The 219,476-nt window shown below is 45.0% G+C and overlaps 11 protein-coding genes, 1 non-coding gene and 2 pseudogenes across 38 annotated transcripts; 4 read left to right on the top strand and 10 right to left on the bottom strand.

Annotated features, from left to right (window-relative positions):
• Window positions 1-3,953: 3,953 nt before the first annotated feature.
• Window positions 3,954-17,819, bottom strand: CCDC71 (coiled-coil domain containing 71). Of its 2 annotated transcripts, XM_053219401.1 has the most exons (4): window positions 17,800-17,819; window positions 17,222-17,300; window positions 15,488-15,658; window positions 3,954-11,614 (listed from the first exon to the last, which is right to left on the bottom strand). In XM_053219401.1, the coding sequence occupies exons 3-4, from the start codon at window positions 15,538-15,540 to the stop codon at window positions 10,141-10,143; spliced, it is 1,527 nt and encodes a 508-aa protein (XP_053075376.1). In that variant the 5' UTR covers window positions 15,541-15,658; window positions 17,222-17,300; window positions 17,800-17,819; the 3' UTR covers window positions 3,954-10,140. The 2 variants fall into 2 exon arrangements, with proteins under 2 accessions (XP_053075376.1, XP_026894496.2); XM_027038695.2 differs by lacking the exons at window positions 15,488-15,658; window positions 17,222-17,300; window positions 17,800-17,819 and adding an exon at window positions 14,204-15,251 and having other exon boundaries at window positions 3,957-11,614.
• Window positions 17,737-22,886, top strand: KLHDC8B (kelch domain containing 8B). Of its 3 annotated transcripts, none has more exons than XM_015077120.3 (6): window positions 17,757-18,152; window positions 19,112-19,620; window positions 20,694-20,858; window positions 21,212-21,436; window positions 21,535-21,636; window positions 22,028-22,886. In XM_015077120.3, the coding sequence occupies exons 2-6, from the start codon at window positions 19,245-19,247 to the stop codon at window positions 22,222-22,224; spliced, it is 1,065 nt and encodes a 354-aa protein (XP_014932606.2). In that variant the 5' UTR covers window positions 17,757-18,152; window positions 19,112-19,244; the 3' UTR covers window positions 22,225-22,886. The 3 variants fall into 3 exon arrangements, with proteins under 3 accessions (XP_053075383.1, XP_014932606.2, XP_053075382.1); XM_053219407.1 differs by lacking the exon at window positions 17,757-18,152 and adding an exon at window positions 18,189-18,622; XM_053219408.1 differs by lacking the exon at window positions 20,694-20,858 and having other exon boundaries at window positions 17,737-18,152.
• A 711-nt stretch (window positions 22,887-23,597) lies between these two features.
• On the bottom strand, window positions 23,598-38,149 carry CA2H3orf84 (chromosome A2 C3orf84 homolog). Of its 11 annotated transcripts, none has more exons than XM_027038702.2 (6): window positions 37,706-38,149; window positions 34,660-34,695; window positions 31,269-31,382; window positions 30,338-30,369; window positions 24,380-24,436; window positions 23,598-24,010 (listed from the first exon to the last, which is right to left on the bottom strand). In XM_027038702.2, the coding sequence occupies exons 3-6, from the start codon at window positions 31,273-31,275 to the stop codon at window positions 23,600-23,602; spliced, it is 507 nt and encodes a 168-aa protein (XP_026894503.1). In that variant the 5' UTR covers window positions 31,276-31,382; window positions 34,660-34,695; window positions 37,706-38,149; the 3' UTR covers window positions 23,598-23,599. The 11 variants fall into 11 exon arrangements, with proteins under 11 accessions (XP_026894503.1, XP_026894504.1, XP_053075387.1 ...); XM_027038703.2 differs by having other exon boundaries at window positions 23,598-24,007; window positions 37,706-38,115; XM_053219412.1 differs by lacking the exons at window positions 34,660-34,695; window positions 37,706-38,149 and adding an exon at window positions 33,366-33,383.
• LOC113593554 (60S ribosomal protein L34-like) lies at window positions 28,298-30,328 on the bottom strand (annotated as a pseudogene).
• Window positions 38,071-84,388, top strand: IHO1 (interactor of HORMAD1 1). Of its 3 annotated transcripts, none has more exons than XR_008297151.1 (10): window positions 38,071-38,123; window positions 41,673-41,743; window positions 44,497-44,567; window positions 48,371-48,545; window positions 50,349-50,512; window positions 63,189-63,237; window positions 63,427-63,514; window positions 70,443-70,546; window positions 71,010-77,763; window positions 78,239-84,388. XR_008297151.1 is itself a non-coding variant. In XM_027038707.2 (9 exons), exons 3-9 carry the CDS (start codon window positions 44,512-44,514, stop codon window positions 72,147-72,149), a joined length of 1,776 nt encoding a protein of 591 aa, XP_026894508.1. In that variant the 5' UTR covers window positions 38,071-38,123; window positions 41,673-41,743; window positions 44,497-44,511; the 3' UTR covers window positions 72,150-84,388. The 3 variants fall into 3 exon arrangements, 1 of the variants encoding a protein (XP_026894508.1); XR_008297152.1 differs by lacking the exon at window positions 38,071-38,123 and adding an exon at window positions 39,610-39,876; XM_027038707.2 differs by having other exon boundaries at window positions 71,010-84,388.
• On the bottom strand, window positions 53,009-53,112 carry LOC113593611 (U6 spliceosomal RNA). The gene has a single exon (XR_003413891.1). It is a non-coding gene; the product is annotated as a U6 spliceosomal RNA (small nuclear RNA).
• CA2H3orf62 (chromosome A2 C3orf62 homolog) lies at window positions 77,956-83,823 on the bottom strand. Of its 2 annotated transcripts, none has more exons than XM_015077119.3 (3): window positions 82,682-83,823; window positions 81,674-81,765; window positions 77,956-80,536 (listed from the first exon to the last, which is right to left on the bottom strand). In XM_015077119.3, exons 1-3 carry the CDS (start codon window positions 83,407-83,409, stop codon window positions 80,271-80,273), a joined length of 1,086 nt encoding a protein of 361 aa, XP_014932605.3. In that variant the 5' UTR covers window positions 83,410-83,823; the 3' UTR covers window positions 77,956-80,270. The 2 variants fall into 2 exon arrangements, with proteins under 2 accessions (XP_014932605.3, XP_053075381.1); XM_053219406.1 differs by having other exon boundaries at window positions 77,956-78,357.
• USP4 (ubiquitin specific peptidase 4) lies at window positions 84,136-132,812 on the bottom strand. Of its 5 annotated transcripts, none has more exons than XM_027038709.2 (22): window positions 132,574-132,808; window positions 129,423-129,550; window positions 123,756-123,886; window positions 122,485-122,611; window positions 121,729-121,874; window positions 121,532-121,593; window positions 111,654-111,794; window positions 110,702-110,819; window positions 106,727-106,900; window positions 103,237-103,395; window positions 102,143-102,367; window positions 101,326-101,409; window positions 100,322-100,416; window positions 97,862-98,053; window positions 96,843-96,931; window positions 91,757-91,984; window positions 90,193-90,263; window positions 89,812-89,930; window positions 89,260-89,409; window positions 88,121-88,224; window positions 85,092-85,180; window positions 84,136-84,730 (listed from the first exon to the last, which is right to left on the bottom strand). In XM_027038709.2, the coding sequence occupies exons 1-22, from the start codon at window positions 132,672-132,674 to the stop codon at window positions 84,569-84,571; spliced, it is 2,895 nt and encodes a 964-aa protein (XP_026894510.1). In that variant the 5' UTR covers window positions 132,675-132,808; the 3' UTR covers window positions 84,136-84,568. The 5 variants fall into 5 exon arrangements, 4 of the variants coding, with proteins under 4 accessions (XP_026894510.1, XP_026894511.1, XP_053075373.1 ...); XR_008297149.1 differs by lacking the exon at window positions 84,136-84,730 and adding an exon at window positions 87,360-87,543 and having other exon boundaries at window positions 85,092-87,247; window positions 132,574-132,810; XM_027038710.2 differs by lacking the exon at window positions 111,654-111,794 and having other exon boundaries at window positions 132,574-132,809.
• A 7,992-nt stretch (window positions 132,813-140,804) lies between these two features.
• On the bottom strand, window positions 140,805-141,936 carry GPX1 (glutathione peroxidase 1). The gene is made up of 2 exons (XM_015077118.3): window positions 141,599-141,936; window positions 140,805-141,362 (listed from the first exon to the last, which is right to left on the bottom strand). Exons 1-2 carry the CDS (start codon window positions 141,857-141,859, stop codon window positions 141,003-141,005), a joined length of 621 nt encoding a protein of 206 aa, XP_014932604.1. The 5' UTR covers window positions 141,860-141,936; the 3' UTR covers window positions 140,805-141,002.
• Window positions 141,937-142,917: 981 nt separating this feature from the next.
• Window positions 142,918-205,156, bottom strand: RHOA (ras homolog family member A). Of its 3 annotated transcripts, none has more exons than XM_027038714.2 (6): window positions 204,965-205,145; window positions 200,130-200,207; window positions 154,219-154,375; window positions 150,787-150,907; window positions 145,119-145,249; window positions 142,918-144,183 (listed from the first exon to the last, which is right to left on the bottom strand). In XM_027038714.2, the coding sequence occupies exons 3-6, from the start codon at window positions 154,372-154,374 to the stop codon at window positions 144,010-144,012; spliced, it is 582 nt and encodes a 193-aa protein (XP_026894515.1). In that variant the 5' UTR covers window position 154,375; window positions 200,130-200,207; window positions 204,965-205,145; the 3' UTR covers window positions 142,918-144,009. The 3 variants fall into 3 exon arrangements, with proteins under 3 accessions (XP_026894515.1, XP_053075353.1, XP_026894516.1); XM_053219378.1 differs by having other exon boundaries at window positions 154,219-154,400; window positions 204,965-205,137; XM_027038715.2 differs by lacking the exon at window positions 200,130-200,207 and having other exon boundaries at window positions 204,965-205,156.
• Window positions 175,184-176,816, top strand: LOC106979238 (eukaryotic peptide chain release factor subunit 1-like; annotated as a pseudogene).
• Window positions 205,157-205,299: 143 nt separating the features above from the next.
• TCTA (T cell leukemia translocation altered) lies at window positions 205,300-208,681 on the top strand. 3 transcript variants are annotated; one of them, XR_008297148.1, is made up of 4 exons: window positions 205,300-205,792; window positions 206,069-206,171; window positions 207,309-207,954; window positions 208,109-208,681. XR_008297148.1 is itself a non-coding variant. In XM_053219379.1 (3 exons), exons 1-3 carry the CDS (start codon window positions 205,570-205,572, stop codon window positions 207,349-207,351), a joined length of 369 nt encoding a protein of 122 aa, XP_053075354.1. In that variant the 5' UTR covers window positions 205,300-205,569; the 3' UTR covers window positions 207,352-208,681. The 3 variants fall into 3 exon arrangements, 2 of the variants coding, with proteins under 2 accessions (XP_053075354.1, XP_053075355.1); XM_053219379.1 differs by having other exon boundaries at window positions 207,309-208,681; XM_053219380.1 differs by having other exon boundaries at window positions 205,324-205,792; window positions 206,117-206,171; window positions 207,309-208,681.
• Window positions 208,682-209,524: 843 nt separating this feature from the next.
• On the bottom strand, window positions 209,525-214,290 carry AMT (aminomethyltransferase). Its single transcript, XM_027038719.2, has 9 exons — window positions 213,800-214,290; window positions 213,531-213,698; window positions 212,919-212,999; window positions 211,914-212,045; window positions 211,437-211,515; window positions 210,986-211,131; window positions 210,721-210,901; window positions 210,258-210,413; window positions 209,525-210,159 (listed from the first exon to the last, which is right to left on the bottom strand). Exons 1-9 carry the CDS (start codon window positions 213,887-213,889, stop codon window positions 209,981-209,983), a joined length of 1,212 nt encoding a protein of 403 aa, XP_026894520.1. The 5' UTR covers window positions 213,890-214,290; the 3' UTR covers window positions 209,525-209,980.
• A 433-nt stretch (window positions 214,291-214,723) lies between these two features.
• On the bottom strand, window positions 214,724-218,776 carry NICN1 (nicolin 1, tubulin polyglutamylase complex subunit). Of its 3 annotated transcripts, none has more exons than XM_053219377.1 (6): window positions 218,547-218,776; window positions 217,191-217,361; window positions 216,822-216,935; window positions 216,300-216,371; window positions 215,855-215,959; window positions 214,724-215,781 (listed from the first exon to the last, which is right to left on the bottom strand). In XM_053219377.1, the coding sequence occupies exons 1-6, from the start codon at window positions 218,676-218,678 to the stop codon at window positions 215,740-215,742; spliced, it is 636 nt and encodes a 211-aa protein (XP_053075352.1). In that variant the 5' UTR covers window positions 218,679-218,776; the 3' UTR covers window positions 214,724-215,739. The 3 variants fall into 3 exon arrangements, with proteins under 3 accessions (XP_053075352.1, XP_014932551.1, XP_026894521.1); XM_015077065.3 differs by having other exon boundaries at window positions 217,191-217,367; window positions 218,547-218,774; XM_027038720.2 differs by lacking the exon at window positions 215,855-215,959 and having other exon boundaries at window positions 217,191-217,367.
• Window positions 218,777-219,476: the final 700 nt, after the last annotated feature.

The raw sequence follows: 219,476 nt of genomic DNA, 5'->3' as shown, positions 1-219,476 counted from the left end.
AGCTGGGATCATTCAGGAGTCTGTCTTACTAGCTCCATACACCACAGTCAGCAGGTGGCACATGCGTTTGCCCATAGCCACATGTGTTCAAGCAGCTTTGCTGCACTCTGTTCCAGGGCCCCAAGGATGACACCTGCTTGCTCAGTATCTGCTCATTCTGCACCAGGTGGTGCTCCAACCTTGAGGATCAGGTCATCTGAACCAGGTTCTGACCTTTGGCCCTAATCTCTGACCCTGGTCCTCAATTCTGTCATGACCTTAACTCTGACCCCAGCCCTAAGTGAGCTCTAACCCTAATCAACATTTGAGCCCTGTTGTGAACTTTGACCCTAGCCCTGATCCCTACAAGAATCTGGACCTGACCTGGACCCAGCCCTGACCCTCCTACACCATCCCTGTTCTGACTCTGACCTGTCCATCTGACCCTGATCCCACTCCATACCCCACCCCACCATGGACCAGCCATGCACCTTTTAGCCAACTCTAGCTGTTAGGCACCCACTTCAGCAGCTCTTGGGCTCAGCTTGTGCCTGCTGTCCCCACTCTCCTGCATCTTGCCCTATGGCCACCAGGCTATGTGTGCCCTTCTGCAACTCTACCACGCCTAACTGGGCCATCTGCAACTCCTAGAGCAGGACTTGAACCGAAAACCCACCCCACCTAGATCCTACTATTTCAGACAGATTGCTGCCCAAGGTTCCCGGGGGTGGAAGGGGGCTGAGACTCTGCCTCAGCCCAGTATAGCCCAGTCCCAGACTAAATCCCACCTCTGACACCTCAATGCCCAGTGTACCCATATCACCTTGCCCAGGCCCCCAGCCATGCCCATGGCATGTACTGCTTGCTCTTCTGCCCTCTCAGCCTGCTGCTGACAAGGCCAAGTAGGTCTTGAAAGCCACAGCTGCACTGGACAGAGGCCCCAGGACTGGGGTCACATCCACTGCCACTGCCAGTATCATCCAGGCCAGGTGCCCTGCCACCTGGGGCAAAGGTCAAAGATCACAGGGAGGTCACAGCAGGGTAGCAACTAAGTAGGGTGCTCACATGGTCTGTGTATTTAGTAATGTCAGGGTATCATAGTGGTTCAAGCATCTCAGGGGGAGAATGGAGAAAACAGCAGCCACTGAACAAGAGGTGTGAAGGAGCTGGGGGTAATGAGGCCTCCAGGCCTCGGAGTGTCTGTTTTGCTGACTGCAGTCCTTGTTCTGCAGCCCTTGTATGACTTCCCACCTCAGCCAGCTGAACATCCAGTGCTTGGTCCTGGGCCCTAGCTGTCCCCCACCCCAACCCCTGAAGGGGACAGATGATCAGTTGGACATCCCTGTCCTCCCCATCCTCTGACCTCTGCCTCCAGTCTCCTGGCCCTTCACCAGGTCTGCTGTGCCTGATGGAGGACACCTTCAGCTCTGGGCAGTTCCTGGCCTATGGTGTCTGGTGCAGGGAGGGCACTCTGACTCAGCAAGAGGGCAATGCTCACTGTCCCACCTTAGGGGAGGGGCACTGCCAGCCCATGCCATGCACCAGCTGCACACTCACAGCATCTGCACCTTTATATGTAGGAACTGGAGTAGGAATCTTGGATATGAACTCGATTCCTGACCCAACAAACCCTGACTCTAACCTCTCACTGACCCTGCCTCTGACATGACTACATGTGCTGGGGGCTAATAAGAGCGAAGTATTAAATTTTCAGGAATTTTGTGAATTAGCTGATAAGTGGTAGGTAGACTAAAATCAGCCATGGTGGCTTTGCTCACACCATGCAAATTGATAAACACTACAAATCAGTTCCCTCTGACCTCCAACCAGCTGTTAAACATTTAGGAGCATACTAGTGCTCCCATCTGACCCCTGGTTAGCCCTTATGAATATTTCTCATTCTGGAAGGAGTATCACAACAGTGTTCTAGATGCCCACCTGCCCCTCCCCTCAGCTGTGAACAGACACACAACAAGCAGACATGTACCCAAGAGGAAACACCGGAGGATCTGCACAGTTGCTTGTAGAGGGGCTATGGTGGCCACACCCCAGGACCCCCTTACACGATGTCTCCCAGGCCTGGATTCCTGTGGAGCTTGCTGTGGCCTGAATTTGCTGCAGCTCGTAGGGGTGAGTCAGATGTGGAATGTATCTCCTGCACCCCTGTGACTCCCGCTTGGCTCCCATGCATGGCCCCAATGGCTCTGTACTAGTTGGTTAATGCTGCCCTAGGATTGTGGCAGCTATATCAAGGCTATTGGAAAAGTTATGGGAAGCAACCAGAGCCCACTGGGTAGTGGCAGGGTCCCAGGGCAAGAGGCAACACCACAGGGTATCAGGAACATAGGCCAGTCCAGGTCCCCAACCCCTGCATTCCTGTAAACAAGCTAGATGATCCAGTGAGAATTGTATGTCTCAGATATCCCCTATTGCCCTACACCCAGGTTTTGGCTAGAAGAAAGTCCTCGCCTTGGCGAAACCCCCTATAGTGATCCATCTCTCCACCCACCACTTCAACTTTGACTAGGAGTCTCAGAAGCTATGGACACAACATCTAGATCCTGTCAACCAGCTTCATCAGTTTCAGCTCCCACATAGTTGCTCCTGTCCCTGGCTGGCCCATCCCCCACAGCAGCTGCTCTGTCCACCACCAGTCTCTTGGGCCTGTCCTAGGATGCTGTCTCATTCTCCAAATGTGGTCACAACCTGGGCTCCAAGCAGGGCCTCTTGGGAAAGCAGGCAGCTGAGGAGGCTTGGGCCTCAGCATCTGCAGGGGATGGCAGGGATGGATAGAGGGGTGGCTCAGGACTCCACTAGTTGAGGCAGGGTCAATTAGCCTTCTGGGTTTCCCCAGGTACATAAGCAAAAGCACCTGGCCCCTTCCTTCTGCCCCAGCCTAGCCCCTACCCTCACCTGCTGCCCATTCACCTGCTCATTAGGCCTCATCTTGGGCTCCTGTTGCCCTCTTGGGCCAGGCAAGCCCTTGACACAGTTTAGCTCCCAGGAGAATTCTTCCAGACGTTCACACTGCCTCGTAACTCATGGCTCTCTTTCTGCCACAACCTGTCCTGTGGCCCACCGTGTCTGAGCCAAAGCAGTCACTTTCTTCCTGCAGGAAGATGTACTCTCCTTTATGACTCCTCACTCAGGAAAACCCACCTGACTCCCAGACCCAGGACGCAAGACAGGCCAACCTGAGACCCCCTGAATCCCCAACCCTGAGAAGCTAGCTGGAGACCTCCCCCTTACTGACCCAAGACCCCTGGCCTGAATCCAGCTATCCACTCTGTTAGTTGCTCCAGAGTCCCCACAATGGGTGAAGAAGATTCCAGGAGAGTCTGTGCCTGGTGGAGTACCGCCTCCAGGGCCTGTAGGTGTCCACCCTAGCCCTGGGCACCCCAGCCAGGCATCCCCTTGTGTAGGGGGGCCACCTCTTGGGCCACAGTTTCTAGCTGCAGCTGGAGCAGAGCTAGACGTTGGTCCCAGGAGGTGAAACAGGTAGGGCCTGGATACAAGACACAAACTCAGGCCCAGACCACCCCAAGACCTGGACCCCCAGGACTTAGGTTCCCATTAACCGAAGATCCCAGGGATCCCATCCCTACTAAGGCTCTAGTGTCCTATGACCCCAACCTATTTCTCAGACTCCTCACCTGGGGCAATTGGCTACTGTAATAGGTTTGCCATCAGGATGGTGGGCACACGGAGGGTCATGCTGTCTACAAAGTTGGGGCCAGAGCCAACTAGGAGAGGCCCCCAAGACTGTACAGTGGGGAGGAGCAGGCTAGGGGGCTCTCTGGGGACAAGTTGAGTGTCAGTGTCCTCTAACATTCTGGCTCTCTCCTCTCCCACACTGCCCTGAAAATATGGGCTCTAAGACACCAAACCTCTGACCATGCTGATGCTCCCACCTAGACTTCCTCACCTTCCTAACCCAGCCCAGCCTCTTGTTCAAACCAGTCGTCTCCACACACTCCCTCCCTCCCCTGAAAACCAAGTCTAAGCTTTGGTTTTCTCTTGCCCCTGCTCCTCCTGGACACTCATCGGCAACAGGGGGTCAGCTGGCTGGAAGCCCTGGCCAAGTTCAGCTTCAGCAGTGGTTTGGTCAAGGGCAACACAGAAGTGCCCAGATGGGAATTCATGGCAGCCATGGAGGTGGGGGTGGCACAGGCAGAGGCCCTCCCCAGCAGAACACCTGAACTAATGTGGGGGCAGGGAAGGAGAGTCAACTCCTGATTCTTATCACTTGATCCCAACTCCCAGGCCCTACCTTGTACCCATTGCTGTAGGCATAGTCACAAGGCCCGTAGCCCAAAGAGTCACCGCTCAGACTCCAGAACTCGGACTGTAAGAGAGAGCAAGTAGGTGGAGAAAGGACAGGAAGATCTGGGGCCTAGGAGGTCATATGCTGGGACTGCCTGTTGCAAGAGGAAGGGGAGTGAGCACAGGGCTTCAATGCTCCTCTGGCTGTAGCTGAGAGGGGGTGAGGAGACCTCAGTATACTCCTGCACAGCTTCATAAGAGGTAAGATGAGGATACTGCAGAGGCTAAAGTAAAAGTTAAAGGATTTATGTTCAAGGAAAGGCAAGAAGTGGATGGAATTCTTTCTTGGACTGAGTCTTCCTCCAAATATGTTTGTTGCGAAACATCTTTAAACCCAGTGCACAATATGTTGTAACTTGCTTCATTGCTTTTCCTTTTATGTTCCCAAAGCTCCCACCTGAGGGCATATGCTGGTTCAGCTAGCTGAGGTGGTGTTGACCTTGGTAACCAGATCAAGGAGTAGAACCAACCCATGTGCAAGGCTCAGTCTAGAGTCACACTGATTATACAGCCTTATACTTGTCAGCTGCTAGAAGCCTAGTGCCCAAAATCACGGTCAAATCAGAAGGTGGGGCAAGGCTTACCAGATAAAGTCTGCAGTCCCATCCAGAGACAAAGCGTTTGTAGTGACAGGCACTGCTGGAGGTATCACAGGCATGAGTGCCAGGGACCTTGCCTCAGGGGTAGTGTCTACGGGCTAGGGCACAGGGCTCGAAGGGTGCTATTGGGATTCCTGCAGGGATAGGTGCATGCATGTGTCATTAGAGCAGTGATTGGGGGCAGAGCAAGGACATGAGGGTTGGGTCTACTCTCAGGATAACTCACACTGACAACCTTCTGCCTGAGTGGGGCTTAAGCCACAGTGACCAGGCCGGCAGAAGTCACAGCACTGGCCCGACATGAACTCTGCAGTGACACTGCCCAGAGAGGAGGCTGTGGGTCTTTCTGTGCGGGCATCACACAACCCCCCTTCCAAAGTAGCCATAGAGTCACAGTCACAGGCTGAATCATGGGTCAGAAGTGAGGACAGAGTTAGGTCAGAGGTCACCATGGAGCTGAAGGATCAGGGTCAGAGGTGGGATTGGGGATTGGAAGGCTCACGTTTGCAAGAGTGAAGAGAATGGGGTTCCTCCTGGGGATCTCAGTGGAAGGGCTGGCAGAGTTCACAGTGGCACCCAGCTGTGTTGTGCTGACATGTATCACACACGCCTCCAGTCACATTGCCAGATGCCAGATACAGGGCTATGTCAAAATGACAACTGTGGGCATGCCCATTACACTTGCATTCTGGGGCAGAACAAGGAAGATGGATATGGAGCGGGCTGACTTAGGCAATTATGGTCAGGCACAGAGGACACGGCACGTATCCTGCCAGGTGTGGGGGTGCCCAGGCTCTGCTGCATGCCATAGGTGGTAATAGCATAGGTCCTACCAATGCTCACAGTGGGTACCAACTGTGTGGCGATGGCAGATGCAAAGGCCACGCACCTGGCAGGGAGGAGAGCAAGATGAGTCTGCCCCAGTCCCCCAGCTTGCCCACCCCCAGCAGCCACAGGATGCCTCTTTCATGGCGCTCACCATGCCTTTCATGTTGGCTGGGGCCTTAGCTGTGGGCCTGCACTCAGAGGCATGGCCATGGCATAGGCAGCTGCCTCTGGCCACAAGCTCCTAAAGGACATAGTAGTAGAAGGGGTGTCTCTTTAGGCTCCTCCAGCAGCCTATCACCCAGCGTGTGCAATTTGGAGTTCACATGGAGATTTGTCACATGAAAGAGTTCTGGAGACACAGACTGGGGACCTCAGGTGCACTGATCATCATCCCTCTATGGCTGGGATGGAATAGGGGTAGGGTTTCTTCTCTCTCTGCATCATTGCAGCCACCTCCTCCAGCATTCATGCTGTGGGACTCCCCCATACCTGCTCCTCTAGGCATACCATCTTAGGATGACCACAGTCTAATGGTGATAATTCTACCTCTGCACTGCTCCAACCATGACATCACTCCTGAGGTGAGACCTGCACAATCCCACCTCTTCCTGGATACCCCATCCTGGCATTACTAGTTGAAAACTGCTTCCCCATTGCAGTAAACCATCCCATTCCCCAGTCTATCATCAAAACTAGAAATCAGTTTACCATCCAGCCAAACCATATATGGTATTAGTTTGCTTATTTATCAAGTTTTTCTCATTTTCATGTCAGATCCAAGACACTTTATCTGCTCCCCACTGAACACTGCTCAGAAGACAGATGTCTGGCACACAGTGGAGCTCAATGGGCACTTGTTCCATGTACACATGGGACAGATGGGTCCATGGCTCCTTTCTGCTCCACAGCTTAAGTCAGTTACTGAACCAAGCTTCCTCTTATACCTCCCTTTGCTGAGTGTCTCTCTCCTGATCAGAAGAGCAAGCAAGACCTGCTTGGGAACCTAGCATGGGGGCTCAGGGCAAGTAGTTGGTAATAACCAGTCAAGGTGGGTGGAGAGTAGAGAAAAAGCCAGGTTGGGGTATGTCATGCTTTAGTACTCACCTGGCCTGACTCTGGGTTGCCCTGCTGGGTTATGGTTATGTGTCTTGTCTTTCAAGACTTGTTTTACAAGAAAGAGGTCACAACCCAGAGATGCCCTGGTGCCACCTAGAGGCAGCTGCAGAGACGCCAGACACCAAGTAAGGCCAGGGTGATGAATCAGGATGAGGACTCATCAGGGTGATGAGTCAGGGGGACCAGGATAGGGGCTGTGATGGAGGCTCATAAAAGGGACAGTTATAAGGTATAGAGACAGGTGCAGAAATGGGGTACATTGTTGATAGCTGGCATAGAAAGTAGTGATGGGAACCACAAAGGGGTCCCACAAAGAATCTGTGATGGGGCAGAGATACAAACTGCCAGTCCCTATACACTGGGCATAGGTATGGGGAACAATGATGGGACAGGAAAGGGGGGCCATATTAGGTCCATAATAGAGGACCATGATGGGATAGAGCCAGAGAATAATGCTGGGGGAGGGAGCTGGCTTGCCTCCTACCATACCTCACTGGTGTACACACCCAAGCAGGACCTCACCTCCCTGCATTATCTGGCTGTCCTGACATGCAAGGAACACAGGATTGGCTGTGGAGAGGATTACCCTGAATCCTGGGATTGTTTGGGTTCTCCATTAAAATGGCTGGGTCCAGAACTTTGAAAATAACCTGGAAGAAGCAAACCTGTGCCTCTGGCTTCACCCCAGGGCCCAACCTCCCTTCCTCTAGGTTGACCTTGCCCTCAGCAGAAGGCTCAATGTTGGAGTAATGCTGGTCACAAACCAGCCCTGTTTCTGTGGCTAGGGGTGGGAGGGATCCCAGGAAAGAGGCCTGAGCAGCTGTAGGCAAAGTATCAGCATACATGCCGAGTGGCCATGGTCCACTGAATGCTCCAGAAGCAGAGTTGCCAGGCAGAATGTCTGAGGACAAGAGGGGGTCCTTGGGTCACCAGAGGGAAGCATCACTGGTGGCTGTGAGGTCAGGAGGCACAGAGCAAGCCTTTAGGCTGGGGCATGATGAACGTCATGATGAGGTGGGTAATGTAGAAGGCACTCTCTAGGTCCAGCTGGATGGTGACGTTCTCAACACCTGTAACCACAAGGGCCAATCAGAGTGACTGAGCCCTGACCCTAGACCTGCACACATGGGCACACGGGTACCATCACCTCTCTCTGCTGGCCATCAGGTCTTGTTTCTTCCACGACCACTCAAATCACATTCTCAGTGTCATGGCCTCCCTGATCCCAAATGTCACAAAAGAAGGAATTCTCAGATTTCTGCAAGAGGTACGTGGTTGGCCCCCAAGCCCCAAATTTCACAGCACAGGCCTCCCCCTCCCAGCAATGATCTGAACCCCCACAAAGCCAAACCTGCCCAGGAAAACCCAGAGATACCATCTCCAGAGCCCTCATCCTCCTCCCCACCTGGAGGTGACTGACAATGCAGTAGGGCTCAGAGACCATAGGAGGACAAAGTTCTGGCCATGGCCAACAATCAAATTGCCAGTAGGTGGGTAGCAGCTGCCACTTGAGCATTCAGGTAGGGGAAGTGTGTCTGACACCTCCTCAATTGTTCTGGAAGCCTGGACTGGGAAGGACAGCATCTGAACAGAGATCCTAAGGGTTCCCCCACCTCATTCTGCCCCAAAAGAGGCCTGGAGATTTTTTCTCCTGCTCTGGATGGCTCTCAGCGAAAGCCAACCTCTCACCCGCTGGTGGCAGAAGCAGAACTGAAAGGAGCTGCAGACTGGAGAGGAGGCCTAGCCAGGCTGGGGGTCCTGGGCCATGGGAGCTGAAATCAGACCTGAGAGGATGAACAGCAGGCTGCCCTTGAGGAGCTGGGTGTGGCCCCATACTCACATGGTAGATAAAAGCAGGATTGCCAGAGACAAGGAGCATGCAGGGCTGTGAAGCCATGGTGAGGCTGGGAGCAAAGGGGGTCCCCAGAGCCTGGGAGCCAATGGAGGTCACACCCTATTAATTGCAGCCACCAGATGCAGAATAAAGGTGGGGAGGGTGTACCAAGAAGCAAACAGAACTTCTCTACAGGTCTGCCATCCAATATGGCTGGCACTAGTGGGGCCAGGATTCAGACTAACCCATAGAGACAGAAAAGATCCAATTCTCATTCAAATGAGGCTCCCACCTCTATCCCTGAAAGGCTGTAGGTCTCTAGGAGCCTCTGGGGAATGTGTCCCTGTCCCTGCCAGCCCCAGGCACTGCCTTTGGGCTGGGCAATCAGGAAAGGAGTGGCAAATGGGCAGAGACCTAGTTTTGCTTGGGGCCCAGCCCCCTCTCCAAAGCATGAAGAGCGGAAATGTCTGAAATACACAGGCCCCTGTTGGGAGGCATAAGGCTGGACCTGGAAACAGAGTGCTTGGGACCCAGGCAGAAAGCACTGCTGATGGGGTGAAGCAGTGTGGAAACTCTCCTGGTTCAGTTAAAAGAGTACCCAACTCATCCAAGGTGAAAATTCTGCAGTCAGTGGACAGACTCTGTGGCTCTATGACCCAGAGCCCTGGCCTCTGACTCAACTCCCAACCCCTTGCTATCAACTGGGGAAGATGAGGCTGGAACAAGGAGAGGCAGAAATACTATAGCTAATTTAGGCCTGGCCCTGCCCCAGACAAGCTCAGGCAAAGCCCCAAAGTTTCAGCCAGAGCAGGGTAGGAGACAATGGCCCCTGGGGAGTAGTACCACAAAACCCCCTTTCCCTGGCCTAAAAACCTGCTGGCTGCAAAGTTCCCCACAGAGCCACCTACTGTCCTCCTGCAGGGGGCCTACCTGGTCAGTGCAGACCTAAGGGAGGCATAGAGTGGCTCTGCCCCTGCCCTTAGGGGCAGCTTCTCACACATCTACAAAGGCCAGCACCTCTAGAGAAGCCTGGGAGCTACTCTTTTCACTCACATCCAGGACTTGTCCGGGGCTACCAGGACCCACTTTGGCAGCCCTGTTCCTGGGGCCACTCCTCCTATATGCTCAAGCTGGCCTACCAGCAGCTATAAACACAAAAAAGACCATGAAGGGTGGGCAGGGAGACTGGAAGGTGGAAAGGTATAAAACGTGATAGATGGAACAGTGGAGGTACAACTTGAAGAGTAACAAATCACAGTGCATCGCGCCATGAGAACACCCCTCCCACCCGCCCATACCACCCCATATCCTCCAGTCTCTGAAAGGAGAATGGTGGCTCTCAGGGCCCTGGAGAGGCACCCGGAGTCCTTGGGGTTGTAGAATCCATGGGCATTGCACACTGTGCCACTGGTCACACAGACAACTGGGCTCAGTTTCCCCAAACATTGCTACATGAAGGAATCAGAGTGCTGAGTATGGCAGCAATGGCTGGAGCTGTATTACAGGGGACAGGTTCACACGGAGGATCCGCTGAGCCCGCTGCCGAACCTCATCGTCTGAGGACCGCCTGTCCACCTTGATGGCCCGGAATTTCAGCAGCTTTGCTGTTCCAGGCCCTAGCCATGCCTTAGGGGATCGGGACCCAAGTCGTGTTCTTTTCCGGGGAGGAAGATCCTTTGCCTCCTCAGCCCTTTTCCTCTTCTGCCCCACAGTCTCAGGGTGGCTTTTCTGGCCCCTTCTTGCAGTCCTGGTCTGAACAGACCCTTTTGGCCTGCCTCTGCTCCTGGACTGGGTCTGAGTTACCTTGGCCTTAGATCCCACTGCCTTGGCCTTAGCCCGCACCGCCTTGGCCTTGGCCCGCATAGCCTTGGCTTTGGCCTTGATTCGTGCTGCTTTGGCCTTGGCCCTGATCCGTGCTGCCTTGGCCTTGGCCCTCATCTGTGCTGCCTTGGCTTTTGCCCGGGCCTTGGCAGCTCTGGCCTGTGTTCGAGCCACCTTGGCCTGGGCAGCTTTGGCCAGTGTTCGAGCTGCCTTGGCCTGGGATGTTCTGGTACCCAGGGCAGAGCCACTTTTCATTTGTAGGCCACTGAGGGACCCAGTAGCTTTGCAGGTCTTTTTCCGGGGCATAGTGCCTTGTTGGGGTCTGGCCCTGGGGCCTCTATGAGTCAGACATTTGGGGCCCTTGCTTGTGCCTTTTTTGGGAGCTTTGGGCCGAGAGTTCCCTGGTCTCTTCCCTGGACCTTTGCGCAGCTTCAGGGGAGAGTCTGCAAGTGAGAGCTGCAGTGACTGTGCCTTGTGCTTGGCACCCAAGCAGGGCATGGGAGTCTTTAGTGGAACCAGGGCCTCAAGGACAACAGAGAGCCGCATGGCAGGGTAGACACCTGGATAGAGGTGGGCAGGGAAGCCCACTGCTGCACCCCGGGCACGGCTGGCACTTGACTGCTTCAGGGAGCTCAGCAGCAGGTTGGTGGTAGCGTGCTTGGCAAGGGCTGGTGTGGATGCTTTGGCCAGCCTTCCAGATAGTGGCATAGGGAGCAGCGTGGCCCGGCCTGCAGGCAGTCGCATGGCAGTTCGGGGAGCACTGGCTGGAGGTGATGTGGCAGCTGGGGTGGGGGCACGAGCTTGCAGCTTCGTCTGGCTTGGGGGGTTAGCTGTGCATGAACTATAGCCATAGACATCACCGCTGCGCAGGATGGTAGGTTGGAAGCCATCATCCCGCAGGCCCTGCAGGAAGGCTACAAGCTGGGCCTCTGTGGCACTGAGATCCTGACTCATGGGGTTAAAGACAAGCAGCGCCTCCTCCAGGGCCTTCTTCCCTGCCGTGGAGATCCGCGACCAGGAGTGCACAGCTTTCTCCTCCACATGCTGCACCACCACGCTCATGGCATTAGGCACTGCAGATCTGCCTGGGTATCCGCAAATCAGCGCTTGGCACCTCCAAGACAAGAAGAAAAGAATCAGTAAGAATGGCACTGAAGGGCGTTTGGGATGGTACAGCATGTTACTCTTGATTTCGGGGTTGTGAGTTCGAGCCCCATGTTGAGTGTAGAGATTACTTAAAGAAGATATATCATTAGGGGCACCTGGGTGGCTCAGTCAGTTAAGTGGCCGACTTCGACTCAGGTCATGATCTCGCGGTCCGTGAGTTCGAGCCCCGCATCGGGATCTGTGCTGACTGCTCAGAGCCTGGAGCCTGTTTCAGATTCTGTGTCTCCCTCTCTCTCTGACCCTCCCCCATTCGTGCTCTGTCTCTCTCTGTCTCAAAAGTAAATAAACGTTAACAAAAAAAATTAAAAAAAAAGAAAATATATCATTTAATTAATTAAAAAAAAAAGATTGGGGCACCTGTGGCTCAGTAAGTTGAGCATCTGACTTTGGCTCAAGTCATGATCTCATGGTTCATGAGTTTAAGCCCTACATTGGGCTATTGTCAGCGTAGAGTCAGCTTCAATCTTCTGTCTTCCTCTCTCTGCCCCTCCCCCACTGGTTTCCTCTCTTAAAATAATTAACTAAACTTAAAAAAAAAAAGAGCACTGGGATAAGGGACAAGGCATGTAGATAATAAGTCCACCAGGGCCTGTGCTCTCCTTAATAACAACTATGGATACACAGGGCTCTTGCCATAGTGAGCCACTGCTTGGGGCAAAGCCCTGGTTTCCTGACTTACTATAGTGGCAGGGTGAGGATCAGGGTGGCAGGAGGGACCCACATGGGTCAAAGGCAGTTTTGAGATAAATGTCCAGAAGCTCATCAGAGCCATCTAACATGCTATTGGGTCCCTAGGAAGATTTGGGCTTGGTTGGCCCATTTTAACTCAATTCTCTATTTTCTGAGGCCAGAAACCTGGTATTAGACTCAACCCTGGGAATAGAGGTGAATGTCCGTCTTCAAGGAGTCCTGTACAGAAAGCAAGACAGAGACCATGAAAGTTCTTGGGAGTGCACACTGACACCCAGCTCAGCCTTCCAGTGGGTCAGGGAAGGATTCCTAGGAGAGGCAACACCTAGGTGGGACATGAGTGATGAATAGGAAGGACCAGATGGAAATGGAGCAAAAAGGGGAACAACCAATACAATGTCTTAGAAATGAGAAACAGTAAGGCACATTTAATGTGTGTGACTGGAGTCTGTGGTCAGGGCTGGGTGGTCTAGCTGTGAAACCAGCTGAGAGCAGGGCAACATGAGCCTTTAAGTCTAGTCAAAGAGCCCAGACCTACACTCAATGTCAATGCCCACCTCTGTTCCTCCAGCTGCTGTTATCCAGGTGCTCAGGGGTGAACCTCCCTGTCCACCAGAAGTTCTGCTTTTGGAGTCCCCAGACAGGCTCAGAAGCCTGACTCCCAGGACTCAAATCATGGAGACTAACCTCAAAGCAAGAGTCAGACTCTCCTTCAACAGAAACTAAAAAGATAAGTAGCAGATACTCATGACACATGTCTGGGCAACCAGGCTGCCTGTGGGTCAAGCAGCCAGACCAAGAGCTCAAGGTCTGACAGCCAAAGGCTCCAACAGGATGGCTAATAAGGTGGACACTAGAAATCTGAGCTGTCCTAACTAGGGTCTGGAGGGCTGCAGACCTCAGTACAGCCCAGATGGAGCTGTCTGGGCACACTCAAGTTGTCCCAGGCTTCTCTGAAGAAGCCACAGGCCATCAGTCATGACTAATGTCTAATGCCTAACCTGGTACTGAGGGCTCCCAGAGGGAGCCTGATCCCAGCTGTACCACAGCATTAAAAGATCAGCTGGGATCAGGCAAGTCCCTGGGGCCAGGAGGCGCGTCTGTGCAGCTTCTTCCCACCGCCCTAATGGAGCAGAGGAAGTTTTCAGAATCCCCTGGAGGAAGTGCCCTGGGGCTCTTTGTTTGGAAACATTCTTGGATCCTCAGGTGTCTCTGGCACTTCCTCTCTCCAGAGGCCATTCTCCAAACACAATCCTTGCACATGACTTTACTTCTTTTATTTTTTTCTTTCCAGGGGATGTAGTTTTCAGGGCTGTGAACTGTAGAATAGGGAGGAGCCTGTTTCCCCGCAGGCACAGATATTAGGGGTGAACCGAGGGCTCTTCCGCCCAGGTCGGTCTAGACTCTTGGGAGGGGTCTTCTGGGTTTTCCAAGAGGCTCCGGAAACAGAGGCTGCAGTCTGGTCCCCGACTTCCCTTCACATGTGCCCCCGGGGCCGACAGGGAAGTTGATGAAAGATGGGAGACAGGAGAGGCCTCATCCAAAGGGGACCAGGTTGGGGGCAGATCAGGGCCACTGGCCTGGGAGTCCGCGTCCCTGGGGCCTGAGCCGCGGGTAGGAGCGGGGATCTTGAAGGCAGCGAAACGCGCGGGGCGGGCGGGGCGAGCCCGACCCGGTCGCGCAGCCCCAGGGTGGGGTCGCTGAGCAGGGGGTGGGGGTGGGGGAGGATCTTGGCCGGGCTAGTGGAGGGCGCGGGTCCCGAAAAGGCCGACCGCCCGGCCCATCCGCCCTGTCGCCTCGCGGACGGCCCCTCCGCGGCGCGGCTAGGCCCATGGCCCCAACCTACCGGCGCCGCCGCGGGGACCCAGGACGCGCCTCTGCGCCGCCTCCGCTGCTCCAACATGGCCGCCCGCTGCGCACCGGAAGCGCGCCGCGCTTCCGCTTCCGGGACCTGGCACGCCCTAGTGACCCTTGACCCCCCGAGACCCCGTTTCCCCCAAAGTCTGGGAACGGGGTAGGTGGGTACCTAGGAAGGCTTCCTGGAGGAGGTGGCTGCGGGGACCGCTCTAAATCCATCCAGTCCTGTGCAGGAGTCTGAGGAGCAGAGGTGCTCTCAGAGGCTGTGGACAAGGCCTGCCTCAGTCCCAAGCTCCTGACTTGAGGGAAAGAGGAATGTCCCCTGCCTCGCTGGGAGTGTTGCAGGGGTATCTCCTCTGAGGGCAGTAGCCCTGCCTCTCTTCCTGACAATGAGGCCCATGTGAAAGGATGGTGCTGGCGTGCACACAGCCCAAAATTGGGCATGTACAATCTGAGAGTCCTAGCATACCAATGTGGGCCTGAGGGTACTTGCCTAAGAGCATGTACATGGGTGTGGTGGGAGAACCCTTGCCCAACCCCAGCCCTGTCAATGGCAGGAAGTCCTGCCTCCCAGAATTCCTGTCCTTTGCCTAGGAGACTGGGACCTCAGTCTCTCTACCTGTACTGCTGGGGCCAGCAGAGGCATGGTGGTTACAGGGCCCATTGCCCAAGCAGCACCAGATGAGAGGACACAGGTCAAAATTAACTCTAGCAGTCTAAGAGGTCAGTCTCTGACCAAAGGCCTATCTTAGTCAGGGGTCCCCCAAGTCCAGGATGGGAGCCAGCATGGAAACTCTGGTTTCATGGATGAGATAGTGGGGACATTCGTACTTCAGTTAGAGCCTGAGCTATGAGGCAGAAATACTGCCACAACTCTTGGACCCTGACATGTACAATGGTGCCAAATTTAGTAGCTGAGGGTAGGTGGAAGCCTGTGGGCAGTCACAAGATGCTTCATTTAGGGACTGGTTAATAGCTTTTCTCCCTCCTCATATGACCCCAGGATCCTTAGGCATAGAAGGGTCTAGGCACCCCTAAAGGGAAACACTCACCCCCGCCCTCCCTAGGCCTCAGCTGGCACCTCTGAGCTTCCTAAGGCCTCAGCACTCATGGTAAGGCCCTCAGTGCCTTCAAGCATAGCAAAAGTGTGCAACAGTAAATGCAAACTCCTGCTCTTTTGGGGTCAGTGCTTCTAACTCTTCATTCTGTTAGAAAGAGGAGAATGGTGGGGTCCCAAGGGCCAGGATCTCCTAGTACAATCAGGAAGTCCCACATTGGTATGCCCAGTCTCCAACTGTGGGTGAGTTCTGTCTCTGCCCCATCCATGGTTGAGAATTAGCTGCTACTCTCAGGACCAATCCAGCCTCATCTTGTACCCCAGTTGTCTTCCACAGCTTCTCCAAAGTCAGCAGTGTTGGCCCCCTGTATGTAGGTGGTTCCAGGACTGTGTAAAAAAAAAAACAAGTCCCATGAAGAGGTAGAGCTCAGCCATCAGGGATGGCATGGACTTAGGCATGTCCTGGAAGGGGGAATCCCTCTCTGGTGATGTCCATCCCAGAGTTCAGTGAAAAATGGAGGACTTAGCAGGGTAGATCCATCCCCAGGCTGTATCCCTTGCAGACATTAGAACTGGAGGGATAGTAGGGGTTAGGGGTCAGGGTTATGGGTACCTAGCACTCTGAGGGGAAGCTGACCCTTCTGCCTCTTGGTGCTCAGTATGTTCCAGATGGAACTCTGGGAGCATTCATCAGAGAAAAGTGTGACCTGACCTGGAATTTGGTGGATGCTGACCCTGTAGGCATAACTGGGATCAGACAGGATGAGGTTGGCAGAGACCACAAGGTTGTCCCAGGATACAGCTCTTGCTCTCCATTTGGCATCTTTTACAGCCCTGAGTGATGGGACCTAGACCCATTTCCACCTGATCAGAGATCTGGTGGATATCTAGTTGTGGGTGAGGCCGGTGGGCCTGGGAGGGATCACTCAAGGAGGGAGTCAGTGTGACAAAGAGAAAAGCCAGGACTGGATCTTCAGGAGCCACTTCCAAGGGAGAAGAGGAACCAGAGCCTGTAAAAGACTCTGAGAAGCAGCACAAGCAGGAGCAGAGGTGCCAAGGTCACAAGGAATGAAACTCTGAAGATGTCAGCAAGATTTCAGTTGAGATGAAGACCATAGGGACCTGTAGTTTTAGCTATATGGTGTTCCATCGAGACTTTGACAAGAGCAATTTGGGGGGAGCAGTGGACATGAAGTAGCAGGTAGCAGGTGATTGGAGGGGAGGAAGGGGAGGCTGGAGGGACTTGGGGGTACTGGGATGTGTCTTAAAGTAGGAGGCTTTTAAGCGCTTAATTGCTGGAATGGAGAGGGGAAAGGGCCTGGAAAGGGAATAGTGGGAAATGTGAGGGTTCTGCAGAGCAGTGTGAACACCCCGTGGAGGAAGGTACAAGTGCGCTAAGTGAAGAGCAAGTGAAAGGCAGAGTGAAGTGAGAGGATGGAAGCCACCTAGTCAGGTTCTGAAACCTGCCTTGATACCACCATTTCCATGTAGTCCTTCCAACTCCAACTGCCAGCCTGTGAAAGGAGCTGGACTCTCTCTCTAGTCATGGAGAAGGCTCTGCCCACACTCAGGGCAGGCTTCAGAAGTCTGGCAAACCAAGGACTCAGTGCCTCCCCCCCCCCCCCCAGCAGCTCTCAACCCGTGACTGATGGAGATTTGAGAATGAATTCCTCAAGCAACCTTTGCTCTGGGAGAGAACCCAGCAAGATTTGGTCCCAGTTGCCAACAGTGGTAACTTGCTTGATGACACACCCTTTATTGGCTGCTTTCTCTTTTTGCCACTCCTCTGCTGGTGCTTCTTGGCCTCATCTCCCACATTAACTATATATACTGCTATCTTTACCTCCAGATGTGCTTCTGGGGAAAGTGAGACACACACTGTCCATGAAAGAGGGACAAGATAGTAGCAAGCACAGAAACCCACAGGATTTCTTCTGGGTGACCACCAACCTGCACGAATGGGCTCCCAGCTCACAGACTTAGCCAATACTCTGCATGCTCAGAAGATAGGCTGGGCCAGGGTCTGGGTCTGAAATAAATAGGCCTCTGTCATACCAACTTGCTATGAACAGTCACAAAATGTCTTGGGCCCCAGAGTAGCCCAGGCCTCAGGCCCTAGAGAGAGACCTGCCTGGCCTCTGATTCTTAAAGTTCATCCCTTACTCAGAGCTACCCTCCCCACAAGAACTTTCCCCACCCAGGCCTGTGGAAGGGCCTGTCAAGCACTGAGGCCGGCACTGTGTGCTCCTCCATCCCCTGCTAGCCTCACTGTCCACCATAGGACCTATTCAGCGCCCTGCTGTGTGCCTGGGGAAGTGCGACCCAGCCACCGACCCCACCAAAGGCCCAGGCCACGCCCCAAACGTCCTCCAGGGGGCGCCGCCGCGAAGCCGGTCTTTGGGCTCTTTGAGCTTAGTGCCGGTGGGCGGGCGCCGGTCCCCCAAGCCTGCTGGTTCTGCTAGCCCGCCCTCCGCCCCTTCCCCCGCGGGTGTTCCCCAGGCTGGGTCCCACTCAGAACGATTCCCCACCACACACGTGTTGTGCTGCTCACTGCTGCTTCATTTCTCCTCCCGCCCGAGGTCGGACGCTAAATCCTGGACAGGCCCAGCGTCCACATGTCCATTTGTCTGTTTACCGGTTTGCGTGTGACTGTGGGTCGACGCGCCCTGCTCTGGCCACGGCAGGTGCAGGGTTAAGGCGGGGGGAGATTTTCCCCAGTCGGGAGGGGGGACGAGGGGCGGACCCGGTCCAGCCCCGCCCCGCGCCGAGCCGAGCCGGAGCCCCGCCGGAGCCCCGCGGAGGCTGGCCTCAGCCCCAGCCAGAGCCGGCACGGAGCCGGAACGGCGGACCCCGCGTCCCGGCGGCGCCGGAGCCCCGGCCGGTGAGTCCCGCAGGAGCCGCGCTCAGGGGAAGTTTGGGGCGCTGGGCGCAGAGCCCCAAGCGCGCTCGCCTGGACCCGCCCCCCGCCTCCCGCGAGCTGGAAGTTTGGGGCCAGGAGGCCATCACGCCAAGGGTCCCAGGAGCGTGCCCCCCACGGGAAAGGAAAGGCTGAGGAACTTGGGGATCTGCTGTGGAAGTCCAGCTGCTCATTCCTACTGGAAACGCCCTGGACTATGGGAGTCTAGAGTCCTATGATCATGGGATCCCCAAATCAACCCTCCTCCCCTACTTCTGGACACCAAGGAGACTGGTCTCTGGGAACCTGGCACGAACAACCCCCTGATAGTAGACCTGAAGGGGGAATGTGGGGCCCTGGCGTCCATCTCCTCCTCTCCTAGTCCCAAACGCCCTGATCTTGGCCTTTTGCTGGTGGGAATGGATGATCTCTATGGAATGGCCCCCAAAAGGGTTGTAAGTATACCCTGGAGTCTGATCCCTGGCAGCATGTGGGAGACCCACTGGAAGCCAATAAGGGGAGGGTACAGTAGGACTCCATTCATGCAAAGCACCAGAATGAGGATTGTTGAAAGGAAGGGAAGGGGGCCAGGGTGGAGTGTCTTATCCTAGTCAACTTACCTACCACCTAGACCTAGATTACTTACCTACCACCTAGACCTAGATTTGGCTGGGGTGGAGGTGTTAGGTGAAGGCAGGGGGTGGGAGGAGAATCCTTCATGCCCCATAGGAAGAGGGGAATTTGCCTGAGTACCTGGTAATCTGCCTTCTTTCCCACCCCAGAGGCACCTCAGCAGTGGTGTGCTAGCCAACAGGGGTATGTCCTCCCCCATGCCTTCCCACCAGTGATTCTGAGCCAGTCCTGCCCTTACCTACAGACTGCTCAACTGTACCCCGAGGGACTGGTCAATGGCCCTGACCCTTTGTTTTCCCTCTCTCCTCCAGGTGAAGGCAAGGTCCCTGGATTGGTCAGACACTCCCTGTAGTCCTGATAGAGTCAAGATGAGGCCGCATCATGCCCCTCAGTGAGGCCTACAGCCTGAGCAGATAGTATGGCCTACCACTGGAGGTGAACACCATGGCTACAGGAGGTGGCCGGGCCTTTGCTTGGCAGGTGTTCCCACCCATGCCCACCTGCCGGGTGTATGGCACAGTGGCATACCAGGATGGGCACCTGCTAGTGTTGGGGGGCTGTGGCCGGGCTGGACTGCCCCTGGACACTGCTGAGACACTGGACATGGCCTCACATACATGGCTCACACTGGCACCCCTGCCCACTGCCCGGGCTGGTGCGGCTGCTGTGGTGCTGGGCAAGCAGGTGCTAGTGGTGGGCGGTGTGGATGAGGGCCAGAGCCCTGTAGCTGCTGTGGAGGCCTTCCTGGCTGATGAGGGCCGCTGGGAGCGTCGGGCCACCCTCCCTCAGGCAGCCATGGGGGTTGCAACTGTGGAGAGAGGTGAGTGGCCTTAAGGAGGTCCCTGAGGTGCTCCAACACCCTCCATCATTTCCTTGGTCCCTTACTCTTAGAGATTGGAAAAAAGATGTAAATTTTGTCTGAGTACCCTGGACATAGATTTGATTCTTGTAAAGACCCTCTCCTACCCAGCTCTGAGCTGAGCTAACAGCAGCCTTAACTGCCTTTTCCAGCTGTGAAGTGGGAGAACGAGCCCAGGCTGGCCCTCAGAATGATGGGAGGCACCAACCACCTCCCTGACCATTCCTCCTCTCTAAGACACAAGGAGGAGTAGTTCAATGACTCTCAGGGTTATAAATAGTCTGGGGGAGGGGGATGGGAACAGGGCCTTGGCTCAGAGCCCAGTAAGTGCTTAGATTCCCCCCACCTTCCTCCCATATACACACTTACCAGGGAGCCTGAGATGGGAAGGCCAAGCTAGCCTGGGGATGGTTGCCATGGAAGCCCTCAGCTGACTGACCCGGTTCCCCAAGGCCCCCCAGACATGCTCCCAGCTGACCCTGAGGGTGTAACAGGGCAAGAACCTACTCTAAAAGGGCAGGATATAGAGGTGCTGGCAGGGCTCTTTGGCAGAAGGCTTGCAGCCAGCACCTCCATCCTACAAGCCTAAGCTCCTCTCCCAGCCCCCAGCTGATCTCCAGAGTTCCCTCCCCAGTCTGAGCTCTATGCGGAGCAGATCCCCATATGCCCCTCCCCGACTTAAATCATCCTCCACCTTCCTTCCCCTAGGGAAGTCCCCACCTTGTGGCCTCCAGGTCTGACCACCGGTCCTGCTTAGATGCCAGATTTGGTTGCCATAGCATCTCCAGGGAGACAGAGATGGATTATAATTAGATCATCTGCCTCCTGCTCTTCACTTGGAGGGGCGCTGGCCAGAGCAGGAATCCTAGCTCTCCCAGCCCCCACTCTGGGAAGTAAGGAGGGTTTCCTCTGCTTGGGAGACGTACTACACAGAAGTGGGTCCCCACCCACCCCCAGACCTGACCAGTGCAGCTGTCAGGGTAGAGTGCCCTGGCCAGGCTGAGGTGCACTCTGAATCGCTCTTTTCTATGCAGATGGTATGGTGTATGCTCTGGGGGGAATGGGTCCTGACACGGCCCCCCAGGCCCAAGTTCGGGTGTATGAGCCCAGGCGGGACTGCTGGCTTTCACTACCCTCCATGCCCACACCCTGCTACGGGGCTTCCACCTTCCTGCACGGGAACAAGATCTATGTCCTGGGTAAGGGCCTGGGGGTGGGGGCGGGGGAAGGATGTGGGAAAGGGGCTCGAAGTGCAGAAGCACCTATCTTCATAGGTTGGCTGGGATCAGGCTTAGTCTGGGATGGCAGAACAAGAGAAGTTTTGGGTGAACCAGGCTTGCTTGGAGGCTCTGACCTCTGGTGGCCCTACTAAGGCTGGAAAACCAAACCCCAATGCCTGAGGATCTTCAGGGTGGGTGATTCATGCTCTGTTGTGCACACAGCTGGGTATGGGTAGCTAAGGTGGGCAGCAGTAAAAGCTTAGCAACCTGGTGAAGGAGGAGCCTGCCAGGCCTCCTAGGCTCCTTCCAAGGTGCTCCAATTCCATTGGCAGGGGGCCGCCAGGGAAAGCTCCCAGTGACTGCTTTTGAGGCTTTTGATCTGGAGGCCTGTACCTGGACCCGGCACCCAAGCCTGCCCAGCCGCCGAGCCTTTGCCGGCTGTGCCATGGCAGAAGGCAACGTCTTTAGCCTGGGTGGCCTGCAGCAGCCTGGGCCCCACAATTTCTACTCCCGCCCACATTTTGTCAACACTGTGGAGATGTTCGACCTGGAACATGGTGAGCAGTGGCTGGCCTGGGCTGGCCTCCCACTTTCCGTGGGATGGAGGGGCACAGTGTGTGTTGGGGGACTTGATCTGACCTCCCCTTTTCTGCAGGGTCCTGGACCAAGCTGCCCCGCAGCCTGCGCATGAGGGATAAGAGGGCCGACTTTGTGGTTGGCTCCCTTGGGGGCCACATCATGGCCATTGGGGGCCTTGGTGAGTATCTGTGGGGCTAGGGATAGGAGGCGAGTCCAAGACAGGCGGGAGTAACCCCAAGCATGAGCACTCCCTCCTGCCCTTCTCCAGGTACTCCAGGGATCAGGGCTTTGTGAGCTTCTCTTTCCCAATCTGTGAGGCAGGCAGGGTGTGGTCTGCACGGCCTAACTCTTGGGGTGTCCCTCAGCACCTGACTGCGGGCTTTGTACCAGCAGAGGTTTAGGAGACAGAAACAGGTCAAGTGACCACTGAATGAATGGACAAATAGAAATACGAAGAAATGAACGAATGATGAATGGGAGTGATGAGTAGCAAGGCCCTAGTAACCCAAGCAAAAGAGCTGGAGTCCTTGCAGTCTGTGCCATTTACAACTTCTGTCTCTTTCCTGCAGGAAACCAGCCGTGCCCTCTGGGCTCCGTGGAGGGCTTCAGCCTTGCACGGCGGCGCTGGGAGGCCCTGCCTGCCATGCCCACAGCCCGCTGCTCCTGTTCTAGTCTGCAGGCTGGGCCCCGGCTGTTTGTCATTGGGGGTGTGGCCCAGGGTCCTAGCCAAGCTGTGGAGGCACTGTGTCTGCGTGATGGGGTCTGAATGCCTGATGGGACAGGTCCACTGGAGCAGCACAGTGCCAGAGACAAATGTCTGTGGCTCCTTTTGCTGCTGAAGAAGCTCACTGTGGCTCTGTGGGATGAGGGAGGCACAGGGGCAGGCAGTTGAGACGAATGTCTCAAAGGGTGGGGGGGGCTTTGTCTTTAGTGCAGGACATATATGCTTATACCCACTTTTATCCCCATTCATTCATGGACCACGCCTAGCTCCACACTTGCTCTGGAACTACTGGGCCCTCTGTCTAACTGGGAAGTGGGAGGCTGGGAGAGCTGGCCTCATGTCCCACAGGATTAGTGCCTACCTAGAGTTGACCAGTCTCACCCCAATGGCTGTTCCTGAAAAATCCTAGCTGCCAGCCTGCCTTGAAGGCCTCTGTGGCCCCAGGAGGGTTCAGAGAGGGCAGGGGACACAGAGGGGATGGAGGAGTGGATACAGGAACCTTTAGAGGACCGGAAGAATATAGGCTTTGGGCCCTTTACACTGTTGACTGTGTGATCTTGAGCAAGTCATTTCACCTCTCTGTGCCTCAGCATCCTCATCCGTAAATGGGGATCTCTGAAACCTTCCTGCCCTACCTACCTCACAGGGCTGTTGTGAGGACCCAGGAAGTTCAGACATGAAAGTAAAAGTGCTGCTAAAATCTGGTGTGTCCCTGGTGTGGACTCCTGTGTTGCCCCTGCAACCTTTGGCCTTCCTTCAGGAGTCTCAACTCTCCCAGGGATAAGGGTTCAGAGTAGCCTTTTGAATCTGGCCTCTGATGTCTTAGCCCCACCTAAGCCTCAGCTTCTCTTTTGGTGACATAGGATGACTGCTGTCTACCCCACCCCCACCCCCCGCAACTGTCCTGGTGTTAGAGGATACTCACACGATAGTCAAAGAAAAGCTCAGAAAACTACAACAAAGCACCTCAGGGTCAGGATGACCTCAAGGTCCATGTCACCCAGCAGCTCCTCGTCTGCTCACCTCCATAGGGAGGGGTAGCCCAGCATAGGCTGTGGCCAGGGCAGTCTCCCCCTGTCCCAGCTTAGGCATAACTATGTGGCCACACACCAGACCCCTAGAGACATAATAGCCTCCTGGAGAAATCAAAGCTGCCATCCTTTGCCTCCTCCTCCAGTCTTTGCTAGATACAAGTAGGGGTTACTGACTCTGCTTTCCCTGCAGCCACACTGAGTGCAAGGTACTCCCAGAACTGACTTGCTTTGGCCATGGTACTTCCTATAGACTTTACCCCTTCTCACTTAGTGGCAGGGTTCCCAGGGCACATCCTCCCCTGCCCAGCACACAGGCGCTATGGACCTTACTGCTCTCCAGCTTCTAAGACCCCTTGGGCTGTAAGCACAGATAGGCCTCTGTGTTAGCCATCCTTGTTTAATGCTCTGGACCAGTTTAGACACTCAGAGACCCCAGCATGAAGGTAATGCTGCAGCAGCTTGGGTCTTGGGATCCCTGGGAGGTCAGGCAGTGTGTTGGTGACTGGCCCCACATTGTTGCTGCCACAATGGCCACCCTGGGATGGTTGGCAGAAGTTCTGCTGATAGGTGGTGCTGGTACGGGGAGGCTGGATCTGCACAAAGTGGACAAGGCGCTGGGGGAGGTCACTGAGTCCAGGGCCTGACCGGAAATTGGCCTGGTAGGAGGATTCAAGGGGCCGCTGCTGGCTCAACTCCAGCTCACAGGGTGCCCAGCGCAGGAAGGTGTGCCGCTGCCACAGGTGCTCCAGGTCTTTTCGCCTTCCGATTCCCTGCAGCAGGCAGTAGGGGCCCTCCTCAACGGTATGGGCCGTTGGCCCACAGTCCTGGCACCACACACCTCCCTCCTTAGGTCCTCCTCAACCCAAGCCTGCTTGGTGATGCCTGGTTCCCCTGGCCCATACCCCAGCCTCTTTGGCCTGCTCCCCAGCCATGCCTTCCACTCCAGGGTGAAGCCTCTAGAAAGTCAGTGGGCCCCAGAATACTTGCACATTGTCAGGCAAGCCAGTGGCTGAAACCAAACCTCTGTTTGGGGAATGGGCTATTTTCCAGACAAGAGAGATTATCAGGAGCCCTCCCTCCCCACAGTGTCTTATCCCCTCCACCCTACCTCAACTTCAACCTAGGCTGAGGGTCTGCCCACTCTCCTTCCTTTCTTCACTCACTTTGTCGAAAGAAGTACGGTTGTCATGCTTGGAGAAGAAGTGTTGCTGTGCTGGCTCCTTTAAAGACAGTGAGAAAGAAGGTGAATGGGGGGAAATGATGCTTAACCTGCCCTTAAGATGTTATCTCAGGACCCATAATGGAGGGAAGCTGCCAGGAGCTACTACCCCTAAACTGCTAAACTTGCCAAAATCCTGAAAGGGCAGTTACAAATTAAAGCACCGCCTTACTCCTAGGACATCTCATGCTGGCATTTGCCTCCAAAGCAAAAGTCTCTAGGGCTGCTGATTGAGGATGGGGCTGAGGCATCTTCTAAGACATACTGCCAGCAGGAGGGCAGTGGTTCAAGGTTCGTGTCAGACCCTTTATCTCTAGATTGCCCAGGACCAGGACCAGAGGCTTCCTTTCTGTCCACATTTAATCCCTCATCAGCAACCCAAACTCTTGGCCCTAAGTAAGTACCACCTGAAAACTATCAATTCTCTCTCTAGCTTGAGCTCTCTCCTGAATTCTAGACTCAATAGCCAACAGCCTATTTCATAGCCCCTTGTAAATGTCTTCCAGGTATCTCCAAACACATGACTGAGCTCTGGATCATTCCCCAACCCCACCCCCCCACCACTCAGAGCCTCCCCCAGCTCAGGTCATGGCAGCTAGGTCCTACCAAACACCTTGAAGTCCCCTTGATTCTTTTCTTTCATACCCTACATCCAGTGTGTCAAGAAATCCTGTTGATCATTCCTTCAATATGAACCTAGGATTGGACCATTCCTCAGCAAGTTCACTGCTTTCTCTCATTCAAGGGCCACCTCCTTCTCTTGCTTGAATTATTGAAAGAGCTTCCTACCTGGTGTCCCTGCTTCCAAGCTTTTCCCTCCAGTCTGTTGTCCTCTTAATAGGCAGAATAATTCTTATGATACATAGATCAGATCACCTTCCTTGTTTGCTGAAAACCCATGACAGTTCCTCATGTTTGTAAAAGCCAAAGCCTTCACAGTGGTCCATGAGACCCACACTATATTGATCCCTCCATTACCTGCAACTCGCACTGGCATCTTTACTGCTCCTCAAACACACCAGCTATTCCCACCTTGGGCCTTTGCACCACCTGTGCTTTCTGTCTGGGACTCTTCCTGCAACTGGCCATAGGACTCCCTCTCACTTCCTTCTTGGGAGGGCTTCTTCAAGCACTACACCAGCAGTGCCATCATGCCAACTCTGCATTTTTCACTTTCTGGAATACTATGTGACTACATAGTATGATGTTGCTTACCAGCTAATACTCCTGACTAGAACATAAGCTCATTGTGGGCAAAGGTTATTGTCTGTTTTGCTCACATCTGTAACTCCAAAACTGAGCATAGTGCCTGGCACTGGGCTCAATATGTGTTTGCTGTTTAAATCATGAACAGGGACAGAGGTCCCTGGGGCATTTGCTTTGGCCCAACTGGGAGCCAGAGAACCATGCCCTATCCCCAGGCAGAGAAAGACCACCTCCCAACCCCCCAGACCTCAATAGAAATCTCTCCCAAGACCATCAACCTTGCCTTTGTGCCTGGTCTCTGCCCCCAGAGTCCCCAGTTCTAGTCAGTCATTCAGCTTCTCCTGCTGTAGACTTGAATGAAGTGTCTGATCTGATGAGTTCAGGCTTTCCTGGGTTGGGGTATGAGCAGTGGCTGACAGCAGGTTCCTAGAGTAAAGGCTGGGGCTAGATCCATCCCAGATCCCTGAACCAGATTCTTCAGGGTGGAGCCTGTGGTGTGTGTCTTTAAAAAGCTCCCCTACAGGAGATCCTGCCTTAGACACCTGGTGCCGGTTTTCCAGGTAGATTGAAAACTCCATGAAGGTGGGAAGCCAGCCAGCCTTACCTTCCATTCCTCATAAAGCAAGCTGACACGACAGAGATTAAAAACCCAGGACCCTTTTAGAAAAAAAAATAGGAAAAAATCTTCAGAATCTAGAACTAGGGAAAGAGTTCTTAGACTTGACACCAAAAGCAAGAGCAATAAAAGAAAAAATTGACAAACTGGACCTCATCAAAAATTTTTTTCAAGTTTTTCTCTGTGAAAGTTTATGTAAAGAGGATGAAAAGACAAGCTACAGACTGGGAGAAAATATTTGCAAACCAAATATCCAATAAAGGAATAATATCTAGAATATATAGAGAATTCTCACAATTCAACAGTAAAATAACAATCCAATTATGGGAATGCAAGCTGGTGCAGCCACTCCGGCAAACAGTATGAAGGTTCCTCAAAAAACTAAAAATAGAACTACCCTACAACCACTACTAGGTATTTACCCACAGGATACAGGTGTGCTGTTTTGAAGGGACACATGCATCCCCATGTTTATAGCAGCACTATCAACAATAGCCAAAGTATGCAAAGAGCCCAAATGTCCATCGATGGATGAATGGATAAAGAAGATGTGGTATATATATACAATGGAGTATTACTCGGCAATCAAGAAGAATGAAATCTTGCCATTTGCAACAACGTGGATGGAACTGGAGGGTATTATGCTAAGTGAAATTAGTCAGAGAAAGACAAAAATCATATGACTTCATTCATATGAGGATGTTAAGAGACAAAACAGATGAACATAAGGGAAGGGAAGGGAAACAAAAATAATATAAAAACAGGGAGGGGGACAAAACAGAAGAGACTCATAAATATGGAGAACAGAGGGTTACTGGAGGGGTTGTGGAAGGGGGATGGGCTAAATGGGTAAGGGGCACTAAGGAATCTACTCCTGAAATCATTGTTGCACTATATGCTAACTAATTGGGATGTAAATTTAAAAAAATAAAAAGTAAAATTAAAAAAAAATCCAATTAGAAAATGGGCAAACAACATGAAGACATTTCACCAAAGAGGATATACAGATGGCAAATAACACAGGAAAAGATGTTCACCATCATTAAACGTTAGGGAAATGCAAATTAAAATCACAATGAGATATCATGACATATTAATCAGAATGACTAAAATAAAACATAGAGACAACACCGAATATTGGGGAGAATGCAGAGAAACTAGATCATTAATACATTGCTGGTGGGGATGTAAAGTGGTACAGTCATTCACTCTAGGAAACAGTTCAGCAGTTTCTTTTAAAAACTAAACATACAACTACCATGTGACCCAGCAATTGCATTCCTGGACATTTATTCTAAAGAAATGAAAATTTATGTTCCCCCCAAAACCTGTACACAAATGTTCATAGCAGCTTTTTTTTATAAGAGTCAAAAACTAGAATCAGCCCAGATATCCTCTAATAGGTGAATCGTTACACAAAGTGGCATATACGTACCATAGAATACTACTCAGTAGTGAAGAGGAATGAACCATGAACAACTTAGATGAATCTCTAGGAAATTATGCTGAGAAAGAAAAACCAATGTCCAAAGGTTTCATGCTGTATCATTTTATTTATATAATCTTTTTTAAGGTTTATTTATTTTGAGAGAGACAGAGATAGCGTGAGTGGGGGAGGGGCAGAGAGACAGGGAGAGAGAATCCGTGGAGCCCGATGCAGGGGCTCAAATTCACGAAACTATAAGATCATGACCTGAGCTGAAACCAAGAGTTGGACACTTGACCGACTGAGCCACTCAGGTGCCCCTATATAACATTTTGAAGTGACAAAATTTTAGGGAGAAGAGAGTGGTGGTTGCCAGCCATAAGAGACAGAAGAAGGGTGGAGGAGCAGAAGGCTGGTGGGTGTGGTCACAAAAGGCCAGAACCAGGGATACTTGTGAGGTTGGCCAGTATCTTAACTGTGGTGGTGGATACACAAACCTACATTGGTGATAAAATTTTATAGATCTTAATATACACACAGAAATGAGAATAAGTAAAACTGGAAATTTGAGATAGGTGGATTGCATTAATGAAAATGTCCTGGTTGTGATATTATAATATAGTTTTGCAAAATGTTATCATTGGGGGAAACTGGGAAAAATGTAGAAAGGATTTCTATTATTTCTCATAACAGCTTATGAATTTATAATTGTTTCAATAAAAATTTCAATAAAAAAACCCTGGGAATCTGCAGCAAGTTCCAATTGATCCCCAAATTTCTTTTGCATCTCTATCCTCAGCTGAAGAATTGTACACAGCCCTGGAATGTGGATGCCTCTGTTGTTGGAGGCAGCCCTGACTATGAAAACTCACTATATATATATTTTTGTCTTTTGATTTTTAAAAAAATTACTCAAAAAAGTTTCATTAAAAAAATTAGCTTTCTGACTGCGTTTGTGCCTTCAACACTTTAACAGCGTTTTTCTGCTCCTCAATAAGGAAAGCACACTTGATCTGGTCATGGACACACTTAGCATATGTGAAGTACCACCCCGCTGACATGGTTTTTCTGTTTTAGACAACCTCATAAAAACTTTAGGTCTCACAGCACAAACTTCTTGAAGTCAGCCTGCTCATGTGCCACACGCAGATTTGGGGGCTTTTCCAATCTTGTTGGTATAAAAGTACACAACTCTATTACCATGGATTCAGGACAGCTTAGTTTTGTTAGAGACTGTATTGTAGGATGGCCTATGATGTTATGCCAAACTTTGGATCATTCTGAATGCCTCTAGACACCATCCCCAGAAAAGCAAAACTCACTATTCTTACAGTGGCAGGATAATCTAGTGACTCCCACTGACTTAAGTTTTGTTCTCACAGTAGTGAGAGCCTGGTGAGAAGTGTGGTCATTTCCTTCCACCCAGGCAGTTCTGAGTATTCCTGTACCTGGAGAGAATTTCACCTGCTTCTTTGCTTCTAAACCATCTAATGCTCCTTTTCCATTGAGGTAGTAAAGCCTATAGTCTCTGAGCAGGTGCAGCTTGGGCTGGGGTTCCAGCTGAAGAGGCCTTGGAGGAGAAGTAGATTTCTTGGGAGGGGGCAATATTTGTGTATGGGAAGGCTAAGGGACCCTGTGGAGGCTGGGCATTTTGCAGTCAGTAGAGTGCTGAGTGAGGAGCCCCTGTAACAGACTGAGGCATGGCAGGGGTTGCACCGCCAATGAAAGACCTACTCCAAATCATGGGTCCCTGGGACTCTTGTCTGATCTTAAGAACAAACAGAACCAGGATTACATGTCCCAGGAGTTAGGTAGGTGAAAGCTACCAATAAATTAATCTCATCTAGAAGATAAAAAGAAGAAAAGAGAAATTTCTTGCATCTAAATGACATGAACAAAATTTCTACCTGCTCCAAACTAAAGAAAAGTGGTGTCACATCTTAGAAAGGGTTTCAACAATAGCTGTAATCAGCTGGCTGAAATCTGGTATCTCTCAACTAATAGGAAAATAAAATGTGCACCTTCCCCAAGCAGTCCCACTAATTAGAAGAGCTTTAGACCTAGAAAGAGCCACTATACTTGGCATTTATACAATCTGAGTCCAAGATACATAGATCATGCTGTTTGGAGCCAGTGGTAATGCTAGTAAATGCTTTGTGTAGCAAGTCTTCAATTAAAATATGCCCCAAAACATGTTCCCTACTTCTTTCCTGGGGACCAGATTGAGAGGATGTTCCAGTTTTTAGGATTACAACTGCCACTGGGCTACTACAAAAACCTAGCCAGAAGTCCCCGGTTTGCCTCTATCCCTGCACTACCCCGGTCCCATTACTCTCAAGGGGAGGTGGACCCAGATGAGCGGTCTGGAGTTGCATTTGGGCCTGGCTCACTCAGTAGGCATTGCCAGCCAGTGCTTCCAACTGAAAATCCTAAGGAGATTCAGCCTCCATAGCATGGCAGCCTCCAGGACCCTGTTCTTGGCCTGGGAAAGCAAGTGCTGGAGAATTCAGATGGCAGATCAAGTAGGATCTGTCTAGAAGCTGGGAAGCAAGAAGCTGTAGTGGGCAGAGCATGTTCCAGACACTCCTCCAGGTCCCTTTCCAAGGTCTTCCCACTGCTGTTGCCCACAGGGATGATCTGAGTGCATTCCTCACCAGGCTGCCTTCCCTCTGGCCACTGGAAAGCCCTGGGAGGAGATAGAGAGAAGAAAGGAGGAGGTGTTTCTTCTCTTAACTCCCTCCCAGGCTAGCCCTTGCCTGTCTGTGTCTCTCCACCCAAGATCATGACTCCTCTCAGTGTGGTTCTCTCCACACCACCCTCTCTTTCTCGGTTCTAGGAGCCATACCTTCCCCTTGTCCCTTTGGGTCCAAAGGTACTGACCACCTGGTTGTTACCAACTTGTGATACCACCTTTACCTGAGGCTCTTACATCTATTCCTTTGCATGTACACTCTGCTGAGTTCTCCTGTATTGAGTGAGCTTTTTGCTGTTGGGACCCCCAACTGATGCTCAGTGCCCTCTCCTTGTCTCCAGGCCTAGAAGCAGTGGAGGGTCTGGGCCCTGCATCTCTCTCCTGTTCTCTGGAAGCCTTTTCCAGCCACCTCTGCCATCACTCCTTTCTGGTCTTCGTTGGCTACACGTCACTTTATATGCTGCTTCCCTCACCAGAGAAGGCCTCCTGGGGCCCCCAGACTATAAGGCTGACTGTGTGTTTGACCATGGGCTTTTATGACATCAAAGAATCTAGGCTTGAGAGCAGTTGTTGGCAAAACTCAAGGCTTACATTATGGATTCTGGAAGCTCTCTTTCCATGGCCACTTACCCAACCTGGGCCCTGACTCTCCCTACATCTAGAAAGAACATTGAGCAAGACTATCTAGCCTGGTACTAGCTCTTCTCCACCCTGTCTGTAAGGGGAAGACCTGCCACTTCAGGGAAGAGGAGCCAGGCCTCATGCATTTCCTGGGGATAGGCTGGCATAAGATGTCAGTCCAGCTGTGGTAGGTCTAGGGATGATGCTCTTGGGGTCTGAGACGAGTAGAAACTGGCCCAGCCACCCCAGCTTCCCCCAGGGCTACCTTGTACCTGACATCGCCGCAGGAACACTGCTGGAGGCTGGGGCTTGGCTGCAAGACGGTATTCTTGAGCACTTTCACTCTTGAATTGGCCTCTGTAGTGCCCATAAAAGCCAGTGTTGTGCTATAACAAGGCAAGTATGAGGGTGAATCCTTCACAAACCCTTACCCTGAGTCTCAGACCTCAGGGTCTCCCGGCTAGAAGCCTCTCTTGGGAGCTACTGACAGAATAAAAAGAATCTGAGAACAAGAGACACCCATCTGCCATCCATCATTAGAACAGTTGGCTTTAGCTGTGCTGGCTCACCTGGGAGGGCTATGTGTGGGCAGGGAAAGGCTACCTTTTTTTTTTTTTTTCTTTCCCTTCTTTCCTTTCTTCCATCTTTCTTCACTATCTTTCCCTTGAGGCCCTAATATAAGCTGGGGAGACAGCAGTGAAAGGACTGAAAGATCCTGGCCCTTGTGAATCTTCCTTCTAGTGGAGGAGTCAGACACAGCAAATAGGGTCGGGGAAGAAATAACCTGATGACTAGGATCAATAGTGATAGAGAACAGGGATAGCCCCTCATGACATTGAGGGTGGGACCTGAACGTGAGAAGGAGTCAGTTGTATGAAGAACAGCAGAAGAATATTCTATGGGATGGGAACTGAAAGAGTAAAAGGACTGGAGGTCAGAAAAAGAGAGATATGTTAGAATAAACAAGAGGCTTTATGACTAAAGGATTGTGAGCAAACAAGTGAGGTAAGGTCAAGGAAACACCGGTTTAAGAATATGCATTCTCGGGCCACCTGCATTTTTTGGGTTGCCTGGGTGGCTCAGTCGGTTAGGCATTTGACTTCAGCCCAGGTCGTGATCTTGTGGCTCATGGGTTCAAGTCCCTCATTGAGTTCTGTGCTGACAGCTCAGAGCCCGGGGCCTCCTTTGGATTCTATGTTTCCTTCTCTCTCTGTCCCTCCCCCATGCATGCTCTTTCTCAAAAATAAAACATTACAAATTTTTTTTTTAATAAAAGAAAAAAGAATATGGATTCTCTTCTAAGAACAAAGGGAGACTTTTCATCAGGGGAGGGGCTCAAACAGGTTCTGAGCTGAGGTGATTCAAAGCACTGAGCAAAGTTTTGAGAACAGGCCACTGTCCAGTGATACGATCTTTCTCTGGGGATTGAATGGATCCATCTTGGGCATCCATTGACAAAGTCATGAACACCTGTTTGCCACATACCCTGATGTTCTGGGACAAGAAGGGCACCCTCTGAAACTGGGACACCTAAGCAAGGGATAAACTTTTCAAAATAAGTACTTCACTAACAGTGATACCTTCTGGAGAGAATTTCAGAGACAGGGACTGGCAAAAGACAGAAATGAACATTTATCAGGGATCTAAGAAGGAGCCATACTGTGTTGATGTCATTAGGTAGACACCCTATGGACAATAAGCATGTCTAGCCAGGGAACTCCTAGAGCCCAACTCTTTGTCCTGAGAGCTCCCTGGAGAGGATTGGTGTGGTTGGTCCTCCATGATCATAGCCCTGAGCAGAAAGAAGCTCTCCCAAGTTTGTCCTCTGGCCATTACTGTGGGTTCTTATACATGACTAAGAGGCCCTTTATCTTTTCATCCCACTGAGGGCTCAGGTTGCCCAACTTGTCTGTCCATCTTTCTACTGTCTGTTGGACGCTGCTTGCTCAATATTCAGTTTAATTCAATAGTATTTACTGGGCCTTTACTGCATTCCAGGCATGGGATATACACATGGAAGAAAACAGTCTTTGCCTGCAAGATGTTCCCAGTATAGAGAACAGTCAAATTTCAGAAGTGTGGGAGGACCAAGCAAAGGACTGGGAATAAATGGGGTGGCTATTAGACTAGGAGGTTCAGCTGATTAGCATCAGACCAGGACACATGGAAAAGGACATGGCATTGTAAAGACTAGGTAGGCTACAGGGGTGATCTCAGAATGGCAGAGGGGGAGTGGGAAGTTCAAGGTCCTTCACGAGCCTGTGTGCTCAATGAAACCTGTCTTGCTAAATTTATTCTCATGATTCATTCAAATTTAAGGTACTACCCTAGAGCCAAGGGCCAGGATTAATTGTAAAATGCACTCTTACCCAGGATCCTACTAAAGCACTTTGCATCTTTCCAGGAAGGAAGCAGAAAAGGCAAACTTTCCTCTTGTCTTTTTGAGGCTATGCCCAAGGAAAGAGAATCTCAGAGGTCAACCTCTTGTTGCTTAGTGACAAAGAGAGGTTGTGACTGCACAATGCTGCTGGTTGTTGAGGCAGTATCCAGTCTGCTACCCCTTTGTGCTTCCTGCTTGGTTTTACTTCTTTACTTCTTTATGAGAGAAATGTGCCCCTCATCATTAACATTCTGGGAGAGTCCTTACATATAGAAACATAGTCCACAGTGGAGTGTGATGAATACAGTCAATGAAATATCAAAGAACATTTTAGAGGTGAATCTTGCATTTTAGAATTGTGCAACCATACTGCCAGGGACATAAATTTAGAAAGCATTCCGTGGACTCAGAAGAAATGTTAAAAGGGTTTATGGCTCTTAGGATAAAAGTGCTGCTTCAGAATAAGGCTCTGTAAACTTTTCTCTCAGGAGTCTATGATGCCTGAGAACACTGGGGCAGGTGACTGTTACCAGGGCCCCAGTGAAGAAAGAGAGCATAATAGAGCAGCAAAAAAAGGAGCATGAAAATATTTGACATTGTGGTTCCATTCCAAGCTACTCTTCGGCGGATTATTGTCTCTTTCTCATTTGTAACACAGGGACATGAAGAGTTCAGCCCTTTCACTAACCAAAAGAAGAGGCAATCAGCCTCTAAAAATGTACCAATAAAAAGCAGGGGTGCCTGGGTGGCTCAGTCGGTTAAGTGTCTGACTCTTGCTTTCAGCTCAGGTCATGATCTTAAGGGTCAGGATCTCATAGTCAAGATCGAGCCCCATGTTGGGATCCATGCTAAGTGTGAAGCCTGCTTGGGATTTTCTCTCTCTCTCTCCACCCCTTCCCTGCTCGTGTGTGCTCTCTTTCTCTCAATAAACAAACTTTTTTCTTTAAATTTTTTTAATGTTTATTTATATTTAAAGGAAAGAGAGACAGAGCATGAGCAGGGAGGGACAGAGAGAGAGGGAGACAAAGAATCTGAAGCAGGCTCCAGGCTCCAAGCTGTCAGCACAGAGCCCAATGAAGGGCTCAAACTCATGAACCGTGAGATCATGACCTGAGCCAAAGTCAGATGCTCAATCGACTGAGCCACCCAGGCACCCCAAATAAACATTAAAAAAAAAAGAGTTTAGCAGGAGGAAACATTTAGACCCAGCTAGTGTCACTGGTGTAAGCCGTACTAGCCAGAAAGCCCACCCTACTATAGTTACCCTTAAGATCCCTTCTCACATGTATTCACAGGTACAGAAATGTTCATTGCAGCATCTGCATAGGGAAAGAAAAAAACTGTAAGCAGTCTGAATGTTTTACCAACAGGGCAATAAGAAAGATACTTGAATCCACAAAGATATGTCTTAAAAACGGTGAGTCAAAAAGTCAAATTGTAGAAATATGCACAAATTATACCATTTATAAAATGATTCAATCATGTAAAACAATGTTATGTATTGTTTATGGATACAAACATATGAACTAAAAGTATAAAACATGCATAGAAATGATAAGCATCAAATTCAGGATAGAGGATAGATGAGATCATGGCTTGAGCTGAAGTCAGACACTTAACTGACTGAGCCACCCAGGTGCCCCTAATATATGTACACATATATATATATATATATATATATATATATATATATATATATATTTTAATTTTTAATGTTTTTATTTACTTTTGGGAGAGAGACAGAGCAGCATGAGCAGGGCAGGGGCAGCGAGAGGGAGACACAGAATCTGAAGCAGACTCCAGACTGCAAGCTGTCAGCACAGAGCCCGACGCGGGACTTGAACTCAAGAACCATGAGATCATGACCTGAGCCGAAGTCAGACGCTTAACCGATTGAGCCACCTGGGCGCTCCTATATGTATATTTTAAATAGACTTTTAGAGCAATTTTAGGTTCACAGCAAAATTGAGTGGAAGAGATTTCTCATATACCTCCTGCCCCACACATGCATAACCTTTCCTATTATCAATATCTCCCACCAGAATAGCACGCTTGTAATTGCTGAACTTAAATAGACATGTCATTATTCCCCAAAGTCCATAGTTCACTCTTGGAGTTGTATATTCTATGGGTTTGGACAAATGTATACTGCAATTACACGAATGCAATTACACGTATGCACCATTGTAATATCATACAGAATAGTTTCACTGTCCTAAAAACTCTCTGTGCTCCACCTCCCAACCCCCTAACCCATGGTAACCACTGATCCTTTTACTGTCTCCATAATTTTGCCCTTTCCACAATGTCAAATGGTTGGAATCTTTTTGATATATATTCACTTAGGAAGATATATTTAAGTTTCCTCTATGTCTTTGCCTAGCATGATAGCTCATTTCTTTTTAGTGCTTAATAATATCCCATTGTCTGAATGTACCACAGTTTATTTATTCATTCACTTACTGAAAATGATATCTTGCTTGCTTGTTTTGCAATTATGTAATAAAGCTGCTATAAATATCCACGTGCAGGTTTTTGTGTGGACATAAGTTTTCAAGTCCTTTGGGTAAATACCAAAGAGCATGATTTGCTAGATCATATAACAAGACTATGTTTAGTTTTGTAAGAAACTGACAATCTTCCAAGGTGGTTGTACTATTTAGCATTTCCATTAGTGGTGAGAGTTCCTGTTGCTCCATATTCTCACCTGCATTTTGTGTTTGTTCTGGATTTTGGCCATTCTAACAGGTGTGTAGTACTAGCTCATTTTTTTTAAGTTTATTTATTTTCAGAGAGAGAACACGAGCAGGGGAAGGGCAGTGAGAAAGAGAGAATCCCACGCAGGCTCCACAATGCCAGCATGAAGCCTGATGTGGGGCTAAAACTCATGAATCATAAGATTATGGCCTGAGCCGAAATCAAGAGTTGGGAAATCAAGAGTCTAGTCACTTAACTGACTGAGCCAACCAGGCGCCCCTCATTATTGTTTTAATGTGCACTTTCCTAGTGATATATAATATTGAGCATCTTTTCATATGCTTATTTGCCATCTATATATCTTTTTTTTTTTGGTGCATTATGTTAGATTTTTAGCCCATTTTAAAATCGGGTTGTATTCTTATTGTTGGGTTTTAAGGATTCTTTATATATTTTGGATAACAGTCCTTTATCAGATGCCTTGAATCCACACACTTAGTTATAATCAGGTTTTCGCCCCTACTACAATGATTAAAACTGCTTCTGTCAAGGTCACCCATAATTAATTCTTACTTTTCATTTTCCTTGACCCATCAGCAGCATCTGACATTGATGAAGTAGGCAGTTAGTTAGACGTGAGCTTGAGGCAAGGACTGTGATAAATAGGTGACATATTAGAAGCCTGAGGGTACAAAGTCTAACTTTGTGGCTTTTAAAATCTTAGTCTTATGGCTTCTAAAACCCAGGGGCTGACAGACCAAGAGCCATAGGTGCAGAATGTGCACTCTCACTTCAACCTCTGCCCCAAAGTGACTCCCTAGGTTCATTATAATATATTTACATTGTGGGTTTCACACCCCCAACCCCATGGGCAAGATGGCCAAGACAATTCCAGCAAGAACCTTGTAGGGCCAAAAATTCCCCCTCCCAACCAGTAGGAGTCCTCCCTTCTCAGTCAGAGTTGGCCCTAGCTATGACCCATAAACTATGCAAACATAAAAAGAAAAGACACCCATCTTAAAGACAGTTGCCATCTCTGGGCCTGCCCACTTTCCCATCTTAATAAACCTAATAAACTGCTTTGTGCTTGCTACCTTCCTCTGGCTGTCTTTATTCCAGTGGGGATCCTCATGTAAATCTTTCCTGGGGAATCCAAGAACCAGCCTTCCAATCAAACCTCCATTCTCCCACCTAACAAAATAGCTGGTCTCCTCCTCCTCTTTGAAGGATGGTCCAGGAGGCTTCCACAGCACCTCACTCTCCTGGTGTCCCTCCCCTGTCCCTGACCACACCTACTTTGGGTCCTTTACTGCTTTTTCCTTATCTAGGCCTCTAAAGTGTGTGTCCTGGGGCTCAATCAACACAATGTTTTCCATCCATGCAACTTTATTGGTGAACTCTCTATTTCACGACTTTAAAGGCCATCTATAACCATTAGAGGCAGAGTTACATAGACCCCCTCCGCCCAACACCCTTTGCCCCTGTCCACTCTGCCCTCAGGCTGCCCCAGTCAGTACCTAGCAGGCAAGGTACCTTGGACTATTTCTTGCCTTTCTTTCCCCAACGGGCCAGGCCCCCAGTTCTGTGTTCCCTTTTGACCACAGCTCCTCTCTTCCCAGCGGCTCCCCTTACCCAGCTCTTGTTAGGACCACTTGGGCCCTAGCCATGTCCTAGCCGCTGGGCACACAGTCCTCTCCGCATGCAGCAGGGTGTGTATCAGGTAACTCCTGAGCAGTCTGCCTTGCTGAGGGGATGCTGGGTGGGGTGTGGGTGGCAGCTGGGTGTGAATGTGGAGACACGCAGGTACCTCTTGAGAGGTACACGTGGGACAGGTAAGGCATGCAGCAGTACTCGCCCCGAGGTAGACCGCCTGGCCTGGCCTGGCCAATGAAAGTGCTGGTAAAACCGGCACGCCCGTTAAAACCTTTAACGCAATGCGGCAGAGGGGGCGGGCCCAGAAGGCAGGACTTAATCCTCATTGGTCAGATAGGGCCTTGGGGGCGGGACCACGCATGCTCAGGCAACTTCAGTGGGACTAAGTAGCCTTGAGGTAAGATCAGAGACGCCCCAGGTGGGGCGCTAGCTGTCCCTCAGAGGTGGAGGCGGGAGGGGTTTGGCCAGGAAGGGCAGGGAGGGGGAGGGGGGTGAAGGTGGAGAGGTCGGGAAGCCATACAGGGGCCTTGAGTACAGGTTCGAGATTTCTAGCGACGTCGAGGAGTTTCTCGGGACGCCGGGTTGTCCAACTTGATCCTTGTCCTGGAATTCCTAGCCATTCATTCTTTTTCTGTGACGGAAGACCTCTCTGGCTCTTCAAGGAGACTTTCTGTGCTCATTTTTGGAGTTGTTTTCGTTAGATTCCCGGGTGTCCACAGCCTCTCATCCCGAGTCTGGGATTAGGAGACGCAAGAAAGAGAATCGGCCCAGAAAGCGTGAACAGGAACCCGGGAAACTGGGATTTGCCTTGTAATTATGCAGTATCCCTTGGAGGCCTCTGGAAAGGACATCTGAATGATTTAGTCTGGGAGCCCAGAGCGTGTCTCCTAATTGAAAAGAGACTGAAGATGAGAGTGAACGGTCGTATGAGGTTTAGGAGGGCCTGGTCGAGGCCCAAGGGGCACAAAGTCTGAGAGAGAGAACTGTTTTTTTCAGTGACCGAGTGGAGGAGCCAGAAGAGCATGTGGAGGACCTCACACTGTGGCCTCAGGAGTCTCAGTGTTGAAGATGGGGGTCAGATGGTGGCGGTGGTGTACTTCCCCTTAGGGCATTCTCTTCAGCACACGTTTCTCCCTTGCCTAACTCCTTGCCAGCGCCCTTCCTAGGGAGACAGTTGTATACCTTGCGTGCACTTAAACGTTTCCTCTGCTTTTATGCTTCTTCTAATAGGATTGGGAGATGAGAGGGAGAGAGAACCCTGCCCTTGGAAGTTTGTAATGTGTGCATTTCAGTTTTCATTTACCTAGTGTCCCACCTAAGAATGACTACTACTTCATTACTAGTGTGCTAGCATCTACAAGGATAGGTATAGGCAGATGGGATTTCTGCCCTCTGGGAATTTAAAGCCTATAATAGGTAGCATGGTGACAGGTAAATGCATAGAGAACAGATAAACCTGAGGCTGAGCACATCAAGCCCCATGTGGTCCTTAGACATAGGCAAGGGTGCAACCATGGGATTTTCTCAACATGTAAGAAATCTCTTAGGAGTAAGTTTGGTCTGGAACCAGGAGCATAGTTATTCTAAACCCCAAGCCACATACTGCATAAATTATTCTCCTTTCTCAACATAAACAGAAATGGAAGATGATAAAGGATGTACATCTAGATGTAGTAATAATGGTCTTGTAGTGATGTATGTAAAATTGTCTAGATGCTAAATCAAGACTCTAGAAGGAAGAATTTCTGAAGTGTTGATGGAAGAAAAAAGCTCAGACTATCAAAGAAATAAGTAAACATGAGTCAGGAATCCTAGACTTACTTCAATTCTTCCTCTTTTTTTAAATATGTCATAAGTCTATGCAGATCTAGGGATTTGAAATGTAATAATTAAAACCAAATCATATGTATTTTTAAATTTGTGGATACTTGGAAAGTTTTGCTCTATTGTCCTAATTTAGTTCTCATTTAAAAAAAAAAACAACAACTGATTTAACAGTAAGTATTTTCTGGGCACCTATTATGTGCCAGGCACAATTTCTAGAGTCTGAGGATATAGCAGTGAACCGAACACAAAACTTCCTATCCTCAAAGAGCTTAACATTACATTCTTGTAGGCTTGGATGTGCATGCTGAGACAGACAAAACAAGGTAAAATTTAAAAATATATAGTGTATTAGAATAATGGTATGCTTTGGAGAAAAAGCAGAGAAGAAACATTGATTATTGAGGTGCTACAGTTTTGAATAATTTGAGAGAACCCCTGGAGGTGGTGGATGTGGTTTGGCCTATTATGCTGATAATCTGAAGGAAGAGTGATCCAAGTGGAGAAAACAGTATGGGAAAGGGGCCTGAAGCTGGTTGTGGTTCTGGTTGTGGTGCTGGTTCCCAGCAAGGGAAAGCAGCAGTGAGAAGCCCCATAAGAAGTGTGGAATGGAGTGTAGATGGGAAAAAAGCAGGGCTAAGGGGAGATTGCAGACACCAGAGATAATCATGGGAATTCTGGCTTGTATTGGAGTAGGGTAGGAGGAGGGATAACATGATCTGACTTAAGGTTAGAGGAACTCTGAATCTAAAGTTGTCAGATTTAGCAAATAAAAATACAGGACACCAAGTTAAATTTGAATTTCAGGTAAACAATCTTTTTTTTAGTACAAGTGTGTCCTGGGCAATATTTGGGAAGTTCAAATTTGAGCATCCTATATTTTATCTGGTAAACCTATAGAAGAAGGAACTTAAAGTGGACAGATTCTGAATATGTTTGAAGGAATCATAGTATTTGCTGACAGACTGGATGTGAGAAGAGAGTCAAAGAGGACTCTTAGATTTTGGCTTGAGCAACTAGAAAGATGGAGTTGCTGTTAACTGGAATAGGACGAGTGTAGGTGGAGAATGTTTTGGGGAAAAAAATGACAATCTTAGTTTTGGACATGTTGGTTTGTGGTGCATATTAGTCACCCAAGTAGAGATGTCAGGCCAGCACTTGAATATAGGAGTCTGAAGTTCAGGAGAGGGGTCTGGGCTGGAGGTAACAATGTTGGGTGTTGTCAGCTAATACAGGCATTTACCAATTCATATATCAATTTTTTGTGTGGAAAATTTCAAACATGTCAAGTAGAAATCATTGGATGAATGAATGCCAATGTACCCATCACCTAGCTTCAACAATTATCAACCCAGGGGTAGTCTGTACCCCTTTCCAGGTCCCCTAATCCATCTCTATTATTTTAAAGCAAAACAAAAGTTTTGGAGACTATTTTATTAATTTAAAATTTATGTATGTATAAAAGATAAGGACTCTGTTTTTATCATAACCACAATATCATTACCACACTTAAAGTAACAATTTATTGATATCATTAAGTACCTAGTCAATGTTTAAATTTTCTTAATTGCTTTCTTATAATTCAGTATCCAAACACATTGTATTTGGTTGGTGTGGCTCATAAATCTCTTCTAATTTATAGTCTCCCACATCTCTTTTTTTTCTTGCCTCTTATGCTTTAAAAGAATATGATCATTTAAACTGTAGAATTAACCCCTCTGGATTTTGCTGATTCCATTCCACTGGTTCTATTTAACCACTGTATTTTCTGTATACTGGTCCTTACATCTAGAAGGTTAATTAGATTAGGGATCAATATTTTTGGCAAGTATACTTACTTCTTTGGTAATGCTTGGCACCTCCTGTTGAACCTCATCAAGAGGCTCATACTAGGGCTGGTTTCTGTCTTTGTGAATAAAAGATCAACTGAAGGATTTAGGTGTTTTCAGCCTGATCTATTCATTATAAAGTTTCCTATTACCTTTCACCTCATGGTTTAAACAGCCATTTATGATCATTGTTTTCATTATTCATAATGAAACATTCATAATGTTTTCATTATTTTCATTGCACCTCCAAAATGGTAATAATCTAATTGTACCATTCATTCTGTGTTTATTAGCTGAAATACTTCTATAAAGAACATTCTCACATCTATATGTTGGTTACTTTGAAGTGCATCTTCCTAGAAAGGTAAGAGAAACGATTCTTTTGTCTACCCTACCAGCTTTCAAAATAAGGTGGTTGCATATCTTCCAAAGTGACTGATGAAGGTTTTAAAAACTATAAATTTAACAGAGGAAGCCCTTTAAGCTAGCTCTCCAGTAATCTTTGGCCCTGGTAGTCTTTGATAGCTTCCTTGTTCTCTGGGACTAGATATCTCAGACTCAAGTTGTACATTTTCTGCCCCAGAACTGGTTCCTTTTAGTGGTGAATGGCATTTCAAGACCAAAAGCTGGGTGCTAAGATTGTACATCAAGAATTACTAATAATTTTCTATTTATTTCAGACCTAGGATTATAGGGTTTTTGCTTAACCTTATTTTGTATTTCTATCTCTTTTCTCATACACTGAAAATTTTTATTCCCAATGACTACATTAATATATTATTGATTTGCTGTATTCTGATAGATGCTACATGTATATATGTATGTATATTACATGTATGTCTATATATATGTATATTATACATATATATGTATATATATATGTATATATATATATATATTTTACTAACTATGATTACTGAAAACAAATACACAGATTCCTTTACTGTTCATTTTGTCTTTAGGCTACACTTCACTAGAGATGTGGTATCAAATTATCATATTTAGAGGCACAGGAAATAGACCCTTCTTGTGGGGCTCAATAACCAACTTGTATGTTCCATTTTGCTCCTTTGTAGGAATTTCTTGGTTTTCCCCATTTTTTATTTAATTTTGTTTTGTAACTATGTGATTATATGTACTTATTCTAAAGTTGAAACTGTAAAAACTGCTACAGTTGGAGAAGTCTAGTTTTCATTTCTAGCCTCTCCACCCTATCTCTGCCCTCCAAGATAAACGTTTTTGTTGGTTTTCAGTTTATCTATTTTTCTTATCTCTCTCTTCCTCCTTGCTTTTCTTCTTTCCTTACTTAAAAAAAATAAGCACATTGCTATGTGTGTATATTTATTTATATTCATGTTCCCTTGACATTTTTGGATGAAATATTGCATACCACATACACTATTCTTCACCTTACCTTTTTTTTTTTCTTTGTGCTTAGCAATATTCTGGGAGGTCACTCCCAGAGTATATTGAAGTATATCTTATATACACAAGAATATTTATTACTTTTAACAGTTCCATAAAACTCCATTGTATGAATATACCATAGTTTGTTCAACTATTCACCAACTGATGGGTATTGAGTTGTTTATGGTCTTGCTATTACAAATGGTATTGTATTGAAGAGACATGTGTATATATAATTTTCTATTTCTGTCAAAGTATTATTGGCATAGATCCCAATCCTTAGAAGTAGGATTGCTGGATTAAACAGTAAATACATTTTTAAATGTTCTAGATAGTGCCAAATTCTCCTCCACAGAGGCCTTCCCAGCAGAAGTGCTTGAAAGTGCCTCATTCCTTCCAGCCTCAGTAACAGAGTACATTATTATACTTGCATTTTACCACCTTTATACAAAAGAAAACAGTCTCTATGATTAACAAATTTTTTAATGTTTATCTATTTTTGAGAGAGAGAGAGTGTGTGCAAGCGCGCAGGGGAGGAGCAGAGAAAGAGGGAGACACAGAATCTGAAGCAGGCTCTAGGCTCTGAGTTGTCAGCACAGAGCCTGACGTAGGGCTTGAACCCACAGACTGTGAGATCATGACCTGAGCTGAAGTTGCATCAGCTTTCCCTCTGGTTCTTTTATGATTTCATTTTTATATTATCTCTGATCCATTTGGATATTTTGTAGTGTATGGTGAAAGGACTAGATCCAATCTTAATCTTTTTTCATGTAGTTATTCAGTTATCCCCACTCTACTTTTTTTTTTAGGTTTCTTTATTTTGAGAGAGAGAAAAAAAGGCAGGGAGAGGGGGAGAGAGAATCCCAAGCAGGTTACTTGCTGTCAGTGCAGAGCCTGATGCAGGGCTGAATCCCACAAACTGAGATCATGACCTGAGCTGAAATCAGGAGTTGGATGCTTAATGAACTGAGCCACCCAGGTGCCCCTAAAGAATTTTTTTTTAATGTTTTAACGTTTATTCATTAAAAAAAATTTTTTTTAATGTTTATTTTTGATTGAGAGAGATAGTGCACAAGCAGGGAAGGGGCAGAGAGAGAAGGAGACACAGAATCTGAAGCAGGCTCCAGGCTCTGAGCTGTCAGCACAGAGCCTGACGTGGGGCTTGAACCCACAGACTGTGAGATCATGACCTGAGCTGAAGTTGGATGCTTAACCAGTTGAGCCACTGAGGCACCCCATAAAGTTTATTCATTTTTGATAGAGACAGAGTGTGAGCGGGGGAGGGGCAGAGAGAGACAGGGAGAGACAGATCTGAAGCAGGCTCCAGACTCTGAGCTGTCAGCACAAAGCCTGACTCGGGGCCCGATACCATGAACCATGAGATCATGACTTGATCTGAAGTCAGATGCTTAATCGACTGAGCCACCCAGGCACCCCCTAAAGATTTTATTTTTAAGTAATCTCTACACTCAGTGTGGGGGGTCAAACTCACAATCCTGAGATCAAGAGTCACACATTCCACTGACTGACCCAGCCAGGTGCCCCCAAAATACCTGTTTCTGACACATAGGTAATGGGAATTTTCACCAATTGAATGGGAATATAGTTGCTGAAATGTCTTCATCCATATATAACAGTCACCAGTAAAGTCATCTTTGGGGGGAAAGTTATACTTAACCTTTTAAATTAATATTCCTCTCTTTTCAATAGGGCTAGCCATAAGAAATGAATTCTAACGTCTGGAATATCAAAGAGATGCTCAGTATTCCCTCAGGTTCTGGGTAAGTTATATACTCTGATACTTAATGAAGGTCTTATAGTTGTATTGATTTCATTGAAAAAGGCTACCTTTCCTATTAGTTTATTAGTAATAGGGTGACTTCATACAGCTTTTTTCCCTTCTTTTCCCTTCACTGCTACACTCTCCCATATTTGCCTTTTTCCTTTTGCCTATTTTCTTTTCTTTTCTTTTTTTTAAAGTAGGCTTCACACCCATCATGGAGCCCAGTGCAGGGCTTGAACTCACAACCCGGAGATCAAGACCTGAGCTGAGATCCAGAGTCGGATGCTTAACCGACTGAGCCACCTAGGCGCCCCTCCGCCTATGTTCTGATGATAAAAGCAATGTCAATTTAGCTATTTGTGTTAATTGAGCAGTGGCTCTGTGTCCAGAACTAGGCCTCTGGAGTATGAGGCCTGTGAGAATTAGAAATGGCCTAACAATCTAGAAACTGACCTCAGTTGGAGTGATTTCTATTGAAACAGCAAGGATCAAATCAAGACAATGTTTAGATACGTATTCATTTGTGTGGTACCATTTGTAGGTACTGTGGAGTTAAGAGCTACTCCAGCTGTTGACAAGGCTCACTGAAATACTGCCCCTTCTACTACTCCACTGAGGTACTTATATTGGTGTCCATCAGCCATGCAGTGGACTTGCCATTGCTAACTTGGTGGATGTGCCCCAGAATTAGTATATATTTAAGGGATTTTTAATTGCTTTTGGTATGGTTTTATTATTAGTTTCTTTTCTTTCTAATACCTTCCTGAAGACAGTTATTAATTCAGCAAAAACCTAGAGCATTGTGCTTTTTATTTCTCAAAAAGAAAAAAAATGCTTTCAGTTGATACAGAGAAAATCTTTGTTAAATTCCAGATCCTGGCTTTAAGATGTAAATCCTACGTGGTTTCTGGAAGCTCACAGTTTTTTTTTTTTTTATCCAGCACAGCTAATTATTTTCTTTAACCTAAGAGGGGAGTCATAGAGAGCTATTTAAGCTATTTTGAGCAACGATTATGCAACCCATATTATAATATATGTGTGCAGCCCATTACCTTAGCTAATCTTAGAAAATGGTTCTATGAGTGAAAATAATTGCTCTTTCCTGTGCTGAATTATTAGAGTTTCTTTTTGTCTTGCATTAGTATATGTTGGCTTGGATTATGTACTTATATGCTATGTAATTACTTTAATTTAGCTTTATTAAAAGGAATGATTTGTGTTTGTGCATTTTAATAAAAAGCATGTTTTTTTAGGTTACACAACAGCATTAAGTAACCCAAGTTGTTATTGAGATGTTTCTTTTTTTTTAATGTTTATTTATTTACTTTGACAAGGAGAGAGAGCTCATGCAAATGTGCACAAGCAGGGTAGGGACAGAGAGAGAGAGAGGGAGAGAGAGAATCCCAAGCAGGCTCTGGGCTGCCAGCACAGAACCGGACTTGGGGCATGATTCTACAAACTGTGGGATTATGATCTGAGCCAAGATCATGAGTTGGCCGTTCAATTGACTGAGCCACCCAGGTACCCCCATATGTGAGGTTTAAATGTATATATCTATGGGAAGTAAGTTGGAAGTCCACAGCTGGAAGTACTTAGAGCAAGCAAGAATAAGACACTAAAGGTGTGAAAGGGAATACCACCTTGTTTCAAAAACAATTAAAAAAAAATTTTTTTTCAACGTTTTTTATTTATTTTTGGGACAGAGAGAGACAGAGCATGAACGGGGGAGGGGTAGAGAGAGAGGGAGACACAGAATCAGAAACAGGCTCCAGGCTCCGAGCCATCAGTCCAGAGCCTGACGCGGGGCTCGAACTCACGGACCGCGAGATCGTGACCTGGCTGAAGTCGGATGCTTAACCGACTGCGCCACCCAGGCGCCCCTCAAAAACAATTTTTAATGGATCCTCCTGTGCACAAATCTGAGTTGATCATATTCTTCAGTCTGGATGAGGCCTATTAGTCTGATGGACTGCCATAACAAAGTACCCTAAACTGGATGGTTTCAACAATAGAAATTTATTTCCTCAGTTCTGGAGATTGGAAGTCCTAGAACCGTATGCCAGGCAGATAATTTCTTATGAGGGCTCCCTTCCTGGTTTCCAGACAACTGTCTTCTCTCTGTGTCCTTACATGAAGGAGAAAGAGAGAGGTGTCTGAGTGGCTCAGTTAGTCAAGCATTCAACTCTTGGTTTCAGCTCAGGTCATGATCTCACAGTTTGTGGGTTCCACTCTGCATTGGGCTCTGCACTGTCAGTGGGATTGGGATTCTCTCTGCTCTTCCCCTGCTCTCTCTCTTTCTTTCTCTCAAAGAATAAATATATAAACTTAAAAAAAAAAAAAGGGGGTGCCTGGGTGGCTCAGTCAGTTAAGCGTCCAACTTCAGCTCAGGTCATGATTTCACACTCTGTGAGTTCGAGCCCCACGTTGGGCTCTGTGCTGACAGCTCAGAGCCTGGAGCCTGCTTCAGATTCTGTGTCTCCCCCTCTCTCTGCCTCTCCCCTGCTCATGCTCTCTCTCTGTCTCAAAAATAAATAAAAACATAAAATTAAAAAAAAAAAAGAGGGGTGCCTGGGTGGCTCAGTCAGTTAAGCATCCAACTTTGGCTCAGGTGATGATCTCACGGTTCATGGGTTCGAGTCCCACGTCAGGCTCTGCTGGCAGCTTGAAACCTGGAGCCTTCTTCATATTCTGTGTCTCCCCTAGCTTCCCCTTCCCTGCTTGTGCTCTGTCTCTGTCTCTCAAAAATAAATGAACATTAAAAGAAAAATTTTTTTTTAAAAGAGAGGGCAAACTCTGGCATCTCTTATTGTAAGGACCTTAATCTCATCATGAAGGCCTGCCCTTATGACCATGTCTAACCCTAATTACCGCCCAAAGACCCCATTTCCAAATACTATCACCTTAGGAATTAGAACTTCAACATAGTAATTTGGACACAAATATTCAGTCCATAACTAAGTTGTCCTGTGTTTTTTCTGTTATGATTCCCACTCTCCCTCTAATTCTGGTCCCTTCCTTCCCTGTAGGCATACTCTAAGAGAGTTAATGAGAGTTCTGTACACTTCTATACACTTAGTTACATACTTGTTTGGTGTGCTATGATGTATATTTAAAAGGTTATATAAATGATACGTGAGTTCATTCAATTTTTACTCTCTGTGCTCAAAATTACATTTTTGAGACTTATCCATGTGGCTATATGTAAATCTAGCTTATTACTTCAGACTAATGCATCAGTTACTTTATTCCCTTAGTGATTAACAAATTCAACTTTATTTAAAGTTTAATTATTTATTTATTTTGGGAGAGAGAGAGAGAATATCCCAAGCAGGCTGACACTATCAGCACGGAGCCCAACATGGGGCTTGAACTCACAAACTGTGAGATCATAACCCAAGCTGAAATCAAGCATCCAATACTTAACCGACTGAGTCACCCAGGCGCCCCAATAGATTCTACTTTTTGAAAGATAATGTTCTTTTAATCCCTAAAGATTTCAGGAACTTTGATCTCCAAAATGGTGTCATAGCCCACAGTGCTCTTGTACCACAAGTAATAGTGTCAGTCCTTAATGTTTGAATTTCTATCGGATTGTTCTTAAGTTTCTATAATCAAAATGTCTGACATTCAGAATTTCTTTGTGTTTCTTTGTGGGTAGTACTGGCAGTGTGCAGGGGATTAGATCAGAACAAACTAGTACTCTGCCCAGGATATTCTGAAATGAATAGTTGTGAATTATGATTTCATTTGTTCAGGATGTTTGTCTACTTGCTATACTTTTCTTTTCTTGCTTAATTTCAGGACCACTAATTCCTCTAGCTGGAATAATAATCAGACTGATCACTCCAGTCTCAGTGATTCCCAGTTCCTCTTTGGATCACAGTTCTGTCCAGAAAGTTCAGAGACGCTGTCAGCACCCTTGGACTCTGGTGTCTACTTGAGACACCCAAAACAGTCACAACAGAATTCTCTGGACGTGAGTCTCATTTCCACAGTTGCTCTGCATGCATTTCATAGTCATTATGGAGATAAGCTATAAAGACTTATTCTGTTGGATTGTTTTTTAGATTTATACATCTCTAAGGATTACTCTCCTAAATGGATTTGTGCTTGTTTGGTGATTCAGTACTCCGGTAGTCTTGGGATCAGATTTGGTAGTCTGAAATGGAAAAAAATATTAATTTGCAGTTTCTTCTATTACTAAGCAATATAGAATATTGCCAGTACCTTGATCCTCTTAGAGGGAGCCAAATATTGCATGATATTTAAAAAAAAAATTTTTTTTTAATGCTTATTTATTTTTTGAGAGAGAGACACACACACAGACAGGGGTGGGTGGGGTAGGGACTGAAAGAGACAGAGACACACAATCTGAAGCAAGCTGCAGGCTCTGAGCTGTCAGCACGGAGCCCGATGTGGGCCTCAAATTCACAAACTATGAGATCTTGACCTGAGCCGAAGTCAGATGCTTAACCAACTAAGCCACCCAGGTGCCCCTGCATGACATTTTCTAAGACATGCTATTGTTTGTGAAAATTTCATAAGAAAGAAGAGCTTTAGAAAAATAGGAATAAAGTAACATAAATTTTATTTTATATGGACGTTTTTTCCTAAGAAACTTTAGATGCTTTGTGGATTTTAGTCTACTATGCTACATTATTTCCTTGAAGAAGGACATGAGGATTCTGAGGACTTGGTTAGTGAATATGGGCCAGAATCAAGAATAGAGTCTCGTGAGTCCTCGATTTTCTGAGCCCAGCCTGTCTTCTTTAGTGGGTCAGAAATATTTTTACATATTTATTTATTTTGGTTTAAAACTAGATTTAACTTTATATACAGACTTAACCTGCATCAAACAGAGACTCCATGGATAAGATTAAGTCAGTGCTTTAAGATAGTAGAGTATGCTCTCAGATAAGTATTTCGATACAAAAATTGGTACCCAGTGATATGAAGGAGTATATGTACTCCCTGAATGTTTCAGAGTAAGTGTTGCCTCAAATGCAGGAAATGGCTCACCATATGCCAGCATGCCTACTGTCCAGTCCATGTGAAATTTATTATGTTTAGTTCAACAGTAATTGAGTTTAACCTATTAATGTGAAAACTTTAACATATCTCAGAGACATCATAAATAATTCAGTTATTGCCTTCAAATTTGTGCAACTGATTTTTTTTAAGTTATTCAAAGTTCATTTTGTGTGAGAGAGAGAGAGAGAAAGAGAGAGCAAGCAGAAGACGGGCAGAGAAAGGGGGGGAGGGAGAGAGAGAATCCCAAGCAGGCTCCACACTATCAGCACAGAGCCTGATGTGGGGCTCAGACTCACAAACCGTGAGATCATCACCTGAGCCGAAATCAAGAGCTGGATGCTTAACCGACTGAGCCACCCAGGCACCCCTGTGCAACTGATTTTAAGCCATCTTAGCTGATATTTTATTTTTATTTTTTTTTTTTAAAGTAGGCTCCACACCTGACATTGGGCTTGAATTCATGACCCCGAGAGTAAGAGTCACATGCTCTACTGACCGAGCCAGTCAGGCACTCCAATTAGCTGATATTTTAAATATCTCTGTGCTGGTAAGGCATGAACCTTATTAATAAAAAGAGTTTCTTTAATATGATTTTCTGATGAATATGGAATAAAAAGGAAATACTACATGCCATGTTGTTTTTTAATGTTATTGTTTACACTTAAATATGACTATATTATGTAGAAAATAGTGAATGCTATAAATATTTGCATGTATGAAATGCTATGATTTTTTTTTCATTTAACAGAGTGAACCAAGTATTTTCACAAAATACCAGACAAAACCCCAGCTATTTGGGGGAAATACAAATGATAGAGGCTTATTTCCTCTTCCTTTGTCAGTTGGAAAATCAAAGGGCCTCTTGGAACAATTTGAGGAGAAAAAGAAAAGGGCAAAAGACAAATGTGACAGGTATGCAAACCTTTCAAGTGGATGTGACAGCTCATCTTTTCTGAAGGAAACAGAAAATGGAATATTAATAGTCAAGTAATTCTATTTTAGCATATTAGCACTCTTGCCTTTATAGCTCAGCTAATAATTACTCTTTATTTGCTTAGTTGTCAATGTGACTTATGGCAGATTTGAATATGGCTGCCACAGTTCTGGCCCCCCTGAAAAGGACTTCTTAGAGAAATACAATATTCAAGTAATGATGTTTATTCTGCCTAAAATTCTGCCCTTTTATCTTTTCAGATCATCACAGTTGGGAAATCAGATAAAAGTTGTTTTATGGTTGGGCACCTGGGTGGTGTAGTCAGTTAAGCATCTGACTCTTGATTTTAGCTCAGACCATGATCTCACTGTTGGTGAGTTTGAGTCCTGCATCAGGCTCTGTGGCTGATGGCATGGAGCCTGCTTGGGATTCTGTCTTTCCTTCTCTCTGCCCCTCCTCTGCTTGTTCTCTCTCTCTCTCTCTCTCTCTCAAAATAAATAAATAAACAAAAAAAAATGTATTAAGGGGTGCCTGGGTGGCTCAGTCAGTTCAGCATCCAACTTCTGCTCACATCATGATCTTGTGGTTTGTGACTTCAAGCCCCATGTCAGGTTCTGCTGACAGCTCAGAGCCTACTTCAGATTCTGTGTCTCCCTCTCTCTCTGCCCCTACCCTCACTTGCAGTCTGTCTCACTCACTCTCAAAAATAAATAAACATTAAAAAATATATTTTTTTTAAAAAGTTGTTTTTGGGGGCGCCTGGGTGGCTCAATCGGTTAAGCGTCCGACTTCAGCTCAGGTCATGATCTCACGGTCTGTGGGTTCGAGCCCCACGTCGGGCTCTGTGCTGACAGCTCAGAGCCTGGAGCTTGCTTCGGATTCTGTGTCTCCCTCTCTCTCTGACCCTCCCCTGTTCATGCTCTCTCTCTCTCTCTGTCTCAAAAATAAATAAATGTTAAAAAAAAACATTTAAAAAGTTGTTTTTGGCACAAAAACAGACACTCAGATCAATGGAACAGAATAGAAAACCCAGAAATGGACCCACAAACATATGGCTAACTAATCTTTGACAAAGAGGAAAGAATATCCAATGGAATAAAAACAGTCTCTTCAGCAACTGGTGCTGGGAAAACTGGACAGTGACATGCAGAAAAATGAACCTGGACCACTTTCTTAACCATACATAAAAATAAACTGAAAATGGATGAAAGACCTAAATGTAAGACAGGAAGCCATCAAAATCCTTGAGGAGAAAACAGGCAAAATCTCTTTGACGTTGGCCGCAGCAACTTCTTACTTAACACTTCTCCGGAAGCAAGGGAAACAAAAGCACAAATGAACTACTGGGACCTCATCAAAATAAAAAGCTTCTGCACAGCAAAGGAAACAATCAGCAAAACTAAAAGGCAACCTACAGAATGGAAGAAGATATTTACAAATGATGTATCAGAAAGGGTTAATATCCAAAATCTATAAAGAACTTCTCAAATTCAACACCCAAAAAACAAATAATCCAGTGAAGAAATGGGCAAAAGACATGAATAGACACTTCTCCAAAGAAGACATCCAGATGGCCAACTGACACATGAAAAAATGTTCCACATCATTCATCATCAGGGAAATACAAATCAAAACCACAATGAGATACCACCTCACACCTGTCAGAATGGCTAACATTAACAACTCAGGCAACAACAGATGTTGGCAAGGATGCGGAGAAAGAGAATCTCTTTTGCACTGCTGGTGGGAATGCAAACCGGTGCAGCTACTCTGGAAAACAGTATGGAGGTTCCTCAAAAAATTAAAACTAGAACTACTCTACGACCCAGCAATTGCACTACTAGGTATTTATCCAAGGGATACAGGTATGCTGTTTCGAAGGGACACATGCACCCCAATGTTTATAGCAGCACTATCGACAATAGCCAAAATATGGAAAGAGCCCAAATATCCATCGATGGATGAATGGATAAAGAAGATGTACACACACACACACACACACACACACACACACACACACAAAATAGGGTATTACTTGGCAATCAAAAAGAATGAAATCTTGCCATTTACAACTATGTGGATGGAACTGGAGGGTATTATGCTAAGTGAAATTAGTCAGAGAAAGATAAATATATGACTTCACTCATATGAGGACTTTAAGATACAAAACAGATGAACATAAGGGAAGGGAAACAAAAATAATATAAAAACAGGGAGGGGGACAAAGCATAAGAGACTCTTGAATATGGAGAACAAACAGAGGGTTACTGGAGGGGTTGTGGGAGAGGGGATGGGCTAAATGGGTAAGGGCCATTAAGGAATCTACTCCTGAAATCGTTGTTGCACTATATGCTAACTAGCTAACTTGGGTATAAATTTAAAAAATAAATTAAATTAAAAAAAAAGTTGTTTCAGGGTCAAGAATGTAGCACATGAATTTTTTTCTCCTTTTTCTTTCTTTCTTTTTTTTTTTTTTTAATATGGAATGCTTCACGAATTTGCCTGTCCTCCTTGTTCAGGGACCATGCTAATCTCTGTATCATTTCAATTTTAGTATATGTACTGCTGAAGTGAGCACAGCCCATGAATTCTTTAAAAAGCTGTTGCAGGCTATTCAGGCTGATTTTCTCACTTTGAAATGTTGGTATTTTTTATTTTTATTATTTTTTTTTTAATTTTTTTTTTAACGTTTATTTATTTTTGAGGCAGAGAGAGACAGAGCATGAACAGGGGAGGGCAGAGAGAGAGGGAGACACAGAATCGGAAACAGGCTCCAGGCTCTGAGCTGTCAGCACAAAGCCTGATGCGGGGCTCAAACTCACGGACCGTGAGATCATGACCTGAGCCAAAGTCAGATGCTTAACCGATCAAGCCACCCAGGCACTCTGAAATGTTGGTATTTTTTAAAAGATTTTATTTTTAAGTAATCTCTATACCCAACATGGGGCTGTAACCCACAACCCTGAGATTGAGTCACATGCTCCACCAACTGAGCCAGCCAGGTGCCACAACATGTTGGTATTTTTTAAGATAGACCCTAAATTTTACATATAGTCTTAACTTAAGTTTTTTTTTTTTTAATGTTTATTTATTTTTGAGAGAGAGACAGAGAGACAGGGCAGGAGCAGGGGAGGGGAAGAAAGAGAGGGAGACACAGAATCTGAAGCAGGCTGCAGGCTCTGAGCTGTCAGTGCAGAGTCCCATGCAGAGCTCAAACCCACAAACTGTGAGATGACCTGAGCTGAAGTCAGATGCTTAACCGACTGAGCTACTCAGGCACCCCTTATTTGTTAGTTTTATATTTACTCATTTACCTTAGCAAATACATGAGATAAATTAGGGCTGCTATATTAATTTGTAAATAAATAAGTTGAAGTCACTGAGGATATTAACTTGTTCATTTTTGGGTACTAAGTTATCAGGGCAACATCTTTACATATCATGAAATCCTAACTTTCAAGCACAGATATACTTTATTATTTCTGTGACAGTGAAGATGTATCACTTAGTGTCACCACTAGTATTTTTATGTTGAAAGAGCCAGAATTTCTTTAAAAGTTCTTTTGTTTTTAATTTTTTAAACTTTTTTTTTTTGAGAGATAACATGAGTGGGGGAGGGGCAGAGAGAGGGAGACAGAATCTGAAGCAGACTCTAGGCTCTGAGCTGTCAGCACAGAGCCCAGTGCAGGGCTCAAACCCATGAACCCTGAGATCATGACCTAAGCCAAAGTCAGATGCTTAACAGATCAAGCCACCCAGGAGCCCCTCTTAAAGAATTCTTAGACTAAGTATCCTTTCTCTTGAATACCTATCTTCCTTTAGTGAGAAAAGCAAAATGCTCTATTTGGAGTGTTTGATTCTATTGGTAAATAAACATTTTCCAGACATTGAGAGACTTCTTTCCCCTAGGAATTCAGGCTCTAGGGCCCTACCAGTTTCTCAGAGGACCCTTTTGGCTATGGTAGGGTACTGCAGATGAGAAGCTATACTCACTTTCTTCTTCAAATAGATCAGTGTTAATTTTTTTCCCTCTGGGCATGGGATTATATCTTATTTGATTAAGATTTCTGCAGCAGGGGCAGGCTGGCCAACTCATTTGGTAGAGCATGTGACCCTTCATCCTGGGGTTGTGAGTTTGAGCCCCATGTTGGGCCCAGAGATTTTTTTTTTTATTTATTACTTTTTTAAATGTTTGTTTATTTTTGGAAAGAGAGACAAACAGACAGCATCCAAGCTGGGGAGGGGCAGAGAGAGAGGGAGACACAGAATCTGAAGCAGGCTCCAGGCGCTGAGCTGTCAGCACAGAGACTGACATGGGGCTCAAACCCATGAACCGTGAGATCATGACCTGAGCTGAAGTCAGACACGTAACCAACTGAGACACCCAGGTTCCCCAACAGAGATTACTTAAAAAAAAAAAGATTTCTGCAGCTAAAAAAGGTTTTTTGAAATGTGAAGTTTATTTAGATATTTTCTTCCTTCCTTGCTCACTCTCCCTATATCATTTCCTTTTTTTTTTTGTAGTGAAATGAGTTTCTGTTAACAATTATTTACAAGATAGCAAAAATATATATAACATTTATACAGAGAGAACAAATTATGAGGACTCTGAAGAATCTCCATGAAAAAAATCAAGCTTAAGATATTGACTATTATGTAGGCAACAAAAATCATAATTTTAATAAATTCTGGCAAAAATAAGACCCAAGATTCTAGATTTTAGATTTTTTTTGTCAATAAGTGCTTGTCAGAAATGTGGTAAGAATGGGGTACCTGGCTGACTTAGTCAGTAGAACATGCAACTCTTGATGTCAAGGTCATGAGTTCAAACCCTATGTTGGGTGTGGAGCCTACTTAAAAAAAATGTGGTGAAAAGGATTGAGAAATTTTTAAATGAGAGAAAGAAAGCATACCGCTGTAAATATGGAAACAGGAAAGTGATAAGACACGGTGCAGGATTCAAACATAAGAGATGCTACAAACTTATATGACATGGATTTACATATTGTGTTTTGAAAATACATATTTTCCCAAACTTATAGAAAGGGCTTATGGAGGGTAAGAAATCTCAAAAGAAGCATAAGCTTTCAGATTGCGTTTGTTACGACTCTTTTGGTGACAAATAAAAACTCACCTCAAACTAGCTTTGACAAAACAGAGGATATATTAACTCTTTTAACCAATCTGGGAAGGACAGGAAATGAAATCAAATCAGAATCTCTTTTCTGTGCTTCTCTGTCCATCTATTCTTTGTTCTTTCCTGTTAAAGACCAGCTTCCTACCAACACAAAGAATGGGATTCTTTTTCCATTGTTTGAATTTGAAAAATCCTAGTGGAGGCTTCTGGTAGGCTTGCTTAGGTCATAGGGGTGAAAGGAGGGAGGTGTGACTGGAAATCCTCACCAGAACCACTTTTTGGATGCATAAAGAATCAGTTCCCCATTAAAGGAGGACTCTGGGTACACCAGTGGATGGCCATTACCCGGATTATTGTTTTTTGCCTGTAATATTTGAGAAAACAGATTAGTCTCATAACTAATGAATCACCTAAGAATGACAAATAGATTATAAAAATAACCATGTTCTTTCAATAATTGTTGATTACCATAGTGAGATTCTTTCATTCATTCATTAAATAAACACTGTGCTGGGCCCAGTACTACAAAGTTGTCTTTGAAGTTGTTAGTCTGGTTAGGAAAACAGGCATTTGTTGGATAAATTATACAATTAGACCAGAGTTATTGTTTGTAAGCAATAGAAATAAGTTCATTTCAATGGAAAAGGAATTTTTTAAGAGAATATTTGAATATTTGAATAAGAGAATATTGAATGTGGTTCTGGGTATGACAAAGTAAGCATACTCCATCCCATCTCTCCCACTGAATGCACCTAAAAGCCCTAAATACAGTTCATGTGGCGTTTGAGGACTATGAAAAGTAAATGGTAGCAGGTAGATTGGGGAAGGAAACCTGAATTCAAAGTATGAAAGTTCTGGCTTTGAGTTTCCTGGGGTTTTGTTTGTTTGTTTTTTAAATGTTTATTTATTTTACTTTGAGAGAATATGTGTATGTGAGCAGGGGAGGGGCAGAGAGAGAAAGGGAGAGAAAGAATCCCAAGTAGGCTTCACACTGTCAGTGTGGAGCCTGATGCGACGCTTGATCCCATGAACCACGAGACCATGATCTGAGCAGAAATCAAGAGTCGGACACTCAACTGACTGAGCCACCCAAGCGCCTCTGTTTGTTTGTTGTTGTTGTTGTTGTTGTTTTAATTTTTTAACATTTATTTGAGAGGCAGAGAGAGAGAGAGAGAGAGAGAGAGAGTGAGCGAGCAGGAGTGGGGGAAGGGCAGAGAGAAAGGGAGACACAGAATCCGAAGCAGGCTCCAGGCTCTGAGCTGTCAGCACAGAACCTTGAATTCACAAACCGTGAGATCATGACCTGAGCCGAAGTCAGGTGCTCAACCCACTGAGCCACCCAGATGCCCCTCTGTTTGTTTGTTTTTAAGCAAAATTTAAAATGCTTGCTCTGCAACAATCACTGTTAAGAGAATGAAAAGATGAACTGCTGTGCCAGTACAGATTCTGCTGCCCACTCCTGTCCAGTGTAGTAGCCAATGTCATCCTGTACACTTTTACCATTACTCTGGAGCTCTATCTTCCTTCTACTGGAGCCACAGCCACTAGAGAGAGAACTCACGGTCTTTTTCTCCTGACTCCTGGTCTGCAAGTTATATGTGAGAAAAGAACCTAGGCTAAGAAAGCAAGTCCCTGGCACTTCAACCTCTAGAGGAAAAAAGAGGCTCTTCTCCCCAGGATCCCTAACCTGAGGAACTACTTAAACAGAAAATAGAGTCAGATACAAACCAGCCTAAAATGAAGACTCTGGACTTCCTACTCTAAATACAAAGTTGTAAATGGTGTAGTAGAGCCTGCATCCAAATGCTTTGAAGGCATGAGGATTGGCTCCCACCTCTGACTGGGAGAGTCAGGAAAGACTCTATCCAAAGGAGCACATCTAAGCTGAGTGGGAATTTTGGGCAGAGATCTTGCCATCTGTCAGATTCTCAATCGTGCCTTTTGAATCAGCTTACTCTGTGAACCACCATTAACAACGTTTTATATAACTCTGCTCTATTTTTATGTATTTAAAAAAATAAAAAATGGTATCATTTCCTATGGACTGTTTTTCAATCTGCTTTTTAAATTCAGTAATCTTTAATGATTATGTTTCTGTTTCATCTACAAAATCATTTCTAATGATTTCACTGTATTCTATAATATAGACCTTTCAAAGGTTATGTTTTAAATATTTAATACAGCATGAGAGAGTGCCAAGAATACATGATGGGGAAATATTAATCTTTTCAACAAATGGTGTTGGAAAAACTGGATCCATATGCAAAAAAATGAAAAAGGACTTTTATCCTATACCATGCATAAAAATCAACTCAAAATGGATTAAAGACTTAAACATAAGACTTGAGGCTGTAGAAATCCTAGAAGAAAAACATAGGTAAAAAGCTTCTTGACATTAGCTTTCTGAATGATTTGTTGAATATGATACCAGAAGCACAATCATCAAAACCCAAAATAGACAAGTGGGATTACATCAAACTAAAACATTTCTATGCAGCAAAGGAAATAATCAGCAAAATGAAAAGGCAGCCTATGGAATGGTAGAAAATATTTGTAAACCATATATCTGATAAACTGTTAATAAATATATAAGGAACTCCTACAGTTCAATAGTGTAAAAACAAATAGCCCAGTTAAAAGATGGCCAAAGGAACTGAATATACACATATGTAAAGAAGACATACAATGGCCAACAGGTGTATGAAAAGGTGCTCAACATCACTAGTCACCAGGGAATTGCAAATCAAAACCACAATGAAATATCATCTTACATCAATCAGGATGACTATTATAAAATATTTGTTTGTTTGTTTGTTTATAAGTGTTGGCAAGGATGTGGAGAAAAGGGAATCCTTATATATTGATGGTGGGAATGTAAATTGGTGCAACCCCATTTCTAAGTATATGTCCAAAGGAATTATATCAGTATCTCAAAGAGATATCTGCACTGCCATATTCATTTCAGCATTATTTACAATATGCAAGAGATGGGAGTAACCTAAATGTCAATCAGTGAATGAACAGATAAAGAAAAAGTGGTATATACATATAATGGAATAGTCTTCAGCCTTAAAAAAGAAAGAAGTTCTGTCACTTGTGACAATATGGATGAACCTGAAGGATGTTATGTTAAATAAGTCAGACACAGAAGGACAAATACAGTTGACCTTTGGACAACACAGGTGTGAACTGTGCAGATCTGCTTATATGCAAATTTTTATATTACAGTATTGTAAATATTTTTTCTTATGGTTTTCTTAACATTTTCTTTTCTTTAGCTTACTTTATTGTAAGAATATAGTATTATTCAGTCAGTATGGCTCAGTCAGTTGAGTGTCTGACTTTGCTCAGGTCATAATCTCTCAGTTCATGAGTTTGAGTCCCCCATGCAGTTTATGGGTTTGAGTCCCCATCGGGCTCACTGCTGTCACTGCAGAGCCCAGTTTGGATCCTCTGTCCCCCTCTGTCTCTGCCCCTCCCCCTTCAAGGTCTTTCTCTCAAAAATAATAAACATTTAAAAAATACAGCTTGAACACTCACCATTCAGAACAAATGCTGACTGTAAGCAATTGATACAGCTATGTCTTCATGCGAGGTTGCTGTCAGCTCTGCATGTACTATAATTTACTTAAATACATTGTTATTGAACATCTCAATAAGCATATTTGATTCAATAAGCTTCGATCATTTTTTTAAATAAAGATCATTCAATCTGAATGGATTTTGAAACTGCATTAAAAACATTAGCTAGGTAAGCTCCTTGAAGGTAGGGAGTTGAGTTTCACTCCACATCACTAAAACTTATAACCAAAGACCTGTCATAAAAGAGGGCTCAATAAATAGTTGTTGAATAAATGAGTGGATTTTCAAAGCAAAATAATTCAACATAGGGCAGTAAAGAACTTCCTTCCATTCTTAAAAATAGGTTGTGTGTGTGTGTGTGTGTGTGTGTGTGCGTGCGCGTGCGTGTGTGTGTGTGCGTGTGCGTGTGCGTTTTAGCTCAGATGAACAGAATTTCCTAATTGACTTTTTCTAGAGAAAAGATTAGGTCACAGTTGACTTCCATGAACTTATACATAATATTGGGGCAGATGGGAAATCTCTATTTTTGAGCATTCTTTTTTATTTTATTTTGGTAAAGAATAATAATTGCTTCCAAATGAACAGTAGCTTTTAATGAAAGTTTCAATTATCAAGAACTCAATGTTTTTACTCTCTTTACTAAGCATCTTTTAAGGACTTTGGATAAATCAGAACTTGACATTTCAATTCAGACAAGGTGTAATCAAGGATTAAAAAACAGTTAAGGTAATGGGAGCTGTCAGATATATATAAAACATTTCAATATAAAATTATATACAAACAGTATTTAATTTGTATAATATAGTTTCATGTTGGGAACATTGGTTTCCAATTGTACTAATAAGGAGTGAGGTCGTTACATATTATATTTAATAGAGGCTTTTATGGGCAGCATTTTGGTAGCATTATTAGACTTTAGACATCTTTAAAATTTTATGTATTTTTTCAATCAAGTTATTACATGTACATAGTTTTTTAAAAATATAATTAGGATTATAATGAAAAACACCAGGCCTATCTTTATCCATTTCTTTTTTTTTTTTTAAGTTTATTTATTTGTTTTGAGAGAGAGAGAATGAGCAGGGAGCAGGGAAGAGGTAGAGAGAAAGGGAGAGAGAAAATCCCAATCAGGCTCCCCACTGAGAGTGCAGAGCCCAACATGGAGCTCAAACCCACGAACTTATGAGATCATGACCTGAGCCCAAATCAAGAGTCAGATGTGAGCCACCCAGGCACCCCTCTTTCTCCACTTCTAATTCCCTTTTCCTTTTTGCAACCAAATTGCAACCTTTTTAGCTATGACAGTACTTAACCTCCATATATCTTATGGCATATGTTAGATAACTTATATTATCATTTATTGATTTTTCAGCTTCAGAGAATGACTCGCTACCCTGGAATAAAAAGTTGCTTCTCTGCCTCCTCCATCGTAAACTTCTCCTCTTCCATCATCCCGATATAGTTGTATGGACATTTTCAGTTAAATTACTTTTCTTTTTTAAAAAAATTTTGTTAATGTTTATTTATTTTTGAGACAGAGAGACAGAGTGTGAGCAGGGGAGGGGCAGAGAAAGAGGGAGACACAGAATCAGAAACAGGCTCTAGGCTGTCAGCACAGAGCCCGACGCGGGGCTCGAACTCACAGACCGTGAGATCATGACCTGAGCTGAAGTTAGACACTTAACCAACTGAGCCACCCGGGTGCCCCTCAGTTAAATCACTTCTCAATCTTTAAATCCTTATCTGGATAGCCTAGAAAAATTATATATATTATGATTATATTTTCCTAATGTTAAAAATTGTCTTGTTTTCTTTTTTGCTGAGTTTTCTATGTAGGAATCTGTCTTTCCCCAAATTCTACACAGAACTTTTAGTTAAAAAGCTCCTTGTTTGGGGTGCCTGGGTGGCTCAGTTGGTTAAGTGTCCAACTTTGGCTCAGGTCATGATCTCATGGTCCGTGAGTTCAAGCCCCACGTCGAGCTGTGTGGAGCCTGCTTCAGATTCTGTGTCTCCTCTTTCTCTGCCCTTTCCCACTCATGCTCTGTCTCTGTCTCTCTCTCTCAAAAATAAATAAACATTAAAAATTTTTTTAATAAAAAATAAAATTAAATTTAAAAAGCTCTTTGTTTTATATTCAAACACATCAGAAATTCTTTCAGTGTCATTTTCTTCTCAGAGTCATTCTTCCTAATTCTTATCTGAACTTGCTCTGCAGTGCAGCTGTCATTCTGAATCTTCCCTTCACCATTGTCCTAGGCATTCCTACCTCTTCTCTCCAATGTTGGATTCTCTGCTACTTGGATCCTTTTCTTTCTTAGTTTACTCCTTGGATTTGGTGGAGCATATATTCCAGAAACTTCCTGACAACAGATGCATGGCACCTAAGTAATTTTTTGAGACCTTGCATATCTGAAATTCTTTACTTTCCCCTCACACTTGATTGCAAATTAGAATTCTAGATTGGTTCATTATTTTTCTTCAAAATTTCTAAAGCATTGCTCCTATTGCCATATCACTTTATATGTTGCTTTTAAGAGATTTGATGCAGGGGGTGAGGGGGCCTGGGTGACTCAGTTGATTAAGTGTCCAACTCTTGATTTCTGCTCAGGTCATGATCCTAGCATTGTGGGAAGGAGCCCTGTGTCGGACTTTGTGCTGGGCATGGAGCCTGCTTAGGATTCTCTCTCACTCTGTCTCTGCCCCTCTCCCCTGCTTTCATGCTCTCTCTCTCAAAAAAAAAAAAAAAAAAAGTAAATAAAATAAAATGAAAATTTTAGAGAACAATTAGACTGACTTTAAAAGGAAAATGTTAGGGGCACCTGGCTGACTCAGTAGGTTGAGTATCCAAAAGACTTGGTACGAATAGTAGTTCTATTTGGATTTAAAAATTGATGTTTGCGTTTATATTGTGTAGATTAGAGAAACAAAATCTGTAAAATTTTTCATGATAATCCATGTATGAATCTTTTCAAAAGTGGGATATTCATTTGAGGAATAATTTTAATAGTTTCTTTTTCATTAGAAATTACTATTGCTCCCAGAATTGTCTCTACCCATTCTTACAGTCAAAATAATAGTCTTTAGACTAAGATATATCCAGGAATTTTGTACTACCAGAAAGAAATCACTATCTTCTGAAGCCATTGTTGCTATAAAAATAAAAGCTGGCCTGTTTTACTGTAGTAATTACTTGAGTTGCTAAAAATAAAAATTAGCAAAAAAAATTTTTTTTTAAGTTTTATGTATTTTGAGGGAGACAGAGACAGTGTGAGTAGGGGAGGGGTAGAGCACAGAACCCAATGTGGGTCTTGAATCTACAAAACTGAGATCATGACCTGAGCTAAAAACCAAGAGTTGGATGCTTAACCTACTGAGCCACCCAGGTGCCCCTAATATTTAACCTGTTTAAAGATACATATAGAGTAAATTTTATTTTCTTCTTCTTCTTTTTTTGGTATCTGGCAGATTTAAATGTTCATTTATTTATTGAGAGAGAGAGAGAGAGAGAGAGAGAGAGAATGAGGGGGGAGGGGCAGAGAGAGAGGGAGAGAGAATCCCAAGTAGGCTCCATGATCAGCTCGGAGCCTGGCACCGGGCTTGACGTGGGACTTGATGTGGGACTCGATGTGGGACTCAGTCTCACAACTGAGAGATCATGACCTGATCCCATATCAGGATTCAGATGCTTAACCAACTGAGCAACCCAGGTGCCCCTAGAGTAGATTTTAAAAAGAAAAAAGTGGTTTGCTTTGGCAATGGTCATGAAAAGTCTATGTTCTAATTTTTTTATAGCTGGACACTAAGGTTTTTCAGGGTTGAGTCTCCCAGCTCTAACTAAACACTGTTTTACAGCCTGCCATGTTCATGGAATTGATTCTGGTACATTTTCAGTATTTCACAAAGATTCATTTTCTTTTTTTTTTTGCTCATTCTAGTGAGACTCTATACAACTTCATTTCCCATATTAGAGAAAGCATTCACAAGGTAAGTATAGCTACATGTCAAGAAATTAGAACATTTTACGTTTTAAGAAGTTTAATAATTACATTGCATTGACCTTAATTCAAATAGAATAGCAAGATTTTAACTCTTTTTTTATCATTAAATGACAATACTCCAAGTTAGTAAAATAAGGCAACAGTCTGAATTTTTTCTTAATTTCGGGTTTCTTAGTTGCAGGCATCTGTGGAAAAGTCTGAGGAACATCTCAGTTCAAGAAGTCAATCTATTTTAGATTGTTTGGAGACTGTGGCCAAGACATGTGAGTATCTCGTGTTTGAGGTTATCAGCAGAGGGCACTAGTGAGCAGAGAACTGAACTTTCTGACCCTAGCCATGTTTCTGCCAGTGGTGAGGTTTCACAGTATTTCAGATGAGAGGATGGGTACATAAGGTTAGTCTTGAAGAGATGTGGAGCACGCTGAACTGGATAGTAGGAACCCCTATGTATGGGGATGTTCCTGGTCCTTAGATGCCCTCTGTGAACCACTAATCCTCCACCCAGTAACCCCACTGCCTCTGGGTAGGCTAGCTCTGCCAGATTTCTCATCTCACTGCCTGAAGTGAATCAGCAGCATCCCTGAGTCCCAAATGAATTGCTGGTTATGCTGTCTGTAAAGACATTGTTCCCTTAGGACTTAGAAATAAAGACTCTGCTCACTTTGGAGTTAGAAATACTCCAGTCACCGCCTCTTCTTCTTTCTGTCTTGGTTTCAGTGAGAGCTATTCCGTAGTGAATCACAGCATCTTTCTCCATTTCAGTTATAGTTAGTGGTTTGTAAAGTCCCATGCTCTGCCAAGTAGTGATTTATGTTTAGATAAAACCATGGTCCTGGCTCTTACTAAACAGAAGAGAGCCATAACACAGCTCTCCTTAGGTGGACACCTCTGTAGAACCAACAGCTTCTCAGTTAAATGGCAAGATGATGACTGCATCTGCACTTGTTTGCATTTCTCTGTGTGTTTATTTTTTATTTTAAACAAATTGAAGTCAACTTATTTAAATGCTTTGGGATGGATTGCTCATGATTTACAAAAATTAATGCCTTTGTGTGGCTTAGAAATTAATCTCCATCTGTCTGTAAAAAAAGCACTGTACTGTCTGCTGGCTTCCAACCTGGGTATCCCCCACACAGGGCAACTGTGCATCTGTTTGGAAATCAGTTCTGGAAGCCTGGGACTATTATCCTCACAAGAAGTAACAAGACAAAGAGCAGAAGCAAATCAGGAATGCTTCCTTTGTGTAACATGATAGAATAACTCATTTGGAAGTGTCCAAGGAGAGTACTCTTCTCGCTTTCTACATTTAAAACTAGGTGAAATGCAAAAGGAGGGTTTTGCAGCAAAAATGTGACATTCTTAGTCCAGTACGGGAAATGGAAGTGCTTAAGTCCCAATACAAGGTCAAGGCAGAGTGAGGACTAGAACTGGGTTTGGCTTATAGTAGGCATAGGGGTCCCAATCCTTCACCCCTGATGGTTCCTTTTTAGAGGGTAAGATTTAGGAGAAGGAGCCACATTGATAGGGAAAACAGTAACAGACAGTATAGCATCATATTAATTAGAAAGCCAGATCATTCTTGAAAATGAGCACAAGTAGTCTGTCCAGAGTCATTCCCTTTCTTGGTAGGTAGTGATGAGGATCAAGAAGTTAGTCATTGAAAGAGGAACCAGACAAATCCTCTATCATCATCTGGTCTGCCCCAGTCCAGCTGACCTGAAGCCCTGAATTTGCCAGTCAATACATTCTGCAGCCCTCAGTATGCACTGACTGTGGCTTGTAAGGGAAAGGGAAAGAGAAAAGATGTTGTGTGAAAGTACTCTCTTGTGCTATAATGTAATTGGCGCCTTCACAGAATGAGGTCATGAAATCTTTCCCTAGTCACAGTCTGCCTGTTCAACCAGAAGGATCACTCAAAGGCATCTAATCTAACTCCTCTTGTTCTTTAGCTGAGGACCAAGAACCAGAGTAATAGAATGAATTGCCAAGGCCATTCACATCCTACTTTAGTTTAGGTTTAGTTAGCCTTAGTAGAGAGCGGTACAATCTAATAGGTATCGGTTCTATTGAAAAATACGATCATTAGGAAAATAAAAATGAGGGGCTGTACTGAAAATCAGAAAATGTCTCTTTTGGAAAATAGATAACTCTACATAAAAATAAATTCCATATGAATCAATATATTAAGTGTAATTATTAAGTCATAAAAAGAGCTATAAGAGGAGCTCCTGGGTGGCTCAGTTGGTTGAGTGTCCAACTCTTGTTTTCGGCTCAGGTCATGATCCCAGGGTTGTGGGATAGACACCTGTGTCGGCCTCTGTGCTGAGCATGGAGTCTGCTTATGGTTCTCTCTCCCTCTGCCCTTCTCTCCACCTCAAGCACATGCACGCTCTCTCTCTCTCAAATTAAAAAAAAAAAAACAACTATAAGAAAGCATGGGCAACATTTTTATAATTTTGGAGTGCAGCAGTGTCTTCTTAAGCAAAGCACATATAATCATTAAGAAGAATGAGGTCTATCTTTGTGAACTATGTTGAAATGGAAATATCTATTCATTGTTAAATAATAACAGTAAGGTACTGCTCGTGTGTACATAGTTTACTCCAGGACACATCATGTGGAGGAGTGTGACCAGTCAGTGAAAATTGGGAAGGGTATCCCCCCCCCAAAATGAGAGACTGAGGAATCTCTTCTTATAGATGGAGGCTCCCAGACTTTCATCAGGCTTTCACTGGCACAGCAGGGAAAGCAAAACTATGGAGTGTGTAAAAGGAAAACTACTGGCCATCAGTGCAAAAGCATCAGAATCTCATCTGATGTCAGTAGAGCCCTTGTCAGAACACTAAAATAGAAATGAATAAAAAAGTCATTTTCTAAGAAAACAGTTATTGTCCAGAATATGGAACTGGATTTTAAATGGCATTGTTATAAAAAAGCTAAAAATATCTGATGTTTACAGCCAAAGCAGAAATGAAATGAGTCCCCTTCTAAAGAACCACTCATACACACACATATACACACACGAACACAATCTGTAATCTATATATGGATATACACATGTATCAATGTATCCATGCAAAATCCCAGAAAGTGCTCATAATGTTAAAATCTAGGAAGTGGAACCGAGGTCTGCATGGAAGAGAATGGGTCATTTTTCATTGTATGCCTTTTTATACTGTTACAGGTTTGAGGGGTTTTTTTTAATGTTTATTTTTGGAGAGAGAGAGAGAGTATGAGCAAGGGAGGGGCAGAGAGAGAGAGGGGGACAGAGGATCCAAAACGGGCTCTTTGATGATAGTGGAGAGCCTGATGCGGGTTCGAACTCAGGAACCATGAGATCGTGACCTAAGTTGAAGTTGGATGCTTAACCAACTGAGCCACTCAGGGGCCACTAAGTTATTTTCCTAAACAATTTTTTTTAATGTTTATTTTGAGAGGGAGTGTGTGTGTGAGCAAGTGGGGGGGGGGCAGAGAGAGAGGGAGAGAGAGAATTCCAAGCAGGCTCCATGCTGTCAGCAGGGAGCCCAACGTGGAACTTGATCCCACAAACTATGAGATCATGACCTAAGCCAAAATTGAGAGTCAGGTGCTTTAAAAATAAATAAATAGTCAAGTGCCACCCAGGTGCCCCTTAAATAAACTTTAAAAAAAAAAGCAATTTTTTAAAAAAGTTTATTTATTTTGAGAGAGCGAGGAAGCAGGGGAGGAACAAAGAGAGAGGGAGAGAGAAAATCCAAGTAGGCTCCACACTGTCCACACAGAACCCGATGCAAGGCTCAAATTCACAAACCCTGAGATCATGACCTGAGCTGAAATCAAGAATTGGATGTTTAACTGACTGAGCAACCCAGGCGCCCCAAATTAACTTTGTAAAAGAAAAAATATATATAGAGAGAGACTTTGGAAGTAATGAGCTCAGTACAAAAAATCCTGTGAAAGAGAGGATCCCAAACATAGGTTTCTTAGAGGACAAGGAAAGAACGGGACCACAGATAGATGCTTTATGAGTACTGAATCTGGAATTGAACACTTTGCTTGCCTTCCTCATTCTCTGCTTTTGTGGTTGGTGATGTTTACTGTTGCTAGGAAACATTGCTATTTAGGAATTTATCTAGGATAGGATAATTACATTTGCTTCCTACTACAAATATCTGCAAGGATGTCTGAAAGAATATTTGACTGATTGAGTTTAGGAACAGGAATCCAGTACTTGAAACATAAGTAAACAGCCTTTTTCTAATTGGTTGACATAGGGAATTTAACTCTGTATTGAGAAATAGTAGAACATTTGCTTTCTAAAAATTTCTTACTTTTTTTCTTGTGGTAAAATACACATAAAATTTACCATTTCTTACTGTTACTTTGCAAGACTACACTGGCTTGTCTATTTCTGTCATAACAGGCTCTTTCTTGCCTCAGAACTTTGCACTTGCTGTTTTCTCTGTCTGAACAACCTTCCCCTAATCTTTGCAGGACTAGCTCCATTTAATCCTTCTGGTTTCACCTTAAATATCTCCATCTCTGATGATCTTATCTGAAGTAGATGCCCCCCCTCTTATTTTTATTATAATCCCTATCATAGCATTTATTACAGTTTTTCACTTATTTATGTTCATGTTTATTTGTTTATTGTCATTTTCTCCTTTTCAAAATTGCAGAATTCATGTATGGAGTAGATAGTTTTGTTCAAGACTGTTTCCATGTTCCTAGCACAGTATCTGATTATAAGTTTCAGATAAAACTGTAAATCTCCAATCAATGTGTTCAAACACATCAGGAATTGTTTCATTTTCTCATTAGAGACATCCTGGCTGGAGCTCAGTCTTCCAGCTCTAGACTGGGCAGATTACTCCTGAGGTCCCAGTCTTAGAACTTCTCTTCACCATCATTTTGAGGATCAAATTATTTTTTCATCCCCAGTCTTGGATCCCTTTGTTTCCTGGACTTTGGCTTACACTTGTATTTGGTGATACACATCTTCTAGTAGCTTTCTGAGAAAGTATATGGGAGATAACTTTTTTTATACATTGCATGTTTGAAAATCTCTTCTATCTCCACATGGGTCTAGAATCCTAAGTGAGAAATTCTTTGCCGTTAAAATTTCTAAGGCATGGCTCCATTGTCTTCTAGTTTTAGTTTTGTTATTGAGATGTTTGATGCTATTCTTCTTCTTGATTCTTTATGTTATCTGGGTACCCCCCCCCCACACTATCCTTTAATGGACATTTCTTGAGCCTCATGTTTTCCCTTGATATGCTTTTTAAAAATTTTTTAAAAATGTTTATTTTTGAGAGAGAGAGAAAGTGAACACATGCCTGGGTAGCTCAGTTGGTTAAGTGTCCAACTTTGGCTCAAGTTATGATCTCATGGTTTGTGGGTTTGAGCCCTGCATCAGGCTCTCTGCTGTCAGTGCAGAGCCCACTTTGGATCCTCTCTCTCTGTCTCTGCCCTTCCCCTGCTCATGCGTGCTCTCTCTCTCTCTCAAAAATAAATACGCATTTTTAAAAAATCTGAAATGTAAGACTCCTTTTAAGAAGGTAATTATGTTTTATTTTAAAGAGAAACTCTTAAGTAAATCACTTAAACTTTATGAGATACCATGTGGTAAATTCCTGCCTTTGGCTGATAAGAGAAGACAAAAGACAGAATAATTAAAACATGGGGAACTAACAAAGCACCTATCAGAGTGAGGGAAGTTTTCAAGTAAGATCTAATTTGACTTTATTATCCTGTCTTTTCAAGCACCAGATGTTACTTTGGTTTTCCTTACATTTATTGTGAAGAGTTAAGTACTCTCTTGTTACCGAATTGTTTTTCACCCATCTAAAATAAAACATTTTGTAAAGAATCTTGAAACACTCTTGGGGCGCCTGGGTGGCTCAGTCGGTTGAGCGTCCACCTTCGGCTCAGGTCATGATCTCACACTCTGTGAGTTCGAGCCCCGCGTCGGGCTCTGTGCTGACAGCTCAGAGCCTGGAGCCTGCTTTGGATTCTGTGTCGCCCTCTCTCTCTATCCCTCCCCTGCTCATGCTCTGTCTCTCTCTATCTCAAAAGTAAATAAAGAATCTTGAAACACTCTTTATATATATAAGAAGATAAAAGGAATATCTGGTGTATTATTCCAGATTATTTGTAAATTATACTTGCTATGCATTTAAGATATATGTGAACTTACAATAGTTTATAGCATATAGTAGATACTCATCAAGTATTTGTTGAATAAATTTAAGAGCATCTTCACATAAACTGCCATTTAGAAGAGGATGACAATAATTGATTGCAACACAATGTGTTATTAAGACTGTGTGTGTGTGTGTGTGTGTGTGTGTGTGTGTGTTTCAAATCTCTCTATGCCAGAGAGAAGAATCAGTATCAGTCCTGAGTGGTTAGCACTCAGGTCACCAAGTTCATTACAGCCCAAGTGTAAAGAGGGGATACATAAGTGGAGGGTGATAAGTGATGGTAGAGCACACACATGGTGCCAGCAGCAGAGAGAAGGAGCCCCCAAGCCAGCCAGGAAATGCTGTTTTTCAAGGAGGGGACTCCTGAGAGAAGGAAGAATGGGAATGAGTTGCACTGAGGTGGTGGCTGAGGGGAATGGGTAAAGTTGACCTGGGTAGAAGCAAGGATAGATTCCAAGCCAAGGGAACGGCATGCACAAGGCCAGTGGCGAGAGGGAGATTGCTTAGGAAACAGAGCTCAGAGATGTGGAGGTGGATAGAGAAGGTAAGAAGAAGTGAGCTTGGGTCTTGATGGCCAATTTAAAGATTTGGACTTCATCCAGTGGCCAGTGTGGTGCCATTGAAAGTTTCAGCAAGGGTTTCAGAGGATGCATGATCATATCTACATTCTTGAGAGAATACTCTGATGATGGGACCAAGAAGGTGGGCCAAGGAGGAGGTTGGTGCCATCATCTAGGCAGCAGGTTTCAGGGTCCCCAGGAGGTGCTGAGATTGAGTCTGCCTTGGCCAGGATGTTCTCAGGGAGGGAGGGAAGAAGAGACAGTGGAGGAACTGCCCTACTCTGCTTTCTCTCCTCACCAAGGCTGATCTGGGTAGAGTTCTGGGCACTAGCAGAGCAGGCTCAGGTGCCCCATGCCAGATTCTAGCTCTTCCCTCTCCACACTGTGGTCCGGGAAGGGTGAGGCATGCCATAGTCTTTGTGAGGTAATTGTCATTTTTCTGTATTTAGTGCAAGAGACTGTGCAGGCCCAGAGTGATCTGCTGTTGGGAACTGTGCATGACAAAGGCAACATGGAGCAGGTTATCCTCGAGATACGGGAGAGATTTGAAGCTGTAAGTGTGGATCCCAACCTTTTTCCTCAAGTATGTTGTTTTTTTTTTAAATTTTTTAATTATTTTTTTATGAACCTGTTTTATTTTTTATTTTTTTAAATTTACATCCAAATTAGCAGATAGTGCAACAATGATTTCAGACCTCAAGTATGTTTTTGGCTTTGTCACTAAGTCCCAGAGAGACACCTTTAAAGTTGCAATTTTTTTCAGCCAAGAACAGAAGCCAGACAGGACTTCTTGTAATGGACCAAGGTAGAGGCCAACTTCCTCCTCAAAGGTTCTGCGGCATGATGTGGGGCCCAGGGGCCCTACTCCAGAGTGTTACCATGCTTCCTCTGTAAAGCACCCAGCAAAAGACAAGCTGTGGTTCTGCCAAGACATCCTTTGGTTGGTTTGTGCATTTCACTGTGCATTCGGAGTTGCAGTGTCCATAACTCTTTTCTTTCTCGCTGTCTTTCCCTAGAGACAAGCAGAATTTATAGAAATGAAGTCCGACCTGAAGCACCTTGAAGTTTTAGTTGCCCAGCAGAGTAAGGACTTCCAGCAGCTGTGTGAGCAGCTAGGCCAGCTGAATGTGGCCAGCGTCCTAGCAGAGCTGAAGAGATTGATTTCAGTCCCTCAGGTACCTGGGCATGTGAAAGACAGCACTTCCCAGACCTCACTACCTCTGGCCCAGAGCCTCAGTTTCACCAGGCAGGACACATATGCCTCTGAGGAACCAGATATGTGGCAGACTCAGGCCATCCCTGCTGTCTGGAATCTTAGTATGGGCTCCCTGCAGCCTGGGGAGTTTGCTATCTATACTGAGGGAGCAAAAAGTGATGCTCTCCAAGGAGAGGCTGTGCTGATGGCCGCTGGAACCGGCAAAAGAAGCAGGCGAGTAAAGGACAAGGCAGTGCAGACCAACTGCCAGAATTGGACTCTTAATAAAACCAGCCCTGAGAATCATGGCTCTGGTTCCTCAGGCCACAAAGTTCCTTGTGACTGGAGCTGGGTTTCCCAAGGAGCCTCAAGGTTTATACCCCTGGACTTTGAATCCAGCATTAAGAACACTTGCCAAAAATGTCAAGCTGAAGGTGTGCTTTCGTGTGCCCCTTGTGAACAAAGGCTGGTGACTGCACAGAAAGGCAGAACTATGGAAAGAGGGGGGAAAGGCAAGAAGCAGCAGCCCAGGAAATCCCGCAGAAGCAGGCTCCTAACCAGGAAGCAAGAACAAACCCCTAGCAAAACCTGTGCTTTCAATTCTAAATATCCTCAGCTTCCAGTTTCTGGCCCACAAAGGCTCCCCCTGGAGCAGCAGGAACTCTTTGCTCAGTCCCTGCATCTGTGGGGCTCCAGGACTCCCACAAAACCAGTCATCCCTGTTCTGAGAGCAACAGTCATGCCCAGTAAGACAGTGAGGGCAGCACAGGAGAACATCTTGCAGCTCAGTGGGCATTCTTCCAAAGACAACAGCCTGCTTTCTAAAAGTTCCCTGGGGGACCACCAGATGAGCTGGTTCAGTGACCTCAACCTTGGAAGTTCAGAGTCTCCTCTGTGCAAGGATCCAGGGAAGAATATGCTATATGATCTGGGTTTTGACAGCAGTGATGATGGCTTTTGACCAGCCCACAGTCTGACTTCAGCTGATAGTTTATTGGTCTCAGCTGGAAAGACAAATTCTAGAACACTGGGGCTGGCTAACAGCAGAAAGTCCCTGAAGCCTGACTGGAGCCCTCAGGCTCAGAGGGCCTGCTGGGGGGGTGGTGGTCAGTGTAGGACAGGTGCAGGGCAGGGGAGTAGCTCTGGTGTTCTGGGTACCAGGTGCTGCCCATGACAAGCATAAGGGATAATTGCATCCTTATTTATTGGAGTGAAGCACATGGAGACGACAGTGATGAGCTGGAGCAGCAGCCTGGGTGTAGGGCATCAGGAGGAGGGTGATTTTGGTGAAAGGAGGACTGGCCTCCATGTGGAATACTGAGTGGCAGAAGGGCTCTCACAGAACTGTTGCTGTGGCAGCAAGACTCCCAAACATTTTTGGTCTTCATGGTATTTCCTACACCTGACCAATACCTATCCAGGCCTCGGGATTTTTAAAATTATTTTTATCCAGTTTTACTGTCAGAGCACTTGCATGTTTTGATCAGTGGACATATTACAGGACACACTGTCTTCTTGTGAACAGAGAAACAGAGAATGTTAAGCTGCCAATGAAAAGAGGTGACGGGCACCCAATAAATTCCCAGAGCACCACTGTATACAAGCCACACAATCCCATTTTTCTTCCTGGCTGTTTTTCCTATGCTGTTTGCAACCACCCTTCAAGCTAATGAGAGCATCTAAGGGCCCTGTATTATTTCCAGAGAGCAATAGGCTTATGTGAGACTTTGGCTGTCTATTCATATCTTGCAGAAGTTTTGAATTTTTGTTATACATATATGTATATTTGTTTTATAACAAAAAATAAAAATTTTTAAAAGCATATTTTTTTCATTATGTTTATTGAACTGATCTCCCAACAACTTAAGAAAATCAAATAGGGTGCCTGGGTGGCCCAATCGGTTGAGCTTCCGACTTTGGCTCAGGTCATGATCTCACAGTTCGTAAGTTTGAGCCCCACATCAGGCTCTCTGCTGTCAGTACTGAGCCCAGATCCAGCTTCAGATTCTCTGTTCCCCAGTTCCCCTTTCTGCCCCTCCCTGACTCGTTCTCTCCCACCCTCTCTTTCTCTCTCAAAAATGAACATTTTTTAAAAAGAAAATAAAATGGATAAGACATATACCATCTTTTTATTCCATAGACTTCGCCCAAATGATTTTGAATAAACACCACCCTATTCAGACTAGTTTCCTTTTTCTTTTCCTTTATTGTTTGAAAGTAAAATTCCTCACTGGATGGATTGGCTTCCAGAATTTGCCCATTTTCAAGGCAATGCAGTAAATGACACTGGGACCTCTGAGTGGACCATTATAGAAAGCAGTGGTTCTTGATTTTTATTTTCATTCTTTATTTTCAAGGGAACGTATCCCACAAAAGTTTGAGTTTAATTTGCCCGCAACACCTTTGGCAACCTAAGCTGCTCTTATTCCCGTTTCCAGACCAAGGGCCTCCTATGACCTGTGGCTGGGATCCTCAGGCAATGACAGCAGCCCTTTCCAAGGCCCAGGAAGTACAGACTTGGACTCTGCCTACGACTGCCCTGGCCTTTTCTCCCCCGTGAGCCTCGCTGCATGCCTGTTCACCCTGCCCTCTGCCAGTCTCTACTGCCTTCCACACTAGTTTTCTCTGCTTATACATGGGAGGAAAGGGCCCAGCCATGCAATGGGCTCCTTCCAACCCGTCTCAAACTGACTACAGGTGGCTGTTGAGCGGTTAGCATGAGGCTTGTAGACCAGAGGGGTTTGTATCTGGAAATCTTTTATTACTCTAAGCTGAAAAGTTTGGTCATTTTAACTCAAAGTTGAGATCCTGTTAAGAGAATTCCATTAATGTTTATGACTATGGCCTTCTCATTGAAGGGTCTGTCCAATTTTGAAATGCCAAAGCAGGGGGCGCCTGGGTGGCTCAGTTAAGCGGCTGACTTTGGCTCAGGTCATGATCTCACAGCTTGTGAGTTCAAGCCCCGCATCGGGCTCTGTGCTCTCAGCACAGAGTCTGGAGCCTGCTTCGGATTCTGTGTCTCCCTCTCTCTCTCTGCCCCTCCCCCGCTCACACTCTGTCTCTCTCTCTCTCTCAAAAAATAAACATTAAAAGAAAGAAAGAAAGAAAGAAAGAAAGAAACGCCAAAGCAGGACCTTCTGTTCTTTTGATTCTGCTGTGAATTACGAAATCCTGTATTTCTTCAGAAGTATTTCATTTTGTGTTAGGAAGTCAAAGATCAGAGTGACTCAGTGTTCCATGAGCTGGGTGTTTTTGTAGAATGAGCAGTAAATTTATCTCCCAACAAGGCTGGGTTAATTAAAATTACACTGCCTGTCTCTGGTAATCATCAGGAAAGGATATTCTGTTTCTTATTTTATTCCTAAGGCTTTTTTTTTTTTTTTTTAACTACTGTGTTCCTGCCAGAATTGGTGAGCGTGACATAGCCCAGGCACATCCCCAGAGCACACGATGTTTTGCTCTTTGGATGCTGATAGAGATGTGGCTACACAGGGGCAGCTATAGTGGGAGGTCTATGGACCTAGGGCCCAGATAGCCACCTAGGGGCTCCTCCCTCTGATAATCACTCCAGCTACATCTGAGGATGGAAATAAAGCCAACCACAGCACCCAATTGTCTTGACATTCAAGTATCAATCAATAAATTTTCAGAGAGAGAACAGCAGGTGAAGGACAGAGAGAAGGAGACAAAATCCCAAGCAGGCTCCAAGCCATCAGCACAGAGCCCAATGCAGGGCTCAAAGTCACCAACCATGAGATCATGACCTGAGCTGAAATCAAGAGACGCTTAACCGTCTGAGCCACCCAGGCACCCCTCAAGTATCAATTTAAATGTCCCCTACAGAGAGGTGTCTGGGGGGCTCAGTCAAGTGCTCAACTCTTGATTTCGGCTCAGGTCATGATCTCATGGTTTGTGAGTTTGAGCCCCACATCAGTGCAGAGCCTGCTTGGGATTCTCTCTCAAAATAAATAAACTTAAAAAAAATAATGTCACCTACAGACAGACCTTTTCCTGACCTCTTCTGTAGGAGCTCACCCTACTCACTGCCCATTTCCTTACCCTGTTTTAATTTTCTCCTACAGCTCCATCTGAAATGGCATATTGATGTGCATACTTGATTTGCCTGCCTTGGTGGGCGGAATAGAAATCCCAGAAGCAAGATCGGCATCTGCCTCATCCCAGTTATATCTTCAGCATCCAGGAGAGTGTCTGACCTTAGTAGACACTTGACAAATAGTGAGGGCAGGGATTGCTTGCTTAACATTTGAAGAGCTCTTTGCAGCCTGTCCCAAAGTCAGGTCTCTCTAGCATTCCTTTGCAACTTTCCTTTTTTGTGTTTTGTCTCAGAAGCTCCAGAGGTCTCCTGATGAGGGGTCTCCTGCAATATGCTCTCTTCTCTCCCAGGCCAGGTACCAGCAACCTCTCTCCACCCGAAATGCCCAGAAAACAACAGGCTTTCTGCCTTCCAAACAGTTGCTTCCTACAACGGATGAGCAATTTTGAAAAAATTTTCATGCTAGGCCTTAGGCCAAAACTCATCAAATCAGGCATCCTCCAGTTGGCCAAGCACAGAAAGTCCTTCCCCACTAGGGCTAGGATCCATTGTCAGCTAGATTTCCTAAGTAAAACTTTGTCCACTCTATAAATATTTTAACGGAACATAAAATATTAACATTCTCCCACATACTCCAGGGAGAAAGCAAATTGCCAGAGCTTCAGATAGTCTTGGGATGAAAGTCTTGTCAATTGTTATCTACGGTCAGGTGCAGTGGCCTCCCTGGTTCGCATGCGCTATTCACTGGCTACTGCCATATTAAATGCCCTGTGCTTTAGTTAGAGGAGGTAGCATCCTGGTACCAGGTGAGCCCCCAGCTGAGCCATTCAATAAGAGGAAGATTGGCCTGAATTAGGCCTCTTTTGCAAATCCTCTTCCTCAATTTCTTTGATCACTGACAGCTCACAACTTCTCTGGTGGGAGGATGGTGTCGCTGTCCTAATCAGCACATTCCTGGATACACAGGTGAGAGACACAGGGCCCCAGGTTTTGTTGCCTTCTGCCTGGTCTCCTGGTCCCCTTGCGTTCTCTCCTGGGATTAGAAGTGGAGGGTCCAAGGAGCCAGGGCAGGTGGGCCAGGAGGTGGCTCGGCTCCCCTATTCCCCGAGTGAAGGGAGCAGGAGGCAGGGGGAGGGGGACCTGGAGACCCAGAAATGAGAAGGCAGGCCCCAGTGCCTGACTGAGCAGGCTGGAACTCAAGAGAGGGAGAGGCATACTAACCGGAAGTTCTCTCAGAACTCAACCTGGCAAGATTTCAGACTCTGATCTAGACCCATGTGGCTAGACAGCCATGCCCAGTAATGTGGAGAACATGGGAGTCTGGATGAGGCTGAGGGCAGGGTCAACACTTCCAGCCCTTGAATTGTCCTTTTGAAATAATTGTTGCTCTGCTCTCAGGCCTCAGCTGTGGTTCTCTGCTCCCTGCTGACCTTCACTCGGCCATTGGCTCCTCTCTCCTTTCTCCTACCCCTTCTTCCTCAGCCTGCCCTGCCTGCCCTCCCGCAGGTCCTAGTAGCTTCTGTGAACCAGCTCCTGCCTTACAAAGTCTACAAATAGAGCTGCATATAGAGCTGGTTTCTAGTGGCTTCGGCATGGACACTGGTGGGACGCAGCCAGGGGACCTGAAAACCTCTTACAGGGCTGGATGGGCCCAGCTTCTCACGTGCCTTGTGCTGTGGCTTGAATTTGCAGTTTGCAACTAGTAGGTTCCAAAGCTCCTATTTATTCTTGAGGTTGCCTTGTTTCTATTTTGATTCTGCTAATCCAAAGCCCAGTTTGGTGTTTCCACGGAAACAATTCAGTGATTGTTTAGTTTGCCAAGATGAGCTGCGGGGGAGAGAACCAAATGATGTAAAACATTTTTAGTTTCTCAAATAGGACTATCATTGTCTCAAGAAGTTGTTGGTCCCAGCCCCCTGCAAACCCAAGGAAATATTCTAGACTCCTTTTCCCCTTCTAGCTAAGTCTCTAGAGACCCATTCCCCAAACCCCTGCTGTGTGCAGATAAGCACACATCTGCCCAGTAAAGCAGATGACAAAGGCAGGAGGGTCTCCTTAGGACACTCAGGAAGCCAGGGATGCAGAGACAGGAGTCCATGTCACAAGGGAAATGACCATATGGCTGCTCCTGCTAATCTGGGACTGGAGAGCCAGAGGCTCAGGGCTCACCTGCTTTAACTGAACAAGCTATGTTCCTACAGTGAGGAAAAGCTCCTCATCCAAGGATTCAGGGTGAATTACCCCTCTGGCAAATTTGAAGTTTTACAGAAAGGTTTAGCTAAAACAGTGGTGTATCTGTCTGGGGGCATGGAGAGCTGGGTCTCCCCCACCCATGCTGAGCCTTGTTCTCAAGGACCACAGTCTCCTCCACGGCAGAAAGTCCTCTCTCTGCAATCTTCTCAGGTTGGGGCAAGGCCCCCATTCCCAGAAACCACTCCCTGTACAAAGACCCCGGGGGAGCGTGAATGGAGACCTAGAGCTTCTGGTACCGGGGATCAGGCGACTCTCCTGCCAAGGCTCTGTAAGTCCTCCCACTGTGGGTCTGGTTTCTGCTCCAGTTGCTGGGAACTGTGAAGGTCAGCTCTGGGCAGTTAGCTGGTGAGGGATACCCTCAGCTGGCTGGTGGAGTTGGGGGTCTTAAGAAGACATACATGTCCACTGCAGAAAAATTAGAAAATATGGACAAGAAAAAACAGGACAAAACCCCCTTGCCTTCCATAACAATGTCCTGTATATGCTGTGCTCATACACACATTTGTACAAACTTGGGATCAATTGCACTTTCAAAAAATAAATACATTTTAAGTTTTAGAATAACTTTAGATTTACAGGAAAGTTGCAAAGACAGTTTCTATCTACCCTTCACCCAGTTTCCCCTAATGTTAACACCTTACATAACTGAGGCATATTTGTCAAAGCTAAGAAACTAATACATGAACTCCAGCCTTTATTTAGACTTCCCCAGTTTTTCCATTAATGTCTTCTTTCTGTTCCAGGATGTAATCCAGGATACCACACTGTGTTGTAGTCAGAGTGTCTTCACTGGTCTGTGACAGGTTTCAAGTCTTTCCCTGTTCTTCATGACCTTGACAATCTGGAGTGCTGGCCAGGCATCCTGCAGAACGTCCCCCAATCTGGGTTTGTCTGACATTTAGTGTATGATTAGACTGGGGATGAGGGGCTTTGGTAAGAACACGGTAGAGGTGGAGCACCCTTCTCATTGCTCCCTGTGGGGGTGGGTCAGCCACATGACGTCACTGGTGGTGTCACCTTCATCACGTGCTTAAGTGCTGTCAGGCTTCTGCACAGAAATCTGTTTTTCTTTTTCCCTGCTCTGTTCCTTGGAAGGGACTCACTGAGTCTAGCCTGGCCTCAAGGGGTAGTGATGGGAAACAGAGTGGATTAAGCTCCGCCTTCTCTATGGGAGACAATCCACATCAACACTTCATATCTGAACTACACTGTGTTGAGCCCTGGCTTTTTTGGATCCCAAGTAGACCTCTCTCCACGCACACAGCCGTTCTTCACCTGAGCAGTACAGCTGAGGATACTGTGAGCATTATTTTCATTTGCTCCCGTCCTTTTTGCTAAGGGAGAAGAAACTGGTCCCTAACTCCACAAGCGGTGAGTGCTTATTGAGGGTGCCATTCCCTACAGGGACTGAATGTCCTCTGGTTAACCTTGTCCTGCCCTCTGCCCCCCGCGGGGCAGTTGTGGTGGCTGCCTTGGCAGGGGAGGCCCATCTGATGAAGTGGCCAGAGGCTAGTGGTGCCATTTGCTCCGCTAAGGGGTGGGCATGCAGTCTCCACCTGAGAGCTCGCAGGAATCACCAGACCTGTGTCACCAGCTCTGCAGCCTGCCCTATGCTGAGGTCTCTAGCCTAAAAGATGGCCTGTCAGAGGGGGGCCCTTGGCCACGGGCCTTCCTTCCCGGTTCTCTGGGTTGTTTGGGCTTTGGGTCTTACAACAGCCCCTGTGCCAGCCTCCTCATCCCCATCCTCCCCATATGAGCCCAGAAGGCAGGCACTTCCCTGAGACTCAGTTTCTGGGCATCAAATCTTGCCCAATAGCTTATGTGTCCCAAAAGAACATCATGATTTTAAGACATCTGCCAAAATAGTTTCTGATGATGTCCTTGTCCTTTCTTTCCAGGAGTGTGGCTAGTGCCAGCCCTGTTAGGCTTTTGCTGCTATGCTGACCTCAGGGGAGCAGTGGGCTGGCTCCTCCTTCACTCCCTGCCCATCTTGCCCTAGCAGGGTCATTGCTACAGGGATTCTCTGTGGCCTCCAGGGTCTCCAAGCCTGGAGTGGGATGCATGAAGGTGGGGCATTGGCCCATGGGCAGGACCTATGCTTACCTTTTCATCCCATTGCCCTTGGCTGAGGGCCCAGGGGTCTGATGTGCAGAGTGTGGTGGGGAGGCCTCATGGGAATGTCCTGTCGGGAGGGGACCGGCCTCTCCAACATAACCATGAGGTCCCTGTAGAGGCCTTCAAGCTGAACAGGGGCAGGGCTGGGGGGCACTGATGAGAAGTTGGTCTAGACAAAAGGAGAGCATGGAGCCCATGCAGAGAACAGGCAGCCCTGTGTGGAAAGTGTGCAAGGGTGGCAGAGGGCCTGGGGCCACAAGTCTGTGTAGGCTGTGCTGGCCTGAGGGCTGGTCCCAGGGGATGCTCAAAGCTCACCCTGGTTGTGGCCCCAGTACTTACTTATTCAGGGGCCCATGGGAAAATAATACCAGGAGACACAGCAGAGGCCCACAACCCATACCTGCCTTGGGTACCGGATGTATTCAACATCAATCAAAGACACATTTGAGATGTCAAGAAAAGTGAAAAGCAAGTCAACAGTAAGAAACATTTCAAAGCAACAGAAAAAAAATAAAAAAAGGGGCTTTCAGATCAAAAAGGGACACAACTAGAAGTTAAAGAGGGTGTGGTAACCCAGATTCTGCCAGCCCACAGTGGCCCACAGTGACACTGATCACTGCCTGAGAGACAGCCTCCTGCTGGAAAGAACCAAAGCCGTCCTTACTCAATTTGGTATTTAAAAGAGGCCATCAAATTGTAGTCCTCTTCCAAGTCCAGCACAGTCTCGACGATACTGTGATCATCAAAAGCCTGCTTGAGGCTGCCAGGCTCTGCATCTGAGGCCTTCTGAGGGCTCTCATCGGAGAGCAGAGCCCAGACCTCCTCCCTGAAGGGCGAGCCTCCGCAGCGGCCACACACACGGCTCAGCGCATTTTCAAATTCTAGCTTCCCAGCCAGTTCTTCAATAGCTCGGATGCTTGCATGGTCTTAAAAATAAGAACATCCAGCATTACAATTCCAGTGAGAGGCTCCCAAAGCCATTTCAGGCACAAGTTAAAAGCCACAAATGGGCACTCACTCTTCAGGGACTGTGCCAAGCCTGGCATTCCCGCCCTGAGGTGGGCAGGCTGCTACAGTAGGTGCCTAATTTTTAGATGGTCTTGATGCCCTCCCTCCCAGCTCCACATTTATTAAGCCCAACTACCTGCCAGTCCCCAAGGAAGGTGTAAGTGGGAGGACACAGAGATGCACAGGCTTGTCTTGGATCTCAGGGAACTCCCTGACCTGCAGGCATGACCAGACATAGTGTGAAAAAAATGCGAGTCTTTTGGGGAATCCAAATGCTTCCTGGGGCTGGCAAGGGTGTGAAAGATGGTGAGCCGAGGCAGGTGACTTCAGCTCCCCTCCTGGGACTACTGGAGGAGACTCTGTCCTCTCACATAGTGGGCTGGCAGGGGTCTTGCTCTGTGGCCTAAAGTGAGTATCCTCCCACCGGGCCTCCCTTTCATCCCCACAACCTGGAGACCCTTCCAGAGACAAGAGCTTCAGGTAGCCCCCAAGGCTATGCATGCCTTAATTAGGGGCTGTTGGTCCACTGTGCAGTGTCAGTCATTTAGAAATAGAACATACCAAAATAAATAAATTAGGTCATGCACAGTTCACACAATGTACAGATGTGTGTGTAGAAAAAAAACCTCTGACCGGATGTATAGCACTATGTTAACAGTAGCTTTCTTTGGGTACTGGAATTACAGGGGAGCTTTGGAGATCTTTCCTTCTAACCTTATGTTATCTACCCACTCCACCCTGACCCATCTTTGCCTATGTCCTTGTCTCCAGATCTAAGCTCAACCACCAAGTCCTGGGGAGCCACTGTCCCTTATGTCCAGGGTTTCACTGTAACCAGACATTTATGAAATGACCCATCAGGCTATCGGCTCCATGAGGGCTCTATGCATAGAGCCTGCCCTGGCAAAACAAATCTACCGTGTAGATGAATGAGAACTAAGACAGTGGTTTTTTGCTTTGTTTTGTTTTGTTTTGTTTTAAAGACACCTGCTGACTCAGGAGCCTGCAAGGAGGACCTATCCTGAGGAGAGGACAGACCTGCCCTCTGTACTCACCGATCATATCAAGCAGATCCTTTGTGACCTCTTGGCTAGAATTGCTGAGTGGCATGTTTGAGTCAACCTTCAAATCTTTCTCCATATCTTTCCTGCAACCCCCAGGTAGGAAAAAAAAAAGAAGAAGAAGAAGAAGAAGAAGAAGAAGAAGAAGAAGAAGAAGAAGAAGAAGAAAAGGTGGAGGATTAGAGCCTCTTTCAAGAAAATATCGTGGGGAACTCAGTGTTAGATAATCTTAAAAACAAAAATACACTGGCAACTTTAAATCAGCTCCTGTGCTGTGTATACAGGACAACTGGAAACTGCTAAATCAGTGAAGTTGACTAATAACAACATCCTAATGACTCACAGGCATCACAGATAGTGCATTAATGAGTATGAATGCCCATATAACATTTGTAGAATTGAATCAAATGGCTTCTTCTTTCTCTGCCTCCATGGAAGCCAAGATGGCAGGACCCTGAAGTTTCATCCCATATGGTCATCCTTTCTCCAAAGCAAGGTGCCTAAAACCAGGCAGTTTAAACCTACCAGGGAGAAGGGTGCCCGACTGGCTCAGTCAGAAGAGCATGTGACTCTTGGTCTCAGGGTGGTGAGTTCAAACCCCACGTTGGGTGTAGAGATTACTTAAATAAATAAACTTTAAAACTACCAGGGAGAAAAAAAGGTCTAGGGGACATCTTAACCCAGTGATGGCCTAAAAAACCGGTGGGGTGGGGTGGGGTGTGGGTGAAGGGAGCAAAAACAAGGATGAAGGCAGGAAGTATCCATTCAGCCTGTCCCTAGTATGGACATTGTTTCTGCAGCATAAAAAATAAAGCATTTTAGAAATCAGGTTCTCTAACATTCAGTATCCCTGTGGGACCTGCAAGGCAGTTTCTAGGACTAGTCTGATGGTCCTAGAGGGGAGGCAAAGGCAGTGCTACAAATTCGATTTAGGGACTTCAGACATTTTCAGAAATGCGATCCCCCTAACCGTAACTTTTTACACTGGCAAACTGGAATCACCTTAGGCTGTCTTTTCTCCAGTTCTCCCCATCTCCCGCAGCTCTCCAAAACTGTCTTTCGGGTGCCCAAATGGAGGAATGCATCAATACGTTTTCCTTACTGGTCAGAGGTTTTCTTTTCGCGCATAAAGCATGTGGCTTTGCATTCATTGGGGCATGGTTTGGAGCAAAGGCAGGGCTCTCTGTCTCAGAAGCACAAGGGACTGGAGCAAAAGGAGCAGGGGAGGAGGAGCAGGCTGCCAGCGGGTGCCTCCTGCAGAGGAGCCGGTGCACTGGGAGGGGGAAGGAGAGCGGCGGCGCGGTATCCTGCTCCAGCCTCTGCTGGTCTGAGCACTCCTGGGAATGACTGACACCTTCAAAGGCTCGGTCAATGGCTGCAGTCAGCTCCTTTCTGCATCTTCTCAGTTTTTCAGACATTTCCCCTAAAAGCGACCACGTCTTTATTATGTAATACATTGCAAATGCACAGAGCATCATGAGTATAACGTTACAGATGAAGTTGCAAACCACCCCTGAAAGGCGCATCTCCTGGAGCTTGATCCACGCCACAGGGCAGAGGCCACAGTAACCCACACTCCAGGTGTGGGGGGCCGGGGGGGCTTCCTCCCGTGCGGCGGGTGTGGCCCCTGATTCTCGGGAGGAACCTGCAATCTGCCGGGAGCCCCAGGGACGCCCGAACCCGCCTCCCCCGGCTCCCGGCCCGCCCGCCCCTGCCGCCTGTCCAGTCATCTCCGCGGCCCCCTCGGCCCTCGCCAGCAGCCCGCAGTCGGCCCTTGGGCGAAGGTCCGCAGCCACGTCCTCACCCAGCAACGCCGCCACACCGCCACCCCCGCCAACGGTCGCCGCGCGTGCACGAGAACGGCGCTCCCGCTCCAAGGTTAAAGGTCAGACAAGAATGCCGGGACGACCACCTAGTTCTTTAAACCCATGGGGCCCAGAGGGGAAGCGAGCTAGCGGGATCCCCGCCTCCCTCCCCCACCCAGCGAGCCCAATGAGGACTGCGGGCGGGATGGCCTGGGGTTGGGGGGCGGGGTGTGGAGGGGGGCGGGGGGAAGGACCGCCCAGAAGCCGCTGCAGGGGCGATCTCATTTCTTACCAAAGTTGGCAAGAAGGGAAAGGTTCCTGTGCTCCAGCTGACATGGAGAGAAACCGGATGGGCCACCGTACCCAGCAGTTTTGTGAACCGACTTCTTTTAAGTGAGATCTAATAAAAGCTCCACACCGTATCCAACGGTCTAAATTCATCAAGGATGGTGAGGGACATAACAGAACTGCTAGGTTCCACACGAGATTGCAGGGCAGGAGACCCCAACACCAATTCTTTTCATTTCATTAGGGGGAAGAAAGATGGAAATTCCAAGATGGCTCAAAGGGACACAGAAACGGGCTTCAGTGGCTAATTTTGAGGGAATTACAAACCCATCTCAGTGCACAGCAAGGGAGAAGGGGACAATATCAAGTGAACTTGAGGCTTGGTTTACTGCCGGCAGACTGCTGGGGTGACCAGTAATCAGCACCAGAATAAGAAATCCAGGAGCTCAGGGCAGCCTCCTGCATGTCTGTCTTCACGGCCACCATACTCCATTACTGTTCCTCTCCATTCTTTGGAATTCACAGGACTTACTCCACTGTGCACCCCCACCCCCTACTTTGCAGCTCCACAGGTCTTATGAGAAATTTCTCACCACCTGCATAAAAAGAAAAATAATTCAGCCTCTTGACATAACCCTTCTGAGCAAACAGGGTCTTGTCTTTTTTTTTTTTTTCTTCTGCTCATAAAAGGGAATTTCCTCATCTGGTTTTTAGACTAGAAGTCTCCAGAGTGTCAAAGCTGTTCTCCTGGGGGATTACACTGGTGCTGTGGGGTGGCAGAGTCACGGAGACAGCATCAGTTGGTGTCCATGCTGCAAGCCTCATCGTCCCCCATGCCCTGCTGTGAGCTGCTTGGGCTCGTCCCTCCCTCAGAGGATCCAGAAAAACTGATGAGTGAAGGTGTCTTATAAAATTCATCATCTCGACGTTGGTAAAATAGCACGTAAGCTGCTTTTGTCTAAAACACAAGAGGGGAAAAGTTCATTCACTGGTTGGAATTACCACCCATTCTCCCCAGCTTTTCTCTCATTGTTCCATACCCATTCTCAGGCATCTGCCATTGTGCCCTATGCATCCATGCACAGAGGCAACCATGAAGGTGACTGTGCCCAGAGTGGGGAAAGGCCAGTGCCCTATGATAAAACCCAGACAAGAGTCCAGCTTCTCATTTAGGAAGCGTCCCAGAAGGAATAGCAGTCAATTCTTTCTCCACCACACCCAGCTCCCACTGTCACATCAGGATGACCAAATAACCAACCAGCCCAGGAGACTCTACCCATAAAGGTAAGATGAGGAACCAAGTATTAGAGCCTACTCACCACTATCTGATCCTCGGAGGCCAGGGACACATTGCTATCATCAAAATAATACCATTTCCCGTTCAGTTTGTTCTTCGCGTATGCGGTGTCTGCCAAGTCAACAAGAAAATACCTCTAGCAATCACCAGAGAACTAATCTGGCTAGTTTATTGCACTGAACAATAAAACTCTAAAAAAATGAAACAATGTTCTCACTCATATGTGGAATTTAAGAAACTTAACAGAAGACCATGGGGGAAGGGAAGGAAAAAATAAGTTACAAACAGAGAGAGGCAAACCATAAGAGACTCTTAAATATAAACAACAAACTGAGGGTTGATGGGGTGTGTGTCGGGGGGGGGGGGGGGGGGTAGGGAGGGAAAATGGGTGATGGGCATCAAGGAGGGCACTTGTTGGGATGAGCACTGGGTGTTGTATGTAAGTGATGAATCATGGGAATCTATCCCCGAAACCGAGAGCACACTGTATACTCTGTATGTTAGCTAACTTGACAATAAATTGTATTTTAAAAAAATGAATAAAACAAAACAAAGACCCTGAAATTAAATTTATAGGTAACAACCAAAAGTCAACTACTTTTTTTGAAATCTATTCTTTCTCAAAAAGGCTCTGAAAGGGTAAAAACAGAGTCATCAGGGACCAAGGCTTTAAACTGTAATTTTGGAGGGTATCTGGGTGGCTCAGTTGGTTAAGCTTCTGACTTCAGCTCAGGTCATGATGGGTTCAAGCCCCGCATCAGGCTGAGTGTGGACAGCTCAGAGCCTGGAGCCTGCTTCTGTCTGTCTGTCTGTCTGTCTCTCCTCCACCCCGCCCCCTCCCCACACTACTTGTACTCTCTCTCAAAATTAAAACATTAAGCAATTTTTTATTAAAAAAAAAAAAATAATAGGGGTGCCTGGGTGGCTCAGTCAGTTAAGCATCTGACTTCGGCTCAGGTCATGATCTCATGGTTCACAAGTTTGAGTCCCATGTCGGGCCCTTTGCTGACAGCTCACAGCCTGGAGCCTGCTTTAGATTCTGTGTCTCCATCTCTCTTTGCCCCTCTCCGCCTCATGCTTTGTCTCTCAAAAATAAATAAATGTAAAAAAAAAAATTTTTTTTTTTAAACCTGTAATTTGGGGAAACTAATCCAAAAAAATAGAGAAACCCAGTATTAATCTTCAGGATGGCTGTTAAACCATAGCCAAGGGACCCATAAAAGAAGCTGATACTTTTAAGATTTAAGTAAAAATCGCTCTCCCCAACTTGGTTCAGGGAGATGGCTACTACTGCCTCTTCCGGCCTCTTAGAGCCTCTGGGGTAATCCCAGTGAGGGACACTGGGTTTGCAGAGCTGGGATGTGGACAAGATGACTCACAGTTTCAGAGAAAGATCAATCTGAGTCCAAGTTGGTGGCTGGATAACAATGCCTCACGGTGATCTAAGCATTTACCACAGCCAACACTTCCTGTCTTGATTTTATACTATTCCCCAGCAGGATGTGTTTACAACAGCAATCCCAGCAGCAATGACCAATTCCCAGACTCTATGAAATGACAGACTCTAACGGAGGACTGGTTACTAGTCTCCAACTGCCGCGTGACTTTGGGCCAGCCGTTTAGCTATTCCTTATCAGAGTGCCTGCACAAAGCGGGGGCGAAGAACATAAGGAAAAGGTGCCGAGGGCCTGTTCCCACTGTCCATGCTTGGCATAACAGCAACAATGGTGGTTCTCGATCCTGGAGTTCCAACTGTGGACCCAATGTGGGTTCACACACCACCAGCCTGAGCTTATGGATGAGAACACTGAAGGATACGGAGGCTAAGAAAGTTGCTCAAGTGGTATGTTTATATACTAAAATAGCACTTAAAAGTATCATTTTTTTAAAGTAAATTCATTTGACATTTATGAACACAGATACCAAAATTAGTTTGGGGAGGAAAAAAGTTGTAGGAAGTGTTGCAGGGTATGATGTGATCAGAGGTCACCGATAGCCATTCCAGTCAACCCCAATTTTCAAACAGGCGCAGTTTTTATTTCCCAGCCTCTCCTACAGCTAGATGTAGCCATGTGCCCAGTTATAGCCAATGAGATGTACGTAGAGGAGTTAAGGGAGATTTCTGGGAAGCTGGCTTAAAGGGGAAGGTTGTGCCCCTTTTCCTCTTCTTCTGATGGCCTGGAATGTAGACATGAGGGCTGGACACTGAGCAGCCGTCCCAGCCATGAGGTTATACAGTAAAAACGGAGGGGCAGGAAAGCAGACTGTTGGACCAACAGAAAAAGCTTACCCGTACAGGGGAGAAGACTGGGGCTTAGGGCAGTTCTGTAATCTGCTGTGAATATAAAAGGAACTGATATCTCCCATGGTGTCATCTCTAGGGTCCTAACGTTGGGTGTAGTGGCAGTTGGCATGGTGCAGATGCAGCAGAAACAGGAGGAAACCCAGCTCTTGACTTCAACATCACTAACACCCTTCCACAAACAACAAAATATAAGTCTTTTCATTATAAAAGTAAACCTACACATTCCATACATTTTGGAAAATAAAGTAGAGCAAAGGGAAGGTTTCCTTGTTTTGCTTTAACGTAATTGTGGCACTAGTTCCTGCAATGACGCGGGCTGAACACGTCACAGGCATTTCCCCGTGACCATTAATTTTATTTTGCAACGGCTGTACACTCTTCCATCAAGTGTGTGGACAGTAGTGCCAACTGTGGGTCAGCAATCCTGATACGAATTTTTCACTGTTATAAACAGGTGAATATCTTTGTGCATAAAGTTTTTTCCCAATGTCAAGTACTTTCCTCAGGATAGATTCCCAGAGGTGGGATTATCGGATTCAAGAAAACAAAGACAAAAAAAGAAAAAGAAAAAAAAAGACAGAATGGAGAAGCAGCAGTTTGGACCAAACCTGAAACCTTGACACTGGAGGCGTGAGGTGCTGTGTAAATAAAGTACTTAGGGCAGTGCGTGGCACACAGGAAGAGGCTGGTGAGAGACTGGCTGAGGGCATTTCAACATCTCGGAGGAAGCAGATGCCAGTACTTACAGTGGCCAACCCCCATGGCTCCATAATGATTAGACACGGCAATGAGGTCGTACACATAAGGCCTTGCTGACAGGTCACACACAAACTCGGACATGTTCAGAGCTCTGAGCACAAAACACAAAAATGGCCTTTAATACATTAAACTCAGAGAAAGAAGTCAGAGTAATCCAGCAATCCCTTTTATGCAACAGGCTAGAACATAGGAAAGCACTCAAAAACTAACTGCAGAAGGAAGGAAGGGAACAGGCCACAGCGGCAGGGGACCCAGGGTCTTGTTCTGAGCACCAAGATGTTCAGGCTGGAGAGAAGTCGCCTGGCTAACTCTGGCCCCAGACCAGGCGAGGAAGGGCTCTATGCACAGACGGGAGGGCTGCAGCAACTATGTAGAAATGGCTGTCAGTATCCAAATTCTAGCTGGTGCCATAAAAATTTAAGCTAAATGCCAAAACAGGTCCCAGAAAACTTTTCCCCCCAATATTTTATTTTGAAAATTTCAAACATAAAGAAAAGTTGAACGAACTTTACAACAAATACTCATGTAGCTACCACCTAGGTTCTCCCACTGACACGTCTATACTTCATTGTCTATCTACCTCTAGTCCCACTACCCGGGAAACACTCTAAAATCTGCATTTTGTGGACAAACTCTTATTTGGTTGACTTATTTTCCTGCGTCAGTTATGCTCTGCATCCTGGGACCTGAGGACACTAGTAGACAGCCAGTCCCACTCTCTACCCGGGGACAGGACAGGACAGGAGGCTCTGCGTCCCCACCTGCAGCCCAATTCTCCTCAGCAGACTATGCTCCAGTTACTTTGTAGCCCTGTTAACGAGACTCGGCCCTGCATTTGTGCTGTCCAGCTTAGCCCAGGCTCCCTGGGACCAATGACAGATGGGATGACCAGTTTCATCAGGCAGCAGCAATGATCAGCATCACCCTGAACCTGGGAAGCGCTTCTGTTGGAGAATCTTTTCCCCAAACGCGGGAGGATGGGGAGAGGGGGTGAGCCAAAGTCTAAGGGCCCAGACCCAAGCAAACATCCTAATGCAGAAAAGTCTTTGGTGGCAAAACCCTTAGCCAATCAGTGGCTAGGTTTCTCGCCTACTTTTTAATTTTCCTAAGAACACTCAGGACCCACCTGACGGGGAATTCCACAACGGTGTCGAGCTTATCCCTCCAGTATCTATTGTAGGAGAAACGTTTGAGGTGGACCACCAAGATCTTCGGCAAGGACCACAGGTCAAATTTCTTTGTGGCCTGTTGATGCTTCTTACAGTTGGGACAGTACCTGCAGAGAAAAGAGAAATCTCCACTTAGCGGGGGGCCAGGGAGCCAGGGCCACCTGGGCACCCAAGCATGAAGGCACAGCCACAATCCCCTAATGTCTTTTCTTGCACTCAGCACGGGCTGCTTCAGTGCAGCGTGTGTGTGTGTGTGTGTGTGTGTGTGTGTGTGTGTGTGCGTGCGTGTGTGTGTGTGTCTAAGCCACCTTCCTAAATAGGAAGATGGCTTTCTCAGTCTGGAAAACACAATTTGCACAGAAAGACTGTGATATAGGGACAGCCACGTCACAGCCATGTGATAAGAAGTGACACATCTCCTCCCAAAAGGGTTTTTGTGTACAGATGGCCCCAGCAGATCTCAGTCCAGGGTGCACGGGTGTCCCTGCCCAGACTGGGGTGCCACATACCAGGGGTCATGCTCCCCAAGGGTCTCCATGGTGGTGAAGAGCTCGATGCAGTCTCTCAGCGCCACCGCGGTCTTCTTCTTCTTCTGAGGCTGCAACATGCTCACGTGCTTCTCATAGGCCTGTGGGGGACAAAGTGCGGACTTCTGTTGGGAAATAGGAGTCCTAACCCCATTAAGCCACAACCTCCCAAGCTCCCATCCCTGGAATATAATGCACTTTCTGGAGCCTCTGAACATATAATGACAAAATCTTTAAGTGCTTTCCATTCTCGATCCGAAGTAGAATTTGTCAAATTGCTGGGGAACTGGGGTGAGTGACCTGAATACACAGCCAGAGCAGAAGCCAGCATGTACCACTGACCAGGAGTCCCCAGTCACCTACCTCAGATTCTTGCTCATCATAATAAAGGCTCCGGGTCTCACTGTCCCAATCGATGGCCAGTGTGGATCGAGCTGTGGAGGAGGACCAACGTGTCACTTATAACTGAATAGCCAGCAACAGGAGAGGCTCTTCAGGTGACAGGAGTGACAAGAAAACACTCAGGCTTCATCATCAACACCTGCTCACCTATCACCAACCACTGCCAAGAGCAATGCTTTGCCTTGAGCCAGCCTACTCTGAACCCCGGGACCCCCAAAACCTTTGGCAAAGATTTCCTCAATGTCACAGTAAGTTCCAAAGGCTCTAACTATATAAGGATACTGAAAGAATATAGATCAAGATGAAGTTACAGCAACCAGATTTACCCTCCCACCTTAACCCATGAGAAAACCTGACAAAATAATAAAGTGGTTTTGAAATGAGGGATATTAGGTGGAGCAAGCGTGCTATCCCCAAGGGGAGAAAAACAAAAAAGGTGATGCCTAGGGGCCCCTGGGTGGCTCAGTTGGTTAAGCGTCCGGCTTTGGCTCAGGTCATGATCTCACGGTTCGCGAGTTCGAGCCCCACGTTGGGCCCTTTGCTGACAGCTCAGAGCCTGGAGCCTGCTTCGGATTCTGTGTCTCCCTGTCTCTGCCCCTCCCCTGGTTGCTCGCTCTCTCTCTCTCTCTCAAAAATAAATAAACATTAGAAAAAAAATGTTTAAAAAAGGAAAAAGATGATCCCTACACTGCCCAGCTCACTGTCCGCACTTTCCAGGCCACAGCTTGCGAGAGAAGGGGAAGGAGACGGAAAGATTGAAGGGGAGAGTCAAAGACTAGAATTCAAGAAGCTGGCTAGAATATGCAAGGCCTTGTACAAGAGGAGGCGGCCACACAGAGAGGAAGGAGCTGCAGGGACACAGAGAGAGAGATAGACACAGAGACCCAGAAACACATTGGTAAAGCTGTTCTTGAAACCAATTTTTTAAAGAAATGTAACAAAAAAGAAAGAGCGAAAGGACAGTGTGCTCATTTCTTTGCCAATGAAGGAGACACGGAGATGCTTCTAGGCAGGGGTCTTCACCGTCGTCTTGTGCTCTCCGTACATCCCGTGTAGGTGCCTCTTCTGTCTGCACATCAGCCCCCATTACAGGCTCCAGCTAACAAACAGCCTACACAACCCATGACCATGGGTCACATTTCATGAGTAGTCTTATGGAACAGAAGAAATCAGCATTTAGCCAGCCTCATTAAGTGACATGGCTCTGGCAAAATGCTGCCAGAGGTACGAGAAGTGTTAGCAACCCAGAGCGAAGGTCCTGAGGGTGGTGGCAGTGAAGGGAGAGCTCACTTCCATCCAAAGTCATCAAGGGCCAAAGAGAAAAGCCTGACAAGACGGCCAGGGCAGGAGGGGTGAGGTCTCTGAAACTAAGGAACTTTAAGCCAAGGACCACACAAACATCTGTTCCTGGAGCTACAGGAAGATGGCAAAAGCCCAGTGCAGTGAGTGCTGAGCGCAAACGGGATTTTCAAATGGATCCTAAGCCCCCAAATGCCCAGTTTGAAAAGTCAAAGAAAGTGCTTACAATTGAGTTTAAGTAGTTTTCCATCAGTTGCAAGGGAATTTATATCAGCTGTTCCGTAGGAGTTCACGAGGCTGAAGGTAAAAAGCCTTTTCGGGCAGGACTGGCCTTTGACCTTCTTTTGGGTGGTCTCCCCACAGTCATTTTCCAGCTCGTCCTCCCCACTGCCTTCTGTGTCTGAAAGTTGCTCTCTGCCTTCGTCCTGATGCTCCATTTCTTCTTCATCTTCTCCTGGCATACAATGAAAACCAATGTGTATATAAATTGCCACCATTTTGATGTTGAAAATTTTACTTCATGTTTAACTACAGTGCTTCCTTCCAGATTTTGTCCTGTTTGTGTGAAACTACACCTAGCCCTTCACAGGGTACCAAAATTCCTGTGTGACCCTCACAAGCTGGTTAAGACAGGCAAAGTGGGCACTGCTAATCTGTGATGAGGAAGCACAGGCCTAGGAAGACTCAGTGACACTCCCAAAGGTACACAATGTGGTCAGCAAGCCCACCTGTCCTAAATTTGGGCCCCTCAACACTTGAGTACTTTACTGGGTTTCGACCCACATCCTCTGACTCTTTCAACTTCATCACTTGACCCACAGAGAGAAAAGGGAAAAAACGAGAAGCCAAGAAGACAGTTTGGTTGAGAAACACAATTTAAAAGACAATTAAGGGGCACCTGGGTGGCTCAGTTGGTTAAGCGCCCAACTTTGGCTCAGGTCATGATTTCAGTTTGTGAGTTTGAGCCCCACATCAGGCTGTCTGCTGTCAGCAAAGAGCCCGCTTTGGATCCTCTGTCCCCCTCTTTCTCTACCTCTCCCCCACTCACACACACACACACACACACACACACACACTCTCAAAATAAAAGTCAATTAAAAAATATTATGATCACAAATATTAAGCAAAAGTCTTCAGTTCCTCTACAAGAAACAGGCTGACTGTCCCTTCAACAAGTAGTCAGAGATTGAATGTCTCTCAGGTACAGGTGCCATGCTGGTGGGTCCCAGTGAACACAGCAGACAGGATCCTGCCCACTTTTTTTTTTTTCTCTTTATTCATCGGAGATTGCTGAGCTTCAATAATTTTTTTTTAAGTTTTTTTTTTTTTTTTTTTTTAGTAATCTTTGCACCTAATGTGGGGCTTGAACTCAGACTCCAAGATCAAGAGTTGCATGCTCTTTACTGAGCCAGCCAGGTGCCTCTCAAGAGTTTTAATAGGCATTCTACAGACATATGCTGATGAGTAAATTTCCCAGGCATTTCCAGAGAACTGGTATATGGGACTGCAATAAAAAGATCCATAAACATATTCATTGTAGGGCGCCTGGGTGGCTCGGTCGGTTGGGCGTCTGACTTCGGCTCAGGTCACGATCTCGCGGTCCGTGAGTTCGAGCCCCGCGTCGGGCTCTGTGCTGACAGCTCAGAGCCTGGAGCCTGTTTCAGATTCTGTGCCTCCCTCTCATTCTGTCCCTCCCCCACTTACGCTCTGTCTCTCTCTCTCTCTCTCTCTCTCTCTGTCTCTCTCTCTCTCAAAAATAAATAAACATTAAAAATAAAAAATAACGGGGCGCCTGGGTGGCTCAGTTGGCTGAGCATCCGACTTCAGCTCAGGTCATGATCTCACAGTTCGTGAGCTCAAGTCCTGTGTCAGGTTCTGTGCTGTCAGGTTCTGTGCTGACAGCTTGGAGCCTGGAGCCTGTTTCGGATTCTGTGTCTCCCTCTCTCTCTCTCTGCCCCTCCCCCGCTCATGCTCTGTCTCTCTTTCTGTCAAAAATAAATAAAAATTAAAAAAAAATAAGAAAATAACATAACATAAAATATGAAGTTTACATATTGGGGAAATAGTAGACATGGACACTCTGAGGAAAACAGGATGTTGTACATAAAAATCCTCTTTTTCTTAGACAGTCTGCCGTGGGAGTGTTCATAAGGAAAGACAAGTCAGGCCCAGGACAACGCAGGAGTTTCCTCTCAGGCCACAAGAACAACATAGCCATGGATGAGGGCGGGCCACGCACCCCTACTGGCACCCTTCTGAAACAGCCAGCTGGCACAAGACCACAAGCCCAGCCCTCATGGACTTTCCTTTTCCAATCAGCCCACTTGGCTCCTGAGGCACTGGCACTGCCCCTTTTACACCTAGGTGAACCTGCCCCGCTCCCAGACCAGCAGGTGAGACCCTGCCCTACCTGCTACCTGTCTGACAGGGACACAAAAAAGCCTGCGTCCACCCCACTCAGTAAACAAACAGAGCCCTAAAACTATAAGAACTCCATCCCTGGTTGTACCACTGGCTATCAGCTCCTTGGAAAATCTCAGGAAACTTATGCTAATGCAGTCAGAATTAAATACAGTGAGTGTATATAACAGGATGAGAATAGAAAACAGAGTCCACTGAAAGCAACTACCCAAGATCAGGAGAATCAGGAGACAGCCACCATAGGCCTGACAAGAAGCCATGGCAGTAAAAACATTAGAAGTATTTCACAACGTTAAATAGGGTTTGAAGTCTATTTGCCAAGACTCAGTTAAAGGAGTCAAAAGAAGGCAGTAATTCTCCCTGAACAGGAGACTGACAAATGCAATATCTAAAAAGCTAGGCTAAATATAACAACAGCAAATACTGACATGGTGTTATTATTAATCGTGCATCTATTATGTGCCAGGTACTTTAACCCACATTACCTAATAAATTGTAACCTTGGGGCACCTGGATGGCTCAGCTGGTTAAGTGTCCAACTCCTGATTTGGCTCAGGTCATGATCTCACAGTTGTGAAATGAAGCCCCACATCAGGCTCTATGCTGGGCATGGAGCCTGCTTGAAATTCTCTCTCTCCCTCTGCCAATCCTCACTCTTCAAAAAAAACAAAAAACAAACAAAAAAAAAACACCAAAAAAACCTGTAACCTCAAATCTGTGAAGCAGACGTCATCATCCCATTCTGCAGATGCGTGAACCAAGGTTCAGAGGAAGGAGGTGACTTGTCCCCCCACACTTTGAGCTAGAAATCACAGTGCTTTAACTGCCAGAGCACCAAAAACCTATGGGTCTCCCAGGGTCTGCTCGAGACTGTCATGACCACCCTGACATCTCTGCTTGTGGGACCTGGACACAAAACACCCTCTTGTTCATCCCTAGTGGAAGAACATGATATTCTGGGCAAGAATCAGAATATAATACTCAACATCACTCATCATCAGGGAAATACAAATCAAAACCACAATGAGATACCACCTCACACCTGTCAGAATGGCTAACATTAACAACTCAGGCAACAACAGATGTTGGCGAGGATGCGGAGAAAGAGGATCTCTTTTGCACTGCTGGTGGGAATGCAAACTGGTGCAGCTACTCTGGAAAACAGTATGGAGGTTCCTCAAAAAATTAAAACTAGAACTACTCTACGACCCAGCAATTGCACTACTAGGTATTTATCCAAGGGATATAGATATGCTGTTTCGAAGGGACACATGCACCCCCATGTTTATAGCAGCACTATCAACAACAGCCAAAGTATGGAAAGAGTCCAAATGTCCATCGATGGATGAATGGATAAAGAAGATGTAGTATGTATATACAACGGAGTATTACTCGGCAATCAAAAAGAATGAAATCTTGCCATTTGCAACTACGTGGATGGAACTGGAGGGTATTATGCAAAGTGAAATTAGTCACAGAAAGACAAAAATGGTATGACTTCACTCATATGAGGACTTTAAGAGACAAAACAGATGAACATAAGGGAAGGGAACCAAAAAAAAAAACAGGGAGGGGATCATATTCTCTTAAATATGGAGAACAAACAGAGGGTTACTGGAGGGGTTGTGGGAGGGGGGATGAGCTAAATGAGAAAGGGGAATTAAGGAATCTACTCCTGAAATCGTTGTTGCACTGTATGCTAACTAATTTGGATGTAAATTTAAAAATTAAGTTAATAAAAAAAAATGGCAAAAAAAAAAAAAAGAGTATGACTAGAATAAACAGTAAACCTAAAATACAATGTGCAGTATCTGGGGAGGACAGAGCCTTGCGAGCATTATTTTTAATGTCAAGTCTCACTTTCGAAGACTGTGCACATCTTGGAGAAATCTGGGCATTTGGATTTGTAATTGAAAATTTATGGCACTAATTTGGAGAACATTTGCGGTTATATAGTGATAAACCCACTAAGTCGCCTAGGCCCCCAAAAGGGTAACCACCACAATGCAGTTCAGACACAGCTCCTCGGTCAGGGATAAGCTTGTGAGCACTTGGACATGAGAGAATGGCGAGGGCTCTGGGTTTTCTGCAATGAGCCTTACCCTACTGCTTTGTAGACTGTGGCTCTCTTTGCTGCCACAGACGGAGCTCTCTAGAGTCAGCTATTACCTGTAGCTTCCTGGGCAGAAAGAAACACTCAAGAGAGGGGCGCCTGGGTGGCGCAGTCGGTTAAGCGTCCGACTTCAGCTCAGGTCACGATCTCGCGGTCCGTGAGTTCGAGCCCCACGTCAGGCTCTGGGCTGATGGCTCAGGGCCTGGAGCCTGTTTCCGATTCTGTGTCTCCCTCTCTCTCTGCCCCTCCCCCGTTCATGCTCTGTCTCTCTCTGTCCCAAAAATAAATAAACGTTAAAAAAAAAAATTAAAAAAAAAAAGAAAAGAAACACTCAAGAGAAACTCTCTGCCCTCTGATTGGCTGGCCAGGACTCCTGTCCTCCCCAGAGGCAGTGCCACATCAGAGTGGTGGGCAAGAGCCAACCTAATAGCTCTGCAGACAGAAGCCAAGTCATGGAGGCAGTCAAGTGCCGGATAAGCACCCACTGCAATCCCAACACACCTCATGATCCTGGGCAAGTCACCGAGTCCTGTCAGTCTCACTCTGCCTGAGGTGAAACACAGCCTACATGTCTAAGAAGATTCCATGAGGCGCTGAAGTTGGACAACATGCGCTGGCAGCACGGAGTGGTGCATCGGGGCTCCCAGATCTGCTCTCTAGCCAGAGCCCCCACCCAGCCTTAGAGCCTCCCTCTCCCGTGTGTACAACACCTTTGGAAGAAGAGGGAGGTCAGGAGGGATTTGGTCAGTCACAGCCCCACAGCGTGGCGAGCGCTCACCTTCACAGCTGCCCCTGGAGCCATTGCAGGCCCCCGGCTCCAAGGGCGAGCTGCCAGACTCATCAGGCAAAGGCTGTTTTATATAGCGGCTTGAAAAAAAGGAAAAAAAAGAACGATGTGTTAGCTATAACATTTACCTGTTTTTCTCCACTATTCAGCTAGAAGTAGTTCACAACTGATATACTCCCAGCTATTCACAAAGCAATTCAGGTAAATAAAGGGGCTTTAAAAGCATGTGATTATCAACACTTTAGATATTGAGGGGAACCCAAAAGATAAGATGTCTAAGTACCAAGTCGCCGAAGACTCCGAGTCTTCCATGAATGCTTGTTTCAAATCTTCTATGAATGTCACATGGCATCACCATTAGAAAAATATTTCCCAGGAACATTAATTACCAGCTTCAGAATGATTGTGAAGCTACTTCAGAAATTGTATTCTGACACAAACTGCCCTCAAAACACTAGACTGCCTGCACCCAGTGACTGACAAATGTGACAGACATGATTCTAGGAACCCCAGAGAAGGCTTAGGTGACAGTATCATGATGCTTAAGATGTGCCAGATCCCCGGGGGGCACCTGGGTGGCTCAGTGGGTTGAGTGCCTGACTTCAGCTCAGGTCATGATCTCAAGGTTCATGAGTGCAAGCCCACGTTGGGCTCTGTGCTAATAGCTCAGAGCCTGGAGCCTGTTTCCGATTCTGTCTCTCTCTCTCCGCCCCTCCCCCACTTGTGTGTATGCACGCGTGCGCGCTCTCTCAAAAATAAATAAGCTATAAAAAAAAAAGAAACAACAACCCAAAAAACAATGTAAGACCCCTTAAAAAAAAAAAAAAAAAAGATGTGCCAGGTGCCCCTTCCCAACAGCACCTGTCCTGGCCCTTTGGGGGCAGGCCCAACTGCATTTTCACAGGATTAAGCACATGGGACCAGCACAGGGACACTGCATGGGGAGTCACCACTATGACCAGGCCTGTCTTGATTTTAAATAACAAGCAAAATGCATTTCTGTCACCAACCTGATACGCTCACAAACAGCCTGGTACAAAGACTCAAGGGTTAGCTTGTGCTTGGGAACAGAAACCAGCAGTGGCTGTCCATACAGCACTGCCCCGGAAGAAGTGCTCGACGGCCTGGACTTCCTTTCCCTGAAGTAGACTGGAAGTGTGACACACTCAGAGCCATCAGCGGAGGTGCTGCAGACCTCGTACCTGTGTCAATCACACAAAAGGGCACCTTCAGCAGCAGGCCATCATGAGCAACGGAGATCTGAGCTGCAGCTACATGGTGGCCAGGACTGTGGTTACTGGGACAAATCATACTTTAGCATAAAAGGTGGATAAGCCATTTCCAAGAAGATTCTGGAAGCTGGGTCAGGAATCCCAAGGATCACTATCAGCAAAATGTGAATCTATGCAACCCGGGACTTGGGGATAATGTGATTCTCCTTCCCCCAACCATGGCCTCAACTCTGTGGTCCTTTGAATGGGACTCAACACAGATGACAGCTGTCATCGGGACCATCACTGCAGACATAAAGGCGCAGGAAGGGGGAGGCCTGGCCACCAAGTTCATCTTCTGTCACCAAGGAGCTCAACTTTTGAAGTGCTATAAAATCAAATATTGTACAAGAATGTATACCTAGAATATTACGCAAAGATGCTTTCTTTCAAATGAGGAAACAAATTTATAAAACTAATTGTTTGCTATCTTTGTTCAAAAACATTGAAGTAAAAGAACCATATTTAATTTTTTAAAAATTAGAGATAACCAAAGAAAATGCTAAATATAAATCAATGATTTTGAAAAATGTGTCTTACTTAGTGAATACATGGGATTGAGGAGATTTATAGATGTTTTATCCTGGAACAGATGTTACCAAAATTGCTGGCAACCGACTGTAGTCTTTCCCTCTTCCTATAGGGGGAGACACAAACTTACTGATTCAATTTTTGAAAACTATAAACACACACACACACACACACACACACACACACACACACACACACACACACCCCTCCCCAGATACCTGGCAAATAGTCCTAAATGACATATGTGCAAGAGGAGTTCTAAGAAAAACTCACAAAAATGTCTAAGGTGTGCTCTAGGTAAGGGCCCTGTGGTCCAGCATTAGTGTCAAGAATGAGGTCTTGGAGTGAGGCTGGCCCAGGTCTGTCACGGTCACCTTCTGGCCACTATAAGGGGGCCAAGTGCTCCCTTCTGAGTCTGCTTACTCAGTGAACAAGTCTACCTTCTAGTGTGGCAGTGAGAATTCAAGGACTCAGCGGCAGAGTGCGCCACACACTCAAGTAATATTAGTGCCACCAGCGTGTTTTCATAATTACCAATTAATCTTTAAAACAATCTGCTTCCTGATGGTTGGCACTCAAGCCCTCTGCAAATTCCTTTGTTGGTGGTGGTTTGCTAAGCTTCCCACAGGGCAACGCCCCAGTTCCTCTGAGCTTGGGTGTGTACAAACACTAGTTTCCAGAATTGAGGGGAGATGTTTGCTGTTATGGACTTGAGGTCAGAAATGGACAGCCTTAGCCTGACGCTGAGCTGACTTTGTCAAGTAAGCAAAAGATGGCTGAGTGGGGAGGCAGCCTGTGCAAGTGAACAGAACTAGGATCTTGGGTGTGGTCAAGAACTACTTTTAGAGTGATCTGGAAGTCACAGGCCCAAAAACTTAAAGGGAAGGAAATGATTCCTTCGTGTACTGCAATCCTCAACCAAAACAAAAACCAAAACAAATCCTGAAAATCTTTCTCAGCAGAGGCAAGTTTCCAAGCAAGAGGGAATGAGGAAGAAACAGCACGGGTGTGGTCCACATTCAAGCTTCCCTGAGCAAGTAAGTGACTGTCAGGGAGTGCAGACAAACTCATATTCTACTCCACCCCACCCGGGAGAGGGACACACACAAAATTACAGGGAGCAGCCTTCAAGTAAGAGGACCTGGGAGGGGCTAAAGAGATCACTGGAGCTGGCATTGTACCGTCCCCACATGGATGAGAAAATAGTCTCAGAGCTTACAGAATGTCAGAGCAGAAAAACGTTGTTTCTGTCAACCCTCCTGTCACTCTGAGATCGCGCCTGCCCAAGGAACCACGGCCTACATCACATCCCTTCCCTCATCTTCCTGTGGCCCCTTGTACAGCTGTGACTCTTCTTGAGAAAGGCATTTCTGACATCAGGACCATCTATAGGACTACTAAATAGGCCCTCTTAATAGGTAGCAACTGGTGACAAGAGACTATGTCCATGCTAAAGAGAGTTATCTGGAATATCTAGCTCTGAAGTGCCATGAAGTGCTTAGCATTGATGGCTGTCAGAATTCCCTGAACCCCCACCCCCTGGCACAAGGAGTCAGGGCAAATCCACATGAGCACGGACTACCAGATCTTCTGCTTTGGAGACACCTACAAGGCAAAGCCTCTAGAATGTTTCCTTTGAGTCTGCAGCAGAAACCACTGAGTACTCACACAAAAATGTCATCCCGAGGCATGATGTGGTTTAAACCTTCATCCATTTGGAAAATTTTGTGGAACCGGTGATTATATACATCTGTGACCACCATCTAAGAATCAACAGTAACAGAAAGATTACAGGATGGATAAGGGCCTCTACATAAAACCCCAGAAGCAAATGAAAACAATGTGCTGCTGGAGTGTTACCTCCAGAGAGACCATCACTCAACCAGCCCCAGAGTTTAGGGGCCAATGCCCAAGGGAGAAGAACAGCATGACTGCCACCAGCAGAAAACCTGCTGGTTAACATTTGTCCTGAGGGTTACGATGGGATTTGACCTCAAGTGGCAGGAATGGTGGGGAGTGAGTGTTGATCAGAGACTGGTGGTCATCCAGACGTCTCTGGGGTGTCTGCCAGGGCCAGAGGTCTCCAAACTATCCTCAGCACATAGCTGAACATACCAAACCCCAACTATGCAACTGCCTAAAACCAGCAGGGCTACAAGGGAAGTGGGGCTGAGCAAGAGCAGTGACCAGGGCTGGGACAAAGGTACTTGGAGCATACAGGAGGATGGGGAGGGGATTTTCACTTTCCCCACCACCACACAGGGCCAGGCTCGGCAGAAAGCCCAGAATGGGCAGCTGCTTCTAAATAAAGATTTCTATCAAGAACATCACAAAGTCACTCCAGACTCACGGAGTTTAGTGTAGGGAAGAAATTGCAGCTTCTCATACTACAGAAGAGGTCATGTAGGCAAGGGCAGCAAGGCTGAGAGCAGAGCCCTACTCCTGGCCCTCTGACTGTGGCTAGTGTGACCTCACTGGAGGAAGGACAGTGTTCCCGTGGCTGAAGGGAGTCTCAGTGTGCACAGTGAGCGAGGGACAGGAGGCCAGAGGCATCCAGATATAATCACATTTGTGCTGGCCAATAAAAACTACCCCCTAAAAATGGCTACAAGTTTGAAAATACACTCCAAAGGACTATGAAGTAGTGAGTGCCACCGACCACCCTGCCTTACGTTTTCTGCAGCAATGCCAGACAGCCTGGAGAGAGCCTCGCACAGGTCAGACACAGCCCCCATCAGCGGCACAACCACGCGGTACTGCAAAAAGATAGATGGGAGGGGTGACAAAGGCGCTCAGCAAAGGGTGGGAGATGAGCTGGGAGGAGCAGACAACACAGGTCACCTGAGATGACCTCCCAGAAACAGTGTACATGAGGTCAGGGCCCACATGAGTCATCAGAAGAGCCAACAGGCAAGTCTTCTGCCTCAGCACTTGCCTCTCTATTCAGGAGGCAGCCCAGGGGCCCACCCATCTCTTTCCCTCCTAAATACTACTTTGTTTCATTCCTAAAGTTTGCTTCCTTTAAGGAATTGTTAAAAACCATACAGACTGCCATGTCTCGTCATCTTTAAGAGGTGAAGAAACCAGAGCCAGAAGACTAAGCAGTATAGTCACTCAGTGAGCCATCAGCGGGGTGGGACGCTAAGACCCGCTCGTCACTCCATTCACACAGCCTTCTGTTCTAGCCAGGCTCTCTTGGCTGACTGGCCAAGAAGACCCTGCTGCTGCTTCCCACTGTTCTGATACAAGGACCACTTAGCAGATCATTCGTACTACCTTAGCTGCATGAATGAAGCATGGGGGAAAAGTGACAGAGAAGCCCAGAGCACCTTCACAATCTTCTCTGAATGATACAGGATTACAGAGGTCTGATGGAGGCTGGGGGGACACACTCAGGCAAGTGCCACAGGGATTCAGAAGAAGTCGATGGGAGAAGCCCTGCTCTGGGTCCCACAGTGAGGGGCGCTGTGAGGGTGCAGATTCTCTCACCTGAGTAGGTCTGCAGCAAGGGTCAGCAGGAACCAGGAAGACCTCCATAACTCTATCTTTCTTCAGGGGCAGTGGGAGAGTTAGATAGCAAAACGGGTCAAAGGTCACAGAAACCTTAGCACATTCTGGGCAAACCAAAGTAGATTTGAAGAGGCCATGGAATGTGTCCACAATCACAGAGTCATTCCTCAACCTGTGATTCTCCCAGGCTTCCTTTGCCACCACCTAGAAGGAGAAAGATAAAGAAGACATTCTCAACACACCTGAGTCATTTACCCCATCATCCAGAATGATCTACAGCAGAATCTGAGATGGACCATGAGGCAGTCTCTATAGCAAAGAACTTGGTCCAGGCCAGCCAGGGTGTGGACTGCTCTTGGTGTACCATACAGCCACATGCCAGCTTTATGCCCAATCCCACATTTAACAGTCTTCACTTAGGATCGATGGACACACCAGTATCTGTGTATCCTCTGATAGGAGATAGATAGCCCTGAGAACACCGTGGGTAAATGGACCTGACCAGAGCAAGGACTGCCTCCTATAAGGTTTTCAATGAGCCAAAGTCCCTTCAGTGAGGTTTTAATTCATACTACAGTTCAGCTAACTCATGGTTTTTCCTTCAAGATATAAATGCTACTTTAAAGTTTTCGTATAATGAATCCCAATGTGATAGGGTAACTTAAATACTAAATTCCCTTTTCATAGATCAGAAAATCGAGGCAAAAAGTCAGTGCCCTAATAATGTTAGTAACAAACTATTTTAATGATCATGTATGTATTTTAATGACGGCCCATACTACAGACACTTTACAGAATGCCCTAGTCTCTGGTTCAGCAATGAAATTATACTAACAAACTGACTCTCAATTAAAGAAGCCCAAGCCAGAGAATTAGGAGTAACTAGGGGTAGTCTCTTCCTGACCTGGAGCGCATTACTCTACCACAACCTGTGTCCACATCATCAATAGCAAGAGGCAACCAGGGTCCTGGCGCCAATACTCAAAGTCCAAAAGAATTTTCCTGCAACTTTCAGAAGGAGGCAACTTCTATGAAATACTACTGCTCAAAATCCTCAATCTTCAATATCCTACCGCATCTGGCCGCCCATTGGCATCCTTCAGCTCCAGGTAGGGCTTCTTCTTTACACGGTTCAGATCTTCATGCAATCCATCTAGAAGAAAGGCTAACAACTCCTGAGAGTCTTGTTGCTGGTAGCCAGAAAACTGAGGGGCGAAACGTCCCACTTGGGTCTACAACAAAAGCAATCACATCAGAAAGTATAAGATTTAAAACAGTGAAGTCAGATGGGAAATTCCATCAAAAATAACTCTGCAGGGGCACCTGGATGGCTCGGGTGGTTGAGCATCCAACTTCGGCTTGGGTCACCGATCTCCTGGTTCATGAGGCTAAGCCCCACATCCAGCTCCATGCTGATGTGCAGAGACAGCTTGGGATTCTCTCTCCCTCTCTCTTTGCCCCTCCCTGACTTGCACGTGTGCCCCACCCTCTTTGTTCTCAAAATAAACAAACTTGAAAAAAGAAAAAAAAACTTTGCAGGGTCACCTGGGACAGTAAGGGAGAATACCATCTGGTTGAGTGGCCCAATTAATTCATCAGGAGCCTAAAGGAGGCCAGTAGTTCTCACCAGAGAGAGAGGGCTCAGATCAAAAGCCAGGAGAACAGCAGACTTGACACCTGGGCACTATCCTAAAAGAAAAGTGAAGAGTGGCATCCTGAGCAGCCACACCTCCTAAATACTGACAGGAATCCCCCTCTTACTTGCTTCTTTGGTTCAGAGTCTCCATGAGAACTTTATAAATATCTGTATCAGTCAGAGGAAGCCTCCTGTACCTAACAGCCCTCCTATCCTTAAATAAACTGTCTGCCTTGTATCGCTTTACACCCATGATCTTCAAGAGTGTGGTCCCCAACTAGCACCACCAGCATCACCTGGGAGCTTGTCAGAAATGCACATTCCTTAGGAATGAAAGCTGGTACAGCCACTCTGGAAAACAGTATGGAGGTTCCTCAAAAAATTAAAAATAGAACTACCTTACAACCCAGCAATTGCACTACTAGGTATTTATCCAAGGGATACAGGGGTGCTGTTTCGAAGGGACACATACATCCCAATGTTCATAGCAGCACGATCAATAATAGCCAAAGTATGGAAAGAGTCCAAATGTCCATCGATGGATGAATGGGTAAAGAAGACGTGGTATATAGATATATGTATATACATATATATCTATATACACACATACAAACAATGGAGTATTACTCGGCAATCAAAAAGAATGAAACCTTGTCATTTGCAACTACGTGGATGGAACCGGAGGGCATTATGCTAAGTGAAATTAGAGAAAGACAAAAATCATATGACTTCACTCATATGAGGACTTTAAGAGACAAAACAGATGAACATAAGGGAAAGGAAACGAAAATAATATAAAAACAGGGAGGGGACAGAACAGAAGGGACTCATAAATATGGAGAACAAACAGAGGGTTACTGGAGGGGTTGTGGGAGGGGGGATGGGCTAAATAGGTAAGGGGCATTAAGGAATCTACTCCTGAAATCACTGCTGCACTATATGCTAACTAATTTGGATGTAAATTAAAAAAAATAAAATTAAAAAAAATAAATAAAACAAAAATAATAAAAAACTGAGGACATCTGATTCAGGACTCCTTCCATCAAAAATCTGCCAATAGTAATTTATTCTAGCAAACAACTTAGGTGTTTCCAGTGAACTTTTAAACTACCTTTTGGTAACCTGAAACTATTGTAATCTCAAAGAATAACTAAACACTGAAATTTAATTTTTGGTTCACTGGACATGAGCTCAGCAAAAGATGCTCTTTGAGTATACATAATTATACCTTATTATGTTCATTACAGACTAAAGTACCTGAACATCTGACAGTGCTAGCAAAGGAAATGAATAACCCTGAAAGTTTATTTCTTGGTCCTCTTGGTTCAAAATTCAAATTCCTAGAAATACAACTATTTTCTATTGCATTTATTATTTTTTCTGGTAGAACCTAATAATAATTCCAATTTTGTTGATGTCAAGACCACTAATAAATATAAGAAATGAACAAACTAAATAAATCAGTTTTAACTTTTAAAAGTTAAAAAAAAAAAAAAAGAAAAAGAAATGCACATTCTTGGGCCCAACCCAGATCTACAGAATGAGAAACTCTCAGGATAGGTCCAGTGGTCTATATTTTATTTATTTTTATTTATTTACTTAAGTTTATTTATTTATTTTGAGAGAGACAGAGACAGTGCAAGTGGGGAGGGGGCTGGTGGGGAGGGGTAGAGAAAGAGAAAGAGAGTCCCATGCAGGCTCCACACTGCCAGCACAGAGCCCGACGTGGGGCTCAAACCGACAAAGCCATGAGCTCATGACCTGAGCCAAAACCAAGAGTCAGACGCTTAACACTTAACCAACTGAGTCACTCAGGCACCCCAGTATTCTGTATTTTAACAAGCCTTTCCAGAGGTTCCGATGAATCCTATAGTTGGAGAACCAATGCTCTCCACCTGTGTTGCCCAATACCATAGCCACTGGGCACATGTGACTATTTAAATTAAAATTAAACACAATTAAAAAATCCAATTTCTTGTTCACACTACCCACATTTCAAGTGGCTAGTGGCTACCACAACAGACAGTGCAGAGAAAATGTCCATCATCAAGGAAACTCTATACTACCTCTAATATCCCTAAATACGATCTGTCAATTGTTTATTTATAAGAGCTTGAGCCTAATGTGTTGTCACCCGATTCCATCTCTTTATGACTTTATGGCATGTGAATAGTAATTTACCTGTATTTCCCAGAGATTAATGTGACTATGGGGGTAAAAAGAATTAGTTTTCCATTTCAATAAACTGTCTAAGATTTAAATTTTCTCATTGAGCTAAGGTGCTACTTTGCTCCCCTCTTTGCATAAAAAACATGCCTATCTTTTTCTACCATGTGCTTCATGAAGGCTCCTTGAACCCTGGTGGTGCAGGCTAAGTAGGATTTCTCAGATTTAAAAATATGAAGCAAGGGCCCTCCCCTCAACAGGAAAAAACATTTAAGGTGAGGAAAGACCCAAGATGATCCAAGAGCCCACTACAGTTCACCTGATCTCCCTTGCTGAGGGATCTAAGTGAGAACTGCCTCTCAACCACATTCCACGAATATCAATCTGACTTAGGGGGCCCAACTCAAACCACAGCGGGTATAGGTTCTCAGCTCAGAGAACCTGGGAATACCCTTCAGATAGTGCTGGAAATTAAACTGAATTTTACGGTCTGGCTTATTAGGATGTTGCCTATTTAAAGGCTGGCACCACAGAATACAGCACAAATGACTTCTGAAGTATCCCCTGCCCAGAGGTGCGGGCTGAGGTCACTTAACGTATCCGTGCGCTGAATGACTCAACAACAAGAAAGGCGGCTCTCAACGTGTGAGGCTTTTAGTCCCAGACCCCATCTTAACCCCAAAATGCAACTGGAATGCCTCATTTGAAAACTAAATCACTCTCCCCAAAACGGAAAAAAGGAAACATATACAGCAACCTACTTTGAACATGCGAGGTGCCACGTGAGCATCCCTTCCAGACCACATCTGTTTAATGAGCTCTGCATAGGCTTCTGCAATTTCCCCTTTCATTCCCAGAGGATTGTCTCTGTTGATCTCAGCCTCATACTCATCTTTGAGAAAGTAGTCAGTCAGTGGTGCAGTGTTGCTCAAGCACTGAAAGAGAACACAATCAGAGCTCACACCCCTTATGGACAACACACAGAGATAAAGATAAACCAAGTTCTCAAGGGCCAATGAGGGTCAACTCCAACAAAATGAAGTTCTCAGTAGATTCTCTGCAAAGCTCACAATAGTCAGGCACAGCCTTCCAGAATCCTTGCTGGTGGCCTGCCTTGCAGCTAACCTCCCAAGGATATAGTTGGGAGCTCACTCACTGCCTCAGAACTCTCTCTGAAATAACTACCCAAGGGTAAAAGCTGTGCACCCAAGTGCCTGACACAGAATAATCTTCTATTCAATGAAGGATGATAAGTTTTAACATAATAATTTTAAGATGACAATTTTTTAAATTAGAATTGATTTGGAAGGGCACCTGGGTGGCTCAGTCAGTTAAGCATCCAACTTCAGCTCAGGTCGTGATCTCATTGTTCAGGAGTTTGAGCCCTGCATCAGGCTCTGTGCTAACAGCTCAGAGCCTGGAGCCTACTCTGGGTTCTGTGTCTCCCTCTCTCTCTGCCCCTCCCCCACTCATACTCGCTTGCTCTCTCTCTCTCCCTCCCTCAAAAATAAACATTAAAAAAACCACAAGAATTGATTAGGACATTCCACTGTCTCATGGAAGATAAAATATAAATAAGCTGAAGGCAAAATGTTTTACTAGAGCTGAAACATTACAGAGGAAAGATCAGGATAACGAGATAGTAGAAAAAACAAAAAACACTATCACTATACATGTGTACATACTAATTATAACTCTTCAAACTCAAAAATTGAGTTTGATCAAAGGTTTTTTTCTACATCTATTGAGATGATCATAGGGCTTTCTCCTTTATGTGAGAAATTAATTTTTCAGGTGTCAAACCAACCTAGTTCTGCCATTACAAACCCCACTTGTTCTACCACTTTCATCTATATTGTTGAATTTGATTTGCTAAAATTTCATTTACGTTATGTTTTTTTTTTTTAACATTTATTTTTGAGACAGAGAGAGACAGAGCATGAACGGGGGAGGGGCAGAGAGAGAGGGAGACACAGAATCAGAAACAGGCTCCAGGCTCTGAGCCATCAGCCCAGAGCCCAACGCGGGGCTCGAACTCACGGACCGCGAGATCATGACCTGAGCTGAAGTCGGACGCGTAACCGAGTGCACCACCCAGGCGCCCCTCATTTATATTATTTGTGTCTATAGTTATGAGATATGATTGTCTAAAATTTTCCTTTTTTTCAAAATTCCTAGTCAGGGTGCCTGGCTGGCTTAGTGGATGAAGCACACACCTCTTGATCTCAGGGTTGTGAGTTCGAGTCCCATGTTGGGTATAGAGACTACTTAAAAAAATCTTTAAGGGACATCTGGGTGGCTCAGTTAGTTAAATGTCTGAGTCTAGATATTGGCTCAGGTCATGATCTCTAGGTTCATGAGTTCAAGCCCCACATGGGGCTCTGTGCTGACAGTATGGAGACTGCTTGAGATTCCCTTTCTCTCTCTGCCCCTTCCCCACTCATGCACACACGTGCATTCCCTCTCTTGAAAATAAATGTTTTAAAATAAATGAAATAAATAAATGAATAAATAAATAAATAAATAAAATCTTAAATTTGTCAGCTAAATTGTCTAATTTAATGGCATAAAGTTGTTCCACTATCGTCTCATCTTTTTAATGGCTATAGGATCTGTAGTGATAGTCCTTTTTCATTCCCAGCTTTAGTCATGTCTATTCTTTTATTCCTGATCAGTTTCTCTGAGCATTTCTGTCAATTTAAGTTTTTTTTTGTTTTTTCCCCAAAGAATCACATTTAGTTGTACTTTTACTCAGCTTTGTATTTCACTGATTTCTGTTCTTCTATTATTTCCCTCTTCCCACTTTCTCGGGGTTTCATTCGTTCTTTTCCTAGCATTAGGAGATAGAAGCTTAAATTACAGAATTTACCCTTTCTTCTTTTTCCTGATATTTACATGTGGAGCTATAAATCTCCTCGTTGTTATCTTCATCCAATAGTCGAGGAAAATTGAGGATACAAAAGAGTTGAGAAAACCTACCCATGAAAGGCCAAATCTCAAGGTCCTTTTCTTTAGTACTCAGCTCTTCCCATCGCATCACAGTGGAGAAAAACAACTTCAAAACTCAAGAGTCACCTACTTTTTAACGTATTTTTTAATCTTTTCCTTTATACTCCAAGAAACTTCCAAGTTAGATTGTAAGTCCTGTGGGTACAAAAACCATGTCTGATTTGCTCACCACTGAGTCTCTATGTATAGTAAAGAATCTGGCCTTGCCCAAAGAGAAAGTCTGGCTTTTGCCCTTGGCTTCTGGGAAGTACTCTGTTGATCCTTGGAATGTTATCCCTGACAGGAGTATCTTTGTTTGCCTGGAGGTCTTTAGTTAGTCGTAATATAGAATCTAACACTGTGATTTAGGGTGGTGGTGGCCACACTTATACGGTCATCTTAGGGTAGAGAGCCAGCCACTCTGGAAAGACCAACAATGTGACTTGGTGGGGCAGGGGTGGGGAGGCTTGGGTCACATCCTATCAATAGTCTACCTGGGCACTCAATCAATCAATCAATCAAGCAAGCCATGAAAATAAAGTACTGATAAAAATTCTGGACACCAAAGCTCAGGTGAGTTTACATATTTGACAACACCCCATGCTTAATGTTACAAGTCAATGCTAGAAGAGTTATGCATTCTGACTCAACAGACAACAACAGAAGCTCTGCACTGGGGACCCTCCAGGAGACCTTTTTTTTTTTTTTTTTAAATGTTTTTATTTATTTTTGAAGGAGAGAGAGACCGAGCGTGAGCAGGGGAGGAGCAGAGAGAGGAGACACAGAATTTGAAGCAGGCTCCAGGCTCCGAGCCATCGGCCCAGCCCCAACGTGGGGCTCGAACTCCTGAACTGGGAGATCATGACCTGAGCCGAAGTCGGATGCTTAGCTGACTGAGCCACCCAGGCGCCCCAACCCTCCAGGACTCCTATTTGCTCCTTTCCATGGCTAACTTTAACTTGTATACTTTTCCTATAATAAACCCCAACTGTGAGTATAATAGTTTTAAGTGAGTCTGTGAGTCCTTCTAGCCAATTATCGAAACTGAAGGTGGTCTTGGGGACTCCCAAACTTGCAGTTGGTGTCAGAAGTGAAAGCAGTCTTGGGAACTGTGCTCTCCTAACTTTCTAACTGGACCCTAACTCTAGCCCATGTCCACCACAGTACTGTCACACAGTATGCCCAAATAATTTTTTTTTCTCTAAGTAGGGTTTACCCAGCATGGAGCCCAAGGCAGAGCTTGAACTCATGACCCTGGGAACAAAATCTGAGCTGAGATCAAGAGTCACTTAACCAACTGAGCCCCCCAGGCACCCCTGTCCCAAAAAATATTTGATCAATGAACAAATGAAGTATAAAAGGGAGGATATGGGGATTCTGCATAATCAGGGGCATGATATAAGCTATCTTTGGTGAAAAGATGGCATGAGCTGCTGGGAGTTCTCATTCTATCAGAAACCAACCAGGCAAATACTCCAATATTTTCTGACCATTCCCTAATGGTCAAAATATTTTAATGCAAAACCAAGCCCAGAACTGATTAGGAAGACATTTTGGGGTCATTAACACTGATGAGGCCCTTCTGTACTAACAGGTGGGAGGTTCCCTGACAGGGGTCCTTGAAGTATTAACAAAGGGTAGGCAGGGACCCATGGGAAAGGATCCTCCCAACATTTTAGCATGCCTTTCTTAACCAAGCCACAGTCCTGTGAAGAAGCAGTGTTATTTAGATGGTAATTCCCCTCTACCTGTAAAGCAGAGTTCATGAAGCAAGTGTTCCCCAGGTTTCCAAGTCCGCAGAGCCCAGGCTGTATGTGAGACGATGGGGACTCCTGACAATTATACGAAGCAGAGAAGGCAGATCCACTGGAAAACACAATCCACAATAACAATAAAAGCGAGTGCTGTACACATGCCCTCAGGATGCCTTTTTGGGCTCCTCCAGGGCTTCTAGAATTCTTATCTGGAAATAACCTCATGATACAAGTTCTTTCTACTCCCCTCGCCAGCCCTCAGGCCACACCCCTTCGCCCACCCCTGCCCTTGATGTGACATAATGGCAGGTTACCACCTGCTACATCCTTAAGGGGAGAAACGCTATCTGAGTTTTCTCAGGCTTTTGGTGAATGCTAACTGTGTATCCCTCTAGAAGACTAACTGCCATGTGACTCCAGGAAAGAACATGTGGTTGCCAAGATCAAGGGCTCACACTTGCCACCACCCACCAGGCCACACTAAGTCCTGACTGTGCCTGAGTATTCATGCACACTGTCTCACCTCACCCTCCTCCTCCACTCTATCCCTGCTGTGTGGCAGGCACTCCTGAGATGCTTGCACAAAGAATCACAGCCATCCAGAGGGGGATACAGGCAGGGCTCTCCCACAGCAGAGAACCATTCCCTCACAGCTCTTTTGCCATATGGCCAACCCATCCCTTCATAGACAAAAGCAGTGACTCCCCAGGACCACCACTGACTTAGGCTGTGGGCAAAACACCAGCTCATAGAAGAACAAGCAATGTAAGTGAGAATGAGGAGGCACACTCTACGGTGGGTAGGAAACAGAGCAAGAAACCACATGCACCACGTCCCCATTGGGAACCCCAATCCCACTATGCTTAGTGTGGCAACAGAGCTCTCCAGGTACAGCCTGGGAAAGGACCCAGAGGGAGGGAAGTGAAGTGAAAGGGCCTGCTCTTACCCCCTGCTGACACCGGAACTGTGCATCCCAGAGGTGTTAGTGCTATCACCATTTGCAATGGAAGAGGCAGACACTGAGGAATAGGGACTTGCTGATGATGTTGGAGAGGTAGGAAAATTCCTGCTAGGTGCAGTGCTTGATCTGGGAGAGAGAAGCAGAGACAATGCTACTGACTTTCTGCAAAAGCAAGCCCCAATGAATGCTTTAGGTCTCTTCTTAAGAAATAAATGTTCTCCACATTCAGTTATTTAAAATAAACTACAAAAGGCCTACTTTCATACTACTTCAAGATAAATTTTATTTAAGTGAGAGTCAAGAGATTAATTGGCCTTCCTGGTCTCATTCATCTGCATGGTCACCCACTGAATCTCTCGGGAGGATAAACCACAAGGTTGATCTTTAGGGCATCCTGGTTTGATTTATAAATCATAAGCTTCCCTGAACTTTAAGAGTTACCAGTGAAAGACACAGAAAAATGGCAATAAGAGATAAATATCCAAGAATACCTGACCCAAAATGAACAGCTGGCTAAAAATACATATGCAAATAAAATTTACATATGTAAATTTACAATGTAAATATATATATAAACACATATATAAACAAATATGAACAGAAAAATGGTAATTTGGTTTCACTACGCTATTCAAGGAAAATTGCTTTTGCTTCCTCAAATTTATCAAATGTGAGTAATCTCTCTGTTTCAAAGGCTGGCCTAATATGTTTCAATATTTTTCACAGCATCTTATTTTAGATTTATACCAACTTTCAGAATAATTAATTCAGGGGCTAAATGCCCCAAATATTAAATTGGTATGAGTTTTATCAATTTTCTACTAAAATCTGTATAAGAACTTGTAGAAGAAAGTGAATCATTCTGAATCGTTTTGAGTATGTACAAATGTGATTTTTCCTTCTAGGCTTGGGGTTATTTTAGAGAATCATTACAGAAAATGATTATAATATGCCCCAGCAAAGAGCCCAACCTCATGAGATCTGATCTCAACCAGGGTTCTCTGCAAGAAGAAAGTGAAAAATGGCAGCAGAGATAAGGAGTACCCACACCTACAGTGCAGACATTAGGAAACTATCGAGGGAGGGGCCTAAAGGGGAATCAGGAACTGAGTTCTGCTCCACACTGAGGTCACAGTGAGGCAGAGGGAAAGAGAACTCCCCAGCCTCTCATCTTCCCATTGAGAAATGTACCTTCTCTAATGCTGAAGAGCATTTGCTTCACAGAGCCTCATCCTCATGCTGCCAAGAAGTCCAAGAACTCAGGCAGCTCATTAAATGAGAACGGTCAGGGCCAAGGACACTCTCTTCCACCAGACAGGTAACTTTAGCACATATCTGAAGCCTGTCCAATGTGATGCAGGTATTCCCAGCCTACTATGTAGGGAGGAAAGTCACTACCCACGGTTGGTCTAATATGGCATACTGTTATCTCAGTTCTGTTGACAGGTACTACAGGATGGTGAAATTCAAAATCTGATGTACAGAACCTAAAGGCATATAGTGTCACACTTCCCTTTTTAGTAACTATTCACTGGTAACTTATGCTATTTCTTTGAACTTAAAAGGGCAAAAATCCATAGAAGCCATAACTAAGACCTGTCAATTTCTTAAACAGAACATTTCTCCTTAAAATGAAAGAAAACAACAAAAAAATTTGACATTTAAAATGTTCTAGAAAATGCCGTATTTTCAGAATAAATTCAGTTGGAAAAAAAAATCTAATGATGAATATGTAAGATTTCTTTTTTTTTAATTTTTATTTACTTTTGAGAGAGAGGGAGAGACAGAGCGTGAGCAGGGGAGGGGCAGAGAGAGAGGGAAACACCGAACCCAAAGCAGGCTCCAAGCTCTGAGCTTTCAGCACAGAGCCCGATGCAGGGCTCCAACTCACAAACCGCGCTCGAACTCACAAAACTCAGATCATGACCTGAGCCGAAGTGAGGCGAAGTCAGAAGCTCAGTCGACTGAGCCACCCAGACGCCCCAGGATTTCTTTTTATATGCTTGAAAATTTACATATGACAAAGTTGTTCTTAAACTCTACCCTTGACAGACAAAAGCAAGACCTCTGAAGAGTGACTATCTGGGAACTGCCTGGGCACTTGTCATTTGTCATTAGGCAGCTTTAGAGCACAACCTGGAGCACTGAAGGCTGGCAAATAGGGAACTGGTGGGAAACATCTGACTCTCAAGCGTACATATTAGGTGAAGCAAGACCCCACTGGGTCCCATGCCACAAACACTCTGAAAACAGAGACTACAGCTCCAAATAAGGATCCCTCTGCTCCTTTAAAAGACGCTGGCCAAGCCTCTGGTCTCCCAGTACCTTTCTGTTGAGATATTTCCTGCTCCTAGGCACATCCAGTCCTTACCAATCATGACTAGAACCTGCTCTGAACCCATGATTGAGGCCCTGTAGCACACCCATGCCTGCCCTCCTTGCTCGACCATGCTCTGCATGCTTCTCAGTTGTTCTCGGCTGAGGGCTGCTCTGGGGATGAGCCCACCCTTTAGGGGTGACCTCAAGTAGCCAGAGTCTAGCACCTGGTATTATCATTAAGGTAACAATGAATTCTTAGGCAGAATCCTCACTGCCTTCACAACAACCTTAGCTGGGCTCACCCCACACCAATGCTGTTAACTCTCATCTGTGTGCGCCCACATCTCCACTTCAGGAACACTGGCCTCTTCTAGTTCTGGGCAGGCAGCCTTGAAAAGGGGTCATGGTGGAGAGCTAATCAGGCCTTAGCAACCTCAGGCAAGTTAAGTCAGAGGGAATTAGAGAGAGAAAGAGAGAGAAAGGAGGCCAGCTCTACAGAAAATCTTTGAAGCATGAGAAAATGGTCTTAAAATGTTCAAAATTTATTAGGTGGCCCTCTCTAATAAAGAGCTGAACAGAAACAATTTAGGAAGTTTTCCTGCCACAATACACGTCAAGCTGACTCTATAGGTAGGTTAAAAAAAAAAAAAAAGGATTAGGCCAATCAACGACTTCCCCTGAATGACACATTCACTTGATGTATTTTCCCATTCTCTCCAGGTTAACCCTGGGTCTGCTTGACAGATGATGTATTACTTAATATGGCTGGTCTGAGAGTTTTGACTAGTGAGTTTAACTCATTTATAGTTGTTTTAATCACTATTCTATATGGCCTTAATTCAGCCTTCTTATCTCATGTTTTCTAATTACCAAACTTTTCAGTTCTTTCTTTTCCTTTTTTTGCCCTCAATTTCCCTTCTTAGGTGTGACAGTTTCCTAGTTGTATCCTAGGGTGCTGTGATTTATAATAAATATATTTTTGATCTTGTTCAAAATTCCTGGTACACAGCCCCTAAAACACTTGTAATCTCCTCAGTGATAAGAGCAATGGAAGCATCTTTTGTTATATTTGTGTTTTTTTGTCCTTGGTTCCTGAAATAGTTTCAAGGTGATAAAAGTGAAAGGAGTTGTCATGTTATTTCCAACAAGCACTTTTCAACCATACCTCAGTTTTTGTTAATCACTTTTGGAAAAATCACAAAGAATGGGGGCCAGTTGCCAGGAGATCTAACCATGTGATTAGAGGGTTGGAACTTACAGCCACACACCCCCACCCTTGAGGAGGCAATAAGGGTTGGCAATCTGAATTCAGTTACCAATGGCCAAATCATTTAATCAATCATGCCTACTTACTGAGACCTCCACAAAAATCCCTGCAGTATGGGAATTTTGGAGAGCTTCCAGGTTGGTGAACATGTGGAGGTGCTAGAAGGATGGCATGCCTGAACAGGGCATAGCAGCTCTTCACCCCTTCCCTATAACCACCTGGTTCTTCTTCCATCTCACCATTCCCAGGTTATAGCCTTTTGTAACAAACTGGTCATCTAGTGAATAAACGGTTTCCCTGAGTTCTGTAAACTACTCTAGCAAACTACTGAGCCCAAGGAGGGATCATGGGAACCTGTGATTTATAGCCAGTTGGCCCAAGCACAGGTAACAACCTGGACTTAGAACTGGGATCTAAAATGGGCCAGTCTGATTGGACTGAGCCCTTAACCTGTGGGATCTGATGCTACCTCCAGGTAGATAGTGTCAGAATTGAGTGAAATTCCAGAACACCCAGCTGGTGTCAGAGAACTGGATGCAACCCACACACATTTGATGACCATAGGAATTGGTAGAGTAGACAAGAAAAAGAGGGATTTATTTTCCCCTTTTGCCTCCCAATAAGCTATTCTGCCCTTCTTCCTTAGTTTTTGATCCCCAATTTTTAGACACCTTGCACCTCTGCTAAACAGCATTTTCCAGCCTCCCTTGAAGCCAGCTATGGTCTTATTATTGACCAAAGAGATGCAAAAGGATGTGTGACTTCTGGGAAATTTCCTTAAAAGGAAGGGTTATGTCCCTCCTGCTTCTTCCTCCTTGCTACTTGAATGCAGGTGTAACCACTGCAGCTCCAGGATCCTGGACCCACAGGGGACTACCTTTGAAGTAGAAGCTGCACACGGTAGGGCAACACAATAGAGCGGCTGGGTTTCTAATGATACCAGCACTGGACTACCCATCTCAGAAGTTCTTTTAGGAAAGACCTCAGCATCTTTCTTCACAAACTGATCGTCTAGTCTTTCTTAACTGCCAGCAATCCTTTCCTAATCGACACAGTGTATTTCAAAGATATACATTCTATTTTAGATTTCTGGCAGTTACTCCATTAACTTATTAGGACCTGTAACTATTTTTATTTTTCCCTATCAATTACTTAAACTTGTAACTATCTACATTTCTCCACAAGAGAAAGGGCGGATGACATTCCCATCTCTCTCTGCTTTTTACTGCCTCCCATTTCCTCACTTGCCTTCCATGTTGGGATTACCCAGAATTTACTTCTGGACTGCTTTTGCTATGGATTGCTTTCTTAAATTTTTCTTCTTATTAAACTTTTTAGCAAAGAATTACATAGAGAATGCATAAACCATCTAAGTAAAAAATCAAGAAATTTTCATCAAGTGAATACATCTATATAACCAGAACCCTGACTCTGAAGCAGGACAGCACTAAACCTCTGGTGTCCTCTTCATACTCCCTTTAGTTACAATTCTTCCCACAGCTAACCACTACCATGACCTTGAGCCCCCTAGATGAGCTTTGCCTGTTCTTAAACTTCCTATCAAGAGAATACAGTATGCTGTTTTATGTCTGGCTTCTCTCATTCAGCATTGGTCACGACACTCAATGTTGTCGAGGCCCTACAGAATTCCAGTGTGACTATGCCTCAATTAACCTATCCACTCTATTTTGGTGGATGGACATCTGGGTTAACTCCAGTGAGTATGATAAGCAGTGCTGTTGTGAACATCTCTGAACTTATCTTTAAGTGAACATGAGATGTATTTCTGTTGGCAGTATGCCTAGGAGTGGATCGTTGAGTTACAGAATAAATACACAGAATTCTTCATTTAGCATGGGTTGCCAAGTCTTCTAAAATCACACCAATTTATATGCCCCATCGGCAGGGTCCAACAATTTGGGGTGCTCCACACCTCAACATCACTTGGTACTGTCCATCTTTTTCACTAAGCCATTCTGGTGGGTGTGCAGAAGCACTGTGTTGTGGTTTTAATTTGCCATCTCTGGATGACTGCTGAGGTTGACACCTCTCCATAAGCTCACAAGCCATTGGACATCCTCTTTTATAAAGTAACTGTTAAAGATTTTTTGCCCCTTCTACTAATGGAGTTGTCTTTTTCTTACTGACTTAAGGCATTTCTTCAAACTTCTGGATTAAAGCAATTTGTCAGACATATGTATTGCAGGTATCTTTTCTCACCCTGTGGCTAGCCTTTTTACGCTTTGATGAACAGAAGTTCTTAACTTAAAAGTCACCCCCTTTATCCATTTCCTCCTCCGTGGTTTGTGGTGCCGTGTCTTCTCTCTTGTGTCAAAAATCTTTGCTTACTCCAAAATCACAAAGCCCTTGCTTTTCTGGCCAACAGAATATTTTCCCAGGTATGTGCTCTCTCTCACACGTTATGGATTTTACTGCAAGCGCCTGAGTTCTAACAGTAGCTTCCACATAGGAGCTCTGTGTGGAAAATCTTCCAAGGTCATCTACGCTAAAGAAAAAAATTATTTCATCTTTACATTTAAGTAATAGTTTTGTAGGGTATAAAATTCTGCTTTTAAAATTTTACTTTTGGGGCACCTGTGTGGCTCAGTAGATTAAGCGTCCGACTCTTAATTTTGGTTGGGTCATGATCTCACTGTGGGTTTCAGTCATGTCAGGCTCTGCATTGACAGTGTGGAGCCTGCTTGAGATTCTCTCTCTCTCTCTCTCTCTCTCTCTCTCTCTCTCTCTCTCTCTCTCTCCCCCTCTACCCCATGCACACTCTCTGTCTCTCAAATAAGCATTTTATATATATTATACATATATACATATAATATATATTATATGCATTATATACATATTTGTATATATAAAATATATTCATATATATACACACATGTATATATGTACACACACACACATATATATTTTAAGAAAGTTATTTTGACACTGACAAAGTAGCTCTCAGATCTACTGGTGCTACTGAGAAGTTTGATACTAATCTGCTTCTTATTCCTTTGTGACTTTTTCTTTCAATAAGATGTGGAATTTTCTCTACATCTCCATTGTTAAACTTTTACTCTAGTGTGTCTAGGAGTGGGCTTTCTTCCTTCCATCTGTCGTGTTTAGCATTCTTTAAATTTCAGATCTTTCCTCTTTTGTGATCTCTGAGAAACTCTTGGTCATTTTATCCTCAAACATTTTCTTCCCCTTGCTCCAGTCATTTCCTCTCTGCTTCTGAGATACGAATACTGCCACTTCTACCCTCATCCTATAGCATTTTGCTTCTCCTAGCTTTCATCTCTTCATCCCTCCTAATGCTTTCTAGAATTCTTCAACTTGACCTTCCAACTTGTTCATTCAGCTTCAGTTACATCCATTCTGCTACTCAACCCATCTCCTGAATTCTTTGTTCCCAAGAATGCCACCCTGTTTCTGTTTCACGTACCCACCTCCTCCTTTCCTTGGTGGTATTCTTTATGCTTACTCCATCCTCCTATGAGGCTGGGAACATGAATTATGCTCCCACTAGCACAGGCTGTCAATCTGCCATTTTCCTTTCATTCCAACTATACTGGTCAGCTTCTCATTATGGCTCCCTCTGAGCTGTTCACCAGGTGAGATCCCACCAGGTGAGATCTCTCCCCTTACCACACCTCCTCCAAGGAGCTCCTTACCTCCCCCAGAGGCACAGCTAGAACCGTCAACGGGGCCTACCACCTTCCCCCAAAAGCTCCTGCCATCACTCCTGGCACCACAGCCACAACAAACTCCTGTTGGTCTTCAACAAAGCCTGCTTCTGCCTCAGAACTTCCACTGCTGCTGGCGCCTTTGCCTCACAATGTTATTCTTAATAAGCACTCCACTCACTGCTGATTCCTTCACCTCCTTCATAACTGTGTTCAAATGGCACCTCAGTGGGGCCTCCCCATCATCCTATTTAAATCTGCCTCTTCCCAAAGCCTACACCTGCTGATTTTCTTCCCTGATTTTTCCCCATGTGGATTTTTCTTATTTGTCATTTACTTCTCCTTGAGGATGGAGACTTTATTTACTGCTACATCCTCAGTATCTAGAACAGTACCTGGTGCCATTAGGGGAGTGGGGAAGGGAGTGTACCTCAGGAATCCCACTCTGGGCCAACTGGCCACTGGCCACACTTTGCAGAGAAACTCTAACCTTTAGGCAAATATAAGGAGACACTGTTCTTTTCTAAAAGCTATCTCCCTTGACTGGAATCTGGGACCCCAGGGTGTGGAAGGGATGGGGAGAAGCAGCACTGGGAAGAGAAAAAGGCAGAACTCTAACAATCTCCCTTGACCAGTATATCCAGCCTCTTCTGCTCCAAACTGTCAACCCTACCTCATAGACTGGAATCCAATCACCTTCTGTCTCCCCAGGGGTTCCTCACAGTTTTTAATGTTATTTTCTCTCAGTTCTGTGGCATTTCCAGTTCCAAGAAGGGAGTTAGCAGCCAAGGCTAGCCTTCCAATTACTGTTGTCCAAATTACCAAAAATTTACTGGCTTAAAACAACACAAATTTATGAATAAACTGAATTTATATTAAAAAAAAAAAAAAAACGTACACGCAATGCAAATTTATTATCTTAACAATTTTGCAGGTCAGAAATCCAAAATGACTCTCACTGAGCTAAAATCAAGAGCTGTATTCCTTTGTGGAGGCTCTAGGGACTTCTTAAGGCTGCCCACATTCCCTGGCTCATGGCCAGTGAACTCTTTCTCCCATTTCATCAGTTGGACTCTGCTCTGTCCCCACATCTCCTTCTCTCTCATCTCCCTCGTCCATCCTGTGATTACATGGGGCCCATCCAGATAATCCAGGATAATCTCCCCATCTCAAGACCCTTAATCACATCTTAATCACTGTTGCCATGTAACCTAACATATTCAAAGGTTCTAGGGGATTAGGACGTGGACATGGAGGGTGGTATTATCCTGCCTACCACAGCTATTTTGTCAATTTGTCAGGAACTGGTGACCAGGGTTTCTAAAACTGGAGTCCATGGCTAGAGTATCTGTTAAAACCCTTGAGATTGTTGGCAAAACGCTGTGTCTTCTTGAGTGTTTCTCAAGAGAGAGCAGGTAGCTTTCATGACTCTCAAAGGAGCTACGAGCCCATCAGTATGAAATAGTCCCTGTCCAAGACCTGACTGAAGGAAGAGAGCAAAGACCAACACTGTCCCCGTAACTATCAGACCACAGACACAATCCCCCCACCTTCTACCATAAAAAAACATGGGGTACCTGGGTGGCTCAGTCCGTTAAGCATCCGACTTTTGGTTTCGGCTCAGGTCATGATCTTGTGGGTTTGTGGGTTTGGGCCCTGCGTCGGGCTCCATGCTGAAGGTGTGGAGCCTGTCTGGGATTCATTCATTCTCATTCTCTCTCTCTCTCTCTGCCCCTCCCCAACTCGTACTGTCTCTCTCTCTCTCAAAATAAATAAATATGGGGCGCCTGGGTGGCTCAGTCGGTTGAGTGGCCGACTTTGGCTCAGGTCACGATCTCGCGGTCCGTGAGTTCGAGCCCCGCGTCGGGCTCTGTGCTGACAGCTCGGAGCCTGGAGCCTGTTTTGGATTCTGTGTCTCCCTCTCTCTGACCCTCCCCCGTTCATGCCCTGTCTCTCTCTGTCTCAAAAATGAATAAACGTTAAAAAAAAAAATTAAAAAACCAAAACAAAACAAATAACTAAAAAAAAAAAAAGAAAAACTCATGTTTCCTTTCTGTCCCCTTCTCAGGACATGCATAATTCCACACCACCCACAAACCTCTCCTGAGACAGAGATGCCTGGGGTCCCAGTTTAGCAACATTCCCCGAGTAAGCAACAATGACTAACAGGCCCATGGTTAAAAAGCGGGGTGGGATCAAACTACTACCTTTAAGTCATACAAGATCCCATGCCTGAGCCCTCTTCTTTCCCATCCAAGCCTCTCACCACAGGTGGAGAAAATGAATGGCCTTGACAAAAACAAAGCCACCTCTTGGCAGAAAAGCATTCCCAGATCTGGGCCCCTTCTCTTCCTTCTCTCATTCTCAACAAGGAGAGGCTCACCATCTTGTTCACACACCTTGACAGCTTTCCTCAGACAGCTGCCCAGCACACTGCTCACCCAAGGCCAGGATTACAGACTCTGGATATGAAATAGCATGTTTCTTCATCTGACTCCCCAAAAATTTTTCTTAGCACAATAACTGCTTTAGGAAACAGCGTCTCTCTTACACCTGTGTGCCCACCCACAAGGGAGAAAGAGTTCACTTACTTTGACTGCAAGGTCTGCCTCGGCCATGTGCCATCTTCATTTTGGGGCTCAATTACTAGCACCTGAGTGAAAGGGAAAACCATATAAGGAATATGCAAAGCACCTCACTGCTAATGTGCTCAGAACCAGATGTCTGGCAGGTATCTGGCAGGTATCTGGCAGAGCTGCCTGCTGGGGCATGGCCTGAGCCCTCCTACCTGACCCTGGTACAGCCCCGCATCCTGGACAGTGTTGTCTAGCTTGCTCAGCTGCTCATAAGTGTTGCTCATGTATTTGTTCCACAGCCGTGTTTCACGCTCAGCAGGGATGTTGAACAGCTTCCGCATCTCCTTCTCGATGGTTGCTAGGGACGAGCAGAAAGATCACTCAAGGCCTTCTCCAGATGCAAGGCTAAAGGTACCCATACCGGGCAATTGCTCATCCTCCTTCCTGTTCAGAGGGTCACAGGGTGCTTTGGACCAAAAGTTCTGACTGACCTCAGCCCCATGGTGACTCCTAAGGCCACACATCTTCCACTGGCATCTTCTCGCACTCACATACCTAGAAACTTTCTCTATGCTCCTCCTTCTTTGAGGATGTGGGTCCCATTTACATAGCATATCAACAATAAAGGTGAGAAAACTTATCTTTGAAGTTAAGACCCATGTGGTTTCAAATACTAACCCTGCCACTTTCTCACAAAGATTTTTTAAGTTACTTTGACCTCTCTGAATCTGCATTTCCTCACCTTTACCACCGTATGTCAAATGGGCAGGGGCCATGCCAGGTGTTCTACAGAACACGATTCCCAGGCTTGGCTCTCTATGAGAGCAGGCTCCCACGTCAGGACTGGTAACCACAACCTGAGACTATGTGGGTAACAATTCTGAAGGGGGAACCTGGCTTCCCTCCCATTAGCCACAATGCCCTGCACTCTCCCAATGGATACCTGGGACCCCAGCCCAGCTACTCACCAATGGTGTCTGCCTTGCTGAAATGGCAACTCAGCACATTGGTGGGGTCACTGTTCTCACAGAGCTTCAGTTCCAGCAAATATACCTCCACTTTGCAGTGTTTGACAAACAGGCCATGCTCCACAACCTGCAAGTAAGAGGCACAGGTGAAGGAGCAGGGGTTCCACACCGGGCAGTCTTGGAAGCAATAGGTTTTGTCAGTGGTAAAAGGCAGAATTCACACAGTTATCAGTTTCCCTAAGTGATCAGATTTTTAAAGCCACTGGCATCCATCCTAGGAGTTTAAAAATCTTTTTCCCACTCATGAGGAAAAGCGTCCGGATGGAACAACACTGCACAACAGGGAAGCCACTGTTCATCTCTAAATCAGGATCATGATGTCTCTTTTCAAGGTTTGTCAAATGAGAGGACCAGAGAATATAGTTAAATCCCTGAGGCAGCCGAACACTCACCATATGGCAACACTGTGGGCATTAGGAGACATCTGCAGGACACTGGCATGCCCCCAACTTTTTGATCCCTAACCCCTCTCAGGGGCCCAGGTTTCTAGCTGGAAAAGAAGGTAGCTCTGGCCCTGAACAGTGATCCTTAGAAGCATGGCCTCAGGATTGCAGCTCTTTCCTACTCTAAGAAGGGGAACTACAAACCAGACAGTGAGAAATTTACTCAATGGCTACCTATCAGCAGGCATGTGGGATCTTGTGATTTTCCCTCTGGTAGGACAAGCAAACAACTGTGGGAGTCAGAGTGGCTGGTCTTTTCATGAGTCCCATCTACCAGAGGGGTTAGGAATCCAGGTGTCTATCCCATAGCCTGTTTCCCTCAAGAGGCTATTCTCTGGCTTATAAACACCTGCTTTTTGAGACATTCAACAGTGTGGCCAAAGACTCTTAAACACAGAGGCAAAAGCAGTTTCAGAAAAGTTTTAAGATAAACAGGAAGCGGTACATTACCGTAGGTCCCTATGACCCCAAGTAAACTTTCTCTCATACAGCCTTCCAGAAAGTGCTCTCATGGCACTGCTGGACACACCCCAAGCCATTGGGCAGCTCTGATGTTTGGAGGCCACTCACTATAACACCCCAAGTGAGCAGCCTCACTCACCACCACTCACGATCACAATTCCCTAAAGAGAACCAGAAACAAGGCCTCAAACACCTCTACTCGACCACTTAGGCACATCCAGTACCCCAGGAAACCAACTCTAGTCAGTGTCCCCCAGGGAGCACTCACAGACACTGACCAACAGCTGTGACAATTCATGTACTCACTTTTCTGACAATGGGCTGCTGGCCTTCTACACAGCCATACCAGTTGAGTAATTTATTCCAGGCCTCGGTTGGGACCAATACATAATCCAATTCATCAATTAAATGTTCTTTCAAGGTCTGACTCTCCGGATCTGAAAAAAGAAAACAGCTCATAACTCACTGCTCTTCTCTCAGAAATGTTTGTTTTACAGGATTCTTATGTAGTTTTCAGAAACAAGAAAATTATTTATAATAACAGGACAAAATTCCAAAATTCTGTCTCTGGCCATAACACAGAGCAGACCTGAAAGCCGTCTTTAGCCATGCTTTCAGAACATTTTATGAGGAATGTGTACTTCTCCTGTAATTGAATGGAGAAGGAAGAATAAAAGAGAAAACCTCCAATTTATATTTTCAAAGTGCTTCCAGAGTCCACAATTAAAATTGTTAATTATGAATATTTAACATAACATTCTGCTTAGTGAAATTTCACTGAGGTCAAATGTCATCTTCTCCTCGGGGTGCCTGGGCGTGGCTCAGTTGGTTGAGTCTGACTCTTGATTTCGGCTCAGGTCATGATCTCACAGTTCATCAGTTCGTGCCCCACACTGGGCTGCATGCTAACATTGCAAAGCCTGCTTTGGATCCTCTCTCCCTCTTTCTCTACCCATCTCCTGCTCACTGTGCACACGTGTTCTCTCTCACTCTCAAAATACATAAAACAAACACCTAAAAATATATACATCGTCTTCTCCTGAAATACTAATAATTTTTTAATGTTTGTTTATTTTTGAGAGAGAAAGAGACAGAGTGTGAGTGGGCAAGGGGCAGAGAGAGAGAGACAGTATCTGACACAGGATCCAGGCTCCACCTGTCAGCACAGAGCCGATGCAGGGCTCGAACTCACGAACCACGAGTTCATGACCTGAGCTGAAGTCAGACACTCAACCGACTGAGCCACCCAGGCAACCCTTCTCCTGATTTACTAAGAAAGCAACAAACACATCATTGAAGTCAACTTTATTTTACCAAGAGTCATTTGGTATTCTTAGTTTTCAATAGTCCAAGTCAAAACCTAGCTAGATAACCCCCTGTAGAGGAAGAAAATATGTAATACTCCAACATGCTAAACGTCCACCTCGTACCTACCACAGGCAGGCAACATGATTGGGAGTCAGAACTGGAAGTTCATGATCTGAAACCTACTCCCTCAATTGAGGACCAAGGAACTGGATCAAGGAAAGACTGATCCCCTCCCAAGAAGGGAGCCTCTGTGCTCTTCAACACCCACTCCTGTGGTAGCGCAAGCCACAAAACTGGGAAAGCAGAAGTACCCACAATGGTGCAACTCATCCGTAACTCAAGGCAGACGATGTTAAAAACAAAAAACTAAAACCATAAGCAGCATTCACAAGGTGACCAGGGCTTGTCATCACCCACCCCCTCAACACCAGTTTATACCCTATCCAATCAGCTCTTCTGCCCTTCCTTAGAGCAAAATTCAGATCTGATCCACCTCTGCTTGAAATTTCATCTCCAAGGAAATAGGAAAGGAATTAAACAGCGGTGGAGGACAAGAATACCAAGGGGAGATGGATGAATGGATAAACATGATGTGGTATATACCTATAGCAGAATATTATTCAACCTTTAAAAGGGAAGGAAATTCTGACCTCGCTATGAGGATGAACCCGAGAATACTATACTAATATACTAAATAAAATAAGGCAGTCACAGAAGAACAAATACTGAATGATTCTACTTAAATGAGGTATCTAGAGTAGCCAGATTCAGATACAGAAAGTAGAATGAGGGTTTCCAGGGGCTTGGAGGAAAAGGGGCTAGGAGTTACTGCTTAATAGGTATGGGGTTTCAGTTTTCCAAGGTGAAAAAGTTCTGGAGATAGGCTGCAAAACAATGTAAATATGCTTAATACTACTGAACTGTACACTTAAAAATGGTCAAGGTGATAAGTTTTATGTTATGTGTATTTTACTATAATTAAGGGGCACCTGGGTGGCTCAGTCGGTTGGGCGTCTGACTTCGGCTCAGGTCATGATCTCACAGTCGTGAGTTTGAGCCCCACGTCGGGTTCTGTGCTGACAGCTCAGAGCCTGGAGCCTGCTTCGGATTCTGTGTCTCCCTCTCTCTCTGCCCCTCCCCAGCTCATGCTGTCTCTCTCTCTCAAAAACAAATAAACATTAAAAAAAAAAAAAAAAAAGGTGGACACTTCTACGTGATGAGCCACCCACTTTCCACAGCAGCTCTGGCATGATTATTAACAATGACAAACCAGGCCTTTTCTGTTCAGAAGGATGACCCACTGGTATCAGCCTGCTTGAGACAAATGCTTCCCCCCAAAACTGACAACCTAAATTCCAAACTTTTCTCTGATTTATAAATTAAAACTCACAGAAGTGGGGCGCCTGGGTGGCTCAGTCGGTTGGGCGGCCGACTTCGGCTCAGGTCATGATCTCACGGTCCGTGAGTTCAAGCCCCGCGTCAGGCTCTGTGCTGACGGCTCAGAGCCTGGAGCCTGCTTCGGATTCTGTGTCTCCCTCTCTCTCTGCCCCTCCCCAGCTCATGCTGTCTCTCTCTCTCTCAAAAACAAATAAACATTAAAAAAAAAAAAAAAAAAAAAAAAAAAAAAAAAAAGGTGGACACTTCTACGTGATGAGCCACCCACTTTCCACAGCAGCTCTGGCATGATTATTAACAATGACAAACCAGGCCTTTTCTGTTCAGAAGGATGACCCACTGTTATCAGCCTGCTTGAGACAAATGCTTCCCCCCAAAACTGACAACCTAAATTCCAAACTTTTCTCTGATTTATAAATTAAAACTCACAGAAGTGGGGCGCCTGGGTGGCTCAGTCGGTTGGGCGGCCGACTTCGGCTCAGGTCATGATCTCACGGTCCGTGAGTTCAAGCCCCGCGTCAGGCTCTGTGCTGACGGCTCAGAGCCTGGAGCCTGCTTCGGATTCTGTGTCTCCCTCTCTCTCTGACCCTCCCCCCCGTTCATGCTCTGTCTCTGTCTCAAAAATAAATAAACGTTAAAAAAAAACAAAATTAAAAAAAAAAAACTCACAGAAGTTATTTGCTTATTGTCTTACTTGGGGTGATAATCCCTTCTTCATTTCCAACACTAAGCACTACACAGATCTGGCCATCCATACTGTGCCTAGCAACAGCCAGAAACCTTTAAATGTGGGAAAAGAACACACAGCTTTCAGCAGCACCATCCCCAAGCCCATCATTTCCACAGGGCATTTTCCCATCTAAGGCTCAGTGATGATTTTCCCAAACATTTCATTCTTAGACACAACAGTGCAAATGTGATAAACACAACTGGGATTTCAATTTCACTTAACTGGAAATTTCAAATTTCACCTAAAACTGGCATCATGCTAAAAAATCACACAGGGGTTTTGAATTGGGGATTTAGTCTGCAAATTTCTTCAACAGAGTGGCAAATAAAGGGGGGAAATGAGAGCACTGGTTGGCCTAAGCACAGATATTCCATCTGATAGACAGTAGGGGCAGAGGTGGCAATGAGAAAAGGGGTGCTCTGTGGACAACATAAACAAGGACATGTTGTACCCCATCCCTCCCCACTTTCAAGAGCCCCGTCCAGCCACTCCTGTGACCCTAGATGAAAGGCAGCCCAACTGGGACTGGCAGGTGACTGAAAGCCTGGGGACTAAGGGGTGACCCTCAATCATGAAATAGGTCATTCCTGTACTGTCAATGTTCCAAGGAAGCAGGGTCTGAACAGAATGTACTTCTCACTTCCTAAGCACACAGCAAATGTTTCAAGCCAAAGCCAGATGACATCAAATTGGGGGACCATGGAAGAAATGCCTGCCCTTAGCTGAAAATCATGCAAAATGACTTCAGAGAGCCCCTCTAGCCCTAGGATTCTTATCACTAATACTTTTAAAAGCATTAAGAAATCTCCTATTCATAGGGCACCTGGGTGACTTAGTCGGTTGATTGTCCAACTTCAGCTCAGGTCATGATCTCACCATTCATGAGTTTGAGCCCCACGTCAGACTCTGTGCTGACAGCTCAGAGCCTGGAGCCTGTTTCAGATTCTGTGTCTCTATCCCTCCCCCGCTTGTCCTGTTTCTCCCTCTCTCAAAAATAAACATTAAAAAAAAAAAAAAATCTATTCAAAAAAAAAAAAAGAATGGGGACCTGGGTGACTCAGTCGGTTGAGCGTCCTACTTTAAGCCCTGCGTTGGGTTCTCTGCTGTCAGTGCAGAGCCCGCTTTGGATCCTCTGTCTCCCCCTCAGTCAGTACAGCATGCAACTCCTGATCTCAGGGTCATGAGATTGAGTCCCACGTTGGGGTTAGAGATTACTGGAAAAAATAAAATAAAAAAGAGCAGGGCATGGGGAAGAAAAGTGCAAATACACTGCTGTGCTCCCTTAGGGCAACTTCATGGTATGATGCCACCATATGTGACCTATATCAGGAAACAAAGTACATGAATTATTCATTATGTCATTAGACCTCCACTAAAACAAGTCTGAGCATTTCTGAGGGGGGGGGAGAGGGAGGGGGGAGAGAGAGAGAGAGAGGGAAAGAGGGGGGAGAATCTCAAGCAGGCTCCATGCTGAGCATGGACCCCAATGTGGGGCTTGATCCCACAACCCTGGGATCATGACCTGAGTCGAAAAAGAGACACTCAACCAACTAAACCACCCAGGAGCCCGAAGCACTGCTCATTTTTAAAAACACCCAGCTTGGTGTTAGGTACTTGGATCAAGCTTCATGTATTGTCTATCTTCCTACTGCTCTGATTTGGGGCAAAATCAACAGATCACCTGTGTCCTGCTTGCAAGTTGAGTCTAAAGCTAGGCAGAAAAGAGCCTGAGAAAGCCCAACTGTCATCTCAATGCATCTACAGGTACAAGCCCAGCTCTGGTAGGTCACACATCACTTTTTCAGTCACTTCTTCCACTGGGAGCTGATCGTGATGGTAGCTCTACCTTCCACTTCTCCTCACACCACTTCTGTGACAAACAACCATCACAGGAATGTTTGATGGATGAGACAGGTCTACAGTTTGTTCAACTGCAAAGGTTAACACAGAACATTCTGGTGCCCAAATTTCAGATTCCAGATGCAATTTCAAAATGACATCCTATTCTTTCCATTCCACATGCTAATCTAAAATCTGACATCTCTAGCAGAACTAATTTGCAAACAGAAAAATACTAGAAGCTGCTCTTTAGAAGCAGTTTAGGAAAAGAGTAACTTAACTTCTCCCTGAGTGTCTACAAAGCCTTCTTTGATAGATACAAATCAAGGATACTTGTTTCTATCCCCTCATAGTAGCAAAGTTAGGTTCGTCATGTCCATGTTACTGATAAACACCACCTCAGACCACTGCGTGCCTGGAATATTTCAGTTAGAAAAGCAATGGGGGGGGGGGGGCACCTAGGTGGCTCAGTCAGTTAAGTGTCTGACTTTGGCTCAGGTCATGATCTCACGGTTTGTGGGTTCGAGCCCTGCATCAGGCTCTGTGCTGACAGCTCAGAACCTGCAGCCTGCTTTGGATTCTGTGTCTCCCTTTCTCTCTCTGCCCCTCCCCTGTTCACACTCTGTCTCTCTCTCTCTCCAAAATAAATAGAATTAAAAAAAAATTTTTTTAAACAAAAGAAAAGCAATGGGATACTATACCTGAAAAGAGTCCAGAGTTATCTATTGGGCCAGGAAACAGATTGTGTTCACCCACATTGTACATATCCCAGCTGTCGAAGCCCACATACTTCTTCCACTGCTTGAACCACCGGCTGTCAATAAGATACCTAGAGACAGACAAAAATTTACTATACCAGAAAAGCTGAGGTTGTAAGTTTCTGCAACTTCTCTCTTAATTTTTTTTTTTTATGGTTTTCCCACCTGAGCAATACACAGTCCCCACTCAAAAACACACTCTTAAGAACAAAAGCCAGAATAGGCCCCACATGGCAGACATGGTCTGGCAAAGGTAAAAAAATCCATAAACTGAAATGATTTTTGAAAAAATGAATAGGGGCAGCTGGCTGGCTCAGTCAGTGGAGTGTGTGACTCTTGATCTCCGGGTCGTGAGTTCAAGCCCCACGTTGAGTGTAGAGCTTACTTAAAAATAAATAAATACAAATAATTTATATTTATATTATAATTTATAAATAACTAATGAATAAATAAAAGGAAACGATTGGCTTCAAAAGGCCTTTTTTAATAAATGTTTATTTATTTATTTACTTATTTATTTGAGAGAGAAAGAGAGAGTGAGCAGGGGAGGAGCAGGGAAAAGAGAGAGATTGAGAGATTCTGAAGCTGATTCCACACTGTTAGCACAGAGCCTGATGCAGGGCTCAAACTCACAAACCATGAGATCATGACCTGAGACAAAATCAAGGGTTGGATGCTTAACTGACTGAACCACCGAAGCACACCTCAAAAGGCTTTTTTAAATGATGTCCTTCTGGGGTGCCTGGGTGGCTCAGTTGGTTAAGCGTCCGACTTAGGCTCAGGTCATGATCTCACGGTTCGTGGGTTCAAGCCGTACTTCAAGCTCTCTGCTGACAGCTCAGAGCCTGGAGCTTGCTTCAGATTCTGTATCTCCCTCTCTCTCTGCCCCTCCCCTGCTTGCACTGTCTCAAAAACAAACATTAAAAAGAAAAATATCTACTACTCAATAAATACATAAATAAATGATGTCCTCCTATGAGTAAAATCTTGTTTGCTAATAAGCAAGTCATTAATTTCATAATGATCTTTATAGAGGTCCTTGTCCAAGACAGTTTGGTTACACTGTTTGACATGTAGAGCATTAAGTTAATTTTCTTTCTGAAAATGCGATAATAACACCACACACTTCAGATTTCCTGTGAGTACCAAAGAAAATATTTAAAAAATGCATGTGTTTCGTACATATAGACATCTAGGCACAGAGAGTTAGCTCCCTGCATATAGAAGGCACTTAATAAATATTTGATTAAGACTAAAACATAAAAAGAAAAATATCCCAATCAGTAAAAATCTGTCTTCTGTTTTGTAATCTGACAAAGGGATAATAATCTCTTATCAAATATAGGCATATACATTTTTTCCCAGACTCAGGCCTTTTTAAGATTCAAAAAAACTTCATTTGAAGTCAAGCAACCAGGCTAATTCATTCCCCCACACTGTTGTAGTTTGTAAAACCATATTAATGTTTGTAACATTTCTAAGAAAAAGGCTTTATTTTAAAACTGTAAGTATGGCACTTTGTAATAAAAAAAACAATTCATAAGTTTTTTATAAAAGTTATGTGTTTAAAAAAGCTTGTGTGTATACATATACAACAGTGTCTAGGTGTGACATATAATAGTTTCTAGTGTCTAGTTATTAAGTTGCTCTGGTTATATTTAAAAAGTATCACTGTGCTGTTGGGGTGTGTGGGTGGCTGTCAGTTAAGCATCTGACTCTTGGTTTAGGCTATCATGATCTCACCGTTCATGAGTTCAAGCCCCAAGTCCAGCTATGTGTTGACACTGTGGAGCCTGCTTGGGATCGATCCTCTTTCTCCCTCTCTCTCTGCCTCTCCCCTGCTCATATTCTCTTTCCCTCTCTCTCAAAATAAATAAGCTTAAAAAAAAAAAAAAGTATCACTATGCTGTTTTACAACTAAGAAGGAGGGGGAAATCTCGGGGGGGGGGGAGCACAATTATATTGGTGAGTCCTTTAAGTTTTATAGCCAACAAACTTCAGAGATCAGGCAGCTTCCCAGAGGCCACAAAGATCCATAAATATATCCAAATCTCTACAATGCTCTTTTCCCTCCAAACCCCTTGAACAGCACCCTCCAAACACTTTTAGTGCGTGTTCTTAGTCTATCTCAAATTTCCTCTGGTTCTGCTGAGTGTCCTTCATATATCACCCCTATGCAGGATAATTTCCTCTGCTTGCCCTGCATTTCACAGCTTGGCCAGCTGAAGAACACTGTAAAGCCCTATCTGAACTCCTCCTAATCCCAAGGTTTCCCTTCCCTGCTCAATTCCTCTGTTACTGTAAACGGCATTATCAACACAGCCACAGTTTCTTAAAGACGGATGTTCGTTCAATCAAGTTCAATGCAAAGCCAAGCCCTAGCTTTCTACTCTCACACGATAAGACTACCAAGAAATCTAACTAGTCGAAGTATCTTCTCTTCTACTAAACAAATTAAGAAACCTCTGGTCTCAGACTTGCTCTTCCAAACCCTGAACTTTTAATCTTTTTATCTAGGCTCTAATCTATCCTCCTCTCCCACTCCGAAATGCTGCCGCCACAATTATTTTTGACATTTACTACCAAAGTAACCTGGAGCTCTCAAACATTTGTTCAGCTTCTAACCTTGGCACCCGCACGGCAGTTTACAAGTTACAAAAGTATCTACTTCTGATCTTCTTCTCAACCCAAAGGGCGGGGGTGCCAAATACTGGTTACCCTGGCTTTAACAGTAAGGAACCAGGGTCTGGGAGGTGTGGTCGCCTTCGCTCAAGGTCACACTGCAATTCCTCGAAGGTAAAGGGCTCTTCACATCCTGAAGGTCCCCGTGAGCACCCCCCCTCCCCCGCATCCTGCAGCCCTCGCCCCCACCGGGTCCACTCTCTGGGGCTCTGAATGGGCCGGGACGACCTTCACTCTTTCCCAGAGGTGATCCTACTTTCCTCTCCTGAGGGACAGGGCTCAGGACACCCTGCAAGGGTCACTAACATCGCCCCCGCCCGGCCCCTACCCAAGCCGGGAAAGAGGGGTCCGGCCTTAGGGCCAGAGCCCCTGCCCCTGGCCTTGAGGGCGGCACGGCGGGCCTGGCGCTCACCACTGCGCCCCTCGTTGGAGCGTGGTCCTCATCAAGGCCCCGAGCTCCGATTTCTGGGTCTCCGCATCCGGTCGCTCACGGCAGCCTCCACCTTCCGCCATCTCGTCCGCGGCCCCGGCCCAGCCGGCCCGGACATCCGCTTCGCGCACGGCGTGCTGTGGACCGCGCCCACGCACGCATGCACGCACGCACGCACACGTGCGCGCGCGGCCTAACCCCACCTCGGGCCGCGGCCTTGACTAGCCCGCTGGCCTTTGCCTCTTCGGCCCGCCTCTCCGGCCCGCCTCTCACGCGCAGCTCCACTCCCACTGAAGCGCGGCAGAGCCGGGAGGAGGCCGGAAGAGGAGGCGGGCAGAGGGAAGCTAGCTGCGCTTTTCTCCCGCCCTGCGGGCAGCTCCGCGGGATGCCTGTTCCGCACCCCTTTCTCTGTCTTGCCCGGCCATCTCTAGCTGACTGACGGAAGACACTCCCTCCCCCACCCCGGGCACACCACCAGGGCCTGCGCTGTTAGCCTGCTCCTAGCTTTTCTTGCTTTCCGCTGGAGACCTTAGGCCAGTCCTTAGCCGCCCAGACTTGGGATCGGGGTCCCTGCCCTGGAGACCCAAAAGGGATTTGGGGAGTGCCGGGTGCACCAGCGCCTTGGGACCAGGACTCAAAGGTGTGGTGTAGTCATGAACACTCGTCTCAAAACAATCTAGATGCCAGAATCATGGCCCACAACAGAATTCCCCAAGCCCTCCTCACTGAGCTAGTCAGGGAGACAAGCAGCCGCTGAGGGGCGATAGCAACTGGGGGAAGCAGAGGTCCAGATGTGTTCTCCACATTAGGTGCCCAAGCTGTTTCTTAGTTTTTTGCTGCAACAAGAAGCATTGTCCTGAACACTATGTTTTCCACTCGACCCTGCATACAAAAAGTACAGCCCTCCTCATAGAGTGGGAAGTAAGCCCGCGAGGAAGCCAGGCAGCTGGTGTCGAGCAGTTCTGTCCTCCAAAATAAGACACAGTGCCTGACTTCATACAATCTACTGGAGAACACATCTTACACAGACCCAGCGTCACACTGTGTGTGGTAAGTGCCATTAAGGAGTATGAATAAAAGGGGGGGGGGGTATGAACCAAAGACTAGAACCCTGAGCTGTGAAAGGCAGCCTTTGGCTTGTGTAACATTTGAGTGTGATCTTATGCATAGAAATGATGGTGCATGTTACAGGAAGTGAAACTACAGGAGTCAATTTCTGGAACACGCAGGGCAGTATCAAAGAGTGAGGATTAGACCAATTAAGCTGGAAAGAACCTTCAATCTAAAGCTAAAACAGAGGCCAGAAGGGCCACATGCTCTGCCTTAAATGGCCCACAGATATTATAAAAGGTTTCAGAGCAGAGACGAAATAGCAGCCCAGAGAACTGTTAAGAACCTTTCACTGTAGAGATGGCAATGAGGGAGGAGAGGAGAAACAGATGAGCCATGTTTAGTGTTGGGAATGGAGGAGGGAGCACAGGCTTGGTGAAGGTGTGGTAAGTCATTTGAACAGATATAGTATTTTTATGTTGGGTTTTGGCTAATTGAAATTAGCATGAATTCAATTTGCACTAGCTGGGACAGCTTTCACGTATCATCTGGTAACACAGGCCTCTTGGCAGTTGGGTAGATAGGAGGGGAAAGTAAATTTGGAATTAAAACCGCCTTGAATAACCACATAGCAGTTAATCCCCTGCAGATAAGAGTTACCACGACATGATAATTCTACATCTGGGAGTCAGCCCTGACAACCTTGAGTGCCCTCCTGTGAAAGTTCTTTGAAATTGTTAAAAATGTTGTTTTTGGAACAACTGTTATTTATGGAAAAAGAAAGCTGGGTTATCAGAACCTACACTAGAGGGTGTCTGCTTCTCTCTTCTTTTTTTAGCAGTTTCTCCTGTACCATTTATGGTCTGGGTCAGAGTCTTAAGGAAGTAGGATAAGTCCTCAGCACCACTAGAAAAGGGGACAAAACCTAATTATAAATATGAAAACTTTGGAAAACCTTTTTAAGGCAGGATCTCTTCAGTGCTATTAAATGGCTGTAAAAAAACACACACTATGGATGGTTCCTTATACTAAGATTATAAAATGCTAATAGTTAAAATGCAAGGAATAAAGTGAAACTTCACAGTCAGAAAATCATTATCTCCAAAGTTATTAAATGTTTTTAGTGAGTTTGATTAAAATGTTAAAGATTGAAGGGGCACCTGGGTGGTTCAGTCAGTTAAGCATCCAACTTCAGCTCAGGTCATGATCTCATGGTTGGGGGGTTCAAGCCCTACATCGGGCTCCGTGCTGACAGCTTGGAGCCTGGAGCCTGCTTTAGATTCTATGTCTCCCTCTCTTTCTGCCTCTCTCTCAAAAATAAATAAACATTTAAAAAATTAAAACTTTTTTTCTTTAATTAAAGTGTTAAAAATTGTGAACTGGAAACTATCAACATCTGCCCATGTGCTCCTGCTGTTTTGGGTGACCTGTGGATTTGGTAGGAAGTGCATGATTCAGCTCAGGAGACACCCAGGCACCAGGGCCGTGTTCTCTGTTGGGTCTCTTACCCTAGGGAGAGGTTTAGGCCTAGTAGGGCACTCACTTGGCCTCATAACCAAATCCCAGAACTGAAGAACCCACCCATTGCCATGGAAGCTTGGACTACAAGAATAGGAAGGCAAGCAGGAAGTCAGCTAGAGGGAACAAACAGGCTTATATTGGACTGTGATGATCCAACTGAGAGTTTGTAATGTCTGAGTGTGCGAACTTCAAGCTTTATCTGATTCCAAATCAAAAAGTTCTTGCCTTGGCTGGCAGTATGGCTTGCTCTACACCTCACTGCAGTTGGCCCTCCCAGCTTAGACTTGGTCCACACTTGGCCAGCAATGACAGAGACGTGTGGCAGTATTCACAAATATATTGGGCAGCTTTTGGTTACAGGTCTCTTCGGGGAGAAATACAAACATATATATATGTGTATGTGTTGTTCAACTTAGTATATGTATACACACACACACACGTGTGTGTTGTCTAAGTTAGTATATGTAGATATTTACCGTTTACTTATTTTTGAGAGACAGAGCACAAGCAGGAGAGGGGCAGAGAGAGAGAGGGAGACAGAATCTGAAGCAGGCTCCAGGCTGAGCTGTCAGCACAGAGCCCAATGTGGGGCTCCAACTAACAAACTGTGAGATAATGACTTGAGCCAAAGTCAGACACTTAACCCACTGAGCCACCCACGTGCCCTGGGAGAAATATTTTTGTTTCCTTCTTGTCTGTGTTTATTTAACCTGCCCAGAGGACTGTGAAACAATAAAAGATTCTACAAATACATTTTAGAAGAATTAAATACCTTATCAGTGACATTATAACCTTTGTTATAGAAGGATTATATTACTGGGGAAGGTGACAGAGGCAAAGACCTGAAGGAATCTCAGAGAGGAACTAGGAATCACCTTTCCTACATTTGAAGACTCATGCTATTGGATGGATTCCATTCTGGTTGTGCCACTATTGGTGACCAGCCCTGATTGGGCATGGAGGGTATGGCACCCTGAGCCCAGGTGTGGCCAGTGTCCTCTCTTCCTCCTCTAATTCTTTTTTTTTTTTTTTTAAAGTAGGTTCCACACTCAACGTGGGGCTTGAATTGAGGACCCTGAGATCAAGAGTCAGATGCCCTACCAACTGAGCCAGCCAGGCCCGCCTCTTCCTCCTCTATTACCATTGATGTCTTAGCCATACACAAGTATTTAGCTGTTAATTGTGTTGTTTGCTCTTTATACAGAGCAAATTCTCAATAGGCATTTCTTGGATGAAATGAATGGAAGAATATCAGATACAGCCATTTTTTTCATTTTGCTAATAATCTATTACATACAAGTACTCACAGCCCCTATCCTCCAGGGGTTTACAGCCAGCATGGTTGGGGAAGATATTTTCACATGCAATTACACTTTGTGTGTTGTGTGACAAAGTGCTCCAGGAACATGGAGGGTGATGGTACAGGCACATTGCTGGGAAGGAAAACTAAACAACTAGTATAGATAGGGAACCAAGTCATGCTGACATTTCCCTTGGCCTATGGGCACGTATGATGAGTCTGCAAGGGATGCTCAGGGGACCAGGGTTCCTTTAGATTCACCCACATATGTACACAGGCATAGTTACATTCTGGGGACAGAGGAGGCTGGGGTAACAGGTGCTTCCTCTGCAGGGAGACTTGGATTGCTTCCATTTGCCTCCCTGTGGAGCTAGGTGGCCTGTAGGGCTCTTCAGCACCACCCAAGGTGGGCTACATATTCTCCTGGCTACTGCTTGGACTTTAGGCATTTGGATGACGTGGGAGTGTTTTGTGGTCTCATACTCTGGCCTATCTGGCTGCAACTAATACTAGGACTGGGGGCAGGGGCACTGGAGATGGGGTGTCTGTCTGTGAGATGAATAATGGAAAGGCTGCTGGGCTTCTGCTTAGCACATCACTGTTATGTCAGTCTTAGCTCTGAATGCAGCTAGAATACCCATCAGCAAGCTGCCTACCTAGTTGATGATCTTAGTTTTGCTTTCTCACATGACAAATCTGGAGTTCAGTTCTTGGGGAGGTCAAAGCTGAAGGATCTCGGGGCTCAGAGTTTGCTTCTCTGTTACTCCCAGGGGTAGGGGCTGGGCCCATGAGCCCTTACTCCTTAGGCTAGAACTCCTATTTGTGCTCCCAGCTCCCAATTCAGTAGTTACTGATGCAAAGCATGTATCTGGTAACTTGTGTGACTAGCTGGAGCTAGTCTATTTGCTCTTCTAGCCTATTTGATGATTGTAATACAATAAAAATTTGCCAAGTTCAGGGTTCTTTGGCAGGGATCACTGTCCATTCTTTATAGATCCATGCTGGGTTCTCTTAGGGAAATCTTTACGCAGTGTTTTTACTTAGTATTATCCAAAAGTTTAAGCTTAAGAGATTTATTGAACTGATAGGGACAGGAATGTTTCTCTGAAAATAAACTTGTTTTACTTATTTTTTTATTTTTAATAAAAATTTTTCTTTAATATTTATTTTTGAGACAGAGAGAGACAGAGTGCAAGTGGGGGAGGGGCAGAGAGAGAGGGAGACTCAGAAACTGAAGCAGGCTCCAGGCTCTGAGCTGTCAGCACAGAGCCCGATGCAGGGCTTGAACTCACGAGCCATGAGATCATGACCTGAGCCAAAGTCAGACGCTTAACTGAGCCACCCAGGTGCCCATATTTTAAATTTTTAAAAAGAAGCTAGTTTTTGGGTGCCTGGGTGGCTCAGTCGGCTAAGTGACTTCAGCTCAGGTCATGATCTTGCGACTCATGAATTAGAGCCCCATGCACTGATAGTGCAGAGGTTGCTTGGAATTCTCTTTCTTCCCTCTCTCTCTGCCCCTGTCCCCCACTCCAAGAAATAAATTTTTAAAAAATGCCTTAAAAATAAATTAAGCTAGTATTAAATGTTGTTTGTGGAACTACATTGAGACAGAATGAGGAAGTCATCTCATAAAGGGCTAAATGCAAGAAGTGTCTAACTGAATTTTATCAGATTTTTTTTCAATTTTATTGGTTTTTTTTTTTAATGTTTATTTAGAGAGAGAGGGTGTGCACAAACAGGGGAGGGGCAGAAAGAGAGAAGGACTCATAGAATCTGAAGCAGGCTCCAGGCTCTGAATTGTCAGCACAGAGCCCAACATGGGGCTTGAATCCAGGAACTGTGAGCTCATGACCTGAGCCGAAGTCAGACACTTAAAAGACTGAGCCACCCAGGTGCCCCACCCCTCAGTTTTATTGAGGTTTAATTGACCAATAAAATTGTAAAATATTTAAGGTGTACATCATGGTGGCTTGATGTACATCTGTATAAGCTTATCAGATTTAATGCTTTAAAAACAAAACAAAACAAAACCAATATTTTCTGGGAAAACTGCTAAAATGGAAGCTTCTGAATTTGAGTAACAGCAGGGTCCATTCCCTTCTCAAAAGGTCTGTGGCCTAAATGCTATTGCCTGCTCCCAGATCAATGTTCTGCAGCCATTTTAACTAAAGGCTAGGACCTCAGGAAGGCTCACTGGGATTCCTTCGCTTACTTTTACTTGTTCTTTTAAGCTGCTGATTCATGACAGGGTGGGGTGGGTGTAGGTCAGAGCCAGTAGCTGTTTCATGGTCGAATGATAAGGAATGTGTATGTGTAGGAGTGTGTGTTTCTGTGTGTTGGGGGGAAGATGTCTGGTTTCTTGGGGAGGAAGAGGTGTTAACTGGCTTTATTCTGATTCTTCCTGAAGGAGAGAGTTGGAAAGGATTTTCAATTATGGGAGGCAGGCAGCTTGAAGTCCTAGGAGGATATGCCAGCCAGGGTCAGCCACACTGAGAGCTCATAAATTCCCATCCTTGGCAGCCCTAGGCATAAACTGAGAGGGAAAAAAAAGTGGGCAAGTAGGAGTGAGTCACCAGGCAGCTTGGGGGGAAGAGGTTGAAGTCAGGGCAGAAAGCCCTGGGTTCTCATCTAGGAGCCAACCAGAGAACGTGGCCTGGGCCACACTGACCGACCCTTTACAGGAAAGGGGAGAGTTGGAGCAGAAAGTCTGTGCTCAGATCCAACTTACAGGTAGCTGAGTAGGACTTCTAGGTCCTAAGTCCCCAGACTTTCCAAAGCAGTTATCTCTGGATGTGGGCCATGGAACATGGGGATTCTTGGGGGAGGGGGCTCTATGTTTAGCTCCTAGAACAGGACCTGGCCTATCTTGGGCACTTGGTTATCTGGCTTCAGCTCCTGCTCTCCCCCTGAAACTGTACTTGATGAGGAATAGTCAATCCATAATCACTTGCCCCAGTAACCATTCTTCATGAAATATCCCTTCTCATGGCTCCTTGACTCCATCCTTGTTCTCCCAGCTTGCCTGTTACCTGACCCAGGGTTTTGAATCCAGACCTCAGGCCTAGCCCCCACTGCCTGACTTTTTTCTTGCTACTGTCCCCAGGTGATCTCATACTCTCTGATGGCTATTTACTGTCCCCTTGGCTAGACCTTTGTTTCCAAGCCATACTGCTTTTCTAAGCCTCTTGTAACCACCTGCTCCAGATACTCCATCTGCATGTCTCATGCAAGATGTCTGAATATGAACACTCTCCTCCCCAAACTTCCTTGCCCTTGTGTTGTCCAACTTAGTCAGTGATGCCACCTTTCCACCTCAGACTCTTGCACACCGTCCTCCCTGCTTGTCCACCCTCCATCAGCTCATTCCTCAGCTGACTGCTTCTTGACCTTTTCAGCTTCACACTCATTTCCTCCAGGAGGGAAGTATGATCCCCCCTAATGGGCCTGGCTCTCCTGTTCTCAAAGTACCCTGTACTACCTCAGAGCTTTTAGTAATTCTATACTGTCTCTTTCTGACTTCCTGAGGACTGCATTCCTGAAAGCTAACAGAACACATGGCCTAGGACTGAATGATGAGCCACATTCTGGACTGGGTGACCCTGCTAACATGTTTCTGCATCTTTGTCTATCCAAGGAGAACCTGCATCCAAGCCCTACAGAATCCCCTGTACTGGTGATAGGATGTTCTCCAGATAGGTCTCAAAAGATTGACAAGCAGAGCCAACAGATGGGAGAGATTAGACCCAAACCACACCTGAGAAGCAGCAGCTGGCCTGTGAGATAAGCCCCTACCCTGAGCCTGACCAAGGACACAATTCCAACTGTTAAGTACCATGCAGCACATGGTCAGAAGGGCCAGTTGTACACTCTTTTCTCACTCTGAATACAGGAGAGGAAACAACCAGTAAAGGCAGCATCAAAGCAGACATAAATAAGCCTGGGTTGCAATATGCAAAGATCTGACAAAGTAATGGAAAAGAACATTGTAAAAGTGCATGGGCTTACAACTGTGTAAAATGGGTGGGCCTGACACTTGAGAGAGGCCACAAATTCTGAATGTGAGTGTGAATCCCGTGTTATTTTTTTGCAAATGTCATTTCATGCCTAGCAAATACTTACAAGAAGAGGCCCTACTGAATATCCTGGCAGAGGGAAAAACACTGGGACAGGAGTCAGGCTTCCTACACAGGAAAGAGTGGATTCCACACACTGCAAATAAAAGCATAGGAAATTCAGGCTTGGCTAAAACAAAGGCCAAAGGAGTGAAGGCTTAAGCTCACAGCCCTATGACAATGAGATTACTAGGGAAGGTGTCCCCAACTAACAAAGGACATACACTCAGTTCTGCTCATATCTAACACTTTATTAGTGAAAAGCCTTGGTTTGGGGAAGGAGTGCTGGGATGGATAATCGCCCAACTCAGGGGATTCTTCTGGAAATCAGGCGTTCCTCTATGCAAATTTCGAGGAAACGCCATCATGGATGAAATCCCCAGAGGGCAGTGCTGTGGCTGCCAAGCAGCAGGGATAGGAAGGTTGCCCTAGGCACAGCTGGGCCCCTGGGACAGCAGGGCTTCGATGTCAGGCTCAATGTCGATGGTTGGAAAGCGGCGGCTGTACCTGCGCACAGGCACACCATCTGGGCCCACCAGGAACTTCTCAAAGTTCCAGGCGACGTCGTTGCGACACACTGGAGACCAGGTGATGAACTTCGGGTCGGTCATGAGCGCAGTGGCGTCGTCACTGGGGGCAGGCAGAGCTTGGCGCAGGAAGGCGAAGAGGGGGTGCGCCTGCGCGCCATTTACCTCGCACTTCTCAAAAAGCGTGAAGTTGGGCTCGAACCCGCCGCCAGGTCGGACGTACTTAAGGGAATTCAGGATCTCTTCGTTTTTAGCGTTCTCCTGCGTGAGGGAAGAGCAGCTAGAACCCGGGGCCGCGAGGGGAGGGGAAACGTTGGGACCACAAACCAGAAGTTCCTCGGTGAGTTACAATCCCTAGGCGGACCTGAAACCCAGACGGGACAAAAGCAAGTGGCCCGCCTCTCTGCTGCCAGGGCCTGCGGCTGTGCGGCCCGCGCACCCGCTGGTGCTCCCAGCCCGGGTTGCACGCCCACCCCGCTCTGCCCCGCGCGGCGCACCTGATGCCCGAACTGGTTGCATGGGAAGCCGAGCACGACCAGGCCCCGGGGCCCGAGGCGCCGCTGCAGCTCGTTCATCTGGGTGTAGTCCCGGACCGTTGTGCCTCAGAGCGACGCCACATTCTCGATGAGCAGCACCTTGCCCCGCAGGGAACCCAGGCTCATGGGCTCCCCGCCGGCCAACGGACGTGCAGAGAAGGAATACACGGAGCGCGGGGCCGCTGCGGCGAGGGCGGCGGCCGCGAGCGGAGCAGCGCACATGGCGGACTGTGGGACAAGAGTGCAGTGCACAATAGTGCCGAGCTTCGGCTTGGGACAGTGCTGACTGTGGGGTCACGTGGCGAAGGCACTTTTCCGGCAGCTCCTCCACCCTCGGCCCCGCCTCATCCGGCCTCCTCCCTCTCCAGCCGGGCGGGAGGGTGCGGCCAGGCCGGATGCGGGCACCGCCCAGGCAGTGCGGACCCCAGGCAGGCTAGGTCAAATCTAAGCGACGCTGCGGCATTCGCGCGAGTTACCCCGCCCAGGGCTCGCGTCCAAGAGAACTCCGATTATTTCTCAAAGGCTTTTAGTAAAGGGTTAGGGCAGAGCCCAAGGGGACTGGCCAGCAACAGCAGTGAGTGCCGCGTCTTGCAGTCTGTGCCCTATTGTCTCCAGGCGCACAGAGCAAGTTGTAACTTGCGGTGTTGGTGCAGTTGGCAGTGGCTGCCAAGGTAAGTTCTCTCTGCAATGAGGCGCTGTGGCTCTAATAAGGTCAAGTTGGAGGAAAGTGGTCAACGCCCGGGACTCGCTCAGGCTCCGGCTCCAAATTCCAGCTGTAACTCATTTCCCTGCTTTCTGGGGCTGCCTGGATCATATTCTTGTCCACACCTCCAGTGTGACACTGCCCTTAACACTGGTTTTCCCAAGGAGTCACTTAGGCCCAGCACCAGCCTTCTGGAGTGGACCCAATCGACTTCAGGCCATCCTCCATACCTAATCACCTTAACCCCAGACTCAGGCCTGTAAGTATTAGACACTGAAAATGGGCAGGAAGTGAAAAATGTCACACTCCTAAGATTTGTCCAGAGGAGTGACTGCTTGGAGTGCCCCTCACTCTCCTCAATACACTACATTCCCCACACTAAACCACTTACGAACTTGAATATGACACAAAATAATTGTTTCCACCTTCTTAGGAGGAGCCAGGTTAGTGCCAGATTGGGGGGGGGGGCGGGGGCAAACGTAGCATATTTCACAGTCTGAAGGAACCTTCCAAGGACAGCTAGGCTGGGTATATCCTCCCACTCCCAGCCCTGGAGAGAGCAACACAAACACGAGGATACAGGAAGTTTAGAAAACTGCCTTTATTCTATTAGTAGTTGGAAAAATTAACTGGTACAGAAAAAAAGTTTAGTCAGCTGGAGAGAAGTGAGAAACCGAGTGCCGCCTAAGAGAACTGGCGGCTCCTCTGGGAGGGAACCTGGATACAGTGAGGAAAGGGAGCCTGTGAACTAGAGCCAGAGCCTGCAGTCCAGGTGAGACAGGCTATGCCACCTTCTGAAGTGTCTAAATGCCTCAGGCATGAAACCAAACTCCTATTTCTTTAGCCCAGCTCTTGGGAGGGGGTAATAGGATATGTGGGGCCGAAAACAGGTGATATGGCCATCTTTTATCAGAGAAACTGACAAAACGGGAATTTTAAAAATGAATTTTCCATCTGACTTTATTTTCAAATACACTTTCTTTTTTAAAAAACCAATACACTTTCTGCAGGGATGACAAATATCAGTATTAGGAAATCCAATTATACAAAAAATACTACATCTAGTCTGGGGTAGATATATTTATTTTTTGGTAACATACATTAAGTGGCACTAATTACACAGTAACTATAAGGTAACTAACATGAAACCACGGAACTGTAACTCTGCCACAGCTGCATGGACTTGGACCCTTCTGGATGAGCACATTTTCAAAAAAATTGGATGCCCATCACAGAGTTATGCCAATATAATCTGTTAAGGAGTAAAGCTCTGAAGTAGTGACTCACCAGAGTACCTTGCAGCTGACAGATGACAGGCAGGACATGTTAGTTATAAAGTAGTTACAGCCTAATTCACAAAAGTTACCAACTGTTTCTCTTTCTAGAAAGAAGCAAGAAGTTAAGAAATTCCTTGAATTAGCGCCTGGTGTGTCAGGTGGGAGTGCAGAGGAGGGCTGTTAAAGAGCGGTGTCAGAAGGACCCCGGTGGTCAGGTGGGTTGGACATCATTAATAATCATGGTTGGCTTCTAAATACTGGTAGCAAGATGACTTCTGATTTGTAATCTTAGGTAAATTATAGATAAATGAAAAAGGCCAGTAATCATACACTAAGATTAATAAACAGCACTTCAAAATTAACCGCATGAGGGCTGTGCTTGCAGCAGGGTTTCACAAGACAAGGCACCCAGATTTTTTCTTCCCACGTCTGGCTTGCAGAGCGGCTCTTGTGGCCATTTCAAAAACCTCCCTCACTCCATCTTTGGTCTTTGCTGAACACTCCATGTACCCAAAAGCACCAATCCTGTTTGCCATATCTCTGCCTTCTTCTGGTTTCACCGGCTCCTAAGCAAAGAGAAAAGAGCAGTTTCAGTTAAGCGTCACATATATGAAGTGTAGAGTACTCAAATTCAGCTTTAAAGGCTTCTTTTAAAAGCTGCCAGTAATAATTATGATAATAAAAAAATAAAAAATAAGTGCTGCCAAACCCAGATTTGAATTCTGTCTTATGAAACTCATATGCAGTGACCCTCCCCAGCTCTAATATAAAATCCCTATTAAACAAGCTCTTCTCTGAGAAGTTGAGAGAAAGGAGGGAGAGGCCTGAGAAGTCCTGCAGGGTTAAGCAGGGAATCAAGGGAAAAATTATTCAAGCTATTGATCCAGGGTAAGCACTGGGGTTCCTGTAGTTAGCTTCACAGAGGACTGAATGCCCAAGGAAGTAAACAGATCCTGACCTTGACATTCAGACAGAGAAACCTCAGTGGGAAAACCTAAAGATCTCAAGGCTCTTGTCCTGCATGGTGGAAGCCCTGCCATTGGGCCACCTGGCTTCTCAGAAGCCAAGATGTCAACTCCATCATCAATTTTATAAAGGCATCAGGGCTCTGTCTGGACTCCCTGTCCTCAGGATTTCCGAACCCTTTGGTTGCCACCAATTTAATCTTTGGCCTCACATATACCAAGGTAATAACTGGAGAGGGAAATCAAGAGTCTGATAGAGTTCTTGCATTTGGAGCATTGACTACTGTGATGGTCCCTTCTCAGGCAGGCAATCCTTGGAGGCACAGCGCTATCCCACAGGAGAGGTTCCCATCTCATATGAGTAGGGAGTCTTAGGGACCCTCTGTGCAGGCCCCAGTGAATGAGGGACAGATGGAGAAAGATAGACTTCTGGGACCCTCTTTGAAACAGCCTGGCTATTTCTACTGGGCCTCCTGAACATCCAACCTTGGGTTCAAGAATGCTATAGGAAAACAGAGCCCTGCCCCAGATCATGCCTGCTTCATCTTGGCCAGCTCCCGCCTTGTGTGCTCATCATTCCGAAGATCCTTCTTGTTTCCAACCAGAATGATGGGCACATTGGGACAGAAGTGCTTGACTTCCGGAGTCCATTTTTCTGGGATGTTTTCTGAAAGAAGCAAAATATATACAAGATACAAGTAGTTCTATCTTGAAGAATCTCCAAGAGCCCCTAGCTAAACTGCAAAGAAACTATTTAAAAAGCATGCTGGATATTTAATGGAATCTCACTAGTTTCAAAACCACAGTAAAAGGCAAAATCCAACCCCCTTCCCTTAGGCACAGAATCATCAGCTTTTTCTCAGTTCCCACTGAAGAGCTCACCTCCTGTGGAAGTGGGACCCAGTTAAAGTCTCTGGAGGAGGAAAGGTTCCAGAACACAGGGTGGCTCCACAATGATACAACCTGACTGAAGGAGGGAAGCTATCCATGGACCATCTCTGTCACTGCTGGCTAGTAACTCTGACCACATCTTACAGAAAAGGTCTCCATTCTACAGTTGCAGCTGGCCCAGCCAGGGTCTACATGTTCTCTCTACACCTAGCTTATGGACCTTTAGTATGACCCCCATCGTGTAGGTTATTGGTATTTCAAATGGCTCAAGAATGACTTCTGAAAGTGAGTGATAACCAGCTGTAGCTTCTTGCCAATACTCTACTAATTTAGAAAGGTTGGACATACATCATGGAGTGTGAGTGGCCTGGGTTCAACCTCCCATAACCACTGCCTTGGGCATCTCAGTGTCAGGCATGATTTTATAAAAGGGGGATAACAGTAATACCTACCTTACATAGGATTATTCTGAGTCCACACATACAAAGTGCTTAGTATGACAATCATTTAAATGGTCTGCTTGTAATTTGAGTCTATATTTTAGAAGTAAACTGTTTGCTCCATGACTTCAAGACAAATTACCAAAAAGACAAGAGTTACTTAGAATACAGAAAGATGCTCTGTCTTCTGGCTGAAAGACCAAATCAGGTAAAGAAACTACATGAGGGAGGTCAGGAAACTCCTGTAATTCAATGCTCCACTCTTCAGCACACAAGATTGACACTTGAATGCTTCCTTCTTCCTTTGTTATAGCAGCCACAGAGTTGACTGTATCACTAATGTTGTAACTTGATACTCAAAGCTTTATTCTGAAACAAACAGTTTCTCAAAGAAATGCAGTGTTTCAGTCCTCAGAACAATAAAGAGTAAAGGGCCAGCACATCTAACAACAAAGCCAAACAGCCTCAGCCGCAAACTCTGCTCTCACCTGTGCACCTGTGGTCAGTTTTCAGTTCAGCTACAACAGTGATCACTTTTAAAAAAAATTTGTTTGCCGTTTATTCAGTTTTGAGAGAGAGAGAGACAGAGCATGAGGGGGGGAGGGGCAGAGAGAGAGGGAGAACACAGAATCCGAAGCAGGCTCCAGACTCTGAGCTGTCAGCACAGAGGCTGATGCAGGGCCTGGGCTCACAAACCATGAGATCATGACCTGAGCTGAAGGTGGACGCTTAACCAACTGAGCCACCCAGGTGCCCCAACAGTGATCACTTTAAAAGGTAAGTGAGACATCACTCCCTTGTTCAAACCTTCCAAGAGCTCCAATCTCATGAGGAAAAAGGAAAGGTCCACACCATTAACCACATTGCTCTACAACCCTCACTGCCACCCCTGCTGCTACACTGGATTCCTTCCCTCCTCTTCTTGCCTCAGTGACTTTGCACCTGCTGTTCTCTCTACCTGGAAGGCTGTTTTGTTGGATATCTGTATTGGCTTCCCTCAGTTAATTTAGGTGTCTCTCAGAAGTCACCTTTTTAGTTGGGTTGCTGACCATCCATCCCATGGTCATCCTCTTAAACAGAATATTACCATGGACCACTCCATACCACCTCCACGAATGTTATTTTTCCTTTTTTTTTTAAAAAAAATTTTGGGGGCGCCTGGGTGGCTCAGTCGGTTAAATGTCCAACTTCAGCTCAGGTCATGATCTCACGGTCCGTTGAGTTCGAGCCCTGCGATCATGACCTGAGCTGAAGTCAGCTGCCTAACCAACTGAGCCACCCAGGCACCCCTCCATGAAAGTTATTTGTGAAATTTCTTGCTATCAGATTTACCATTAAGTTTTCTGGGTTTACAGTTGTTCTTGCTTTTGTCTCCCTTAATCTAGAAGAAGTTTCTTCTACAAATAGGTGGTCAATATTATTTGGTGAATATATGAAATTATTACTCCAGGGGCACCAGGGTGGCTCAGCTAGTTGAGCGTCGACTCTTGATTTTAGCCTAGGTCATGATCTCATGGTTCGTGGGTTTGAGCCCCACGTTGGACTGTGTGACACAGCAGATCCAGCTTGGGATTCCTTCTCTCTGCTCCTCCCCTGCTCATGCTCTCTCTCTCAAAATAAATAATAGACATAAAAAAGAGGGGGGTGCTTGGGTGACTCAGTCATTAAGTATCTGACTTTGGTTCAGGTCATGATCTCACAGTTCGTGAGTTCGAGTTCCACATCAGGTGAGCATGAGCCCTGCTTCAGGTAAAAACAGGAGCCCTGGGTGAGTCCCGCTTCTCTCTCTCTCTGCCCCTCATGGGATTCTCTCTTTTTCTCTCTGCCCCTCACTCACTTGCACCTTCTCTCTCTTAAACAAAACAAAACAAAAAGAGAAATTATTACTCCAATGGTCTCCCTACCCCTGGAACTCAAGAAACATAAATTAAAATTAAAATGAATTGCCTCTGTCTTACCTTTGCCGCTTTTCATAAATAAAGAGAATGAATTCTTATCATCAAGAGAGATTGGCAAATAAAATCTTGTCTGGAGTCTTTTTTAATTTTTTAATTTTATTCATTTTTGAGAGAAAGCGTATGAGCAGGGGAGGGGCAGAGAAAGAGGGACTTGAATCCATAAACCGTGAGATCATGACCTGAGCCAAGGTCAGATGTTTAACCAACTAAGCCATCCAGGTGCCCCTGGAGTCTATTTTTATCAGTAAAGTTTTACTGGAATACAGCCAAGTTCATTCATTTATATATTTTCTATATATATTTTCTATGGCTGCTATATTTTCTATGGCTGCTTTTGTGATACAACAACAGAGTTGAATAGTTGCAACAGAAAACATATGGCCAAGATTAAGTTTTTACTATTTGGTCTTTTACAAGTTTGCTACCCTAGCTCTCAACTAGAATACAGACTAGAGACCAATTGCCAGTCATGATCTGGCATGGTCATAGACAGCAGAGGCTCTAAAAAGTAAATTATCATAGGACTGGCTGGCAGCAGGGCTGAAACTCTCACACCGAAATTCTGATTCCTGATCAAACTTGCCATCCTACATCTAGATGCAGGGCCATGGTCTAACATCCAATCAAATAAATCAAGTCCAGCATTAGGTTGACATTAGCTTTTCATTTTCTCGATCCAGACTTTTTTTTCTTAAAAAAACAAAACAAAACATTTTTTTAAATGTGTATTTATTTTTGAGACAATGCGAGAAACAGAGTGCAAGCAGTGGAGGGGCAGACAGAGGGAGACAGAATCTGAAGTGGGCTCCAGGCTCTAAGCTGTCAGCCCAGAGCCCGATGCGGGGCTCGAACTCATGAACCGTGAGATCATGACCTGAACCGAAGTCGGACGCTTAACTGACTGAGACATTCAGGTGCCCCAAACTTTTTTTTTCTAATTAAGTAATCTCTATGCCCAATGTGGGGATCAAACTCACAACCCCAAGATCAAAAGTCACAGGGTCTACAGACCGAGTCAGCCAGGCGTCCCTTGATCCAGGCTTTTGTGTTCCCTTAACACATTTTACTTAGGCAAACTACTGGTGGGATTCTCCCCTACACCCAAGCCAAAACAAATTTTTAAAGGGCTTTGGCAGGGGCGCCTGGGTGGCTCAGTCGGTTAAGCGGCCGACTTCGGCTCAGGTCATGATCTTGCGGTCCGTGAGTTCGAGCCCCGCGTTGGGCTCTGTGCTGACAGCTCAGAGCCTGGAGCCTGTTTCAGATTCTGTGTCTCCCTTTCTCTGACCCTCCCCTGTTCATGCTCTGTCTCTCCCTGTCTCAAAAATAAATAAAAACCGCTAAAAAAAAAAAAAATAAATAAATAAATAAAATAAAATAAAATAAAATAAAATAAAAGGGCTTTGGCAAAATGAAGCTAGTTCAGTCATCTGAGCCAAAGTCAGAAGCTTAATGACTGAGCCACCCAGGCGCCCTTTATTTTTTGTTTTTTTTTTTTTAAAGGAGCTCCACCTACCTACCACACTCCTGCAGTGACTTCCAGGTAAGGCAGAGTATCTATCCTCCAACATCAGACCCTCTCCCCAGGTGTGTCTGTACTTCAGAGATCCATCTCTCTGTCTCTTTACTTTCTACCTCTGCTCTCCTCCCCAGAGCCTACCCTCTGGGGGGAAGGGCCAGTAGGAAATAAGTCATGGCCAGTAAACAGACAGAGGTCAAAAGCTGAAGAACCTCCTTTGAGACAGGAGACAGGTTCTTTAAAAAGTGAGACTGAAGAGTAACTTTCTGCTCTGAAGGTGTTTTTGTCCCTAGAGGACTATACCTTGGATGATGAGCTACAGGGCACACATTCCTCTTCATTCCTATAGGACTTAGACAAAGTCCATGATATGTATATGAGGGGAGGGTTTCACATGGCTCTATTTTTCTGTGGTCTAAAGCTCTGCCCCACCCAGGGCCTTCCAACGGCGCCCCCAAAGGAAGCCAGATTTGTTTGAAAAACCAAAACTAAAACAACTATTGAAAATGACCAAAGTGAACCAATGGCAGAGAGTACTTGCTCTGTTTCAGTCCTAGGAGATACTGCCCAGAGGCTCAATCTCAGGTTGACTCCTTGGGATGCATAACTTTGGTCAAGTGGTTCAAAATCTTGGAGGGACCCAGTATATTGTCATTAAAATGAGTACATCCATGACAACAAAAAAAAAAAGTCACATAACCCTAACTGGTCAGCACAAGCCCACACCACCAACAGGCTCTCCAAGGTTGTTTGTTAATGACAATATTCTTGGCCCACATGCTACTCTGTTGATATAGAGCACTGCATTATCAAGAGAGATATTTTGTCGTCTTCAAGTAAGTACAAACTGAAAGTAAGTTCTGTTTCAGGCCTTGGTGCCTTGTTTAGCAGAGTGTGAGGTCAGTGTTATTCAGTCTTTTTCTGAAGGAAAGTAGCTACTGAGACAAGTCACCAACTGAGCTAGTGGAAAAGTGAAGTTCAAGTCTCTCTTTATTAGCTAAGACACTTTAGAAAAGAGCTAAAATGGAGCTTTGAAAACACTACTAGGAAAGAGAAAATCAGAAGATATTAGAAGGCAACAAGCTCAATATGAAGTATTGAAAAAAGGTGTGGGCACCCACAAAAACTTCCCCAAATCTTAGTCTAAAAGATGGGTTTATATTTGGAACCCAGCTACTTTTACAAGGTAGACACATGGCAGCTATGGGAGAACTAGGCTGAAAAGCCACCCAGGCCCAGGCTGTATAGTCCCAAGGCTCTAGGATTCTGGCCACTGATGATTCCTTCTATGAAGATCACGTTTGCTTTTCAACCACTTGATGCCCAGAAAGGATGTGAGAAACCAGGTGCTGGCCAGGCACACAGGCAGTGACAAACATCAGGCTGCAGGGCTACTCACCTAAACTATCAGGGCTGTCAATGGAGAAACACATCAGTATAACATCAGTGTCCGGATAGGAGAGAGGCCTCAAGCGATCATAATCTTCCTGCCCAGCTGTATCCCACAAAGCCAACTCTACCTGTGATAAGAAAAATAAACACATGAGTGCAAGGTTAATCCTACCCATTTTCAGAAGTGGTACTTACCAAAGTACATTCAAATGGCAAACTATCCCAAATAGTAAAACATAAGAATGTTCACTTTTACTAAGCATCAAGCCTGAGGTGGAGGGTATGATTAAATTGTTTCAGGTTGAGGGGCATCTGAGTGGCTTAGTCAGTTGAATGTCCAACTCCTGGTTTTGGCTCAGGTCATGATCTCACAGTTTATGAGTTTGAGCCCGGCGTCAGGCTCCGTGCTGATGGCACAGAGCTGGCTTGGGATTTTGCCTCCCTCTCTCTGTGTCCCTCCCCCGCTTGTACACGCAAAACAAACATTTAAATAATAATAATAGTAATATAATAGTAGTAGTAGTTTTAGGCTGAAATTTCTCAAAATACTATACTTACATAATTCAAAATGTGAAGTCAAAAATAACTTTGTGAGAAGTACAGTATTTAATTATAAACAACATTCTACATAGAAAAGCAGATGAACAAGAAGGGAAATCAAACTGTAAATAATATTCCACCAGGTGTATACGGCAAGACAGGGAAACACCAGACCTGAGTAACTTTTGCTAATACATTCTAACTCAACCACTTCCTTGTTTTGTCTCCTCATTCTGCTCAAATGTGGAAACACGGAGAGAAGACTGTATTTGAGTTGATGGGTAAGAAAAGACACCATGCTGTTAGGCAAGGTCTGAGCGGACAGGAAAGGTCTCTGGCTGTGCGTTTTCTCCTCAAAAAATGTTTGAATGAAAGCATCACTAAGGTAGCAGAGTACACCTTTCGCACTTGGGAACCTGCACACCTTCACGTGATAGGAGGGCAAACTGATGATTGGGCTCTGGACATAGGTCCCTTTCCATGTCGTCCAGCACTGCAGGCAGCCCTGTGATTTCCCACAACCAGAGTGGGATTTTAATATCGTCTGCTCAGGGACACGTTGGGGCCCAAGGAGCTCTCCCTCTAATATGTGGAATACTCTTTTTCTCCTAGAACCTTCACAGTCTGTATTTAAAAAATTTTTAATGTTTATTTTCTGTTTGAGAGACAAAGAAAGAGAGAGAGAGAGAGAGTGCAGGGGAGGGGCAGAGAGAGAGGAAGACAGAAGATCTGCAGTGGGCTCCGCACTGACAGCAGAGAGCCCGATGCAGGGCCCTAACTCAACCACGAGATCATGACCCAAGCCAAAGTCAGAGTCTTAACCGACTGAGCCACCCAGAAGTCCCACTCTGCCTGTATTTCAGAATTTCTACATATCATTCTTTCCTTAAAGTTGATGGCTAATTATCTCTTCCACCCTCAACCTTTGCCCTAGGATGCATCACTCACAACCTCCACTAGGCCCATTGCACTTGTCATGTACATACACCATTAGTTGGGTATGTGTATTTACTTATTAAAAAATTTTTCTCATTTATCTTTTATTAGAGAGAGCGCAAGCGCGTGCACATGCAGAGGGAAAGAGAGGGAATCCCAAGCAGACTCCATGCTTAGTGCAGAGCTCGATGTGGGGCTTGATTCCACAACCCTGGCATCATGCATGACCTGAGCTGAAACCAAGAATAACACATTCAACCAAATGAGCCATGCAGGTACCTCTGGTATGTATATTTATAATATATTGATATCAATATCAATCAATATTGATTATCAATATAATCTTTGTGACAATATATCTATTATCACAATAGACCTGCCCTCAGAATGGTACAGCTCATTCACTCTCTGCCAAATCACACTACCTTGACCCCTCCATGCCTCATGTGTATTTAGTCAGATACATCCAACCATGACTGTCTCCTGATAAACGGTTCAGGTGTTGGACCTTGTCTCTTATCAGAATGGGCCTTTCCATCTTTGGTATGTCTGTTCCTGGAACCACAATCACCTAGAATCTTGGATGGTTTCCTAGGTTCTATTACTGTATACTCTTACATGAACATTCCTAGGTAGCACCCTCTCCCAGCTTGGAGGTTACCGAGTTGCTATCAAGCACTTTTATTTTGGGGACCCAAGAATTCTGAGCAGCTGGCTTAATGTGCCGCAAACTGTTGGCAAAGAGCCCTTTGTTCTAGTTTTCTTTTCAGCTGACCTATCTGCGGTGGGAATTTCATTCCTTTTCAAAAGATGCACAGAGAGCTGTGTAAGAAATTATTCTGACAATGAAAGGAAGAAGATTTAAAAAACAAAACAAAACAAAAAAACAAACCACAAACATATACTGAGGTGCCTGGCTCAGTCAGTTGAGCATCTGACTTCAGCTCAGATCATGATCTCATGGTTTGTGAGTTTGAACCCCATGTCAGGCTCCCCAATGACAGTGCAGATCCTGCCTGGGATCTTTTCTCTTTCTGCCACTCCCCTGCTTATGCTTTCTTTCTCTCCCTGTCTCTCAAAATAAATAAATAAACTTAAAAAAAAAATCTTAAAAAAAAACCCCAAAAAACATATACTGTAATTCCAGAAGAGTTTTGCTCCAGTCTTGCCAGTGGACTTTCAAGATAGACATGAAGAAACACTGTCCTCATTGCCAATGACAGGCAGTTGAAGCAACTGTAGCAGCCTATTTATGTTAAAGTCAAAAACATTTAAAAAAATTAAATGTGAGGGGGTGCCTGGGTGGCTCAGTTGGTTGAGTGTCCAACTTCAGCTTGGGTCATGATTTCGCGTCACGGTTTGTGGGTTCAAGCCCTGCATATGGCTCTGTGCTGACAGCTCGGAGCCTGGAGAGCCTGCTTCGGATTCTGTATCTCCCTCTCTGTCCCTCCCCTGCTCATACTCTGTCTCTCAAAAATAGATGAACATTTAAAAAAAAACTTAAATGTGAGTATGTTGTTTAAATGTCATACTGCTGGTGGTACAGATCAATACACCCCCCTTGAGACACAAAATAAGGACCTCTTGACGTAGTAATCTCATTCTTCAGCACTTAAGGAAATATTGACAGACTGGGAGGAAAAAAAAGTCCATCCATACAAAGAGGTTCATTTTAGCGTTATCTGTCTGGCAACAAACTAAATTTCAAATATAAATAAAGCTGCGAGGACCACATATACTAAGGCTTTTCATCTAAAATACATATGAATTGAGCAAAGTCTAGATGATAGCAATTAAAAATGAATAAAGTTGGGCTAAGATGCCAGAACAGAATGAATTTCTCATTCAAACATGTTCGTTATTATATTGTATACTGAAGAGACAAAAAGGCCTAATTCTCTACAGGCTCTATGAATAGCCTAACAGGCAAAACAATACTAGTTGTTAAGGAAAGTGTACTTACCTGCTTTCCATCAACTTCAATATCTGCCACATAGTTCTCAAACACTGTGGGTACATACACCTCTGGGAACTGGTCCTTGCTGAAGACGATGAGCAAGCAAGTCTTGCCACAGGCTCCATCACCAACAATCACCAGTTTCTTCCGGATGGCAGCCATGCTGAAACAGGAGACAAAGGTGTTATCTAAAATGAACAAGAAGCTATTAATAGCCTCAGGCTATGACACACACTGTTCTGACCATAGGGAACAAGCCTCTATTAGCACACCCAAATACAAAATGTTAGTACCCCTTTCCACTTGACACCAAAAGGTCATACCAAAACCCCACAACTAAGGTTATACTTAACGGTAAAAAGACTGAAAGCTTTCCCCCCAAATCAGGAACAAGACAAGAATGGCCACTCTTGCCACTTCTATCCAACATGATACTGGAGATTCTATCCAGAGTAATTAAGCAAGAAAATGAAATAAAACATCCAGATTGGAAATGAATAAGTAATACTATCCTAATTTGCAGATGACATGATCTTATATACAGAAAATCCTAAGGAATCCATTAAATTATTAGAACAAATTCAGCAAGGTGGCAGGATACAGGATGAACATATAAAAATCAATTGTATTTCTATAACCTTGCAATGAACAAACTGAAAATGAAATTAAGACAATTTCACTTATAATAGCTTCAAAATGAATAGGGATAAATTTAACAAAAGTACTAAACATACTCTGAAAACTCTGAAACACTGTTGAGAGAAAGATCTAAATAAATGAAAAGACATTCATGTTTCCAGATTGGAAGACAATACTGTTAAATGACAACATCCTCCAAATTATTCTACAGATTTAAGACAATCCTTATCAAAATACCAGTTGGCTTCTTTGCAGAAATCGACTAACTGAACGGAAAATTCACACAGAAATTCAATGGACCCAGAATGGCTAAAACAATAGTGAAAAAGAAGAACAAAGTTGCAAGACTCACACTTCCTGATTTCAAAACTTACTGCAAAGATACAGTAATCAAGATAGTGTTGCACTGTCATAAAGACAGACACTGTGATCAATTGAGAGTCCAGAAATAACCCCCCACATTTAGAGTCAAGTGTTTTTTTTTTAATGTTTATTCATTTTTGAGCGAGAGGGAGAGAGAGAGAGAGAGAGAGAGAGAGAGGAGAGAATGTGTGCAAGTGAGGGGGAGGGGCAAAGAGAGAGGGAGGCAGAGAATCAAAGCAGGCTTGGAGCTGATAGCAGAGAGCATGATGCAGAGCTCAAACTCAAACTGTGAGATCATGACCTGAGTCTGATGCTTAACCAGCTGAACCACCAAAGTGCCCCTAGGGTCAAAGTGATTTTCAACAAGGATGCCAAAACAATTTGATGGAGGAAAGACAGTCTTTAGAGGAAAAAGTCTATTTTCAACAGATAGTGTTGAGACAACTGAATAGATCCATACAAAAGAATAAAGTCAGAATGCTACACCTCAAATCATATACAAAAATCAACTCAAAATGGATAAGCCCAAATGTAAGAGTTAACACCATAAAATATTTAACTCCCTATCTCCCTTTTCTCCCTACTCACCCCTGACAACCACCATTCTACTTTCTGTCTCATGCTACCTCATTTGGAAGTGGAATCAGCACTATTTGTCCTTTTGTGACTGGCTTATTTTACCCAACATAATGTCTTCAAGGTTCATACATGTTGTATCATGTGTCAGAATTTACTTCCTTTTAAGGCTGAATAACATTCCATTGTATGTATATACTACACTGCCCTTTGATCCATGGATAGATATCAGGTAGCTTCCAGCTCCTGGCCACTGTGATTGATCGATTGATGGTTTGTTTATTTTTTTAATTTTTTTTTTCAACGTTTTTTATTTATTTTTGGGACAGAGAGAGACAGAGCATGAACGGGGGAGGGGCAGAGAGAGAGGGAGACACAGAATCGGAAACAGGCTCCAGGCTCCGAGCCATCAGCCCAGAGCCTGACGCGGGGCTCGAACTCACGGACCGCGAGATCGTGACCTGGCTGAAGTCGGACGCTTAACCGACTGCGCCACCCAGGCGCCCCATGGTGGTTTGTTTATTTTTGAGACAGAGTGCAACTGGGAGAAGGGCAGAGAGAGAGGGAGTCAGAGGATCCGAAGCAGGCTCTGCACTAACAGCAGTGAGCCTGATACGGGGCTCAAACTCATAAACTGTGAGATGATGACCTGAGCCGAAGTTAGATGCTCAACCGACTGAGCCACTGACTCTTGATTTCAGCTCAGGTCATGATCCTGGGATCTTGGGATGAAGCCCAGAGTCAGGCTCTGTGCTGAGTGTGGAGCCTGCTTAAGTCTCTCTCTTCTCTTCTCTTCTCTTCTCTTCTCTTCTCTTCTCTTCTCTTCTCTTCTCTTCTCTTCTCTTCTCTTCTCCTCTCTCTCTCTCTCTCTCTCTCTCTCTCTGACACACACACACACACACACACACATACACACACACACACACACACACAAAGAATATATTCATCATTAGCAACCAACTTTTGTGCTTCAAGAGATACCATCAAGGGGTGCCTGGGTGGCTCCGTCAGTTTAATGGTCAGTCCTTGATCATCATCTCAGGGCATGATCTCATAGTTTGTGGGTTCGAGCCCACAAGCCCTGCTCCATGCATGTGCACTCTCGCTTTCAAAATAAATAAACTTAAAAAAGACAGAAAGAAAACAAGAAGACATGGGGCACCTGGCTGGCTCAGTTGGTAAGGCATGTGCTGGCTCAGCTGGTAAGGCATGTGACTCTTTTTTTTTTGTAAGTTTATTTCAGAGAGTCAGGGGCTGGGGACGGTGCACAGAGCCTGACATGAGGCTCAAACTCACAAACTGTGAGATCATGACCTGAACCAAAATCAAGAGTCAGATGCTTAACCCACTGAGCCACCCAGGTGCCCTGAGCACATGACTCTCTCTCTTTTTTTAATGTTTATTTATTTTTGAGAGAGAGAGAGACAGAGTGTGAGTGGGAGAGGGGCAGAAAGAGAGAGGGAGACACAAAATCTGAAGCAGGACTGAGCTGTCCGCACAGAGCCTGACATGGGGCTCAAACCCATGGACCACAAGATCACGTCCTGAGCTGAAGTCAGACGCTTAACTGACTGAGCCACCTAGGCGCCCCAGTGAGCACATGACTCTTGATCTCAGGGTCCTGAGTTCAAGCCCCACGTTGGGTGTAGGGCCTACTTTAAAATAAATAAATAAGTAAATAAAAATGAGAGGACAACCCACAGAATACTGGCAAATGTTTACAAATAACATATCTAATAAGGGACTTGTATCTAGAATACATAAAGAACCTTACAATACAACAGAAGAGCAGCTTAGGTGGGTGGTCTGGCTCAGGGTGTTGATTTGGATCCAGAATATATAAAGAACTACAAACTCAATAACAAAAAAATCAAAGAATCCGGGGCGCCTGGGTGGCTCAGTTGGTTAAGCGTCTGACTTTGGCTCAGGTCATGATCTCATGATCCGTGAGTTCGAGCCCCGTGTCTGGCTCTGTGCTGACAGCTCAGAGCCTGGAGCCTGCTTCAGATTCTGTGTCTCCCTCTCTCTCTGACCCTCCCTCATTCATGCTCTGTCTCTGTCTCAAAAATAAATAAACATTAAAAAAAAAATCAAAGAATCCACTTTAAAAATGGGCAAGGGATCTGAATAGACATGACCCAGCAATTCCATTCCTAGACATACCATCGGAGAAAAACAAAAACGTATGTCCATACAAAAACTTGTGGACAAATGTTCACAGCAGCATTGAAAATACTCATCATATTCAAAGAGTGGAAAGAAACCAAACATCCAACAACTAATGAACAGATAAAATGTAGTATATATATCCAAACAATGGAATATTAGGCAATAAAAAGAGAAAAGTACTAATACATGCTACAATATGGATGAAATCTGAAAACATTACATATGTGAAAGAAGGCGGCCACAAAGAACCACATATTAAATGACTCCCTTTATATAAAATGTCCAGAATAGGAAAATACAAAGTCAACTGGTGTTTGCTTAAGGAAGGGAGTTGGAAAAGAAAGGAAAGGAAATGATTACTAAGGGAATGGTGGGGTTTCTTTTTAGGATGATCAAATTGTTAGGAGATGGAGCACGTCTCTATGAATACACTATATACTATGAATATATGACACTGAATTGTATACTTTAAATGGTTGAATTGTAACATATACGGATTGTATTTTAATAAAGCTATTGTTACAAAACAAAACAAAACAACCTGCAGAATCCCTCCATTTGCCAGAGACGAATTGTCAGCCACTCAAATTCCCACCATTGCCTCTTAGAACAGCATTCTAATTTCTAGCTGGGTGCTTTGTTGCCTAGCTAAAAGACTACATTTCTTAGCTTCCCTTAATTAGATATGGCCATGTACAAAGTTCTAGCCCATGAGATGAAATCAGCAGTGCCTGTGGGATTTCCACGAAGTCTTTCCTAAAGTGAAGTCACATGCCCTTCTTCATCCCCTTCCTTCTTTCTGCTGCTTAAACCTGGAACCAGGAATGCTTTCTGAACAGCCATCCTGAAATGTGAGGATGTAGAAGTATGAATGAAGAACATGAATACCACGTTCTGGAGTTGGAGGCATAACAGGTAGAAAGAGCCTGGACCCCAGTTGTTCTTGGGAGTCACCATCTCAGCCCCAGACTGCCTACTTCTACACTTCTTTTCTGTGAAAAATAACTGTCTTGTTTAAAATGGTATTTTTTCAGGGGCGCCTGGGTGGCTCAGTCGGTTAAGCGTCCGACTTCAGCTCAGGTCACGATCTCACGGTCCAGGAGTTCGAGCCCCGCATCGGGCTCTAGGCTGATGGCTCAGAGCCTGGAGCCTGTTTCCGATTCTGTGTCTCCCTCTCTCTGCCCCTCCCCTGTTCATGCTCTGTCTCTCTCTGTCTCAAAAATAAATAAACGTTAAAAAAATAAATAAATAAATATATAAAAATAAAATGGTATTTTTCAGGTCTTCGTTACTTGTAGTCACACTAATCCTCAACAATACAAACCCACAAAACCAGGTTGTCTAAAGCGAATGTTTCCCAAACTGGAGTGGATTCAACAACCCACTGGGATACATGAGGGAAACAAGAGAAACACATTTTCTAAGTCCAGAAAACATAAGAAATTTAGCTTTAAAATTTAAATCGCAGGGGTGCCTGGGTGGCTCAGTCATTTTGAGCATCCGAATTCGGCTCAGGTCATGATCTCACAGTTTGTGGGTTTGAGCCCCACATCGGGCTTCCTGCTGTCAGCGCAGAGCCTGATTCAGATCCTCTGTCCCCCTCTCTCTGCCCCTCCCCTGCTCACACACACTGTGTCTCTCAAAAAATGAATACACATTAAAAAAAACTTTTAAATTTAAATTGCATAAACTCCTTAGGAGAAGATTCCATAATGGAAAGGGCTCACAGTGCTGCCATCACTGATTTGTGACATCATGGTATGCTTAAACATACTGCAATGAATATGTGCCTGGTTAAGTATATACAAAGGCAATACAAAGTTTTAATCAAACCCATAAAATGACCTAGTGATTTTAAAGGATCTTTTTTTTTTTTTTTGTACACAAAAGCATTAGAGACAGGATAATACTAATAATGAAAGCATGACACTAAGCATATAGGTAAACAGGAAATGTGCTCAATATCATTCTTTAAGTAACAGGAGTATGCAGGGGCACCAGGTTCACTCAGTCAGTAGAGCATAAAACATGTGATTCTTTAAAAAAAAATTTTTTTTTAATGTTTATTTATTTTTGAGAGAGACAGAGACAGAGTGTGAACAGGGGAGGGGCAGAGAGAGGGAGACACAGAATCCGAAACAGGCTCCAGGCTCCGAGCTATCAGCCCAGGGCCTGACGCGGGGCTCAAACTCACAAGCCATGAGATCATGACCTGAGCCGAAGTCGGATGCTCAAACGACTGAGCCACCCAGGTGCCCCCAAAACATGTGATTCTTATCTCAGGTTCATAAATTCAAGCCCCACACTGGGCTTGGAGTTTAATTTAAAAGACAAACAATCGGAGCATGGAATCAAAACAGTTTTGTGTTGAGACCAGACTTTAAACTACAATCTGGCACTCTGGCCACCCCATTCAGCTCCCTCTTTCCCTTTTTGCTTTGGATTCCTAATGGATATGGGACCTGCCTCAAGGTCCTATACTTGTTTCCCGTGTGTTTTGTCTTCCAACCAGACTGCAAATCATCTCAGAGCAAATAACCTATCTTACATTTCTTTGCGGCTTTATGTGGTTTGGTACTTTAGTGGGCATGTAGTAAGTATTAAATAGAAGAAAATAAAAAAATCAAAAAACATTTCTTTGAATGAGAAAGGAGATAGATTACCTCATTTTCAGAATCCAGGGCACAAACATTAATGGATTTCTCTCTTAAAAATGGTTCCTCTATGTTTAGTCTGACTGCAAACATCTTGATAGGATTCATATATCATTTTCTGTTTTTCTCATGCTCTCAAAATCACTTCATGATTTTATATACTCTATACATTTCTTCAGGCCTAGTTTGTATCGGTTTGTGCCCAAAGTCAAACAACCAGAGCCTCACAGGACACAAAATTCATCAGGAAATCCCTGGTTCAAAAAAAGGCTGCCAGCTTTGAATACATCCTTCCTAGAAGGCACTCAATTCTCAAGAAATAATCTCTCTCAATCTAATGTGGTTAAAGACACACAAAATGAAAATGCCAGGGAGAACCAAAAAGGCTCTGGAACTTTTTCCTTATGGAACATGTGGCCCAGGAGAAGTGTAAAACCAATCAGCCCCTACTGCTGAGGAAGACAGAAATTACAAGTGATTACGGGACAAAATGAAAATGAAAGCCTAGAATTACAAGATGATTTCTGGCAGTCTAGCCATTCAACCAAAGTTGTTGACAAGAAGTGAAAAGTACAAACATCAGGTTATTTCCTGAAATGACCCAGGAAAATTTACTCTAGTCTTTCCTTTAACTTTGCTATAATCTAGCATCTTTTTCAAGTACATGGCTTGCCAGCTTGAAAGGAAATCACGCTGAGCTCTCTGCAGTCTCTCTGCCAGATGTGTCATTTTCTAGGCTGAATACAGTCTCAGAAATAATTCTTAAGAGCTTTGAGTAAAAGTTTATTTTTTCAGTAACCATCAGGTATGACATATCTATTTAAGACACCTGTAACAATATGTAAAGGACTGTAAATTTATTTCATTGGTTCAAAATCTTTATGTAGGTTACTGTGCCGCCCTCACAAAAGTTGAAAGGAAAAAGAAATGACAAAAGGAGATCTCTGATGGTGCTGAGAGGGCACAGAAAATACCTACTCCAATTTATGTTATCTGCCATTACAAGACCAGTCTCTCCCACAATCTCAAAAACTGTGTTTTGGTTGTGGACTAAATTTTGGCAAATTAAGCAGTTACTGTTAACAAAAACAACCAATATTTTAACATATTTCTCACCCATATGCAAATAGAAACAGGTGTCCAAGAAAAGCAAGAGAAGGGCTACATGCAGTATCCCATGTGATCCCATGCTTCATACTCAAAAGACACAAGGACAGACAGCTCACTCACTCTCAGGAGCCACACCTGAGGCCTCCAGGGCAGCACCCGAGGGGGTGAGGTATCTCAACAAACATCTCTTATGGGGTCTGGCATCACCAGAGGCACTCAGTGAATAACAACTCCTACTACTAAGGTCTCCCCCGCTGCCAGCCTTAACCTCATGTCCTCTTTTTAATTTATATAGTATTGCCACTTGTGGTATCACACACCTCCTTCATCTCTCCCTCTCTAATGGCTTCCTTCTCTCAGTCTACAATAAAGTGCAGAATGCCCCTATTTTAAAATAATAAATCTTCCCACATCCATGCTTACTTCTGGTTACCTTTCTCTCTCTGGCCTGTTCAAAGAAAAGGTATACATTTCTGCAGCTTCATACTGGCTTGCTTAAAATTCCTCCCATCTGCTTTCTGCCCAAACTTCTCCTGAAACTTTCTCAGAAGTCACCAATGACCTACCTTCACAAAATCCAGTCTGCATTCTCCTTGATATTTTTTGTTGTAACTTACCTCCCTAACAAAATATGATCTCTGTTGTCTGTCTCCTTAGCTACAGCCTCTACGCCTAATCACTCCCCCAAGACTGGGCTTTTCCCTCATTCTCCTTATACTTTATTCTCCGGGGATCTCAATTCTTCAAAAACTACTTTTATGAAATGTCATTCCCAAATCTTTCTCTGACCCAGTCCCTGTTCTAAAACTCCTGATACACCTCCACTCTATGCTCCACTGGCATCTCAAATTCAACATCTCCCAGACATCATCCCAATCTCTGTCAAATCTTCTCTTTCCAGTTACCTCAGTCTTGGTGATGAAAACAAAATTACATTCCTAAGGTACTCAACTCATTGTAGAAACCTTGTGGTTAAACAATTATCTTACTTTCTTTTCTTTGCTCCTCACAGCAAGACTGCTTTCAAGTTCTGAGGAATTCTGCCCCTTCATGGGTCTCCCTTCCACCACTACCACCACCCACTTTGAGTTCCCATAATCATTGTTCCAATTCAAGTCTTCAGTACTGCCTATCTGGGAAGAAGGCAAAATTCCAACTGGTCTCACCTCCCTTCTATCCTGCTTGCTGTAGCCAAATTCTCCATTCCTATGTCTGGGCTTCAGCCCATTCTGCCTTTGCTCAAGGGCCTTCAGAAGGTCCTCAATGCCAAAATCAGGTCAAGACTCCTCAGCCTTACCATGAGGGTCCTTTAAAATACTAAAGCAGCCTATTTTCTCCTTTCATCTTCTCTCTCATCTTTATCACATACCTAATTCCACTAACTGGCCTTGTAAACCACCCCCCCACCTCAGCTCAAAGTAATGCCTTATTTGAATTTTTTCTTCCTTTCTTCAGAAAATAACACCTTACCTGTCCATCCTAATATTGCCTTCTGTTCCAAAGCCTTTTATTTTTTAAGATTTTTTTTTTTTAATTTTATTTTTAAATAATCTCTACGCCCACTGTGGGGCTTGAACTCATGATCAAGAGTCACATGCTCTACGAACTAAGCCAGCCAGGCGCTCCCCAAAGCCCATATCTTATTTCTGGTCCTACATTTTTCCACCCCCGAAAATCAAATGTTGCCTCTAAGCAGGGCTTTGGTCCTCTCTTGGTACTTACATTCAATCACATCCTACTCTATGAGAGAGAGATAGCAGTTATATTTCTTGTGTACTTGACTCATATCCATTCCTGGAGTTTAAGCTCCTTCAGAACAAGTACCACATCTTGCTTGGCCTTTCCCACTTGGAGTTGCATAACTAATGGGGCAAGGACATGCTGAATGGGATGCTTATAAAGAGAAACAAAAACTCAAAGAAGGAGCATGTATCCCAAAAGTACTCCTAAAAACTTGACTCATTGGCACTCTCTGATCACTTTTCTTGCAGCAATCATAGTTTTTTATAGGACTCAGCAGAATGAAAAAGCAAAACAACAACAACAAACAGTTAAGAATTTGTTGACTGAGGGGCACCTGGGTGAGTCAGTCATTTAAACATCTGACTTAGGCTCAGGTCAGGATCTTATGGTTTGTGGATTCGAGGCCTGTGTTAGGCTCTGTGCTGACAGCTCAGAGCCTACAGCCTACTTCAGATTCTGTGTCTCCTTCTCTCTCTGCCCTCCCCTGCTCACGCTATGTCTCTTTCTCTCTCAAAGATAAACAAACATTAAAAAGTTAAAAAAAAAAAAAAAGATCGGACAACTGAAATTCTTTTAAGTTTATTTAAGTGATCTCTGCACCCAATGAGGGGCTGGAACCCATGACCCAAAGATTAAGAGTCACATGCTCTTCTCACTGAGCCAGCCAGCTCCGCCTGGAAACCTGGAATTCTAATCAAACTACCATAGGCTAAGCACAAAAATACTGAAAAAGACTTCAGTGTAGAATACTATTTGGACCTGGATATATGCTATACTAAGTAGAGAATTTCAATGATATTCTCTTGAAAAGCAGACTATTATCTAGAGAGAGAAAAAGAGAGAGAGAGAAAGAGAGAGAGAGAGAAAGCTAGTGGGAGAAGGACAGAGAGGGAGATAGAGAATCCCAAACAGGCTCTGCACTGTCAGCACAGAGCCCTATGCAGGCTTGATCTCAAGGACTGTGAGATCATGACCTAAGCCAAAATCAAGAATTGGACACTTAACTGACTGAGCTACCCAGATGCCCCTCAATGGCCTCCAGTTTTAAATATATACTTCCCACCTGAAAACATCTCTGTAAAATGCTGCTAGAAAGCCAGGTAGCACCTGAGCAAAGATGACTGCTCTTAGTGGTTATTGTTCATAGTAGGATAGTGTACCAAGTATATAGGGCCTGGTTCTGCCCTTTGACTTACAAAGCCAAGAAAATTCCCTGGAAAGGCAACACAGGCAGTTAACAATATCAGTGGCTGCTGCAACTCAAAGTCACCTACAACAGTGAAAAATGAAGAAGGTGACCCTGACTTGGATATGGAGCCTGCCTTGCCTGGTTCCTGGCTTTGATAATAGACCGTTTCATTCTATAGGCAAAATGAAAGCCCCTCAGTCTTCCTGGTATAGTCTCACTCACAAAGTTACTGATGACCATACACACAAGAAGTCAATAAGACCTTCTGTGTCCAGAATGCTTGGACACAGAGCTTTAAGTTACAGCAAGAGGGTGAACTCAACAATGACACATAGGTGGCTGTCTACAGTAGCATTCAATCATCTCGTGGTTGAAGCATAAAAAACAAAACAAAAAGAACCCTTTTATAACTGCTAATGGTCTCTACTAAAAGAGCAGGAACCTTTTGTTTTACTTGTCCGAAGACTCAAAACTTATCAAAGACTGGCTCTTACTCAGAACTCAAGAGGATGGGACTTGGGGTGCCTGGGTGGCTCAGTAAGTTAAGCAACCAACTGTTGACTTTGGCTCAGGTCGTGATCTTACGGTCCACACTGGGCATGGAGCGTGGTTATGATTCTCTCTCTTCCTCTACCTCTGCCTCTACCCCCTCAAGTGAGTGATTGCTCTAACAAATAAACAAACAGACAAACAGGATGGGACTGGCTTTGCTGCTTAGAAACACAGTGCTGGGAATGAATGGCAAGATGACACCTTTGTGGAAACCACCATCTTCCTTCCGCAAGAGGAAACGGGCTGTTGGGACATAAACTTTCTCCCCTGAACAGCAGTGAGGACAGAAGGTAAGAATGTTTTTTTTTGTGTGTGATGTGCAAATCCTGGCCAACATGGTCATAAGTACTTGGAGCAATGCTCCTTTTCAGGGTGACTCCTCGGCTGGGACTGCTAATGAAGCACTTTCCAAAGCATATACCTCACTGGCCCTACCAGAGGCCCGGGATTTTGGAGGACAACCACAAGATAAACTTCACTGCCATATCTCATAGTGCTAATCGCATGCTGGTTGTGGCTCTCAACTACATTTCTGCCTATTACCTAACATACAACTTCAAAAAAAGACCAAAACACTATACTAACCATTCTTCTGGACTTCTTTTTAATAATACAAATGGTGTCAGAAGTTTCAAAATCTGCTATACTGCAACAAATCCTAACAAACTGTGTGGACCTTCATGAGTGACCATGATACCTTACACTGGTATATCACAATGCCCTTCTCATACATTTGGCAGGAACTTATTTGATCCTGAACTTCCAAAGGCAGATATAATTGTCATTCATTCCCATTTTATCAATGGGGAAAGAAGCTTAAGAGTTATTTGAATTTACTGAATGTAAGGCCAGTATGTTATTAAGACACATTAATTTTCAAACTGAAAAACCATTCTGGCCTAAGGTCTACAGTTCCCCATGTACTTTTACAGAGGCTGCTGAAATGTAATCTGTGCAACAGGGACAGACAACAAAGGATTTACTCCTTGCCAAAGAGGCCTACAAGTCAATCATACTCAAACTCTATTAGCCTATATTTCTGCCAGCAAACAGATAAACTAGGACACGTCTACAAACGTAAGCAAACGTGTTGTGGAAGGACACCTAACTGGTTACACGGTGGAGGGTATGGGGGATGGATGGGAATAGACACATGTGAAAAGAAGCTATTCTATTAAAGTGTGTGTATACACACACACAAAATCTTTCTTAAAAATAGCTTTACTGAAATATAATTCATATACCATACAATTTACACATTTAAAGTATACAATTCTGGGGATCAAATGTACAGCATAGTGATTACAATTAATACTGTATTACACACTTGAAAGTTGCTAAGGAGTAAATCTTAAATGATCTCACCACAAAAAATTATGGTGATTATATGAAATGATGCAGGTGTCAGCTAATGAATAAAAAAAAAAACCACTTTGTACACCTTCAATGTACACAATGTTTTATGTCAATTATACCTTAATAAAGCTGGAGAAAACTATACAATTCAATGGGTTTTGGTATATTACGTTACTAATGTTTAGAAGTTGTGATAATATATAACAAAATTTGCCATTTTAACAATTTTTTTCATGTTTTACTTATTCATTTCTGACACAGAGAGTGAGTCAGAGAGAGAAAAAGAGAAAGAAAGAAAGAGACAGAAAGGAAGAATCCCAAGCATGCTCTGTGCTGTCAGTGCAAAGCCCAACATGGGGCTAGGTCTCACAAACGCGATCACGACCTCAGCCAAATGAGTGAGATGCTTAACCGAATGAGCCACCCAAGGACATTGTAACTAATTTTTTTTACCTTTTTTTTTTTCTTTTTGGAGACACGGGGGGGGGGGGGGGAAGAGAGGGGGGGAGGGGGGGAGGGAGAGGGGGAGAGAGAGAGAGAGGGAGAGAGAGAGAGAGGGAGAGAGAGAGAGAGGGAGAGAGAGAGAGAGAGGGAGGGGGAGAGAGAGAGAGAGAGAGAGGGAGGGGGAGAGAGAGAGAGAGAGAGAGAGAGAGAGAGAGAGAGAGAGAGAGAGAATCTGAAACAGGCTCCAGGCTCTGAGCTGTCAGCACAAAGCCCGACACAGGGCTCGAACCCACGAATCATGGGATCATGACCTGAGCTGAAGTCAGAAGCTTAACTGACTGAGCCACCCAGGCACCCCCCATTTTAACTATTTTTAAGTATGCAACTGTAATACTGTGATTTATATATATTTGGTCTTAGTCTCTGTTCCTGGCATATGGCTCCTGAAACTCTTGTAATTTCCTAAATTACATGAACAATGGGAGGATTTTTTGTTATATTTGGTCTTTTGTCTTCAAATAGCTCCAGTTCCTGAAACAGCTCTGGGATGATCAATCAAAGTGAAAGGAGTGTCTCACGATTCATAACAAACTCTATTCAACCACACCTGAGCTTATGTCAGTGAAGTGACTTTGGAAAATCCCTAAAGATGGGGGCTGGTTGCCAGGAAAACCAACCTTGTGATTAGGGAGTTGCAACTTTGAGTGCCTGCCCCCCAACCTAGGGTAGAGAAGAGGGGCTGGATGTTGAAGCAATCACCAAAAGCCAATGATTTAATCAATTGTGCCTACTTAAAGCCTCCAAAAAACCAAAGGGCAGGATTCAGAGAGCTTCCAGGTTGGTGGAGATGTGCAGGGATTGAGAGAGCAGCACATCTTGGGTGGGCAGGCAAGCAAGCTCCACGCACCCCTTTCCACATATCTTGCCCTATGCATCTGGCTGTTCTTGGGTTATATCCTTTTACAATAAACTGGTAATCTAACAAAATATTTTCCTGAGTTCTGTGAGCTGTTCTGGAAAATTGGCTTCCAGGAAGAGATCACGGTAACATGGAATTTATATTCAGTCAGTGAGAAATACAGGTAACAACCTGGACTTGCTACTGAGGTCTGAAGTGGGGAGCTGTGGGGCAGTCTTGTGGGACTGAATGTTTAACCTGTGGGATCTGATGCTAACTCCAGGTAGATAGTGTCAGAACTGAACTGAACTGTAAGACATCAGTCAGTGTTGCAGAAATGTTTGGTGGGGGACCCTCCTCCATATTTGGTGACCAGAAGTATGAGAAATGGAAGATGTTATAGTGGTGTACTGAGAGTAAAGATACAAACAGGAGATGTTTTTTCCTTTACAACAATTCACTAGCAATAATTACATTTACAATGTTGTGCAATCATTGCCACTATCTATTTTCAAAGCTTTTTCATCACCTCAAAGAGAAACATCACCATTAAGCAGTAACTCCCCATTCTTCTCTCCCCTTAGCCCTTGATAAACTACTCTAATCTACTCTCTCTATAAATTTGCCTGTTCTACATATCTCATATAAATGAAATTACACAATATTTGTCATTTGTTCTTACTTCACACAGCATAATGTTTAATGTTCATCGATGTTGTAGCATGTATCAAATTTCATTCCTTCTTATGGCTGCACTAATTTTCCATTGTGTGGATATATCACATTTTATTTGTCCAGTCACCTGCTGATGGATACTTGACATTACTTTCACCTTTTAGCTACTGTAATAATGCTGCAATGAACACTGGTATACAAGTAAGTATCTGCTCAAGTCTCTGCTTTCAACTCCTTCGAACAAATATACACCTAGGAGTGGAACTGTTAGGCATTCTATGTTTAGCTTTTTTAAGAACTGCCAAAATGTTTCCTACAATAGCTGTACCATTTTACATTCCCATTGGCAATGTACAAAGATTCCAATTACTCCACATCCTTGTCAACACTTGTTATTTTCTTTTTTGTTTTTTTAATTATTGCCATTTAAGTGGGTGTGAAGTGGTATCTCATATGAGTTTTTTTTTTTCATGTTTTATTTGGTTTTTGAGAGAGAGCGAGAGAGAGAGAGAACAAGCAGGGGAGGGGCAGAGAGAGAGAGAGAGTTACACACAGAATCCGAAGCAGGCTCCAGGCTCTGAGCTGTCAGCACAGAGCCCAACGTGGGGCATGAACTCACAAATGGCTGAGAGATCGTGACCTGAGCTGAAGTCGGATGCTTAACTGACTGAGCCACCTAGGCGCCCCTTGTATTAAATATGGTTTTGATCTGCATTTCCCTAATGACTAATAATGTTGAGCATCTTTTCATATGCTTATTGGCCATTTGTAAATCTTCTTTGGGAAAACATCTATTCAAATCCATTGCCCATTTTTGAACTGGATTGTTTCCACTATTTTGTTTGTTTCCACTTTCTTGACGGTGTCCTTTGAGACACATAAGTTTTTAATTTTGATACAGTCCAATATCTAATTTTTTCCTTGACTGCTGATACTACAACCTTGGATTGCGAATAACTTGTTCTGCGAGTGTTCCACAAGATAAGCAAACATTTCTAATAAATTTTAACTTGATAAGTGAGTGGTGTCTTGCAATATGGGTGGTTTGTGATGCCAAATGTCACGTGATCACAACTGAGCCAATGGTTCTTGAAATTCGCTTTAAAAAAAAAATTTTTTTTTTTAATGTTTATTTATTTTTGAGAGAGACAGAGACAGAATGCGAGTGGGTTAGGGGCAGAGAGAGAGGGAGACACAGAAGCAGAAGCAGGCTCCAGGCTCTGAGCTGTCAGCACAGAGCCCGATGCGGGGCTCGAACTCACAAACCGTGAGATCATGACCTGAGCTGAAGTCGGACGCTCAACCGACTGAGCCACCCAGGCGCCCCTTGAAATTCGCTTTGATATACGAGTGCTTTGGATTACAAAGCATGTTTCCGGAATGTATTATGCTCACAAACCAAAGTTTCACTGTAATTTGTGTCATATCTAGGAAATCACTGCCAAATCCAAGGTCATGAAAAACCTAATGATTTTTTTCTTTAAAAAAAATTTGTTTAATGTTTATTTTTGACAGAGACAGAGAGAGAGACAGAGCATGAGTGGGGGGGTGGGGGGTCAGAGAGAGAGGGAGACACAGAATCTAAAACAGGCTCCAGGGTCTGAGCGGTCAGCACAGAGCCCGACGCAGGGCTCGAACTCATGGACAGTGAGATCAGGATCTGAGCTGAAGTTGGACGCCCAACTGACTGAGCCACCCAGGCACCCCCTAATGCTTTTTTCTAAGCGTTGTATAGTTTTAATTCTTATGTCTTGATTACTGTTGATTTGTAATAAGTTTTGAAACCAGAAGGTGTGAGTCCTCCAACTGTTCTGTTTTCTAGATTGTTTTGGCTATTCTGGGTCCCCTGGATTTCCAAATGAATTTTAGGAGCAGCTTACTGATTTTTGCAAAGAAGGCAGCTGAGGTTTTTAATAAGGACTGCACTGAATCTATAAATCAATTTGAGAATTATTATCACCTTTACAGTATTAAGTCTTCAAATCCACGAAGACAAGATGTCTTTCCATTTATTTAGGTCATCTTTTGTTTTTTGCAGTCCTCTCCTTCCCAGCTTCCTTCTTCTCCTTACATATGCCTAAACCCATATATATTTAAAGGTGGAGAAGCCTGGTCTCTCACCACTTTGTAGGAAATAATAGGGAAATGCCAGAAATAGTAAACACTTAAAAATGCTATTACAAACTTTACTTTTTATTTACACATTTAATCGTAACTGCCCTATGAGATAGAGCCTAGTATTCTCATTTCATAGATAAGGAAACTGAAATACAGAAAGATTAACTTGCTCAACTTAACTGGATTACTAGCCAGTAAGGGGCAGAAATGGACACTGAACAAATAAGCAATCTGTTCCAGAGTCCCTATTTCTAAACACTCCACTTTCTTGCCCTCCTTCCTCACCCTCAAATGTCAAGAAGCAATCCTATAGCTCGTAGTGTCCTTTTCTCCTTTGCCTACCCAAGTAAACATTAGTGACATTGTTAAAAATTAAGTCAATATGTAACTTAGGGGTTGCCTGGGTGGCTCAGCTGGTTTAGCGTCTGATTTCGGCTCAGGTCAGGATCTCGTGGTTTGTGGGTTTGAGCCCCAGGTTGGGCTCTGTGCTGACAGCTCAGAGCCTGGAGCCTGCTTCAGATTCTGTGTCTCCCTCTCTCTGCCCCTCCCTGACTCATGTTCTCTCTCTCAAAAATAAACATTAAAAATTAAAAAAAAAAAAATGTAACTTAGGAGGATTGATTACTCTTCAATTATTTCTCATTGAGTTTTTGATTTTTTGATCCAAAGTCCTATGGTTTTGGGGCACTTTGCTGGCTCACTAGACAGAGCATGCAAGTCTTGATACTGGGGTTATGAGTTCAAGTCTTATGTTGGGGGTAGAGATTACTTTTTTTTTTTTTTTTTTAAGTCTTGTGGTTCTAAACCTATGTTACATTTATTTCATGTTTCCTAGCCTTTTATGATTTTTTTTTGCACCCATTCTTTTTAGAATGTCATTTACATAAAAAAAGGAAGAAAAGAATTGCCAAACATCAAGTATGTTTGAATTGCTATGAAGTTAGCAACTCTTGGTTCTAGTGTGTCTTAAGTCTGCTTACTCTCACTGGGGGACAGATGGATGTCAAGCAAGGGTTGTGGCTTAGGTAGCTACAAGAAACTCCGCTACAGTAAGACTGATAAGTGGTAGCCAGCCCTTTTCACACTTGTTTTTACAAGTCTGATGATTTCCTGTGGTAACTACAGCCTATTTGCACTCCTGCCTGCCTTGCTCATCTAGTTGCAGTGTGGAAGTGGTCTGTCCATCAGACATTTTTTAGCAGTTAAGAGTGGCTGCTTCCTGCACTTGGGGCAGGTAAACCACAATCACACATTAACATTCAATTGTCTCCATTTCACATAGCAGTCTGGTAATTTCTTCATGTTTCTGTGACCATGATGTAGATGCATATATGTCTAAATAGCTTCCTGAAGGCTTTCTGGAGTGCTCATTTAGCCTAGAATTTAGTATACAACATTCTAGCCTTCCTAGTTTAACTGAATTGGAAATTAGTAACAACTGCTCACTGGACAAAAAGTAAATACTGTAAGACACTAATGACTGACCTAATGCCCTATATTTTTAATCCTAAAATCATTATTTTTCAATTAACAAAATAACTTGTTAAGGCAAGTATCTAGCCATAACACTTCAACTAGCTGCTATTTCCTTAAGAATCCTGGGTTTCTAGTTAGTGGTTCTGAAAGTGGTCCTCAGACTAGTGCTATCAACCTCACCTGACAACCTGAAAGAAATGCAAATTCTCAGCTCTGACTACAAACCTACTGAATCAGAACTTCTAAGAGTGAGTCCATTAATCTGGGTTTAAACAAGCCCTCCAGGTAATTCTGACTCATGCTCAACTTTAAGAACCTCTGAGTTAGTGTATGTGTAGCTTTACTGTATGGGTAAAATGAAGTACCTACCCACCACGTACCCAGAGCTAAATTTTACTGAGTCTTATAATTTCTCTGAAATCTTTTTATCTGCTTCTTAGTGATTGTCTGAGCTACTCTTTCGGCTTCTATTATAAAATCTCAATCTGCATTTTAGAATGTTTCATAGGAATCTTATTTCTCCAATCAGATTGAATTTTAGTCCAAAGTAATCCTTTTTCAAAAAAGCAGCTTTCTAAAATGGCCAATAAACACAGGAAAAGGTATTCAAAGGTGAATGAAAAGATATCCGATGTTCATGAATTTAAGGACTTGACTTTAAGAGAGAGTGAGCATGAGCAACGGAGAGGGAGAGAGAGACACTGGGATCGTGACCTGAGCCTAAACCAAGAGTTGGACGTTCATCTGACTGAGCCACCAGTCACCCCAAGGACTTGATACTTTTAATATAACAGTACTGTACAAAATGATCTACAGAAGGACGCCTGGCTGGCTGGGTCAGTGGGGCATAAGACTCTTGATCTCAGGGTCATGAGTTTGAGGCCCACACTGGATGCAGACATTACTTAAAAATTTTAAAAATACACAGGGACCCCTGGGTGGCTCAGTTAGGTGTCTGACTCTTGATTTCGGCTCAGGTCATGATCTCATGGTACATGGGATTGAGCCGCGGTGCCGGGCTCTGCAAGGACAGCACAGAACCTGCTTAGAAATCTCTCCTTGCCCCACCTCTGCTCGCGTGCAAGCTTGTACACCTCTCTCTCTCTCTCAAAATAAATATTTAAAATAAAAATAATAATAATGGCACAAAAACAGACACTCAGACCAATTAAACAGAATAGAGAACCCAGAAATGGGCCCACAAATGTATGGGCAACTAATCTTTGACAAAGCAGGAAAGACTATCCAATGGAATAAAGACAGTCTCGTCAGCAAGCGGTGCTGGGAAAACTGGACGGAGACATGCAGAAAAATGAACCTGGAACACTTTCTTACACCACACACAAAAATAAACTCAAAATGGATGAAAGACCTAAGTGTAAGACAGGAAGCCATCAAAATCCTCGAGGAGAAAGCAGGCAAAAACCTCTCTGACCCTGGCTGCAGCAACTTCTTACTCAACACGTCTCCAGAGGCAAGGGAAACAAGAGCAAAAATGCACTACTGGGACCAAAATAAAAAGCTTCTGCACAGCGAAGGAAACAATCAGCAAAACTAAAAGGCAACCTACAGAATGGAAGAAGATATTTACAAATGACATACCAGATAAAGGGTTAGTATCCAAAATCTATAAAGAACTTATCAAACTCAACACCCAAAAAACAAATAATCCAGTGAAGAAATGGGCAAAAGACATGAATAGACACTTCTCCAAAGAAGACATCCAGATGGCCAACCGACACATGAAAAAATGCTCCACATCACTCATCATCGGGGAAATACAAATCAAAACCACAATGAGATACCACCTCCCACCTGTCAGAATGGCTAACATTAACAACTCAGGCAACGACAGATGTTGGCAAGGATGCGGAAAGAGAGGATCTCTTTTGCATTGCTAGTGGGAATGCAAACTGGTGCAGCTACTCTGGAAAACAGTATGAAGGTTCCTCAAAAAATTAAAACTAGAACTACCCTACGACCCAGCAATTGCACTACTCAGTATTTATCCAAGGGGTACAAGTGTGCTGTTTCGAAAGGACACATGCACCCCCATGTTTATAGTAGCACTATCGACAATAGCCAAAGTATGGAAAAAGCCCAAATGTCCAGTGGATGAAGAATATGTGGTGTGTATGTATACACATACATACACATATATATACATACATACACAAAATGGAGTATTACTTGGCAATCAAAAAGAAATGAAATCTTGCTATGTGCAACTACATGGATGGAACTGAAGGGTATTCTGCTAAGTGGAATTAGAGAAAGACAAATATGACTTCACTCCTATGAGGACTTTAAGATACAAAATAGATGAACATAAGGGAAGCAAAAATAATATAAAAACAGGGAGGGGGACAAAACATAAGAGACTCTTAAATATGGAGAACAAACAGAGGGTTACTGGAGGGGCTGTGGGACAGAGGGACAGGCTAACGGGTAAGGAGCATTAAGAAATCTACTCCTGAAATCACTGTTGTACTATATACTAACTTGGATGTAAATTAAAAAAATAAATTAAATTTTAAAAAGAAAATAATAATAAACAAATGGGATAAGATAAAGACACCAGAAATAAACCTTCACAAATATGGCCAATTGATTTTTGACATGGTACCAAAATATTCTATGAAAAAGGACAGTCTTTTCACTGAACAGTGCTGGGGGAAACCATATATTCACATGTAGAAGAATTTAGACTCAGGACACCTAGGTAGCTCAGTTGGTTAAGCATCCAACTCCTGGCTTCGGCTCAGGTCATGATCTCATAGTTCATGGTTTTGAGCATCTTGTTGAGATCTGTGCTGACAGCGCAGAGCCTGCTTGGGATTCTGTCTCCACCTCAAAATAAAATAAACTTTAGACAGGCCCATGTGAGCAGATTCCAACACATGCAACTGCCTGGAGAGAGGGAGCCAGTGTCCTATGTCAGAGCTGCTGGTGGGGAGGAGCAGCCGCTGCCACCCAGGACTGGGCTGTTAGGGAGGAGGAGACAAGAAAATGGCAGACGATCCCAGTGTGCTGACAGGAATGTGGAGATCTGGAAGATCAAGAAGCTCACCAAGAGCTTCGAGGCAGCCCGCGGCAATGACACAAGCATGGTATCATTGATCATTTCTCCCAAAGATCAGATTTCCCAAGTGGCAAAAGTGTTAGCAGATGAGTTTGGAACTGCATCTAACATTAAGTCATGAGTAAACCGCCTTTCAGTCCTGGGAGCCATGAATTACATCCATACAACAAAAACTCAAACTTTATAACAAAGTACCTCCAAATGGCCTCGTTGTTTACTGTGGTACCATTGTAACACAAGAAGGAAAGGAAAAGAAAGTCAACATTAACTTTGAACTTTTCAAACCAATTAATACATTGTTGTACTTGTGTGACAACAAATTCCATACAGAGGCTCTTACAGCACTACCTTCGGATGACAGCAAGTTTGGCTTCATTGTAATAGACGGTAGTGATACACTTTTTGGCACACTCCAAGGAAACACAAGAGAAGTCCTACACAAATTTACCGTGGATCTCCCAAAGAAACATGATAGAGGAGATCAGTCAGCCTTGCGTTTTGTTCATTTAAGAATGGAAAAGTGACATAACTATGTTCGGAAAGTAGCTAAGACTGCTGTACAGCTGTTTATTTCTGCAGACAACGTGAATGTGGCTGGTCTTCTTTTAGCCGGATCAGCTGACTTTAAAAGTGAACTAAGTCAATCTGATAGGTTTGATCAGAGGTTGCAATCAAGTTTTAAAATTAGTTGATATATCCTATGGTGGTGAAAATGGATTCAACCAAGCTACTGAGTTAACTACTGAAGTCCTCTCCAACGTGTGATTCATTCTTCAAGAGAAGAAAATAGGATGATACTTCGATGAATCAGTCAGGACACAGGGAAGTACTGTTTTGGAATTGAAGATACACTAAAGGCTTTAGAAATGGGAGCTGTAGAGATTCTAATAGCCTATGAAAATCTGGATATAATGAGATATGTTCTTTATTGCCAAGCCACAGAAGAGGAGAAAATTCTCTATCTAACTCCAGAACAAGAGAAGGATAAATCTCATTTCACAAAGAGACAGGACAAGAACACAAGCTGACTGAAAGCATGCCCCTGCTGGAATGGTTTGCTAACAACTATAAAAAATTTGGAGCTATGTTGGAAATTGTCACACATAAGTCACAAGAAGGATCCCACTTTGTGAAAGGATTTGGTGGAACTGGAGGTATTCTGTGGTACCGAGTAGATTTCCAAGGAATGGAATACCAAGGAAGAGATGATGAATTTTTTGATCTTGATGAATACTAGGTAATCGACATGGGTCTGGCAAAACATGCCTCACCCTCTAGCATCCAACCCAAGAAGCATACCCGTGGTGGAATCCAAACAGATCCCTGCCTTACAATTGGAACACTTCCAGAACTTAATCCACGGGCACTGGATACTGAAAAGAAAACCGAAACAAAACCAGACCCAACCCTACACTTTGTTTTGTCATGGTGTCAGCGCAGCAGCCTACAACTAAGTTCCTAAAATGCCACTTTGGACTAATTTAAGAAAGTATCCCAGTTTTTACTTTTACTCAATAGTAACATTGGTTGCTCTTGTACTTTATGGAAAAAAAAAATGGTTTTTTTTTAACCTTCATACACAGTATCAAAAATACTTAACTGCGTATACCTTCAAAATTTAATAGAAATGAGATCATACTGGTTTGTTTCTTATCTTGATTGCAGAAAAACTGCTGCATTTTGCAGTGACCCATTTACATGGCATTCTCAGCTTAGACTGCATGAGAAGAAATACATGTGGTGAAATGTTGGAACCAAAAAAAAAAATAAAATAAAAACTTTAAAAAAATCTTAAAAAAACTGTAACTGTCTACAAAGCTGGCTTCATTAAGCAATTAAGCAATATAACAAATAAGAACTTCACTGAGAGGTAAGTAAGAAAGATGTTGGGATAGAGAAATCAGCTCAGGGATCAAAGATCAAAAACTTAAGTCAGGGGCACCTGGGTGGTTCTGTAGGTTAAGTATCTGATTTTTGATTTCGGATCAGGTCATGATCTTAGGTTCATGGGTTCAAACCCTGTGCTGACAGTGTGGAGCCGGCTTGGGAATCTGTGTCCCCCTCCCCTGCTTGCATGCCCGTGTGCTCGCTTGCGTGCTCTCTCTCTCTCAAAGTAAATAAAATAAATAAACTTAAAAAAAAAAAAAGGAAATTTAAGCCTGGATCACAAAGCCATCCTGGATCACAAAGATACCTCCTGGCTATTAAGGACTGCACTGCATTAGCAATGTTTTCCAACAAAGTTCTCTGAAACTGAAAGTCACCTCCAAGTCTCCAGGTAAAGGGTCCAATTCACTGTATTCCATTATCATCTGCATCACAATATAATTTTATACAAAGTAAAGGCATATTTGGTCCTAGACACATCTTCCTTCTGCCTAGGAATCCTCCCCACCTCTTGTCTATCTAGTAAATATTCACCTTCCAAAATAACAAAAATCATATTTTTTAAGTTTTTTTTAAGTAATCTCTACACCCAATGGGGGCTCAAACTCATGACCCTAAGATCAAGAGTGGCACAATCTTCCAATTGAGCCAGCCAGGCACCCCAAAAGTCACTTCTTTCCTGATCTCTGCCATTTCCTTTTCCCTCCCTACACAACCTCCTTCATAAATATCTTCACATTTATTTACCACTCTTATTTAACGGAGATTCTCTTTACTAAATTGAAAGCTAATTTAGGGCATGGGTAGTATTATTCATCTTTATACCACCAATGCCAGGGGCACACAGATGGATCAGTCTGTTGAGTGTCCAACTTTGGGTCAGGTCATGATCTCATGGTTTGTGGGTTTGAGCCCCGAGTTGGGCTTGGCGCTGACAGCACCTGCTTCAGATTCTCTGTCTCCCTCTCTCTGTCCCTCCCTCCCTTCCCTGCTCATATGCCGGCTCTCTCTCAAAAATAAACATTAAAAAAAAGAAAAGTGTACCACCAATGATGGACATCATTAGGCTACCTATGTGTGTTTCCTGAATGGGGAAAAAAAAAAAACAACGCACAAAAAACACTATGTAATCTACCAGTGGCTGCTATAAACAGAAAAAAAATTTCAATTTCAATCCACCTTTCAAAGGAAGCACGTGTGAAGCTCTACTCAATACCATGAAGAAAGACTTCCCTCATATCTGAATCATACATAAGCAGGGAGGAAGCCAAAAACTTCTACAAGTTATAAACTGGAATATAAAAATAGTGGGAAAAGTATATAGGGGGAGAAGAATTATTGTTTGAAGCACTTTGAACGGAAGAGAGAGAATGTTAAGTCTGCATTCTCGGGCACCTGGGTGGCTCAGTCAGTTAAGCGTCCAACTTCAGCTCAGGTCATGATCTCACAGTCTGTGAGTTCAAGCCCCACGTCGGGCTCTGTGCTGACAGCTCAAAGCCTGGAGCCTGCTTCGGATTCTGTGTCTCCCTCTCTCTCTGCCCCTCCCCTGCTCATGCTCTGTCTCTGTCTCAAAAATAAATAAAAACATTAAAAAAAAAAAAAGTCTGCATTCTCTTCCAAAGACGGTACTATCATAGTTTTACTGCCCAACACAGTAGCCACTAGTCACGTGTCTATTTCTTAATATTTTAATTAATTGAAATTTAAAAATTCACTTCCTTTGTCCCAATGACACATTTCAAATGCTCAACAGCCACACAGGACTATTGTGTGGACAAGACAGACACAGAACATATCCATTATCACAAAAGGTGTAATTTTAAACAATTCTGCCATGGCTGTTTGGCAGACGCAGGATTCTTATTCAATGTTCTTCTCATTTTCTTGCATGCTACAAAGATCTTCCAAAGAAAATATACCCATAATTTCATGCTATAGGTTTCCTAGAAAACATTTACAGCAAACATCAGGTCATTTAAAGATAAATTCTGGCAGGCACTCCCACTCATCCCTCATGCCTCCTCCAAGTCAGTCCACTCTTCCACCCACTACTTCAGTAGGATGACAATCACCTCCTTCCTTGACAGGTCCAGCCTTGTCTAAATTCTTATCTCCTTACATCTGATCAGCCTAACACAAACCTAGAGTTTTTAATGGGCCATTCCCTGTTGCTAGAGAGCAGCCTTATCTGAAAGAAAGTCTTAGAGAAAACAATACAATGTAATTAAGTGCTGTAACACAAGTTCTTCCTCTCCTGTACGAACAAAGAGAAAGTAAGCAATTCTGCTAGAGGCTTCAGAGAAGGTAACATCTGACCCAGACCTTGAAGAATGAGGACAAGTAACCTGAGAGGAGTTGAGAGTGGTAATGGCTTAGGAATACTTCCTAATGTGAGGAACAGCCTGAGCAAATGACCTCAATGACCCTAAATATAAAAATTCAGAGGGGCGTCTGGGTGGCTCAGTTGATTAAGTGTCCAACTCTTGATTTTAGTTCAGGTCATGATCTTATGGTTTGTGGGTGCAAGTTCCACACAGGGCTCCATCGGGCTCTGTGCTGTCAGCAAGGGATCCTCCCTCTCCCTCTCTGCTCCTCCCCTGCTTGTGCACTCTCTCTCAAAATAAATACACAAATGTTAAAAAAAAAAAAAAAAAAATTCAGAGAGGAGGGACACCTGCCTGGCTGGCTCAATCTGTAGAGTGTGCACCCATGTTGGGTGTAGAGATTACTTAAAATAAATAAATAAATAAATAAAATCTTAAAAAAAAAAAAGGAATTCAGAGAGGAGACTGTTGGAAAATGAAGCTAGAAAGATGAATGGTTACACTGGAGGATCTGGAATGTCAATACACAGCAACCTGTATTCTATTCTGTAAGCGAGGGAAAGCCACTGGAAAACACAATCAGATCTGTGATTTACAAAGACAGCTTTGGCAGCAGCATTTGAAACAGCTAGAAGGTGGACTGGGCAGGGATGAGAAGACCATGATGAGAGTATGAGAGTGCCCTGGAGGAGAGAGAAGCCTAATGAAAAGGTGAGGTGGAAGGAGCACAATCTAATAGGCTTTTCCTAACACTACACACATTTCTCTCCTACCCCCACCCCCCTGAACCAGTTGAAAAAGATTAGTGCCCAGGTAAATTGTTACTGCAGGTAAAAACAGCATAGCCCTCAAGTGTATAGAATGGGGAGAGGCAGTGATCAATCCACAGAGACTGCCAGTAACATGGAAAAGGTAGGCACAAAAAACCCAGAGATATTTATATTTGAAGAGAGCAGTCAGAAAGCTATGATGACAACCAGCACCAAGAGAAAGGAAGAGGGTACTTCAAGGAATGGCTTCATATTATATGGCTAGCAAAAAGGGCATGGGCACAGCAATCAAAACCCTTTCAGTTGGCCACAGGGGAAGAGTAGTAGACTGTGGTAGACTGAGAAGATGAGGGCATGGAGGTCGGTGATATAAAATGTTCTTTCAAAAAGTTAGGAAATACATGTTACAACATGGATGAACCTTGAAAACTTTATGTTCAGTAAAAGAAGCCAGTCACAAAAGACCAAATATATGGTTCCAGTTATATGAAATGTCCAGAACAGACAAATCTACAGAGACAGATTAATGGTTGCCTAAGGCTGGGGGTTGTGATGGGAGACTGGGGAATGACAGTTGAAGAGTATAGGAGTTTCTTTTTGAGGTGATGAAAATACTCTAAAATTGATTATACAACTGTGAATATACTAAAACCCACTATTTGTACACTTTAAATGGGCAAATTGTATGGTATATAAATTGTACCTCATAAAACTGTTACCAGGAAAAGTCGTCCCCCCCCCCCCCCCATTAAGAGAAAAAAAGGTCTGGAATGTATGGTAGACTACCCATTGTCTGTCTGCCTCATTATCGTTCCCTTTCCTGGTCATACAGCTGCCAATAATAAGGACTACATTTCCTGGACTCTGTTGCACCTAGGTGAAGTCATTAAGGTCTGGCCAGTGGACTATATGCAGGATTGATGCAGGATAGAGGAGACTTGCTAGAGCAATGTTTTGAGATTAAGGGGAGTATATCTAGTACAGAAGTGGAAGGCGTGACCCTGGATATGAAATATTGACTCCTACAGGACTGCTCCACTGTTAACGGAGAAGGAAGCAGACCACAACAGCCAAACCACAGGCAAATGAATAGAGGTGGTGGCAGACCCTTGTATTTGCTTCCATGTTCTCAATTAAGAAGCAAGATCGTTAGTTGACAGTAAGGCTAGGGAAGGAAAAAAGAAAGCGTGAGCTAAAGAGGTGGTGCTGTCTAAAAATAGGAGAAGAAATGGGCTAAGGAATCGCAGTGGAACTGCTAGGCAGTGCTACAGGCCACCTTTCAAGTTAGGGGTCATGAATTCAAAGCAAGACCAGTAAGCATGTTTTCTTCCTTCTCCAGCTACATTCAGTTACAGGTGTAGAGTGAGTGAAAAGATGGACTGAAAACAGGGCTGAGGTTTTCAGCCCTGAGCCTGGGTGGCTCAGTTGGCTAAGTGTCCAGCTCTTGGTTCTGGCTCAGGTCATGATCTCACGGTTCATGGGTTCAAGCCCTGCATCAGGCTCTGCCCTGACAGTGCAGAGCCTGCTTGGGATTCTCTCTCTCTGCCCTTCCCCAACTTGTGAGCATGTGCTTGTGTGCTCTCTCTCTCAAAATAAATAAAACTTTAATTTTTTAAAACACATTTTATTTTTGGGGCACCTGGGTGGCTCAGTCGGTTAAGCATCCAACTTCGGCTCAGGTCATGATCTCATGGTTCGTGGGTTCGAACCCTGCATCGGGCTCTGTGCTGACAGCTCAGAGCCTGGAGCCTGTTTCGGATTCTGTGTCTCCCTCTCTCTCTGCCCCTCCCCCACTTGCACTCTGTCTCTGTCTCAAAAATAAATAAACATTAAAAAAAAAAAAAACACATTTTATTTTTTTGAGAGACAGAGCACAAGAAGGGGAGGGGCAGAGAGAGAAGGAGACACAATCCAAGGCAGGCTGCAGCCTCTGAGCTGTCAGAACAGAGCTCAATGCATGGCTTGAACCCAGGAATCAGGAGATCATGACCTGAGCCCAAGTCAGACACTCAACTGACTGAGCCACCCAGGCGACCCAAAATAAATAAAACTTTAAAATAAATAAATAAAAATAAACAGGGCTGAGGTTTTGTCAGATAAGATGAAATGGGACAGGAGAAAAAGGGTTGAGAATATATACAAGGGAGTGATTACAGTAATGAACTATGAACTCTAAGTTGAGTAAGGAGAAAAGTGGTAACTGAAGATGAGGAGCAATAAAAGGGAAGTAAGATCAATGGACTGTAAGCCCCAGTGAGGCTGAAGAATTTCAGTGTCTGAGTATTAGATGGATTAAGTCATAAAACTAGCATATTACCATTGTTGTAGGGGGCAATTTCTTTGTAGGGTCACTGGCAACATCTATCAGAATTCAAACTGCATATATCCATTGAACCAGCAATTCCACTTACAAAAATTTATTCTACAAATATATTCACACATAAATACAATCATTTGTGTTCAAGGATGCTCACTTCAGCAATACTCATAATACCAAAAGACTAGAAACAATCTAGATGTTCCTTCTCCACAGAAGAAGATATTGGTTAAATATCTTAATCATACAATGGCATATTATGCAACCATTAAAAATAAAAAGGATTTGGGGCACCTGGGTAGCTCAGCTGGTTAAGCATCAGACTTCAGCTTAGGTCATGATCTCACAATTTGTGAGTTTGAGTCCCACTTTGGATGAGCTTGGGCCCTCCTTCAGGTGAGCTCGAACCCCACTTCGGATAAACATGAGCCCCCACATCAGGTGAACCCTGCTTTTTTCTCCTTCCCTGCCCCTCGTGGGATTCTCTCTCCCTTTCTCTCTGTCCCTTGCTCACTTGCGACCTCTCTCTTTCTGTCTTGCTAAATACAGATAGATAGATAAAAATAAAAAATATATAAATAAAAATAAAGGCTAGACTCTTTAAAAATAAAAAGATATGTTAACAAGTGATCTCTAAGATAGATTATTAAATGAGAAGAGTTAAGGTGCTGAATATGTATACTGTCATAACACTGTGTAATGATGGGATGTATAGACATACAGAACAGGGCCTGGCAGAAATGCACAATTAATATTCACTGAAGAACAATGGACACTAGTGTAATCACAGACTCTCTCAACAAAGGCTGCCTCTAGGAACCATATATCATTTTGTATTGAATCTACCAAATGTATTATGTTTTTTGTTTTGTTTCAAAGTAGTCTCCACACCAAAGTGGAACCTAATACAGGGCTTGAACTCACAATCCTGAGCAGAGATCAAGAATTGGATACTGGGGTGCCTGGGTGGCTCAGTCGGTTGAGCGTCCGACTTTGGCTCAGGTCACGATCTCACGATTCGTGGGTTCGAGCCCCATCTTGGGCTTTGTGCTGACAGCTCAGAGCCTGGAGCCTGCTTAGGATTCTATGTCTTCCTCTCTCTCTGCCCCTCCCCTGCTCTCTCTCTCTCTCTCTCTCAAAAATAAACAAACATTAAAAAAAAAAAAAAGTCAGATATTTAACCAACTGAGCCACCCAGGCACTCCTGTATTTTTTTAAAAAGATTATAGCACTGACATATAGATCTTTCCAAGTCAGTACACGAGGTAAAAAAAAGAAAGAAAAAAAGAAAAACCAAAGCAGTAGTACAACATACACAAAGATCCATCCTGGAATCTGACATCCTAAAGGCTTATAAAAGTATACTGTCCCCTCTTCCCCTTACAACTTCCCTAGGCTAGCCAAGACTGACTCACTACTCTCTCTTCCCTACAAAGAAGTAAAATAAGAGTATCTGTGATCAAGCACAGTTTAACACTGCCAACAACTGATTCCCACCACTCCTAACACTTCTCTTTATCTCCTTTTAGGCCAAGAGTTACAACTTCCCCCAGAGGGGCCTCCCTGACTACTCAAACACATATTCTTCTTCATCTATTAACTCCTATAGTGCTTCGTCTACTAGGTGCTGCTTCCCAAATTACGTAAGCCTACATCACTTGGTATTCTGCTTGCACTGGTAGTGAGAAGGCTCTGTACCCTGGTACTAGTGTTCAGAACAGCTGTGAATCTTTGGGCAAGTTACTTAAGCCCTCTCTCTGTGTCTCTACTTCCTCATCTGTACCAATGGGAAAAATAATGGTTCTTATCCTCACAGAATAGTGGTAATTATTAAATGAGTAACAGAGGAAAGGGCTTAGAACAAACAATACCTAGCATGTAACAGCTGTTTAACTATTGGATACTATTACCTGTAAATTTCAATAAAAAAGACTATCTTCAATTCTATATTCCCCATAATGCCCAACAGGGTCAAATATGGCAATGAAGAGAAGGGTTTGCTGATTGAATCAAAGAAAAGAAACCTAGCCTTTCTAAGTTAATAGATAAAAATGCACTGGTATAGGGGCACCTGGCTGTCTCAGTCAAAAGAAAGAGCCCGCTACTCTTGATCTCAGGGTCATGAGTTTGAGCCCTGTGCTGGGTGTAGAAATTATTAAAAATAAATAAATAAATAAACTTTAAAAAATGCATGGGTGTAAGAAAGAGTTAATTTTTTAACTTTTTGAAGGGAAACTTTCAAAAGCTCAAGTTAGTAAGATTAGACATTAGCCTTCAAATTTACTTCCTCTTAAGCACTTCCCTTCTTTTCTAAGTTGGCCTTAAGTCTCATTCTTAAGAAGAAATTGCTTCTTTTCCAACAAGACTTACAAGCAGCAAACTATTATATATAAAACTCCCTAGTCCATACATTTATGTATGAAATATCATAAAGGGGGGGGGAAGACTAAACATCTATCTTATCATCTTCTATATGGCAAAAAAGCCTTGAAGTAAGCAATCCTGGGAGTCTTTTTTTAAGTTTATTATTATTATTTTTAGTAATTTCTACACCCAAGAAAGCTTAGGTGCTTGGGAAATCTTGGGGCTTGAACTCTCAACCCCAAGATCAAGAGTCATATGCACTACTGACTGAGCCAGCCAAGCACGCCATTCTTGGAATATTTTAAAGCAGCAACTTCAACTGCTGAAGAGACTCATTACGGGAGATTAAAAAATAATCTATTCACAGCTAAAACACTGAAGATTGCAAACTATTTTTTCCATAAATTAGAGCAAATTCAAGGATACCTGAATACAGTGGTGTTTTTTCAAAACTGAAGCTTTTCCCAATCTAGCAAATAACTGTTTTTTAAGGCCAAGTGTTTTTAAGGCCTATAAGGATTCCTTTCTTGTATTCTAGTAAGTGTTTCCCGAACAGTAGATAAAGGGCCTAGAAATTGTGCACTACCATTACCGTATCTTACCTTATGAATAATCTTGACTGTTCACTATAGTTGGAGGAAGATATGATCACACACACTCCAATCCCTATTCCATCCACACATGCTAGAAGGGGCCACCTGACACATGTTCTCAAAGATTTCCAGGTGATTCTTACCCACTTCCCCTCCCACCTAAAACACTACCAACAACCTTACCTGACCAAACATTACACTAGGGTTTCAAAATCTGAATCCCATCCTGCATATGTCTAACAAGAAAACAGCATCTACCATACGGACTACTCAGTAAAATCAGAAATGTTCAGTCCCATGTAGATTAACCAAAGTAAAAGTTTTGGGTTTTTTTGTTTGTTTTGTTTTGAGAGACTGTGTGTGGGGGAGAGAGAGAGAGAGGGAAAGGAGAATCAATCCCACACAGGCTCTGCACTGTCAGCTCAGAGCCTGATGTGGGGCTCGATCCCACAAACCGTGAGATCATGACCTGAGCTGAAATCAAGAGTCAGACGCTTAACTAACTGAACCACTCAGGTGCCCCAAGGTTTTTTTCTTTTTTCTTTTTTTAAGTTAATTTGTTTATTTTGGGAGACAGCAAGAAAGAATAGTGGGGGAGGGACAGAGAGAGAGGGAGAGAGAATCCGAAGCAGGCTCCACACTGTCAGCACAGAGCCCAACACAGGGCTCGATCTCATGAACCATGAGATCATAACCTGAGCTGAAATTAAGAATCAGATGCTTAACTGAGTGAGCCGCCCAGACACCCTCAATGTAAAAGATTCTATTAGAAATTAATTTCAGTTATAAGCAGCAATAGTTACTGAGTTATAGGTAGTTGACAGTAATGGTAAAGGAGCTATGCTACTTAAGAGTTCATCAATGCTCTATCGCTTACCAGCTTTGTGCTCCATTACAAGCAGTTTCCTTACATGTCAAGTGGCGAATGAAATCTTCTAAACATGGTTGGTATGAAGATTAAATAAGACCAAAAGAGCTTACTTACTGAAAATAGGTCCGTGTTCAATAAAGGTTTCTCATTACTACTTAGGTCTCATTTTGGACAAATGGTAACTCCCTCCAAATTCCAACTGTCCAGAACTTGAGGACCAGTTTGTAATATGGCCTGACCTGGAAAGAATGTTGTTTCTCCTAAAACGAAAATTTTACCAGTCTAGCAAATATAGCTGACCCTTGAACAACACCGGTTTGAACTGCACTGGTCTACTTAATATCTGGATTTGCAGTAGACTACTAAACATATTTTCTCTTATGATTCTTTTTATTTTTCTTTTTAAGTAGGCTCCATGCTCAATGTGGGCCTTGAACTCATGACCCTAAGATCAAGAGTCACATACTTCTCTGACTGAGCCAGCTAGGTGCCCCTCTTATGATTTTTAGTACTGTTATCTTTTTTTTTTCTTTCTTTATTTTGAGGGAGACAGAGACAGCACAAGTAGGGGAGGGGCAGAGAGAGAGAGAGAGAAAGAGAGAGAGAGAGAGAATGCCAAGCAGGCTCCACACTGTCAGCATGGAGCCCGATGCAAGGCTTGAACTCACGAACTGTGAGGTCATGACCTCAGCTGAAATCAAGAGTCAGACACTTAACTGACTGAGCCACCCAGGTGTCCCTCTAGCTTACTTTAAGAATACAGTATACAGGGGCACCTGAATGGCTCAGTCGCCTAAGTGTTTGACTCTTGATTTCGACTCAGATCATGATCTCACAGTTCCTGAATTCAAGCTTTATATTGGGGTCTGTGCTGACAGTGTGGAGCCTGCTTCAGATTCTCATTCTCATTCTCTCTCTCTCTCTCTCTCTCTCTCTCTCTCTCTCTCTCTCTCTCTCTCTCTCCCTGCCCCATCCCTGCTCACTCATGTGAACAGGTGCTCTTTCTCTTAAAAATAAATAAAACTCCCCCCCCCCAAATACAGTATATAACACATTTAACATACAAAACACATGTTAATCGACTTTATGTCATCAGTAAGGCTTCCAGTCAACAGTAGGCTGTTAGTTACATATTTGGGGAGTCCAGTTATACTCAAAATTTCGGCTGCACAGAGGTCAGTGCCCCACCCCCCATAGTGTTCAAGAGTCAGCTGTAATTAGTTTTTCAAAGTATGTATCACATCCATACCTGACCCCACCCTCTTCTTTCCTGTTGAAAAAAATAATAAATTACTACTTATCTCTCACTGCCTGAAATTATAGGCCCACAATACTTCATCCAAAAGCCTTGGGACTAGATATTTCTAAAGTCAGAATTTTTCAGATTTCAGAAAGATGGTATGGTACAAATGCCAAATACTCTGTAATATACCCAATGGGTTAATAGTTCTTCAGTAAAATAAATGAACACGTAAGGAGGATAAAAACTAAACAACCTCTCATCAGTTCAGTTCAGGTTTTACCATCAAATGGGTTTGTGATCTTCAGAACTTTCCAAAAGAAAGTTATGACCATCCCTAACCCAATGCCAATTTGCTTTAAAATATACACACGCCATCACATTCTTCTGAATACTTTTTTTTTTTAATTTTTTTAACGTTTATTTATTTTTGAGACAGAGAGAGACAGAGCATGAATGGGGGAGGGTAAGAGAGAGGGAGACACAGAATCCGAAACAGGCTCCAAGCTCTGAGCTGTCAGCACAGAGCCCAACGCGGGGCTTGAACTCACGGACCGTGAGATCATGACCCGAGCCGAAGTCGGCCACTCAACCGACTGAGCCACCCAGGCGCCCCTCTTCTGAATACTTTTTAAACACTTTTTCTAATGCCCTCAGGTCTGATTTTTCCCATGACTGGTAACTATGCTATTATCTCAGAGAAGTGGACTGAGCCATTCCTGCTATTTCTCTTGGGAAATTAAAACAAAATAGCCTTTAAATTAGGTAAGTTGGGGGCAGGGGGTGGTGTGCATTTAAGCTAAACTTCAGGGCTGACAGTAATTTGAATTCTACAACCTAAATTAGCTGATTTCAGTAACTTGTTCAGGGACTATACATTTTACAATACTTATTTTCTTAGACTCACAGTAAATCTGCCTCTGTGCACAATTTTTAGCAGATAAGGAGCTACCAAAGGTGCTTCAGATGGTGCTATTTGGTTATAATGCATGTATTATCTAGACATTTATTAACCAAACATTCATTATAAGCAGGCACAAAACAGTTCTCCAGCTGAGAAACAGTTGTAGAAATAATTCAACTGAATAACTATGCTGCTTCTGCTGGATCAAGATCTTTACAATATTTTGGAAAGATAATGAATAAATTCCTATGCAGAAAAAATAATCACAGCTTTAAAATGATAGCATACTTCAAATAATTATAATTTTACCTCATGATTCTACAAAGGGACTAATTACACAAAAGAAATAGTGATGATTACAGTAAGCTTTCCTCAACCACTGAAGAAATAAAAGCATTTAATACAGCATAACTTTAGACATGGCTTAATTTTTTAACTTTTTACTGTATTCATTACTTTAAACACATTACTTTAAAAACAGATTAGAAGCTGAGTTCAGGGGTACCTAGGAGGCAGAGTCAGTTGAGCGTCTGACTTTGGCTGGGGTCATGATCTCGCAGTTTTATGAGTTCCAGCCCCACAACGGGCTTGCAGCTGTCAGCGCAGAGCCAGCTTCAAATCCTTTGTTCCCCTTTCTCTGCCCCTCCCCCACTCTTGCTCTCTCAAAAATAAAATAAAATTTAAAAAGTTGAGGGGCACCTGGGTGGCTCAGCTGGTTAGGCATTGACTTCAGCTCAGTTTATGATCTCACGGTTCATGAGTTCGAGCCTCGCGTCGGACTCCGTGCTGCCAGCTCAGAGCCTGGAGCCTGCTTCGGATTATGTCTCCCTCTCTCTCTGCCCCTCCCCAACTCACTCTCTGTCTCTCTCCATCTCTCAAAAGTAAATGAACATTTAAAAAAAGTTTTTAAGGTTGAGTTCATGAAACTTACCTTTTTAACATCCATATGCCTCAATTATATAATCTAGTTTGAAGTTTTACATCCTGTAGTACCCCCTTCTCCACAAAGGATATGTTCCAAGACCCGCAGTGGATGCCTGAAACCACAGATGGTACCGAACCCTACATACACTACGTCTTTCCTGTACATACATACCTATGATAAAATTTAATTTACAAATTACACACAGCAAGAGACTAAACATTAATAATGAAATATAACAATTATAATATGCTATAATGAGTTATGTGAATGTAGTCTCTCCCCTCAAAATACCTTATTGCATTGTACTTACCCTTCTTGTAATGATGTGAGATGATAAAATGCCTATGTGATGAGATGAAATGAGGTGAATGATGTAAGCACTGTGATGTAGCATTAGGCTGCTACTGACTTTCTGACATGTCAAAAGGGAGGATCATTACTTTCGGACCATGGTTGACCAGGACAGAAAGCCAGGATAAGAACCAGTGTGTGTTTTATTTCTCTCTCCACATAAGTTGTTATGAATCAGTATTGTACAGATGACTATTATAAAAGCAAAAGTTGTCTAGTCTTTTAGAAACTAAAAAAATTTTTTAAGAAATTTTAAAAATCATAAAAATCCTATGAATTTTACTCAGAAGAATGATGATCCTAATGAACATTAAAAAGTTCCTCCCAATCCAGGTTTTGTCAATGTTTCTGCAGCACGGTGTAGTGTCAATGCAAGCTGTGCAAAAAATATTTTGGATGAAATCTAGGTACAAAATGTCATATTATAGATAAGAAAATATATTAAATCCCAGGACAGTATCTTATGAAATTATAAAACCCAAAGCATACAACCACCCTCAGCCAAAACAATATAATATCCTATAACTCAGGCTATTAACCCAGGGTATCTTCCTTCTTTCCTTTGCCCTTAATGCACCCCACCTACCCTTCCCCACTTAGATAACTCATACTTCAGGCTAAGTCAGTCTCTCAGGGTGTTCCCTGAGCTCCCAATTTAGATCAGGCCTTTTGGATACTCCCACAGCACCAAACCTCTCTCTGCCTCACTCATCACACCCCTCCAAAGTTTCTTCCTCCCAAACTCCATTAGTATAAGAATCATTATCTGTCTTATTAACCACTGTCAGACAAGCATAGGTGCAAGCACATAATAGTTAAGTGTTCAAATAATAAACCTGAAAAAAATAAATTTCCAGGAGCAAAGAAGCTTTATACAACCAATTTGGCGAACACAGATTTTAAAAAGAAAACAGTTACAACAACCTCGGCTGTGTACACTAGTGGTGAGGCTACTTCCTAGGGTAGGAGTCTAGTAGTTCAAGAATTCACCCTTGGGGCGCCTGGGTGGCTCAGTGGGTTAAGCGTCCCACTTCGGCTCAGGTCATGATCTCACGGTCCCTGAGTTCGAGCCCCGCGTCAGGCTCCGTGCTGACAGCTCAGAGCCTGGAGCCTGTTTCAGATTGTGTCTCCCTCTCTCTGACCCTCCCCCGTTAATGCTCTGTCTATCTCTGTCTCAAAAATAAATAAACGTTAAAAAAAAAAAAAAAAAAAAAAAAAGAATTCACCCTCACAGAATTATAGAAACCTCTCATACAATCAGAAACTTAAACTGGGGCGCCTGGATGGCTCAGTCGGTTGAGCATCCAACTTCAGCTCAAGTCATGATCTTGTGGTCCGTGGGTTTGAGCCTCACATTGGGCTCTGTGCTGATAGCTCAGAGCCTGGAGCCTGCTTTGGATTCTCTCTCTGCCCCTTCCCCACTCACACTCGTCTGTCTCTCAAAAATCAACATAAAAAAAAAAGAAACAAATTATCTGTAACAGTAATGCTAAAACTCAGATCCTCCCTATGAACTTATTTGCTCTTATTTTACAAACAATTCTGTAAGTCTAACTGGACAGTAGCTGAGTTCACAACAGTTTAGAAAAACGCATGCTTGAGTGAGAAAGCAGTGTAGCCTATGACAAGACTTAGGACACAGAAAGCCCTGTAAATCAGGTTAGAAACATAAAATGGAGAGGGAGAGAAGTGCCATTCTGGCCAGTCCTAAAGCACGCTGACAGACTCCAAGGACAGAACTCAAAAACTCTCCCTTAGGAGGAAAGACCTCATTCATTACATGGAGAAGCTTAAGTCCTAGATACCGTAAGACAGGGAAAAAGACGTCCACTGCAGAAATAAAACAAAAAAGTTGTAAAGCTTAAGAAAGAAAGCTTCATTTATCTAGAATACAATGATACTATTTCAGTGGTTTAAGATCTTGATTTTTTCCCAAGAGCCATACTGTACCTAAACACAAATGAATTCCATAAAAGCTTAAAGATGCCTTACAATGCCTTCTCTTGGAGCAGAACTATCAGTATTATGAAGGTGAAAATAAAGGTCAAAATACAGCTTTTTAACCAGCCAGTCCTCAATGTAACAACCAAATCAGAATCAAATTTCTGTTCAAACAATAAGCCAGGTTGAAAAGCATAGACTTTTCATACGCACTCCCTTCTCAAATACCTTCCATTCTACTGCTTTTGTCCTTTGTTAAGGTACACATTTAAAATGAATAGAGAGGGGCGCCTGGGTGGCTCAGGAAGTTGAGCATCTGACTTTGGCTCAGGTCATGATCTCACAGTTCATGAGTTCGAGCCCCGCATCAGGCTCTCTGCTGTCAGCACATAGCCTACTTTGGATCCTCTGTCCCCTCTCTCTCTGCACCTCCCCCACTAGAGCTCTCTCTTTCAAAATTAAACATTTAAAATTAGTAATAAATAAATAAAGTAAAATGAATAGAATACATACTACTTCATTAAGAGGAAAAAAAATCACTATATTGAAACTCTTTCAGTGCCATGGGCAGAACTGTCCTATCGACCCCAGGTTCACCTACACCCAGGACTGTCCCTGACACACAGGAAACACCATTAAACACTCGGGAAATTAAATTGAAAACATAAAGCCATTTATTTGGTTTGCAAACAACATAGGAAAACGCCTGGCAAAAAGGCTCAAACCAACTGTCCATTTGTTCACAATGCACTTGAGCCTGGTACTATTGTTATTTTGCCATCTTGATCAAGCAGTTGTTAAGGGTCGATGTCAGTTCAAGGGCTCTTAGAGATGGAGAGCAGCAAACCCAAGGCAAATGAAGGCAAGCAGAAGAAAACCCCACAAAGCCTCCAATATACAGCCAAGTAAGAATAACCCCAGACTAGGGGCGCCTGGGTGGCTCAGTCGGTTGAGCATCCGGCTTCGGCTCAGGTCATGATCTCACGGTTGGTGAATTCGAGCCCCACGTCGAGCCCCACGTCGGGCCCTGTGCTGATAGCTCAGAGCCTGGAGCCTGCTGTGGATTCTGTGTCTCTCTCTCTCTCTGCCCCTCCCCTGCTCATGCTCTTCCCTATCTCTCGAAAGTAAATAAACATTAAAAAAAAAAAAAAATTAAAAAAAAAAAAAAAAAAGAATAACCCCAGACTAAAATTCTCTTTTGAGGCTAAAGGAAAGAAATACTCCCTTCTGGCTTTCTAAGTAAGAACATCAGATCATTCACCTCAAAATGTAAATATCCCAAGGTTAACCTTAAATAGATGTGCAGAATCAGAATTTGATTTTGTACAGTTTAATTCTCCACTTATATTGCTCACAAGACAATGCTTGTCTGGAGAACCACCATAAAGAGAAGAATAAACTAACTCCAATGAGTTGCCTAGGTGTTTCAGCAATGACAATGCACAGCCAGACACCCTGCATTCTGGCGCAAACATCTTTATTCCTTTCAAGGTTCCACAATTAGCAAGATGAAAACTCTGTAAGGCCTAAACATCTATTTAAAACTTTTTTTTAATTCAGGTGAAATACACAATATAAAGTTCACCTTTTTAAAGTGTACATTTCAGTGATATTTAGCATATTCGCCATGTTGTAAAACAACCAAGCCTATCTAGTTCCAAAACATTTTCATTACCACAAAAGAAAACCCCATGCTTATTAAGCAGTCCATCTCCAGTTCCCCTTCTCCTAGCATCTGGCAACCAATTCGCTTTGCGTCTCTACAGGTTTACGATACTAGATACTTCATATAAATTAAATCATACAATATATGGCCTGTGTTTGGCTTCTTTCATCTAGCATAATACTTTCAAGGTTCATCCATGTTCTACCACGTATTAATACTTCATCTTTTTAAGTAGTTGAAAAATATTCCATTGTATGTATACAACCACATTTGTTTACCGACTTATCTGTTGATGAACATTTGAATTATTTCCACCTTTTGGCTATAAGAATGGTGATGCTATGAACATCTACGTACAAGCATTTATTCGACTACTTGTTTTCAATTCTTTTGCGTATAGAGCTAGGAGTAGAACTGCTGGGTTGTATGCTAACTCTATATATTTAACCATTCGAGGAACTGCCAAACTGTTTTCCACAGCGTATGCTATTAAATATCTTGTGAAATAGTCACTCAGACCTATTAAGGGGAAAGAATAAGATGCATAACAATGTGATGTGCAAATGCATGTTTCTAAAAAAAGAAAAATATGTAATATATACATATAGACACAGTATCTCTAGAAGGATATATAGAAAACAGTTATATGGTCTTCTCTAAAGAAGGACCTTGGAGGCTGAGATGGGAGAAAGGCTTTTACTCGTCATGCCTACCTACCCCCTTCTACAATGTTTCATACACATGCTTCATCAACCCCCTTGCTCTAATATTTTTAAATTTTTTGAAAGTAATCTCTACACCCAACATGGGGCTCAAACTCACAACCCTGAGATCAAGAGTGAAATGCTTTCACAACTCAGCCAGATAGGAGCCCAAATAAAATATTTTTAAAGCCCAAAGGAAGTAATACAATGAGAGGAGGATTATGCTCTGGAATAGGAAGATGATACATTTTTTTAAGTAAACTCTACCCTCAATGTGGGTCTTGAACTCATGACCCCAAGATCAAGAGTCACATACTCTTCCAAATGAAGCAGCCAGGTACCCTCATTTTTTAGTATAAACTTTTTTGTATGATTTTATTTTTACCTGGTGCATTTTTCCCTCTCTTCTTATTGAAGTAAAATACACATAACATAGGGGTGCCTAGGTGGTTCAGTTAAGCATGTGACTTTGGCTCAGGTCATGATCTCACTGTCCATGAGTTCGAGCCCAGCGTCAGGCTCTGGGCTGACAGCTCAGAGCCTGGAGCCTGCTTCATATTGTGTCTCCCTCTCTCTCTGCCCCTCCCCTACTAGTACTCTTCTCTCTCTCTCTCTCAAAAATAAACAAACATTAAAAAAAAATGTGTTTTAAATACACATAACATAAAACTTACCATCTTAACTGACTGAGCCACCCAGGTACCCCCCATCTACTTAAAAATGTATGCATTTTTAAGTATACATTTCAGTGGTATTAAATATACTCATGTTGTCATGCAACCATCACCACCATCTATCCCCATTAAAAAAATTTATTTAAAAAAATACTAATTAAAAAAGGCAAACTTAGGGGGTGGGGCGCCTGGGTGGCTCAGTCAGTTAAGCACTCAACTTCAGCTCAGGTCATGATCTTGTATTTCGTGAGTTCGAGCCCCACATTGGCCTCTGTGCCGACAGCTCAGAGCCTGGAGACTGTTTCAGATTCTGTGTCTCCCTCTCCCTCTGCCTCTGCCCCTCCCCTGCTTATTCTCTCTCCCTCCCTCTCTCTCTCTCTCAAAAATAAATAAAAGCATTAAAAAAAATTTTAGGGGCGCCTGGGTGGCTCAGTCGGTTGGGTGGCCTACTTCGGCTCAGGTCATGATCTCTCGGTCCCTGAGTTCGAGCCCCGCGTCAGGCTCTGTGCTGACAGCTCAGAGCCTGGAGCCTGTTTCAGATTCTGTGTCTCCCTCTCTCTGATCCTCCCCTGTTCATGCTCTGTCTCTCCCTGTCTCAAAAATAAATAAAACGTTAAAAAAAAAATTTTTTTTTTTAATTTTAAAGAAAACTTAAGGGGCACCTGGATGGCTCAGTAGGTTGAGTGCCCGACTCTTGATTTTGGCACAGGTAATGATCCCAGAGTCATGGGATCAAGCCCCATATTGGGCTCTGCACTGAACACTGAACATGCTTAAGATTCCCTCTCTCTCTCTCTCTCTCTCTCTCTCTCTCTCTCTCTCTCTCTCTGCCCCTCTCCCCGACCTACCCTCTCTCTTAAAAAAAAGGAGGGGGGGGCGCCTGGGTGGCTCTGTCGGTTAAGTTTCCAACACTTGATATGGGCTCAGGCCATGATCTCACAGTCATGAGACAGTCCTGCATGGGGCTCCACACTAAGCACCAACCCCACTTAGTACTCTCCTCCCTCAGCCCCCCACCCCCATTCTCTCTCTCAAAATAAAATAAACTTAAAAAAACACAAAAGGAATCTATCAGACTTAGAACAAGTATTTCTACTAAGGGAGAAAACTAGCATGCATTGAGCATCATGCTCTTCATATATTATTTCATCTAAAATTCCTATAAAATAGGGGCGCCTGGGTGGCTCAGTCGGTTAAGCGGCCGACTTTGGCTCAGGTCATGATCTTGCGGTCCGTGAGTTCGAGCCCCACGTCGGGCTCTGTGCTGACAGCTCGGAGCCTGGAGCCTGCTTCCGATTCTGTGTCTCCTTCTCTCTGACCCTCCCCCGTTCATGCTCTGTCTCTCTCTGTCTCAAAAATAAATAAACGTTAAAAAAATTTAAAAAAATAAATAAAAATAAAATAAAATAAAATTCCTATCAAATAAATGTAATCTTCATTTCACAGATACAGGTCCTGAGGCTCAAAGGAATAACCTGGTTAAAGGTATATACATACAGAGTTCTTCTATAGCAAAACTTCTTTGTCATTATAGGGTCATCAGCATTTTTGGTGAAGAAACTGGTAAGCATAGCTTCACTTTTGTTTTAAAAAAATTTTTTTAGGAGTGTCTGGGTGGCTCAGTCAGTTGGGCATCCAACTTCGGCTCGGGTCATGATCTCATAGCTTGTAAGTTCAAGCCCCACATCGGGCGGGCTCTGTGCTGACAGCTCAGAGCCTGGAGCCTGCTTCAGATCTTGTGTTTCCCTCTCTCTCTGTCCCTCCCCCACTCTCACTCTCTGTCTCTCAAAAGTGAATAAACATTAAAAAAAATTAAAAAAAAATTTTTTTAATGTTTATTTTTGAGAGAGATAGAATATGAGCAAGGAAGGGGCAGAAAGAGAGGGAGACACAGAATCTGAAGTAGCTTGATGTGGGGCTCGAACCCACCAACTGTGAGATCATGACCCAAGCTGAGGCATGAAGCTGGATGCTTAACCGACTGAGCCACCCAGGCACCTCTGTTTTTAAATACAATGTAGAAATACATAATTGAGAAAACAACTTTGAAACAGTCTCCCCTCTTACAAGGGAGGCCATCAATCAAACCACCCTAATGCATTACTCAATGTACTGAAAGGAAAAATACTTTTAAACATTTTTTAAAATATTTATTTTGAAAGAGAGAAGAAGACAATGCAGCAACAGCAGCAGAAGGGAGAATGAGCAGGGGAGAGGCACAGAGAGAGGGAGACAGAGAATCCCAAGCAGGCTCTACACTGTCAGCACAGAGCCCAATGTGGGGCTTGATCTCACAAACTGCGAGATCATGACCTGAGCTGAAATCTTGAGGTGGACACTCAACTGTCTGAGCCACCCAAACACCCCTTAAAGGAGAAATTTCAAGCCTTGTGGACAACAGAGTATATATGCAGTGGTGCTAGGCTAGTTGTCTTCTTATGCCCAGCAGTTGCACTGAGCTAATCTTACCATAGATCAGGGATTCAGGAAGCCATATCTTCCAATTTACCAGCAAAGCCTATGATCACTCATTTACAACATACTGTGAATCCCTCTACTACCGTTGTCATTCTTGTCCAAGCCCCAATCATCTGTCACTGAATTTAAACAGCCTCCAACAGATCTCCCTACCTCCATTTTTGCCACCCTGTAGTCTATTCTCCATACGTGAGCTAGAAATCTAAATAAATCAGATAACATTACTCCTGTTATACGAACCCTTTAATAGCTTTCCAATGCATTCTGAATAAACTCTAAATTCCCAGTTCCTAAAAGATCTGGCCCTTGCCTACCTATAAGACTATTTCTTCCACTTTTCCACTTGCTCTTTAGGCTCCAGCCATTCAATTTTTTTTTTCTTTTGCTGTTCCCTAAAAAAGACAAGTCCATTCCTTACCTATCATCAGTCTCTCCTACTAGAACAATAACTCCGTAAGCAGGACTATTCATATTTTTGTGACTATTTACACCTGAAGTGCTTTCTACTTTGTAACACTGAGAAAAGTAGATGGTATGATTCAAAACTAACACTTTTCAGTTCCAAATCAAACGTGCTCGTATCTTTAGGAATAAAGACACTGTAAAACAAACAAAAACTGTTTGAGGGCGGGGACTTTTTTTTTTTTAAATGTGAGAGTTAATTTATTTAAGTAACTTCTAAGCCTAAAGAGGGTTTGAACTCATTATCCCAAGTTCAAGAGTTGCATGCTCTACGGGTGCCTGGGTGGCCCAGTTGGTTAGGTGTCTGCCTCTTAATTTTGGCTCAGGTCATGATCTCGTGGTTCATGAGATCAAGTCCCATGTCAAGTTTTGCATGGAGGCTGCTTGGGATTCTCTCTCTGCCCCTCCCCTGTGCACATGCATGTGCTCACTCTCTCAAAATAAACTTTAAAAAAAAAAAAAAGAGTTGTATGCTCTACCAACTGAGCCATCCAGGTGCCCTGAGGACAGGGACCTTCTTTGTTTTCTTCAGATGTGTTCCAGAACAGCATCTGACATGTAGTAACTATTCAATAATTATTTGTTCAATGAATGAATGACAAAACCACAAGCTAGTTTGTTCATTCTTCTTAGCATGCCAAGGAGGAGTTCAAAGCCAACCAAAACCACTATCACTGTATGCCTTCACTGCCAGGTACCCCATTTCACCAAATAAGAATATTCACCTCCATGGATAAAAGAGATATATGTGTGTGTACACACACATGCACACACACATACACAATGGAATATTACTCAGCCATCAGAAAGAATGAAATCCTGCCACTTGCAATGACATGGATAGAGCTAGAATGTATTACACTAAGCGAAATAAGTCAATCAGAGAAAGACAAATACCATATTATTTCACTTATGTGGAATTTAAGAAACAATACAGATGAACATATGGGGATGGGGGAGGGTGGAGAGAAGAGAGAGAAACAAACCATAAGAGATTCTTAATGACAGAGAACTATGGGTTGATGGAAGCAGGGGGGTGGGAGATGGGTTAAATAGGTGATGGCTGATATGATACCAAGGAGGGCACTTATGATGAGCAGTGGGTATTATATGTATCGTGTGTAAGTGATGAATCACAGAATTCTACTCCTGGAACCAATACTACACTGTATATTAACTAAAATATAAATTAAAAAAATAAAACAAACAAGTTGGAAAAAAATAAACAATATTCATCCCCATCACAGCTCACTTCTTCATATACAGAGTTCCCTCAGACCCAAAGAGAACAGAAAAAGGCGATCAAAACAGTACCGACTAGGATATATACCATGGTATCAATCAAATTAAGATTATTTCTAACAATTTCCTTTACTTGTAATTAGTTTAAATATCTAAAGAACCCCTGGACGGATCTTATACCAGCTGTTAACGTTGGTCCCACCTAAGCCAGTATCACTCTGACCTCTCTGGTAAGAGGGAAGATTGTCCTCTGATCTTCATTCTCTACCTGACTCATTTGCCACTGATAATTAGATAGATATACCCACAACATAAGCTGTGGATAAATGTATAACTAAACTACTGAAAAAAACGAAAACTTGGGGCGCCTGGGTGGCTCAGTCGGGTAAGCATCCGACTTCGGCTCAGGTCACGATCTCACAGTTCGTGGGTTTGAGCCCCACGCCAGGCTCTGTGCTGACAGCTCACAGTCTGGAGCTTGCTTCGGATTCTGTGTCTCCCTCTCTCTCTGCTCCTCCCCCACTCATGCTCTGTCTCTCTCTCTCAAAAATAAATAAACATTAAAAAAAATTAAAAATGAAAACTTAAAGATGAAAACTAGGAGCGCCTGGTTGGCTCAGTTAAGCACCCGATTCTTCATTTCAGCTAAGGTCATCATCTCACAGTTCGTGAGATCGAGCCCCAAATCGGGCTCTGTGCTGACAGCATGGAGCCTTCTTGGGATTCCCTCTCTCCCTTTCTCTCTCTGCCCACCATCGCCCCTGCAAGAGTGACCGTCTGTGCACATGTGCACTCTCTCTCTCTCAAAATAAACTTTAAAGATGAAAAACAGAAGGAATAAGATGGGAATGGTCCAGATATAAAAGAGGTATGTGTACAAGACAGTGAATTTCATCTCCTTTAAGAGAGAGATTAGGAAATCTATCTTCATCTAAAAAAGAAATACCACTTAAAAGTAAAAAAGTTAGAGGAGTACCTTATGGAGAGGTGGGAGAATAAGACTAGAGAGAAAAGGTATGGAGTAAGATAAAGAACTCAAGATTGGTGAAGAGAATCATTAACAGTAATGCACTGACATTTCTCCAGAATTTACTTTAATATATAACAATCTCTCTTTCATGGGAAAAGAGAAATAAAAGAAGAGGTTTCTATGTACATACCTTACAAATGTGCTGCAAGACCCACGGCCTGTGTGCCAGAAGTTTTACAAGTGCCTTGAACTTCTCAGATGAAAGGCACTATAAAAATATAAAAATATCAGGAATTATGTCTATTCACTTTACAATGAAAAAAATCAAAACACAGGATGTAAACAGGCTTGCCCAAAGTTCCCTGTAATTTAGAATTCAGGAGAGGGGAAGAAGTATAGAATTTAATCTTTGATTGGTATATCATCAAATATATCACATTTATACAAGTTTTAGCCTCCTTTACTTAAAAGGTACACAACCTTATCTTACAAATATTACAAATACTGCCCTTTTAAAAGCAAAAAGCAAAAGAATCCTACATAAATTAATTTTCCAACATTTTATTATAAAAATTTTCAAACCAGAGTGAAGTTGAATCTTACAATGAACACCTGTAACCCTACCACCTACACTACCACAAACATTTATTTAAATAACTTGTTTTATCTACTTACGTATTCTTAATACAGGTATTAGAGAAATTACAGGCTGAAAGGCAACTGTCAGAAAAATCAATGGTTTCAAAAAAAAAAAAACAGGATGAAGTCATTAGGTCAAGGAAGGTAATTATTCAGAAATCCTGATATTTTTGTCAGAGATGATCAATATTACTTTACTATTTAAAGTCAGAAAAGAGGGACACCTGGCTGGCTCAGTTGGAAGAATGTATGACTCTTGATCTCAGGTTGAGTTTGAGCCCCATACTGGGTGTAGAGATTAAACTTTTTAAAAAAAATTTTTTTAATGTTTATTCATTTTTGAGAGATGGAGACAGAGCATGAGTGGAGGAGGGGCAGAGAGAGAGAGGGAGACACAGAATCTGAAGCAGGTTCCAGGCTCTAAGCTGTCAACACAGAACCCGATGCGGGGCTCGAACTCACAGACCACAAGATCATGACCTGAGTGAGCTGCAGTTGGACATTTAACCAACTGAGCCACCCAGGCGCCCCTAAACATTTTTTAATTTCTTTTTCTTTCTTTCTTTTTTTATTTTTACTGTTATTCATTATTGAGAGACAGAGAAAGAGCACAAGTTGGGGAGGGGCAGAGAGAGAAGGAGACACAATCTAGAACAGGCTCCAGGATCTGAGCTGTCAGCACAGAGCACAACGCAGGGCTCGAACCCACAAACCGTGAGATCATGACCTGAGCCAACTGAGCCACCCAGGCGCCCCTAAACGTTTTTTTATGTCTATTTATTTAGTTTTGAGTGAGAGAAAAAGAGGGAGATAGAGCGTGCGACAAGTTGGGGAGGGGCAGAGAGAGAGAGAGGGAGACACAGGATCTGAAGCAAGCTCCAGGCTCCAGCTGTCAGCACAGAGCCCAACACAGGACTCGAACCCATGAACTGCGAGATCATGACCTGAGCCAAAGTCAGAAGCTTAACTGAGCCACCCAGACGCCCCTTAAACTTTTAAAACATAAAGTCAGAATGGACTCCAATCTACCCCTATTCTTAGTGAGGGATTCTAGTTATTTAATATCAAATCATATCATTCCCCTGCTAAAAAAACATCTAATGATTTCTCATCTCAGGACAAACCCAAAGAACTTCCTATATCCTAAAAGCCTCAACATGATCTGGTCTCTGGTCACCTCTCTTTCATTTTACCTTCTTCTTCTCCCTTTGCACCACTCCAAACATTTCAGTTGCTTATGTTCTTCTTTCTACCTTCACTTGAATAGTAAGATACTATTATAAACATGCCTAATTAAACGTATTTACTTTATCCACCCTCTTCACAAAAAAAAAAAAAAAAAAAAAATCAAGCTCAGTTTGAGACAAACTGCAAACTGGCTAAGATGTAACAGTGTATCTCATATTCTGACCATTGTTAACTATAAAATGTTATTCAGAATCATCTGGAAGAACCACCAATAAATTCAGACCAACACCCAGAATGAGCAGCTTCAATGCCTACCTGATTTTTAGTCACATGACTACCATAATTATGAGTATACAAGGTCTTCACTTAATACTGCAGTACCACAGACTATAAATGAGTCATTTGAAATAGAAACACTTGAAATAGGAATTTTACATTAATTACGAACTTTAAACTATCTTGGAAATTTTAATTTAGTAATCTCACAAGTACTTAACAGTGAGCATATACCCAAAGATCAAGAGTGTAGTTAAGACACATTAACACAATTTTACAATTTAGTTACGTTAATGTGTAGGTGCAGGCAAACTAAGTTCCACTGGCCAGGGGCATAAAGGGATAAAGTGGTACAGGAAGGTTAAGTAACTTTTAGTTACCTTTTACTACTACAAACATATGTGATTAAAATCCAGTGAGTATGTACCATTTAGCTTTATCACTAGTAGCCATAATGCAATAAAACCCAAAGCCCTGTCTATAGAAGCTCAGCATGCCCAGATTAGTTCTCTTAGAAGTTGAAATATCAGTCTTCCTTCTGAGTTAACATAAATCTCAGCTCTAGGACAACTAAGAAAACCCTAAGTAGCAACTTCTCTGGTCACTGCTTCAACTCCACTAACTCCTTGAGGAAACACCTCAAGATCTACCTGTTTTCACTCTAATATGAATGAACACTATGAGAATACTCCAGCAAAACCACTACCACACACATAATACACAGGGAACTATTTACTTGATATGTGCAGTTTCTCTCCATCCCACCTCAAATCAATAGTCAAAACAGCCCTCAGTCACATGACAACATCTTAGCCTGACCTAATTATGTGGGATTTGGAACAGAGGAGTCTGGGCCTCCCTGTGGAAGAAGCTTGTCCCTAAGAAGACCCAAACACCGAAAGCCAAAACTAGGCCAAGCGGGGACCCTGTATATTCATTTATCTATTTCAATCAACGGCTGCAGGACCACCCAGTTGCAGGGAGGAGAGTGTTGTTTAAGGCTAAATAACTGAAATTTGTTTAGAAAATGAATTTTTCGGGGTGCCAGGGTGGCTAAGTCGGTTGGGCGTCCAACTTCAGCTCAGGTAATGATCTGGCAGTTTGTGAGTTCGAGCCCCGCATCAGGCTCTGTGCTAACAGCTCAGAGCCTGGAGCCTGCTTCTTGTTCAGTGTCTCCCTCTCTCTGCCCCTCCCCCTCTCAGGCTGTGTCTCTCCTCTCTCTCTCTCTCTCAAAAATAAACATTAAAAAAAAATTTTTTAATGAATTTTTCAGATTCTCACAACATATCAGTAATACATAAATGGAGAAAGCACTGGAAACAAGTTGTTAAATCCTGAATTTTTACTTAACTCTAAGCAAGCTGTTTAGGAGTACAAGGAAAATACCACACAGACAAAATAGTTTTGGCCTGTACGTGACTAGACATATAACGTTGGTATATTTACAAAAGTCTCTGGAACTCAGTTTCCTCATCTGCAAATGGGGTTGGACTATAGAAGTCCTGAAGATTCCTTTCGGGTCTAAAATTCTGGATCTACGAAAAAGTCAGTGGGTCCCTATTTTCTTCTCTCTAGTACAGACTTTTATGAGAACAGAGGTGATAACTCTAGGACTAGACTGACTTAAAGCAAGTTGTCTTCTATTTTGTCACGTCCCCATGGGCCACCAGTGCTCTACAAAAGTAGATGGTACTATTCTTAAGATAATTTATCAAAAGAGATCCTTTAGTAAGTTATCCTTCACAATTAGGAATTAGTCTTGTACCTTCAGTCCAAACAATGTCACTCGTGCCCAAAGCTAAAACCGGTATGTTCAAAGCGACAATCATGCAATAGTACACACACCTTACACATTTGGGTGTTTGACACTGAATGGTTGAAAAATTCTCACCACATATAACATTTTTAAGACATTTTTTAAAGTATTTTTCCCCTTCAGATCTGGCAAGGAGGACTATAATGTGATTACACACCTGCAAGAAACATTTACTTCAAAAGACAATCTTAAACACAAAAAGAACCAAACAAGTCACTAACGCTGGTAAAAATTTTAAATCAGGACCATTAAAAAACACAAGTGGAACCAATTCTGAGGCAAAAAGGATGCCAGTTTTCCACCGCAGACTACTAAACATGCTTTTGACCAAATCGATTTAACTGCCAACAGTGCTATTTAATAATGATGCCTCGTAACTGAGTCAATCGGTAACTAAGGATATGTTTAGGTGATTCCTAATCAAGGTAGTAACTGAGACTAAGCAAAATTGCAAATTAATACTTTATTTCGATACAACATAGTTTAAGTCATGAAAAAAATGTCTAACAGGAAAACGTCCTTTCAATACCCAAGAATCCTAACCCATAAGATTTCAACACTACCTTTTTACTTACACAATCTCCGAGAGTACTACATTTAAAAAGAAAATGTACCCAAAACATAACTGGACTTCACCCAGTATAAAACGGTGATTCATGTTTCATATTCAATGTAAAGCCAAGATGGAGTTGTAAAGAGTTTCTTTCCCATTTCAACTCCGACAGCCACGCGCACTTCGCAGGGGCCGGCTGCACCGCGCGGTTGCCGGGCCCGGCTCGAAGCCCCCGCCCTGCCCGGCGCAGCCGTGAGAGAGAGGAAGCGCCGGGGACCGCGGGCGGGCGGCTGGGGCTCCACCAGGCCTGGCCGGGCGGGGGAAGGGGCGCGGGAGGCCGCGGGGCGCGCTTCCGGGGACTGCGCGGGCGGGGCCGCTTCTTTGGGGAGCGGGGCCCCGGCCGGGAGGCAGGGGCCGGGACCCAGGGGCAGCCAGCCGAGAGCAGCAGGTGGGGCGCGGCCGCGGAGGGGCGGCGGGCGGGCTGGCGGCCGGAAGAGTGCCGGGCGGGCGGGCCCCGGGCGCCGCGGCGCCAGGAGGGTACCCTCTCGCTCACCTCAGGCGACGACTCGCAATCCGACCTCTCCACGCCAAGGACGCCTGTCCGCGAGTAGCAAGCTCGGAGACTAGGGCGGGTGGCTGAGGAGACGGAGGCAGACTAACGAGAGAACCGACGGAGGACGGCGGGCGGCGGGCGGGGAGCTCGAGCGAGCGAGGGCGGTCGGCGGCGGGAGGGCGGGGAACGACGTGCGCGCTCCCGTGTGCCAACGGGCTCGAGCCAGCCCCAGTCTCGGCCCCGCGCACGCGCGCGCACTCACAGCTCAGCTACGATTGCTCAGGAGCGCGTCCACGCCCTAAAGGCAAGGCGCTTAACCAATCACTGCAGCCGCGTGGGGCATCACGGGAACTCCAGGGCTATAAAAGACCTGGTTGCTATTTTATGCTTCACGACTCACTCATCCTTTAAGTAAGCAGGGTGGGGCAGGGTGCGCGTGCGCGGTTTTAATACTCCTCCCTAAACTGCCAACTCTTCGCGCAAGCGAAGTAGCCTAGCCTTGCCTAGTTTTACGCGTGCGCACTAACGGCCCTGGCCCCGGAAGACCAGACGCCTGCGCAGTCGGAACTACGGTGACAGTCCCCCGGGTGGGGTATGGGCCAGTCATGGCGGAGCCTTGGTCTGGGCAGTCCTTGCAGGCTCTTCCGACCACGGTGTTGGGCGCGCTGGGCACCCTGGGCAGCGAGTTCCTGCGGGAGTGGGAGGCGCAGGACATGCGCGTGACCCTCTTCAAGCTGCTGCTACTCTGGTTGGTGTTAAGTCTCCTGGGCATCCAGCTGGCGTGGGGGTTCTACGGGAGCACGGTGACAGGGCTGTATCACCGCCCAGGTGAGGCTCCCCACCCCCCACTGGACTCCTTCATTGGGCTCCCCAGAACCCCCTAGACTACCACTGATCCCCTAAGGACCACATCACAGCTTAACTCTGCACCGTAATCCATGCCAACATACCATTTCATGCCAGAAACCCCGGTCCACCCATCACATTTTAACTTCCTTTGAACCTCAATCAGACAATACCGCTAGTCCCTTTAGGGCCCCCACGAGACTGTTCACCAAACACCGCCACTGGCCTCAAACCTGACCTGGGCTGATACCTGCTCAGATCCCCACCCCCAGCCTGCTGCAGCTCTGGATGTGTTCCTGCCCCCAGGTCTGGGCGGCCAGAACGGATCCACACCTGATGGCTCCACGCATTTCACTTCGTGGTGAGTAAATCTGTGCCCATCACAACCCCATGCTTGGCAGGCAGAGGATAGGCCTGTGCTGATAACAGGGATGGGGGCAGGAAGTTCTCAGGGTAGAAGTCCACTAGTTTAGTGGTCTTTACAGCAAGCCCCAAGGTCTTCAACTGGAGCTCAGACTAATTTCTGAACAGCCCACCAATATGCTGTTCAGCATGCTGCCTGTGGGGCTATTGTCACAATTTCAGAGATGAGCTGGCAAGTCTGTTGGGTTCCACTCTACTGCAAGCCCTTCAGTTAGAAAGGCAGGAGCCTATGTCCTTACTGCACTTACTGGCAACATCAGGTCAGCCTCCTCATCTGTAAAACATCTACTCACTAATCAGAGCATTCATTCAACTAATTTCTGAGCTCCTTCTATATGAGGGGTGTGGTGTGGTGTGGTGGGGGGAGAGGAGGGCAACTAGGTCCAGAGAACAAGGACAACCCAGGGGGGTTATCCTTTATCCTGTTTATAGGGGGAGCCAGAGATTTAAAAGGGAGGGCAACAAAAAAATAATAAAAGGGAAGGGCAGCGGTGTGGGGGCAAGGGTAGTCAAGAGTTTTCTCACAAAACAGACACCTAAGCTAATGGCAAAGGCTAGGGAGTAAGTGTACCAGGCAAAGAAAATTGATAGAATAAGGCCCAGGGCAAGAACAAGGGTGTCATATTGGAAGGATAGACAAAGCTGTGACACTGGAGCTCAAACATGAAGGCATTGGCGGGACCCACAATACCCTATGCCAAATTTCAGGAAGCTATTGAAGGACTCAGCAAGGCTATGGCCTGATCTAATTTGTCTTTATAACTGCCTGTTTCATGGCAAGAAAAGGGGTCCAATAGAGAAGGCAAGAGGCCAGTTAGGAGGCCTGCCACTGTCCAGGTCCTGAGCAACTTGGGGAAGGATAGGAATACCATAAGGTAGGAACCAGGAGGAAAAACGTGTCTTCAGGGGAAAGGTGAGGGACCCAGTGGGGGCTGTGGGAACTTAGTACAGAGATATAGATTGTAGTGTGGCTTTACTGAGCCCACCTCAGCCCCTACAGGGCTAGAGAGAGCCAATCTCAGGGACTGTTGTGCTGCCTGTGGAATAATCCTTTTCTCTTTTCCATCACTTTTAGGGAAACAACAGCAAATGAACCTCTCAAAACCCACAGAGAATAAGGGAAGGCAGCAGAGGGATCTCCAGGGACATCACCGGGTCTGCTGGTTCCCACACTGGGTTCTGCTGCTGCCCAGACCCCAGAGACTGCATGGGGGGAGGGGTTGGGGGCAGGGAGTACCCCAGTGCTTGAAGACCTGGCCCTCCACTGCTCTTGGCCTTGCCTCCAGCAGCTCCAGGCATTGGGCCAGTAAAGTTTGCCTCTACCCAGATCTGGGTGCCTTAAGGAGAGAAGACATGTTCCTCCTCTCTCAGGGGTCAGCTCAGGAGGAGCCTCTGGGTTGGGGAGGCCAACAGTCCATTTTCTGCCTTGGCTTTTTCCTGTCCCCCTTCCGATCTGCTGGGATGTGACCCCATAGAAATTTCCTTGAGAAGAAACTTGAGGTTGACCAGCTCTGGGATTTGTAAGGGAAGTCTGTTTTCTCCTAAGCTCTTGAATTTGTTTTTGCTTTGTTGGCAGGGAGCCAGGAAAGACTGGCCTAGACATGGCCTTATACTCTATGGTTACTTAGCTGGCCATTCAAGTGTAAGGCAGGGGGCGCTGGCACTACCTGGATGTGGAGGCACCGAACACCCACTTCCCTAGCCCATCCAGAGCTTTTCAGGTGTGAGTCAGGCTATGGAAATTGTCCTTTCCTGAATATTAACTCATTTATACTCTTCTCAATCCTTGTTGGGAGGTTGGGTGCCTGAAAGACGCTAAGCCCCAAGGGTGACCTTCCACCCCCACCCATGGGGTTGTACCCTGTCCCCTCACAGAGAGGTACTAAGCAGTTACCGCTGAGTGGCTCTGCCACTTCATCACTTCCCATCTTGACCCGGAACCACAAGAGCTTCATCCTAAGAGGCCACAGGCTCAGCTCGTCCCCACTAGCACCATCTCAGCCCCCAAGAACCCTCCCTCAACAGCCGGGAAGAACCACAGGCTGGGCAGGCCTGCCACTTACACAGTGGGCCAGGGGAGCTTCCAAAGGTGTGGGAGGCACATGCCAGTTTCTGAAAGCAGCATGACCCTAGAACTGCCTCCCTTCCTGAAGGCTGTATTTCTATACTTGTTTCTGCTGGACCACCAGCTACCTCAATATCCCGCTGCCTGCTTCCTCTATCCATCTGGCAGCCTTTGGCTAGGCCACCTTTGCAGCAGAAACACACTGGAAGTAGGACTACACTGAACTTGTGTACGTGTATCTACTTTGGAGGTATCTTCTGACTGGTAGGATGATGGTTTTGCAGCCTCAGGCCTACCCACTGACACCACCACACATAGAATCAGGGTCTCACCTTTTACCCCAGGTTCAGCTGAGGATGTGGCTTATTAAACTTGGAAGTGCATCAGTTGTGTGGTTATTCAGACAGGACGAGGGTGTGCATGCACAGGGAAAACTGGAAAGGGAACACTTGGGGCTACTGCCCCTCAGCGCACAGAATGCAATGACTTGCAGAGGTGGAGAAATGACACCAGCTCTCTGGAGGAGCAGTGGTGGGTGCCCAATAGGGAGGGGGCACTATCCTCACTAGTTTTTATAGACCTGGCCCTCTCAAGGAGAATCCACTCTAAGCCTGCCTCAGGGGCCAGGCAAGGAGGCATTAGGCTGGCACACCAGCAATCATGTGGACAAAGGACAATGAAGCTAGAAACTCTGGCAAGCAAGAAGAAAGGAAGCTCGCTTAATGTTTTGTTAGAAGTCAGCAGAGTCCAGTAATGGGCCCCAGGGGCAAAGGTCAGCCCAGGGTAAGGCAGGTCCAGGAGGAGGCCCAGTGTGCTCTACAACAGCCCTGGGTCTCAGAACAGATGGTGAGCCTGGCATGGTTTGCTACTAAGCAGCAGGCTGGGATAACTTGGGAATGTGGAAGAGTGAGTCTGTGTCCCCTCAGCTTTCCCAAGTTTACACAGGCACAATGGCCCTACAGGGCCAAGCCTTTGTGAGTCAGGAATCATTCCTGCCCAGGGAGAGGCAGCACTACCCAAGGTAATAATAACCCCTTTGCAGTGTGAGAAACCATGATGAGGTAGGTTGGGCAGGCTTTACCTCCTCCCTAAATGTAAGCCTCTGTTCCACAGCCAGCACCTGGCAGAGTGGAAGGGAGAGATGCCAGAACTAGTGCTTCCCATAGCCCTCCAGCAGACAAGAATGGGGTCAATGGGAGCACAAGCTGACATTGCATGAGCTGGTCTATTGCTCGGAAATGGGTCTTTTTTTTTTTTTTTTTTTTTAACATTTATTTATTTTTGAGACAGAGAGAGACAGAGCATGAATGGGGGAGGGTCAGAGAGAGAGGGAGACACAGAATCTGAAACAGGCTCCAGGCTCTGAGCAGTCAGCACAGAGCCCGACGCGGGGCTCGAACTCACAGACAGTGAGATCGTGACCTGAGCCGAAGTCGGACGCCTAACCAACTGAGCCACCCAGGCACCCCAGAAATGGGGTCTTTCAAGAAGTGTACCTCTCCAAGAGGAGAGGCACATGAGAGAGAGAATAGGTGGTTTGCCCCCCACACACACCAGAAAATCAGAAACATCCTCCACCCTAGCCACCTACCCCAGAGTATTCAGCCTTAGCTTCCTAACCCTTGTAGAATGCCCTCCAGGTCCAGGCTCTTGGATGGGAAGGGCCCTGACCCAATCCATCCTCACTTGAGGGTATAGTAATTTGTAGTCACAAAAGGCATCTTGCTGACCACAGCCATTTGCTGCTTCCGCCGCACCTCTACCAACAGCGGGGTACCTGGCCGACTATACTCACAGGGCACATAACCCATGGCCACATTCTTCTTCAGGCAGGGAGAGGGGCAGCCACTGGTAACAGTACCTGTGTGAGAAGAAGCCATGTCAGCACCACCTTACCAGTCCAATGCCCACCCTCCTAGGGAAGGGACAAGGGCTCTCCAACTTCCCTGGTCCACCTACCAATCATGGTGCCCTCCATATTCAGGATGGGGCTGTGTGCCCGCATAGGTGCCCCCTCGCACATTAACCCTACACGTCTCCGCTGCACTTCGCCCTTCAGCTGAGGAAGAATGACCGACGCTCCAGGGAAGTCCATGGCAGTTCGGCGGCGCTTCCCTGAAGCATGACACCAGGCTTAAGCCACAGTCCATAAAACCCTTGGCCATAGGAGGTCCTAGTTACAAGGACCCCAAGTAAAATCCATCCAGCAGTGAGGTCCCTTTGCTCAGGGCCCCCCAAGCTCCATTCCTCCCCTGCAATGCAGTCAGCCACCCACCTCTTGTCCCCAGGTCTTGAAGATTATGCTGCCCACTTCAGCCTGCTGAGGATCTAATGGGCAAAGCCACAGTGGCTACACAGCCTTGGGAGCAGTCATAGGCTGGCCACTGTAGCCTTCAGGATTCTGAGTGCTGGCCCAGCTCACCCAATGTCCAACTGAGGCTGCCTTCCACAGGTGTGGTGTGTTCATCAATGTCACTCCCATACAGGCAGAGGCCTGCCTCCAGGCGTAGGCTGTCCCGGGCCGCCAGCCCTGCCAGCTTCACCTCTGGGTTTTCCAGCAGAGCTGTTGCCAGGTGGACTGCCCCTGCAGCTGGCACCGAGATCTGCATGGAACACCAGAGAGCAGGTGGGCAGCTGGCTCCAGAATCCTGTGTCCTGCACCATCCTACACCTACTTTTTCACATACCTCCACACCATCCTCTCCTGTGTAGCCACAGCGGGTCACACGGCAGCCGGACACACCAAACACTTCCATCACAGCACTGGTCATGAAGGGCAGTTTTCTTAGGTCATCTGCCACGCCGGCCTGCAATACCTGGGCCGCAGTGGGGCCTAGGCCCAGGGAGACCGTGACCAATTGTCCAGGTCCTAGTTTCCTCTCAAAGCTGGACCACAGCCCTTACTCAGGGACCAGAATAAGCCCTGAGCAAGTGCTGTTCTGCAGGTGGGAGAAGGTGCTCTTGCCCACAGCCCATGGAGCCTTATGGCAGGTAGAGGGAGGACATTAATACCAAACTTAGAATTATGGCACACAAATGTCACACCATGCACACTTTCCTCCTGATAGGCCTTCTGTGCTTAGTAGTTGAAAAGCCAGGAGGCAAAGGTCAGCTCCAACCCTAGCCTGGCCTGCTCACCTTGCAGGGCTAGCAAGCCATTATCCACCACTTCCAAACTCACATCACTGCCCATGTTCTGAAGCTCCCTGACCTTGCCCTGAAAGGAAAGACAGAAACACCACATCAGCTTCTGGGACCACTTACTGAGCACTTACTGTGGGCTGACAGCTGGCTGAAGAGCTGGGCAGAATAGGCCAGTTCCCATCTGACAAAGTCACATAACTAAGTGGTATGGATGACCCAAGGCCAGGTCTGCCAGTGCAAACATCAGGCTCCAGCTTTTACCTTAACCAGAGGATGCTCACTTGGGAGCCAGGGTCAATTTTACCTCCCCTACTACCCCATCACTGAAACCTGGCATTCTCCAGGCAGGACCCACTCTGGCCTGCTGTTTACTCACTCAAAAAGCCATTGTCTGAGCCCTTTGTCCCTGCTGGGTCTGTCCTGTTCTGTGAACAAGGAACATAGGGTACCTAGAACACAGAAGGGCTGTACCTGCATGAGGGCCAAGTCCTTGTCCCAGCAGCCAGCGTTGGACACCACATACAGGTACCCCTCAGAGGTGCTGGTCACGATCAAGTCATCTAAGATGCCTCCAGTCTCATTGGTAAACAGTGACAGCGTCCCCTAGTGCCAAAATGGAGCATCTTTGCCTCCAGATCCAGGAGTCAGACAATGCCCCCCGCCCCCAGGGCCACTCAGCCATCACAAATTCCTGAAAAAGAAGCCTCATGCGCAGGGCTGGAAGGGGAGGAGGAACAAAGCTAGGTGAGCCCAGGACCCTGCCCAATCCCAGGGTTTTTGATCCTCATGCACTAAGAAAGTTTTCACCCCTTCCCACCTTGGAGACCTCCCTGATCTGGTGGGGCTTCTGTACCCCTCCCCACTCAGTACTGAGAGCCCCACCTCACACTTAATCCATGACACCTAGGACTTGCTGCTTCATCCCACCCAGACCTGGGACAACTCAGTCCATTCCCCAAACCCCAAGATGGAAACTTCAAAGTGCATCTTGATGATCCCATGAGCTCCACAGCAATACTCCAAAATACTGTGAGGCTGGCCTCACAGCCTCTCCACTGGATGGACAGTCTGAGGTTGAGAGGTCATATGAATCACCTGGGGATCATGTTAAAATGCAAGTTCCGATTCAGCGGGTCTACAGCAGCGCCTGACAGTGTATTCCCTAACAAGCTCTTGGTGATAATGAGGCTGTTGGTTTAATGGACTGCCTTTGAATTTCAAGGGGTTTGACAGCATGGAAAATCACAGAACAGGACATAAACCTGGGTTTCTAGCCTTCCAACCTGATGTGGTAAGGATGGAATAGCCCCCCCTTCCCTGCAGATAACTAGATGTCCAGACATGACACAGGGACCCCATGCCCCAAGACTGCAAGCCCCGAGAAGGTGTATCTGAACATTGCTGTCCTTCCACCCCTCCCCCCGTTTGCTGGCTCATGACTAAGAACACCCATTTAGCAAAATAAGAGGGACCCACCTGGTTTGGCCTTAGCTCTGCAATATCTCCAACCACTAGACTCTCCATCAGCTTCACCCGGTCACAACCAAGTATCTTGGTCTGGGAAAAAGATCCAAAACCTCAGACCACAGTAATCGCTTCAATGAGGAAAGCCACTGGACAAGGAGGCATCCTCCCTGCCATCCACAGTACAGCCCAATGCAGCCTAAGTGCCTGAGCAGTCTTTTGGTTCTGCGGATGGCAGATCCCCACCTTCTGGTTCCCCCACATCCGCCAACACAGGAGGGGGTGCAATGGAGGTGTTTAGGAAACTTGAAAGGGCCCAGCACCATCATGAAATACCCTCTTTTCCAAACCAACACCCAGGACAGTTGATGAGAATGGGCGCCAGCCCTGGGAAACCCAGGACATAAAGTCATGCTACTAAGAGGGAGTAGGCTGAAGAGATTAAAGAGGAGACAATCAAGAGATCCTCTGAGTTAATTTCCTGGGCTATAGTCTCCAACACCTGAGACCTCCACTTCTGCAAGGGCAGCCCTTGGAATCCACCTCCCAACAAAGCCAAAAGCTACACCCCTGTGGAAGGGGAGGAAGCCCTGACCTGGCAGCTAGTATGCTTCCCTGGCTCACCTGCAGCATGTGGGACACGTCAAAGAGTGAGCAGTGCCGGCGTGTGTGCAGGTGTGAGGCAACGTGACTGTCCCGGTACTGCACAGGCAGACTCCAGCCTGCAAACGCCACCATCTTCCCGCCATGAGCCAGGTGGAAATCATAGAGTGGTGTCCTGCGGAGCACGTCCTGCGGGTGGCTGGGTTCAGGGCTACCAGGGTCCCAGCCTCAACCCCCACCCTTCCCGCCACTCCAAAATTGGCACCATGCCCCAGTACCCTCTATCCCACCTGTGCACAACTGAGTGGACGGCCCAGGGCCGACGGGAGCGCCTGCAGACGCAAGCCCAGATGGGCCACCATGCTTACTGCCCGCTGCATTGTTGCCCGCAAATGGTGCAGCCGGCACACAGAGGCCACCACTCTGCCAGGCACGCTGGGAGATGTAGTCCAGGCTCTGCTTGGACAGGTCTCTCTCCCATAAAGGGGATCAGAAGGGGCGGGCAGCCCAAAAGGCAGGCAGCCCTAAGGGCAGGCGGGGCTTTAGAGCAGAGTGCAGTGACTCCTATCTGTAGGGAAACAGCCCCAGGTGCTTCCAGCTGATCTTTCTGGGCAGATTAGGCAGTCCAAACCAGTTAAGCTGCTCGGAGTCAGAGCCAGGGGCTAGACCTCCCCTTGATGACAGCCCAGCCTCCAAAAGGCCAAAGTTCCGTAAAGGGCTGGAAGGCCTGAATTGCACATTCAGGACACCCGGAGTGCAAGGTCACATGGGGGAGGGGAAGCGGGGGGTGGGGGGGGGGGGGAAGAGCACGCAGGAAGGTGGAGCCAGCCTGGCAGGCTGAGCACATCAGTAAACTGGCCTCTAGTGAGGGTCTCCAGCTCTCCCACTGGGAGGACACAGGCAGCCAGCAGTCATGCATTTCACAAGTATTTATTGATCTTGCTGCACACTAGGCCCTGTGCTGGGTACTGGAGACACAGCCATGAATGAAGCACAGTCCCTGCCACCCCCTCAAGGACCTCCTCCTATACTTTCTTTCTCTCTCTCTCTCTCACACACACACACACACACACACTCTCTCTCACTCTCTCTCTCTCTCTGTCTCCCCCCTCTCTCTCTCTCTGAAGGCTGCTACTCCCGGAGCACAGGACTGTGGTCATTACCCTCTTAGCAAAAGCTAAATGAGGCTAAATAAATGACCCCACAGGCAAAGATAACACCTGCAAGAACTGTAATAGTTAAGAGCAGAAGGTAGCCACCAAAAGGTAGCTGACCTGCCTCCAGAAAGCTGTTGAGCCACACAAACTTCCAATTTTCCAGGTCTAACACATATTGCAGTGCTGCTGCAGCATAGTGCCCTGGAGCAAAGCCAGGAAAAAACAAAAGGTAGATTTTCTCATAAGAGCAGCCTGCCTTATTCAGCAGCAGGCCTGGGGTTATGGCAGTCCTCAGCCTCTTGAAAGACACCAGTGCAAATGCCCACCTGGACCCACACCCTACCAAGGTTGGTCTTTCATCACACTTAGCATGATTCTTGAAGGGGGAAGCTGGGAGAAGGGACAGGGTGTGCTTTAGGCAAAAAGGTCCCAGAACTCATTAGACACCAGTCTTGCCAGAGACACTGCCCAGGCTGGATGGGCAGGCCCATTTGAACACACATCCAGGAGCCAGCTCTGGGACCAAGGGATTCAGGCTGCCCAAATCCCCAGCTTCACTCCCTAGGCAGACAGCAGGAGTTAGGACAGGAAATTTTTTCTTCTGGGCATAAGAAAGAAGACCACTAGGGGGCGCAGAAGGAAGACGTGGGCTCCTGTTTTTTCCTTGAGCTTCCAAATTACATGACTGCCATGGCTACAGCAGCCTTCCAATGATAGAACAGGTTTTAGTAGGTCACCCCAGTGCACTGCATTCAGGGTGAAGGAGCAGGCAGAAGACTGGAGTGTGCATGTTGGCAGAAGGGAATTCTTAGTAAACAGAACTGGAATGTTTTCAGGGTAGGAAAAGGAGTTTCAGGTTGTAGTCAGATGAGGACAGAGTACATCCCTGCTGAGAACTCATGCTGAAGCAACTCAGTTTAGCCCCCAAGAATCTTGAATCTGTGAACGTGGCCCAGACACAGTGGGCATGCAGGCAACACTTGTAATGCACAGGGAAAGCACTTCAGCCTCTGGTGGCCTAAACCAGGTCTGGGTGGGCATGGAAGGCCAACATCTTGGCTAAGAGCCATGGTTCAAGTGTAGGAAAGCAAGTTCAGGTCATAACAGCCATCCACCTGAAACACAAAATACCATCAATCTGACCGGCTCAGGGCAACAGGAGCCAAGCAGGGGGAAGCGATCACTCACATCAAAGCGGCCGATCCTTGTGGAGGTGTGACTGGCCCGGATCATCTCTGTCAGCGCCCACATCTGCTGCACCTCGGAGGATACCCTGCTGGGGTCTGGGAGACCCTGCTCCAGAAGGAGGGGTCAGTGGCCATGGGTCCGTCCCCAGCACTGCCCTTAAAGCTCCAGAGAGACCAAGTTGGGCTACAGGGCCCTCAAACTAAGACCAGTAACATTCCCAGATAACTGGTAACACATAAGGTTAGGGCCTGATCTGCAGTAGGCAGCCCAGCCCCACTCAGAGATGCCTCAAATCCCATGGACCACCCCTGAGGAAGATGGCATAGAGTGAACCAAGGGCCCTGGGTCCAGTCCCAGATTTTTTCAGAAAGAGGCCCAGGTGGGGCCTCCTGTGCTGGACACAGGGCCTATTCACACATGGTTTTTACCCAGGATGAGGGCTTACCTCAATGAGGGGAGCAGGCTGCTCACAAGGCACTGGGTGGGAGAGCCACTTGGGGAAGGTCATTGAGGGGCTCTGCAAAGCAAAGGCATACTTCTCTGAAGGAGGCAGAGTGGGAGAGCCCTAGGACCATATTCCAAGGTCCTCAGAACAGAGGGAAGGGCACCTGAGCCTCAGATGCTGAGAAAACCCTGTTCAGGGGTCCACAGAAGTCCAAGGGGGCATTCAGACTACCTAAGTTCTTCTGCTATGCAGGAGGGCCCAGGAACACAAGGAACAAAAGTATCTCCCAGACCCTAAAGTCTCAAGCTCTGAGAGAGGCAGGTGATCTCAAAGGTCAGAGTATATGAGAACATGGCTTGAACTCTCGCCATGAACTTCCAGCATTCCCACCTGACTAATTTCCATGAAGGCCTCCTTCTGAGTCTTACCATCCACTTCCAGCCCCACACCCAACATCCCTAGCCATAGCTAAGAGCCTCCCTGGGAAAGGGCCAACCCAACAGCTCTGAGCTGGTCACTTACCTTTGATCCCTGCTGGTAAATCTGCAGTTCTTCCACTGTGAAAGACAGCCACAGTGGTGATGGCTGTCGCAGAATCAGGCGCAGCTCCAGTACTCTGGCCATGTCACACAGCATCTGACATACATACACACACACACACACAAAAGGACCCAGCAAGGCCCTAGCTCACTGCCCAAGAGCCTCCCAACCAGCAGTGAATGAAGATGCTGCCTACCCAGACCTTTGAGAAGGAAAGAATAGTAATCCCTCCAAGGCACAGGCCCAGGCCAACCTCGCCTCCCCTCTTCCTTCCTGGTATCCTGGCCCAATCCCCAGACCCGCTGTGAGCCCTCATCTGGACTCCCCTAGTCATGCTGAGTCCCAGCTGACCTGGTGCTTGAACAGTGATACATATTCCTGGGCTCCCTCCTCACTGTGTGGGTCAGGCATGAGGCAGTAGTCCCGCAGGCAGGTCACCCACTTGGCCGGTGTGTGCGGTGAGGTGTGCTGGCGAACACGAATGCTCAAAAAGGCTGTGTAGTAATTCTTAAACATGATCTCCTGTAACTAGAGCACAAACAACCCACCATGACAAATCAGACCCAGGGCCTGAGAGGCTCAAACATACCATCTCCTCCCTTTAGGAATGTACTCTACTACCAATCTAACAACTTCAGCAAGCATCCACTGGGGCCCAAAGCCAATTTCACTTCCCTAGAAGAGCTCATAGTCTAAATGAGCAGGTCATACAAATAAACCATGACTGCAGATCTTGTCACAAGTCTAAGATGCTGCCAGGTCAGAACCCTAACTCTAGAGAAGGCAGAAAACATGGCCTGAAGATGAGGCCTGAAGGAGTTCATCAAGTGAACCAGGAAAGATAGACAGTGTAAAAGTAACATATGCAAAGGGGCACCAAGGGGTGAGAAAACCTGGCCTCCCTCTGAAATGGCAGTGATTCAGCCCAGCACCGGGAATTCTCATCATCGGACACTCATCAGAATCACCCAAATAAGTTTTTTGTTTGTTTTGTTTTTGTTTTAATATAGATGAATAGGCTCCACCCTAGGTCTACTGAATCAAGATTTACAGAGTTGGTCCATTTAGTGAAGTTTGCTAGCTTATAGCAAGAAACAGCTTGAAAGATGACCACACACTATAGGACAAAGTGCATGGGGTCAAGAGGCAGGCAGGGTGCAGACACAGGTGGCCCTCAGGCCACTAGAAAGTGGACTTTGTCCTCTGTGCTGAGGTCTTGTCATGTTATTCACTCTGTCAGTAGATGTGGACTGGACAGGCAACTGGAGATTGGAACCTGGAGCCATTAGGATGATCATGATGAGGAATGAGCTGAATCTGACCTGGCAAGCAAGGACTGTAAGAATGGGCAGGAGGCAGGTTTTGAGGTAACTCATTGCCTAATGATCCCTAGCCCAGTGGCCAGGAACAAAATGACCTCTCACCTCTCTTTGGCTCACAACTGTATTACCAGCATCACCCTACTATCTTGGCACTTCTACACCAGCCCTGTCCTGGATACGGGGCAGAGATGTTGAAGAGAACAAGTCAGAACGCTGCATTCTAGTAAATATGTGTTAACTGAAGGAATAAGTAAATGGTTAACTGGCTCACAAGGGCAAGAACACTGCAGAGGCTTTCTGTGAAAGATTAAATACCCAGGACACGCCCTAGTTCCCGGGTCAGCCCCGCCCAGGAGCCCCGGTCGCGCCCACGGGGCTTGCTCACCTCGAAGGGCGCGACGCTGGGGAAGGTGACATCGATGACCAGCACACCAGGCCGGCCTTGGGAGGTTCGCACGTCGCCCACCTGCAGGGCCACGGTGCCTTTCACATGGCAAGGCACCGACACGCGGGACATGGTGCCAACAGCCGCGACCAAACCCAACCACCGCTCCTGGCCTTGGTCCACTGGCCTTCCCGGCGTCCCCAGCCGAGTCCCAAGAACTACAACTCCCGGAAAGACTCGCGCTGGGCCAGCCCAGCCAATTACAGATGCTCTGGGCCTGCAGGGAGTCGGAAGTGCCTGCGGAAGTGTCCCTTCAGCCAATCACGGCGCGAGCATTTAGAAGGCGTCGTGGGGCGGTGCCCCGAAACGTCCAAGCCATTCTATATCTGAGCTGTCCTGACCCTTCACTGCTCCGAGTCTTTCGCCGTTACTGGTTGTGTCCCGGGCAGTCGTTGCTTAAAACTCGTAAAGCCACGAGCACTACTGAGCTTTGTGCCCGGCCGACATTAGTTTCAAAAATAGGTATGAACGCCTCCCCTTTTTTTTAATGGACAAAGGATTTGAACAGATAATTTACAAAAGAATATAAATAGCCAATAAACCAATGAAAAGATGCTTAACATGGTTATTCATCAGTGAAGTGCAAATCACAACTCCCACAAACCCACCGAATAGGCTAAAACTAAAGACGCCAAGATGTGGAATGCCTGGAACCTTAATCCACTGGTAATTTCCAGCCATTTTTTAAAAAGTTTGGCATTTCTTTAAAAACGGAATTTCAGGGTGCCTGGGTGGCTCAGTCGGTTAAGCATCTTTCTTTCTTTCTTTCTTTCTTTCTTTCTTTCTTTCTTTCTTTCTTTCTTCCTTCATTTCTTTCTTTCTTTTTTTTTTTTCTGCCCCCCAAGCCTCTGACTCTTGATTTCAGCTCAG

This window comes from Acinonyx jubatus, chromosome A2, assembly GCF_027475565.1.
Source record: "Acinonyx jubatus isolate Ajub_Pintada_27869175 chromosome A2, VMU_Ajub_asm_v1.0, whole genome shotgun sequence".
NCBI lineage: Eukaryota > Metazoa > Chordata > Mammalia > Carnivora > Felidae > Acinonyx > Acinonyx jubatus.
The sequence above is the reverse complement of the archived record's forward strand: the minus strand, read 5'-3'. Positions and strand labels throughout refer to the sequence as shown.

What these genes read in the sequence shown, in the direction of transcription:
- KLHDC8B (XM_015077120.3), top strand. Translation starts at nt 19,245, where the DNA reads ATGGCTACAGGAGGTGGCCGGGCCTTTGCTTGGCAGGTGTTCCCACCC. An exon ending in GAACAAGATCTATGTCCTGG is followed by an intron (nt 20,859 to 21,211) that starts GTAAGGGCCTGG and finishes TTCCATTGGCAG; the next exon opens with GGGGCCGCCAGGGAAAGCTC. An exon ending in GATGTTCGACCTGGAACATG is followed by an intron (nt 21,437 to 21,534) that starts GTGAGCAGTGGC and finishes CCTTTTCTGCAG; the next exon opens with GGTCCTGGACCAAGCTGCCC.
- CA2H3orf84 (XM_027038700.2), bottom strand. Translation starts at nt 33,392, where the DNA reads ATGCAAAGTGCTTTAGTAGGATCCTGG. An exon ending in GTGCTTTAGTAGGATCCTGG is followed by an intron (nt 31,383 to 33,365) that starts GTAAGAGTGCAT and finishes GCCTTGTTATAG; the next exon opens with CACAACACTGGCTTTTATGG. An exon ending in TGTTCCTGCGGCGATGTCAG is followed by an intron (nt 24,437 to 31,268) that starts GTACAAGGTAGC and finishes CTGTCTTTAAAG; the next exon opens with GAGCCAGCACAGCAACACTT.
- CA2H3orf62 (XM_015077119.3), bottom strand. Translation starts at nt 83,409, where the DNA reads ATGACTGGACAGGCGGCAGGGGCGGGCGGGCCGGGAGCCGGGGGAGGC. An exon ending in TGGAGAAAAGACAGCCTAAG is followed by an intron (nt 81,766 to 82,681) that starts GTGATTCCAGTT and finishes TGGGGGTTGCAG; the next exon opens with GAAAGATATGGAGAAAGATT. An exon ending in GGATCTGCTTGATATGATCG is followed by an intron (nt 80,537 to 81,673) that starts GTGAGTACAGAG and finishes CTTATTTTTAAG; the next exon opens with ACCATGCAAGCATCCGAGCT.
- NICN1 (XM_015077065.3), bottom strand. Translation starts at nt 218,678, where the DNA reads ATGTCCCGCGTGTCGGTGCCTTGCCATGTGAAAGGCACCGTGGCCCTG. An exon ending in TATCACTGTTCAAGCACCAG is followed by an intron (nt 216,936 to 217,190) that starts GTCAGCTGGGAC and finishes TATGTATGTCAG; the next exon opens with ATGCTGTGTGACATGGCCAG. An exon ending in CAAGGATCGGCCGCTTTGAT is followed by an intron (nt 215,782 to 215,854) that starts GTGAGTGATCGC and finishes TTTGTGTTTCAG; the next exon opens with GTGGATGGCTGTTATGACCT.
- AMT (XM_027038719.2), bottom strand. Translation starts at nt 213,889, where the DNA reads ATGCAGCGGGCAGTAAGCATGGTGGCCCATCTGGGCTTGCGTCTGCAG. An exon ending in AGGACTTGGCCCTCATGCAG is followed by an intron (nt 211,516 to 211,913) that starts GTACAGCCCTTC and finishes CTTTCCTTTCAG; the next exon opens with GGCAAGGTCAGGGAGCTTCA. An exon ending in CAGGAGAGGATGGTGTGGAG is followed by an intron (nt 210,902 to 210,985) that starts GTATGTGAAAAA and finishes TGTTCCATGCAG; the next exon opens with ATCTCGGTGCCAGCTGCAGG.
- IHO1 (XM_027038707.2), top strand. Translation starts at nt 44,512, where the DNA reads ATGAATTCTAACGTCTGGAATATCAAAGAGATGCTCAGTATTCCCTCA. An exon ending in CACAACAGAATTCTCTGGAC is followed by an intron (nt 48,546 to 50,348) that starts GTGAGTCTCATT and finishes TTCATTTAACAG; the next exon opens with AGTGAACCAAGTATTTTCAC. An exon ending in GCAAAAGACAAATGTGACAG is followed by an intron (nt 50,513 to 63,188) that starts GTATGCAAACCT and finishes TGCTCATTCTAG; the next exon opens with TGAGACTCTATACAACTTCA.
- USP4 (XM_027038709.2), bottom strand. Translation starts at nt 132,674, where the DNA reads ATGGCGGAAGGTGGAGGCTGCCGTGAGCGACCGGATGCGGAGACCCAG. An exon ending in AGCAGCCCATTGTCAGAAAA is followed by an intron (nt 122,612 to 123,755) that starts GTGAGTACATGA and finishes TCTTACTTGCAG; the next exon opens with GTTGTGGAGCATGGCCTGTT. An exon ending in ATGATGAGCAAGAATCTGAG is followed by an intron (nt 89,931 to 90,192) that starts GTAGGTGACTGG and finishes TGTCCCCCACAG; the next exon opens with GCCTATGAGAAGCACGTGAG.
- TCTA (XM_053219379.1), top strand. Translation starts at nt 205,570, where the DNA reads ATGGCGGAGCCTTGGTCTGGGCAGTCCTTGCAGGCTCTTCCGACCACG. An exon ending in AGGGCTGTATCACCGCCCAG is followed by an intron (nt 205,793 to 206,068) that starts GTGAGGCTCCCC and finishes ATACCTGCTCAG; the next exon opens with ATCCCCACCCCCAGCCTGCT. An exon ending in TCCACGCATTTCACTTCGTG is followed by an intron (nt 206,172 to 207,308) that starts GTGAGTAAATCT and finishes CATCACTTTTAG; the next exon opens with GGAAACAACAGCAAATGAAC.
- RHOA (XM_027038715.2), bottom strand. Translation starts at nt 154,374, where the DNA reads ATGGCTGCCATCCGGAAGAAACTGGTGATTGTTGGTGATGGAGCCTGT. An exon ending in TGACAGCCCTGATAGTTTAG is followed by an intron (nt 145,250 to 150,786) that starts GTGAGTAGCCCT and finishes TGCTTCTTTCAG; the next exon opens with AAAACATCCCAGAAAAATGG. An exon ending in AGCTGGCCAAGATGAAGCAG is followed by an intron (nt 144,184 to 145,118) that starts GCATGATCTGGG and finishes CTCTTTGCTTAG; the next exon opens with GAGCCGGTGAAACCAGAAGA.
- CCDC71 (XM_027038695.2), bottom strand. Translation starts at nt 14,658, where the DNA reads ATGCCCAATTTTGGGCTGTGTGCACGCCAGCACCATCCTTTCACATGG. An exon ending in GGGTCCCCGCGGCGGCGCCG is followed by an intron (nt 11,615 to 14,203) that starts GTAGGTTGGGGC and finishes CTTGTCTTGGAG; the next exon opens with GTGCCAAGCGCTGATTTGCG.